General features: G+C 39.2%; 1 protein-coding gene across 8 annotated transcripts; it reads right to left on the bottom strand.

Annotated features, from left to right (window-relative positions):
* Positions 1 to 46,577: 46,577 nt before the first annotated feature.
* On the bottom strand, positions 46,578 to 179,727 carry TLE4 (TLE family member 4, transcriptional corepressor). 8 transcript variants are annotated; one of them, XM_080912833.1, is made up of 21 exons: positions 179,056 to 179,727; positions 178,449 to 178,546; positions 177,234 to 177,297; positions 176,038 to 176,082; positions 146,329 to 146,391; positions 131,173 to 131,247; positions 110,209 to 110,413; positions 108,921 to 108,937; positions 84,908 to 84,946; positions 66,495 to 66,614; positions 65,557 to 65,610; positions 65,039 to 65,191; positions 63,949 to 64,081; positions 63,443 to 63,636; positions 63,024 to 63,100; positions 53,201 to 53,450; positions 52,041 to 52,288; positions 50,909 to 51,056; positions 50,562 to 50,712; positions 50,143 to 50,219; positions 46,578 to 48,236 (listed from the first exon to the last, which is right to left on the bottom strand). In XM_080912833.1, the coding sequence occupies exons 1-21, from the start codon at positions 179,098 to 179,100 to the stop codon at positions 48,129 to 48,131; spliced, it is 2,364 nt and encodes a 787-aa protein (XP_080768959.1). In that variant the 5' UTR covers positions 179,101 to 179,727; the 3' UTR covers positions 46,578 to 48,128. The 8 variants fall into 8 exon arrangements, with proteins under 8 accessions (XP_080768959.1, XP_080768960.1, XP_080768961.1 ...); XM_080912834.1 differs by having other exon boundaries at positions 110,209 to 110,410; XM_080912835.1 differs by lacking the exon at positions 84,908 to 84,946.
* Positions 179,728 to 288,358: the final 108,631 nt, after the last annotated feature.

Here is a 288,358-nt window from a genome sequence, read left to right as displayed (position 1 = left end):
TGTTTGGGGCAGAATGCTTGACACCTCCTTACTGCTTCCCCAGCATCCAGATGGAAGAGGAAACAGGGTCGGCTTCCACACCAGCCTGGCAGAGGAAATAGGCATCTGCCTCAGGACGGTATTTCTTACCACAGATAGCAGCCAGCAGTGCTTTTGGATCCAAAAGAAAAATGTGCCTCTGCTAAGAAATGCGAGATTAGAACCGACCATATTGAACTCAGCTTTGAATGCATTCTCCTCTCCTTTTCTCTTCTCCCCTCTTCTGCCCTCCCCTCCTCTGCCCTCCCCTCCCCTGCCCTCCCTCCCTGCCTCCCCCCCACCTCTTTCTGTTTGTGTATGTGTGTTCCCCCTTTCCACTCAAAAAACAAAAGCAACAACAAATCTTCACACTGCAAAAGTGTCCAGTAAGAAGTTTAGATGCTTTCACCTGACTTCTGAGAGAAAAGCATTCAGGAGTCTGGTTACCAGAGGGAGGAGAGCAATGTCCTCAAGGGCAGCATATTTCTAATCATTCATTATAGTCGTTCCTGGAAAAGTACAGAAACAACCATTTCCGCCCTTCTTTGGCCTCAATAGGAGACACAAGAGACTCAGATTCTACGGTGATTATCTTTTGGTGTGGGTGGGGATTTTTCAATCTGAGAGTCCAGACAGTTTCTTGGACCAGTGCTTGAAGGTTTTGATGTGCGTCCCTTGTTTTCCTTGAAGATATTTCCTATCGTATTGTTCCTTAGAAAAGTCACAATTGAAGCCATCTTGGGGTTAGCTTGCCATATTCTTTCTTGGGACACTGTTAAACAAAATAAGCAATGACCCTGTACTGAGTCTGATGTTTGCACTATATAGGGAGGAGAACAGTTTTGGAGCTCAAATCGGGGTCCACATCCTGACTCTGCCTTTGGTTTGCTGAGTGACTTGAAACTTAGGTTTTCTCATCTGCAAGTCTGGGACTGCACTGTGTTGAGATTTAAGTAAGAATTGTCATGGATTCTTAAAGCAGTTTCTATGTCTTTGTCCTGTCTTCCTCGGCTATACTCAGCAATACATGTCTGTGAGCAATTTTGGTAGTGTCCCTTACCAAAGCTACGCTCCTATCTTCTGTCAGTTTCCATTGTTTTCTCTTCCAAGCTCCTATCATAGATACTTTTTTTCTGCTCAGATGAATTTCAGTGTCTGAGGAAACACGGAATAAGGATGCTGAACTTTACAAAGGTTGCTGTGTATCAGGCCACCAGCTACTTTCATAAAAGGTAATTTCAGAACCAATGTCCTGATAGTGTCTTAAAATTCAAAGAAAAAAAAAATATTCTAAAGAACATGTTTACAAAACACCCAAACATTCTAGAGGCCATTGTTGAAGAGATGTCACTTTTTTCTTTATTTTGATAGATTTTCCTTGAAGTATAGTCATACTATCTGAATCCATAAACGACAGCCTTAGTGGGTTAGTGGTTTATGTCAATTTTAAGTCCTTCAGTGGATCAAAAAATAAAAGGTATATAGCAATTTAAATTGTGCTTTCTTGTATCTTTCCAAACCAAATAATTTTGCAAGGTACATTTTGAGAAGAATTTGATAGATGCTAAGAAGGTCCTTCACTTTAACCCAAAGATGGCATTGTCTGTGCCCAATATAAATAACACCAAAGGCATCTGCCTTCAGCTGTGTGAATGATCTTAAGGTGTTTCTTCAGTTATTACTCTGGAACGTCTCTAATCATGTTAGCAAATAGTTCCAGCCCATGAAGTCAGCCAAGATACCCTAGGGTTCCAGGCTTGCAAAGATCCCTATGAGCCAAGAAGGTCTAATGGAACAAAAGACTGAGTGCTTCCTGGTCTTTCCTCTTGGCACCTACCTTGAGCACGTTTTCTGCCATTGATAGCTGGCATCATAGAAAGCATTCCAATTCATCTGACCCGTGTCATATGCATCAAAAGGAAAATTATTTTTTCACCAATTGTGCTACCCCGATCCCAGGAATAAACAGAAACTCCCTCCGGGGTGAGAGGGGCAGAAAACGGGGCTTTCCAGCTTTCAGGCACTTGCTACCCTTTGCTAAGTCATCACCTTCACAACACACATCTTAGGTTAATCTATATTTAGATAATATAGTGATTATTGCCACTTGTACCATAAGATAAACTTTAATTGTATCCCTAACACTTTTATTTCAAAATTTTGTTTAGTTTCATCATACTCAAAATTGAATTCAGTGCCTTGCACACACTAAAATAGTGCTCTATCACTGAACCACACCCCCAGTCACAAGTTATTTTAAAATACATGCATTTGTGACAAATCTATAAAAACGGACTTAAGGCAATTTATATATGTAAAGGTCTGGATAGTCATTAATTCTAGAAGACATAAAGATCAATGCATATCACATAAATAGATACAAAAGTATTTGTAAAGCACTGCATGGATATATTGAACTCTTGTAGGATGCATGGTACTCAGAAGGAGCCAAAAAATGTTTTCTCAGTCAATGAGAGTAAATATGTTTATCCGAGGGGGAGAAGTAGGTCATCCAGAGAGGGAGAAGATAGGAAAAACAGGCAATATAAGAAGAAAAAAGAAAGGAAGAAACAGGACATTAGAAATTGCCACAACAAAAACATAATCAAGGGCAGGGAAGAACAAAAAGAAGTTACCAGTAAGACTAAATAGAACTGAATGAAACAGAGGAAGTTTCTCAAACATGAGAGACTCTGGAGCAATAAACTATCATCAGTTTGGAAGCAGGAGGCCATTATTACCCTTTCTTACTATCTTTCTTTGTTTTCCTCTTAATAAACCAATACACTCATTTTTAACCTAAGCCTTCACTCATTTCCCTTGGATAAAAACTTTATTCAATGATTTGTCTCTAATAACAATATAAGTAAAATAGAACAGGAAGAAAGGGAAACATAAGTGCTTGGCTCATCCTTGGTAACATCTAAGTCTTTTCTATTGAAAGCACCTAAGACAAGTATGTTCCAATAACAGGGTAGATGCTGCTTCACCCTGCATGCCTCCTTGAAAGTCATACAGCATCTCTTTAATACTCTCTCTTTGTGCAAGCAGTCCTGAGGCCATCTCTCTGCAAAGAGAGAATTAGACTCAGCTTGATACAGAAGGCTACTTTGTAAAAGCTAGGAGATGAAAAACATGGTTATAGTCTTCTCTGGGAACTACAGTCTGCCACAGGGCTTTCTGAAGCTCCAAGTGGAGTCTAAAGTCTACAGTAATCTTTTGCTATAGCTGTACCCCTGATGCCTTTCCTTATGACCCCAAATTTTACAATCTCGTTTCTTGCTCAGCTAGTTTCTTTATTTAGTGTTCTCAATGTGAGACCATTTCTAACTACAGAAAGAATACTTCCTTTTCCTCATACACAGATAGTGGAAGAAAATATTGCCATGGACCCGAGATTCTTTTTCTAAACACAGAAGACCTGACTTCTTCTGTTCTGCTCTTAAGAGAACCAGCCATTGCTCCCCTAGAGCCAGTTCTGATTAAACATGTTTTGTCCCTATGAAGCATCCTGTTGAGTTTTGCTGCCAATGTAATTGTGTGGAGAGGTGATGGAAACTCTGGGAGGCATTTGATGTCACAGGGGATCTGCCTTCATATGTGGATCAATGCTTCTCAGTTGTCGGAATCTGGCCCTTTTTGTTTCATTGACATGTGCTCGCTTGCCTTCTATTTTCTGCCCTGTGTTAAAGGAGCATACTGCTCCAACCCAAAAACTGAATAGATATTGGCATAATGCACTTGGAATTCCAGAAAGATAAGCCAAAAAGAATGTGCTACAGAGACATAAAATAGTCCAAGGTAGCTTCATTGTATGGCTCTTGGCAGTTGTCTTACTAAATTACATTGCAAAGGTTCCGTGCATTTCTGTATTCCAAATGAAATTCTAATTAGCTCTTGAAATCAAGGTGTTTCATTCTTCTTACATGCTCAAGCCTAGCCCTAGGCAGCCATTTCTGTCTTGACAATCATAACCTTAATCTGAAAAAGTTCTAGTTTGAACACATGAACTATAGATTCCTAAACTGGTTCTGAACAGCTGACAGGATGACATTATTTCTAGTCACTAAATTGGGGATCTAGAAACCTAATCAGCATGTACCACACAGGAATACTTTTAAGAATCAGCTCAGGATATATGTTATAAAAATAAAAGGCACTATCTTCAATACATAGTTTCTAAATATTTGCTAAATATATAAATAGATAGATATTTAATATATAGATAATTATCCTTTATTAGTAAAACTTGTAAAAAATTTAGTACCTGGCATTAAATATTTCCTCTGTCCCATCAATATACCAGATTTGATACTCTACTGACTCTAAGAATTTAATGTCATAAAAATAAACTGTATAAACTATAATTACTAAATGCACATTTTGAGAAGCCAAGTCAAGTTTTAAAGCACATACATCGAGTGGTTCCTCTACCTGGAATTTTAATTTTAAGCAGGAAAAAAAAAAATCAAAAGAAAAAACATTGCAAGGAACACATCAAACAGGATGCACTGGCTTCCTACAAACATCCTTAAGAAAGACACGGTATCCTTGGAAGCTTACCTGGTGCTTTACATATGCTTAGTCTTAAAAACACTTGTCAAGAAAGCATCACCACCATCATCACATACTCTAGTTTGTTTGCTTGTTTGTTTTTTCAGAGAAACTTAACAAGTCACCCTCAAGCCAGTAAGTATTTGTTATTGCAGTAGCAATACAATCAAAGCAGGAGAATAGCTTTCTTTCTTCTTTCCTACCTCAAGATTTCTTTGAAACAAACACTTGGATATCATTAAAAAGTGAGGTGCTGCACTTAACAAAAGTATGCCTGGAATTCTGAATATTTCAGAATATCTTGGAATATTTTTTTCTGGAATGTCCTAGAGCATTTGGAGAGATGTTTAACTCAGAAATGTGAGTCAAATACATTGTTTGCATTCTTTACCTCTAACTTTCTCCTTCCAATTGGACAAAACGAATTAAACAACAGCAACATCTGTTCTCAAAGATGTACTGTGTTTTAATAACCTTAGCTGCTTGCTGTTTGCCTTTCCTTCCCCCTATCAAGATGGAGGTGGGAAGGGTTGGGCAACCTGCCCTAGAACAATGTGACTTAGAGAACACTTGAAATCTAAGTGGACTGGAAGAACTAATGGACACTGGTCTCCACCCATGTGTGGCTCTGGAAGTGGAGAAGAAACCCTCCTGTGGCCAGCACACTTTTTCTCCATGCATATATTTAAAGACTTGCCAAAAGAATATTCTAATGTAGAAAAAAAAAAAAGCCAAGTAAGTAGAGGTGATGGAAATTAACATCAAGAGCTATAGATAGGAAGTGCTAAATACTTTGTCTGGTGGAAGTTACAGATACAGCACATTCTCTAAGTCCTAAACCAGATGTCCCAAGAGACATTTGAGCAGGAAAGAAGGATCTCTGTGCTCATTTGCCATTAGACTCTACTCTTAGAAGTACAAAAGTCATCATAATTGTAACTTTTAAAAAGCCAATTCAAGTTTTGCCTTGGGGATGCTAATACTAAGCCCCACCCTGAAGATATTAAAGGAATTTCCATTGTTTATATTACCCCCATCTTTTCCTGGCACAACACAGGGGACATTCTGCCCGGTGGAGAAAACCTCACAAGAGGAGAGAGGCTGCAGCTTAAAAACACTGCCATTGGAGCCTGAGACACACACTTCTGTCCCTCACAAACCAAGCTATGCTAATGCAAAGCAGAGAGACTGGGAGGAAAAAGAGGCAACTCAGTTCATCTCTGGAATTGCAGGAGGGATTAGGGGGTGGGGATGGGGTGTGGGAGGCAATGAGAAATGGACCCTACAAAGATCAATTGCTCAAGGAAGAAACAGAAGCAAAGTGGCTTGTTATGCATACTCACCCTCCCTGGAAGAGCTCTCTTCATCCACTACATGATCTGCACTCTTGCAAAAACATTTCAAGTTCTCAGTTCAACCTGGATGATGGGAGATTTTTAAGCTACTTCAATTCAACAAGAAGTTATTAAGCATCCACTTTGTACAGGGCACTGCGCCAGGTGATATGGAGGCAGTAATGATGAACGGAACATGAATTCTGCCCTCAGGGAGCTTCTGGCCAGGTAAAACACGGACAGAAATAATAAAGGTAACTACAAGATGCTTTGGTGTGTGCTCTATTACAGGAAGCACAAAGAGGGAAAAGATTAAAGGTAGCTGACATGGAAGAAGCAAGCAGGATGCTAGGAAACCTCATGAACCCAGTGGCCTCGGAGATGCATGCTGGGGGGTGTATAAAGGAACTGAAGAAGAGAGGAGAGTGGGGAACCACAAACCCTGCTTGGGCTGCCTAAGAATAACTACTAACAATTCCATCTTCATGAAACTAACCCATCTGAAGAGGCCAAAGGCACCAGGAAGAAATTGAAAACACAATGTGTCATCACGAGGGTGACAGGCTAAAAACAGGAATAGAGGAGGACTCTCGGTTCGTTTCCCACCTGCCTTTTACAGCTGTCCTAAATGACTGTTTCCTTGGCTTATAAGAGTTTGGCATGGTCAGCAGTTTCCCTGTGGCCCTCGCCTATGCTAGTCATTACTAAAACAAACAGGACAGAAGCAGAATGTCGATGGTTGGAATTAACAGACTGAATTTTGAAACACTTGCCTTACTCAATTTCATCTTTCCACTGGATCCTCCCTAACTCCCTTTGCTCCAGTTTTTCAAGCTATCTGCCGGCATCTGACGTCTAGTTTATCATCACAATAAAGAATCTGACATGCTTTGGTAATTACATCATGTCTCTCATAGCTTTCAGCTCCAGGCATCCCACCCTGCATACTGCCAGTTCAATTTGAAGCAGATTCTTCTGGGTTCAAAGGGATCTAAAACGCATCATAAAAGCTGCTCCTATCCTACAAAAATTATTAATGATGGCCAACGGGGGCAATTGGGCATTTAATTGCATTTAGAAACCTTTTTATTTATTTTAAGGTAATCACCCCAGTGGACAAAATAAAATGCAGGGTTTGATGCACAAATGTATTCAAACTGAATACACTGCTGAGACCCCTTTAAAACATTCTTTAGAAAAGTGCATGTTAATGTTCTTGCTTTCAAAAGAAACAAGACCTGGCTACCCAAGCGTGCTCTGTGTAAGTACCATCCAGGCCATGGGCTGCATGGCACGCAATGGTCAAATATAGGTAAGGCTCCCTATTGTGCTCACCAATAGTCTTATCCAAATAAACATGCTAATTGCTTAGTGAACAACTGGCCCCAGCTAGATCACTTAGCAAAGGATCTGCAGAAATTGCTATTTCCCAGTCAACAGCTGTGAAACTGAAACAAATAACAGTCATGGAAGGTTATAAAGAAAACCACCTCCCTCTGCCTCAGTTTCTTCCTTTGAGTAGGAGGCATAAACGGCGGTTGCCTTATGGAGGTGCTGTGGGAAATGAGTGCACTGAGCTTAGAATGCTTCAAAGCATCTCTGGGTTCGCAGTGAGCACCAGTCAGGACAGGACGAGTGTATGAAAGGGCAGCCATCCATCTCTCGGTGCCAACCCAGAGACTGGACCCAATCCAAAGCACGCTGTTTGGAAAGCTGTCCTAAGGAAAGAAACCCTGGTTGGTAAAAGCCTCAGCCTTCCTCCATCCAAGCCCAACCCTTGCAAGCCCTTGAAGCCTTGACCACAGCATAGTTTTGTGGCTTTTCAAATGACCACACACATCAGGAATTCTTTCCATGGTTGGCCAGGCCACTTGCCTCCCTATAGGCAGGCAGGCAGTAAGGAACCAGCAGCTGTTGGAAATGTAGACACTTCACCTCCAGCCACTTCCCAGCCTTAGGTCTGTCACTTCACTCTGGATCAGAGCATCTGAGAGAGGAATGCAGCATTACCCTGTCTGCTTTGGGGAATGCACACCCAACAAGTCAATAAGCAAGCTTTGGGAAGCAAAACCCAACTGCACACATTCTCTTACAACATGAGAATGCTCCGTTTTGCCTTCTCTTCCCTGCTTTCCTAAGACCTTCTGTGCAGATCTACAGGTGCGAACCCAACTTTCAGACCCTGTAGAGGATTGTGTGGCAAGGGAGGAGAAGCAAAGAACCTTGCCAGGCCTGAACTGTACGCTAATCTCAGTTAAGACTTTCCTAGTATTTAAAACACTAGAACACATAATTTTAAAAAAAAATCTAGGTTTTATGTTGGCCTCCCTTTCTGCTATCTCAAGCAACTCTGACATACAGAACACTTGTCCATCCTTATAAACACATATGATCTGAAGTCTCATGGCTTCTGTTGGCTCCTACTGACACAGCTGGTAGATTGTTTATCCATTTCACAGATGAAGAAATTGAGACTCAATGTAGTTAAAACTCAAAACTGTCACACTCTCACTCATATGTTGTAGGTAATAGGTTCTTGCTTTCCAGAATATCACATTCTCTCCATTCTACCCCCTCTTGTATCTATGATCAAATGGGGGTGAGGGCAACAGAACAGAAACTGGTCACCAGATCTCACCTGCAGGGAAATCTATCATGCAGATAGTTAGGTGAGGTTCTATTAGTCATTTTTGGAGTAGATCTCTCTCTCTCTCTCTCTCTCTCTCTCTCTCTCTCTCTCTCTCTCTCTCTCTTTCTCTCTCTCTCTTTCTCTCTCTCTCTTTCTCTCTCTCTTTCTCTCTCTCTTTCTCTCTCTCTTTCTCTCTCTCTCTCTGTCTCTCTGTGTGTGTGTGTCTGTCTGTCGGTCTGTATACATATGTACTTTGTCTAACATGGAAATAGATAGAGGAGGAACAGGACCAGCAGCACCGTGACTGGAAAAAAGTGAGTGAGCTAAAGCATCAAGAATGAATGCAAAGGGCTGTTTTCCTCCAAATAGAATCAACATTGGCTAACCCCAAAGAAAAGCAAGTAAGACTCCTGAAGCTATCACCCCACTGGATACTTGGAGAGACCCAAAAAAGCTGTTGGTAGGTTCAAGATCACTGATCTGGTTACAAAGTACTGATAGATGAGAAAGAACATAATGCATGAGGAACCTTAGGAAGGGAGCATCCTGCACCCTGTGGATATAAAAGGTGTTTGTATTAACATATGTCATGTGTATCAGTGATGTCATTTGTCTAATTGATTTTCTCCCATATATTCATTTTTAGAGTCTAGGCAAAAGACTTGTCATCCCCATTTTTCTTGGGAACGAAGAGCTCAAAATCCTGAACATTCTGGAGATGGTACAAAGCAGTGCATCTCCAGCTTTGGTTTTAAAACATGGTGTGGATTCAGACATTTCCCAGGACCTCTCCTCCCAAGTAGCTCCAGCAAGCAGTAAGGTGCCATGAGACAGATTGTGAAAGTAGATTTCTCCATGGATACATGAAAAAGAAAGATGCTGCCTTCCAACACAGGAAGCTAGCTCTCCAGCTTTTCATAACAGCGCACCTCCTAAGGACTCGGGATGTAAATGTAGCCCATGTGAAAGCCTGGTCTCCCACTGGAGCCTCTTCATCTACCCTCCATGGTGTGAGATGTTAAAGGTATTTGCCAGATATCTGACCATCTTCAGCAGCTGGAGGCCTTGCCTTAAGGAATCACACTTAGTTTCAACCTTCCGTAGCATCACTGCAATCTTGTAAGAAGTCAAATTGCCTAGAGTTCAGACTTTTAAAAATGACATTAAAAATGCACAAGACATAAAGCTACAAAGTACACAAAACATGGACTTTAGAATCTTGGAGGAAAGGGATCTATGTGAGCTAAACTAGCATGTGACAAGGAAGAAATACAGATGGTGTGACCTTGTGTGAACTGGAAAGTCACCTCATTCCCTTTAGAAAACATTTCCGTTATTTTCTCAGGATACTCATATTGGTCACCTCCTTTTGATCGTTTTGCTTTTTCTTTTGTGGTGCTGGGGATTTGAACTCTGGGCTGCATGCCTGATAGGCAAGACCCCCTGCCACCAAGCTATATCCCTAGCCCTTATCCTAATTATTCATGTCAATACAGTTACACTGTAAAATTCCATCTATTTCATTTGGACCCAGGAGGTACTTGAGCCCACATATCTTACTTTATGTAACAGACGGATTTTGTGAAAATTTGAAATAAAAAGAATTTGGACATAGTGCTGTCAATGTGTAAGGAAATGGTGTCATTTAAGAAATGAATTTCAGAAAATTATTAGGCATAAACGAAACAATTCTGAAAAGGGACCATACTTTTACAGAGGCATGCTTGTTCTAAATGTATCTGCATTTTCACACACCGAGGTTTCCTACAATGAGGAAAGACTGCCCTTTATTGTCTTATTACTTCTGATTGGCTTGATATCTTTAGAGTCTTGTACAATTTGTACTGCTAGTGTGAGACGTAAGTATATGGGGCCTGACCCTCTAAGTGAAAAGAGAATGAATTGGAGGCCACTGGGGTACAGTTTGCTATATTAACTCACTCCGCATTTAAATTTCAGGCTAATAGAATGAAGTCACAGTTGGGTGGAGAGAAGACTAGTTTCCTGCCGGTCTGTGTAGCTGCTGAGTAAGGCGACAGAAAGGCTAGCTGTTCCCCAGTGAGTAATAAAATAATCCTGAGCATGGGTAAAACAGCTACACATTCCCAGCTCACATGCATCCATACAGACTCACATGCACACTCCTCCCACTGTGTTACTCAGAACGTAAGTTAGTGTAGATAACCAAAGTCTGCAATCGCAGAGGCAAGTAAAGACCTCCAGGAGCTTACAGTTTGGGGGAAGGCTTGAGATACTTATAAACTTTCTCTCCTCCATCACTGGGAAGGGGTTACTATTATCACAGTTTCAGCATATGGTCCTGGATGGATAACAGCAACCATTTTCTTATCTAAGTTTTTAAGGGACATCAAATTATTGTGTTTGCTCCTCTTTGTCCAATTAATGTAAGCCACTTGAAACATATTTTGTTTGTCTGTTTGTTTGTTTTTGTTTATTCCAGACAGGGTTTGTGTGTGTGTGTGTGTGTGTGTGTGTGTGTGTGTGTGTGTGTGTGTGTGGCCCTGGCTATGCTGAAAGACTCTGTAGGCCAGGCTGGCCTCTAACTCTGAGATCCCCCTGCCTCTGTCTCAAGGGCTGTGTTGTAGTAAATAATTAAAAAATATAAACAGTTTATCTCTTTATTGGTCCTGAGGTCTCACTCCTCAGGCCGACCTTGATATGAAGCTGTGCGTACACAGTCCAAGCCGCCACCGGGATCTCACTTCATTCACACAAATCCCTTCCCTTGGCAGTTTACTACCACCTGTTCTCTGCCTCTGTCCTGGGTGTTTCTGTACCCCAAAATCCCACAAACACAACTCTACAGCCCAATAGCTTTTTATACAGGTTTATATATCCAACTCTCAATCTACAAACCCTCTACACAAAAAGATTGCATCAAATAAACAAAGATACAAACTGCCCTTCTATATGAGATATTAGACCTGTAAAATCCTTAATGTTTATAGCTATTTAACACAAATCAATACCACCTGGGTCTAGCTGGTCCTTAGGAACCTCCATCCTGACACGACATCTCCTCGTCCTCTCACCTCAGGTCCTCTGACTTCTTAGACCTCCCTGTCTCCACCTCCCTCACCCAGCCCAGTTACTGGCTTTCCTTTATTTTACTAATTAAAATGGGAAGGTTCAGATAGTCACCTCTTGAGTATGTGACTAGGCAACCCTTCTTGGGGAAGTGGAATTAACATGAAAATACAAGCAGCTTCAGGACAGTCTACAGGGCTGAGATTAAAGACCTATGTCACTATCACCTAGTTTACTTGAAGAGTTTTAAACATCACATTTCCAGTCTCTGTTTCAATGAGAACTTCCAGGTAAAGGAATATGAAAGACAGAGATGTGCCCAACTTCCTGACAGTGTCAGTGAAACATTGTCATTTCTCTGCTGCTTTCTGCCTTCCCACTGTCTGGGAACATAAACTTACCCACCCTCAGCAACTAATTAAGTCTCTCTCAGTGGGGTAGTTCTGTTGTTATTCACATCAGAAGTTCTTAGACATACAATGAGTTCTCACACACCTACATACACATACATATAAATAACACTTTAGATTGGGCTATAAAGTCATTTTAATCACATGAAGCACTAACATGAAGATTCATCCCACTTCTGACTTTCCACAATTTTTGTACAGCTTTGATATGCACAGAAGCAGGTTTCCTTCTGACATTTTCATATGTGCTTGGGATTTGTTGACCCTCCATCTACCCTGCTCTTCCTCAATTCCCTATTTTCTATGGCCATCTAAATCCACCTAGCCCCCCCTTATTCACCCTTCTATTTTTATATTGCATGTTTTCTATCACACATATCCTCAAGGCCCTTAATGTCTCCTCTCCCCATTCTCATGAGCACCTTCCTAGTTCTTTGGCATGTATAACTCCCCTTTTAAAATGTAAGATGTGCACATATAACAAGTGGATCCTGGGAGGCTCTTGCTTTCCTGGCATCTGGGACTTGCTGGTGGACACCCCCAGTTTCCCATCCCCCATTGCTACACACCTCTTTTCAAAAGGGTCCCAAGACCCAACAGGGATGAGATTAGATGAAATGCCCAACAAAAGAGACTGGGAACTTGTAGAGACCATATCCAGAGGTTAGGCAAGGTCTCCGGGGAGGGAATGGAACCACCCATTCATCTCCAATTTTTTAACCCAGAATTGTTCATGTCTAAAGGAAATACAGAGACAACGTGTGGAGCAGAAACTGAAGGAAAGGCCATCAAGAGACTTCCCCACCTGGGGATTTATCCCATACACAGATACCAAACCCAGACACTCTTGAGGATGCCAAGAAGTGCTTTCTGACAGGAGCCTGCTATAGGTGGCTCCTAGAGCCTCTGCCAGAGCCTGACAAATACAGAGGTGGATGCTCGCAGCCAACCATTGGACTGAGCACAGGGACCCAAATAGAGAAGTTAGAGAAATGACTGAAGGAGCTGAAGGGGTTTGCAACTCCATAAGATGAACAACAACATCAAGCAACCAGACCCGGAGAGCTCCCCAGAACTAAACCACCAACCAAAGAGCACACATGGAGGGACGATGGCTCCAGCTGCATGTGTAGAAGAAGATAGCATTGTCTGGCATCAATAGGCGAGGCCCTTGGTCCTATGAATGCTATAGTCTCCAGTGTAGGGAAATGTCATGGCAGAACTGGATGGGTGGGAAAAAGAGGACCCTCATAGAAGCAGGGGGAGGGGAGATGGGAAAGGGGAATTCTGGAGGGAAAACAGGGAAAGGAAATAACATTTGAAATGTAAAAACATAGAATATCCAATTTAAAGAAAAAGGAAAAAAGAAAACAATTGGAAGACATTTTTATCTAACTACTTGCGACACTAGTCCTTTTCCTTTGTCCGTGCATCTCTCACTATTCCCCGCATCTCTCACTATTCCCCACATAAAATCAGATCGGGATCCTGCTGCCTTATGAGTTTATCAGTTCTAATGTATCTTGAAGAGAAAGAAAAGGGGCCTGGACAGACATTTACAGAATTAGTACACCAACTCTGAAGTCATATCACACTTTTTGCTAAAAATACTCTGTTCTCAGTATATCATTTGCAAAGGTAAGCCAATTTTCAAAATTACAGGCTACCAGAAAATTCTTACATGAAATGAAATTTTTAAAATCAGTGAGGCGTGTATGTGTTTTCAAATTATAATACCAAATCTGGATGATCACTCACCGTGTGGGTGAAGTCTGGCTTGCCTACCCACTTTAAGGCTTTCTAGAAAAGATGACAAGACATTCTTATGCACCAGAAAGACTTGTCCCAAAGAACTATCTAAATTCAGCACAGCAGAGGACCTTGCCAGCTGTAGCTTTAAAGGGCTGTGATTCTTCACATGGTTTATGGTTACCTAACACTAGTTGATAAAATTAACAACTTCTAGATCATTGAAGCTCCACAAAATCCAAGCTTATTTCCTGCCTACACCATCATCCACTGGATTTCTGTGGCCAACCTTCAATATAGTCATTAGATACTCAGACTCCTAGCATATGGTGCTTTCTCAGAGTAGTTACTCCACAGTTGACTAAAAGACAAAGAATGTGAAAACTATAAACGACTGCATTGTCACTTTATGTGGGGAATATGGATATTTTAGTATGTCTACTCTGTCCTATTATCTAGAGCACACAGCCTTAACCTGAAGGAAGAGGAATATGAGGGATATAATTCTTCATTGTGTCCTGAACAACACCAACAAAAAGGGACCAGAGATCGGAGAGCTAAACTTCACCCCCCAGGCCACAATGCTGATGCACCTTTTCCCACCCCTTTTACTTCATGGGTTCAGGTATAGCTCTGAAGATAAGCTGTCTGCCCCATCCGATACCCACAGAGCAATGGAGAACTCATGGCTAGTAACTGTGGAATCTAGTTGCTATGTTGGACAGCTGCTGCTGTGTCTTCCGGCACCTCTTATGCCAGCTTCCGTCAGTTCTGGGAAGCAGAGTGGTGAGCCTTTCCTCACCACAGATAACAGCAAGAGCCCAAGACCACTTACCCTGATTAGAAGAGTCTAGCCGGTGTGTATTTGTTTTCCTTATAAATAAAAGTATTCTATCTCCAGCAGAGATTCCTTCCCAAGACCATCAGGAAAAACTCTTTCAATTCAGTGTTTTATTTTATTATTTTATTGTTAACAGAATCAGAGCTGAGACAGCAAAAATACTGTGCTCTTCTGGAACACTTAAGAAGAGACACAGTAATGACCTCAACATTTCTCAACCTGGCTGACTTTTCATGCTTCCTCTTCCCCAACTTACCCCGTCATGATCTAGAGGTACAGTCAAACTCACAGCAGTACTTTCCTCTGGCATCTCTGTCTGCCCAGGACCACAGTGATTAAAAGCATGTAGCATGAGAGGAAAAAATAAAATTAAACTATTTCATACAGCTACTGAGAATTTAAAGAATAACCTACTACAGTTAAATAGATGTTGGCATTATCTTATGAGAAACCTTGTGTTTCCATGTTATATAACATGTTTCTGCATTTTTAAACTGTGTCCATATAGTCACAGGATCTCATAAATTTGCATAGAGCTGGCATAATAGCATATGTCTTTGAACCCAACATCCAGAAAACAGAGGTTTGGTCAGTCTGACTACATAGCAAGTTCCAGGTCAACCAAGGCAATATAGTAAAACCCTGCCTCAAAAGAGGATAGCTCAATGCGTGTCTTAATTTGGGTAACTATTACATTGATGAAGTAGTATTACCCTTGGGGAGGAAAGGGTTTATTTGACCTACATTTTAACACAAAAACTCACACAGGGTTTTCAGCCTGGAGGCAGGAGCAGATGCAGAGGCCATTGAGGAGTGCTGCTTACTGGCTTGCTCCCCATGGCTTGCTCACCCTGCTTTCTTGTAGAACCTAGAACCATCTACCTGACCCACAATGGGCTGTGCCCTCTATGATCAATCACTAATTAAGAAAATGCTCTACAGACTTACCTAGAGCCCAGTCTTATGTAGGTATTTTCTCATTTGGAATTCTCTCTCCCCTCAGATGATTGTGGCCTGTGTCACGATGATATAAACTTAGCACAGTGGTAAAGAGTGCATACTGCTCTTGCAGAGAATCAAAGTCTGACTCCCAGCATGCACATCAGGCATTTCACAAACACCCATAATCTTAGCTCTCAGGGCATATTATATCTCTATCCTCTGTGGGCACTTACAAAAACATGCACAGACACACAAATACATAATTCAGAACAATAATAAATCATTGCTAACCATGGCATGGTTTCTTCACCTCCACTGTGTGATTCTCCATCTTTGCTGCTCTCTTCCCCCAAATGTAACCACTCTCTCATTTTGAGTTAATAATAATAATAATCCCTTCATGTTAGTTAATAATTTTATCATATAGTCATATCTTTCTTAGTTTAGCTCATTGTCTAATTGTTTAATATCATAAAATTTCTTGTATGTATTTTTCTGTAACTTGATTTTTAAACAATTTTAAAAAATTATGTGTATGTGTATCTGCATTTATGCATGCTATTCACATATTCAGTGTATGTGAGGTGTCTATGGGGTCCAGAAGAGGGCATTAGATTGCTGTTAAGCTGTAGTTACGGGCAATTGTACTGTCAAGCATGGGTACTGGGACCCAACCTAAGGACCTCTAGAAAAGCAGGGGGTAGTATCAACCCCTTTTTATCTCTGCAGTCCCATGAAACTTTCTTTTTAATCTGTTATGTTTTCAGAGTCATACATGCTGACCTATGCATTCAAGTCATTTTTGCTACAGTATGGTATTCCATTATATGAATCAATACCATACAATTGTCATTTGGAGTTTCTGTATGGGCATTTTGCTACTAGAAATTACATTAATAAAAAGATTCTTGCCTCAATTCTAATATAACTATACAATAATGCCCTAATATACCTAGCTAAAAGGAGAAATGCTCAGCTGGATAGTATCCATGAGTTCCACTTAGTAAGACAAAATTGTCTTTACAAAGTTTCGGCACCAAATCATATCACCACCAGCTGATAGGAAACTTCTCTTTGCAACACTGCAAGTAGCCAGGGCACAGAGAGGCCTAGGCCAGGCCCACAGAAAGTATGGCCACCTAATTGGTTCAGGGGAGCAGGAACTCTGCCATAGGGACTCGGTTTCCACCTGGAAGGCCCTTGCCTGTGGACCAAATGCTCAGGCCATTTGCTACAGGGAACAGCAGAGATCCAGGGACACAGGCCTGGTGAGACGGCACTGGGAGTAGCTGCGCAGGCACAGAGAGGTCTGGGCCAAGTGCGTGGAAAGCACCCACCCCCCACCCCTGATTGGTTCAAGGGAGCAGGTACTCTGACTTAGGGACTCAGTTTCCACCCAGAAGGCCATCACATGAGGACCAAACGCTCAGGCCATTTGCCACCAGGAACAGTGGAGATCCAGGGACAAAGGCCAGGTATACTGGAGAGACAGGAACCGGTCACTGACAACAAGACCATGTATAATCACAGACAACAAGATGGCAAGAGGGAAGCAAAAGAAATTACCCAATGGAAACCAAGACAACCTGGCAACATCAAAACCCAGATCTCCCATCACAGCAAATAGCAGAATGCCAAATACTCGAAAAAAAGAAGACTCAGACCTAACATCATACCTCAAGATGATGATGGAGATCTTTAAACAAGAATGGGAGGAAAAGCATAAAAAAATAGAAACTTTTAGAGAGGAAACATAAAAAACACTCAAAGAAATCAAAGAACTAGAGGAAAATAGAACCAAAGAGATGAAGGAATTAAAGAAGGAATTTAAAATGGAAATAAAAACAATAAAGAAAACACTAAAAGAGACAACCCTGGTGGTAGAAAACCTAAAAAAGAAATCAGGAGTCACAAATACAAGCATCTCCAACAGACTAGAAGAGAGGGAAGAGAGAATCTCAGGGGCCGAAGACAACATTGAAAACATAAAAAAAAAAAAAAAAAAAAAAACCAGTCAGAGAAAATGCAAAAGCCAAAAACCTCCTAAACCAAAATGTCCAGGAGATCCAGGACACAATGAGAAGACCAAACCTAAGGATAATAGGAATAGAAGAGGGCAAAGAATATCAACTAAGAGACACAGTAAATATCTTCAACAAAATCGTAGAAGAAAACTTCCCAACCCTTAAGAATGAGATGACTATAAGCATAAAAGAAGCCTACAGAACTTCAAATAGAGTGTAACAGAAAAGAAATTCCTCTAGACACATTATACTCAAAACACCAAGTCCCCAAAACAAAGAAAGAATACTAAAAGCAGTAAGGGGAAAAAGTCATGTAACATATAAAGGCAGACCAATCAGAATCACACCCTACTCCTCAACAGAGACTATGAAAGCTAGAAGATCCCAGACAGACATCATGCAGACCTCAAGGGAACACAAGTGTCAGCCCAAGATGCTATACAGAGCAAAACTCTCAGTCACCATAGATGGAGAGACCAAGATATTCCAGGACAAAACTAAATGTACACAATATCTGACCACAAACCCAGCACTACAACAAATTATAGGTGGAAAACCCAATAAAAGGAGGGAAACTACATCCTAGTAAAAACAAGAAAATATCTAAGCAAGAAAACCAAAAGAAGAAAGACACACAGGCACAATTCTACCTCTAAAAGCAAAAATACCAGGAAATAGCAAAAACTATTCCTTAATATCTGTTAACATAAATGGACTCAATTCCCTAATAAAAAATATAGGCTATCTGACTGGATACATAAACAGAATTCAGCATTATGCTGCATACAGGAAACTCATCTCAGAGAAAAAGACAGACACTATCTCAGAGTAAAAGTTTAGAAAAAAAACTTCCAAGCAAATGGCCCCAAGAAACATGCTGGAGTAGCCATTCTAATATTGAATAAAGTAGATTTTAAACCAAAAGCTATCAAAAAAAGATAAGGAAGGACTCTTTTTACTCATTACAGGGAAAATTTGCCAGGAGGAACTCTCAATCCTTAACATATATGCTCCAAATACAAGAGCACCCATATTCATAAAGGTAACCCTACTAAAAATCAAAAAATACATTGCACCCCACACAATAATAGTGGGAGGCCTCAACACGCCACTCTCTTCAATGGACAGATCATGGAAACAGAAACTGAACAAGGACACAGTGAAACTAGCAGAGGTTATGAACCAATTGGAATTAATAGACATCTACAGAACATTTGATCCTAAAACAAAAGAATACACCTTCTACTCAACACCTCACAGCACCTTCTCCAAAACTGACCATATAATCGGTCAAAAAAGAAGCCTAAATAGATATAAAAAGATTGAAATACTCCCATGCATTCTCCCAGATCACCATGGTCTTTAATAAGGCTGGTCTTTAATAACAACAAAGACAACAAAAAGCCCACATGCACATGGAAACTAAACAATGCTCTATTAAATGACAGCAGGGTAAAAGAAGAAATAAAGAAAAAAAATTAAGGATTTTCTAGAATTTAATGAAAATGAAAATACAACATATCCAAACCTATGGGATGCAATGAAAGCAGCACTGAGAGGAAAACTCATACCTCTGAGTGCTTCAAAAAAGGAACTGGAGAAAGCATACACTAGCAACCTGACAGCAATGTTGAAAGCTCTAGAACAAAAGGAACCAGATACTCCCAAGAGGAGTAGATGGCAAAAAATAATGAAACTCAGAGCAAAAATTGACCAAATAGAAACAAAAAGAACCATTCAAAGAATCAACAAAACCAAGAGCTGGTTCTTTGAGAAAATTAACAAGATTGATAAATCCTTAGCTAGACTAACTAGAGGGCAAAGAGAGAGTATCCAAATTAACAAAATCAGAAAGGAAAGTGGAGACATAACAAGTGAAACTAAGGAAATTCAAAAAAATCATCAGATTCTACTACAAAAGCCTATACTCAATAAAGCTGGAAAATCTGGAGGAAATGGATGAATTCCTAGACAGATACCAAAAACTAAAGTTAAACCAGGACCAGGTAAACCATCTAAATAATCCCATAATACCTAAAGAAATAGAAGCAGTCATCAAAAGCCTCCCAAACAAACAAACAAAAAAAAAAAAAAAAAAAAAAAAAAAAAAGCCCAGGTCCAGACAGGTTCAGTGCAGAATTCTATCAGACATTTATTGACGACCTAATACCAATACTCTCCAAACTATTCCACAAAATAGAGTCAGATGGAACACTACCTAACTCATTTTTTGAGGCCACAATAACCCTCATTTCTAAATCACACAAAGATCCTACAAGGAAAAAGAACTTCAGACCAATCTCACTTATGAACATCGATGCAAAAATACTCAACAAAATTCTTGCAAACAGAATCTAAGAACACATCAAAAACGATCATTCACCATTGTGGGGCGCTGCCTGCACATTCTGCATTACAAGATGGCGCTGACATCCGGCTGGAGTTAGCAGTAAACAAGTCATGTGCGCACGCGCTGGGTAATTTTCCACTCCTTGAGCTCTGCCTCTCCCGTGGCGTCATAGGGCCTGATGAGTTTCAACCAATCAGGGGGCTCCATGTCAAAGGTGAGGACTGATATAAGGGGACAGCTAGATAGTTCGGGGTCTTTGTCTTCACTTGTTGCAAGCTTATGCTCTGCCTCTCGAGATGCATTAAAGCTTTACCACAGAAGAATCCTACTCGTGGGCCAAGTCGTTCTTGCTGGCAAGACGGTTGCACGGGACACACCATGAAAAAGTAGGCTTCATCCCTGGGATGCAGGGATGATTTAATACACGGAAATCTATCAATGTAATCCACCATATAAAAAACTCAAAGAAAAAAACCACATGGTTATCTCACTATATGCTGAGAAAGCATTTGACAAAATTCAACACTTTTTCATGTTAAAAGTCTTGGAAAGAACAGGAATCCAAGGTCCATACCTAAACATAATAAAAGCAATATACAACAAACCAACAGCCAACATCAACAGTGAGAAACTTGAAACAATCTCACTAAAATCAGAGACTAGACAATGTTGCCCACTCTCCCCCTACCTATTCAACATAGTACTGGAAGTTCTGGCCAGAGCAATTAGACAGAAAAAGGAAATCAAAGGGATACAAATTGGAAAGGAAGAAGTAAAAACATCACGTTTGCAGATAACATGATAGTGTATGTAAGTTACCCCAAAAATTCCACCAGAGAAATCCTACAGCTGATAAACAAGTTCAGCAAAGTGACTGGATATAAAATTAACTCAAACAAATCAGTAGCCTTCCTCTACTCAGAGGACAAACATGCAGAGAAAGAAATTAGGGAAAAGATGCCCTTCACAATAGTCACAAACTATATGAAATACCTTGGTGTGACTCTAACTAAGCAAGTGAAGGACCTATATGACAAGAACTTCAAATCTCTGAAGTAGGAAATCGAGGAAGATCTCAGAAAATGGAAAGATCTCCATGCTCATGGATTAGAAGGATCAACATTGTAAAAATGGCCATCTTACCAAAAGCAATCTACAGATTAAATGCAATCCCCATCAAAATTCCAACCCAATTCTTCATTGAGTTGGAAAGAACAATGTCCAATTTCATCTAGAATAAAAAAAAGACCTAGAATAGCGAAATCCATCCTCAACAACAAAAAAACATCTGCAAAAATTACCATCCCTGACCTCAAGCTATATTACAAGGCAAATGTGCTAAAAACTGCATGGTACTAGTACAGAGATAGGCACGTGGATCAATGGAATAGAATAGAAGATCCAGAAATGAGCCCTCACGTATATGGTCACCTGATTTATGACAAAGAAGTCGCAAACATTCAATGGAAAAAGGACAGCCTATTCAACAAATGGTGTTGGTCCAACTGGCACTCAGCATGCAGAAGAATGAAAATAGACCCTTTCTTATCTCCTTGTACAAAGCTCAAGTGTAAGTGGATCAAAGATCGCCATATTATATCAGGTACACTGAAACTATTAGAAGAGAATATAAGAAAAACCTTAGAACACATAGGAACAGGAGAAAATTTCCTGAACAGAACACCAATGGCTCGAGCTCTAAGATCAAAAATTGACAAATGGGACTTAATGAGATTGCAAGGTTTCTGTAAGGCTAAGGACACTGTCAAGAAAACAAAACAGCAGCCAACAGATTGGGAAAAGATCTTTACCAACCCCACATCAGATAAAGGCCTAATATCCAAGGTATACAAAGAACTCAAGAAGTTAGACACCAGAGAATCAAACAATCCTATTCAAAAATGGGGTACAGAGCTAAATAAAAAGTTCTCAATTGAGGAATATCGAATGGCTTAGAAGCATCTAAGGAAGTGCTGGACATATTTAGTTATCAGGGAAATGCAAATCAAAAGAACCTTGAGATTCCACCTCACACCAGTCAGAATGGCTAAGATCAAAAATTCAGATGACAGCAGATGCTGGCGAGGATGCAGGGAAAGAGGAACACTTCTCCACTCTTGGTGGAATTGTAAACTGGTACAACCACTCTGGAAATCAGTCTGGTGGTTCCTCAGAAAATTGAACACAGTACTACCTGAAGACCCAGTTATTCCACTTCTGGGCATATACCCCAGAGATGCTCCAACATACAACAAACACATATGTACCACAATGTTCATAGCAGCTCTATTTATAATAGCCAGAAGCTGGAAAGAACCCAGATGTCCTTCAGTAGATGAATGGATACAAAAATTGTGTTATATTTACACAATGGAGTACTACTCAGCTATCAGAAACAATGATTTTATGAAATTCCTAGGAAAATGGATGCATCTGTAGAATATCATCCCGAGTTGGTAACCCAGTCACAAAAGAACAGACATAATATGCAGTCACTAATAATTAGATACTAACCCTAAAAAGCACTGAACACCCCAGAAACAACTCACAGACTGTGTGAAGTTCAAGAAAAACAACAGCCAATAAATAAATAAATAAATAATAAAATAAAAAATCATTATGCTTAATCTTTACACACCAAGAAAACTTTGACTATTTCCCGGGTTATATCTTGTTCTACATGTACTTTATGCTCATTGTAACTAGTAAAGATTTTAATGCATACTATCAAACCTTTAAAAATTCAAGTACTGACAAAAATGTACTCATATACTTTTATGCAAAAATGTTTTTAAAATCTGTACATTTATCTGTTTTTTAAAATAAAGTTGTTCAATTAAAAATAGATAAAAGAAAGAAAAGAAAACTCTCTTTGCAACATATCCTCGCCAACACTTGATGCTCTTAGAATTTAGACACTCAAATCTGGTGGTATAAAATAGAATTACATTATGTTTCTATTTTGTATTTCCTTTAGGGCATACTTTAATCATACATGAATTCAAGAAACCATCCTGGGAAACCAAAACAATTTATCCTGGATCTTCCTTAAGAACCAGATAAACTTCTCTTCTTAGAGAACAGGTATATATATATATTTAAAAGGGGGGGGGGAGTTGGGAAGCCCTAATTATTCACTAGACATTAGCTGTTAGAAGACATCAGAGGCCTTAGGCTACTGTTTGTAAGATAAACAGCAGTTCTTAAGCAGTTCCTTTTAGTTGATTGCATTATTAGCCAAAACCATGGGAAAAGCAAATACATTTCAGAGGAATCGTAAATATTTCTTTTATCTTTCCAGATAAAGACATTTAGTATTAGTCCTAATGCACAGGCTGAACCATACACAATTTATAGCAGAAGAGCGCTTGAAACACTTTTGTGTAAACAGGGTAGATCGGTTTTAAAGGTTGCTAAAAGGCTGTGTAGTGAGGGAACCACTCCCAGCGAGACCAGCTCTGGTCAGTGTCTGAGCCCTGCCCACTGCTCCATTAAGCACTGTTCTCATCTCTACAACCCCGACTTTCATGTACTGTTTACATCATTGGCACCTCCTCTTAGTGAGTCCCTAATATAAACAGAGGCTGTAACAAGCTGTAATGTAGTTAACAAGATTTTAAAAGACCTGAATCTGGAACAAGGACAGCCAAACGGGGGAAGAGATTAAAGCAAAAGTTTTACAACATCTCTGTCTCCTGTGATAAAAACAACTCCACAATTTATGTCCAGGAGAGAGACAGTCTCCTTGTGTTTATTCATAAATTAAAATTTGATGGACTCCAAATGTGCTCTGACCAGCCAACCTTACCTTTTAGCAGAAAATTATAAGCCCAGATTATAAACTCAGGAGATGTGAGAACAAACTTGGTTTAAATCTGTAATATCAACACACTAGCGGGAACTATGCCAGAATATGTGGCAAGTAAATCGCTGGAATTCACTATCTTGACAGAAAAAAAGAATGAGCTGCACAGATTAACACCTTGCTTACAGTTCAGCTAAAGGGGACAGTGTAATGTGTGCAGTAGCTTTCTGACCAGTCTGAAGGGGGCGGTGTAATGTGTGCAGTAGCTTTCTGACCAGTCTGGGTACAGACGTGAGTTCCAGGGGTTCTCATTCCTTGAGTGAGGCTGCCTGGTATCAAGAGCCATTGTGGGTCAGAAGTCCAGGACACTGGAGAGGTACCATTGAGGTCAGAGCTTCTTGAAGGAGGCCTGTGGACTGGGTGTGGTGACCACACTTATCAGCCTCTGATTAACAAAGGTTGTTGAGTTCAAAAGACTTTGTTTCAGACTTGCAGAAATTGGGCTCAGCTACAACTGTCAAGCAAATCACTGGATTTGCCTTGAGGAATCAGAAGCTCTACAAAAGGTTGCAATGGAGGAAGAAAAAAAATGTAAAAGTGAGGGGAGAAAAAAAGAAAAGGGTTAGTGTCTCCACAGTCTAAAAAGCAGAAGGCCTGTGTTCTTGTTAAAAATGCAAGTATTTTTGTTCTTAATTGACAAAATTGTGTATATTTACGGGGCACAGTGTTCTGTCCATATGTACTGTGAGATCATTAAACCAAAGGAACTAACAGGTCCACTTACTGGTTTGTTGCTGACACCATTTAAAATCTATTAGCAGTTTTGGAATATTCACAGTTTTCTAAATTCTGGTGAACTGGCTACATGGTAGGGCTCAACCTGAGTCGTGCATCAGCTGAACTTCATGAACTCAACCTTCTATGACCTCTTCGGACTACATTCTACTCCCCCCCCCCCCTGCCTTTTTTAGAAAGATTTATTATATGAATATACTGCAGCTGTGGACTTGAACTTGGGACCTCTAGGAAGAGCAGTCAGTGCTCTTAACCCCTGAGCCATCTCTCCAGCCTGCTCTTTCCCACTCCTAATCAGTTTGCTTAGATTCCACAAAGATGTCAACTCACAGGGTACCCATCTGTCTGTGCCTGGCTTGTTTCACTTAACAGAATGTCCTCTAGCTTCATCCAAGTTGACTCAAAAGATTTAAAAGATTCTCTTGTTTTTAAGGCTGAACACCGTTGTCCTTGTTTTCTTTATCAGTTTTTCATTGATGGGCGCCACGTTGGCTGCTGTGCGTGGGGCAGCGGATGTGAGAGTAGATGAGAACTTGCCCATCGAAGCTGCTGCTGCTGGCCCTGACAGTGCTGTGAGGAGCTCGTCTATGTCCAACAAAGCCCAAGCCTCGCCCCACCTTCTGGCACTGATGAACTAACCTGGATATTTCCCTTTTGTGATTCCAGAGCATCACACCTATGGCTATTTATAACTGACAGCCCCGGCTCTCAGGAAAGTGCAGAAGTAACATTTGGTGACAGGCTAGCTGTGCGGGCTTTTCCATCTGTTCACCTTCGACCCTTATAATTACGCCTGCCTTTAGAGAGTTGCCTGTTCATCGAAGGATCTGCGGGCGTTTGCCACACGGAATATGCGGAGGCTTAAGACAAGAGCGGGCAGCACGTTCTGGAACAGGTGTGGATTATGACTAGCAAGAGCGAGTACTGACCTCAGCTTTTAAAATGTTCTCACGAAAGGAGAATGCTTTGGTCACTGGTGCAGTCGTCAGGCCTAGCTTCCCATCCAAGAGGTTTAGATAATGTCTGAAGACTAACTTGTGTTTCTCTGTTGTAGTTTCTTTAGACAAGACAATTTGTGTCTTCTTCAAAACAAATAAAGCTCTCTCACAGGACATTTGCAGCCTCTGACTGTGCATTATCATTTTCCTTCCTACTGTGGCTTTCTGGAAAGAGCTAGGAAGCTACTCCTGGTGGCCTCTGGCCTCTCTAATCGCTACTGTGAAGCCATACCATTGCTCTGTGCCTGTCTTCCGGGAGGAGTGGGCTTTTGGAGCAGGTTATCCTGACCTTCTGAATCAAATGAACGAGCTTCCATGAGCTCTAACAAGCCCTTTGCTCTAGCACAACACACCCTTGTTGGTGAGTTATCTAGTTGCATTTACATTGTTTTGTAAAACATAGAAGCTCGGGAAGGGATACACAATTCAGACCGCGCTGCTCTAAGGGAAACTGGGCCAGGCTACTCAGCACATTCTCAGGAGTCACAATGCTTGAAACTGAAGCTCTAAATGAAGCTGTTCCAAAAAGACCAAGTTTAAAATTCAAGAATATATAGTTGCAGAAATTCCTTTACTTTGACATGGCTGCTCCTAAATATTTGTGCATGTACCTCTGTGTCTCAGATTCTCCTGTGGAACATGGGATAATAATCGTGCCCATGTATAGTTGTGGTAAGGAGTACATGAATTAATAAGTGCTGAGTCACAAAAGTGGTCCCTGGTACATAGTGTATCGAGGTTTGCCAGTGACTCAGGATACTGCCGTCCCACCCTCCACCCATCCTAGTCAATCACTCAGAGGACACTGGGAAGGTACTGGCTGACTGTCCAACAGAAATAACATATGTATAATAAAGATGATGTTAAAATATTTTAAAGGTAAAGAAGGGTAAAACTAATTTTTAAAAATGTGTGTGTGTGTGTGTGTGTGTGTTTACTAGTACATGCCAAAAGAAGGCAATCGATTCCCTGGAACTGGAGTTACAGGCAATTGTGAGTCACAAGATGTGGGTATTGAGAACCAAGCACTGCTCTTCTGCAGTGCTCTTAATCACTAGATCATCTCTCCAGCCCCAATGAAAACCTTTTCATATTTGAAAATTTAACCCAATATGTCCAAAATCTTAAAAATGTTATCAATATAAAAATTGTTAATTCACTTTACTGTTCTCTATTGTATCCCAAATGTGTCTGTGTAACACAGTGAAACACAGTGTAACACAGTGAAACACAGTGTAACACAGTGCAACACAGTGTAACACAATGTAACACAGTGCAGACCAGTTTGCAGCAAAAATATTTATATTCAAAGGAAAGGTAGATTCACTTACACACACACACACACACACACACACACACAATTTGAGCACTCCCCTGGAGTTAAAATTTAAATTAAATTATAGCCAGGCATGGTAGCACATGCCTTTAATCCCAGCACTCTGGAGGCAGAAGCAGGTGGCCCTGAGTTCAAGGCCAACCTAGTCTACACAGGGAGTTTCCATGTAAAGAATCTCTGTCTCAAAAGAATAAACGAGTTAAAAAAATAAAATTATAAACTCAGTTCTTCAGTCATGTTAGCCATGTTTCCAGTGCTCAAGAGACACATGACTGTTTATAAGTTTACACAGTGATAGCCTGAAAATGCACAGACCTCACAATGAGGCTTGTTAAAGGATTTGAGCAAATCCCTAATTAACAAAAGAAAAACAATTTATTATAAATTATTGTCTTCCAGGTTAGAAATAATATACCTAAAATATATAGAAACTGATCAGTAAATGATTGAAGGTCTTCAATAAATAGGAAATAATTTTGCTTAATATTTAATTTAAAAAATTGTCAAAACATTGTTAAATCTAAAGCCATAAACTGACACCACTGAGATCTCAACAAGAGCTAACACTGAATTTATTCAGCCTTCTAGTCTTTTTCATGTATTTCAAAGTTATAGACATAAGTAAATCTTGACTCTCAAAACTCCATCAAGAATGTGTAATTAACAAAGTTCAATATTTGGTATTCTCTGTCTCTGTGTCTCTGTGTCTCTGTCTCTCTCTCTCTTCTGCCCCTTCCCTTTTTCTTTTCTTGCCTTTACTTTTTCCTCCCTCTCCCTTCTTGCTTATTTACTCGGGGGTAAAATGCACACACGATAAAATTTACATATGTTAAGTAGCCATTGGATGGGTGCAGGTGGAGAACCTCTGGCAGAGATATGGCCTCTCTCAGCCAAATCTCAGTCAAGATAATGAATATTTTCTCTTTGTTCCCAGCTCTCCCCAGATAATCATTGCTATGGTTATCCCTGATAGATTAGTTTAGCCTAGTCTAGGATTTTAAGTAAAAGGAAGCAGACGATATTTGGCTTTCTGTAGAGGCTTCTTTTACTAGATATGTTTTTGAGATACACCTATGTTACTGTATATCCTCTCTCTCTCCCTCTCCTTCCCCCTCCCTCCCTCCCTCCCTCCCTCCCTCTCTCTCTGTCTCTCTCTCTCTCTCTCTCTCTCTCTCTCTCTCTCTCTCTCTCTCTCTCTCTCAAATTACTGAGTAGATATTATGTTTATTTGTAATCTAGGAAACTATTGGCATGGTCATTCAAGGAGACTATTCCATTCATTTCCACCTTGAAGCTTCTCTGGTACTGTTAGTCTAATCTCAGCTTTGGTACTTATTCAGCTCCCTGGAATTAATGAAACAAAAGTGCTTGCATACAGCAACATTTAAACTTTAACTATATGTAAGTTCTTCTGAATCATCTATAAAGAAGGTTAAAAAAAACTTCCTTATCTTTCCAGTTCTTTCAAGTTTCTGATGTTTTCTCTATTTGTGCTCATGAGCACAATCTTTAATTTATATTAAATATGTGTTCTTAGACATTGAGTATCTCCTATATTGATTTATGAGCTCTGCTAGACAGTACTCAGTCTATTTTATGTGCACCAAAACCTATTGCTCAGCAATTAGAGACTATGAACAAATATGTGAAGAAAAGAGAGCTCCTCAACCACATGAAAACTTGTCTCTTTGTATTTGGGGTGGTGGCCGATGTGGAAGGTGAGTAGACACCAGAGTTGGTCTCAAATGTAATTTCCCTGAGATTCACCTCAGGACTTGCAGCAGGTGAATTTGGTAGCTTCCTTTCTGGCCAGTAAGATCCTGAGTTGCCATCTCTAACTCCTTCTCTTTGAGCCAAGTGGAGTCAAACCTGGAGGTTTTTTTTTTTTTTTTTTTTAATGTTTAAAATTGCTCAGAATTAGCTGATCTCTTAACTCCCAAACCACTTTGGCCTCCAACATTAAGCAGGTGTTTCTCTATATATGCAAATCCTACCTTGTCACATAATGTTTTTAAGTACCTGTTTTTCTTTTCATTCTTTTTGTGTTGTTGTTACACTGTATTGTTGTTACACTGTATTGTTACACTGTATTGTTGTTACACTGTATTGTTACACTGTATTGTTGTTACACTGCATTATTATTACACTGTATTGTTGTTACACTGTATTGATGTTACACTATTGTTTTTACACTGTATTATTACACTGTATTGATGTTATACTGTATTGTTGTTACACTGTATTGTTGTTACACTATATTGTTGTTACACTGTATTGATGTTACACTGTATTGTTGTTACACTGTATTGTTGTTACACTGACTTCCAGCAGATAGTTAAATATTTTGGTTTAGTTCTTTGCTCTGGAGATGTTTGTGCCCCATAACAGCCCAAGCTTCTTCACTGAATTAGCCTAAGAGTTGTGTTTTTGCAAAAGTACTGGATTCCTGAGGGAGTCTCCCCAAGAATGAAAAAGGAGACACCGAAGGAAACTCCAAGAAGCAGAGACTTTGTCCCTAGACTGGATAAGGCACCTATCTCAAATGGTAGGTCCAGACTCTTTTGGAGATAGACCAATCTTTTCACGAGGGTCACTTATCAGATACCCTGAATATCAGAACTTTAAATTGCTGTTTAAAACAATAGAAAAAATTCAGTTATGATGTAGCAATGGAAATAATTTCATGGTTGGGGTAACCACAACATGAGAAACTATACTAAAGGGCCACAGCATTAGGAAGGTTGAAAACCACTGGGTTAGGGGTTAGGTGTAGCCAGATTGTTGCAACCAGCCTGGAAGGGGGCAGGATGTTATGTATGCTATATCTAGGTGAGTCCGGATGCTTCACAAGCTCCCAACAGCAGCCTTATAAGCCACAGGAGTGCTTATCTGTGAGGCCTGAAATACAAGGATTCAACACTCAGCCCAATGCCGGAAGGAAACAGGGCCAGCTCCAGAAAAAAAATGAAAAGTATTCCATTCTCACAATGACAAGAAGTGAAATCTCTTGCTCTGGGGGGTGGGTGGGGGAGAAAGGGAGAGCAATGGAGGCACAGAGGTGCATTTGGGTTAATGTTTAAAAGTAAAGAAATAGTATACTCTTAGACACTTGATAGAAGGACAAATAGGAAAGAAAGGGAAAATGATACAAAACAACTCTGTATCACCAGATCCAGAAGGGAAGTGAAGGGCTCAGGTAATGAAGGCAAAAGCACAGAGAAGTAACAATGTATGCCCACAATGGCATAAATGGCTACAAATAAAAACAAGCTGAGAAGCCATGGTAACAAACTTTTTATCCCCTTTCCCACACAAATAAATGCTTTCAGGAAGATGTAATAAAATCTGTGCTTAATCCTATATTTTTGCATGACTGAGACTCAGATAACTCCCAGAACTACTTGTCTTAATTATATTGTATATGTCTGCCTGTCTCATTGATGGGCCAATGATGCTTGATAGCTATAAAATAATTGTTATTAATTCACAAATACAGCCCATAAAATTTAATTTTTTGCTTTTGTTTCAGCAACACTAATTATGTTATAATCAACACTTTTGTATATTTACATTCGATTGATAGCAATGCCAAAATAAGCATTTTTCTTCAAATATCCTTGTTGTGGAGTGTTTTACTCACTTATTTTTTTATTTACTTTTTCCTATTTTGAAAGAATGTACTTTGCTGATGTAGTACCAACTAGACCCATCCACAAAATTATCTTACATACCGTGTTCAAATACTGTTTTGGGGTCATACATCATAGACAATTTTACCACTGGTAAAATTACATACTCATTTCGTCTCTATATAAATTTACTTTCACTATATCAGAAAGAATATCGAGAGCTGTGTATAGAAAGCTACAACTTCTCATATAGGTATACAGACACAGGCTTAGGAGAAATTAGAATATTCAATGGCAGACAATGTTCTGTAGATTCCTTGCAATTGTGTTCCAAATGGTAGATGACTTGTAAGTGCCTAGGCATTCATGAACATAGATAAGAAAATGGCAGCTTAGCACGGATTGGGAACAATATTGGACTTCACAAGACACTCTTTCATCCTTGCTCTCAGAGCAAAACAATTTGACAAGTGACTCTATCTATCTTTCCTCTGACCTAAGCACCTCTGCCACCCAAATCTTCACACACTCCACAGTGGGTCTGTCTCTGACACGCAAGCCTGAATGCAATTCCCAAGTCTTCAAAACATTTAAGTAAAAGGTGAGGATTGGAAAGTACTTCTTGGAAATCAGAATCCTCTTCGTTATTTGGGTTGTGGCTTAAAGCTACTGCTTTTTCAGTCAGCCTCGCCTTGGTCTCTGTGATAAGTAGGGCTCCCTAAGGTATAAGGCTAGAAAATCCTGCCTTATACCTTAGGGAGCCAGCTTAGCATGAAGAAGAAGCAGGGAAAATGAAGAGAAGGAAGGAGTTTGGGTAGAAGAGAATAGATGAGAAACAACTGAAACTACTCTCCACATGCTAAAAGATGAAAACTTCTGACTTCTGATACAATCAATCTGCCCAGAGATCTCCAAGCACTCAGGCCATCAGGAAAAACTATAGTTGACCTGCATACAAATAATCTTCATAATACTGACTCTATATTAGACATCCTCATGTGTATGTATATATATATAAAGTAACAGGTACACACACACACACACACACACACACACACACACACACTCACTCACAGGTTCCCTTCTGCTTGTCCTGTTTGTTCTTCAGCAAATCAGATAGTTTTTTTTTTCTTTTTACTCCCTTCTGTTTTTATATCCCAATAACCTCTCCACTAATGAGGTAGGCAATGCAGGTATAGGATTGTGAGACAGCAAACATCACATTTATAGTTGATCATTTGCGCAGGAGGAGGGCAAATAGATCATTAAAACCAAACATTAGCCATCTGCTGTCTCCATCAGCTATAACAAAGACTTTCTTATGTTGAAAAAAATAAATAAAACGCATAGGTTTATTTTTTATTTCGAGGTAAGGTCTCCCTATGTATTCAGGCTGGGCTTGAACCCAGTGTTTTCTTATAGCTACTCAGTACATGGATTATAGTTGTATGCTACCAGCCTGAGCTGAAATGTGTTGTTTTAATTAAAAATAAATAAATTCTCTCCCTCTGAAAAATATTCTGTTAGCTCACCTTCTCTCTCTTTGTGGTTTCCAAAACAAAGTGAACAAAGACATTCCTAACATATACAGATATCATCAAATAGACTAATGACTCCTTCTTTGAATTAATTAGTTCAAAAACCTTATTGCTTTTTTTATATATAAAACTCTTTTGGATATTCATATCTATTGCAGAGCTAGAGGAACTGCTGTTGCTCTTGATCTCCAAAGGTCCAGGTGCAACTTAAAGTGCACCTTTTCTCCTAGGAGGTGAAGGTGAAGCCATCACCCCTGAGCCGTGAAACTGGGGAGCTATCCAACACAAAGAGATTTGTACTTAATCTCTCTGCTCTACTAACAAAGTCAAATGTGGCTTCATGGCAAGGGCATGTTCAGAGAGCCACATAGTTCAGTGACTGCACCACTTAGTGGAGATCACAGAGTGGACCTACATGAGCCAAGGAGATATGTGGTGTATAGCAGTAACTGCACCACTCTAGAAACTCAGGGAAAGGTTGTAGATGCTCTGGCTGACCAGGAACTTGCTCTGTAGACCAGGCTGGCCTTGAACTCACAGAGATCCACCTACCTCTGCCTCCTGAGTGCTGAGATTAAAAGTGTGGACCATTACCACCTGACTTTATTTTATTCTTAAAAAATATTATGCTATTATTTTGGTCTGTGTATGTACACATGTGCGCAAAGATGCATATGTGAAGGGGTGTGAGCACATATATGTTAATGTGTGGAAGCCAGAGGACAACTTTAGTGGCTGTTCCACAGAGGCTACCCACCTTTAAAAACAAACAAACAAACAAACAAACAAACAGCAATCCTTCTTGGTCTAGAAGTCACTGGTCAGCCAGGCTGGCCAGCCCTGAAGCTCCAGGAATCTGCTTGTCTGCTCCTCATTGTTGGGATGACGGTGCCTGTTCCCATGCCCTGCCTTTTTCATGTTAGTTTTTAGAGATTAAACTCACTGGGATGTCTTCTCTTTAAAAATGATTTTAATCTATTAATAAAAATAGTAATTGGTGATGGACAGCATGCTTTAATGCAAGTCTGCACTGTAGAATGGCTAAACTAAGCGCATCGTGTATTTATCACCTCAGTGATTGTTGAGTTCTGTGCTCAAAACACCCCAAAGCTGCTCTCTCATCTTTTTCAATTGTATATCAACATTAACTGTAGATGCTGTGTTGAAGTATCTGTTGACTTAGATCTCACCCACATCAGATTATTTATTGAGAACAAACAAGCAACAATGACAACAAAACAACAAAAAACAAAATCAAGGTCTTGTGTAGCCTGGGCTGGCCTCAAATATGAAATGTAGCTGAGGCTGGACTTGAACAACTGACCTTCCTTTGTCCGCCTGCCATGTGTTCCACCGTGCCTGACTCAGCTCACACGGTATTTGTCTCACTTCACACGGCTCACCCATGCTCTCACAACTGACAGCAATTTCTTGTCCTTTCAGGGTTAACTGGTTTTCTATTGTGCCTTTGATCACATTTTCTTTATCTTGTCATCCCCTGATGGATGCTTAGGTCAATTCCCTTGGGTCATGATGATCATGACCGTGGTGAAGAGTACAAATATTTCTTCGGCACATATTTTATTTCCTCTGGGTACAAACACAGTAGTGCAATGACGTGGTTGTGAGGCCCTTCCACTTTTCATACTGGGAAGAACCCATGTGCTGTTTTCCATAATGACTGTACTATTTTTCTCTTCTCCGAGGTTATTTTCCTACCTGAATATGATCATCCCCCTTATACTTTGTATCTATAATACAGTCCTCTCAAACTTTCCACCAGCCTGTAGTCTTGTAAAATGACTACCACTTCTGCAAGTTAGCTATGGACATCTCTAGGGCTGTGTGACATCTCAAAGTCCCCTTCTCTTCCCTCGCAGAACTTGGAGACACTTGTATGAGGAAGCCATGGGCATTTCTGCCTCTGGAAACATCCTATCGCCTCCACAGAGAACACTGGAGCATGGCTAGTTACTGGACCCTTTCTTCATTCTATCACTCACAGCAGCCAAGCTGTCCCATCAAATACACACTAGCTGCCCTCACACACACATGCAAAATAATCAAACAGATGCTCCCCTTCGATGGCACGAACCAAGTTCCTTCTATTTATAAGCAGCCGCCCAACAGACCCACTGCGTTCGGTAACTTGCAGCTCTCCACAAGCTGCACCAGAATAGAGATGTGTTCGTACTTTCCAGTCACCCAGATTGCCACTTCAGAAAGAGAGTGATAGACAAATAGACTGCAATCCGTTTAGAACGTTTCCCCATGTTTAACTTCCAAATTTCAGAGTCTTAAGCACGGTTGCCAGGGCAAGTTTTTCTAAATGCAGTTTTTTTTCTTGGTCTCTTTGTAAATGGTAACTGAATATTTTCCCCCCTACTGTTTCTTTTCAGAGGCCAAGAGTTTTTTTCACTCCTAGTCTGCAATACCCTGCCTGGGCTGTCGCCCAAGTGGCTTTCACACCTAAAGTGAGAAAGAATTAAGTGCTTCTGCAATTCAGAAATGGTTCTGTCTGCCTGGGAGCTGCAAAGCTCTCTTGACTGAACTATTCCTTTTAGACTCCGAAGCTAAGAGTATGAAGGAGCCCACGACGGTGCCAAGAAGGAAGCTATCGAAAGAAACCCAGTTCATGATCTTTCTATCTGGAGCCCTTGGGGGGATGCGGGTGACTGGCTCGTGACTGACCACTGGTTTTCACTCAGTATGTCTCGTGCAACCTCTTACGTTAGCCATCTTTCTCTGTATTCCACAGAATGAATGTGTAAGCTGTTCGCTGACATTATTTTCATATTAATTAATTAACTCTGTCCCTAATTCACTGCTGTGCCTGTATAATGGGAGAGGAAATGGGTTAACACTTGCCTTCAGTTATTCTCATCTGGAGGCGTGTATTTTATCTTATAATCTGTGAAAACAGATCTCAGACAAAGCACACTTGCCAGCGGTCAGAAATGGCTCAATAGATATCCTTAAACATCTAAATATCTTGCTGTTTTTATAGGTAAAGTTCAGCTATGTAGAATGGTCTCCATACACATTGTAGACATTGTTTCATGCCTGCCCTTCAGCTGTGAGTGACAGGCTGGGCGGCTGCCCTCAGGACTCCGCAGGCCTGAAAGACACCATAAATCATGGTTTCTGTTATCATATTTTCCTTTTTTTAAATGAACTGGAAAATTTCAACCATTGTTTCCTCTTGGTGTTTGTCCTTAGGTAACATCAAAGCAAGGCTAACAATGTCTTTCACAGGCAATTTAAGAGATTGGATAGGAAACAGTGGGTATACTTAAAAACTGGTTAAAAAGTAAAGCAATCTATATTTGAGAAAGCTGAGAGAAAAAAAAAAAAAAAGAAAAACTGTCCTGAAAATCACAGGGCAGTCAGTTTGTTTTCATACCTGGAAGATACTAGAACAAATCATCAAAAAACAAAAAAAAATCAATTTGCAAACAGCCAGCCATAGGATCACAGAATACCAGGTAATAATCAACACTACTTTGTGAAGAACAGTCTTGTCAGGACAGAGCGATGAAGTAGATGTAACTGAGCTTGACTTTTACAAAGCTCTTGGTTCTCTCTTCCATGCAGTGCGCAGCAGCAGGTGACGTCAGAGCAGATGAACTCCACGGAGACAGATCGCAAAAAGGTGCACTTCTTACTTTTCTGTGCTGACTTGACAGGTAGGCCCAGAAGAGGAGGGGACTTAGTTTAGGCTTTGCATGGGAATGAGTACTTTCTTAGGCCTCTTAGAAGCCTACTGGCATCAAACAGAGTCCTAGCACATATTACATAGTCATTAAAGCCATGATCAGGGCAGTGGTGGCTGGGAAAATCATCACCACTCTATAATGAATAGCTGAGTAGAGACCCAGCATTGGAGAAGAAACATGTCCCTCCTTTCTGAAGAGGCAACTCCCCCAGGGAACTGAAACTACATTAGGTAAAGACTCCACATTGTCTGCCATAGATTTAGTTACAGATTATTTTGAGTGGTTTTATACATATGCAAATATAATGATATACCATTTATATGGGATTAGAAAGAAGCTATGCAAGTTCAAGCTTTATAAATGTAAAAGGAATGTCCTATGAAATGTGGGTTAAGTCAAAGGCAGGCCACACTAACCCTTAATACATCTTGGAGTGAAACTTAAGAAAGGCTCATTGATGCAAAGGACCCCGTGTTTTGTAGGCAGGGCTTGACAATGTGCTTTCCTATTATTCATCAATATGATTCTTTGCTGAGAGATGTTTAGCTTGGCCTAGCCTTTATTAGGCTTCCCCAATATGTACAGTGGTTCTCCTAAATCTTATAGAGTTAAAATCAGAAAGAACACCCATGTACATACGCACCACCAGTATGTGTGTTTATTTAGATAGCTATATACAAACAGGCACCTACAACAGTGTCAGCCATGGAGGTGAAAAATAGTATGCCCTGCTGTCCATCTCATGCAGGTAACTGTACCCAGGAAGGCACCTGATCACAGCTTTAGTGACATGTCTGCCAAGACCATTTTTTATGGCAGCACTTTAAGTCACCCATGGGTATCTGTTGTTTACCCCATGATTCTTATCTCCTATTATTTACACATTTTAGATACAAGTTTCATTTAGCAATTGGCTGAGGCTGGGGGTAGGGAATCAAGTGTTTTGCTAGAGCCTACTCTTCTAGCTTGTCTGTATGACACCCATGCTTTTGTCACCACACAGCTACTCTGAAGTGGGCACCTGAGCCAAGACTGGAGCATCACCATTGTAGTGTACTTACTGTCCACCAATGGCTGCTTTAGTCCATTTTATCTTGCCATAACAAAATATCCAAGACCAAGCAATTTATAAAGAACCCTGTTGTGGTAAAATTAAAAAGTGGAAAACTTATATCCCATGCTAGTGCTGAGGATCTCTAACTTGGCGCTCCATACCACCTCTAAGAACTCAGGCACGATTCACTCCACCACCCCTGCTGCTCTGTCCCAGGTAGATAGGACTGCCCCAGTGTGCTGTTTCCACTCACTTTCTCCTCCGCCTGGTACAAACATGACTCCACATCCATTAACTTATCAAACAGGTTTATACGTTAAATTCTCAATCCACAAACCCTCTACACAATAAGCTTACAACGAATGGACAAAGATATAAGCTGCCTATCTATGTGAGATAAATTAGGCCCATAGAAACCCTTAGAAATAATCATGATAACCTCATCAAGCTAGAGATGCACTGAGCAAAACATACACATCTGCTTCCATTTCCTTCCTCCTTGAATCTCTGCCTACTGCTTCCTCTTCAGCTTTCCTAGACCTTTACCCTCCTACCTCTCTACTGTCCAATCATGTATCTCCTTAACATAAACCTACAGAATCCAAGTTTACTTGTCTTGTGGGTCTAGGGCTGGGGAATCTACAAGCATAATGTTGGCATTTGAAGGGCAGCAGGTGAGGACTGCCTTCTGTAGCATAGCATGGGGGAAGGCATCACACAGCAAGATGAAGCCAGCTGCTGACCCAAATCTCTTGTCCTATTCTAAAGCCACCAAGTCCATCCTAGGGATTACAAACTTAAGATTTCAGCTAGTCCCAAGTACTTTTCAGAGGCTCCACTTTCAGAGATCTTTTATATTATAATTGGTTTATTATTGCTGCTGGGGATTGAACCTAAGGTTCCACACATGCTACGTAAGTGTTCTGCAACTGAGATGCACTACCAACCTCTTTTCACTCTTTATTTTTAGACAGGATTCCACTATATTATTCACTCACTCTCTAGCCCAGGAAGGTCTTGAACTTGTGACTGGATCTTCCGTTTTCTGTTCTTCAGAGTAGCTGAAATTTAAGGCATATGGCAAGAAGCCTCATTCTCCAAATATTAGTAACATATGAATCAGGGTTTAGGCATTTGTTGAAAGAGCTTTTTGGAGAGTACGTTCAACCTAAACAGTAGTCATCTGATCCAACTTTCCACCTTTGGAATCTTTTTATGGAGTTGTTTTTGAATTAGAACTAAGAGAAGTTGTGAGTCAACTTCTCTTTTGCTGATACTGTCCACTAAAGCAATATTTCACACCATGAAAATGAGCCAATCAGTCTTAACAAAAGAGTTCTGAGAGAGCAGGAGATAGGACAAATGTGATATGATTAGTAATATCACCTTTATTTCAATCGTTCCAGACAACAGCTTATCTCCTTGCACTCTTTTAGCTTAGTTCTCCAAACTCTACAATCCCAGACACTTACCTGTTATTATTTAGAACTAGGTCCCAGTTTTTTAAATCAAAAAAATATTTTTTTTCTAAAAATCTTTGGTTTGGCAAATATGGCGGCACACACCTTTGATTCCAGCATCCAGAGGAAGAGGTGGGAAGAACTCTGTGAGTTCTAGGTCAGCCAGGGCTATATAAACAAATAATACTGTCTCAAAAAGTAGACAAGCTAAACCAAGCAAGCAAAAAAAAATCAAACAATCAATCAATTAAGCAAGCAAGCAAGCAAATAAACAAAAACTCCACCTTTGACCATACATTCAAACACATCAAGGCAAAGAAAAAAACATATTGTTCTATCAAAGCTCATGTAGATTCTTGGGACTAGAACACCTTCCAAAAAGTTTTGTAGATTCTTGGAATTGGAACACACTCCAAAATGTCTCCTACTCATTCCTTTTAACAGTAAAACATTTTCCCCTGGTTTATAGAAGAAAAAAATTCCTTGAAATTGTGTGTGAAAGAATTCTTCCCCTTGAATCCTTTGCCCAATTCTCCTTCAGTGCACTTTCCAATTGGTTTGCAAAAGCTACTTACATATAAAATATCTTAACATCTTTTATCACATGTTGCAAAAAATTTACATACTTTTGTTATTTGCTTGGTTGCTATGTCTTTAAAAGAGCAAATTAGAGGTTGAATTAATAGTCACATCTATTCCTGATTTTAATATGTACTAACATTCTTGAATTCTTAAATAACATTAAGTAATTTAATCGGCACAAAATAGACATATTAAAGCTTTTTTTAACCATTAAAAATCCCTAGATCTCACCTCCATTTCTACCTTTTCTAAGGAAAAGTGATGGAGCCCCCACTGAGCTGACTCCTTTGTCTCAGAGGAAGAGCTCAAGGCAAGTGACCTTGATGTCTGGCTTGAGGTCTTTCCTTTTGACAGTTTTTCTTTCTTCTTTCTAGAAGTTCAGTTTTCTTGGCCCTTTCTTTTCCCCACTGTAAGTACAGTTTACAGCATCCTCTGTGGGTGATACAACCAACAGACTCCCAAGAAGTTAAAGTTATATGACTATTAAGGAGAGAGGCAAGAGTAAGCATGACTAAAACTTGACAAGTGACCCTGAAAGCCATTACTGGTTTAACGATTTGATGGAAAGCCAAAAACAGCTAGGTCCCTGTTTGCTGTCACTGATGAGGACTGAGTTTCTGGGAAGCTATATAATTGCATCACTTCCCCTTTAAGAGAACAATTTTCTCTCAGTTTCTATGCAGTCAGATATTCACTGTTCACATTGCTCTTAGCACTACTATAAACTATGTTCCTATGAGAAAAAGTGGTTAAGCACTGCTCACAGTAGTCCGTGAATGTTTTCTCCAGCCCCAAGTTCCAAAGTCTTATATATTTTTCAAAAACCAAACCAAACAAACCCACCAAAATGACGATGCTCTTACAGCCACTGGCTTTCCTCTCCTGCTGTGCTGTCCCCAAACAATTCTACTTGCCTTGGTATCAACTTCTCTGTTGGTAACTTTTCTGTTGTTGCAATAAAATACTATGACCAAAAGCAACTTAATAAAGAAAAATTTTACCTTACCATTCTACAGGGAGAGTCCGCAAGGCATGCAGCACAGGACCAGTGGCCACACCCATTAGCTATTCTGTGCATTTGATTAGATATGAAGATGTGACCTTTCTTTAAAAGTTAGGTTGGAAATCAAATCTAAAATTTTAAACTTCAAAAAGCACATTTTAATCATAGTTGTCAACCTGTGTCACCCCAACAATACTTTACATCGAAACTTTTATTCACAAGACTCAGATAGTTACTAGAGTAAATATCTGCTGAAGACAACGTCGGGATCTAACAGCTGGAGAGGAGTAGCTGAGTCAGGGAAAAGGGGAAGGTTTATTACTGGCTGATATTTCAGTCATTGGCATATGGTTATTGCCAAAAGGAAAGTAAGACTAGCCATGGGCCAGCATTCAGTTCTGGATGTGACACCTTCCTAGATTTGGCAGAATTTCTTTCAGAAAACATTTTCTATCAGTCTGGTGGTTCCTCTGAAAATTGGACATAGTACTACCTGAAGACCCAGTTATTCCACTTCTGGGCATATACCCCAGAGATGCTCCTACATACAACAAAGACACATGAACCACAATGTTCATAGCAGCCCTATTTATAATAGCCAGAAGCTGGAAAGAACCCAAATGTCCTTCAGTAGATGAATGGATACAAAAATTGTGGTACATTTACACAATGGAGTACTACTCAGCTATCAGAAACAATGACTTTATGAAATTCTTAAGAAAATGGATGCAGCTAGAGAATACCATCCTGAGTAAGGTAACCCAGTCACAAAAGAACAGACATAATATGCAGTCACTGATAATTGGATGCTAACCCCAGAAAGCTCTGAACACCCCAGGAACAACTTACAGACTATATGAAGTTCAAGAAAAACAAAGGCCAAAAAAGAAAAAAAAAAAAAAAAAAAAAGAAAAAGAAAAATCATTATGCTTAATCTTTACACACCAAGAAAAATTTTGACTATTTCCAGGTTACATCTTGTTTTACATGTACTTTATGCTCATTGTAACTAGTAAGATTTTAATGCACACCATCAAACCTTTAAAAAAATCAAGTGCTGACAAAAATGTATTCATATACTTTTATGCAAAAATGCTTTTAGAATCTGTACATTTACCTTTGTTTTTTTTTTTTTAAATAAAGTTGTTCAATTTTTAAAAAGAGAGAGAGAAAACATTTTCTAGGGGCCTTAGGTTTGTGATATTCCTAAAAGATGATGCCTAATTCTCCTCTGGGAAGCCAATTCTGTATTTCTCTAAAGTGCCTACATCTTGTAGCTTTGCTGTCCTCACAGGAAAACAATTCAGATAGGAACTGGGTTGCTTCAGTTCTGGGACTACCTAACTAAAACTACAAAGTCATCTGCGCATGGCTGAGGAGTTCCTTTCTCGTGGCAAAGAGAATGAGCAGGGTTTATTTAACACAAGTGTGGGATGCTAAGCTCTGAGGGCATAGAAACGTGAACCACAGCTGAAAACACTTTTGGGCAACCAGAATAGACTCTCAGGTCTGCATATAACCATGTCCTTTACCTTGAAGTCCACCAATCCTTTGAGAGTGGGGCTTCTGTTAATCTCAGAAACATTATAATGTGACCCACCTCTCAAATATTGGACTTGTTACAATGTGCAACATCATCTCCAAACCAAAACCAACCAAAATAACAACAAAGCAGAACAGAAGAAAACACACTATTTATCAAAACTAATACAGACTTTTAAAATACCACATTTTAAAATTTGGATGAGGAAAACAACAAAACCAAACCAAACACAACAAAACAAAAGACACATTTTTCTACCAGAAAATTTGGAAGATATTTTTGATGTCATGTATTTTTAAATATCTTCATCAATATGAACGTATATGGCCTTTAACAGTAGTGCCTGTCTACATATAGACTTAGTCACATATTTTGGTTTCAGTTACCAAACCTTTCAGAGTGAAGACAGTGTGTGTGGTAAAAACCCAGACCTTATTTAAAAGAAAAAAAAATATTCTAGTAGTCTTATTGGTTACTGAGTCACATAGACTAAAGCAGAGCAGCTAATAGGTCTTGTCTATGCAAGTTTCTATTATTTCCTCTTGATCATGGCACTTAACCTCTGTATACTTCGTACCTCCTTAGCAAAATAGTCTAAAATCCCTTCTCTTCAACTCCAAATTAAATACTGAAGGGTCACTGGAAGTTTTTCATGATCAGGGACAAAAGTGAGCAGCTCTGGAGCTGTAGCTTTCTAGGGTCACTTTGTAGGAGCAGTCGCATGTCCTGGCCAGAACAGCTCTGTGCTTGCCTATATGATGCTACTGACTGGGAGGTAACACAGGATTCTGCATCCTGTCTTCCTGGTTTGGTTTGGTTTGAGGCAGGGTAGCCCAGCCTGGCCTGAAGCTCATGTTAGTAGACATGGAATTGGATTCCTGAGCTTCCCACCTCAACCTGTAAGTGCTGATTACAGGTGTGTGCAATCATGCCTGGATCATATCTCTTAAGACCTAAAGCATTCTGTGCCCCAAAATACTGTGGGCCTAAAGACTGAAAAGCAGTTTGAGACCCTCTTCCTTCATCTCACAGGATTGGCACAGAGACAGGAATGAGGGAAGTAAAACTTCCACAGTTGATGGGCATCGTGGTAACCTAGTGCTTCTCACTAGTACTGAAAATAATAGTAACAGCACAGACACACAGCACAAAATCAGGTATCTGTTTCCCTTGGCAGTTAGTGATCATGTCATGAATTTCCGGCCTTTATAGGATGTATTAAGGTACAAATAACAAGATCCCATGGACTTGGTGTGTTTGAAGATTCTGGATGTGTGGTGGGGATGTTTCATTCAAACAGACACAAAACCACACGTTTTGTGTTGTGAGGTGGAAATGGTATGGTGTCCCAAGAAGTCCATGTGGAGTTGGGTTAATAGCTCCCATTTAAAGCTGAGGCTGCACAAAAATCGGTGTTTGCTGAGCTCAGGCCACTATGGATTCCTCATACTCCATGTTAAAGTGAAGGTTATCTGACATGTGAGCCCACCCTCTGATAGCTGCTGCAAAGGCCAGTTACCCCTGATCACCCCAGCCTCTACTAACATTCACTGTGGAACTATGCACATGGTATCAAAGAGCGTTGCTTACAATAGAGACAGTGAACCAAGGTCCAGCAAGTACTTCAGACTTCCTGTACTCAGAGAAATGTTCTTCTCACAAACCATGGTGCCCAAAAGTTATCATGGAGAGGACTTGACTATCACCGTGGAAACCGTAACTAATTTTCCTGACCAAGTCATAAAAATGGAAATCATATTTTATTAACTTGACTGCTTAGAGAAAGCATGAAAACTACTAACATGTGATTAATATTTAACAATAAGCTTGAACAGCTGATTTCAATGAATCTCCAAAGCTTTGTTTTGGGGGAAGAGGCTGTACTTCAGTCACAGCTGTACCTGGCTTCTCCTTAGTAAGCTAAACTACCGGGATTGAAGTATTTGTAGTTCAAGTAATGGTAAATTATAACCTCTGGGACCATTCTCGGCTTGCAGGACACTAGTTTTGGCATCTTCCTTTGTTCCTTGCTTCCTGAGGGCATCTCTTCTGGTCCATGTTCTAGCAGCCTATGATGAGGCAGGTCCGTGCACCATGAGACTCTCATGATGAATTCCTAATGAGTCCTTCCAGAACTACAAGGCCTCCTAGGAGGAAAAATAATTAATCCTAGCTCAACTCATGGCCAAGAGTTTCCTAGGAGATACCAGAACATTTAACCTGCACTGGGGGTCACAACACAAGAACTATAAAAATAATCTGCTATTGATCAAAGGAGTTTTTAAGTTGTATTACTTGGGTAACATAGAGCAATGTGCAATTAGGTGGAAGGATCATGGATGCCCTTCCATTTCTGCTCTAGTTCTGTACACAGGGTGATTCTGGACTGGACTGCAAACCAGGACAACTGTGGTTTCCAGTCAGCTGGCCCCCAAACTCCCACTAGGGTTTTGGTAAAGTGTTTCCCTTCTGGTCCTTTTCTATGTAAACAGAACTACGGTGTCCCCTCTCTCCTTGCAGGACCCCTGTGATCACAGTACCCTAGAATAAGGCCAGTGCTGTGGGAATTATCTGCAGGCAACTATGAAAGTCCCAGCTGAGAATTCTGCAGCTTAGAAGGGCAACCCCAGATGTCTGAAAACTCCTAACTGGGATGCACAAAATTCTATCACCCACTACACCTATTATCAAACACACAGTCAAGAGGAAATAGACACTGTGGCTTACCAGGGAAGAGTTCTCCTTGCCCTTGGCCCAATACCTTTTGAACACTCTCATAAGACCCTTTGTGCTGTGTTCAGGCTATTGAAAATAAGCCATTTTCATTGCCAATTTACAATCTGTTAGCACCCTAAAGTGAATAAATGTAATTAGCTCAAAAGAACAGACAGCTGTTGGCTGCTGCTGAATGACAAATCCCCCCAGAAGAACCTGAGAAGCAGCAGGATCCAGGTCACCACCAAAACACTTAAATTTCTCCAGAATATGGCTGAATTAACACCTTTTTGCACTGATTTTTGTAATTGCTTATTCAAGGCTGGACAATGAATCTCGGGACTGATTTTCTTACTACTGCCAGAAATCAAAGATCCTAGTCAGTTTTCAGTACAGCACCAAGGCATGAAGGTTCACTGAAGCACCCAATTCTCCTGGGCTGATGTTCAGGTGATCACCAGGTTGGCATGTACATCACATCTGTCCAGAATGCTATCTTTTATTCTTGGTTGCCAGGAATCTTGTGATTATGTTTAATTTCCAGCACTTCTAAGTGTGGCAGGCACATACAACATTCCAGGTATAGGACCCCCATGAAACCATTTTGCCAAGTATCACGTTAGAAAGTCCAAGGGCTCCTTTGATCTGACTTTTCCTTTACTGTTTCTATAGGTTGTATGCTACCCTGTCTTCCCGCTGTAACTAAATTTACTCTTGCTTTGGAGATATCACTGTTCTTCAGACTCTGTAAGCACCATACAGAGCAAAACTTATGGTAAAAGCAACAACTGAGTTTCAGTAACTAGCTCTTACTTTGCTCTTTTCAGTGATTATCAGATCAACAATTGCCACACCAGAGTCTCAGTCCCAGTCCCTTGCAAGTACCTATATAGTTCAACAATTATGGCAAAACTTGTGGACATTGAGAGGCCTCCAATTTATAGAAATAAGCTTTCTATACCAAATTCAGCAGTGGATTTACTCTGGAATATCACCCACAGCCTGGTATTATTATTTAGGAAAGGCAGTAGAATTTCTAGGAGGCCTAGCAGTAAGAAGTCACTAGAGGTCACTAGGGGAAGGTCTTTGGAGGCTATACTTTTCCTGGTTTCAGTCTATGACCTGTGCTACCCAGTCAGCCCTATGTGATTAAGTCTCTGCCTGATGTCAAAAAAAAAAAAAAAAAAAAAAAAAAAAAAAATCAAGCAATACTGTCACCATGTCTTCCCACCCCCACCTCCAGCCCTCCAGGCTGGGCTGAAACGTCTCTGCAACAGTGAGCAAAACACCAGCTGAACAAATGAACCCCTCTTCCCCCCACAACACAACCATCTTCCCTTAAAACGATCCTACCAGGTATTTTGTCATAGAGATAAGAAAAGTAAATATACACCTATAAGCCTAGTACTGGGGATGATATAAGCTCTCGGCATGATCTAGAGACATCGATTGCCACAAAGTCTGATTATAAAGCCAGGTCTCTGCCTTTCTGGCTAATCCCACCAGACTTAGAAGTTGTTTTCTGATGTGCAGACCTGTTTTTTCCTTCTGACTTTCTATGTCGTTTTAACCATACTGCCGAGGAACAGAAGGGAAGCTCAAGGCCCTCTATACATCCATCATTATTCCTTCCACACCCAACAAAAACTGTGTCACCCCATCTACCATTGATCTCTATGGATGGCCAGTTATACTCTAGGCAGCTTCATGGATTTGCATCCTGCAAAGCAGTCAGCTCATGGCATCTCACTGAACTTTGCTGCTTTGGTCTACATGGGTGAATGACACTGGGATCCAGTCACTTAGCACCTAGCTGGGTCTCCTATGGCTGATCACTGCAGATTACAGTGTTCCCAAATGCTGTCCCACAAACTGGGATTCCTTTAAGTTCTTTCTTGCCTCAGTCCAAAACAACAACAAAAACCCAGCCCAACATGCTTCCAGAATCCCATGTGTCTTGGAAAGTCTGAAAATCCCAACACTTGGCAATGGTCCAATCTGCCAAATTTGGAATGCTGTATTAGCTCCAGCACATCCACAACAGGGTGGGAAACATTGCAGAAACCTGTGAAGTCCACTCCAATAGCTGTTAGCTCCTGTGGGGCTACTGAGCATGTAAAATTTAGTCTGTGTTACTTAAAAAGAAGGTTTCTAATGTTAATTAGTTCAAAGAGTTAAGTTTCAATAGCTGCCAGTGTCTAGTGTGCTCGAATGACACTATACATCTAAATGGTTTGAGCATTCTGGACAGCTTCTAGATAAAGTTTCAACAAACTGGGGGGCTCACTAAATATTTGGTAACCAACTACCTTCTGTAACTTCATTCATGCTTCCTAGGTCATCTCAAAAAGAAAAAAAATTCCAACAGTCCAAACCCCATAGTACTTAACAATCTGACTTGAATACAACTAATGATTTTAATACAGGGAGTGGCATAGAGAAAGACATTAGTAAAAATAATTAGAAAATAAGCATTCTAGAAGTTATTTATGTTTAATGCTTAAAAGTCTGAATGCACAAACAATCTACCATCATAGAAGTACTGGTGGCCAATACAATGCGTTAGAACTATGTACAATGCACAGTTTAGTATCAAAATCTTTCTACACTGTAGAGTTTTATGAAACTGTTAATGACATCAAACACTAAGCACTTAAGACACCATTTTTTTTTGCTACCACACAAAGAACGTCAATGACAGTCCATTTCAACTTGCAGCATCCACCCATTTCTAGTATGAAATTAAGTGATTTTTCTACTTATACAATACAGTTTATCTACACAGTTCTTGATTTTGACCCATAGCAGCAAAGGCACTGTACATCAGCAGATCCACAGACTTAAAAGATCTTTTTAAAGCATTCAAACAAAAAAATAATAAAAAAGGGGTCACGTGTTATAGTTTAACAGCAACAAGAACAACATAAAAGAGAACAGAATGTTTCTGGCACAATGGCACAGCCTGTGTCCATTTCAGGGACACCCAACTAAGACGTGGAAAGAACCAGAGGTAAATAAAGCAAGTCATCATCCCAGGAGAGTCTCTTCTTTGTGGCATTCAGAGGGTGGGCTCTGCAAACCCTCCTCTGCTGGTCTTTGTGTGTGTGTGTGAAAGACTTGCTTTGCACAGCGGTAGGCAAGCAGTGCTCCCGTCCCTGCAGCTCCTAAAGAGCATGCGGCAAACCAGCCAGCCATGCCTCACAGCATCACAACTGCCCAGAGACACACAGCTCCCTCTGCCAGTCAATTTGGCAAAAATATTTAGAAGAAATTAAGCTTTCTCTTTGAGGCCCAATTTAATTTTTATCTGTCTATCATACAATAAAAAAGGAATTAAAAACATATTACAAAGATACTTGTCAACAAGTAAAAAATAAAAAAGGAAAACATCTAATTATTTCTGTTGAATGTAATCTAAAGTTACAGACATACTGGTTAAAGTTGCCCAAATAGACTCAAAGGAACAGTACTTGGCCTGTTATATTCTAATTGTTTAAACAGCCAAATTTCCAATGTTTTTAATGTAAGTAGAAAACAAAACAAAACAACCGCATAACAACACAGCAACATATTGCTTCCATGTGTAATTATACATTTCACATCTCTATACAGTCAATAGTCTACATTTAGTGACATTTAAATCAGTTAAACCTTCTTTTCCCCTTCCTTACCAAAAGGGAGGGGTGGAGCATCAAATACAATGCACCTTCATTATCAATGCAGGAGCGGACAGCTTTATTTAGTCAGTCATCGTTAGAAAGCCTTCTTTAAACAAAATAAATATATTACAGATATCATACATAATTAAAGATTCCATTCACGGTTAGGTATTCCATGTTCTTCCAAGTCGATAGCTGAAGATTTGGTATCACAGGTTCTTAATGAGTATTCACAATTCAATAGCGAGGAGGAAGTGGGCTACGGAAGGGGATTAAACTGCACAACTGCAATGCGTATTGGAAATCCTTGGTTTTAGAATGGGAGAAGGGCGAACAGAAAAGTACAGTAGCGCAAAGTGCTATGAGGAGGAGTCCAGTTTGCACGGAGATTTGTCCTTAATAAATAACTTCATAAACCGTAGCTTTCTTGTCCCCAGAGCCAGTGACAATGTACTTGTCATCCACAGAGATGTCACAGCTAAGCACCGATGAGGATTCTTTGGACTAGGGAAGAAACACATGAAGAATGTTACATACAGGAACTAAGACTGGTGGGTGCAGAGCAGATACACAGTTAAGTGCTCCACAGAGCACCCAGAAGCCCTGCCAATCCAGGGCAGTCCCAACATTCCTACTCATGGCAGTACTAGGTCATCCCTAGCTTAGGCTAACATCCTTGTCCTGAGGCATCAAAGAGAGAGGTGACTCAATGGTCAGAGTACTCTCTCTGCCAATGAGACGAGGCTCTGTTCTTTACATCTTATTTCTATACATCTCATTCCTTGGGCTGAAAAGATAGGATAAGAGCACTGAATGTTCTTCTAGAGAACATGGTATCAAATCCTCAGCTCCCTCATGGCAGTTTACAACTGTTTGTAACTCTAGTTCTAGGGGGTCTTCTGCTTTCCTTGAGTACCAGGTATGCAACATAGTGCACAGACATGTACCGAGACAATAAAGTAACAACAAAAAAAAACCTTTTCTATTCTCTAGAAAGTAGAGTAGGACACTGAAGACATGCAAAGACCACAAGTGCCACTGACAGTGGCCTGGATCTTGGTGGTGCCACAGAGCAGCAAGTATAGCCCAGGTCTAACAAGTAAGGCAGACACTAGTAAACATATCCACTACTACTAGCATAAAACGTAACAACATGTAAGATGAGTTCCACAGTTGGAAATAGAAACACATTTCACTAAAGAGGGCTATGCGGTGATAAAGAGATGAGGGCACACCACACACACATGGTTTAAACTAGAATCCTGAAGAATACTTGGAATATCTGAAACTATCAATGTAAGACAAGTACCTAATACACTGCATGTCAAACTTTTTTATTGTAACTGTTAAAAATTAAAATACCCAAGCCAGCATATACAAAAGATACAATGTGTGTGTTTAATTAAAAAATGCAGTCTAATTTTTTTCTTTCAGCTTGTGTACCTTAAAGGTCACAACATCCCCAGTATTAAAATATAAACTTTAGCCAGGTCTGGTAGTGCATGCGCTTAATCCCAGCACTTGGAAGCAGTGGCAGGGAGATCTCTGTGAGTTCCAGTCCAGCCAGGACTATATAGTGAGAGCTTGTGTTATATAAAAAGAGAGGAGAAGGGAGACATAGTGTCGTAATGACATCAGCTACTCTGACATGCCCAAAACCCCGTATGGTGCTCTATTTTGGATTCAGACAATTATTCAGCTCTATGGTGACTTGTCAATTTGTTAAGGGACTGGCAGTTTGTTATATTAGTCCGAATGGGAAACAAAAGATAAGACCATTCTAACTACAAATTAAAATCAAAAGCTATTAACCCATCTATGAAATTCACACAAAATCTGTTTAAAAACAAAAACAAAACCAGAGATTTTGTATGCATGTCTGTGTATGCGCCATGTCTAAATCTGGTGTTATTTCAAATAATTTCCAAAACTATACAAAATTCTACTGTGCTACTAAAAATTTTATAAAATTAATCTAGTTTGACTAGGCTTTTCTAGAATATTCTTGGGAAAAAAACTGGTAAAAGAAAACGAATAAAAGAAGTGGAAAAGAAAAGAACTGACACTACTCATGAAGGAATTTCGAAAATGTTCAAGATTTAAAATAAAAAATGTATACATAAACATGATAGTGCCACAGAAGACCTAAAACCCTTAACTGAAATATAAGAGGATTGAGTCGTGGGTAATTCAGGATCAGCTGTGACAGATCAGAAATCTCAGCAAATGATCCTTGTGTAACTAATCCCCCTCCCTGTTTCTTGCTCCGCCTGACAAAAATGGAGTCAGGTGCCCCGACGTAATTTCAAAGCACTTAAGCAGGTTCACCACTCCTAGGATGCAGGGAATGACATGGCTAAAGCTCTGCAGGCAGCACAGGACCCTGATCACTCAGCAAGCGAAGCATTACCTGGAATATGCTGGCCCCATAAGGCGTCCTCCAAGCATTCAGAAGGTTGTCCTTTCCAGTGCTTACAAACCATTTGCCTACGGGAAGAGGGTTCTGTGTTACTCTATCATTTCCTTCAGAGTGCCGAATTAATATAGAAGTTTGTTCCATTTATAACAAATAAAAGTATCTTTTCACTTCAAAATAAAGCCTACCCACCTTCTGGATTTCGTGAGTCATTGATTATTGTGATAAATAATAAAGTGGATTAAGACCAGGAATTTACAAAGCTTGTTAGGAAAGCATGCATGGTTAAGTAAACTATATAGTTGTGAAGAGAGACACATTGACAAAATGAAAGACTCAGCTTGGAATAAATCAACAGAAGAACCAAGCAATCATTCTGGTTGATAGAAATTGGAAAAGGGAGGCTTGCTTACCACAGTGGGCAAACTTGAGTGACAGCACACAGCTCTCATGAAGGTGCAACTGGTATTTGTCTGGCTTGGTGACATGCAACACTTCCACATTGCTATTCTCCATCCCCACTGCAAGCCACTCTCCAGTTGGGCAATAGCCCAAAGAAAAGATCTGGAATTAAAGCAAATGGTGGTTGCTGTAGAGGACAAGGTCTTATTAACTAGGAAGTATGGTCTTATATATAAAGGAAATCAACAAAACTCAAAATGTACACAAAGAGCCAAGCCTAAGCGATGACCTCCAAGAGATCCACACTGAAGTCCCGCACGTTTTCTTTTAGTAGGTCACATCACCACACAGTCCACACCTGGGAGGTGAAGTCGTGTTGCTGCAGTTGCCGCCCTTCGCGCAGGTCCCAGGACCTCACAGTGTTGTCCAAACCACCTGTCCAGAGCTTGGTGCCATCGTTAGAAATGTCAATACAACTGGCTCCATCTGTGTGCCCCTGGAACTGCCTGGAATTGTAAGATGGAGGGAAAGCCCTTGAAAAGTTAAGTTTTTATTTGAATTCAATTGAGATATCTTTGCTGATAAAATTCAGTGCCAGGTCTATTTACAGATCTCATTTGGTTAATGCTTTCTAATTATTCAAAGTAACAAAACAAATCATGTATCTGTATTGGTTGTGCAAGGGGAAAGGCCATTCTCACAAGAAACTCCTAATGGAAGTACACACTCCATGTGATACACTTCTGGTAAAACGTACATGAGTCATGAAGCAAAGACTTCAAAGTGGGTCCTCATTTCTTAGTTGAGAATGACCTTGAGTATCTGAACTTTACCCTAAAACCACAAAAACAAATATTTTGCTTTTGGAATTGCAGCCCTTCAAAATAAGAGTGCAAATGGCTCTTCTCTTCGCATATACACCTCTGCCTCACAGTTAAAGTTTCCAATCTTCTCAAACTCTTTTCCAAATCAGACTGTTCTCATTTCTATAACCCTGCTGTCTACTTGTATTTAAATACAGACAACTTAGGCCATGTGAACACAAGCAGCAAACCACCAGAACTGGGGCCTTGGCAAGAGTCATACAATCACTGCTGAAGATGTAACCCATGCATCACCTAACCATACACTATGGCTTCTCACTAAGGAGCTAGGGATAATGATGGGGGTCGGAGATAACAAATTACAGACATCTAATGAGCCCATGAGATCCTGACCACATTCATTATGTAAAAATGACCTTAACTTTATACTCTGTGTGTGTAAGACGAAACAGAAATAAGATGTAGTGCAGAAGCAAGATTTCATATATAAAATTTTTATCTCTAGAAAATGCATCTAGTTCATAACATTTTTTAGAAAGCAGTTGCATTCTACCCAGATAGTCACAAACACAAACATATGCACATGTTTGTATAAGTAAGGCAGATCCACACAGAGCTTTAAATTAGCTCTCCCTTTCAACACAGAAGTAGACTCAGCTGACCTACCTCACCAGAGTCTGGTTGTGCAGGTCCCACACTGCAATGTTGCCATCACTGCAGCATGAGAAGCAGACCTTGGAGTCGGGGCTGATGGCCAGAGCATAGCAGGCAGGGGCTGAGGATGTCAGCTCTGCCTTAATGCGTGGGGTTGGAGCTGCCAGGTCCCAGATGGACAGTGTACTGGCTTCCCCTCCAACAATTAAGGTGCGACCATCAGGGAGCAATCTGCAGGAACGGATGTAGTTATCCCTGTTCTATGGAGACAAAAGCCATCATGAAATTACTCATGAGGAAAAGAAAACAGCATTAACATGAGAGCAGAAATCCATAAAAGTATTGTGTTCCTTTCTGGTTTAATGAGCCATTTATACTTATGACAATGATAAAGTAGATTAATGCTACAAAATTACATGAAATTAAGGAAGTATTTAAACTTGATCTACAAAATTTAGTACCAAGATATTTAATCTTAATTAGCACCCAAATGCAAAGATCTAGCCCTACTTCCACCAACAACTGTGAATGTAATCTGCACATGCAGATCCACATGGTCTGTGTACACATCACTGCAGTTCTCTACACTCTGAAGCCCTGGCATGCTTTGCTGAGGATGGAGGGTTCTGGTATTAAAGCCACATCAATTAAAAGTCACTTGGCAGTTGGCTCTTTTGGCCTAGCTTTGCTATGTGTGACTAACAGGCATTATGAGTTCAATGAAGCGCCAATGACAGGCAGCAAGACAGAAAAGGAAACGGTGTCCCTTGTTCATAAATTTGTGGAAATCTTAGGTATACTTAATTATGTTAGATCAAGTGGTGTGCCAAAAGATGCTTCTTATATAAGGAAAGAAAGGTAAGTTTCAATTTTATGTGCAACCCAAGGATAAATGGTAACACACCAGTTAAGAGCTTGGTAGCCACATGAATATTTGGACTTCAGAAAGTTCTAAGTTATGCACTGTAGAAACAATGGATGAAACTCTTAGTATTCTTGAACCAAGTGACTTACTTACCTCTGAGTTTGGGAACAGGATGAATGCAGATTTTACAGGTACATAGAACACACATTAAGAACTGGATCACTCTGAGAGAAAAACCCCTACTTATTCTCTTAGGACTGCTATGATTTTCTCAAAATCAGGGTCTTGGTCATCTCTGCTCACTTACCAGACAGTCCAGCTGAGAGACTGGGCTCTTGTTGCCTGGGTGGCTGATGTCCCAGACTTTTACACAGCCCTTGCCACCTGTGTACACGTGCCTTGTGGGGTTGCTGATGGTCACTGCACACACCACCTCCCCATGGTTGAGGGTGTTGATCTGTCGAGCATGTCGGGGAATTCCCGGTCCAATGAGAGCATCAGGGGGGAAAGGAACAGGCTGCATCTGGCCATCGGCACTAACGTGAAAGGAGTATGCCCTAGGGTACAGGAAGGCGAGACAGCAGAACAATGTAGAAAGTATTAGTTCTTGCTTGTTCTCTTTAGATCAGGGTCTTATGTATCATGGTTGTTCTCAAACTCACTATATAGTGGAAGGTAGCCCTGAATATCTGACCTGCCTGTCTCTACTTCCCATGTGTTGTGATTAGAGGTATGTCCTTATCATGTCTGGTTTAAGCAGTCAGCGATGAATATAAAACCCAAGTTTCATACATACTAGAAACATACTCTATCCACTAACTACCTTCCTTGAAAAAAATTATTAAACTGTTCAATATAACAAGAGAGAAAATCCTTTCTTTCAGTGCCACTTGAGATGTGCATAAACAAAGAAACAATAAAAAAAAATCAAATGAATCTGGTACAACACAATAACACAAGCTTTCAAGACATGGTAGTAGGTCTACAACCAAATACCATTGGTTGTTAAATTTGGTATGTGATACTAGTAGTTACCGAGCCTCACTGAATGTAATTCAAAAAGAAAGGATGAGTCTATAGTTCAGAGAACTAAGTAGGATAGCCATGTCTCTCTCTCTCTCTCTCTCTCTCTCTCTCTCTCTCTCTCTCTCTCTCTCTCTCTCTCTCTCTCTCTCTCTCTCTCTCTCTCATACACACACACACAGCCAACAAACACACACTTTTCCCTCTAAATCTTCATTGCTTTGTATTTTTCTGTGGTTCCATAACCTGTAACAGATTTTACCAACAGATGGACTCAGTCCAATCAAATGTGTTATTAATAGAGATTAGTAAGCTAAAATTATGAAGGTCTGAAGAGTTCAGATTCTGTGGTAAAAGCACTGAAAGGGCAGATGTGTAAGAAAAGTTTTTAACACACTGATCAGACTCAAAAATCACAAATTCTAAAAGATACATAAGTAATGGGAACTTGAAAAGTGTCTTGTCCTGTCTGACAGCCTCAAGGCCCACCTTACTATGTACAGCAGTTCCATGTCCAGTTCACAACCTTAAAAATAGTAGACGACTGTTTATATTAGCAAGAGGCTTCTGGGATGCAGATCAGCTTTAGGGGGGAAAGAGATCCCAAGAGCAGGTGGGAAGGAGCTAAGCTATCTTGGTAGCTCTTAGGGACCACAGCCCTTTTTGAGAAATATGTACCATACCAAGAGAAAGCATTTGTGGGTACACAAAAAATAGAAGATTGGACTAACCCAGGTACAGGATCAGAATCAAAGCTGAGATAGTGTGGTGGTTTGAATGAGAAATGCCACCCCAGGTTGTAAGTACTTTAAGTGCATCCTTGCTGGAAGAAGTATGAAGGGCTTTGAAATTAAAATCTTCCTGCCACTACAGCCTTCTCTCTGCTTTTGCATGCATTTGAACACACGTGCTGTTAGTTACCTGCTCTAGCCACTATACCAGCCTCTTGCTGCTTCCCAGCCATGACAGTCTCTTAGTTCTTTAGAATCATAAGGCAAAATAAGCACCTTCTTCCATGAGTCATGGTGTTTATCAAAGTAACAGAAAAGTAACTGGAACTGATAGTTTATAGTTTCTTACTGCAAAAGTCTAAGCTGGCCATGTTTACAAAAAGTCCAGCATTGAGGGCATGCCACAGCTGCTGAGGGAAAGGGTTGGGAGGCAGGGAAGTGACTAGACATATGGTATTTTCTGAGTCAAATAAAGTGGACTTGGAGCCACACCAATGTGTGACCTCAGTAGAGTGAATTATGAAGACTGGTTGGAATGTTGGGAGAAGGGGGTGTAATTCACATAAAGCTAGGTAAGGCTGAACTGGATAGGATGTTTGGATTGCGGACATAACATCTCGGGTGAGGAGAGCTTTTAATATAAGTAACAGAAATTGAGTAAGGCAGATTTTCAGTAGAGATAATCCTGGAAACAGAAAAAGCCATCAAGGGCTTCACTTATAGTAGACACTAGTCACACTCTAAGCTTGTATCAGAACTTTAAGGGAAACTCCATCAAGGCAGAAGATGGGGTGGATTCAAGTAGCAGAGGTCTGAAAGAAGCATGGTTTTCACAGAAGTCAGAAATCTAACTCATCAAGAAACTGCAAAGAAAAACACTTGCAACACCATTGGACTGGTGGCTTGCAGGTTGGAAGGAAAATGTAAGGGTACTTTCTCTAGGGAGCTGCAGAGGAAAAGGTGACTTCAGGGGAGCCAGGTTCTAGAGCTTAGGTTTGTAAAGAAAGGCTGGCCTTCTGCGGATGACTGAGAAGGCTAACTTATGTAGTAACCAAGGGGTCACAAAAACTAACAGGAAAGGAAGAAAGGTTAATGCAAGCTCAGGTACTATTATACTTTTACTTTCCTCTTTGGTTTTTCAAGACAGGAATTTGCTGTGTAGTCCTGGATGTCCTGGCTGTTCCTGAATTCAGCGATTCATCTGCCTCTGCTTGCTGAGTCCTGGGATTAAAGGTGTATACTAATGCACTGCTATTAATTCTTTATTAATAAAGGGACAATGATCCACACAGATCCCAAATTGATAAAAACTCAAGGCAAAGGCAGCCTGGGCCCCAGGCTCCCACTTCCTGCCCAAAGTCTTTTTCACTCTTCTACTTCCAGTTTTCTAGCTGTGGGCAGCATTCAGCAAGTGCACAACCTCTTCTACCATGCTGACCCTCCAGTCTCCGGTCTGGAACAAATGCTGGCACGGCACCTTTTCACACCCTGTCACCCTTCAACATCCTTGATACTGATACTGATACCAACACTACTCACTGGGAGGTGGGCGGTCCACCCCACTGGATAAGGCTCCCCAGGAAGGTGGGTATAGTTGCTATATACCATAGCCCCCGATTCCAATGTGGAAAGACCGACTTCTGTCTGTCAGAGCCTCCTGAGGGGTTCCCAGCAACAATCAGGGTCATACTCCCTACTGCCTACAGGCCTATTGCCTAGGCGCTCCAACTCAACATTGAAGAAGTTAAAGGCCTTCTGCAAGTTGAGATGTTGTAAACTGGGCCCACTGTGGTAGGCAGCTGCCCAGAGATGTCTGGAAGTATGGAAGGGAACATCCCCTTGCTGCAGTGTATATCCTTGCATCTTACCATATCCTGGTCCTCTAACAGCATAATTTGTGTCAGCACATTGTAGAGATAGATGACCCTTGAATGTCTGTTCTTATCTTCTTGGCTCTATTTTCCATCTCCTTCTAGTCAAGACAGTGCAGGGCAACCAAGAGTTGGTCCTGGAGAGTGGACCCTGACCCCTCTCCCCAACAGGGACAGCTTCCTGGTGACCAGTATCCCCAGTCCTGTGCACACCTGGTAGGGTGGGTCCCACCAGAGCCCAGGCTATGCCGAGGGTGTATGTGTACCCAACCTCCTGGTGACTGATGTCTGCTTGGCTACTGTCCATTTGTCCTCTACCCACCTCATGTCCTCTCTGGCTACTCAGAGTATGTGGGATTTTGGTAGCAAGGACATGGCCATGGGAACTTGGTCTTGGTGCCTCCTTTCTATACACAATGATTCAGAACTGACTCAAAGTGGTCACAGCGTCCCAGACATAGACAGAGGCTGCTCCCACATCAGACAGAATGTAACTTTTCAAGGCTGCTATTTTACCTTCCTGGGTCTGACCTCTGTTCCTTCTTTTGTATGTCTAAGCTTGCTTGCCTGTAACCAGCCTGGGGAAAGCTGCTATGAATACACCTTGACCTCCCTTTCCCTAGAACATGACAGCTAACCATCAGATCAATGATACTGTCGCCAATGAGGATGGCTCACAGGCTGTGACAGCCCAGTTCAAGCACAGGCCTTTGGACATAGTCACACTGACTGGGTTTCAGGTAGATGTGCATTTCATGTTGCAGCCACCCTCGGTGAGTGCCTGTAACTAGACCAGCAGAAACGAGTGTATCTCCTACACCATTCCAGACACACTTCTACCCCATCAAGATCAGGTATGTGCCTTTGGTGGGGCAGGCAGAGCAGGGCCAGCCTCTTGGGTATAGGAGAGAGTGACTGGAGAAGGGAGGAGGGGAGAATAGGTGGGAAGAGGTAGGTGGGTACTCTGGCTGGTCCTGATGAACTATACCTGACAACCCGGGAGACCACACACTTGCTGACAACTACATCTCTGCTTCCCCAAGGGCACAGAGTTTATGGTCTTTAGTATTAACAAATTCTTTGTCACCAGCGTGTCTATCATGGGTTGTATCCCCAAGATGTATGCGAGGGCTGTGGACATGGTTTGGTGAGTGGCCCAAAGGGGCCTTATGTGACTATCAGATAGTAGGTGAGCTGTAGACCAAGTAGACGAAACTGCATACAGCATAGCCTTGAGCCTGGTGCCACACTGACTGTTGTGCCCTTGAGCAAGCTGTTGTCATGCCCAATGCCAGTACAGAGAATGCTCCTTTGAGGTCACCTAAGATTCCCCGTACAAGCTCAGTGCCAGCAAGGCTTTAACACTGCCATTCACCCTTATTACTGTAGGTCAATCCCTGGCCAAGAAATACTTTGTGTGCAGTGTTAGGCATTGGACCCTGGGCCTCACTCATACAAGGCAGTACCCTACCATGAGCTACATTTTACTGAGACAGGGTCTCACTAAACTGCCCAGGCTGCCTTGAAGCTGGCATCCTCCTGCTTCAGCCTCATGAGTATCTAAGATCAGGGCAGCTGGCTCCACAAGGCTCATGTGAAAACATCCTTTTCAGGGGCTCAAATGAGCTCTAGCTGGACAATAGAGAGGGAGGCTTTAGAGGAACAAGAACAGTTATGGGACACCATGATTGCCCCGTGCATCTGTAGACACTGGCAGGACCTGGGCTACCTCATCGCCTAGGAAACCGGCCAGCCCCACATGCAAAAGCAGGTGGTGGTGGTGGCATGGCTTAGCACAACTTCTCACACAATGTGGTATCCTTCTGTGATGGCCTGGTGCACAACATGTTGCAGCACAAGGCTAACTTCCTGAAGTTTCTCATCTTTTTTATTACACATCCTTACAATTTCATTAAAAAAAAAAATCCATCCCAAGTCTCACTAAATGTGTTTTAAAGACCTTAAGGAATTTAAATAGTTAAAAAAAAAAAAAAAAGACTTTTCTTCAAGGTTTTTAGTAAAATTTTCAACAATACAATACACAGAGTATCTACCACGTGACCATCAAGAGCCCAACTACATCAATGACTAGGAAAAACAACACGACACAACAACCTCTTGTCTATTTATTACCAGAAAAGGTAAGTTTGAGTTCAGGTTTCTGGGGCAAGCACGGCAGCTGTCCATTAGCAGTGGTAGTGGAAACCTGCAGTGCTTAGTGTGAAGGAAGAGAATCCTGCACGAGGCTCAGAAGTATGGTGAGCCAAACAGACTGTAGTTCTAGTGTTCTAACGGGCTTGACCCTTAGACCAAAGTGGACACTGCTTGTTTAAATATTCCAAACACTCTTCGACCTACACCAAGAACTCTCAACTTATCCACTCTACTACCTCTAATGGTTACTTACTTGCTGACTGTCAGCAATGCCTGAAGAAAGGACTGTACCTCTTCCCTAAAAGAGCCCTTCCATCTCCTCTCAGTTCACATGGAACTCAGGCATTTAAGCTGTTATTTGATTAATCCTGTGACCTTGTTGTTTAGTTACTGCCTGAAATAGACTAATCTTTCACCTTCACAGTCCTTGGTCAACAAAACTTGTTAGTCAGTCCACCACTATTTGCAGAGCATACACAGGTACACAGAATTTTATGGTAATTGATATTTATATCAACTCTCAAGGAACTCAAAGTCTAATTTGCCTTGTTTTCCTTATTAATAAGCCAAATATTTACTGAACAACTTGGCTTATAAAGCATGCACTGTTTGATGCAACTGGGACATTTGGATTAGTCTGTAGTAAAGTTAGGTATAGAAGGAAGAACTTTGAGTTTTATTCAGCAGATAGAAAACAAAAAGCAGAGTCAAGGTCAGTCAGGCATGCTTACCACCGAAGGGCAGGGGAAAGGGGGAGAAAAAGAACACAAGGAGACACTAAGGTGCCAAGCAAGTACCTATGTAAGACTGCAATAACAAGCAAAGGAAGCCAGAGAAGGAAGACATCGGCGTATTTATTGTATTTACTCACTCTTCCAATAGACTTCCATTGTGAGCACTCACTGTGAAGTACGCAGTGTTTTAGGCACTGAAAGTTACTCTTTGTTTGCTTATTTGTTTGTTTTCAAGACAGGGTTTCTCCATGTAGTCCTAGCTATCCTAAAACCAGCTCTGTAGTTTGAGTCAAAGATCTGCCTGCCTCTTCCTCCTGAGTGCTGGGATTAAACGTGCATGCCACCACTGCCCAGCTTTGGAAGTTACTTCTATTAATGAATATCCACTGGTGGGGAATGCTAACTGGTACAGCCACTGTGGAAATTAGTGTGTGGGTTCTTCAAAAAGCTGATCTACCACTTTTGGGCTTATACCAAAGGAACTCTACATCTCAATACAGATATTTTGTTCATCGGTGTTCATTTCTGCTCTATTCCTAACAACCAGGAAATGGAAACACCCTAGGTGTCCATCAGTGAATGAATAAATAATAAAAATGTGGTACATTACACAACAAACTATTTACTCAGCTGTTGAAAAAATATTATAAGAATTGCAGGTAAGTAAATGGAACTAGAAACAATCATCCTGAGTGATGTAACTCAGACCCTCAAAGACGAGTACTGAAGGTTTTCTCTTATACATTTATACATTTTAAATGTGTGTGCTCCATTCAGAATAGCTAGAGTTAAGTAATTAGTAAGTGACTAAGGGTCTTCCAAGGAAGGGGAAATAGACTGGAAAGGAATAATGGGGAAAACTAGAATAGGAGGGTTAAATGGGGAAGGTGGTGGGAGGGCATAGTAGAAAAGGAAATATTGGAAGGAATAACTAACTTTGAAGGCTTTTTTTATGTGCACCATATAAAAATACCATATAGAAGCCTATTACTGTAGAAGCTTCCTAAATATATAAAACATATAAAAGGAATTTAAATGGAGTTAACTATACAATAGTGGAGACAATGGTACAACTAGATAATCATATGCTTCCATACAAAACCTGCAGTACTGAGAGTGGGTGTGCAACTTCTTAACTAAAGTAGAATAGTCAACCCCACCCCCTGCTCAGCATTATAGGTTATTGTCCATGCTATTAGTTAGCCTTCTACAACCTGATGGTTAGACCCTATTGCTGAAGATACCATGTACTTGTTATTAAAAATCGAAAATATAGAAAAACGAATCTGCTATGTAACTGGAAGCTTCACCCCCTACTGATTATTGTTCCTAATGCTGGAAGGCACTGCACATGCTGCTGGAGGAGAAAAGTAATCATAAACTTCATCGAGCTACAATCCCTTTGCACTGTAATAGCAACCTGTCTGGAAAATAAACCCACTGATATGACAGAGGCATAAACAGATGGGAGTAACCAACTACTGTTTGATTAAAGTTAAGGTCCACACCACGAAATGGATCTCAAACCTCACACTGTTGACAAGGCCAAGAATCTAAAATGAACTAGGTCATGGGCCTTAAGTGAGAAACCTACTAATTATTTTGCTAAATGAACAACAGCAATCAAACAGCTCCTAATGACATACTGTTATATATGCATAGATCAGTGCATTACTCAGCCCCTATCAGAGCTATGTTTTATAGCAAGTGCTAATTAACATGGAGACCCACAGCTGAACAATGTGCAGAGTGTGAAAGGCTTTGGAGTGCTCTGGATGTTTGTATCAAAACCCTTCCCTCAAGGCTCAAAATCTATGTGGAAGAGAAGGTGGGAAGTTTCTAAGAGCCAGAGATAGTGGATGATTCCAAGAGAGCAGCACTTTGAAACCCAACAGTGCTGATAAACATATGGACTCACAATAATTGTGATAGTGTATGCATGACCTGCAAAATTTCAAACCAGATCAAACTCCAGCATGGAAAAGGTGAAGCAGGCAAAACTAAGGCACTATTTACAAACAACAGCTGCCAAGAAAGAAAAATATTCAGCGGAGCAATACTAAGTGTAAGAGCCATTCTGCAGGGTGAGCCTTGTGCTCAGAAGTAGTTTGGCCAATGCGATATGGAATCCATATGTATTTGTATATAGGTATGCTTTTTTGAGAAACAAGATGAAGATGGGTGGGTAAGAAAGCTTTAGAAAGAGTGGGGGAGGGCAAGATTATCATTAAAATATCTCTTGTTTAAAGTGGAATGGGCAGCATCAGATATAACACCTTATACCAACTGGACTTTCAACCCCATAACTGTAATCAGTATTTCTGAACACTGTATTTAAAAAAAAAAAAAAAAACAACAACAAAAAAAAAAAAAAAAAAAAAAAAAACCAAAGAGGATGTGTTCTGCTTCTGCTCTTACAGAACTCATATTCAAGTGGGAAGAGGCAGACAATGGCTACAAGAAAGCTTTCAAAAGCTGGACATGATGGTGTCCCCTCTCCAATCCCAGCACTTAGGAGGCAGAAGTGGGATGATCAACAAATTCAAGACCACTTGGGGTACACAGTGAAACTAGCTCAAAATAATTAGAGGAAAATGAAAACAGGGAGCAAGGCAAAGAGGGATTGTTAAATAAGACAAGAGTTATCAGGGCAGAATGCTCTGTTACAGAAAATGTTGATAGAGGAGAATCAGTGTGAAGAAATGTCCAACACACAAGCAGCCATGATAGCCTCTGGGAGGAGACTTCTGCGGCTATTCAGTCGAGTCTGCATAGCACAGGAGACTGGGATGTAGCATATGCGTGGTAAGTTCAGTTTCAGGAAAGATGCCAATCAAAGAGGTGTGTGTGTGTGTGTATATATGTGTGTGTGTGTGTGTGTGTGTGTGTGTGTGTGTGTGTGTGTGTGTGTGTGTGTCCCTGCATGTGGGCAACGCATATAACAAGCAGGATGTTTCTTAAAGAAGAAAGTTTCTTTCTTCCTTCCTTCCTGATTGAAATACTACTCTAAAAGTTTTCTTTTCCAGTTTTCTAATCCAATTAAAACTGTGTTTAGGTAGTAAGAACAGAAGAGTGCAAGTATTCAGAAACCAAGACTGTGGAATAGGATGTGATGAAATTAGAATGTACAAAGAGGCTGGAAGAGGTGTGTTGTACTTGGTCTGTTATCACTCCAGGAGAGTGTGAACAGACATTCCAAATGCTCAGCTCACAGTAAAGAAGCAAATGAGCAAACTACCTTTTCTAGAAATAGAACGGAACAGAAGACTGCCCTGATTTTTTTAAGTTTTAGCGTGTCTGTTCTCTACATGTTCAGATTCTAATCATGTAAGTTTGCATATAAACATCACACTTTCTTAACAACTGCCTTAAAAATCAGCAACAGACAGATAGAAGCCTTGACTGCCAGAGCTGCCTTCCCAACTTACATTTTTTTATATAAAGGCTTGATTTTTTTTTAAAACAGGACATACAAAACTGAACCTTATTATGCCTTCTCTTTTGCTAAGAGAAAATGAAAACTACTTTGATGCTGTTCAGCAATGCCCCAACTCCAAAACAAAAGCAAGGACCAGGGCCTTGTTGACAATGAACCCAAAGGGACGAAAGGTACTCACGGTTTTCCTCCTGGAATGCCTGTCAAGTTTGGAGGTATTGCTGGCACACGCATGTGATGGTGTGGATCAAATCCCACCTAAAAGTGTCCCCATGCAAAACAACAAGTAGTTAAAATGTCAGGATTTAATGTACTGGAACATAAAAAAAAATTATACTACTGATTATTAAGACTTATGACAAAAACAAAGGTTCTATTATGTTTATTCTATGTGGTTGAATTTGATAGTTTAAAATTTCAAAATGACCACTAAATTTTAAGAAGTCATAAACTTTCTCATCCTCCCGAAGAAAATAGATCAAGACATAACCACATCTATCTTTACAGCACTCAGTCCTTTGATAAATATATTATACAGGCAACATTAAAAAGAATGCTGTGTGTTCTGAAACTCTATTCTATAAAAGCATGTAAACATACCACAGGTGATCTTCCATAGGCTGCAGCTGCTGCTGCTGCTGCTGCAGCTGCACTCATCTGGGGCGAGATGTTGTGTAGCCCAGCATAGGCGGCTCCAGGGCTGGTCAGTTCTCCATTCATCCCAGCATGGGGCACAATCCCAAAGGGAGTTGGATATGGACAAGGTACGGCCATCGGGGTCCTCAGGCTGGATGCTGAAGAGAAAGTCAAGGCCACAGAAAATAGTAGTTGCACCTTCCTCACTTGCTTAACAGCCATAGTTCAAATGAACTATTTTACTATTCTCAAAATCATTCAAACCTTTGGAGTTGTTCAATAATTTATCCCGTTTTTTTGAACACTTAGTGACCTGTTAGACGTGGATGAGGCCATATGCTTGGTTTGGAATACTTACCTTCTCCAACACAGTCAGTGCTGGTCATTACTACTTCTAACAGATTTTATTACTTAAGTTACTTAAATTTTAAAAAAGTATAAATATACAACAGTTTATTTTCCTTACTAACCTAAGGGGTCCACACCTGGTGGCTTTCCAGGCACAGGCCTCAGTCCAGGTGTAGAGTTACTGCCAGGGGTGGGTGCATCCGTTCGTGGAGTAGGGGTATTGGACTTTGAAACAGGAGTAGTAGACTTTTCATTCTAACAAGAGATAGAATACATCATCCATGAGAACATGATTTTAAGGTTAAAGAAATTCACCAAACATGCATCCTAAATGTGGGGTAATGCTGGTGGGCCTGGTTAAGTCAGACCCCCAGTATACTGTTCACATCCTAAGAAATTCCATATCTGACTTGCTGCTCTCAGAAAACACCCACACATGAAAACACCCACACATGAATCACCATAGATCCCAAAGGAGAAAGGAGAGGCCATGAAAAGACAACCAGAGTTCCAGAAGAAAGGACAGAGGTTGAACCCAAACCTCAGTCTAGCCTTCCATCCATTCTAAACACATATATTCTTTATCTGCACACAAACTGAAGAATCCTCTGATCCTTCAGCTGTGAATTCAAAAGGTCACTGAAGAACACATATGGATTTTTTAAAAAATGAAAATAAGCGGTGAAGACAAAAGGGGATTTTCGACACACAAGTGCAATTAACTCCACAGCCCTGGTAAAGGAGGAGGTGCAGGGGGGATATGCAGACTGCTGGCAAGTTCAGTCTGGCATTTGTGTTGAGTCAAAGCAGCCTTTTATTAGTGAGAGAGTACTTAGGCTGAAGCTAAAACTATTGCAGCTGTGTCTGTCTAGCTTGGCAATTCAAATGAAGCTACTAATAAAATGACAGTGAAACTCCAAAGCAAGTTCACCACAAACCACAGGCAATCAGAGCATCATACTAACTCCAGTGTGTATTTTTCAACTTCACTGTAACATTTTTCTCCCATTTTCATCCACTTATCTCTCTCTTAAGCTTACAGATTCAGGAAGCAAATACCATCAAGTTAGTAAACCTTTCTGGTCCACACATCTTTTCTAATTAAACTGGAAATCTAAGGCCCAGAGACAAAAGAAAAAATACACAAAAACTGAAAACCCAAAAGCCAACAACCATCCTGGAAGTGGTAGTTCTGGTTGGGGAGCAGCTTACAAGGCTAAGCTCTTTGGATTTGGAGGAAGGAGTACTGCTGGAAGACGCAACAGAAGCGGGGCTGATGGGGGCATCCTTCTTGAGGAGGCGTGTCTTGTCCAGACCATTCTCCCTTGGGGAATGTGCTGGGCTTCCTCGAGGAGAAGATGGATCCTGCAAAGACAGACATGTAAGACTGACAACTGATTCACAGCACTGAAGTCCTTCACTAGGGACACTTCTAACTAAAAGCACTTAGTAGCTTGCTTAAAAGTGCAAAATGTCTGAAATTAACTGAACTTTAATTTAACATTAATTGAAATTGCTAAAGGAAGCATCTGGTATTAAGGTGAAATCCCAAACAAAAGCAAAAATAAAAAACTCCATATGTCTGCAAGGAATATCAATAATATCAGTAGGGTGGGTGGTGGGAAACATCTGGATGTACACAGTGAGGAGCAGTTTCCCATAAGCACCTTGGAAACCTGCCTTTGTCATAGCTGCAGAGCAGCAGGAAGCAGGGCTAGCCACATACATACCTCATTGGACACATCAACTACCAAGTTGTCGTCACTCTTCTCACCATCACTGTCCTGCAGGGAGCATTGAGAGGCGTCATTTCCAGCCCCAGAGGGAAAACTACTATCAGTTTCATCTCCATTCATGTGCCCACACGAGGTCCTTATGTTTAATAAAAACTGTGCCCAACACTTTATGCAAAGTATTCTTTTCTTTACTCTTCATGCTTGTTTTGAGCTAGGTGATGATTCCATTCCCCATTTTTGAAAAATGTAGTACAATGGCTTGCTTACTACTCTAAAACACAAAACACAAGCTTTCACGCCCACCTACACACATCCTACAAGTGGTGGGGTGTGGTTTGGTCTGGCAGCATTTAAAAAATCTGAGTAAGCCACTGTGTGATTAAACTGTAAAGTAAAAACCCCAAGTTTGAAGTTCTTGTGAAGCCTGCAGTCCTGTAGGGAAGCAGCTGGCAGGGAGCAGAACAAACACCTGCCTCCACACTTCCTATCCAGTGTGCTCTCTTGTCTTCTGACTTGCTCCGACAGCAAAGGAGGAGATTCAGTTCACATCAAGGACACATGTGTATGTGTGTCTTCCACAGATTTTCATCTTTTCCTCAATACTCTAGCCATCCAAACTGCCACATCTCCAAACTAACCACATAAAGCTCTACCTACACTAACAGAAATAACCTAGTATAACCAGGTCTTAGTTAACTCACTACAGGAAAAGGACTGCAGTCTTATATACACATAAACATAAGCACAGCCTTCAGAAAACTGATGGCGAGAGTTTGATACACCGATAAAAATACAGTAATTCTTCTAAAACGGTTTTTGTAAAGGATACTGTTATCCTGTATTCTAAAATTGGTTGATAATGGCTAAAATTACCAGCTGATAAAAGAACAAGACAAACTAGCCTCCCCCAAAGAAAAGGTAGATGAACTTACATAGCGAGCTGCAATTTCTTTTTCTTCTGTTTTCTGCTTCTTGCTCTCTGAGGAATAGTCTGTAGAGTTCCTGTGTTTCTCAGAACCCCGGAAACTTGCTGATGGTGATACAGAAGAGCTCTGGAATTAAGCATAGAAGCAGAATTGAAAAAGATCATTCACTTAACAGAGCAATTAGATCAATCTTTTTCTTCTGCAGTACATGTCTGAGAAACTAAGAAGAGATAGGAGAGGAGATAGAGGGAAAGAAGTAGAGAACAACACAGAAAAGAGGAGCAGAAAGAAATGCAAAGGGCAGCAGGCCAAGCATAACTCCAAAGCGCAGAGCAGGTCACAAGCACAAGCAGCATGTTACATTGTTCAGGGCTTTCAGGGAGCTGGGGACGGAAGGACACAAGAGGAAGCAGAGGGAACACAGGATGGTTTTTTGTTTGTTTCAGAAAGTCTGGTGGCCGACAGAAATGTATATTTGAAACTTCCACAGAGAAACTGAATACAGTTAAGCTTAAAGAATAATCAATATTTTTTTAATTAAAAACTAAAACAAGAGGAAAATTAACCATTAATAATTTGAGCAACCAAATATGGTGGCCATGTGATACATGATCATATTTACAGAATATTTTGCTTAGCCTACGTCTACAGTCCAGAACATTCAGAAGTTAAAAAAAAATCCTTGCAAACATTGACTATATTTCTGCATATTCTTTATAAGCTTACTCATTTTGTTTCTGGAAACCACAAACGCACTGTGGCCAGAACAGAGGAAGACAGATCATGCCTCCAACTTCGTTTGTCCTTTCAACACACACTTAATCTGAGTATCTCTATACTGGTGACAAGACTTAAAGTGTGAGAAAGGCAGTTCTGTCATGAAATTCAGTACATGTATGAGAGCGTAAACCTCTGGTTGAAATGTAGAAACTGAAACTACCCTTGATAATCTGTCAGTGCCCGGGAGATGGCTCAGTGGTAGAGCATGAAGGCCTCAGTGCTGATCTCTAGAACCTCATTTGAATCTGGGAGGAACAAGTGCCTGTAATCCCAGCCCTTCCACAGGCAGATAGAAGGGACATACCAGAGAATCCCAGAAACACGTAAACCAGCTGGCCTGGTGCACACAGCCACAGACAAAGAGACCTTGTTTCAAAAAAGGTGAAAGGCAAGAACTTCAAATTGTTCACTAAGCTCCATGGTACCTTACCTGATTCACCCCCCAGTCCCCAGCACCACCCCCAACCAAACAACAATAAAAGCCCAACCAATCGATCCTGTCTGTTACAAACTGACCAGAGAGAAAGGTTACATAAATATGCAGTTTGAAAGGAAGCAGGTCCAGACTTCAACTACTCTATTGAGAAGGGCACTGAGATAGATTTCCAAGGATAACATCAATGCAGTTTAGTTTTAGTTTTTTTGAAAAGCAGTAAAATGAGTATCATGAAGTATCAAGGAAAAGAAGTTCTAGGAAGAAAAAGGAAACACCATAAAAGCATCCTATGGCTTGAAATCTGAAAGTCAGTCCAGAAAGCTCTCCTTACTTAGAACTTTACTTATCTCATAGAAAACCAAATTTGATCCTTTTCCCTTATCTTAGTCTGGTGATAATTAACATTTACAGACTCAGAGCCTCTGCTGGTATCTTTAAACCACTTGAGGCCATGTGATAGGCAGAATTTCTGGTTCCGTCAGTTCCGCTTTATTTCTGACGGGTCACAGTGTTCGCCATACCTAAACTTCTAAATTATGCTCTTTGGGGTTGTGTTTACAGCGAGAGCAGTATGAGCTACTGAATAAGGAGGTGATCACTGTTAGAAGCTGCTTATGCTAAGCCTGCCCTGCTGGGTTTTAGATAAATGCTCTGTAAACTCTAGACACTAGTTCCTACTCTAACATTCAGCAAAATATATTGTATAAAATTCTCAAAGAACAAAAATCACATTAGATACATCACAGAAGGTCACTGAATGAATTCCACAAAAAATCATTAGAGTAAAATGGGCTGGGGTGCCTCAGAGGGTAAAGGAAGTTCCGTGCTTTCTTCATTTTATCCCTTTACCAACAAGATGTGTTTCCCACTAATGTGGTATCTACAATGAAGTCGGTGATGACAAAGTTGTGTGTGTGTGTGTGTGTGTGTGTGTGTGTGTGTGTGTGTGTGTGTAATCCTGATCCTTCTGACACACTACTTCCAGGCAATTCTACTTTTTTTTAAAAAAAGAGGGGAAAAAAGCCTAAATAATATTGAACATATTCTCAAATATTAATCAAATATTAATGCTAAAAGGTAATGCATATTTAGTCTTAGTGCTTATTTATCGGCATATGTGTAAAATCAAATACCTTTTTTTTTCTCTTAAGGTTATTGGATTTCATTGTAAGGACAGTTCTTCCTTTTGTGTGTGGTATGTGTGTATATTTGTGAGTAAATGTGCATGAGTGGGTACAGGAACATGGCATGTGCTGTTTGGTGTCTTCCTTGATATATGTTTTTCTACTTTATTCATTAAGGCAGGGTCTCTTGCTGAATTCAGGGCTTGTCATTTATGTTTGTCTATCTAGGCAGCTTCCTCTACAAATAGGGTGTCTTCTATCTGAGTGCTGGGATTACAGAGGGGCTACATGCCCACCTTACTAATATGTGGGTTTGGGGAATTAGACCTCGACTGAGCCATCTATGTCTTAAGGCCTCTGTCATAATTTTATTGGAGAACAGAGTTACACATTGATTCTGCTAGTAAAATAATAAAATAGCTAGCTATCACTAGCATTTCAAGGTTAAGCTGTACAATGAGTACTAAGGTGGTCAGTGATACCCTAGTAACATAACAGCTCTAGAGTTTAACTGAAGCATGGATTTTCACTACAAAGCTTAGATGTACTGCACTCTGCGACTGAATGGGCACTTGGGTTTCCTGAGCATGAGAAAGATTTTAAATGATGATTAAGACACTAGAAAAGTTTATTTTCATATCTCTTTGATTATTATAAAAGTTTAGTTAGGTTGGTTATTTCCACAGCTTACCACCAAAGGCACTTATTGAAACTCAATCATGGCACCTGCATATACCTAAACATTTAGACTTATTTAGAAAAATAGTTTCATTACAGTTTATCATACATTTCAGCAAACACGTTATAGTGATCAATTTAGAAGTCAAATATACTCTGGATGTTAATTTTTTAAAGCTCTTCATTTAAAAATAAGCATCCATTTTTACCAGGGAAAGAAACAAAATGGTATGTTGAAGGGAGTGAGGAGGAATAGCAGCACAAAAAGAACCCAAGAGAAAAAGACAAACTTTTAGATTTCATAGGGAAACCCCACTATACTAGTAGCACAATGCATTTCAGATATGCCTAGTATTATAAACCAGGCTTTTTAAGAAAAGGAAACACTTCCAGGCCTTATTCTGGAATCCACCTTAGATTTTACTGAGGCGATTAGCAAATTGGCTGTAGAAGTAACATCTCCAGCAACTTGAAATGGGCGGCCCACACCTGTCCAACTCCAGATCAAAGATGGCCATGTATGGGAAAGAGTTCTATTAAGTACTCTCCAAAGAAAGCCATATTAATATAATTAGCTAATTTTAATAACAGGGATACAGTAATGGCAGGCAAGGGCATCTCTCTGGAGTCAGACAGTATGGAGTCTTCCATTTACCAGCCTTGTAGCCCCAGGAATGATGTTAACTCTCACCCAGTCTCTTTGTAGTTTGGGATAACAAGATACTATCTTCATTTACTCTGGGCTTCTCTGAGGATGAAGAAAAATAATTTATATAAAGCTCCAGAGATAGTCTTAGGCACACAGCCTAGCTTCTCAATAACAGTAACACTGATACATCATTGTACAGTGTGGGTTAGTCCATTCGATTCACTACAGATGAGGAAAGAGAAGGTTCATGTGAGGACTATTGTAGGCACTTCTGTGATGCTTCCCTTCAACATAGATATTCTAATGGTCCATAATTGTAAGGTTTCAATGAACCAAAACACACCTCTCAATAATTATAATAAAGTTTTGATTCTACACTGCAGAGAAAGGACTGTAAGTACTGTATTTATATAGGATTTTCTAATTTGATTTTAAACATCTACCAAAGTAATTCTCCTTTCCATTCACAAAGGTACTACTATTCTTAGATACCCCTGCCCATTTGCAGATTACAGCAAAAAGAATGTGCTAAAGTTTGAATGGACATCCAAGATAATGAACTAAAAATCTGCCAGCAAGATAGCTCAGCAGTACTTACCACTAAGCCTGAGAACCTGTGTTTGATCCCTGGTACCCACATTGTGGAACGTGAGATAGTACTTCTCCAAGTTGTCCTCTGACTCCCTCTGTATTGTGTGTGCATCCCCCCACACAAACAAACAAACATGAAACTTCCTAAAACTCACTGGCCATTATTGGTATTGTCTTCATAGCTACTAGGTATTAAAGAGGAAGTCAGGTTTTCAATGGGTAAACAGGAATAATGAAGAGCCAATGGGCACCAGGAAAATTAGTTTGCTTTGTTTTCTAGGCATCTTTTATTCTCAACAGTAATCATATGAATGATAAATTACATGTTACTCTAACTGCAGTGTAGTTCCAAAACTCTAAAACCTTAGTATGAGTGGGTCACAGTGAGTTTATCTTAGAGAAAAGAGAGAGAAAGAGAGAGAGAGAGAGAGAGAGAGAGAGAGAGAGAGAGAGAGAGAGAGAGAGAGAGAGAGAAGGAAGGCCAAGATACCCAGAGGTCCTTTATTGATGGTACAGTAGAAGTCCTGGATCTACATTTCCTCAAGCTGAAGACTGATGCCTACACCAAAAAGCAAACAATGGTGACTTAATTTCTTTCAAAATGTTTCATTTTTCATTTATAAACATTTAATTAAATTTTAATGTAATTTTGCTTGAGGATATTTGCATTGAGGGTATACCTGGTGTCATGAACACCCTAGAACTGGAATTGTAAGTCACTGTAAGCCATCAGGTGGGTGCTGGAACTGTCCCCAGATCCTTTGCAAAAACAGTAAGTGCTCTTAGCTACTGAGCCATCTCCTCCAGTTCTTGAATTCAGAAAAGCAATGGTTTTGATGCACATTCTACAAATACTTCCAAGAGGTTTTGGAACAAAGGCGATATCCCTAATAACTTCATGCACACCAAAATAACATGGTACATATCCAGTAGCATCTGATCATATTTTTATTGAATACTATTGCTCAAAATGTTCACATTCCCATTCAGACAGCAAATGAAAATAATCCTCAGTTGTGAAAAACAATACCTTAAAAATAAAAAAATCATTTGGCCAAAATACAAAAGTCTCACACGCCAACTCACATCACATATAGATTTATGTAAATTAACTAGAATTCAGAATACACTCTTGTTGACTGTAGCAAAGCTCAGAATCAGTAACTGATGTTGGCTTACTGCTTATTACACCAAGACTTTTATTTAAATAGCCTGCTTGATTAAGGATGTCATAAAAAGCACACTCTAGACAATCTCACAGAATTTGCTTTTCCAAATTAACATAAATCAAAACTCACCTTCAAAAATGACTTAACTTTCTGAGGACCTGCCCTTGTTAAAAAATTATTTAATACAATCTCCGCATAATAAAGTCTATTGTTACTACAATGTTTCATCTTTGTAACATTTCATGAAGGACATGCTCTTAAAAACCATTTGTTGTTATTGTCTTTCTGTCTCTCTTTTGGTAAGAAAAACTTGGGTCAAGATAAAGTGCTACATAATATCAAAATAACACGAAACGAAAGAGATGATTTTGAATTAGCACCTTCAGTTTCATAAGAGTGGACATAAAGTCAGACAGAGTTGAGTTCAAGACCAGCCTGTATCACTTCTGTTATTATCTGGGACAAGCTACTAAAACTTAATTTTCATTTTCCTGAGGGTGGAAATCGAGTTGGGGCATGACTCTAAGGACTCCGTAAGATCTAAAGAGTTCATGTTGTGAACACAGTACTTAGCAATCTATTATAATAATCGTGTACGAAAAGCCAATCCTCACTGGCAATGGTGGAAACTACTATGTAATCTTCACTCATGGGCTCACTCAACAAGTATTTACTGGATATCTTCTAAGTGACAAAGAGAGAAATGAATTCCACTGCTTGCCCTTCCATAAGAAGTCAATTTATTTAGAACACAAAAGGGATATGTATTTTTTTTCCTACATAAAATAGAAAGACAGTGCTTTGATATGCAGTCTCCTGTGCTTTGTTTCTTTGGTCTTGGCATTATGCATTATTTGGTCAGGATAAAATGCCAAATAATTTATAAAGTATCAATACAATTGATTTTAAATTAGAACATTATCTTAATGTCCTCTTGAGGTTTCTTGACTGTTATTTCCTGGAATAAAGCTGCTGGCTCTGCACCAGAAATTTCATTAAATACATTTATTTTTTCTTGCAAGTACAGCTGCAAGAGCATGATATTTTGATGCCTAAGATATAGGCTTGATTTGTATACAGGTGACTTAGCTTCCCTCACTTGATATCACTCTATATGTGGTCCAACTTGTGGGCTCTATGAGGAAGTAGTGGTGCAGGTGTAGGGGTATTTGTGTGTGTACACATTAAGTACTTCTCATTAATTATCACAATTTTTACAGAAAATGTAATAAATGTTTGCCAAGCACATGGAACTTTATGTTAAATACAACTGCTTAATTATCCAGTTCATTCAATGTGCACCCTTTGGTTCAATGGTCCTCAAGTTTGCAAAGTTTAAGATATCTGTATGTTTTGTTCTCCCCAAGAATTCCCTACCTTCATCAACAAGCAACTTTAAATGTTTGTATGTGGACTGTGTACTAATTGAGAGTTACACATATTGGCCCTTTTCTTCTGGAGACAAACAACACGTGTGACACAGCCTACAGTACTCTTACCTACTATCACTTACCAGTGTCACTAATTCTCAACCAATGGGGCATACAAATAGGACTGTTCTGAAAACCAAAGTGGCAAAATTTCTTTGCTGAATTTTCTGATAAGGAAAATTGGCTTAAGAACTGTCTTGTGCTGTATTTTGAAGGGATTTATTTGTTCTCTCTCTCTCTCTCTCTGTGTGTGTGTGTGTGTGTGTAAATATCAATATAATTCCAACAGCTGCTTTGAAAAGAATTAAAGAAGGGTAAAGACTGAGCACTAAGCTTTGGCAAGCCATACTTTAATGTAACACAAATGCAAGATCCTTACCTTGGCCTTTTCATGTTACTAATTGTCCAGTAAACTATTTTAATCTATCTGAAAGCCTAACATATTTTCCTTCCAAGAGTAACTCCAAAGTACCTCATATATATGTTCTGTGTTATGCATGCAAATGTCCTATTCAATATCTGATAGTATTTCTGCAGGAACACAGAAAGAAATAACAATTAACCAATTTAAAAAGCAGCTGCCTAGTAGTTAAAATTGTTAATCTGAACCCTGGTCTTCATGTTGAGACAAAATGGCTAGTTTTTAATGATTACAGCTTATCAGATTTAACAAAAAGTGGGTTGTTTCCCAGAATAGAATTTGTCAATATAAATATAATATAGCCACATATGTATTTTTTGTAGTTATAGTATTAAATGTAAAAGACCCATAAAATTAATTTCATTTACACACATTAACCCAAGACATAAAAAATATCACATCAATATAATAGCAATATAAAATGTTTTGAGGTATTTTATAATCTCTCTTCTTTAGGACTAAACTTTCAAAGAATAGTTTGCAGTTTATACTTACAGTTCATCTTATTTTGGTTAGGCAATATTTCTGTGGCTTGAAATATGTGTATGGCTTGTGGCTATTGTATTAGGCAACACAAATGCAAATATCCTCAAAGCCAAAGAAAAACAAACACCCCTTAACACTGCAAGTCCCCAGCACTAAGATAAGACAGATGAACAGTACATGTCTATGTTCCCCAACTTTATGCGATAGTTTCTTCCTTAGAGTGCACACCTAAGTCTTTTCACTCAAGAGCAGCACTTCTCAACCCATGGTTCGAAACCCCTTTGGGGATTCGAATGATCATTTTCAGAAATCAAATGACCTTTTCACAGGGGTCACTCTAAGACCTTAAAAAAAAATTAAAATATTTACTTTATGATTCATTCAGCAGCAAGATGAGTTATGAATTAGCAAAAACAAAACAAAACAAAAACGAGTTTTATGGTTGAGGGTCACCACAGCATAAGGAAGTGCATTAAAGGGCCAAAGTATTAGTAAGGTTGAAAAGCACTACTTTAGAGGCTGATTAGAATTCAGCCAAGAATTTTCTTCTTTGCCCGTTTTTCAGTTTTCCTATTTCAGCAAGCAGTCATATTCCGAAGGTGCTCACCCTGTGAGAGCAGGCCAGAACCCACTGTGAATCCCACCTCAGCCTCTCATCTGCTCCTCTCCTGGCATCTGTACTGCCTCAGTTACAGCTCTCAACAAACAAGCACAGACCGTGCTCTCAGCCACATGGGATCTTCGTTATCTAGACCGGCAGTTATGCATGTGGCAGGAATTTATTGCTTGACCATATTCTTTTTGGATAATTGGCATTCAATATAATCACTTCTGTCTCAACAGTTGTATGTGAGAGAGGGTGGGGTGGGTGGGAGTTTGTGTACTTACACACCAAAGAATTCAGGCTTTCAAAGGTGGTGATTTTAAAAGTGACAGTGACAAAGGTATGAGGCTAAAAAGGTATTAAGAGGTGGCAGTGGAAGCCATTGAACTAAGATAGAGGTAAGAATGGTACTGGGGAGAAATAATGCAAAGTGACGATCCCTTTCTCTGCTGCAGTGGCCCCAATTCATGCTTCAGGTCCTCCTTCAAGGGTCTGTGCCAGGCGTGCCTCTTGCTACATAGGTGATGGATGCTGTTGAGAAAATATACCAAGGCCACCGAGTTCTTCATTCTCCCTAAATAGGATACATTTCTAGCAGAAGACTTTCCACCAGTTAGCTTCATCCCTGTTGCTAACACTGTGCTGTGACTAAGGAGGATCACTGTTAATGCACTGAATGGGTGAGATCACAGGGAATCATGTCTCAAAGACCCAACACAGGACCAGCTCTCAGCAGTCATTCTGTCATGGTCACTTAGAAAATAACAACTCCTAGGGATTTCCTTCTGATGCTCAAACCTAGCGGGGGGAGGGGGCACATGGGTGGGTAGGGTTTAGATCTTCTCTATTTTCCCCCATGGCCACTAAAGTCATCGAATACAAATCAAAGACCAGGTTAACTAAGCCAGAAAGAGAAAAAGGTTTCTATTGGTTGGTTCTTAAGTTTTAGATTACCTGCTGTTTTATGTAAAATTTTAGTGTTAAAACAACATAATTCATTACTAGCTGTGATTGCTAGTGACACAATATAGTGGGATAAAAGCAAATGAGATACAAATACTTAGACATATGTAGAAAGGTTTCAAGAGATTGTAAGCAATAGCTTTCACTGACAGAAAGAATGATTCATGGTTACTCTGGTTACCATATACACACAAACAACAAAAGACTCACTTGTATTTATATGTTTGTATTAATACATAATACATATACACATATTAACAACAACAAACAGGGAAAGGAGGCTATACGTTTGAGAGTTGAGGTGCGGGTGCATGAAAAAGTTAGAGGGAAGGAAAGAAAGAAAGTGATATAATTATACATTTTAATTTGGAAAAGACTAATCTGGTTAAACCAAGAAAGAGCTTGGCATTATCCAGTCCTGAAATTGATAGGCCAAGTTAAACTGCAAACAGTAAGTAGAGAGCTAAGTTATAGTGCCATGAGAAAGGTTTTAGCACCCCACTCTACAAATGTCAATAATGCTCTAGCCTTTTCCTCTCCCCCAACTGACTTTCTCACCCTTAAAGGTATGCACACATGCGTGTTCTCCCTCCTCCTTCCCTCTCTCCCTCTAACCCTACCAAAATCTTGCTGTTGGCACTACTGGCTAAAGAGGCTGTTGACCTTTATTCTAACATGTCCTTTATGGCTTAATTACTTTTGTATACTTGGTGTACCCTATGACATTTAATCACTACAGGGCTACTCAGTAAACAGAACTGAATAGAACTAACTAATTCAGCATCAAGCTAAATGGTGCAGGATGGCAGCATGCTAGGAATGGTCTAGAAGAACATACTCTTGCAATATGGAGAAATAAAATGAATACTGTTTGGTAAATGACCATTTTACTAAAGAGAAAGAACACTAGCCCAGGGGTACACTTTTGCTATTAAAGACAAAAATGGTTCAATGGACACCCTTCACTTTGTAGTGCAAGTACAATGCTGTGTTTGATAAGCAAATGACTGACTTTAAGTATTTTGCAACCCAGATGTGACTTGGGTGCTCTACTCTCTCTTTTCATACATGTACATATGTGTATAAACATCCTATCACAAAGTAGCCTTCTGCTAATAGGATCGATGTCTTCTGATCTGGCATGTAGTTTGTTGTACCTTGGAGAAGTGGTCTGTTTCAGAAATTCCAGGCTAGACCATTCAAAAAAAAAAATCTCCAAGAATAAAGGACAAATCAGATCTTATCACAGACATGTGGGCCACTGATCAAAGTTTTGCAAAACAGGCACTCACTGACTTCTCCCCCAGGCCCCCCCGAAACAGTGGGATGGAGATGTCATTAGTTGCTAGAGCATAGGTACAATGGAATTCACTGCAGAGCTTCAGTTTTACCCAGTGATGGGGAAAGACTTGATCAAACAGGCAAGCATTGGAATGCTAGCTACCTTAAGCTGAATGTTGGTCATATGCCAGATACTTGGGTGAACAAAGCACCAGCTTTATTTGTACAGCACAGAATCTCAAAAAGAAGGAAAAAGAGCAAAGAATGCAATAAGCACGTGCTCTAGTATGTGACCTCTGGCTTCAGTCTCAGGCCTCTAGTATTTATCAATTATGTGATTCTGGGTCAGACAACCCTTCTAGGCTTCTTCTTTCAAAGCTGCCCAACAGAAATTGGGTTTATTCCCCACAAAGTCTGCAGGTTACAATCTACATGTCTATGTTTCAATATAATTCCTATGTTGATACCTAAACCCCAATGTGTTTATACCTGAAGGTGGGACCTTAAGAGTTGAATGAGTGAACTTATGGAAGGACAACCAGAGCAAGCATCTGTTCTTCCCACTTATATGAAGAGCACAGCCAGGTACTGCTTATGACTCAGGAAAAGGGCCTTAGTACAGATTCTTAAGAGATACCTTGACCATGACTTCTGAGTTTCCTGAACTACCTTTCTAATTATTCTACTGGTTGCTATTGAGCAGGCACTCTGCCAGACCCAAGACGACAAGAAAAAGAACAGGCAAAGGCCCTTAATTAGGAAACATAACCTAAGTTATCAAAAAAGTAAATTAAAAACAAGTGCAAACATCCTGTGCTCCACACGGAGCTAAATCAGAAGGTGGAGCTGGAGCACATGGAGGGAAGGGTGGGAGGGCATCAGAGGACAGCACGGCAAAGAGGATGGTGAAGCCTGGGTATAATTCCACATGTCACTGCTCAAGATCTTAGAAAAGATTTAAATTCTCAATCATTTTCATCTGCCTCCTCAGATAAACTAGAGTAGGAATTCTGAAAGCATTATGAACAGAAAATATCTTCACATCTATCTTCTGCAATTAAAAATGAGAACAATTATAAATGTACATTATAAATTATGTATGCATGTTAATTCATGTTAAGTTACATTAGCAAAAATCAGAATGAGATCATGAAGAACTGTTTTAGTGGCTGAAAGCCGGCTTCAACCAGCAACTACTACAGCTCCGGGTCACAGGGTGTCAATGAGAAGGGTCAGAAAGATGAGAAGTATGTATGTGAGCACAAAACCAGAGACAGGCTGGTCAGTTATGCCAGTTTTGTGCATCTTAAATAGTGAGAAGGCCTGGAAGTACCTCCTGAGAATATTAATAGCCTCAAAGGGCTTACAGGGCCTTGTCGTGTGACAAACAGCATCCTTACATTTACCAGAGAAGAATAAAAAAATTCAGCCCAAAGGTTTACAACTACAGGGGTAAAATCAAGCAGAATGAATTTTCACAATGTGTTATTATACTAAGTATGACACTAAACTATAACACTTAACACTCATGCACGCACACAAGCAAAACTTGAAAAATGAAAAAAGGCTGTATTTCTTTCTGGTCAATAAAATAATGATGATAAGAGCATAGTACAATAGTATGAAACAGTGTCCTCAGGTTTGTGAAGGAGTAACTTAAATTTCCTATGGGTAAGGCACTCTGATGCTGGGCAGAGTACTAAACCCTGGAATAAGGCTCTGTTTGGCAAATGAAGCAGCTGGGCCAAGTTTTAGTGGTCTAGAATATAAGACAAAAGGTTTTCTTTTGTTTAGATCAGGTCATTGTGAAAATAAGACTAACCAGTACAGAAAAAGCAATCTAAGGTCTCTGTGCTGGCTCTCAGCCATTGCAGCACATAAGGAGAAGAGAGTAGGAGGGAAATCAGGGAGATGGGGTGTGTTGTGACACCCTGGCCCTATCCCAGAGCAATTATATACAAAGCTCCTGGGTGATTCTATAGTTGACAACCTCTGACCTAAGGCAGAGTAAGCTAATGGCAAGCTACTGCTGATTGCTATCAATTAGAATGCCTAATCAACTGGAACTGCATACACATTGGCATGAGATCATCTTAGGGACCTCTGCAAGAACACAAATTAGCTCAGGGAGATCCTAGACTTTTTTACCCTGCAGCGACTCCTGCCACAATGAACAACAGATAAGAAATTGCAAACTCCAAAGCCATAGTTCAGAGCTGTGAGGGTGAAAAACCTCAACCACAACCCTGTCCTGAGATAAAGTGAGGCACTCTTAACCCATCTCTGAATGCCTGAATGGAGTGTTCCTATTTACATTGTGTCACTCCACAACGCTGACAAGAATTATATTTTGAATGTGATAATTAAAACAATAATCTGAATGAAGTGGGCATTATGAGATAATTGGCCATCCTCAGGTTTTAAGCAAACCGTGGTAAAAGCCAAGGACACTTATCATCAAGGTCAATTACAATAATTGCTTATCTGAATTACATTATTGCTATTGTAAATCCTTATGGGGGAGGAAAAAGAAAAAGAAAAACACATACTGGACTAGAAGGACCTGGAAGGGGTAGTTCTTGTTGCTCAACTACTGGTCATTTAGGGATTCTGACAATCAATGTTTCTGAGCCCCCATTCACATTCAATACACGTAAGTACAGGATTCCTTAGCTGAAATGTTGAAATACATGATAACACACACACACAAAATGAAGTGGCTCTAACCCAACAACACTGGAGGCTTTAGGAAAGCAGAAGTCCACGATGATCCAGAGATGGCTGACTATATCCTTGTTCTTTGGCCCCCAGTATGTTGAAGGGTCATGGGGACCATCAAGAGATTAGACTCTATGCAAGGTAATTAGGCAACAGAGAGAAGGCTGCTCTTAAAAGGGATTACTGTACTTTGTGCAGACCCTGAATTCCTCTAGTTTCCCACCTCGCTATATGTATGTTCATGCCATTGTCATGTCATACTAAGCTCCCATCAAATAAATGCCAAATAGATTCACTCCACTTAAAACTGTGAACCAATGGAATCTTTTTCATTTTTAGGTATTTTATGACAACAGAAAACAAAGAAATACAATCCATTATGTCTCAGCCTCTAAAACTGTAAGCCTATGAAACAGTTGTTTGTTTGCTTAATACCTAGTCTTGCTGGGCCATAGTGGTGTGCGCCTTTTAATCCCAGCACTCTGCAGGCAAAAGCAAGCAGAGCTTTGTGAGTTCAAGGCCAGCCTAGTCTACAGAGTGAGTTCCAGGACAGCCAAAGGTACACAGAGAAAGTCTGTCTTAAAAACAGTGCAAAAACAAAATCCTACCTTGATTATTTATGGTAACAGAAAACAAAGTAATAAACTCCATTGTTATATCAGTTACACTCATTTCTCATCAGTACCCAAAAGAATTCATGACTGTCTTGTTGAAGTGAGTCCCTCAATGAGACTCAATTACAGCTTGTAGGAAGATTATTTTTGTCTTCCATACGCCACTTAGCTTGTCTAGATTAACATTTAGGCTCATGTACCAAGTGCAAACCAGAAAATAATCTGGAAAAGCTTTGAAGACTAGAGAAGGGAAACAAAATCTTTGACCTTCCTACAGCTAATTGGAATGTGTTTGGCAATAGAAGAGTGTTAAGACTTTAAAATTGTTATTAAACATCAAGACTTTGATGTTTTATATGGTATTCTTCCCCTCTATACTAATGAAGTTAATTAGTGGGAAAGAATGCGGTATAAAACATCAAAGTGTTGATGTTCAGTGTCGACATCAGTCCACTAAACAGTAATCAAAAAATTAATTCTGTAAAATGCATTACCTTCAAAGGGCCACTTCTGCTTACACACTCCAACTAAACAACAGGAATGTTTCAAAAGGATTCTAAGATACTATCCACACAGTAGTTCAATTGTTCTGCAGCAAAGCATAGCATTTAATGTAGTGTAATTAAGTGCCCAAACTGTCACACTGAGACATCCCACTATAGTTATGTAGATGGCTGTTAAGTCACTACCTCAGTGGGATAAAGAACATGCAAAACACAAAGCAAATCAGGGAAACACAGGGAAGTGGAATCTAAATTATGCATTACTTTTAGTAGCATGTTTAGTTTCAGCCTCAAAAATCAACACCAGAAGAAGAGGAAAAAAAAATCAGACACATTATAAAATAAGAGGCCTTCTCAAGCTCCAACTGCAGTTTTGACCTTTCCTTTGATATACAGTGTAAAGACATAGAGCTACTGAAATATGAAGACAGCTTGGTAAGACTTCTCAAGAGAAATTAAGCTTACAGTTCCTCTGTTCCTACTAAATGGAGCAGGGTAAGTCCCTTCTTTCTCTGAGAGGACCCTGAGAAACCATCTAGTTCAGAGACTGTGGTCCAGGCCTATATTTCAATCACTTGGGAAGCTGAAGCAAAAAGATAGCAAGTCAATGTAGCAACTTACTAAGATCTCCCATCCCATCACGTTGTGCAAATGCATGCACGCACAATCACAACAAGGAAGTGTAACTCAATAGTAGCAATCTGCCTAGTATAAGCAGGGGGAAGAAAGAAGAGGGGTTGGTGGCACAGACTTTCAGCAGCTCCTATCATTGACTAAATTGGCATCTGTGTTGTAACCAAACTGTTTGGTTATTTATTATTCACTGAAAATTTGAAAAGCATCCATGAACCTTCTTCTTTTATATAGAAGAAAACAAAAATTCCTGAAATAAGGCAATTCTTGTATGACTATAAAAAAATGGCTGATATATTTATATTTATTTCTATATTTATATTAAGGATTTAGTTACATTATAAAGTCAAAGGAAAAGATGCCTAGCTATTATAGAAAATCAACAAGTACTTAGCAGTAGGGTATCAAGAAAGGAGTACAAAGACTAGATGGGGTGGGGGATGGGGCAGATATTCAGGTGGCTCGCTGACAGATCTAGATTCAAATCTGACTTAATCCAAAACCTTTTTTTTTTTTTAAATCACATTTCCTGTTCTGTTTCTTATTCTGCTTAACTGAATTCCCACCTGCAATAACCCATGTCCTATTTTGGATTTTGTTTTGTAACCTAATGATTTATAGGAGCATGGGTAAGGGTTTGTTTACAATTTTAAGCCAAAATCTCTCAAGGCACATTAAATGAAAGCCTGTATTTTCTATAAATATGGAAAATGCAAAGGATATGTAAATGCTAACAAAAGAGAGGAAGGGAAGTCAAGTCCTAATTTCTTCTTGAAAAAAATTTTTTAAAGGGAGACGCAAAGGGAGAAGCCTTGGCTTTAACAGGGCCAACAACAGATGACTGCACAGAATGTAAACTCTACAACTCAGAAAGTACCACAGGCATTGACAACTGTTCATGGCTACAGTAACCCAGCGCATGAAGGCACAGACCACAGCCAAGCTCACTGCATTACCTACAATAGGAACCAATTGCGTCAGAAGAAATGAAAAATACAGTCTACAAATGGCTAACTGAGGTGATTTGCTATAGGTGGAATTACTCACAGGATGATTCTTAACTCCCTAGTGAAATGTGATCTGTAAGATGGCTGATACTTCTTGACCTTTTTACCACTAGTACACATAAGCTCCAATCAGACAGAGCCTGCACTTGGCTCAGCAGTAAGTAACAGCTATAAAAGCTTTAAACATGTGTCATTTGTGGTTTATTACTGTAAGTTAGCACCATATAGCAATTGCTACATTAATGAAACAAAACTGACAGATAAACCTCACTCTTCCAGTGTGACCAGCAAGACCCTACATCCAAGTCATATTCATAGACATCAGGAATCAGGATTTCATGCCATCTTTTTGATGAATGCAATCTAACTCATTATAAGAGCCAGCATTATGTATGTAATAAGCTCAAGGCTTTGGGAATCAGTCACTAAGCATGTGGTTTTTGACAACAAAGTACTATAACTTGAAAGATATTCTCATTTACATAAATACCTCTCAGAAGAGTGACATATGTCACAAGTCTCAGCAACTACCTTTCTAGACCGTTGTGCACACATGCACTTGCTTCAGAATTATGGTGGAGGTTAGGTCAAAATTTATGTACAAGTCCTGCCATTCCCTCTCCTTCCTGCCACATGTCTTTCTGCTTTGGAGGAAATGAGAAAATTCAACTTGTATGTGTTCTTCAAAGAAATAAAATTTATATTGAAAAGTTAAGAGATGAAATATCCAAAATATTCTGATTCCTAGATGAAGAGAGCAGGGGATAGGATGTAACAGACCTACCATAAAAATTAACAAAATTAACCAATTTAAACTAACAAAGCAACTAACATAACATTACTAGCTTGAGAGATGAGCTAGGCTGAGGATGAAAAATGCCTAAATGAGCATTTTCTTAAAAAAAAAACAAAAACAAAACCAAAAATATATCTAAATGGTATGACTGGTATTTAAGTTCTTAATTACAGTCAATGTCTGGACTCAATACTATTTCAATAAGATTATCTTTGATTTGGCAGAACTTTTAGGTAGTAAACAAAACATTTTTAATTCAAATAAGGTAGCTGAGAAAACACGTTCCCTTAGATCCCAATGTCCTGGCAAGCGGTCAGGTGTGAAAACTGACATTCAAACATATGACCTTCTGTTCCAACTTAAATGAGTTATCTTTAGATAGTCTGCGATGACTATTCTTATGATTTAAGTCTGCATAATAAAATCTATCTTTCATTTTGCTTTGGTTCAGGAAAGGCTTTAAAAAATCCCTCTCCAACAGTATTCTGGCAAACACTCTTAAATTATGTAATTCACCAGGTTCAACTGTGCTGCTACTATCACTTTCAAGAAAGATAGTTATAATACATTGTCATTACAGCTATACAATCCATGCTGAATGCTCCTTGGCTGAATTCCTAACATTTTAATGCTGAAATTGATCTGTTTTAAAAACATCATGTGAAGGGTTTTTAAATACCATACAGGCCCAAGCTCTTTATTTTAAATGCCTTAGAAATGAGCTTGTATAAACAGGGAGAACAAACCCTGCTCTCTAATCTAGCATTAAGCATATTTTAAAGAACAACAGGCATGTTTCCAAACAAACTACTGTGGTATACAAATTACTCAGCATGAATAGATGTAACAATGCTTCTTGTATGAGTTTAACAACCAGAGAAAGCTGACGTTTCATCAAAGTTGTCTTGGAAAAACAATATTCTTTGTGTTATCTCAAACATGAGAGGTGCATGGTTGGGCTCAAGCTACACCCGAGAAGCAGTCAAGTGCTGGCACTGCCAATGTTCCAGTAGGACGGCAGCAAACGGGAGGACGTGAGCACGGCAATGGCCCGAGCATCCACACAGACAGAAGAGCACCATGACTCACAGGCACTGGACTCCAAGCTGGTTCCCACTCGGGGAGATATTCCCCTGCCACCAGGATCACTGTGGAACATGGGCTGCCATGGCATCCATGACTAGAGTCCACGGCTGGTAGTGCCTTGCCACACTATGTGCTTTGGTCAGCAATCCAATAATAAACCTAAGGCCAACAGGGTTTCTTTCAGACTGCTGACAAAAAATAAGCCTTAGCTAGCTGGCTGCTAAGGAGGTAACAAAAAGATACACAGGGACACTTATCATTTGAGATGAAGACATTCTAGACCACTCCGAGTTATATGAGCAAAGTCAATGTAGCTTAGCATAACCCAAATAAAATCTCTTACACTCTCAGCTAACTGGAAGACTACTGAGATTTTCCAGTACCAAGTCTTAGAAAGAAACTTCACACAATACAAACTGACACAGCCTTTTAACTTGGTGAATGCATTACCGGAATGTACGCCCCTTTTCTCTTTGTCAAGCATCCATCCTAGGAACAGGCAAAAAGATAAAACTATTATAAACTTGTTACTGTTTTCCACATTATCACAATACACAGCCTGTTGCACAAAACTTAATTATTTGAGTATTATTATTATTATATTAGTGGTTAAGCAAGTAAGACTAGTAAGATCAAGTGGCTGATTAACATGATAAAAGCTAACCAGGGATGAAATGAGTTTTATAACATGGAGTTTCATACTCTGTATTCTAAATGATTTTCACTAATACCCAAATGAAAATACAGTAGAATGACCAGGCCAGTCAGATTACCTATAGTTTTACCTATTCACGGACAAAACACACCAGTTTTTACAAAGCTATACACTGGTATAACTGACAAAATTTAGAAAAACTGCCTTCTTGTCTGACTTCTAAATGACACTGGTGGCAACTCAGGATTATATAATCTAGGTGCATATCCCTACTATAAAAATAGCACTTCTTAAGAGTAATGAACTGCCTAGTATTTTGAAAACAATTCCTTGTATTCAAAGAATGTACAATTTTGTAATTTGGATGAACTCAGAGGTAGAGGTACCAGAGCTATAAGAGCTGAAATTGGCTCAAAGGTGAAACATCATGGCTGCTCCATCATTGGCTATCTATCTATCTGTTAGTGAAATAACTCTATGTTTATTTTAATTCTGTATCTCATTTTCATTTATATTTTCTTTTGAACATATTCTATATAAAACAACATTATCATAAGGTTATTATTTCATGAAAAAAAGTAGGCCCTCTAAGAATGACAAGCCTTGAAGACGGAAAAAGAGAGAACAAACATGCAAAAATAATTAGCCTGGAAGACAGAGGAATATGGGTAGAGATAAGTCAGTGATCTACATCACAAGCAGACACTTTTTCTGTAAAGACATGACAATATTACATTTGAGGCGTCACAGTCTGTATCATACATAATGCATTTTCCTTCCTGTACCGACAAAAAGCTTTAAGAGTATAAATCTCCCTTTACAGGCCACACAAAAAGCAGTAGCAATAGATTTGGTTTGAGGCCAACATTTGCTTCCCCCCCCCCTCTACATAACTGCATGAGTATCATGAGCCTTATACCTTTAAATAATCTAGACCCAATCACCATAGTGGCTATCAAGTTCCCAGCATTACCTAGTTCTCAGGACACACTCAGCAGAACCTAAACAGGTAAGATACTGGCTGTTCTGAGTACGGTGTCACCCAACTCTGAGGTTTAAATGCACAAGGAAGGCAGGTTGCTGTACAATAACCTTATTTATCTACCAACTGCTCATGGCTTACCTTACAGAAAAGACCCTGGACAGGAAACTGACTAATTGGTTTGGTGCAGCTGCCTGAACGTCCCTCGCTATCCTCCCTACTTAATAAAAAAGCAACAAATAAGCACTGGAGCAGAGGTCACACAGTACAGGGCGTGAGAAGCTAAAACGGACAAGAGTTTTGTTTTCTTCGCCTCTTCAATGGAAGACAACAAATGAGCAAACCCTGCAGCTAGACTTGGAAAATGCAAACCAGGAACGCCTTAAGGATCAGATGTATTTGAATTATAAAAATTCAAGTGTGCTTGGTACTTGAGAGGGACACTTGTTGCACCAGGATCTGGAGTAAAAATCTATAATTTAAAGTTAGTATTTTAAGTAAATTCAGGCCAATTTCAATTTGTTACCAACTGAATGAAAAAATTAAAATCATAAAATACCAGCATCTATGTACTATTAAAAGTTAATATTCACGCACAATGCCCACGTTAGTTATCAGATCTCTAATACTCAAGAGAACACTAAAACTAAGACTGGTATCTTTCAAATATCTCCTACATGAGGTATTATCATCCTGGAGAGGGCAAACCTACAAAATTCTCAAAGACAGCTATGATGTCACATCTTGATAGTATCAGATAAGTACAGTCTCAAGCTTGTTTCCAGAAAAGAAACCCATTAAAGTTATCTTTGATTGTATCAAAATACAGAAGTGCCTGCTAAAAAGTTTGATGAAGAAACAATTATATTAATTATTGGTATAAAAATTACCAAATTGGAGACAACATACAAAGCCCAAGGCCTGTGGATCTACAATCTCACTATTGTTTTAACTACTGATGCATGTACAAAAGAATAGAAAATCATTAGGATGTCATAAACTGATTGATACTAAGGACTTTAACTTTCAGAAGAATTAGCCAGAATACTAACTAGAACATGTGATATTTACTAAGAAGTGACTATGATGCTGGTTACTCTGCAAGGCAGTTTATATCATAAATTAGCAGAAATATAAGATGTTTAGCAATTTGCTAAGTACTCAGTTGTAGTTTAAACACTTTCTACTGTCTAATTTTTTCTACTATACCATGGTTACTTTGTGAATATAAGTTGTTCTCACACAGATTTAGAGGAAGGCAAGAGGAAGTAAACACAGGAGGTAACCTACAGTACAATTTGTATGTCTGAAGTAGCTCTCATTAATTCCAAATGGACACGTGGACAAGAGTAATATTTATCTTAAGTCAAAAACAACAGGGCTTTTGCATAATGTTTTATTACTGAGTATTAAACTAACATTAACAAATGGACAAAAGGCTTCGTCATCTGTCAACTAATCCAGCCCAGAGTCTAGGCTCACAAGAACCGATTCCTCAGAGAACTCTGAACGTGTACAGGCTGAAACAGTGATGGCAGACACTCACCATCCCAGCCTGATGTTCTTCCCATTCTACCTCTGGTTGGCTTCTCTTAAAAATAACAAGCAAACTCAATCAGATTATAGTCAGTGGTAATAAAGGCAGGAAGTAATTCATTTTCTTTATTTTGGCAAAGTAGTGAAGAATCCCACTAATTAAATCTGCATATAAAATGAGTATCAGTGGGAATTAACAGACTATAAAATATAGAAGCTAGAAAAAGACATAAAATAACAATCCCTCTATTTCCACTCAACCAGGGCAGTCTAGCTTCAAGAATCTTGCATGATGATTGCTATCCAGGCCAAAGTGGTTGGTGTAGGATTCTATCATCTCTCACATCACTTAGAATAGACCTGAAATTACTGGTTAAAAGAGATGCAAAAACCAATAGTAAGTAGCACGAACAGTGGTTAATGAATGAAATAGAATCCTAACAGAGACTGGAGCCCTGGTTACAGAGAGATGGCTTAGTGGAAAGTGCTCTTGCAGAGAACCAGAACCAATATCTGATTTCCAGCACCCACATGGGCAACTCACTACCCTTTGTAACTCCAGCTCCAAGGGATTTGATGTCTCTAGCCTCTAGTCACCTGAATTCGAGCATATGCTCTGTGTCTGTCTCTCTCTCTCTCTCTCTCTCTCTCTCTCTCTCTCTCTCTCTCTCTCTCTCTCTCTCTCTCTCTCTCTCTCTCTCTCTCTCTCACACACACACACACACACACACACACATACACACACTTTAAAGGGGTTGCAGAAATGGCTCAGTGGTTAGAAACATTGGCTGCCCTTGCAGAGGACCCAGGTTCTGTTCCCAGGAAATAAACATGGTGATAACCATCTATAACTGGAGTTGCAGAGTTACAATGCTCTGATACTTTACTGTTGCCAAAAGCAACAGGCATGTATGTGATACTTGGACATGCATGCAGGCATAACATCTACACATAAGGTAAAATTAGAAAAAAAGATTAAATTAAAGAAACAACCACAACAAAACTCCCAAAAAACACCTCTGTTCTCATGCCCCTCCCCCTTTTTTCTGGTCTGAAATAAAATTGTTTAATTCAATAAAAAATAAATGAGGACCTCATGGTAGGCAGGCGTTCTACTACAGGTGCTCTTGAATTCACTCTGTAGTTCAGGTTGAAATTTTCTTTCTTTAGTCTTTCAAGTAGCTAGGATTATATATAGGCCTGTAGCACCAGATCTGGCATAAGACTTAATTTCTGTCTTCTTTGGGAATGGATACAGAAACCACCCAAAAGTGTTTGTCAAGCCACAGGTCTCAATTTGATAGTTTCAAAGTTTAACTCATCAAATCATTCAACCTTTAGCTGAATTCCTCAAGGTACTTTCCATAAACTGATACAGTGCTGGATCAAGCATTACTCTGTCTACCACTTCAGAATCCAATCTGTTCTATTCTATGTGTATTAAGATGTCTTTTTTTTTTTTTTTTTTTGGAGAGAGAGACAAGGAAGTAGCAGAAGGACAGAGAGGAAGGGCTCTAAAGGAAAACTAGCAACAATATTTATCACAAGTGGTCACTACTTCATCTGTGCCCTGAATCTCCACAAGTTATCAAGCAAAAAAATAAGAGCAAAATTGTTGGCAGAATAGATATGTGCTCAGCATTTAAGGAAGAGTAGAAAAGTTGGACAGATTTTTACATTATGAATACGTATAGATAATTAGGTTATGAAGTATCGCCACTAAGCTCTGCTGATGGCCATACTCACAACCCAAAACAGCCATCCTTGGTTATCTATGAAATAAAAATGATACCAACCTATAAAACCCAAATCAGGGAATTCTGTTATTATACAAACATTGCTTTTAACCTCCAACAAATTGATAAAGCTACAAGTTAAATGCTGTCAAGATTTTTTTCATTAGCATAAATTTTAATTAACTAGATAACAGATTCTAAGCTGCAAAAGAAAGATACATCTGCTGGAAATGAAAAATATAACATAAAACACACAAGGCTGTGTGATAGCATTCTAAAATGCTGTAAAGTAAAAACGGGCTTCATTTACCAGTTTGAGAGGTCATTATACTGTGAATTACCCACAAGATGAATTTACAGATCAGTCACATAGAAGGAATACATCACAAGAGTACAATCAAAAACACAGGAAAGCAGCACCTATTTACTTTGAGTTTTTGTTGATTTGACAAGCATGAAACGGAAGCAGCTCACATAACAGTAAGCAGGGCCTCCTGGTGTCTTTAACTTACACTAATTTACACAGCCTCGCCTATGGTTCATAGGAGATCAGAGTTTAAACTGAGCAGAAATGATGACGACAGACTGTGCCTCACTCTCCTCACTTGCCATATAGGCTTCATGAAAGGAAATCTCAAATGTTAACTCATGGCATTTTGCCTAGCGGAATAGAGTTGTATTCAACATTGGTTTAAGTGGACAATGGGTTGAGATCTAGAAATTACTTACAATAGTATTTATTATCAGATTTTACATCCCTGTCTTCCAAAATAACTATGACAACCATTTAAAAATGTCTAGATTTAAAGCCAAACAAAACGAGCTTTTAAAAATTTTCATTCCTTATGGAGTCAATATACTAGACAATTCTCTTTGGCATTTATCCTGACTATTTTAGGGATATATCCTTCAGGTTCTTGAAGGCCAAAGTTTTCTATCAGCAGTGCCCTTTTCACTGGCTGCTGACATTTAAAGCATGCTTTTCCAGATCTTACAGTGTTCTGAGTCTATCTGAATTGATTGGAAATGCATTTTTTAAATATTATATTTTCATCACATTACTTATTTTGTTTGTGGGAGTACATGCATGTAGTGGTCAGAGGCCACCTTCCTTCCATCATGTGGGTCCTGGGAAATGAACTCAGGCTGTCAAGTTTGGTGGCAGGTGACTAATTCTGCTGAGCCATTCCACTTGCTTTTTGTTTTTTTTACCCGAGACCCTGGGCTAAATATTTTCTCTACCTACTCCCACTTGCACCTTGCCCCCCCCCCACAAAACTGTAAGGTTATATAAGGTTCCCACTTAATCCAGTCCTTCTTCTTAGTATTTTCTGTTTTACATAAGACAAATCCCAAAGAAACAAAATGGGTGTCTACTTTGATGACTGTAGAAATATGAATCCCTCCTAATAAAATTCCAAACTTTAGCTAAGCATGTAAACTAGCATTCCAGGTAGGTAAAAAGTACAAAACACAAAGATGTCTTTTATTGGGTGTCTGGTGGACCTACTTTTCAAAAAACAAGAGTCTAGTGATTGGAAAGAAGAGGCTGCTCCAAATATGACCTGATGATTCTGATCCTTACCCAGATTATCCATGAAAAGGACTTTCCACTTACGGATAAGGCAATTCTCTAGAAAACAGACTGTTGCTACAACAGTCCTGGCTCATGTGGGAAGATAAAAACCTCATAGTTCAGAAGCCTCTGAAAGTTTGACCACACTGGAAAATTCAGTTACATCAACCTGCAGTTCTAGCTCTCCTATCTGCCAAAGGCAAGCACCACTCTACACCCAACAGTTTGTTTTCAAGAACTCTGGTATCTTTGGCACCTCTATTAAGTAAGAAACAAGGAATCAGCTGTACCCCTGCTGGTTTGATCAATATGATTTTACATTCTGGCTATCCTGTATATGACAGATGGTCTCCCTCATTCAGTAGCTGTGGACAACAGCCATAGCACAACAGTGGTAACTAAAGGGAACACATGTCAAAATGAACCAACAAAATGCTGACTCCCCCTCAAAAGCCCACAAAACTCCCTCCCTAAACCCACTTTTCTTTTTTCACATAGATTTGTAATAGAAAAGTGAAGCTAGTTGCTACTGAGGTTACCTGGCATAATACTCTGTGCCAGGAAGGAGTCAGGATTCAGAGAAGGATGGGCACAGCCTTTAGTCTCTCCCCTGTTAGAACAAAGTCTGCTGCCCCCAAGCACCCTAAATGCTACAAAAGATACTTTCCCTGCACATGCACAATACCAAAACTGATTCTTAAAGCCTCAGGAGATTCCTACATTAACTCAGCCCAAAGAAAAGGAGCTGCAAATCAATCAGTATTATACTGCAAGGATGTGTGTTCTTTCCCCAAACAGCGAACCTTGTTGACCAGGGATTAGGTGTGTGAGTAGTAAAATAATGAGAAGAGGCAAGAGTCTCTTCTGCTCAACAAGCCCTGCTGGGTATGCTCCCTCCCCACACAATTAGAGGAAGGAGGCACTGTGAAGCTTTACAGCACTAGGGGGACAAGTCCATTTCACAGATAATCTGACATGAAAATAAAAGAGGTACTCTGTAGAACACAAGGTAAACTGCACTCCTCAGCTGCTCACTCAGCTCTTGAACAGGAAGTTGCTGGCCTTTCCTACCAGAAGCCACATACAGTGTTAGTATAGAAAGGGGAAGCCTCTTAAACCAAGATTTAAAATGACAAGAAGCTACAAGTTTCTCCCAGTTTGATCTCTGATTCCATATATTATGAGTGACAAAGTGATCTTACTCTAAAACACATAAAAGTCATAATCTCACCAGAGGCTGAATGATCCCAAAACACAAGATTCCCTTGCAACTTAAATAAGCACTCAGATACCTATACTTAATTCTATACCATCAGCACTTATAAGATCCATTTCATAGATTTGTTGTACCAAAATTTAATCCCAGGATAATTTCCCACACAGCCTCACACATTTCTAGTTTCTTTGTGCTGTCAGTCTGCCTACGGAACATAAACTAATTTAAATATTCCAAACAATAGAGAAAATCAATTCATTTTTAAACTATTCATAGAGTATACTGATTTTAAAGGAGTGACAATAAGCATGTGCTAAGTGCAGATACTTTGCCCCTTGGTTGTAAGGCAAGCATCCCTTCACTGAAGGCTAGCTGTATAGTTTACTCCTTGACACATACACAGAAGTGGACAGGTCTCAACATGCCAACCAGCAACCCAACCTTCAGAAACCACGTTCAAAGAGTATGTAAAGAGCTTGAGTCACTCTTTACAAGGATGTTATTTCAGCTTTAAGAGCAAAGCAAGTATGAATACTTGCTTAAGTAGTGGGAAAGGAGGAGGAGTATCAGGAAAAGCAGGAGGAGGAGGAGGACTAAGCCTACAGAAGGCTGTAATGTCTCTGTGAAAACATGCTTATCCTTGCAGTCTCAGTCACTGCCGTAGGCACAATGTCCCAATCTATTTGTCTTGGCCTAAGTATATTTGCCTTGAACTCATTCTTTCACTTATGTGAGTTTTTTTTTTTTTTTTTTTTGGCCTAAGGTCTCTCATAATTTTGGAGTTTGGCTGAGACAAGCATGTGGTGTTTTGTATCCACCTACTCTTTTTTTTTTTTTCTTTTTTTTTAAGCTTGTTAAGGATGATAAAACTTGTCTTGCTATTTTTTTCTTCAAGATTTATTTTCATTTTTTTCCCCCCTGAATACTAAACTTGGGAGAAATGATAGCTCCTTAATCTCAAAGACAGTATTCCTATTCAATACAGAACCCCAGGATCTAGATTCTTTTGTTTCTCATTATTGGAAGAAGACGCATATCACCTGAAAACCAGAAGCCTGTGAGTCACATTGCACACCACTTTTTAGTAAACTGGTACAAAATGTACACCTGTATTTGCAATCAAGTCTCCAACCCTCAGCTGACTACTGATCTCCAGGACTGCATAAAGTGCAAAACTTCAAGGTCTACCAAGTATGCCCACTAAGTCAATACTCACACTTTCTAACTATACGATTTCTTAAGATTTAATCCATGAAGATTAACCAGAGCCTCATTACGAAGAGACAAAAACATACAATCCTTCTTCACTGGTAGGGAGTGGAGCGCAATATCTGAGGTTGGAGAAGAGAAGAGGATGGTGTCCCAGTGTCCCCTTTGCTCTAGAATTGAGTATAGCGGTATCAACCAAACATACTCTTGATAGGACTAGAGCCCTCTGGACCAGAACATACAAATCCAAGTCAGGGCTTAACTTTTTTTCACTAAAATATAATTTAGTCAATTTGACAAGCATTACATCATCAAAGTGTACTGCTCCAAGGGGCATTTTAATTCCCTCAATACAGTTTCCATTTAGGTGTGCTAATGTTTCATAAACATTTCTCTGGCCTCACTAGTTATTCTAAATGAGAAAAAAATCTGTGACAGTTTCCATTCACTGCACTGTGGTATGTTTTGATGGCCAATGCTTTTAGACTACATTCATAAAACCTGACAAGAATCTGAGAGCAGGGTCCTTTCTCTAAAGATGATTCACCTCCACTGACAGTCTGTGCCCCGAAAGCAAACTCATTAGCTTGTGAGCAAATATAAGAGCCAAAAGGACTACGTACTGGATCATGATAGGAAAATCACATATACAAAAGATTTATTCAAAGGGAAATCTGAGAGCAGAAGGATGGAGGCTTCTCCAACACTCAATCACTTCCAGTCAGTCACACATGCCGTCCTGTAACGTGCATTGATAATTCCTCATGAATAAAATGCCAACATTATCATCTGCAGCTATGTTGTTGACATGCTTTTGCTATTTCACTAAAAATATCATTAATTTTCTGGCTTTTTAACAGCTGAGCTACTCCACATTTGAATATACAAAAGAGTATTTTGTTTCAACCAAATTAAAAGTGTTCCAGTAAATGACTTCCACTTTCCTGGCTATACCATTTTAGCATATAGGTTCTTCCTAATCCCCCATCAGGACATGTCTGTCTTCACCCAATCCAAAGAACCGTCGTTATTTAAAACAAAAAGTAATATGTTTAATTGTTCAAGAGGAGTCCAGATTGTTAATGGTCAGCAACACACCTGATAAGGAAGGTAAAATACATTATGGCATTTTTCTTTTTTTAAGGCTATGGCACTGGTGGCCTCCTTGGTTCTATGATCTTTCAAATCATTTTTCAGTTTGATCTCTAAAACCCATGTGATATATAGTATAAAGTTCCCCATTTAGACAGGTTCCAGCATCCTCCTTTAAATCAGGATAAAAACTACTGCTCCTGCCAAGCCCTCCTGGCACCTCACCACTTTATTTGTTCCCATTTGTATCTAATGCTTTTGTCAACAGTTCAACAAAAGTCAAAGCAAACAACCCACTGCAAACACTAGGGTAACAGCAACAAGCAGGAATCCTTCACAATTATCCAGCCCAGCTGCTCAGAGATCGGCAAGAGCTGCTTTCATTTACAACAATGTCAACAAAAGGCTGAAACCCAATAACTGGATGGGTCAATACCACCACTGTATACTCTATGGAGGAGGAAGCGCTGTTCACCTTCTTAGCTGCTTCAGCAAACATGTAGACTAATTCAGTCAGATGGACAAGTCCTTGTCTAATCATTTGCTATGTGAATAATTCAACAACTTCCCACATAAACTACTAAACAAGGATCTTCAAATATTCCTGTGGCACTTTTAGCTAGCCAACCAAAGCAGAGCATAAAGGAAGAAAGGCAGATGAAAACAGAAATCATGTCCCCAGCTAGTTCTGAGTGATCATCTCTGTCCTAAGAAGCCCACGGCTTCATGACTATCATTTAAGGTCTAACCTTTGCATGGCATTCTCACCACTGCCTAGGAGAAGATGTGTGTGGGGTGGGGTGGGAGTGGGGGGTGTGGTGTGGGATGGGTGGTGTGTGTGTGTGTGTGTGTGTGTGTGTGTGTGTGCTTTATGGTGGTGTGTCTGTTACTGCAGATCCCCAGAGAGCTCCATTCAACTGTTTCCCCTTTGCAAGTACTTCTGGGTACAGCGTGACTTCCGGGTTTGAACAAAGTATGTTTTTAAGCATAGACTCTGTAAACAAGCTATAAATGTAGTTTAAAAGTACTGTTTCCTAAAGGTATCTTAGAATTCCCTGGTCTAGTTTTCATAAAAAAATGATGTTTATTCAATAAAACAGTATTTCAAGATTCAAAAGTTTCCAGTTCCCTTTTTCTTCCTGAAGAGCATGTTTTGAGAAATATAATCCAAACCAAAGAACCTGGCAAAAAGACTCCTGACTTGAGGTGCCAACTGATCACCAAGAAAACATTCCCCACAGCCTTTGAGGCTGTGCCCTCCAAACTATGAGCCTAGGTATCACACTTAGGATTTACCCAGTCCCCTTCTTGAGGCCTTGCTAATCGATGGTTTGAGAGCACCTAGACACGATGGCAGTATCTAGGATATAATAAAACTGAGAAACTCAGGTTTCTCTAACAATATATAGGTGAGCCTACCAGGTTCCAATAAAGTACATTTTTAAAAAAAGTATAATTGATAATGAGTTACATAATTTAAAAATACTTACATATGTGGCACTAAGATATCTATTAAGATTTTACTCTGACAGACAAAAGTTAAGGGCAGACTCAACATTGCTGATGATAAGCTTTCAGAAGAACCATCTTAAAACATTGAACTCTTCCACAGAACAGTTCACCCACCGCTATACTATACAGTTTAAAGCTTAGTGGTAGAGCACTTGCCTAACATGTGTATGGACCTACATTAGGTGTCCAGAATGTCAATCAATCAATCAACCAACCAATTGAAGATTAAGCAATAATGCTGTTTGTCAAGTCAACACAAACGAAAGAGATAAAACATCCACATGCTAACCGAGTTTCTAAAGTGGTATTCTTTCTTTCTAGTTCTTAAACGTACAGAGCACTAACTTATACTTTTAAGATACTTTGTCAAACCTGAGTGAAGAAAGCAGTAGAGACTCTAATTTATTTCCTGCCATCACTGTCACCGTACCACTAGCTCGCTGACTCACTGACAGGCGCCAAGTCCATTTAATTTTGGGGTTTTACTACTTACCACAAGGTCGAGGTTTTGGCATAAAGAATTATGCTTAAACAGTAGTCTAGGACACAAAAGCCACATTTAAGATTTCTACTTCCTTCTAATGGTGTTCTGTGGTTCCTGTAACTGTTCTACTTCTGAGGCTGGTTTCAGGTCAATAACTATAGCTGCTCACTTTACAGAGAAAGGAGAGGCCATCTGAACTACAGACAGGGAAGGAAGCTACAATGGTTACTCCCCACACCCAAACCTGAGAAACCGTCCAAGAGTGAAATAATCACACACTGGCAAAGCAAACAATAATAATTCCTTTAAGTCTCCATATTCCTCTTGTCTTGCTGGTTCCACCAAAAGTTTATTTATGTGTCTCTAACCTTTACAAAGTAAGCCAATGAAACAGTACAGTCTGCTAGATAACAAACCATAAATAAATAAATATGCATATAAATAAATAAAATAAGAAAGTCAAGTTTAACTATTAATATCAACAGGTTTCAAAGGTCAGAAACCATTAAAGCAACTTCTGACCAGTTGTCTTAACAAAATAAAGACCTGATCTCACTTATGCCTTTTCTGATACAAAAGATATTTGAACTAAAAGAATTAAATTCTCTCTCAAATATCCTTCAATAATGCTAAACAAGTCAGATGAACTGTGAAGGTTCTTGTCTTCATGTATTTACTAAATGTCTTACTTGCAAAAAAAGAAGAAAAACCCATCATGATAGTACTTCCTGACAAGACATTCTTCCATTGACGGGGAGGCTGTAGAGAGGGAAAGAGGCAGAGGTGGCAAAAAAGGAAGTGTGAAAGGAACTGACAGTGACTTGGGGAGCAGGACAAATTTCATGGGAGCAATTGGTAAGAACAGGAAGAAGTACGCAGTCTGAGGAGCTAGACCAACGTCAGCAAGGTGGGGGAAGTGTGTAAAAGAGGAAGATACTGAAGAAGCCAATCCTGATGGTTGGTGGAAAACCTAATCTTGCTTATAGTTTGTTCTCCAGAGGGCAAAAATGTCACTAGTTTATTCTGAAATTCTTGAAAATAAGGTCACACTAGGTAACTACCAAATTTTATTATTAAAACAAATCCCAGCCTAACCATCCAATTGAGAAAGCTGATTCAGACCACTAATAGTACAATACTAGGGCAAGCACTAAGCCAAGGATAAGGTTATTTCAGAGCTTTCAAGTCACAATAACTAGTATAAACACAAGAGATTATTTTAATTTTCTCTGTAGATTATTTTTTTCAGGGCAGCCCAATAAACTCAATGATGTCCAGATTTACTAGCAAATAAAATTATTCAATTCCACATGCCACCAGAAAGTAAGCTAATAACATCCCACTGAGAGTGCTGTCAGGCTAAATCCCTCTAGTCCCGCATGCACTACCTGGATAAATCTCCCTTCACTCTTCATTCCACCACCCACTCAGGGCCAGGCCCTAGGGACAGCTCCAGATTACCCTTCACACTCAGTGTCACAGGCCCAAGCCCAAGTGGCCCAATCAGTGCCAAGAAAAGAACAAACCAAGAAAGATTAATTCGCAGATGTTCATGCATTTCACATACACTGTGCCCCATGGTCCGTTGCTAGGGCAACAGGAGACCACCAGTGTGAGCTTTATTGGCTTTATGAAGTGCATCTCAGGGACTATAGTCCAAGAAATGCTGCATAATAATAGTGTGACTTCTCTGAAGCCTTGTTTTGTGTTTATTCATGGTTAACTTTATAAGTATTATAAAGAGCACCCCTCACTATAACCTCTGACACTGCCCACCCCCCATGCCTTAGATTTCTATACTGAACCATGAAAGTATATCTCCTACAGCTCCACTGCAGGAAGAACTCCTTTAAACTGATCATCCAATCTCATGACCAAAAAAATAAAGAAAATACTATACCAGTTTGGAGATCACCATATTAGTGCAGCCCACCACACCAACACTGACCACTAAAGCCAAACACACAAAGCCCTTTGCCCATCCTCTGGTCTGCCTTCTGCATACCTGGCTCCTCCCCTTTTCTCCCTCAGTTCTGTCCTGAAAGCCCTCAAACCTGCCGGGCAAGTAAGTATTATCTATCACAGCAGCTCCAGCCCAGCCCAGCCTACCTTTTACTTTCTATTTTGAGAAAGTCCAATTAAGTTCCTCAGGCTAGCCTTGAATGGAGTGAACCTCCTAAGTCTCCCCAGAGACAAGAATTAGAGGCCTCCACTACCAGGTCTAGCATGGCCCATACTTTCCATACATCCAGGGAGACCATGTCTTTAAATATTAGCAATCTGCTTCAGCCAGATGGAATAGCAGAATCAGGAAGCCTAATCAGGCCACCCCTTCAGGGTTAAGGGAGCTTCCTGCAATGTTGTATATTCTGGGTCTCCCCTGTTATGGCCACTGGGCACTTCAAATGTGACCAGTGCAACTAAAAAAACTGGGTTTTATATTTTTATTTTAACTAATTAAGTTTAAAACAGCTTCATGTGGCTACAATACTGGGCAGTGCTGCTTCATAATTCAAATATTGCTTAATTCATGAAAATATAACTTCAAGTATATGTATATAAGGTGAGTGTTTACAGCTGGTGCTTACAGAGCTGGTTCCAAGCAGCCCTGAGCACTGAGTCCATCATCCAATTAGCCTGGCTTTTTGTTGAGCAGACCCAGGGAGCAAGCTCCACTTCCTCCTTCAGGATCCTCCACACCCCCAACTCCAGGCTGGGAGGTTAAAATCACAAATGTCACAACTCCCAGGGCAGTGGAACAGATCAAGTGTTAATCTAAAGGGAAGTATTGGGTAAAGTGGATAATATGGGCTGGCAGGGACAGGGAAGATCTGTAATGAAGAAAAAAAAAAATAAAATAAAGCCAGTGAATAGATCAATAGAAGCAACAGCTTACATTCAGATTCACAGGAGAAAAAACACAAGGAGACAATCATTTCCTGGGAAAAGCTCAAGCCTAATGAGAATTTACTCTGCTCCTTTATGTGACAACCAGCCCTTTTGTGGCACAGGCTTCCTGACTGACAGGAACCCAGGGCCCCTTAATAGGATTTCCATATTATTTCCAACACCTGCCCAGAAGTTATTTGTTTACATTGAAGGAGGCAAGATTCTCAAATCAGACATCTGCCTCTAGTTCAGGCATATCTTAGGAAACCATCTAGAAAGCAGCTTTGTTACCATGGTGACATTTTTTTATTTCCCTCCTTAGCTGGCTCAAAACATTAGCATTTCCAATTTTATTTTGTTTTTCAAAGGGGCAAATGTCACTCAAAAAAACAGAAGTTTTTTTAAAAAGCTAAACAGAATTTTCACAAATTTCAAGAATAATTAAGATTATCCTAAGGAGGAATAAATACAAAGTGAGGTTACTAGACTGCCAGAGTAGGTTTTCTAAGGGTGACATCCAAAGCTTGTTTACTCTGCCCTCAATGGCTCTCTTCTCCTTCAGGTCTGGACCATGAGGGACTCAAAAAAGTACCAAATTAAAGAAGAAAATTGAAGAATCCTTCAGGATATGATGCAATTACATAATGGATCCACTTCCATGGGGAAGGATTCTTCACACCTACCCTATCCACATTCTGAAATCTCACTTACAAGACCACCTGAGGATCTGTATGTCCATCTCACTGCCCGAAGGTCAGTAAAGACTGAGCTAAGGAACACACAAGGTTTTCAGGAGCATTTGTTAGGTACACAGGGGATGGAATATTAAGCAGTGTGAAGAAAGAAGAGGAACAGATTGCTCTAGTCTCTAGTGGCATAAACCAAGGCACAGCCACCAACCTCAGAGTGGTACTGACCACCAATGAAAAATATCAAACAAGCATTGCTGAAGTCAGAAACACAAGAGAGGGGACTTAAGTAGATTCCTGGTACTACATCTTATTAAATGTAGAAACAGGAAACACACAAGTAAATTCTGATGACTGAATTGCCTAGCAAACTTACACCAACCTGACAAATGATCCTTAATATTTGGAATATTAAGTGCTTCTAACACTTAGTTTGACTTGCATTGTCTGAATAAGCAGTATCAATCCTGAACTGATTTTATTTCAATGAAAAGCAGCAAGTTTATTTAAACCAAAAACTTGTACCACTTAGACCTCAGCAAACTTCCTCTCAGTTATTCACCAGCCTACTAATTCTCTTCGGCTTTGTCAGACGATTGCATGGGAATGGTCAGGTATGACAGACTCTTCATGTCCAAAGTTACAGTGCCGACGACCCTTGTTACTGGTGCCCATATGCAGAGAACTAGCTAAGCCAGAAGATATCTGAATTATTTCACACCACACCACAGACCAAACTATGAAGGATGAAAAGTGGTGATTATTACAGAAACTCCAAAGAAGGAGTTTCTGTAATAGAAGTCCTTCTAGGTCATCTTTGTGTTTCATTCACCCCAAAATAGATGAGTATTTTTAACAGAAAAGATAGTAAATAATAATTCTTTTGAAAAAAATTATGTATACTTTGAGAAACAAATGCCTTTGAAATTCAAGTGCCAAGTATTAACATTTCAATCTTAGGCTCCTCTGAAATATTTTTAAACATTAAATATAAATTTATTGTATAGTATTTTTTCAAAAGAAAAATTCATTCTAATTAAGAAAATTAGAGATAATAAGCATCAAGATGAAAATGTCTAGTAACTGTTGGTTTAAGGAGGAAAAGAATTAAACTACCTTTGCAAAATCAGCTAGGGAAGGCAGATCTGACAACCAGCCTACCCTGTTAATTAATATTTGTTCTGCTTCAGCAATCGTGGAGGCAAGCGCAGCAAAGCAAGCGTGACTCCCGTCACGTCATTAATCCACTCATGCTCTCCACCTGAGGCCCAGCTGTGCCCTACACACATTCATTCATCTGTTCCACAAACAAACAATTACAACACATTTTCTGGAATTAGGGCACCTGTTACATTTCACACAGCTTACATGCCTGGAGGCAGGGATCAATTAATACTGCACAAATTAGTGCATCATAAACCAACAGAACTAAAGTTCCTGATGGGTCTTTGATAAGGTAACTGTTAACAATAAAATTCATAGCAAAAAAAAAATGCCTTTACAAGAATCACAAAACAACAATGCTAAGACATTTCAAGTACTATTATATTTTAGAAAATTGCAGGCACTATATTAAACAACCCTTATAGCAACCCACCCCCAGAAGAATTACAATTACCAATGTGTAATTTGGTTAATGACATGGCCAATTTCACTGCTCAATTATGCAATATGTCCTATACTTTAGGATTTTCATTTCCAAATTCATTTCTAGGATGGCCCTGAACAAGATATAACAACTACATTCCAAATGTACCCAGAGGTACAGATCTGAGATGCAGGGAGGTTAAGTGACATGACAAACAATTTACCCGGTACTAAAAAAAGAGACTTATCCAAGCACCTGGCTTTGGCATCCTAGAAACTAGTTCACATTCTAGATGTTTCCATATGCTTCCTTATTTAAATATAACAGGAAAGCCTCTTTTACTTATGACTGGAGAAGGACACAAAAAATACAGTGTATCATTTGCATGTACATGTGGGGATGGAAAAAAATGAATGCTATAAAAAGTAAGAGGAGTTCAAATTTGTGCTTGCTTTGACAGCACAAACACTAAAACAGGGAAAATGCAATACTGATAATCAATAATAGAGTTCCAATTGTGTTTTTTATAATATAGACTACTATATATTGGAAATATAAATCTACTTTCCAAATCAAGTATTGGTTAACTTAAAGTATATTTTAATATATGTTTAATGTAAACTAGAATTCTATAGGATTTTAAGAAAACATTAAATAAATGTTTCCCAAGAACACTACAAAGTTCTCTCCCACTAAATATTTAGGATATTGAGAGAATTTAATCTATGAGGCAATGAGAGAGAAAAGGAAAAGAGAAAGGAAGGAAGGAAGGAAGGAAGGAAGGAAGAAAGGAAGGAAGGAAGGAAGGAAGGAAGGAAGGAAGAACCCTCAAAGTTTGGTTTGAGAAGGGCATTATAATTAAACCAGGTCCAGTTGGTAAAGTTACCTGTCACTAAGCCTAATGACCTCTTGAGTTCAAGGCCTGGGACCCACACAGTAGGGGAAAAAAAAAAAAGAACCATATGAAAACTGACCTCTGGTATCCACACACATGCCATGGAACACATATGTGCATGCAAATACAACATAGATGTAGCTAGGTGTGGTGGTGAACACTGATAGGACCTGCTGGAGAGCAGAGGCAAGAGAACCATGAATTCAAGGCCAGCCTGGGCTATCCTTGAGGAGATGGAGAGATAGCTCAACTGTTAAGAGTGACTGCTACTCTTACAGAGGGACTGGTTTAGTTCCCAGCACCCATATCACATGTGGTTCACAACAGCCTCTAAGTCCAAGTCCAGAGGACCTGATGCCTTCCTTCTGGCTATTGTGGGAACAAGGTGTATAAATGTAGGTCATACACATACATTCAGTTGCATACATTCAGGTGAAAATCGGCAATTAAAAAGTGTACAGTTTCATTAGAAGAAAATTAGAAGGGGAATCCTTTTAGATGAAGAAAGGCTTAAGAGTTATCACAAGAAGAATAAATAAATTCTATTAGAATCATATTTCAAGATTCTAATAGAATCAAGATTCACAATGAATTTTGTGAATACTTACAAGTTCAATTACTATGTAATTGTGTAGACACAAAAACACAAATAAAGCTCTATTGATGATCAATATTGCATATCTAATAATAGGCATGTTAATTATTTTTAAGCAATAAAACATATTATGGTTATCTTAAAAATGTCCAATGGAGTGGAGAGGGCTCAGTTGAGAACACAGATCAGAGTTCCATTCCCAGCAGCCACATCAGATGGTTCACAACCAAATGTAACTCCAGCTCAAAGGTGGTATAATGCTCTTTTCTGACCTATAGGTCATGTGCATATCCAGTCTTCAACACATAAATATACCTAAGAATAAAACAAATCTTTTAAAAAAATATTATTTAGATGACTGTGTATCTTCTCTCCAAGGGCCAGATTCATGTTATCTATAATCTGCCTGAAGATGCTTCAGTGAAAGAAAGGACTTCATAAAAACATGACTGAACACTACTGTTTTTTTTTAAATATAAAGGCTATGTGGATAAGATTTCTCTGTACAATGTAGTATGTTTCTAATTTTTAACACAAAATATAAGACTTAAGTTGCAAAGAGCTTTCCTTTTGAAGATGGCACTGGCAGTATGACATGGGCAGGGACTTCACAACACTAACTCTTTCCTAAGATATGCAATGGGGTGAGCATCACACCTGCTTTCTCAAGTGACACCTATAAGTAGGATCTCAATGTGCAAGATGGAGGTGTCTTCAAAGACATCGAAGAAGTTAGTTGGGGACTCAGGGGATCCTACCCGCAATTTTTTTTTCTAGGTTTGAAGAAACGGTTTTGAGAATAGAGTAGGTGTGGCTACAGGGAAGCCAGAAAGCCAAATGATATTTTCTGTTTAGATAACTTTTCTTCAGATTACAGACTACTGAAGAAAAACAGGTAAAAGGGCATGTCTACCACTGCTAGTCTTATTTAGTTCTTTAGCTACTCCTTAGTAGTGTCTTCTATTCCTCCCTTTCAAAGGTCACTTTCTATTCTTTTATGCCTTTAAGAAAAACAAGGCGGTGGTGGTAGTTCATGCCTTTAATCCCAGCACTAGGGAGGCAGAGGCAGCCTGGTTGACAGAACAAATTCTAGGACAGCCAAAGCAAACCAAAGGGGGGAAAACAAACCAAGTACCATACACAGAAGAAAACAAAACAGTGTGCCTCTCTAAAATTTACAGTAATGCAAACTGCCCTGCCATGCCTTCCCAGAAAGTCTAACATCCATATTGTCCTATGAAGAACAAAACTGCCCGAGACATATGGCTACCCCTCTCCTGGCCATTTCCTCAAGCTTCTTCAGTACTTCCTCTCACATAGGACATTTCAAAGAGTTAAACATGTTCAAAACACATGCCTCTTAAACAGACAGTCCTTTGAGACAGGAAAAATAGGTGTGCTTATTTGGGAGAGGGAAGGGTTGGTGCAAGCTTATGCAGGTTACAGATCCCGGAACAGAACTCTGGTCATTAAATCTTAATGTGCGAAGTGAAGTGGCAAATAGAAGTAATCATTCTGCTAATTCAGGCTCAAAAGCCACTCTCACCTGTAACACCCTGCTAATGAGGCAACAGGGCTGTCCTGGCCTGAATCATATACCTGGGTATGAACATAAAACCCTTCTTCTAATTTTCCAGTGATAAACCTTTACTGCCAACAGTGACTAACTGGGAAAGTAAACAGAAACATATGATATTTTAGTCATCTGTGCAGAATAAGCAACTAACATGCAGATGGAGCAGAATAAATAAGCACTGCCTTACACACAACTTGAGGACATTACCATAAAATCCTTTAAGCAAAAGCAAAGAACTCTCATAGGATAAAAGCTTAATATGCATACACACAGAAAAGCGTTTAGTGTGAAAAATCGTCTAAACCTTAAAATTAAGTGCAATATCTGTACTTATTACAGTATAGAATATAAGCTCAACATTGATGGAATTTGTAAGAATACAAGCAAATACTGCATTCAGCATCTGGAATGGATGTGGAGATTTGAGATAATTGGACAATGTACAACTCACTGAGAAAGACCATATTCTATGAAGGCATGCAGCATTTTGGGCAAGATATTTTGACAAAGTAACAAAAATAAAATCTTTACCACTTATAGGAAACAATTATTTTTACTTCTGCTATATTTTACAGATTAAAAAAATGGCAAACCCTTCAGTTTTGATACAAAAAAAAAATGCTATGTTCAAGAGAAATCACAAGACTATGTATACAAATAAAAGAATTTTAATGAAAATATGTTCAATATTAGCATCTTGGAAGAAATCATGGAGCTGATCAACATTCCCTAATTGAGAGTTTACCTATTTGTTTCAATTGACCTTAACTTTGATGCCTAGAGTATGTAGACACTGGATGTAGGGACAGTAATGAGAGTAATTTCTTACCTTAGGGTTTTGTTTTGTTTTGTTTTGTTTTTTTTTTAAAGTTAGGCAGTTTGGTGGTGGTTGTTCTAAGTTGTTAACCCCATTTCAGTCAGTTAAAAACTAGAGAGTGATATAAGACCTGAATGGCTTGGGGCACTTGTTCACCTCCTCATGAACAAATACCTCAAGCAGCTGTTTCCTTGCAATTTTCAGGCCTCACATGTGGGGCTTACTACTGGCCACAGTCAGCAGACAGCCAAGACAAATAAGAAAGGTGGCAGGTGTGATGGCCCCTTATTTCAACAGTACTACTGTACACAATGTTTTAGTTTCTCATCACCAAGTAAATTGATTCTAGGACTCCCTACAGTGCTTTCTCCTTTAGATCCATATTTACATTCTCTATCAATGTCAAAAAACTTCAGATGGAAGTCTGCAAATAACAGGCTTAAGAATGAACTCGGCTACTGGAGCTAAAGAAGTCTGGATCAATAAAGCCAACAGCATGTGATTTAGTAGGACAGAAACTTCAGAGAGGGGAAAGGAAAAGGAGGCAAAGACCTAACAAATCAGTAAATGATTGCTCTTTTTGCTTTCTCAAGAAAAAGCACCTTAATTACTTGAATCTTTACAGTGAGCCTAAATGTCTGTTTTATAAGCTGTTCTCAAATCTGCCCTGTTTAATAATTGGTGGAATCAAGAAAACATTTTTTAAGAGTGTCTCTCACAATTAAACCCACCTATAACTTTGTATAAATCAAAACTTTGCTACCATATCAAATGTTACAATGAAGTTCTGTAACACTGCCCACATCCTCATTATGTGCAACACTAATTACTACCAGCCGACTCCGACTTTTCTACACATTACAGGCTTTTAGAGGAGCTATAAAATTTTCAGGCACCATTAATTTAAATTTGTATTGAAATTTCCTTTTGACAGATGGCCAAAAATTACTTATTATTTAGAGTACAAGAGCTGCCTGTTTTCAGATTAAAAGAGGAAAGGGGAAAATTTAGAGCAAGGAGGAAATTTATGTCACATTCATTACCTGTTAAATGTTAAGGAGAATTATTGTGGATGAATGATTTCATCCTAGCCCAACTAGCAGACAACTGAATAACTGGCTGCTACAAACCACCCCCAGTCACACATCAGCCAACAATCATAAACTGCCTCTCTTAACCAGGAACTCCTTACACAAGGATAAGGATGCTCAACAGAATTGGCAGCCATATCTGGAGCATCACAAAAACTTGTTTTTAAAAAAATTAGCCAAGTATTTCACCTTGAAAACCTACAGGACAATCCCAGACCACACACAGCACACTTCAAGCATAGACTTGTAACTGTCATTCACAAGAAAGCAGAGTAAAACATCAACTTATTTCCTTAGAACCTTTTTCTGGCTTCTGGCTATTCTGACATGTCCAGGCTCACTCTGACTATAGATGATTAAAAAATATATATCTTATTCTTTCTTGTGTGGGGTCATATGAAATGTAAATATCAGAAAGTGTACAGTGGTGTGTAAATATTTTCACAATCATCTGTGAATGAGGCTGGAGAGGAGTCTTTTGTTTAGTCCACTGGCCTTCCTGAAGAAATGTATTCATCTTAAGTCACCAGGGAGTGTTTATATTACAGTCTCAGACAGGCTTCTCCAGAGTTCCTCTCAGCTGATCCTGACTACCTAATTTACTTATTACTTCTAATGTACATGTGGAGAACATATAATTACACTCTAAGAAATTTTTAATGCAGGTACTGATGTGAATAGTATACAGCAAAATAATATACAACTGCAAATATATAATTAACATTTAATGTGTGTATTTCTAATTGTTGGCAATTGTTTGGGATTGCAAATGCCCTTTCGAATTCAAAGATTCTTAAAGGGTAAAGTGGATATACTCAATACTGAATGTCTACTTTTTAAGGACTATGAAAACAATTTTAATTTTCAAAAGGTCAAGGAGTAAAGAACTATTCATGGTCAAAGCAAAGAACTGTATCTGGGGAAAAAAAACTTTAGTTTCATATATAGTTCATAAAAAAAACTGCAAAAGATCTAAATAACAAAAGGTTCAAACATACTTTCATAGGGATCACCTAAGACCACAAAAACCCACAGATGGGTATATTATGATTCATAACAGCGTAATTAGAGTTATGGAGTAGCAACAGAAATAATTTTATGGTTGGGAGTCACCACAACATGAGCAACTGTTATTAAAAGCAGGCAGCATTAGAAAGGTTGAGAACCACAACCTATGAGCCACAACATTTAATTATTTAAAACTCAAAACGACAGTATCTATACTTTGGTCTAGTGACCCAGAACTAGGTTACTTCTGATGGGTAATACTGGTGGATAATTCTGATGATATGTGCTACACAACTGTGCATTCACATGGCATATTTAACTGGACCTGACTCAAAGGTGATTGAAACACATTAATAGTTTATTCATTTCCTGCAAGACAGCCTATGTATTTTGTTTGCATACCATGAAACACTGAAGGCAGGTGAAACAGACTTAATTTCAAAAGAATTACGTGCCACACTACAAACCCAAATATTACAAACAGAAAACAGAGTCCCCAATGGAGTAGTTAGAAAAAGTACTGAAGGAGCAGAAGGAGTTTTCCACCCCATGGGAAGAACAACAACATCAACCAACCAGACCCCCCCTAGAGCTTCCAGAGAATAAACCACCAACCAAAGAGTACACATGGAGGGTACCATGGCTCCAGATACACATTTAGCAGAGGATGGCCTTATTGGGTATCAAGGAGAGGAGAGGCCCTTGGTCCTGTGAAGGCTCAGTGCCCCAGTGTAGGGGAAGGCCAGGGCAGGGAGATGGAAGGGAGTGGGTGGGTGGCTGGGGGAACATTTTCATAGAGGCAGGGGCAAGGGTGTAGGAAAGGGGGATTCCAGAGGGAAAACCAGAAATGTGAATAACATTTGCAATGTAAATAAAGAAAATATCAAAAGAAAAGAAAAGAAAGTCTTAAGAAAGGTTTTTGTTTCCTTCCCTTCAGGCTGAGCATGAGCTTAGGGCCTCACACATACCAAGCAGAAGCTCTCCCACTGAGCCTACACTACATATCCAGCCCAAACAGATAATTAAAGCCTTGCTTGTTCTCTGATAAATATTAATACATTTACTTCGCTGCAGTATCTTACAGCAGTTACATTTTTGCCTAATATGAGCAATCTAGTTTATTAATCAACCACGTTCGACAAATCTGATCCTCAGGAAATATGAGCATTGTTCAAAACGACTACTTGACTAAGCTGACCACATCTGGTAAATATCGTCCATACTGGTCTCTCAATCTCAAAGAACCCATTATTAGATTTATTCCCATTATTCAGAATCCCTTTACACTCTTTTTGTCTTCATTCTTTTGAGTCCTACCTTGATGGAGTCTCTGTCTGTAAGCAGAACAGCAGCAAGACAAGCAGACATAGTGGCAAGAAAAAAAGAAAAGTGCTAATTAGTTTACATAAAATCGCAGTTATCAAACCTGATCCTGCTAAATAATACATTGAACAGATGTCAACTTTACTGTAAAGTTAATTATTAATATTATTCTAACAAGATTCACAAAGCACTGGCTCACCTCTGACACAATTTCAAATGAGCCAAAGTTAGTCATTCTTATTTATGTATATCTTATTGACTTTTCCACTTAGGAGTTTATAATCATGAGTCAACTCTGTCCCGTGGCATTAAGATAACTCTAAAACAAATATTGCAATATTCCTAACATCACAGTAGATAAAATTATCTCTATGTAATATGAACATTCTGCCCATGCTCTAAACTTGGGTAATGATACTGAAAGAGCAGAGATAGGACACTGTTATTACAAGCCACACCCTTTCAAGCCAACAAACCACCCGTATGCTGCATAAATTATCATAAAGGAATGGTGGAAAAATTTCTTTTTCATTCATGTTACCTATTGAAAATTATGCAGTAAGCACTGCACAAACACACAGGAACATTAAAATGCCTCTGAACCAGCATCTTCATTTAGAAGAGAAATGAGACCAATCATGAGAACACAATGAACTTCCTCAGTAATTATTATTAAAAAGAATCTGTTAATCTCATGTTTCTGAATAGCAATAAGTCAAAAAGGTATTTAGAACAACAAATTTAATAAGCTTGAATTGAATCATCTCAATAAGACAATTGGAATTCTTACTATGCTCTATAGATTCTTCTGATTTATTAATAAGAACTGACTTGGTCAAATATATATATAAGCTTTCATTTATTAAATTAAGGTTTCCTCTCCAACTATCTGGTCAAAGCTGACTTTTAAGGCTACATGTAATTTAAAACAGGATTTCACTACTGACTTAAACTTTGGAAGCAAGGAATCTGAAGAACTGGAAATGTAGCCCAACAGTAGGACCTTTGACTAGATGTATAAGGTCCCTGGCTTCTATCACCAGGAGAGTCAAGGTAAAAGAGGGCATGGGGTGGCAAAATCTGCAAATAGCTCTTTGCCTTTTAGGCAACCACTAGGGCCCCATGTGGCAAATGACTCCTTCTAATAATTAATCTGCCTTTCAGTTGAAATCCTTTTATTTAGATACTGGCAAAATAACATTCAGAGAAAGAAAATGATGGCGTCTGGAATCTATCCCTAGAAGATAGATAATGCCACACTGATCCCCAGATGCTCACTCACCTCTTTGGTGATCGTTGTCATGGTGCTTTTTCTCATCCTTAATTGGGAGGTGAGACTGACCTCCTAGTGCACTGGAGAGAGCCAGAAGTCCTGCACTGCTACCGATGGGGGGAATGGCTGGGGGCTGAAGCCCTGAAGGGTGTGGTGTCAGAGGCACAGGCAGACCATGTCCATGTGATAAATGTTGAGCTTGGAGTTGTTGCTGCTGTGAAAAATTAGACACAGATATTGAATTTGTCCCTTGTATAGCCCACAAAAAAAAACAAAAAACAAAAAAAAAAAAAATAGGTATAAATAGATAATGAAAACAATCTTGTACACAAGAAGGAGTTACCCTCATCCCAAGTCATTTTTAAAGTTGGGAGAGGGGAAGGGGAGGAAGGAGAGATGGATAACTGATGTATTACTTTTCTTCCAAAATCTAGGGGTTTTGTTGTTGCTTTAATATGTAGGGTAAATAACCTAGATTTTAAAAATGGTAAACTATTTAACTGCCTTTTAATAGCTGAATGTTCTTTAACAAAGCCTCTGTATTTTGTTCTAGAACAAAAGGCAAAGGTCCAGCTATCATGTATTTCTAATCAAAATGTATATGTGAATGACTGTTAAAGCAGTGATGTTGAACAAGAAAAGCTGAAAATCGAGAAAATTAGTGTTAAACAGTTGTCCCAGAACGACTGCACAGCATGCAGGGAGAGTTAATTTGAAAGAGAAAACCTGAATTAACAACCCAGAAAAGGAAGCTGGTTGCAGCCACAGTTTTTTAAGCCCTTTAAGTGTCCTCAGCGGCACTTGAGCAAATTACTAAAGAAAATCCAATGTAGCAAGGCTTGGGTTCTCCTGTAGGCTTGCTCAATAATGCTGAAATAATTGGGCACTCTGTGCACGTTTAGTGATGCTCGAATGAAAAGCTAGAGGCCTGCCCTTGTACTCTTCTCTAGCAGCTGACTTTGTGTTGTGACAGGTTTATTTGAGTGGGACCGTGATGCATGCACCAGTAACTACGCTGACAAGAGTTTAAAGTCATTTTTGCCAGCACACTGGCAACACATAGAGAAAGCCCTTAAGAGGTTGGAATGGGAGTGCTTGACCTCAGCAGAGACTGAATCAAGCCTGACTACAGGAACCACTATGGGGAGGTTTGCTGAATTGGCAAGAAGACAAGGGAGGATGCTGAGTTAAATACACCCTTAAACAGGAATCTCTTCAACTCAAATCCTGCTAACAAAATTCTATCAGAACAATTGCTGGATAAATCTAAGACTAATATTTACACTCACTAAATATTAATTACTGCTTTATAATAAAACAGTTTTATGCTAAATTTATAGACAAGGAACTTCTATAATTTTCTTAGCAAGATCTCACTAGTTTTCGAAAAAGAAAATTATTTGCAAAATAAAAAGTTTAAATAGCCTTTTCAATATTTCAAAAAAATTTTATCCTCTTCAAATGACTTTCTTCTTCCTCTCCTGTGAGCCGTCCTGTATGTGACTAAAGTATATCATTAATCAGTTCCTTTTTTTTGCTGACCTTCATCTACCTTCTGGCTCACACACTTAGCACATAGCAAGTAAAACTGAAATAATGGAGACAAGTATACAAGGAATGGAAAATGGAAGCAGAACTCAGACATTCCGTCAGCCTAGCCTCATACTCCATGCACATAAAAGCTTTTCTAGCTACAGGTTTTAAATCAGACGTCTCTTCCTTGGGGACATGAACCCTGGGAGCAGCAACCCTTATTGGCTACTCAATGCAGAGTTATCAGCCTTAAAAACATAAACAACAAAAATGTACTCAGCAGTACAGAGATAGGTATGTATACATCTATTTCATATATATTATATACAATGTATAGTATATATCATAATATAGAATATAAATGTACACACATAAATATATCTAGCTGATATACATCTATCTCTCTATATACAGATATTGTACACCCATCACAATGTGTTCCTCATTGGAGTGGCCTAAATCATCTCCATAATCCTCTAATATTATTTAGTTGTGACCAAAAGTATGCATGCAAAATTACATTTTCTAAATATGTAGAAAATTAAATACATGATGAATACAAGAATTTAAGTAAATACATATTAAATTTACCTTAAATCTAATTCAACTTATTGTTAAATTGTTTCAATTTTCTTTTTCCTTCAAATTCCACTAATATTTCCATATATATAGTTTGGAATGATAGCTGCTTACACCTTTAAATTCAACTGTCAAGGAACTACAACCACCTGAGAATTTCTTTTCTGACTGAAGGAGTTTCTATAAGACATCGAACTTTCAGACACAGAAGCATTTGCACATTATCTGATATGCTCAAGAATATTTGTATCATAATTCATGGTAAAAAGAAAGTCTCAGCCTAAATGATAAATTCAGTGATACCAGTATATTGTTGTTTACTCTGAAGATAGTAAATATTAAAAAAACAAAAACTTAAAAAAAGCTTTAACTGTCTTATTTTTCCATTCAACTAGGACATTTTCAAGAACAAAAAATATGTCCCAGTCTGTATCACTGTACATGGGAGCCACTGTAAGCTTTTTGGGTGCCCTGTTTGGTCTACTTTCCCTCAGAATAGTTCGAACAGGGGCCTTATATATCTTCCCTCCTTTATGTGTACTTTCCAAGGACAAGACTGACCCTAATACAGTAGGGAACCAAAAGGAGTTTTCAGCCTTGATACTACTCTAATAAAATGCCTCTTGGAAAAATATCCCACGATTTTCAAAACAATATCCACTCCCCAAGTAAGAGCAGTTCAGATTTCTTAGCACTCAAGACCTTCCATAAAACTAGTATCAGTTTGATTCTGCACTACTATACAGCAGCCAGGGAATCTGCTGAAATCCCAGCCAACTGTTTAAGTGCTGCCCACCTCCACATCTTCTTTAAATAACACCCATTATGCCAAAAATTTAACTCTAACACTTTCCTTCATTAAAAAAAAGTTTTTAATAGATTAAATATCAAATTAAATTCAAGAGTTAAATGTTAAAAAGAATCTGTATTATGCCTTCTCCTCGGCAAAGCAGAATGTGTGGAAAGGAGCAGGCTTTCTGCAGCTACTACCCATGACTACCTTGCAAAGCCATGAGTCCACAACCCTTTCATCTCTGCCCACCAGTGCTTACTGCAAAGCTGTAAAGGTTTCCTACTTCATCCTCTCCTTTCAAAGATTAAAGGAAGGACACTATGGACATAGAATGCTGACATAGATTTATTATCAAAGTAATTCAAGATAAATTACTGCTATGGAAAATAGAACTCAACAAGCTGAATAATAATAACAATAATAATAATAATAATAATAATAATAATAATAATAATAATAATAATAATAAAAAACAACTTTAAAATAGCTCCCAATAAAGGAAAACAAAAACAAAGAAAAAGACATAAACTGTAAAACCAATTTAACAATAAATGTATTTTCGATCATAACAAAAACCCGTGAGACCGAACCAAAAAAAAAAAAATCTTAGAAAACTTCTTTACAATATTTTTTTAATTAGGTCATACCTTTATTTGTATGCCTTATTTCACTAAAATATACTAAAAACAAACAAATCAGAGGTGGGGCAGGGGATTAGTGGGAAACAGAGTGGGGTAAAAGGAGTTAATGGGAAAGACTATGATTAAGGAATGGGGGCAGTGAAATAGAAAAGAATAAATTATCTCAATAATAAAGAATAAATTATGCCTGTTTCTGTTAACTGGCTATTCAAAGAAATAAACATTAAAATAAACAGCAAACTTTAAGCTCAAGTAAATACCCCATCCAGATAATTTCATTCTGAAAAACAACCAGTAATTATGACTGATACCTAGCAGCAAGGTGCAATCAATCCTTTTAATTGCATCTTACTGGCTATTTCTTCAGAAAGACTGGAGATCAATTTTACAGGAAATATTTTTTATATGTTGCCTATTAGTAAAAGGGGGGGATTTTCCTTTTTGAAGTCAAAGGTTCCCAACTAGTTGGTCACCAGGACCTGACTAGCTGCCAACAGTAGAATAGCTCCCACAAAGTGCCCCAGGAATTCTGCCCATCCCTGTAAGCCAGGCAAGGTTTCCTTGCTCATTACTCCACCTTTCATAGCTACCAAATTCTCAACAGCAAAGTTCTCAAACATACATCTTCATTAGAAACAATACTCTTAGTGCCCATATATTGTCCCCACCCCTAGCTCCCTTTTATCTTGGTTTTCCAAAAGCAAAGCAAAGAGAATAAGGGGCGGGGTGGCTTTGCTACAGAGCAAGAAATCTATTCAGACAACTCTATGAGAAGAACAAACTCACTGGCAATAAGGACACTGCCCCACAACAGCTTAAAAGAGACCTATAAAGGACTGCAACATAGTCTTTATTGTTTGTTTCTTTAATTCTCACAGTCCTTCCTTGGTAACCTGAGAAAAGTAGAAGTACAGACACTTTGTGTCAATGACACAAAAGAAAGGCTCCCAGGTATACACACTCTCAAACCCAGAGGCCATTGGCACCAGAGCATACAGACATCCCTACCAGCCACTCACAGAGCATAAACTGACCTGATGATCTGATCTAGCTAGAAGACATTATACTAGACAGGAAAGGCAGACTCAAACAGACTTAAGGAGACAGAAGGAAGCACCAAGCTATGAACTGGACAGAGGTAATGTAAGTGAATGGTGAAAAGACTTCAACTGTTCAAAGTGAATGGTGAAAAGCACTGTTAATCTATCTCCTAACTATGTGACTGGGCTGGGTCTAAGAAAGGAGGTTATTCCAGAAGCATTACAAAGTGTACAAGAATCAGTAACCTGGTTATTTCCAAGCTTGTTTCCTATGTAAAAGTGGGACAGTCACAAAATCTACCTCCCAAAGTAGCTGTGAATATTATACCTGTCATTATTTCTGAAAATGGGTATCTACCCCTCTCAAAACACACACACACACACACACACACACACACACACACACACACACACAAAGGGAATGTGTATCAATTCTTTTCTACTGCTATGATAAGGCCACTACAGGAGGGAAGCTCTTTTTCCTAAGATTTTAACTTAAAATGAAAATTACTTCCTCATTCTGAATTAATTCAAAACACATAATAAAATTATAGGGTACAAAGTTGTTTAAAAAAGGTCAAGAATCACTCCATAGATTACTTCCCCATAATGTGATGATTAGAAATATATAACACCACTTTGGTAGTATTCCTACTTAAAAACAAAACAAAAACCATAACCTGCTTTTATCCTTGGAAAAAAATTAGAAACAAATCCAGAATACGGAAGATTCCACGAGTCTAAAATCTTTGAACTGTAAACAAAATATACAGCAAAGTGATTTGAGATCTATTTCAAAGACAAGACTAAAGAGAGATAAAAAGAACAATGGTTATATATAAATCATAAATTGGAGGAAAATGCAGCCAAAAAAAAAAAAAAAAAAAACAGTGTAACAAAAATACTAAGAGGCATGCTATGGGCAGTTGCACTGAGGGGAGAACATGCTCTCACAGTGGCCAAAGGAATATGCTAACTGCACTGTCCCAACACAGAAGACAATCCTGTCCACTTAAGATACATATGTAAGTATTAATGGTGAAATACTCACTTTTGAGATGTTCAATACTTGAAGAAAAGGAGGGAAAACATCTGTAGTTCACCAAAACTTACTAGAATGAGCAATGGGGTTCTAGGACATTTCACTCTAGCTACAGGGAGAAAGATGTTAGGTTGGACATCCATATGTATACATCAGAATGGAAAGGGTAACCATCTCCTCAGGGACAAGGAGCAGTTTATTTCTGTGAGATTTCTTAATTCTACCTGCGGTCAGGAGACCCTTCCCTTTTAGCTCCTCTGTGTTTCAGCCTGAAAATTTTATATTCCTCACCCATCTCCTTGGCCTGCTATTCTGACCCAACATGGTGCTTGTGTCCTTTTCCCAAACACTTGGGGGGGGGGTGGTATTAACCTTCCCCACTGGAAATTGTGCTGCCACTTTTTCCTCCTCAATTGTTTTAGGCTTTACTAGGGAATCTAATTCTAAGCAGATTAATAATGAAGGTTTAAGGTATTAAACTTAAAACCTCAAACTGACTTTATGACTTTGAGTTTTAGTTACTGAAGTCATTAAGTGAGGGATGTGATGAGAAAGCTTTCTGTAGTTACTTGGACAATCTGAACATGGCTACACATCAACATAAATATATCAAGTTCCCTGAATCTGATCGGGGAATTTGAGAGGTAGAAGGAACACTAGATGCTATCTCTAGGTAGCTTGCTTCTCAACAATTTTGACAGCTTATGTTTGTTTCACCATTGTGTGCTGTGCATATATGTACATATATTTATAAATATATAAAAGAAAACAAGACTTTAAAGTACTCAAACTCATATCATAAAGAATCAGCATTTTTAGTTCCGGTGTTCTTTTGCTTTGTTGTGAGATGGGAGTCTCTCTAGTACGTAGCTCTGGGTTTTCTAGAACTAGGTATGCACACCGGCTGGCCTTGGACTCAGAGATCAACCGGCCTCTGTCTCCAAATGCTGGATTAAAGGTATGTGCTACAATACTTGGCTACCAAGGGCTGCGTAACTAGTATGTTCAGGATCTTATGCTTTATCTGGTTATGTGCCTTTACCTGCTTCCTGACTTGTCATCTCATTTTGTAAGGTGTCCTTTGAAAAAACAGATGTGTTTGTCTTAACTGAATAATAAAAACTATTAATCATTTTCTCATAATTTGAGCTTTTATGATAGTTTTTTGAAAATTTAAGATTCTTACCTCTAAAAATTGACTATTGCAGATCAGGAGATATAGGAATTAAATTGCCATTTTTCCCTAAAAAACAATTTGCTACCCTTAACAAGCTGTTGGCATCTAGTAAGTTCTCTTATTTGCTTACTCTTTTAATGAAATGTCTGAGTACTTTAAAGTTTTGTTTTTAGTGTATGTGTTAGGCTGCATGTATGTATGTATATACACATACATACATATATATATATATATATATATACACACACACACACACACACACACACACACACACACACACACACACACCATGAATAGAGACCAGAAGAGTGGAGAGGATCCCCTAGACTAGAGTTACAGAAACTTGTGAGCCATGATACAGGCACAAAAAAAAAAAAAAAAAAAAAAAAGAATTAAGGTATTCTGCAAGAGCAAAAAGTCCTCCTAACCACTGACCCATCTCTACAGCCCTTACATCTGAGTACTTTAAATCTTAAAGTTCTTAAATGGGCCATAAGAAGCTCGAAGTATTCTTGACACCTTACAGAAAATGAGAAGAAAAGCTAGAAAGTGGAACAGGAGTTTTTAACATCTAACCAACAGATGCTCATAATCCTGATACCAGTTCAAAAACAAATAGAATTTTGGCTAAAAAATAAACCTTGCTTAAGCATAGCCTAAAAGAACTATTTTAAGATAAAACAAAAAAGTATTTAATTATTTAAAGTTTAGAATACCATGCAGAGACCACACTGAAAGCAACAAAAATGAACATCACAAAAACAGCTAAAAATAAATCGGGGGCTCAAACCAAAATGGATAAGTGCTGGGATAAGGGCTGTGGCAGTGAAGCATGAAAAAGAGGAACCTTTTTATGAAGACAATTCTAAAGATGTGGTTATGTGGGCTGGATTTTAAGAGTAATTTAGGGAATTCAGGATACCTTGTAAAACTGGACCTCATATAACCAGGCAGATCAAAGCAATTACATAGAGCAGAAAAGGAATAGAATTTTATCTGGTTTTGCAATTACAAATGAAGAGATAAAAGTCAAGACTAATCCTTTCAGCCAAAGTAAACACTAATATCATACTTGTATGCAGTATATTTTCAATGCATATAAGAATTTTTACATGGTTACCAGTAACTAGATATTCAGGCTATTTTCACTAATATAAACATAAATGCATAGTATTAAAACTCTTTAAGTTATAGTATACCCAATAAAAGTGGTCTAAATAACTTTTTTATTTCTCCTAACAAGAAGACAGCAAGACATTTTCTCCAAAGGAGAGAAAACATCTTTTGTTAAAGAAAACACACTTTTGTCAGAGGCTGACAAATACAGAGGCGGATGCTCACAGTCAACCACTGGACTAGAGAAAGAAGTCCCCAATGGAGGAGTAGGAAAAGGACTGAAGGAGTCAAAGGGGCTTGAAACCCCATAGGAAGTACAACAATATCAACCAACCAACCCCCCCCAAAGAGTACCCAGGGACTAGACCACCAACCAAAGAGCACACATGGCTCCAGACACATGTGTAGCAGAGGATGGCCTTGTTGGGCATCAGTGGGAGGAGGGGCCCTTAGTCCTGGGGCATCAAGCCTTCACAGTGTAGGGGAATGCCAGGGTGGGGAGGCAGGAGGGAGTGGGTGGGAGAGCACCCTCATAGAGGCAAAGGGTGAGGGTGGGATTTGGGGTTTCAGGAGGGGAAACCAGAAAATCGGGTAACATTTGAAATGTAAAGAAAATATCCAATAAATGAAAAGAAAACCAAAATAAATCAGGAAACACACTTCTTTATATCTTAGTAACTTCAATAGGTCATGTGCCTACTTATGTGTAAGGAGGACAAGGCATGTAGAAGGTGAAACCCAGCTATAATGGAGAGCTACCATTTCTCTTTACTCTTAATCATTCTAGCAAGTTCCCAATTTTCAGTCCAAGTAACAATAAGCAACTTAGACTGGAAGGGTATTTTGCTTTGTTTACCCTCAATGGTTTCTTCTCCTAGGTATAAAATTTGTGCAGAGCTATATCTACAAACTGCTTTGAGTTAACTCAGAAACATACCAGGGAAAATGATGATGATGATGATGATAGTGACAAGCACCCCTTTGCTCTGGCACCTAAGTGTGAGCCTTGCTGCTCAGAAGACAAATCTGACCTAAGATCACCTCTCCTATTTTATGGCTCCACTAACAAAATAAAGTAAGACGCATAATAAACCTTTAAAAGTTTCCAAGAGTGATCCATCTTGAGTTTTTCTTGAGGTAGCTCTTACTCCTATTAGGTCAACAATGCTTTTTAAGTTTGAGTATTAATTACTCTTATCTCACAAAGTATTTGCTACTTATAAGCAACATAGAAACACGAGACAAGAAAAAGGAACCACAAAAGAGGAACAACATTTACAATGAAACAATGGTATAATTTCAGGAAAGAACTATTCAAACCATAAGGCAATTCCAATGAGAAATTCTAATACAATTTCTCACTGACTTGCCTTGGCCTAGTCCTTCTCCCTCAGTTACCCACTTCTTCCGTCGTTGCTTACAATTAGCTAACAACCACCAGTCCTTAATAAGCCCTTCTCTAACTCCCTAGATGATATTTGCAAAAACTTAATTGTAAATTCCCGATTAGCAAATTTTGAATAAACTCTTCAATGCCCTATAATGTGATTTTCTTAACCAGCCAGCTCCCAAATAAGAGTACGGAGATCTTTTAATTATGAAAGTTTATCCTTGGCTTAGCACACCCTCAACCAACTCATCTCTGTTTGTCCCTCTGTGTGGCCTATTAGTTACCTCTTCGTCTGTTCCCACACTCAGTTTCTGGCTGACTGGAGAGTCTCTGACTAGAGACTTCCCTCCCCTCAGAATCTTTCCCAGAGTTTCGTCTCTCCCTAGAACTCCTGCCTCAGCTCGTGGATGGTTAGCTCTTTATTAAATCAGAAGCTGGTAGATGGAGAGTTTACAAGACACGATGCAGCCATGTGAATAACAACTTTTTGAGGCACAGAAATCAGCATTTGAATAATACTAAGACAATCTTTACCCAGTTCACAAAAACATCATGCCAACAATGCCCTTAAACTTCTAGAGACGTAGACACTCTGTGTGCATATATCCATGATGTTTTATTGCTTCATCCACTATCATTTTGTTACATAGTCCTTTCAGCACAAGTTCAGACATCATTTGCATTATGAGACCCTTTGTATCAAAAGACAAAAGACCTTTGTCTTCTTATTGGTGTTGTATATATATGTGTATATATATATGTATATATATATATATATATATATATATATATATATATATATATATATATGTGTGTGTACTTTTGATTCTTACATGTAAGAGTAAATAACTTCAGCAGACAAAAAGAAACATGGTATGAGTCAAGACAATGCAACCAATCTATGAAAGTGACATAAATCAGCTATTTCATGCTATCTAATTAGTATATGTATCAATCACATTCATCCCACTTCCCTCCCAACACTGAGCCCTGAGCCACCCTGATAATGTATTTGAAGATAAAGACAATATGCTCCCTGTAAAAGGGAGTGCAGTCAAGAGAACAAATAAAGGATGACAGTACTCGGGCAAACAGAAGTAGAGAACCTGTCTCTGCCCCTTCCTCCTTGTATAACCCTTACAGAAGTTACTTCTCCATTGTGTCTCATTGTTATATGACTAGTTCTACATAGAGGTAATGTAAAATTTAAACAAAACACATGTAAATGCTTACTAGCATAGTGCTTGAAACAAAAAACAATTATCTAGTAAATTTCTGAGGTAAAAAATAAAAGCTTAGAATTGTAATCAATCTAGAGAAATAACTAAAGTGAAAAAAGAACCTAAATTTTAAAATAAAAATTCCATAATCATTAAAGTAGGATTAAAGTTTAAATTAGACAAATCAGTGGCTATCAACTCCCGCCTTGAATTTTATAGAATAGAAAACTTAAATGACGTTAGTAAGATCTGACACTGAGATTTGTATATTTCCTACTAATCTACATTTCCTCTCTACCTTGGCTCAATAATTTTTGAAAAGTAGGGGGGAAAAGGTCAAATAACAGTTCAAAATATAGAGCATCTATACATTTATTAAATATTATAAGCCATATTTTTAAATAGTGCTTAATATTTGTTCTATAAACATTTATTGAAAAAATGAGATACCCAAATGCTTTGGCACTGAGGCTACAAAGCGAACAAGACAAGAAAGTCACACACAAATCAATACTAAGTGCTATGAAGAAAGGAAGAGAGGCTAATGGCACAGAGACTAAAGGGATGGCACATGGAAAAGGGCTGCCAGCTAGGAAGGCCCTTCCTGAGGCAAGGCCATCTGAATGACCATCTGAAGAAAAGCACTAAGAACCGTCATTGGGCCATGAAAAGGACACTGTGGAGGACAGAAGAGCTGCTCCACAAGTCTCACCAAGAACACGAGAGAGCTGCTTAACAACTGTTAGATGGGGTGCTGGTGGGGTCAGGGTCAAGTCTGTAGGCCCTGTGAGATATTCAGATTTCACTTAGAAATTTTCCTAAGCAAACCATCAATGCCTGAAGATTTTAAATAAAGGAACAATGAGATCTGATTTACGTTTTAGACAGAGATCACTGAAGCCTTGGTCTGCAAATTGAAATAAAGGAATAACAAGAACAAAACCCCAAAAATCAAAACCCAAAAGTCCCATCATTATCAGAAAGCAGTTATAAAGGACTGGAGCAGTAAGATAGAAATTACATTAGACACCACCTTTAACAAAAGGTCTGTACATTCAGCAAACAAAATAAAACCCACCACCTTAACAAAAATAAATGGGATCATAAACCTAAACTTAAAACTTATCAAGGAAAACCTATTTGTGATGAGTTAAGTATTACTTAAAGACAATAATAAAGTAAAAACTGCACAAGAAAAAAAACCAATTATCAAGATGGAATTATCTCAAATTAAAAAAAAGAAAAGTGTGCTTTTAAACATAGCAGCTCATGACTGTTACATAAGAACTCAGAAAGAAAGCTGAGGCAGGGTGATTCATGTTTGAGGTTTGTCTTGACTACTTCCTAAGATCTTGTCTCAAAAAACAAGTGTATGCTCAGTGAATATATGCAACAAAAACATTAAATATTTAATATCTAGAATATTAAAAGACAACCAAAATTTATAAATGACTAGAGGAAAAAGATAAAAATTTCATTAGATGTTTTTTGAATATAATAGAGAGAGCAACCTACATAAAAAGGACAGCATCACTGTGGTGGTTTGAATATACTAGCCTCATACAGAGTGGCACTACTGGGAGGTGTGGCCTTGTTGGAAGACCAACAAGTTTTGAGACCTCCACCCCAGATGCTTCCAAGTCGGTCTTCTCCTGTCTCAGCTCCTCCAACCCCAAGTCTGCCTGGGCACTGCCATGCTCTTGACTTGATGATAATGGATGGAAGTAACTCCTGAACCTGTAAACCAGCCATAATTAAAATGTCCTTTATAGAGTCGCCTTGGTCATGGTGGCTCTTCACAGCAATGAAAACCCTAAGATAATCAATAACATTTATGAAAAAAACAGAACAAAAATGCACAGGGAGTACCACCAACTAAAAAGCTATGTTCCCCAAGTGCTGGTGAAGATAAAGAGCAAAGGCTCCCTAGACCTACCTCTCAGCAAGAATGAAGAACAGCAGGGTCACTGGCACACAGCTTATCACTTACCCAGCACCTTTACTTTTACATGGCCAAGTCTCCAAGGTCTTACGTTCAAGGAAGAGGCATTTAAAGGGCCACATGATAACAAGTCCACTTACAGTACATAATACAGCAAGCTCACTTTGAGGAAAAACAACTATCATTCCAGAGGAGATACAGCAGAAAAAGAAAATGTCTACGAAACTAAAAAAGGGGAGTAAAGGTAGGGGAGAGCTTGCTTCCTGAATGTGGTAGCAACTCTAAAATTATATTCAGCTGTCAAAATTCATAAACCCTCACTAAATCTTCAGAGAACATTAAATGTCAATAATGATCATGTATTTTTGAATTCTTAATTCTAGGTATCTAAAACCTATCTACAAATATAGAAAGAGCACATGAGTGTTTTTAATTCTCAGTGATGCTTACAGCCTCATTTTTGTCTTGAGCCTTCCAAAACAATGTTTATTGAAACTAAAACATGTAGGGCTGGAGAAATGGATCAGTGGTTAAGACCAATCCATGTTCAATTCCCAGCACCTACTGGTGGCCCACTATCATCCATAACTCCAACTCAAGGGGATCTGATGCTCTCTTCTGACCTCAGTGTTCACCAGGCATAGACGTACATGGTGCAAAAGACATGCGTGGACAAAATGTTCATATATATTAAATAAAATAAATAAGCCAGAAAAATTAAAAAATATCTTTAAAGAAAGAAATTAGGGCTGGACAGTGGTGGTGAAAAAAAATGTTAAGATGTGTTAAAGTAGATTTGTGCAGTAGAATGTAAAGCCAGAAAACTAAACAATTCCCAAATCCTAAATAAGATATAGGTGTAACTTGAGGAAATGAAAACACTGAGCAAGGTATTGTGAAGGCACCAGAGAAATTGCTGAGTTGACAACAGAAATATGTGGGAACTAACTTATTCTCAGTGCTCAAGAGCTCTATCTTTTCACAAAGACCTTCAAGACAGCACTGATGACACAAATGCACTTTTGGGTAGAAGAAACTTAAAAGTGACTTCTTAGAAATTCCAAGTGGTCAGATTAAAGGTCCTTGCAACTTTCCCAAAGTCCTAAGAGTCATGCACAAACAGTAACACTGAGAGCCCATGTTTGCTCTCAACTTCTTGAGGGATACGAAAGCCAGGCTGAGCCCATAAGCAATAAGCCTTCTGAATGGCAGCCAGTGATGCTGCATGGAGAAGTGCCATGAGAAGTCATCGGAGAAAAGTGGAGGGCCAAAATACACATATACAAATATACGTACACATACAAAATGTATATATACACATATATACAAATAAAGAGATTAAAAATTGTGAACTGCCAACTTACAAGCTAATTTGAGCAAACCTGCTTTCTCTGTGTAATAGTGAACCCAGACTATGGACAAGTTGTCGAGTTCAGACTAGCAAATTTGGTGGCCTTTCTCCCAGTGGGAATCCCAGGGCCCGCTTGGCCTTAAGCTCCATTGGGTACCCAACCCTAAACAACTTCTACAACTCTGGTGACACTGCTTAGTTTAAAGTGAGCTATACATATGCCGTTATTAGTAAAAAGAAGGGACAAAGGAAGAGAGGGATGAATGGAGGGAGAGAGGGAGGGAAGAGAAAGAAGTAAAGTTCCTCCTTAAACAGAAAAATATTTCTTATATATACTTCTTGTATTTCAGGTTATCAACAGTTTGGAGAGAAGATAAATTGACTGGCTTCCTAATTGAGAAGCTTTCTAATAAAAATTAATTGAATACACACCACGAGCAACAAATCAGAAATCATAGCCCTAACATAGGAAGTTTGTGAGCTATGAAGTGAAAATTGAGCTGAAAATGATTTAAATATGAGAGCCTTTGTTACGAGAGAAGAGAAATCAAAGCCTCTTAAGAGTCTCAGCAAACTACAGCACAAAGACTGAATTATGACTACATCACTCAATGCTGCAGTTCCTTTTTTCAAAAGGGAAAAGGGAGCAGAGAATCAACATAAACTACCTGAACTACTTGATGCAAAACTGCTTTAGTTTTAAGCATCATCACAGCTCATATATAAGCAAAGCCCTATAAGTGCATAAGGCTCAGGTACAACTGCATAGTGCCCTTTCCCCAGCGTAACCCACAATCAAGCTTCTTAAACAGTGAGTGCAAACAAAATATAAACAAAGTAATAAGCAAATGACCACAATAAATGATTCTAAAAGCAATAACTAAAATTTAAAATGCATTATGTACCAGAGTTGTTTCTGGCAGTGCTCTCCTGTGTTGTGGCATGGAATTGTACTGCACCCCTAGTTTTAAACACATCAAGTCATAAAATACCAGTAAAGACCACTTAAAACACTTCAGCTCATAATTAAGATTGCTGTATGCTACAAATTGCAGTGTTTTACTATACATACAAAATTTTCTGCTCTTAGCTGTTCGAGTTGCTGACTTGAGATAATCACCAAGTAAACTGTTTGGAATTAGAAGACTCCAATAGTTTCTGAAAGTCTCCCTATGTGATCATTTTGTTCTGTTGATGTGAAGTGGGGTTGTGAGCACTAAGTATTATAAAATCAGAATATTGATCAACTCTGAAAATCTCTGAACTGCCCTATATTTTATATTATCAAATACATAGCCAATATTCTTTATGTAAAAATAAGCATATGTATCTCACTGGTATGTAAATTTGCTTTTAGCTTACTAATTAGTAAAACTATATACATAGATATACATGCACACACACAGAATTTATGATGAATTTCTTTATGATTTATTATTAGCAAATGCTTTCTGCATTCTTATCCAGAACTACATAAAAATGCCTCCAATGAAAGGGGTTGAAAATACAGTTTTAAGAAGTCTTGGTCTCCAAAGCCTTTAAGCTCCAGACAAACTATTCAGAGAAGACAATAACCAAGTTGAAATAGCAGTCTCTGAGAAAACACATATCTACTTTATAGCTCACTTTAAAGTTTCATATCATATGCAGTAAGAAAGTAACAATAGTAAAGACTAAAGAGAAAAACCAAAATGACTGCCCATAGGTTTGCTTATATTTTCAAAGTAGCTTAAGTTGTAAATGAGTTGCTAAAGAATGTTTACACATAGATCTGACATCAGAAAAGAGTCACAATTCTTGCATGTAACCCAATAATCTCCCTATGTGATAAAACCCATCCACAAACTGATATTTATGAAGCTAAATCCAGAGGATGATACAAATTCTAATTAAGGAAAGGCTAGCACACAGCTGCTGTACTCTTTAAACAGTGATGTTGGTGTTGAAGAAAAGGGATTGGGAAAAGTCTGCAGCTATGGTAGGCAACTCAGTGCCATCCTGCTGGGACTCTTTAAAGGATCAATTTGTACAAAGCACCAGAGGAAAGCAGCCCTCCCTAAATGCACCCTCAAACTATGGCAGCAACATATAGAGAAATATGTTAATGGAATAAGAGGGACCAGGAACAACAAGTTCAGTAGTGTGGGGTGATAGCCATGCTCAATATAGAAGAACAGCAAAACAAATTAAGGCTTTTGATGGTTTGTTATTGAACATAAATAAAGAAATAAAAACTGTTCTTGGATATTTACTATGTTTTGGCTTTTCATTTTATCTCAAAGTTTATCTTACTGGAAATTATGTATTCACCAGTATAAACATCATACAATTCTTATAAAAGGAATAATACTGTAACAATATTACTATAAATGTATGATGTAAATTAATAAAGCAGCTGTTTTTCTTTATCCTAGCTAGTTCCCCAGTAACAACACAGAAAGACTAAGATTTATTTACAATTTAAAAGCACAATAACTAGGCATTATAATTCTATTCTAATCCTCTAATCTGATCTGGCTACCTCTCAGCCAAAATCTCCAAGATACTTGAATTTTTGTATTGGTCTGCCTCTGGGCTTCAGGTGAGTTCTTGGTGATCCTTTCTTCCTCCCTCCCTCCTTTTCTCCTCCCTCAAGGTACATGTGAGTGTAGGAGCCCTTGAAGGCCAGAGGCATGGGACCACCCTGAGCTGTAGTAATAAGTGGTTGTTAGCTGCCTAATATGGATGATCCTAAGAAGCCACTCAGGTTCTCTATAGTTACTGCTCTTAATTCTGAGTCAGATGTACACTTATTTCATACATCCTATACATTTATGACCTTAAGGTTTTTATCTAAAGACTTATTACTTTAAAAGACGTATGAGAAATTATCACAATGTTCCATCCCAATGCATTCAAAACATAAAATGCCAGTTTTGGAATTTATAATGGCAAAGAAGGAACATATTTTTAAAATTGTTGTGTGGGACTCCGCTCTAGAATGTCAGTCTGAAATAAACAAATGCATACTCTTTGACACACACACTATGAGGGTCAGCAGAAAAATAAGCACACAATTTATATCTAAGTAAGGGTCAATCATACAACAAGGACAACAAAGTGTTAAGACAGAAAATAGAAACAGTAAATATTGCCTCTTTAAAAAAATAATTCAAACACATAGGATAGTAAAAAGGCAAAGGCATTTAAATCATTTCTTTAGTAATACAAGTAATATTTAAGTAGATTTAATAGTGCTGCTCCAAACCAATGAATTATGGGTTTAAAACCTATTAAAATGTAATGTTTTTTTCCTGAGCTGAGAGGAGAGAGATTTAAATCCACTGAATTTTAATATTTCAGCTTGAGCTGCAGGAGGTAGAGAAAGTCCAAATGAACTATTCCATCAGCACCATTCAAGCATGAACATTTTAATCAGTTTTCCTTCCTTGGAGTTCTCTAACACAGTTTACGCTGTCATTCTGAAAGCACTTAACACAGAAAGTGTGAAAAACCACCAAGGCTTGTTATTGCCTTCACAATTGATGGCAAATAATTTTGCAGACTTCCTATCATTAAAATGTCACTGCTAAAAATTGAGGTTCAGCGTTTCTAGTGCTAAACTGCATTTTCCTGCAACACCATGGCATACCTGTTCATAAAGGTTATTGGGATGGGGTGTTTTAATGCTTACATTTATATCATTTTCCCCTTAAAAAGTTAGCACAGAAATGAGGACCAGGAATTTTTTTTAAGTACATTTTCTATTTTCATAAGCTGAATCCTTTTTCCTCTAATGTTCACATTAAGAAATTTTTTCTTAATAGAAGTTTGTTGAAATTCTTATGAGTCTACGTTAGCCTCCTTTATTAAGCATAACCACATTCACACAGCATGTACTGATTATATAGTGTAATGGATTTAAAAAGCATTTTAAGATAGTCAGATGACTCAATTTAATAATACAGGAAATGAAAACATCATTTCTAATTAGATCATATTACTGATTTAAAACTGCAATTTGTGTGTTGTTCCAACAGTGCAATCTCACAGAGATTCTAATTTAAAAACACAGTGGCTAGTAGGACACATGACAGGACCAAACTACATACATAATAGTCCCTCCAGCCCATTTGGGATAGCTCAAAGAAAAGCTAAATGGGAACACGAAATCAAAAAATTACAAAATGTTTGTAATCATAAACAAAAACAAAAGGAAATTTTCAGGGTTTCTTTCTTATAACTAAAAGATAAAATGATATTTAACTTATTTCAATCTATCAAAACTTTTAAACTGAACATGACCTGTGAAAGAAATCATTATAACTGAGTTTCATTCCATTAAACACAACTAGCTTATTGTCAAGAGAACAGTCACCTCTCTGGGTTTCAGGCTCACTTCAGCATTTTGCATTTAAACTGCATGGATCACTGGCTTGGCTCATTTACCAATGAAGGTAGAATAATATTGCAGAGTTAAAAGGTGCTCCATCAGATTTCATTAAATCTGAGAACATTCCCCCTGTCTGAATGGTGTGCATACATATAAAGCAGGTGCATATGGAGGAATAAGTAAATGAAGGCTGCAGTGGTGTAGATGGGTCTTGTGTCTCCTAGATAAAATGCTGTCATTTCTTCTGTGCAGAGATTCACTGCCAATTCAAGTCTAACACCTAAGAAAAAACTCTAAACCTGACTTGTCATCATTTTGGTAACAAATCAAAGTACTACCATTGCCTGAAAAGGTGAGAAAGCTAAGCCAATAAAGACTTTTGTTACCAAGGCTTTGAAACTAAGGTTAATCCCTAGATTCCACTTGGTGGCAGGAGAGCAATGACTCCCACAAGTTGCCTTCTAGCCTCTACAACGAACATGACACAAGTATCCCACCATCCCACACAAATAAATAGTTTAAAAAAAAATTAATGCTACCATTTCTTAGTACAATGCTCAAGAGGACAGAAAACACGAGTGTATTTAAAATCCCACAATCCTACATATACTCTCTGAAACCTACTTTTAGAAGACTATCACCATACTTTAAAAAAAAAGAAAAAAAAAGAAAAAAAAATGTCAGCAGCAGAATTCATCACATGAGTTTGTAACCAGATTGCTTTCTTCTGTTTTTGATTGCCCCGAATGGCTCCATTCCCTTTGTAAAATCTGTTTTTCAGAACAGTCAGATTATGTGATTTTTAACTCCATTCTTTGTCCAAATATGAATAGTGTGAAGCTCCACAAAATCCATCAACACCAACACATGCTGCTTTGATAGCATGCAGCTCTACTGAATTAGTTTCAAGTAAGCTTTTAGATTACAAAATTAAATTGGCTTTATTTTAATAATTAAATCTGTATAGACAATATGTCTATTAGTAACAGCTACAACTTATAAGTGGTTTCTCTAAGAGCAATGCATTGTCCCATTCAAAATGAAGTAGCATAAAGCAGCCTTAAAATTATGCGAAATGGTAAAGGTAAAGAAACTTACTTAAATTTTCATCTGTCCTCATTTTTAAGCAACATCTAAAACAATATAGATCTGATTTAGCTTTGTTTTTCCATTGTACAACTTGGTCACTAGAAACTAGAAAAGCAAAAATAAATGACAAAAATGCAGTGTTTTCCTAGAAACAGGTACTAATAAGATGTAGGTAGGAATCCCTGTCTGTCTTTTAGCTGCTCCTGAAACGACTCGGCAAGGTTCTCAGGCAGCACACTGCACAATGCCACTGTATACATTATGGAGCAACAACTGTAGGCAGGTTCTATCATGTTTGACATGTGAGAGATAATTTAGTAGCAAAACCACACACATACATTCTATCTTGAAATGACCACACATTCACATACAAAAAATATTTTATGCAGGCAGAATCACTAATTACACTTAGACTAACTTAAAACTGATCTCTCTTAGTTAAAAAACAGAGTGCTATTTTCTACTAAAGAAAGAAGAAAAAGTCATAAAATGTTTTCTCTCTACTGCCCTCTGTTCCTCCTCACCTAGCATTAAAAAAATGTGTGGCAAAGGTTCTTGAGTACACAAGCCCTTTTGATTTAGCCTTTCATTTCCAAGGGGCACTTTCCTAACTCTTCTCCATTTACAATGTCTGCTAATTTACCGGAATTATCATTTCTAGTGGTCAGAGACAGAAAACAGACCTGCATATAGCCCATTAAGTAAGAAGCTACAATCAGACTGGCGCTGCCCAAGCCAGTGCGGTGATCCTTGAGTTCCCATCTGGGTAAGGCCGGCCCGCATAACTGAAGCAGCACCTTCACTTCAGATTGATTATCAGGCGACCCGCATATGTATCTTCATTCAGCAATTTGAATGTTAATGAACGTAAATGGAATAATTAGCATTTCAAGATGTGTTTGATACACTGAGGAAAAGAGAAAAGACTGTTGTGCATAATTTATACACAACAGAAAGCATTTGGGAGGGAGCAGGAAGAAGGAAGTGGAGTCGTCTGTCTTGAATGTGCCAAAGTGTCAGTTCCACTTCTGCATAAACTGTTCAGTTAGTACTGGACTGTTCACAAACAAGAGTTCTCCCTTTGTTATTGTTTCTAAGTTTATTAGCTGATATATTTGGACCTGGAGTGAATGCCTAAACCTATGGATCCAGCAGGTTCTGGGAAAGACCACTGTCACTACTGCCAGCTAGGGTTTTCTAACTGGGCCATGAATTTTCTGCTTCTCTTTTAGTTCATATCCTATTTCTCCTACAAATAGGAATAGCCTGCTAGAACTCATCACAAAGGAGGTCATTTGTGACATCAGAGCAATCTGTGTCTGTCTGTCTGTCTCTATCTCTCTGTCTCTCTGTGTCTCTGTCTCTCTATCTCTGTGTGCCACCCAACCCCCCACCCCCACTCCCTAGTTTCTAGTTTAGCAACAGAAACTATTGGCACAGTAAAGAAACAAGAGAAAGAGCTATCCAGTCTCCTCAGGGGAGTTTTCAGGAGCCAACTTAATTAGTAAACTGTGGTCCAAAGTTTCTGTGAAGCTAACAAACGCCTCAGGAGACTGAAGGGAAGAGCTTAATTCACTGTGGTCACCTACTGCTTTCTGCCCCTTTGTGGGAACAAAATTTAAAAAGAGAAAAGCAAGAAAGCTAAGGACACACACTAAGATCAGAGCTAAAATGGAAAGGCCACGTACCCCAATGATGGCGTTCAGTTCTGCCATGGTCACCTGCTTGGCCCGTTCCACAGCCTGCACCACTTGTTGCTGGTGCTATAAATGAAGATCAGAAACAAAATACAATTATTTGTTTTCTACTCAGAACAACTTTTCCTAACATGTCCTCTAACAAGTGGTTTACATGCAAAATAGCCTTTGGGGAGCCTCTAGATTTCCAAATCAAACCCCTAGGTGGTAGATGACTACCAGAGATGTCCAGGATCACAAGTTGTCAGATGTACACATCATCTCTGTGCTCCTGGAAGATGCCACCTACATCCGCACTGTCTGCACAGACTCCATTCTCAGGCAAAGAGAGCACTCTAACCAAGCATCTGCCAGTACTGAAGACAAGACTCCACTCACCCCTCTCTCTAGGCCACCTACAGGGGAGGGTTCTTTAGGTATTCCCTACAAGAACTAATTCTTCCCAGGTGTGTATTAGCATGAATACCAAAAGGGTATTTCTAATTCCATCTCTCCTAGAAATGTAAGAGTCTATGTTTGTATTTCTGTCATGAAGAATTATGTGCTTGAACAAGCATATATGGAAATAAAACTGAAGTACCTCATGTACACTTTAAAAATACAATAAAACCTAAAATTGTAAATTATATTTTAGAAACATGAGAGTCATTATTACTAGCAAAATCTCTCCACCCTTGATTCATTTCCCAAGAAAATAAGCAATAACTGATATTAATAAGTTTTGTAATAGTGGTAAATTTTTTTAAAACTAACACAGAAGTGTCTATATGGAACATTCACAAATATAGGCATACACAAATGGCTGTAAAAGACCCTCAGTGTAAACATCACCCCCAACTAAACACAAATGAAGAGTCTGGTACCTACAGAACTCACATTTGGTCTTTGGAAATCTTTCAAGTAGCTTTGTCAAGTAAAGGACATGTGTTAGTTGATCTCTGATAAAATTTCAGCACATAGTCTTCACTGATTTCAAGTAAATAGATGATTCAACTATAAAACTGCTTACAACATAAAGGACCTTGCCAACAAACATGGAGATTTCCCTTACTGTCAAGCTTCTAGGTCAAAACTCTCCAACATTTATGATACTATAACTTAATTTCTACTTCGGACCTGAATATAGGCGGGAGAGGGAGGTTTTGTGGGGAAGAAAACAGTCTTAAATTAGTTACATATTAATGTTTTCATCTTTTGCTTAATACAAAAATGTTAAATAACAGATCAATGCCTTAAGTTTTCACTAGAAACTAACCATTAAATAATATACTCGTGAATTGTTTTTAGTTGTAGGAGTTTCAGTTTCAAACCATGGCCTAAGAAGTAAGCTTGGTCTTCATAAGTAGCTGTCTACTTACTTTTTCATATTTACTAAAATGAAGTAAATTCATTTTCTCTTTTTCTGAAATAAAAATCTTGAAATGGATAGTGAGATAGCTCAGATACCAGGAAGGTGCTTGTCACAGAGAGTGAGTAGATCTGCACTGTACCCCATCACAGCCGAGACATCTTGCTCTTAATTCCAGCACTAGGGAGGCAGAGAAAAGACCTCTGAAGTTTCCTCACCAGCCAGTACAACCATTGTCAAGTTGCAGGTTTAGTGAGAGACTATCTCAAAAAATGAGGTGAATGGGGAATAAAGGACACCAGATTTCAATCTCTGACTTTCATGAACACATATAACGTGCATACAAACAAGTATGTAGACACAAACACATACATACACAAACCTAGAATAGAGATTACAAGTCAATAAAATGGCCAGTAATAACTTTATCTTATCTTTTAGGCAGTCTGATGACATGCCATGTTTACTGAGCACGTACTATGTTCCAAGCTCAAAGCCCATTTTAAACTTATCAGTGTTTTCAGTGTAGTAAAAAGCAACAGCACTTGCAAAGTGGACTCTGAAATGTAATACTGCACTCAATTTTACAATGAGTGTGTGTGTGTGTGTGTGTGTGTGTGTGTGTGTGTGTGTGTGTGTGTGAGTGTCTGCCTGTGGGTGTGCCCCAGGAGTCTAGCAGTCTTACAGGTGCTGGAGTCACCGCAGCTACGAAGCTTTCTCATGAGTGTTGAAAAACTCTCTTAACCTCTCTCCAGCTCCCTCCATGAATGATTATGTGCAGGAGGAGTTACAAACTTTTCACCTATTACCCTGCAACATTCAAGATAGCTGCTTAAAATTTCCAAGAAAGTCAAGCAAAAGATAACATCTACACTGCCAACAATGCATAGCAGTAGCTCTCCTCATGCATTCATTCAGTTGCCATTGTGTGTGTAAGCTCCTACCATTGCCATCTCTATCTACTGAAATAGCTCCTTTACTCAATAATCAAATATCCAAAAAATTACCTGGGACAGAGTCACAGAACATATCTACAAAATGCCTTTCTAATATCAGGACCGTGCAACTATTTCTTCATAAGTTGTATCCTAACTGCTAAGGCAGGTAAAGATCCTCAGGTAGCAAGGCTCGATGGTATTAAAATCAAGTAGTTTTGAGAAAACTCAATTTACTGATGTGCCATGAGATCTGACAGTAACTTGTTAGGAAGCTAACATAAACTTGGAAGTCATGACAAAGCTTGTCTTCTTTGACTGCAATGGCTAAGGGCTAATACAGTTTCTGGACTTCACCTGCAGACTGGAACTCAACTTTCTATTTCTGTTCACAGTCCATGGAACACTCACTGCTTAGGCACCTCTATAATATAAGCTTCCTAAGATAGGCAATGCCACCTCTCCTGTTAGCTCTGAAGCACCAGCAACACTCTACCATTACTCACTCCACAATGTGGTAAGCACATCACCACACAGGCTCGACACACCCACCAGGTAGTATTAACATTAAAATGCAGGCAGAAAGAGGAGGCAAAAAGATCACAAATGAGAAAACGTAACTCTTGAAGCAGAAGCCCACATTATTCCCCAAAGCTGGCCCAACAAGTATATATGTATTTTTTTCATTCTCCGACTTTAGCAAACAAGCTTCCTGACTCAGAAAATTCATAAAGTGTTTCACACCTTCTCAGAATGCTGAAGGCGTTTCCACTCTGCCTGTCATCTCTTCATGCTCCACTCTCATCTTACTCCAGCCCCACTTGCAGCTAATACTTTCTGATAACACACCTCAAGTACTGACACAGCCACTACAGCCCCAGCCAGTCGGCTGAAGGGAGCAGTCCTCTGCTTCAGCAGCACTACCAAGCAAAGGGGATGACTGGGACTTAAGGGAAACAAAGTAGTCTGTTTAATCCTTAAAACATTAGAGGCTTGCACACTACAGTTTTTAAAAAACAACTATGGTAGACTGCAGAGTTACTAAAAACCACTGAATTACACATAAAACAAAATGAACGTATGATATATATATGAGAATACTATGATTTAAAGAATATAGGTGTTGCTGGGGGACAAAAATCTGTACACTAAATTACTTTTTTATTTTTTTCATTTAATATTATTTTAAATATTAAGAAAAGCATTGGATGTTTCTTCCATAAAATTGAGAGGATATAAGCCTGTGTAGGCTCAAACAACCTACTGACAGACAGACTTTTAGAAAGTAGTTATGTGTGCAGCGGGTTTTTCAGAAAGGATAACAAGGCTAATGTCTGTCATATCAGTATTTTGAGGCAAAAAAGTGATGTGTTAAAAAAAGTAGTAACAAAAATTGTTACAACTTAAAAAAATTAAGAATTACTGTACATACTGGAAGGACATATACTGGCAGAAATACAAAGATGATCAGAATTCTTATGATGAACACCATCCCTAGCTATAGAGACACAACAGGAAGAATTACTCCTCCCATTTCATATTCATATACAGCCCACAGAGTACAAGGAAATGTAAGACGTAAATATCAAAAGAGGTTTTAGGAGGGAATCATGGAAAGCCTTTGTTTTTCACCTATTCATTCATCCATTCATTCATTCAAATATGTGTAATGTTTCTAAAATGCAGCAGACACCAAGATTAAGATTATGACAACAGACAACCTGATCTCACAGTTGAGATCTACAAAGAAGGGCTGAAGAAAAAGTTCAGAAGTTAAGAGTACTTTTTGATCTTGCAGGAGCTGGGTTTGATTCTCAGCAGCTACATGATAGCTCAAAATCATTTCTAACATCAGTTCCAGTGTGTATAAAACCCTTTTCTGACCTCCATGACAATGCATGTCACACACACACACACACACACACACACACACACACACACACACACAAAGAGGTAAAACTCTCACAGATGGAAAAATAAATAGATAAATCTAAATTTTAAATACACTAGGAAAATGGGGAGCTAATACTCAAAAAGCTCTATAATTACTACTGAGGAATAATTTCCGAGAGAAAATTAGAGGATGTTATGCAATCATTTATCAAGGAAATAATGTAATCTAAGTACTAGAGTATGAGTCCCCAAGGAAGCTGACCTGACAGCTGAGACTAGAAGCACTTGTCTTTGGATGAAGAATGAGAGAAAAGGGGGGGAAAAAAAAAACAGGCAAAGGAGAAACTTGATAAAGGTTTGTGGAGTCCAAAGAAGCTTGTGGGTGACTGGGGGAGAGTTGGTAGAACTCCAAAGGACAGGCAGAGTAAGATGTATAGGGCCTTAGGGCAGGCAAAATCTCCTTAATGTAGAAGAGGCAATCACAGCAAAGGCAGATGCATGGAGATGCTAGGAATATGGTCAGAGGTATTTTCTAGATGTGCATATATTGCTAGGCATAAAAATCTGAAAGAATGGAACATGCCCATCAGTGTAAGGCCTTTGCACGATGTAACAAGCAGCTGTACTTTATCCTGGTAGAAAGTGAGACATAGCCACAGAATCCTATCAGTTCTGGAGTTTAGTAAGATGGACCTTACTGAAGGCAGGGGCAGGGAGTTAACAAAATGAGGACAGCTAGAGAGCTATGCAATATACCAGGTGAAAGACATTCAAGTCGGAACTTAAACCAAATGCTCTTCCTGATAGGAAGCATTAGCCACGTGCAGATACACGCCACCCATATATCATAATTTGGACCTAGAAAGAACCTCGAGAAATTCTGAGACCCAGATACTAGGCTTTATGACGCAACAAACAAAGCTCTGAAAACCAAATGCTGTCTGGGTTGGTGTAGGAGAACTGCAGTACCATCCACAGGTCAAAACCATAGCATATCCAATAGCTTACCACCCTCTGTAGAATTCTAGCCAGTTGTCAGTCATTCTCTGAAAAGAACTCATGATACTGGAGGATAATGAGCCCTAATGCCATGATTTAAAATCTACTTTCTCAAAGCTTCCCACTGGCGCTAACTTCTTCTCCGAACTGACATCTGAAAATAGTATAATGGGTTTCCAATGTACTTCCCTTTCATGTTAAACATTCTTAGGTCACTCAATGGCTCTAATGTTCAGTCTTCAAGTCATACTCAATGTGGATAGAACACAAAGCTCCAGGCGCAACTGACCAGATCAAGTTCATGTGAAAGTACCACTCAATCATGCTTTATAAATCTCACTGAGATCCTACTTCATTGACCAAAGATTGCATACTAAGTCTACAGGTACATGCACAATAAAATAAAAGTGTACCTCCTAAATCTGCCTGTCATATATAGTGTTCCAAAACTGTTTTTAAAAATTAGATGAAAACATAAATATCGCCAACATTTGGTAAAATGAAGAACTTCTCAAAGCCACAGTTTAGATGATGAACAGATACATACAGCCTACCAAACAATTTTGGCTTCAAACATAGGATCAAAGACTACAGATGTAAACAGAGTTCTCAAAAGAAAAAATACAAATTGCCAATGCTTTTCAAAGAAATGCAAATTAAAATTACTTTGAGGCTTTGTTTCAGTCTGGCAAAGTGGCTATCATCAAAAGAAAAAAAAAAAGAGAGAGAGAATAATTCTGGCGAGGATGTGGCAAAAAAAAAGTCTAATTCTTTGTTAGTTAAAGAGTAAACTGTCAGCCACTATAGAAATCAGCGTGAGGTTTCGCAACAATTACAAATACAACTACTACTAACACACATGCACACAGGCACATAGACACATAGACACACACACACACACACACACACACACACACACTCACACACACGACTCTATTTATGACAGAGATACCATCACATCAATGGTTATTGCTGCTCTGGCCACAATGCCACCCGTCTAGTTGTCCATCGCTTGTGAATAGGAAATAATGAAACTACACTAAATATATATTAATGGAATTTTATTCAAATGTTACAAAATGAATTTATAAGACCATGGATAGACCTGGAAAATATTGAGAAAACCCAGGCTCAGAAAAACATCTCTCTCTCTCTCTCTCTTTTTTTGTCTTATGCAGATAGCAGTCTCTTAGTTTTATATAGTGTACTTATGTGAAGTATATGTAGTGACCAAGAAACAAAAAAGGGATCCATTAGAAGGTGGGAATAGGGCTTTAATCAATATAGAAAACTGAAAGGGAGAATACTAGGAATGAAAGTCTTTAAGGAGAAATGGGGTCAAAAAGATGGGAGAAAAGAGGAAATGAGAGAGGGGAGTTCAACCACAACTGAGTATGTATGAAAATACCATAAAGAAACCTGTTACTTTGTAAAACAATTAAGAGGTAAAAATAGCATAAAAATAAGCTGTTAGGAACAAGAGCTCAAGTTACTCAAGTCTTTCCCCACTCATCATTTTCCCTTGCCTCCTCCCTGCGAAAGGACACGGAATTCCATCTGTACTAATATGTCAGCCACCAACCACAAATGACTAAGCACTAAGTACTTGGAATGTGTCTAGAGTAATTGAGAAAGTAGTTCTTAATTTTTCTTAAGCCTTAATTGTAATTTAAATTAACGTTACTACCTCTGTATTAAACAATGCTACTCTGCCTATACTCGAAGTACTTTGAAGTTTATCTTCACTCAAAGATAGTAGGTTTTTCAAACATATATTAATTTTGGAAACATGCATACAAGGCTGTCAATGCTGCCTTTGGAGGGAAGCCCACATTTAATTAAACCTGCAGGAGACAAAGAAAATTACCTCCTGAGAGTCAGCTTTTATTTCCTGAGGTCAAACAGATCATAATGCTACCATTATGCCACTCAATTGTGATTAAAACACATGGTCAGGTGAAGCAAGATAATTAGTCAACCAAAAGAACACAGGGGAGTACTATGTTCTCTGATAGCTCAGGGTTTTGAGGGAAAATAAAATACTTTAAATGATGTTTACCCTGCACACCCCTAAATGTAAAAGTCACAAATTGGGATCAAATCTTCTGAAGAAGTCCCAATGCATATATATCCTTTAGGACATCCTCTGCATAGAATGCACTGGAACCCATTTCCAAAGCTGACAAACTGACTCCAACTTTGAAGCCAACTTACGTGATACAGGCTGCTGACACTCAAATGTTCTCCTATCTCTGTTTGCCTGCCTACCAGAGGTTCTCTAGTGATTCCAGCCAAGCTCACCTACATCAAACCATGTTACCACAAGACATTGGCTTCTTAAAACGTTAACAAGCAATATGAGGAGTTAAGGTGGAGCCATTACAGATGGATAACTCTGCTACCAGTGCGTGTAACCACTGTATTTTGTTCCTTTCCTCCCTAAGGCACAGTAAGAAAGTGACTGATCACATTTTTCAGCTTTCATTTCACAACTATTTTGTACATGCAAAATGTGATTCAGAAAAATGCAGTACCCACATGCTAAAATAAATTGCATGGACCATACTCCTCTACCACATGCCCAGAAAGGTTGTTTTCACATCACATTAGAAGGAACAAATGTAGACCCATCTGAGACAAAAATGTATGCATCATTTCAAATTATAATTCTATTGAATTTATATGACCACTGTTTCCTAACTGTGGGTTATTATTTACTTTTTAAAAGATTTAATTTATTTTTAAGTATGAGAGCAGTATCTGCATATCCACCTGCATGCCAGAAGAGGGCATCAGATCACATTACAGATGGTTGTAAGCCACCATGTGGATGCTAGGAATTGAAGTCAGACAGTGCTCTTAACCATTGAGCAATCCCTCTAACCCTCACTGTCTACTTTGTAAATGCAATGTAGGAAGTCCAAGTTAATCTACAAAATTCTGAGGAAAAAAACAACAAAACAAAGAAAATTTGCAACATGATACAATTGGTTAGAAAACCTAATGCAGAAATGGGCAAAGGAAAGCTCTAAGCTGTGAATAATTTGTACCAGAAAGCACTGAAAGTTAAAACCTATCTTTCCCCTAAGTAAATGTTAGATCAAAGTAAAAGACTAGCATTTTTCACTCATAATTCAGCTTTTATGGTCTAAAAAGTCTAATAATTAGAACATTTCTGTTAAATGTTATAAAGAAAAAACCAATTAATTATTTCACTTATTAAACCAGTATTTATTCAAAATAACAGATGCACAAAAAAACCGCTCTGCTCCTTTGTGAGCCCAGACTACAAGTAACTCGTGTCAATATGAGGTCCAGCCTACATGACACCTCCACAAGCTCCCAAGGAGCTCTGCCTGTTTAACTTACAAACAAAATACCTAGCTGTGTAGTTCCAAAAGGAGGAAGAAACCAAATATCCCTTCTCTTTAGCACTGAGTGACTACAAACAAGCTGTTTAATTTAGTAATGGGAAGATTTAAAACAAGGACCATGAGTTTAAGAAATGGGATTTCAGCAGCCACTGCTCATAAGGAACCACTGTCTGCTTTCACTCTCCAGGATTATTTAAGGCTGTGGTTTAAAAATGGTTTGCAGAAGTGCAGAGAATAGGTCAGTGGGTACTCAGACACAGACGGGACATCTACATCACAACCACATGAGGCTCAGTACTATCCTGATAGAGCAGCAGAAAGTTTATGAGAAGTCAGCAAGAGTTTGAGCAAAACACTGTCTTCTGGACATGAAAGGGCCATGCACTCGTGAACTTGCAGCAGCTGAGTCAGCAATCTAGCACAAAGGTGGAAAGAGACTGTGAGCCCCTGCCCCTAGCTGAGTAGCTACAGGTGACAACTTGTGGGGAGGGGGTTAGTTTTCTTTAAGGGTTTGGCCCCACTAGTTCAACCATACTTCATTGGACAGAATAAATTTGAGCACCACAAAGTGGATTTCATTATTAAGTAAGAAAAGTTGCGAAATGAAGTTGGGGATTAGGGAAGTGAGAGTGGATCCAGGAGGCATTAATTAGGGAAATGAGATATAGGGGTATAAACAAAATTCCAAAAGAACAAAAGTATTATATCAAAAATAATTTGTTATACAAGCCATTAAAATGGATCAACTTAATTCTGCAAAACAATAAATTTAAGCAGATTATTTTTTTTTTATTTTGTTTTTTCAAGACAGGGTTTCTCTGTGTAGCCCTGGCTGTCCTTGAACTTACTCTATAGACCAAGCTAGCCTCAAACTCAAAAAGATCCATCCACCTGCCTCTGCCTCCTGCTGGGATTAAAGGTGTGGGACTCCATTACCCAGCTTAAGCAGATTTAAAAAAAAAAAAAAAAAAAAAAGACATCTTAAAACCAATGGCCTGCAGTATGATTCTTTCCTAATTTGGAAGAGGAAACTTGGACTTTTGAAATCTCACTGCCTCAAGATATATGTGAGACAGTAAAGGAAAGAAAAATCACTTTCCATCCATCAAATTTGCTACAAAATACAGCAGACCAAGTATAATTTGCCATATTCTAGTCTTAAACTGAGAAGTATGTTTAAAAATCTTAAGACTGTAAATGCTTAACAGGCACAAATAAGCAAACTACAAGTTGTTCAGACAGTTTACACGGTCCATATCTGTAGACAGTTTACATGGTCCATATCTGTTCCTATATTCCATTCCTTTCTATACTGTGTGAATATATCAAGTATAAACTACTTAATGAGCTATAGTCCAGCAAGATTTGAACTACTGAGATTATATAATTTTTATAGCAAAAACATATAAATTAAAATGGGTGTTGCTAAGTATATGGTCAGATATTTATAATGTAAACACATGCCACATAATAGCAAAAACAGCCATTATTTTCCATCTTATGCATAACACTGTATCTAAAAGCTACCTCTATATTCCTCTTTTTTTACCCTACTGTGAGTTTTAGGTGGCTGTGGAAGACTATATACTTCAACGTCTCCTTATAGCTATATAAGGACAGTAACGAGGTCTATGACACTGCAAAGAGATTAACATCTTCTACATTCTGCCTTTTAAAGGAAAAATATTCTCCCTCCTTTCCCATTTCCACAGACAGGACAAGAGATAATGAACATGGAGACCGAAATTTATAGCATCCTGAAGTTGCCAAGATTCTCTTGTAGAACTACTATTACCTGAGAACAAGCTTTTTTAATGAATAAATCATCTAGGTAAGTTGCACTCTGTTAAAATGGCCAAAAATCCACCTAGGTCTTTTACATTATCACCAATTGTTACTAATAAGCCCTGGAGTTTAACACAGAAACCTGGGAACTGCGGCCTTACAAACCCAAGGATTCTGCTCAATATCACAAAGAATATAAAAACTGCTGAGCCAAATTCTGGTCCTCAGTTGGGACGAGCTCAGGTTCTTATCACTTTGCCACTTCTCACATAATATGCCTCTTATGGTGACCTATTCCTTGTTATCAATGCAAGTCTCTAAAAAATACAACTGTTCACGGAGAAGAGAATTTCAACTATGATATTACAAACCTACAGCCTACCAAGGCCTGAAATTCTCAAAGGTCTTAGAACACTTGATTACAATCAAGTAATGTTGATTGACTCAAAATAGCCCTTATAGGAAAATAAAAAGGACCAAAACCACAACTGTTCCATTCTACAATTAGGTACTCAATATTTAATACTTTAAATTTAATAAGTCAAAATATTTCTTTCCTTCTGAAAAGCTAGTGTTTTCAGAACTGGCTGCCTATTGCCAGCCTGTCTAAAATATTACCTTCAACTCTTCCCAGGTTGCTCTTCCTTGCCAAATGTCTTAGGACTCAGATTCCATCTCCCTGCAAGTACACTAGGGGAGGAGGAACTGGGCATGTCCTATAACAGATGCTATTTCAATACACACAATACACATTTTAAGGCAGAGCTGGTCTCATTTGACAGGAACACTGAGGTTTACAGAGATAATGTTCCCAACACAAACCAATGAAGAGCTTTGATTTGATTTCACATTAGGAGAAATGCTGCCTCCATTTTCAAGATGCAACAGTATCACACAGATTTCAATTGACATCAGAATGGCTTTAAATGATGCAACCTCCTGGAAAGGGGAGGTGGGTTTTCGGTGAGACAACACACACAAAGACAGCATTCACTGGCATCACTCATTGTGACTGAGGACCCAGAGAAACAACAGATCTATAGGTGCGATACTGAAATTGTTCAAGAAAAATAACCAGACATCCAGTTAGCTCAGACTCTTTGGGCTTAGTTTTAACTTATAGAAAGGACATTAGAAAGAAAGATAACCAATTCACATTAAATCATTAAATAGTAATGATTCAAAAATATTTAGAAGCAGTTCCAGATCTTCCTCCAAAAAAACTTACAGCTCCATCTGCTGACACCATTCATTGTAGCCAGAGCTGCTATGGCCACATGGGAAGTGTGTGCACTAGCTGCCCAGGTACTGAGTCTCCTCATCACACAAATGAGGAAACTGAGACTGAGAAAGGCAAAGTACTTGCTAACAGTCACACAGCTCTGGTTGGGTTAGACAAAAGCCAGGTGATTTGTAGCAGGGAAGCCAAGACTCAATTCAGGTCCAAAAGCGCTGCTGTTTCTTCATCAACTGCCAGCTCAAAGGCAGTAAGAGGAAATCACGGTATTCCCGGGATCTGTATCTTACTCTTGGACCACAAAATTCTGAGTAGAATACAGGTCAGTATAGCCAAATATGGGGAGAAGAAAAGATTTAGACTGATGAGGGTTCATGGTTTCTAAATTGTAGTATTAGGGATCCTGTGAAATTCTAAAATCTAAGTAACTGTTATTTTGTTATTTACCTTTAACAGGAAGAGATAGTACTATCTTTGTCTAATGCCTAGGACTTTAGTCACGGCTGAATGTGTCGGCTCTAGTTTTTAATCTTGTAGTGGAATATATTAAAAAAATATTTTTCTGTAATTATAAAATTATTGATCAACCTTAAGTATATTTGAACCAAAACTTGACTTTAAAAAAAAAATTTTATAGATAAAACCAACCAAAGATATTTAATAATTGCAATTTACTACTACTACTATAATAAACTATACACAAACAAAACCAATTAACACACAAAGATAAATTAAAGGCAGAAAATCTAGACATATATAAATTTATCTACTGCTTCTGTCAGATTCCAGAACCCACTTTCAGATGCTCAAAACACCTCCACCTACTGTCTTACAGCTTGTGTTCTAGTCTCCAGAGAACAAACTCTATCTCACACACACACACACACACACACACACACACAATCCCTCTCTCTCCCTCCCTCCCTCCCCCCCTTTCTCCAAGTAGAATCATTTAATTTTTAAATAAAAAACATTTAAAAATAATGCTGATGCCACAGCTGCCTTCCTGGCAGCGACACTGTCTCACAGAGAGCTGGTGTTAAAAGATCAGATTAAAAGCCTTCAGTTCTGGCACTAAGTAATGCCTTTCTCCATGTGAGAGTTATTTTTTCTGCTTCTGAAGAGACAGGAAATAGAATCCTTCTTTCTCTAATCAGCTGCCTCCTGCCTGTCCTCCAGATTAAGGTCCATCTGGCCTAAGGGAAGAAGTTAGGTATCTGCTTACAGAATACCCCAAAGAAACAAGGTAGGGTATATTCAACCTCAAACATAAATGCAATCCTAAACAATAAGAATACACGTATTTGTGGCTTAAATTTTAAGAGACATACTCCATCTTAGAAAATTAAAAAGAGGGCTGGAGAGATTGCTCAGTGGTTAGAGCACTGGCTGCTCTTCCAGAGGTGCTGAATTCAAATTCCAGCAACCACATGGTGGCTCACAACCATCTGTAATGAGATCTGATGCCCTCTTCTGGTGTGTCTGAAGACAGCTATAGTGTATTCATATATAATAAATAAATCTTAAAAAACAAAAAAGGAAGTTAGAAAGAATAAAAGATATATACAGAATTAAGGTTTAGAAAACTGATATAGGCTCATTATGTATACTAAAGACCAAAATGAAGAGCTTGTCAGTCATAGGAAAGCAAATAGTAAAATTAATGTCTACCCTCCAGGCATAGAGCAGAAGAAAAGGAGTTGCTAATACCTCCCCAATGCTTTCTTCTACAGGGCACAACATCCTCAACCAATTAATTCCAGTCCAGTCTTGCTTAGCCCTGCTACCACTTCACATTCTGTTCCCACTGGCCTGCTCACACAAGCAATATGAATCATGTGGGAAAATAACTTATCAGTACCCCCAAGACCACCTTCCATTTCTGACCATAATCCACAGACTCTATAGAAATGCTATGGGGCAAAGCTGTCCTAGTAATTGCATATAGTGGTCTGCATCTGCTGAAGACTAACTACTAACTGCATCCCTAGTATGTAGATTTCCTCTGCTACCTTTGAGTGTCATGTTCCAGCCCAGTTACAGCTTTGAGATCATGTATTCTTCTCATTCTCTACCTCCACAAGTAGAACTTCTTCAAATAAGAATCACTCACTAGTCTAGGTAAGGCCAAGAGAAGGAAATGAAAATACAAGGTAGAGAGAGGGCTACATGTTACAAACACTTGCTTCAGGAACAGAGGAACTAGGTCCTGTTTTCCCGAACTCACTAATTGGCTTATAAACACCTGTAACTCCACAGAAGGGATCTACTGCCTTCTTCGGGTCCCTGGCACATGCACAGCACACATACATATATGGAGGCACGCACAGATAGTAATAAAGATAAGTATATATTGTAAAATAAGGAAGAAAAAAGGGAAGAAAAAAATGCAAATATGCCCCTTGATGCTCTTAGTCAAAACACACCTAATCCAGTAACAGGCAAATACTGAGTAAAAAGAGATAAATGAGGATAATGAAGTTCAGTGGTCCCAACTAAAAGGGGGGACCAAGTATGTGAATTAGAAAACAGCAAGGTTTATGAGTAAGAGTATCTCCTTCTTCAGCATAGTAGTTACTCAAATCTAAACAGGTTTGGAAAACATAAAATCTACATGCTTGTAAGGCATGTACTAATTCAGAATACTGTTGTGTCTAACCCAGCCCATACCATTGTTAGACAAGTGTGTGAAAAGCAATGAGAGAATATAGTAACTAAAAAGAGTGGGAGCAAGGTGCCTGATCTGCCTAAAACCAAAGAGCCAAGTATTGTTGCCACAAAACATTAGAAATAGTTCTTCCTTCTTACAGCTGATGAAGGAACCAGAGCAAATAAAAGATTCAATAATCCTTTTCCAGTACTCTCAATAGTATTCCACCTACCCAAATCAAGCAAATAGAGAGGGGAACAAAGGAAACCACCAAGCACTAACAAGACAGACCTTCCTTTTAACCTGCATAAATTTGACAGTATGTACTTTCCCTAGTAATGAACGAATCAAAACTAGTGAGCTACAATGCCAGGCATTTGCCACATAAAAAGGCCCCATTAGCAAAGCCTAAGGTGGCACAGAAATGAGTACACTAGATTTACCTTGAATAGTCAACATAAAGAATTCATCAGGTAAAGAAAAATACCTTTCTCAAAGCAGCAGCCAAATTGTCCCCCATTTGTTTAGCCACTAGGTGAAGCCTTTCTAGATACATCTTTTGCTCAGTCCCATTGCTCAGTGACAGATACACAAATCAAGCTCTTGTCTTGCTGGTAATTCTACAATCACTATGATTAAATAGCATTATAATAAATAGGCATAATGCTGAGCAACTCTAGTTTGAAAATGACAGCAAACTAGTTTAATAATTAAATTTTACTTAATACAAATATTCGATTAATAAACACATTTAAATTACATTACAGTAAACACCAATAAGGTTCAGAAGTTGAAATGAGAAAATTGTACTTTAGAAATGTGAAATATGAACATCAAGAAAATGCCAAGGCCAGGAGTCTACAATCCCTTGTTTGCAAAATCAATAAAATGGCAACAACTCCTAGCTATCAGATCAGCAATCTTACCTCTTGGGACAGGAAAGGAATGACCTGTGCACAGATAGCATTTAGTCGCTTAACAATCTCTGCCTGCAAAAAAGAGAAACACAGTATAAGAAAGTAGTCAGATGGTTATAGATTCCCAAAATACTAACCAGATGATATTAAAAGGCACTTTGTACTCTGGCTGGCAGCATCTAAAGAAGAGAAAAACTACCTTCTCAGCAAGCCCATTAAGGGAAGCAGTGACAACAGAGTCACATTAACAGCAGGATTTATTAAACAGCATTCATCTTAAAATTTAATCTTCAAGCACCAGAGTAATAAAAAATGAATTTAATCTCCATGACGCGAAACCAGTTTTCCAAAGCCTTCAGCAGGAGGGACCCTTGCCCAATCTAATGTTTTCATAAAATCTGTCTTTATTTAATGGGATAACACACATTTTTATTCTTTATATATCCCAACTGTTTCCATAACCAAATGATTGTTGTGTGTAAGTATTTCACTCCCTTACCCTCTCTTAAGTTCAAGCAAGCCTTGAACTTAAAACGCTTGAATGTATCATCCTTTAGAATGCTTGAACCTGAGGCATGTGCAGCTGCTCAGGCAGCCTTTGCCTGTAAACACTACAGTGGGTTTTTACACTACAGTGGGTTTTGATACTAGCTCCCAATCTCCTGAAACCAACAAAGGGAGGCAGCAATCAAGTAAACTGAAGTAATTATTAATTGCTGAGTATTAGGATATTTTCAAACAGTAACGGTTTCTAAATCTGTCAGCTGAAGTTTTTCAGTGTGGAGTTAGAGCATGCTAAGTTCTACATTCAGCAGATAGCAATCTAGAAATCTGGAAAGGTTTTTAAGGAAGGTAGACAATAGAAGTTATTCTTTAACTTTTTTGGAAATACAGGGACAAAAAAATGCATATAATTCTCCTACCTCAGAACTGAAGGTTTTTAAAACAATAAAAACGTGCTGTTACATGTTCTTTAATCATAGCTTTACTGATGTTTACCTTCATATGCATCTTCAGATGGTATGTTATATATCTTGTGATAGACATCGTTTTTAATATATGCACATACATACATAAAAATGTTTATATTTATGTGGTGAAAGGGGGAGGTTAAGAAATTTTAAAAGGCTGAAAATGCAATGCAATTCCAATTCCTGAAACACTCTTAAAATAAATTTCACCCAGAATCAGTTCATTTTATGAAAGCACACAAACGCTCTTTTTCTTGCTAAGTCATTATACAACAGCAACAGTGCTTGTGCAATCGAGGCTTCCTTATGCGGTTGCCCTTTTAACTTTGTAGCTGTGCAATTTTTTAAATGCTAGCACCTTAAAAACTTCATCAGCAAACACACACACACACATACACACACACACACAAATTTACCATGAAGTTCCCAGTATAGGCTTTCCATCCCAGCCAGCTCTCCTAATGAGACAGACAAAGCCCAGTACCAGTAAGCAGCAGTGACCGAGACTCCAATGTGTTGACCTGATTTAATTTACTGCCCTGGCCCCATGGATCATTTAGCCATCCTTTAAGAATGCTTAAACCACCATGAAAGGCTACAATGGGAACCACCAACCCCCTCTCCACCTGGATGCACATTCCACAGTGGTGATAGAGTTAAATTCTAAGGTAAGTTAAGAAAGCAGAATAGAATTCAGGAGGCTGAATGCTCAAAGGCATTTGGTGGTTAGGCTTTTTGTGTGGAGAGGTGGGGATAGAAATAAAAGATAATGAGACTTTGGGGCAAACCAAACTGATGATTCTTGTGCTTAGAACCATCTGCCAAGCATATTTTCCTCATTATGTTGTTTACATAAATAAAATAGTCCCTAGCTAGGAGGGTTGAAAAAAGCATGTGGGCATGTAGGAAAACTGAGTTCTTTAATTTGCCTACATAATATAGGCAGTAAAAACTACTAAGGAAACTCAGTCGTCTAGTAAAATAAAATAAAAAAATAAAGAGGTATTTGGTGCTTTAATAAGCTATTTAAAGTCTGAGCACCTACTTAAGGCAAAACCAAAGAACAAACAAAACCCACCAAAATAAAAACAAGTCTTAATACTAAAAGTTATGTATATTAACCTACACATCAATAGAAAAATGAGTAAAATCTTTAAACTTTTTCTTTAAAGGTCTCCTTTTGTTTAAAAAACTTCTTAATTTCTTTATGCTGTCATGCCAATAGATTTTCCTGGACAGGCTAATTGGCAGCAAGGGGGTGGGGTATGTCTGTGTGATTTCATACAATTAAGCAGGCCATTCCTCACTTTGAGAGCTAAAGTTGCCTCGGAAACACTGCTGCTTCCATGGTCATCTAATTTCACCTCTTTTGTCCCACAGGACCAAGCTTTGGGGAGGCATCATTTATTTTCAGGACTTTCCACTGGGCTTCAGCGATCAACCAGTAATGCTGTGGACACACACTTCTAATGGCCTATGTTTTGAAACTGAGTCTAATCTAATGGCGTGGGGCCCAAACTCCTTTTCTAGCACAGCCATTAAAGGATGTAGGTTATTGCTGTTGTCACCATTGATATTTGTCATTGTAATGTAATTAGGGCTCTAAAATGATGCATTACAGCCCTTGGCACAGCTGCTATTAAAATCTTTTCTTCTGCTCACTGAACTGCGACCTGCTTTCTGATGAATAACAGACAGACAGCTTTAGGGTAAGAAGCAGATTCATCAAAGAAGTATTTTTCAGCTTTGGGGAAAGAAGGGAAAAGACAACTGAGGAGGAAAAGCCACAGCACACATTTGAATTGCATCTGACCACTTGAAATTCTGATTGCATCTGATGAATCTGGCTTAGACAATATATTTCCAGTCTTCGAATCACATGGTTAATCAGGACTCTAATCTGCTATCCATCAGCCTATGCCAGTTCTTTGGCTTCCAATCAAATTTATAGGTGATGTGGGTCACGCGTCCCTGAGCAGTGCATTCTCAGATAGCCTATTGAAACAGGCAAAGATGCTGAAATACTGTTCGTTGTTAGAACTATGTGGTGTTATTATTGCTTTTGATGCTTTAAGGTCACTGCTAAACTACTGCCTTTAACACCCATGATACTCCAAATCAGTATTAGCAGTCCTATAAAAGGACAGTTGTTCATATCCAAAAATGACCCAAAAAACCCTCAAACTTTGACAAATACTTTAACATTTGACACTTCTATTACATCTTTTCTAGTCATAAAGATACTCATTTAAGAAAAGCAGTTGATGGAGCTGGAGCAATGGCTCAGCCCTTAGGCCTGCTTGCTGCCCTTACAGGGGACCAGAGTTTTATTCCCAGCACCCATATCTAACAGGTGACAAAGACCTGTTATCTCCAGTTTAAAGAGAACAGATACCTTCCTCTGAGCATTTGACATATACATGGGTATGTGCATACATATATCACCCCCACACAAAAAATTTCCTTCAAATTTTTAATAAAAATGTTGAACATATTTTCCTACCCTCAATTCACCACTATACTATTTTTTTTTATTTTCTACCTTTGTATCATATTCCCAAACAAGAAAAAAAAAATTCATTAAATAAGGCAATCATCCCTACTCCTACTCAAAAAAAAGGGAAGGAAGGAAGGAAGGAAGAAAGGAAGGAAGGAAGGAAGGAAGGAAGGAAGGAAGGAAGGAAGGAAGGAAAGAAAGAAAGAAAAAAGCCATTTGGTTTTGGCAAAATATCTTAGAAAAATGTAACAACAAAAAAAGCCATTTAATGAATAATGAAAACCCCTTGACTATGTACCTGATACTGAATACCATCATGCTAACTCTAGAGATGGGGTGAAGAGTGGAACAGAGGTTTTACCAGTCAATAATGAAGGGCGAGAAAACGGGAAAATTCCAAACCAATCATTTCAGCTCAGACATAAAACAAGTTGAAAAACTTATTAGCTATCTTACATCTTAGAAACGACCTTTTGCAAAGTAATAAAGTTTTTTTAAATTAATTTATTTATTTATTTTAGTTTTCTGAGAGAGGATCTCTGTATGTAGCCCTGGCTGTCCTGGAACTCACTGTGTAGTAAAGGCTAAGTAAAGATTATTTAAAATGCTGCCCATTCTACTTCCTTCAATCAGAGGAAGTATCTGTTACTACTCAAGGTATTTTATACTGAACAATATTACATTTTTTTTTTAACCTTTCACACACACCTCAGTGACTTACACTGAAACAAAGTCTCAACTGATGGTATCACTACAGCAATATTGTATGCCATTTTAATGAATGATAAAGTGTGCTATCATGTGCCACTGCACAACCTAGTCTCCTGAATACTTCCAAGTAACCCATCTATTTGCCCTAACAAGATACGTGGTACTATTGGTGGTGCTCACACAGCTATGTGCAGGACAACGTCCTCTAGTGAGACGCAGAGTCCCTACAACCAGGAAGCTATTTCAGTGTATGCCCATGGGTCTTGTGGGAACTTTCTAAATGATTAAACTCTGTTCCTCCCCCTTACCTCTACACATTCTAAAAGTATTTCTTTAAAGAAAACCTTAGGTAGTCACCTATTACCATACTAGTTGACTTTTGATATTATATTTAATACTATTCTAGCTTTAAGAGGGATCCAGAGAATGCTGTATTATACAGAAAGATTAATGATCCATGTGCCTGACATTCACTCACTCATACAAGGTCAAATCACTGCAGTTCTCAAGTCTGAAAAAAACAACGTAGCTAATGTTATCAGTTATGCTCAGCAGCTCAACCAGGAAGGACAGGAAATAGAAGAAAAAAAAAAAGATGAGAGGAAAAAGTCAGCTATCAGCAGAAGAAGGCAAGGGAAATTTACTTCTCTGTTGACCTAACCTGAGCTTTGTTCATAGAATAGGGTGGACTGGTCAAGAACCTGATTGGCTGTGCTCAACAAGCTCTGAAGTGCTTCTCTCCTTAACACTTCTCTGCCAGGGTCACAGCAAGTAATGTCAGCTACTCTGTTTCTTTTCCTTCCATAAACATACTGGGGCCTTTGAATGCTAATTTACAGCAACTACACGGTAGCTCACAACCATCTGTAATGAGATCTGATGCCCTCTTCTGGTGTGTCTGAAAGACAGCTACATTGTATTTATATATAATAAATAAACACATCTTTTAAAAAAAAATGCTATTCTAGGGTAGGGTGGTACCCAAGAGGGGCTATCCTTTTCTGAAGAGTAGGGGAGGGGACAGTGGGGGACGGAAGAATTTACAAGAAAAAAATAAAATAAAAAATCTTGTGGTCCTTAACAATATCTCATTGATGATGCCTATACTGTAAACCCATGGAAGCAGTACATTATCTCTCAAATCCAGGCCAGATGATTTGGTCATTACTTCTTGGTCACATCCAGGCATGTCAAACCTGGAGGCCACAGGCCACACATGTCCAAAGACAACCAACTATGAATGGAGCCCAAGTCATTTGCAGATGAAATCATGTTTCAATGTAAAATGTTGGGCAACACTTTGTTAGGTTAGCACTTCTTTATCTGTTTTCTTCTTGCCATCATTTTCTTTCAAAAGATCTCCCTCTGTGACTGTATTCCTGAGCATTTATTTTCCTTTCTTCCAGTACTAGCATAGCCTTTCCTAACATCTTCATCTTCCCTCTAGCTGTTGCTGAATACATAGTTGAAATTTCAACTATTTAAAGCTAACACTGCCAAAACATCCTTTCAGTCCTTTGAAAGGTTTTCTCATGGTGAGCACCCAGTTTGACCAAAATCAAAGCTGTGACTTGTTCTTAAGCTATAGTATAATGCTGAGTTAAGACATCCTGGGCAGGTGAGTCACAGCCCTGGCCAGCTGGGACAGAAGATACTACAAGGATAGAGACAAACTTTTCCTTAAGTCTGTTTTTGCTGATCCTGTTACCTAAAACCACCTTCATCAGGGTCCCAGGACTCATTTCTCACCTCAGTCCATAAAATACCCTCTTACTCCAATGACTTCACAGCAGAATCCCTATTCTCATACTCACTGACCTATTCCCTCCTCGTCTTAATCTGTTTACCAACTGTCTGGGAATCTTGGTATAAAGCAGATGGAGTTGGGCCTGAAAAAGGTATACTCTAAATAAACTCCAAGATGATGCTGATAGACACCGTTGGTCCATAGAACACACAAACCTCAAGCAGATTAGCAAATTATTTTTAGGATTTTTTTCATTAATTTATTGAGTCACTTTACAACTCAATCACAGGCCTTCCCATCTCTTACCAGTCCTACCCTCTCAAATCTTCCCTCTCCCACTGTTCCCTCCCCTTCTCCTCAGAAAAGGATAGGCCCTCTTGGGTACCACCCTACCCTAGAATAGCATTTTTTAAAGATTTGTTTATTTATTATATATAAGTACACTATAGCTGTCTTTTAGACACAGCAGAAGAGGGCATCAGATCTCATTACAGATGGTTGTGAGCTACCATGTGCTTGCTGGGAATTGAACTCAGAACCTCTGGAAGAGCAATCAGTGCTTTTAACCACTCAGCCATCTCTCTAGCCCAAATAGCACATTTTTAAAGCACATGATCTTGATGAGGGCAGCCATGATTCACCAAGGACATTCCATGTGGCAGAAGTACAGAAAGGCATTTAATATGTAATTTTGTAAATGAACTACAATCTAGACCAAGTGGTTGGAATTCCCTAAGTATTTTTGTAAGCAGGCAAAAATTGTTATGGAAGAGCTATACAACATCAATTTAACAAACATAAATGACTAATCCATCTTAAAGTCTACTTCACTCAAAAAGTGACATATATTTTCTTACTGGACAACAAGAGAAAAATGCAAATTCATTCTGGACAGCTCCTGACTGGTGAGTCAATGATTAAGAAAGTTTCCATTCTGAATTCCTGGCAGGATATGTAAGTTAAAAGATTATTTAGAAAAAGAATGCAGATGCAGCTTAGTCTCCTTCTTAGATTGCTTACAACAGATTTCTGATCATGGAAGATTTTGGCATTCAGCACGTGCTAGAGTGATACACTAGGAAAGCCCTCTACGGAGAGCTCAGAGTAAATTCTGGAACAGTACCTGGAATAAATCTATTTGGTTAGAACAAACCTTAGGAAGGCCTTAGTCACGCTGCAGCATCACAGCGTTCAGAGGGAGTAAAAGAACCATCACTGAACAATTCAACGTGCAGTGCGTCATGGGACTACACATGCTACAGTATACCTGTACCCATTCAAAACATGCCATGAGATGCAGTAACAATGCCTCCAGAGAACAGGGGCATTGTTAACAAGCCAATAACTACTTCAGTGTTCCTTGTTCCATCAGCCCTGGGAATCAGGAACTAACTTGGAATCCTACTTTCTGGTACCCAAACAAGCTCCTCAATCTACCTGACAAACTTGTTTGAATACATTCTTACTCAATATTTTAAAAATTACAAATTTTTGCCATGAGAACATAAATATCTTGCCTAAGTTTTGCTTCTTGCTGGAGTGGTATATTCCACATAAAGAGAGCCATCACTCACTGATTCCTCATCCAAGCTTCTTTCAACAGCTCCCGCTCAGGTATCAATCCCCTTTTCCTTGAGGGAAACCATCTGGAATAGACTTGCCCAAAAATTAAGCAGCAAAAAGAAAGTCCAATTCAATAAACCAATATCTAACTTGCCCCAATAACCATAAAACCCACAAATGTTCCCTGTATTCTTACATCTAGCTACTTGTATTTGTTTTTTGTTTGTTTCCTTTTAAGACTCCACAGGGAAGGTGAGAAAAGTAAAGGTACAGGAAACTATTATTATCTATTTGTGTTTCTATCATCTAAGTTACTTTAGGAATACAGTCATCTCCCTCAGTGTTCATGAGAGATTGGAGCTGAGATCCTCCACAAATATCTTATCTGAAGATACTTATTATTCATAAAATGGCAAGGGATTTTAAAAGAACCCATGTACACTACTGTCTGTTTTTAAGTCATCTCTAGGTGCTATAGCAGCAAACAAAATGTAGATGTAACATAAATACCTCAAATACACTTTACTATTTAGAAAATGAGGTAAACAAACATGTGCTCAGCACAGGCATATTCTTCCCAAATCCACTGAATCTCCAGTTGGCTATATAAAATAGACCCATGGACACAGAAGCTGACTGTACTTCAAGTTACTTTTAAACTGCATCATGCATATGACTTCCGATATTTAAATACATGCACCTCAGCAAAGACCTAAACCATGAATAAATGACTACCTGGATAACGTTCTTACTATTGTCAGGACTCTTTGGTGCTGAAGAGAGTAAAGAGAACAAGAAAATCCCTGCTGTCCTGAAGTTCAATGCACAGGATAAAATGACACAGAAAAGTCATAGACATACAAAAGGGAATTTCAAATATTAAACATATACCTACAAAAAAGATAATTTAGATAGAATCCTAGAATGAGTCTGGTTTGGATAGGATAGTCAGAAAATGACAAAAAAATAAAAAATCAATTTTAGAGTTGAAATGTGGCTGAAAATATCATCTTACAAAGCAGGTTCTGTATCACACCTTGCATTAGTCATTAACAAGTATATATGCAAAAGGTTCTCCAACCAGATGGCCTTACTCTGCCTCAGCAAAATCTCTTCCCTATGAGACATCTCAAAGCCTCTCACCTAATAGTATTAGTTTAATATCTTTGAAATGAAGTACATAAAAAGCAATATTACTGAAATGTCCTTGAATATGAAACCCTAAAAGATCTCAGACAATATCCTCATGAAACAGTGGTTTCATAAACCAGACCTCACCCCAGATATATTAACTCAAAATTTCCAAGAGTAGGAACCAGGCATCAGTGTTCCACTTTAATTCCTGGTGTAATTCTAATGTAAAGGCAGGACTGAGATCTTTATGCTAGAATAAAGGATATCTGCAGTAAAAGGTAGTGGGGAGAAGATACAGACGCTGTCCTTTGGCAGGGCTTTAAATGCCATACTCCAGAGCTTGAGCTTTATTTGTTAGGTAGGTAGCACGGATCTACTAGGGACAATTTCTAGGAGGTGATGACAAATTACAAGCATGTTAAGATTTCAATGCCTTTAGGGATCTAACCCTCTTCTTGCCACTGATTACATTAAAATGGCTGTGGAAAGAAGAGATTATAAACACAAAACACACAAGAGAAGAGATGGAAATTTAAAGATAATTTTAGAGTAAGAACAGAATGAATTCTCAATGCACCTCTAACTTAGAAAATGCAACAATATGATTTCAGAGTTTGCTATGTCCTGAGCTAGCAGCTGTGGCACACAGTACAGTGAATGCAGAATGGTCTGCTCTTACAAGGTGTTCACAGTTTAGCAAGGAATAAGATTAAATAGAAATAAACACAAGATGCTGGGTTTGTGGCAGCATCACAAGTTCAAAGCCTGTCTAAGCAACAGAGTAAGCTCAAGGCCAGCCTGGACAACGCAATGACACACCATTCTAGGATGTAAAGTAAAATACAGCTGGGGTTGTATAGTTCATTTAGCTCACTTGTCTATCATAGGTGGAGCCTGGAGCTCAATTCCCCCACTCTGGGGAAAAGGGTTAAGGATAGTGGGGGAAATGCCTTATATGAAACATAGTAAGACCTTAATCTTTAATATTCTACTATGCCAGGATCCATGTCACATCTTAAAGAATGAAAGAACAGATGGGATTTAAAAAGCCCATAATATAGTAAATGAGATAGATGGTATTTCTCAATGGTTAAGGCAAGAATGTTATCCTGAGGAAACAGAATAAAGTGGGCCTAAAAGATGAAGATAGATGAGAAAGGCAAGAAAACAGTGATCTAAAAAGGGGTCTACCACACCAGCCCAGGGCATGCACAGCACAGAAAAAGCAATGACAGCAGAAGATGTGGCTAGAGAAGTGGTTCAGAGAACCTAGTGAACAGGACTACTCCCATCAGGTGAGATCACTTAGACACTACCTTACTGCCAGTGAGTAATTCTGAATATGGTAGCAAGGAGTGCTGTATCAGGTCACAGCCACCATTCTAACAACCAAGGACAACCTGTTTGTGTAAAGTATGTTACTACTTAATGCTTAGAGTAGCTTAAGAGTTTTATTCCTGTTCCTGTTTTAAGACAGTAAGAGTAAAGTGTTAAGAAATCATCATAATCAGAAAGACAGCAAGAGAGAAAGAGAGCAAGCAAAAACAGCAGGGGACAGATTCTAGAAAACTTGTGGCCTGGATACAGTGTGGCTAATGAGTAAGAACACAGAGATCCTGTGGACGTCCTGCCTGGAGAACTTGGTAGATAGGTTCCTTTCACAGGCCCACTGGGCCTCAAGCAAGCTTTTAGGAGAGCAGAACATTTGAAAACATGTTGGGTTTAACTACCTATGAGACACTCAAAAGAGAAAGACAACAAAAGGGAGGCAATGATCATCTTCTTAACGAAAGAACAGTCTATCATACTGAGGATGTTAGCAGATTTTCACTACCCCTAAACCAGAAATAGAGACAGCAAAGGCTACCCGTAAAAAGTAAGTCAAGAAGCCAAAAGAGTCTCTAGCACAAAAAACCATGTGTGGCTGGACTGGATTTGGACAACAGGAGTCTATGAAATAGAAACGTCTAGATGTACAGATACACACCAAAGTAGGCAAACCAAAGGTTTGGTCAGGGTTTGTTTAGAGAACAGTTATAGGAAGGTATGGGACTAATTCAGCTTCAGGTGACTATAACTGTTCTGAAAACACAGTGGATATACATCTTCAGCTATGAATTCCCAGATCTGCAGGTGATTTTCTAACTAGTAATCCAGTTGAGCCATGACTAAGCAACCACCCAAGTGATTCAAACTCCATTCCCATAACCCTGAATGAGAGTGCTGCCCCAGATATGCATGGCAGTACTTATATGGGCTGGTGTTAAGAATAAAATCCTTTAAGGTAAATGATTGCTTTAGAACAAAACTGAGATTAAATAGTACAACAAAATGAGTGGCTGTATTGTTAGGAACTGATTGAAGCTCAGGGCTTTATCTCTATTAAGAAAGAATCCCTCACTAATTTACACAGGGGAAAGACTATAGGGCTAACGAGGAGGCTAAAGAAACATCTAAAGCAGGAGATATCAAGCTTACTGGTACAGTAACAATGGAGTGACAGTGCTTCCTCAACTGACTAGGAGTAGATCACAGACCAGCCCCAGAAAATCTGTTGTCTCTCCATTTTGGTACACTAAGACCCAAAAAAGACACTGTTGGTCCTTACATTCTGCTACTGACAAAGGATCTCTCTTCTGTTTTCTCAGTGAACAGATACTTGCCCTGGATGCAGTATAACTTAAGCGTGATAATAAGGAGAAGCAGCAGCTTCCGGGGAGAGCCAACTGGGATTGATTTTAAAGCTTCTTTGATGAAGACATGGTCCTAAAACTTAAGATTACAGAATAAAAATTATGTGAGATTTATATGGAAATACTCTTTTCATTGAGTTGATGGTAAAACGTAGGGAAAAGAAGAACCCTCTAAAAGAAGAATTTACAAGGACTTAGAAGAACTTAAGTTTTGCATTCACAGAAGAAGCTGCAGTGCCCCCAGAGCTGCCAACATGAGAGCATGTCAAGTGACTTGGCCTCAATACGCACATACATACCACCTAGAATTTGATCAAGCCTTTAACTTGCTTTTGTAAGTATTTAAGATGGCAATTTAAAAAAAAAAAATCACACTTTATGTAGATTCAGTCTACAAGCATATATTCACCTTATAGATAACTGATGATTTTTTGATTAACTACAAATTCTAAAAAGTTGTCCACCCCCAGATTATCACCAATTAGCAGGAAAACAGAGTGACTTTGGCCTGGATGTAAACCAATTACTGTTTAGTTCAGGTGGGTGGATTTCTCTTGTATTCTGTTTTAAAGATAAAGACACTATCCACAAAAGCAGCTTCAGGCTAACTCATATTCAAGTACAAGATCCTCATCGAACTGCCCAGTCCATGGGTAACTCAAGTCCACAACACCGGTCCTAAACCCCAAACTAAGTTAGAAGGAGCTAGCTGGTGTTCTTCCAAGGCAGCAAGCTTCTCCAACACAGCTCCAAGAAATAAAACAGTTCTTACCTTCTTTCCTGGCTTAGAGGAGCTAAATGGTCATGGCTGTAACATCACTTGGGAACTATGGGAATCCCCTTCCTAATGCTGCAACCCTTTAATACAGCTACTCATGTTGTGGTGACCTCACCCATAAAATTATTTCATTGCTACTTCATAACTAATTTTGCTACTGTTTTGAATCATAATATAACTGATATGCAGCCCACAGGTTGAGAACCACTGGCCTATAGTCATTCAGGGGTCTTCCTAGATCTTGCCCACTACTCTTGGGCTTAGCTGCAAATTATAACTAGTATTTTCTTACTGAATTCTATGAGACATTGAAAATAGCACAAAAGTTAAGATTGACATAGCCAATGAGAGATTGAAACTAGCATTATTGTATTTTAGCTTAAGTATGTTTGAACTTCCACAATAAAATACACTTAAGTGATTTTTTTTTGCTTTAACTTATATTTAGTAAATTCTCCAAAAATGATTTTTTCATTACTCTAAAATGATGCTTAGAATCTAGAGGTCAATCTAGAAAATATACCACAATGAAAAAGGTATTTGAAAGTCATGGGTTAGAATAGGATGTCTCAGTGAACAAAAGCAAAGGGAAAAAGCGAAAAAACCATCATCTTCTCTGTACAATGTAACAGTTACCAGCTGGGACACTGAACACCAAGTTGTAAAAAGCAAGTATCAGCCAACCCTGTTCTATCCATAGAAAAATGCCTCTAGGACTTCTAGGTGCCTGTCCAGAGTGAACTGTCTCTAGGACTTCTTAGGTGCCTCTCCACAGTGAATTGTCTCTAGGACTTCTAGGTGCCTGTCCACAGTGAACTGTCTCTAGAACTTCTAGGTGCCTGTCCACAGTGAACTGTCTCTAGGACTTGTAGGTGCCTGTCCACAGTGAACTGTCTCTAGGACTTGTAGGTGCCTGTCCACAGTGAACTGTCTCTAGAACTTCTAGGTGCCTGTCCACATTGAACTGTCTGTAGGACTTCTAGGTGCCTGTCCAGAGTGAACTGTCTCTAGGACTTCTAGGTGCCTGTCCACAGTGAACTGTCTCTAGGACTTCTAAGTGCCTGTCCACAGTGAACTGTCTCTAGGACTTCTAAGTTACCGACAAGCACAGATATTCAAGTCCCTTATATAAAAGGGTCTAGTCCATACCTCGAAGCTATGGTCAGCCTCCTGTATACTCTAACTCATCTTCAGATTACTTAAAATACCTAATGCAATGGAAGTGCTTTATGAGTAGCAACTATACTTTATTATTTAGGGAACAGTGAAAAGATATCTGTGCATAATCGATACAAACAAGTCTTTTCTCAATTTTTAGCAAATTGCCTTATCATATACTTTTTGATACTTTAAAATGAAATAAAAACACACTACTTATTTCGGGTATTTACTCTGGAATCTGACTGGTAAATTCACCGAGGACCATAGATAGCCTCATCAGCCAATGTATAGAGTAAGACAGTAGTCCCTGTCTTCAGCCTTTGAGTGGTCCACAGTAACTTCTTTAACTTGCTGAAATTCTGTTAATATTTAATTTCCTTTAATATTACTTTCTATAACCAAAACAAAGCAACCAAGCTTTATCTTTAGAGAGCCCAATCTAACTTAGAGTGAAAACAAATAGGACTTTACTGTGTTTGGAGAAAGCATCCAGAAGCAAAGAAGCCATAAGCAGCACACCCAAGAAAACATTTGCACAATCACTGTTGATCTTGTTAATGATGATTGAAAATTAATAAATTAACAGTAGCTACGTAAGTGCATGGTAGGCAATGTAAAGCTATGCTCACATTTGAAGAAAACATCTCATACTCCACAAGCAACGATGTTTCTGATTGTTACAACAGACTGTATGACAGAGCAGTAAAACCACACCCTGTCCCCCTCTAGACTAGATCTGTGGCCTCATGCCATGCCACCAAGCAGTATTTTGGTTACCAAATGTTCTCCATGGGCTTCCTGGTTTCATGTGTACTGAACTACAGAAGCTTCAGTTTCTAAAAGGTACTGTAACACATGCCCCATATTGAGGGCAGGGGTTAAACACAGATAATTTATGTTTACTAAAATACCTATTATAATTTCTGTGCTTAGCTCATGAAGAATATAATTTTAAAAGTAATTTTTTTTGAAAACATAGTAGTTCTTCAAGCAAATTTAACTCAGGTTCATGATTATTAAACTTCGCAACACAAAAAAGGAATCACTAACTTGTTCAGAAGCATTCGTCAAGGATATAAGCATTTTTTAAAAAGACAAAAATAACTAAAATATTTCAATGCCTGATAAATAATTTAGAGGATTTTGAACCTATATTAATATTTAGAATATCTCCAAAGAGGAAAATGTTAAAACTAAAATTACTTAAAATGCCTGTCAATATAAAAATATATAACAATCACATAAAATGATTCACAAAAACTTATAAAGTCCCCCAACAGCCAAATGCTATCCTTAAAAGGAATTGTTACCCAAACCACTGCCCACAAGGATAGCCTGGCTAATTCCCCTGTGGTCTAGGGATAGAATACAGGCACTAACAGTGGAATCCATCCTGACAAGAGCATAAATTCAGCACCAGGAGAAATGAAGTAACAAACTCATTCTTTTCCTCCCTCTTTTCCTCTCTGCCTCCTTTTCTCCCTCAATTTCTCCCTCCCTCCCAGTTTCTTCCTGAGGCACTCATACTGTATGTAATACACCTGACACCAGTTTTTCCATTTATGTCTCTGCTAAGGCCTCACATTTCTCCCACCACATGATTCCTCCTCTCTACTCCCTTGGCTGCTCCTACTGCTCCTCTAATCCAACTCCACCTCCTCAGTGCTGTCTCAGGGCTTTAATGGACACTGACTGATATTTGCTACTGGACTGAGAGAAGAGTATACCAACAAAACAGATGTGGTCCTGGGTTTTTAACTGACTTCCTCTATGTTTCCTTCAAACGCCCAACCACTCTATCTAGCACACGTGGCCTTTAGTACAGGCCTCCTAACCAATACCTACTACTCTCGTCTACTACTAAACAAGACTGCAAATGATAACCATAGTGTGAACATACACAAAACATTCTTGGTTCTGTGACTCCACTTAGAATCCTCCCAACTCTGTTCTCCCTAAGTGGCTTCCCTCCTTAAACTTCATTTATCTTCTTCTAAAACAGCACCTTTAATAGCCCCAGAACCAGAAAGCTGGCCTATTCTCCAGTTTCTATCACAACAGTGTCTCCACTGTACTGTTTACACTGATCCAAAAGAAAAGATGGTTTTGTCTGAGAAGGCAAACCTTCTGCCTCTCATAGGTCTCAAAGCAGCACCTATGTTGCAATATGAGGTTAAGGAACTGTTGTTCGATAAAAATATAAAAGTCATCACATGTACCCAGGACTGTAATAATTTCTTATCTAATAACCCTTCCAACAAAGGAATAACATAACCCCACAAAGCTATGTTTACAAGCTACAACCTTAACTTTTACAAAATTAATCCTAGATACTTAAATGTAAAAATCTAACTATGTCAATTTATAAATACAAAGATGGTTTCAGAGTACTCCCTAAATATAATATAGCAACTTATGCGACCCTGGCATTGCATTATGCAGTTTAAGTAATTGAGAGATGGTTTAAAGTATAGAGAAGGATGTGCACAGTCACATTAAGTAATAATGAACCTCAAACACAAAGAAAACAGCAAAAATATGGAATGTCAAATACCAAAGAAAGCAGAGGATGTAGAAGTGTAATTTGAAGGCAGGGATGTGAATGATCTTACCAAATCGCACCCCAAACTGAAAATAACCTTCAAGCTCGTGCTTAAAGAATGAAAAATTCTACCCATTCTACTTCTACCTGGGTAAGGCAGAACCTTCACAGACCAGCTGTTTAAAACCCTTGGAAATGTCGACTCTGTACAGAATGTACTGTGTCCAACCCAGCTCTGTCTAGTCTTCTACTATTAGAGCTACAGTATCTATCAGCTCTATCCTCTGTACCTAGAAGAGGCATTTTTATGTACTGTATTTTGGAATTTTTAGACCAGTTTCTCTATCAAAAACCCTCAATAATTATCCACCTCCAAAACAAAGTTGAAACAATAGAGTAGCTGTGAATTTGATATTTTTTTTACTGGGCATTAATTTATTTTTATTTTTATTGGTTAATCAAGGTTGGCATGCTTTAAAAGCTCCACTCTAAACATGTCCACCAAACCCAAACTTTAAAGTCTCCCATATTCACATAATACATGAGGAAATTTTCAAAAGTAAGCAAAACCAAGGAGCTTTCTGGTACAGACCTTTTCTGGAGGCAGAAGAGGCAGATCTCTGAGTTCCAGGACAGCCAGAGTAACAGAAAAAAAAAAAACCAAAACAAAAATCTCTCAAGTTGTGTGTGTTAGTTTCAGTTACTATCACTGTGATACAACACTATGACCAAAAGCAACTTGAAGAAGAAAGAGTTCTTTCACTTCAGAGTTCTATACAGCAGTTCATCACTAAAGCGGTGAGGCCAGAAACCTGGAGGCTGGAGCTGATGCAGAGGCTGTGAAGGAGGCTGCTTACTGGCTTGCTCACCATATCTTGCTCAGTCTACTCTCATAGAGTACAGAACCACCAACCCAAGAATAGCACCACCCACAAATGGGCCAAACCTTCTCCCATTAATCACTACAAAAGAAACGCCCTACAGCTAGATCTTAGAGAAGCATTTTCTCAATTGAGGCTCCCTTCTTGCAGATAACTCTATTTTGTGTCAAGTTGACACTCACTATGTTTTAGACTTTATCTACTTAGGAAACTCTGGATTTGATTTGATTTCGTTAGGACTGGACAATGAACATTTCCCTAAACAGAGCCCAAGTAAATGAACAGAAGAGCTATTTGCAGCAAGAGGTGTCCTGATCCCTCTACTAGAGCAAATCAGGTAAAGGGGTCCACTGAATTCTTAGCTGGTCTAATGGACAATGTTTATGTTGTAACTACCCAGACTGGTGTCCCAGGAGGATTGCTAGGATGACTGAAAAGATATCCTTCTGAAAACTTACCTAGCAATGGGTAATAATGATTCCAGTGCTGTCTAAAGGCCCATTCAGTATGGTCAATGAAAAAATATTTTGTCTTTCATAATAACAACGTAACAACCATCTGGTCATTTTTGGTAGTAGTCAAGAATTGAACAAGATTTACATGTACTTTATGCTCATTGTAACTTGTAATAATGCATATTATCAAACCTCTAAAAAAATCAAGTACTGACAAAAATGTATTCATATACTTTTATGCAAAAATGCTTTTTAAAATCTGTACATTTATCTTTGATTTTTAAAATAAAAGTTGTTCAATTAAGAAAAAAGAATCCAACAAGAAGCTGAAAAGCAAAAGGTTTTTTTATTTACTCTTGAAAAGATTTTATTACCTTCCTTTCTTTAGTAAAATAATTATTACTAAAAGATCATGTAATATACTGTCTCCATTCAGAGCCTGATAAAATTCCCACCAACTCCACTCATATTTACCACCATTGGAAAGGGAGGAGAAAAGACTCAAAATAAGAAGAGTTTGAAGGACTCTTCAGTAGTCATTCAAGGCTAATTCTTGCCTTATCTCTTTACTCAAAGAAGTCATAATGTGCCCAAGCATAAAAGCGTAACAGAATTAACAATACTTTACTCTCTGGAGATGTTTCTTAACCATGACATAAATGAAATTTTAGGATGGTTACTTTTTGTTGCAGGGATTGTCATATGCACTGCAAGTTGCTCAACAATATCCAGCCTCCACCCACTAGAACAGTAGTACAGCTAAGCCCCTCAACCTCAGTTATCACCCGGTACTACCCAATATGTCCAGGTGAATGGTCCTGGTTTGAGACTCCTGTTCTGGAGCTACTGAACTAACTTTTGTTTGAGTCCCAATTTTCTCTCACTGGGGATGAAATCATACAATTTAATATTTAAGTGCCAAGAACCCCCATCCCACCCCAACTCCAGGTAGGGATTCAAAAGTTCTTCTGTTGTCTAGACATTCTCATGTGGTTAAAAGAAGACACTATACTTTTGTTAGAAATCACAATTTCAAATGAATAAGAACATCCAGAGCCTGTGATCATCAAGGAAACAAAAAGCTATAGAATCTTTGATTTAAAAAAAAAAAAAAAAAAAAGTGATATAGGTAGATCCACTAATTCAGCACACTTGTTGACAAAATTTTTTTAAAAAAAACCTGATCAGATTCTTTATCACTTATAATATAGTCATGCACAGAGCACAGCAGCAGTCTACCAGGTGCATTTCAAATATAAAAACTTGCCACATGGAAAGTTATACCTAAGATGCAGGCATTGCCAGTGGTTCAGAATTGAGCTCTAAAACCAGATTTCCTGGACCTGGACCTGAACGCTAATCTTCAACCTACCAGCTGCACATCATTATACTGATTTCAAGGATAAATACCTCTTTCTTAAAAATGGGGGAATTAAATTAAGACATCAAAATCAACTCCTGCATCCTGACATCCATGAGGTACTCAGTCAACCTGGATCAGTGACGTACATCAAAAAGATCTCTAGCTATACACAGCCAACTCCTGACATAGAAAAAGGACTTGCAACAAAGCTAAACATAATAGCCCATACTATAGAAGATGATTAGAGATCATTAATAACTCACAACAAGTTAATTATTAGAACAGTCTACACTATCCAAACATTGTTCAGACATAGTTTCTACAAAAAGCATAAGCAAATAAAAACAATTTTATTTCTTTTTATGTAACATTATGTTAAACCTTAACTTTCAGAACTGGTGTCATAAAATAGAAAATTCAAAGGAGCCAGAGAGATGGGCTCAGTAATTAAGAGTAAGGCTGAGGTGGGAGAGGGTGGATGTGAGAGAGGGTACCTTCATGGAAGCAAGGGGAGGGGAATGGCAGTGGGGGAAAAGGGAATTAACATTTGAAATGTAGATACAGAGAATATCCAATAAAAAAACGAAGGAAAAAAAAAAAAAGTACTGGCTGCTCTTCCTGAGGGCACAGAGTCAATTCCTAGCACTCACATAATGGCTCAAAACCATCTATAACTCTGATCCTAAGGGATCTGACACCCTGGTCACCTCTGAGAGCACTGCATGGACATGGTGCACACACATACAAAGTAGGCAACTTACACTCATAAAAGTTTTTAAAACTTAAAAATTTAGTGATAGAAAATAATCAACTAATTCTACTGTTCATTTTGTTGGTGTTAGTAAAAACCGAAGCCCAGCCTTGCACATTAGGTAAGCAAGTATTTAAGTATTAACTTCTAGCTCCCTACATCCAACCCTACATTTTAAAAACCACTCAGAGACTTGAGAAATAATTAGGATAACATACTCCAACCTATGACTGCCTACCAGAGGCATTTTTGCTCCTCATAAAGGTAAGTTTTTCCTAGGAGCTCAGAAACAAACAAAACATAGTAGGGACTTTGTAATGTCCTGGAAAGAAGTTGATCGATCGCTGCTAGCTACTAATTGTTTGTTTGAATCATAAAGCCAAGATTAACCATTTCCCTATTACTTTATTTACCAGAGTCACATATTTAAAAAAGTTCATTCTTAACCAAGTTCAATAGTCTAAACTTTCCCTAAGTAAAGACTCCTGGTGGGACACAGCACAAAAACTCTAAGGAGTGGAGCAGTTGAGCCCACTGTAGGCCACATCCTTCCCCCAAGTGCAGAGATAAACCTCATCTACAGACCAGCATCTACAGACTTGCTGGTAATCCCTGGGGCTAGTTACACAACAGGTAATAAACTCTTGCAGATCCCTTTGCACACTTATCCTAGGAAGATATTATTACAAATCACATTGTCATGCATACAATTTTAAAATCCAAGCAGTATATGCCAAAAGAAAAATACAAAACCTGGCAACATTAAATCAATTCTTGCGCATTTTAATCTACATATCTGACAATAGTTGCTTTAGCTAACTCTGCATGAACAGTACTTTAGCCTGAACACAGATCCTAAGAGAATCAAAACACTCCACACCATCTATGAATTAACTGTGGAACTTTATCTGTGTTTTAGTTTACTCATGGACAGAATGGGGATAATTCTGATATTGCTAAAACTTAAGTGAGAGATGGAAAAAGCATCTTGCAAAATATTAAGTACTATATAAACAAATACACATTTCTTGGACTAACAGGCAACGATAAATTTCAAAGACAAAGAGAATTTTCTACAAGGAACTTCCTGGGCTGAGTAAAGTTCAGGAGCAAAGCACTAGCTTCCAAGGTGCAAAGCCTGTTATATCCCCAGAACCAAAACAGAACAGCTGGGGATACTACTGCTGTTTCAATTCTCTAAATCTCTGCCTTGTCACAGGCTGAAGTTAGCTGGAAGTAATAATTATTCTGTAATTTCATAAGGGAGGAAAGACCACCTACATGATAATTTGCAGAAACTTGCTTACTATTAGAATTCTTTCAACATTGTTCCATCTCACTTCTCAGACTCTCATCTCAAAAGTTCCCCCAGCCCTTTTTAAAGACTTGAGAGAAAGTTAGCTAAACACCACAGTAAAGATCAATATCTTCCCATACACATTCAAGCCACATGTATATTTGAACAATTCAAATATACACTGACTAATAAAAAGTGATCAAAGTGAATTTTAAATTCAGCAAGAAATAATTCCAGTTTTTACCTCTAAAGGACTGATCTCACTGAAATACATACATTCTCCTTTAACTCTTCTCATTCCTGAACCCCATGTTCAGCTGTTTTCACTTCCTCTTTCCACACGTCATTTTCCTACAGACTTCACTTGTAAAAAATGCAATTCTAGAAGGTTCAGTACTGTTTGTCTATCGTGCTACCCAAGTTATTTCCAAAAGAAAGAAAGAAAGAAAGAAAGAAAGAAGGAAGGAAGGAAGGAAGGAAGGAAGGAAGGAAGGAAGGAAGGAAGGAAGGAAGGAAAGAAGGAAGGAAGGAAATCCAACCACAGAGACTAACTACTACCTGAATGCAAGTGTTCTCTCCTGTAGCTACCCATGGCACCAGCACACTCTCAGTATCAGGTGTGCTGCAGAAAGCACTTCTAAAAGTGGAGCTTACATGGGAGCTGGGAAGGGGAAACAGGCAATAAACAAGTGTGTGTCTAGAACAGCCTGTTTGTGTGACATGGTTCAGGAATGAGGGAGCAGCCAGTTAGATTAAACACTTTGCTAAAAGTGGATCTTAGCTTTAGATTTCAATTTGCTGATCCCAGCTTCTTCTGGGCAGGGCACTGACACTGCAGGGTGGAGGGAAGGGGGAACAGTTGAACTTCATCACAAGCAAACAGATCAGATCTCTCACTCCAGGGCTGCCACCTGTGGTACCTTACTTCTACTGCAGAAAGCCAAGAACACGACGGAACAAACACTTTTGTTATTTAAAAATGGTCAAGCCAATAGTGAGAACTCCAGAAGGGAAGTTAAGAAACTATTTCCCCTCTAACCACAGACTTCCTATGTGACCTCAGGCCTAAGCACTGACCTTTGTGAACTCTGGTATCCCCACCCATGTGCTGATCCTTCCTGACTGTCACACCAGGCTAGTCTCTTAAGCCCTTAAGCTTTAGTGTCATCTGTTAAAGGAGGCCAGAGGAATGACACTGCTTGGCAAACTGTAGGGCACATTACTGACAGAAGCTACTTAAATAAACACACAGATCCGAACTTGCTACCTGCTTTACAGGAACATCAAGATCACGAAGGTGAACATGTAAAATAATTTAAGCTCTGTGCAAAGAAAGGTACTAGTGTTTTTAATTTCCAACAGCACTCAATATTCTTTGTATTTCCAGGTCTTTCTAAGATCTACAACCAAAAGAACCTACAAACCTTCAGAGCAGAATATAGCCTTGGAAAATAATAGAATCAGGTGTGCATGCTCACACCTGTAATCCTAGCATTCAGAAGCTTGAGACAAGGAGATTAAGAATTCAAGTCTGACCAAACCTACATAGTGAGATCTTGTCTGAAAAGAAACTAGCACCAACTGGACAAAGAATCACTGCCAGTCTGCCTCCCAACCTCTCATTTGCCTAGGTGGCTGTAGTTAAAGAGGGAGGGCCCTGCAGACTTCAGAACACCCTGTAGCCAGCCAACACAGGGTGGAGAGAAGTTATGCCTTTGTTCTAAGATGCAGAAGCAACTACATCACACAAATCCATATGTATTTATGAGCAAAGAAAAACTCCCAAAAGATACCAAGACAACTCATCTCCCAGAGGACAGAGTGCCTAAAGGGTATCTTAGAGTTCTCCATGCTGCTCTGACAAACCATCTATACTTTGCCCCCTGGCTGGAATTCAGGTTATACACTGCAGCTCTGAAGATAAGACTTGGCTCTGTGATATAGAAATAGCAAAAGCCTGGCATCAATGTTGTGGGTCAATTCCAATAAAAACAGAGAGGGTATATAGACTTGCAGTGATGAAGGCCAGCTAAATCCCTCTTTACAGGCAGAAAGCAACTCCCACTGACAGCTGTTACTATGGCAAAGTCAAAACAGCTCTATCTTTCTTTGGCTAAGACTTCTAAGGCCTCCACCCTTAGTCTAACAATTTCATAAACTGTAGTCCATGCACTGACTTTTAAAGAAGTCCTAAACCTTACTGTCATGTAAATCAGTATCCATGCTTAAATGTGCTGCCTCACACTTCTTTCCAAGAGCCTTGTTTGCAAACCTGATAACCTACCATGTCTCCATTACCAGAATGGAATACAGTTTTGTTTTTGTTTTTTTTTTTAATTTTCAATGGTATGTTTGTGTGTGCACATGGATGCACATAAGTGCAGATAACCAGAAGTCAAAAGCTGGGGGTCAGATGCCCTGGTGCTGGAGTTACAGTTATGAGCTAGGGTAGGCACAGAATTCCAGTCCTCTGCAAGGGCAGTATGCACTCTTAACTACTCAATCCCTCCAGCCCCCCTTTAAAATTTTATTAATTAATTAATTAATTTTTGAGGCAGTGTCACACTATGTGGCCTGGTCTGGCCTGGAATTCATCATGTAAAACAGACTGTCATCAAACTGAGGAAGATGCGTGTGCCTGCCTGTATGTAAAATGGTTTAAAGGAAGGTATGAAAAATGAGAAAGTAAAGTACATTTTAGAAATCACATCTCCTTTTCCCTCTCTAACTAGCAAAATCATTATTAACCCAAAATCACAACCCAGGCTATCAAATGTAAAACGTAATAAAAGTTTCCCATTAAAAGCAAATACAAAGAATTTGTAGATGCTTAACATATAATTACCAACTCCCTTTAACTATTGTGTAGGGCAAAGGAAAAAGTAAAATTAAACGAGATATGTAGCCATGAACCCTCACTGAGACAGAGAAAACATCTAAGATGCAATTCATTCTTGTCTAGCTCATTAGTCCAACACAACTCAGAGCTACACTGCCTAAACACAAATTTATCAATCAAAATGATAAATAAAATAAACAATAGGAAGTAGAGACTGTGGAGCAGTGGGTAGGAAATATGCCTTTGAATGCTACAAAGAAATTCTCAGCAGGAAAAGCAAACCATCTGCTTTCATTTAAAAGTTTGAGTTGTGTGATTTCCTGCATCTAAGAACCTCTTTCTGAACTACAAAGAGGCCACAAAACATCACATTTTCCCCTCCCAGCTTCCCCCTTCAGAAACCCTGAGGTGATGATTAACAAACAGCCTTCTTGTCTTCAGACAGTCTAAGAAGCCACAGGAAAAGATAAATTAAACAGAAGAACCCGTCCTAAATAAACAAACAGGCAGCCTGGAGAGAAGACAAAATTTCCTTATAGGCAGCAGCAAGTAGCTTCCCTTGCTGACAAGTGGGAGACCAGGGGAAAGCCACCCAGGATCTCCCACCCACTGAGGCAGCCTAGACAGAGAGCCCCATCCTGAATGGTTCCAGCCTTGGACTCCAGGCAGCTACAGAGACTCTTCAGGGGGTTCTGAGTGAAAGTCCAAAGTTCAGGGGCTCACAGGCAGAAATCAAAGTTTATTCTAGTAACCAAGGGCTTCTCCATTCCAGCAAGGAGCTAGGGCCTGAATCTCTAATTTATGGCCAATCCATTTCCTAACAGGGCAGCGTCCTAGGCAATCCACTCCAGCCTACCACCTATTACTATATCGCCATGAACAAATCTGACCCTGCTTAATCATCCTTTGATTGGACATAATCCTTTTCTTGGGATCTTTATAAGAATTAAAGATTTTTGGCGGCCTGCCCAGATCTGTGGTAAGCACATGCCAGATATATAATAAATGTTCACTTCTCTTGGAAGGAAACTCTTAATCCCACTCAACAATCACTACTGAAGGTGAAAAAAAATTCTATAAATATTTTCCTATGGTACCTCAAAACTAAAACCAACAAAAAGCAAACAAACAAAAAAAAAACTTACATGACAAAGAAAAGAACAATACAAAGAATTGAGAAAACAGTCCTGGTGGGTTAAATTTCACCTGGGTCCTCTTGTAGAGCATAAAAAGCTCACTGGGTCTTGCCCAAGAAACTGCCACCTGGTTTTAACTGCCACAATGTTTAGATCCTCTGACAGTTGGGGGGGGGGGATAAACTTAACTTAAATTTACACCCATTTAGATTTACTACATAGGAGTAAAGTTGCCCCCTACTCTAAAACATCCAAACCAAGTTAAAAAATAACAAAACCATAAACCTGTCATTAATATTAATCAGATTATCAGTAATCAGTAATCTTAAATTATAAAATGCTGTTTCAAGCTTCAAACCTCGATGAAGAACAGAAAACATAACACACGAGTTCCCTTTCTTTTCTTTCCTCCTCCTGGAGTGTATGTTCAAGCATCAGAAATTTACTTGTATATCTCTTCAAAACTTCCCAGCCCGGTAGCCATCCATCCACCTTTGTTCAGACATCCTAGGGCTTTTTGTTTTGTTTTGTTTTGTTTTGAGACAGGGTTTCTCTGTATCCCTGGCTGTCCTGGAACTCACTTTGTAGACAAGGCTGGCCTCAAATTTAAAGAGGCCTGTCTCTGCCGCCAGGTGCTGGGATTAAAGATGTGGGCTACCACTTTCGGCAGTAGATTATTCCTTAATCGATATAAAACACAAGAGAGTTCTGAAAGCAAACTGTATCATTGGCTTATTAGTTATTTTCAAATAGAATTATTCCATTTTCGATAATGCTTCCATTCGCTGTACACATACTTGCTTCAAAAAGAAGCCACTATTTAAAATTTTTACTTTTAACTACATACACACACCTGATTCTCCAGAAATTCTTTCAAATCTGAACATATACAATCTAAGATCTATGTCGTATCAGTGATAACCCCCCACGAGATTATCTTAAGAGAAATATGCTCTACGCAGAACTTTACATAATTTGACTTTCACTGCAAACACTGTCCCCAAATAAACTGACTGCATCCTAGAATCAAGTGTACAAGGCTGGAATGTCAGTTACATATTACTTCAAGCTCACTAGACCCCTCGTTCTCCAACCCTCGGCTGCTCTAGAACACTTCACTGAAGGCACCAGCCTAATCCACAGCTGCTGCTCTGCAGCCGTGGCCTTGAGTTCGCTTATTTACACGTCAGCCGCAGCCCAGTCTATTCTCTGTACCGTGCCGAGCCTTTTATCTGCCCTGGACAGCATTTTCTCCAGCAGATGAAGTAGATGCCGATTGATTTGCTGTCGAGCATGGTAAATTAATAGCAACAAATTGCTGAGGGCCCGTCTCGCTCCTCCACCATGCTTCGGCAGTTTTGCTTTATTTGCTCCATGATGGGCAGCAGTCGGCCTCTTCAAGTCAATTTCTTCTTAACAACCTGCAATACTTTTCAATGGTGAAAATAGAGCTGTTCCTTGTAAGTCAGAAATCAATATCCTATTGCCCTTAGAAAATGCTAAACAAGCAGTATTGGCAATCCACTTGGTACTAGAGGGTATCAGATATAATGCAAATCCATACTGCTTCCCCCCTTGTAGTTATTACAGTTTGCTAAAAGGTTCCTAATGTCATTTATCATCATTTGCCATTGACCAGCAAGGGTAGGATTATGATATCCTATCAGTTGGCAAAGCCTTTCATTTCTATTCAATTAATATTTTAGCAGCACTCAAATGGTTGTGGCCCACGTCTTGTAATGAAATTTGCATGGCTTAGGATGAAATAAATTTTTGTTGCTTAAGGGCAAAAAAAAAAATTACACACAAGAATATGCACATAAGACAAATAACTATTTTCATATAATTGTACACGTTGTACACTTAGATTTTAAGTGTCACAAAATCCAAAGGTTTTCTGATAGTTTTTTAAGTTCATGTACTAAGCAAGTAAATTTTAGAAGAGATCTTCCGATTATAAAACACGAGGAAAGTGACTTTCTCTCATCCCCCCTTTTTACATCACAGCACATCCACCTTATTTCATTTCACAGGTTGAATTCACACTAATCTACATCCAATATCCACATTTCAGAGTGGCAACAGCCAGAGTCTGACTCCATTAGAGAGGAATTCTTCCATTATAGAGTTGCAGGCAAAGGACTCGAACAAGCAGCATCTAGCTGTGGTATCGACTGCACCCAGCACCCCATGTGCCCAGGGTCACTGACCCATCCAATGCCACACTATATAAAGGCTCACAAGAAAAAACCCTAGACCAACTGTCCTACCTAAAGCAAAAATAAAACCCTGTCAACAGAAAAATCCTCAAGGAAACAATGCTCTTTCATTTTAAAAACTCTACTTTAAAGACGTCACAGTGAATTCCAGGCCATTTCTAACCAGGTCTTGTCTATCATTCCCATATTCACACGAAAACTGGAAGACAATGAAGAAGTACTAATTCCCACTGTGGCCTAGAACATTCCACTTGAACTTCTCCGGATGTTTTTTTCCATATTCATCTGTCCGGCTCTATCAATCCTACTAGAAATCACTAAAAATTACATTCATATTTTATGCTCCAATTCCATGTCATGTCACTGAGTTCCCCTTTTCAATAAAAAAAAAAAAAATCCACTAATTTTACCAGACTAATGCTATTTACTCAGTTACCAAAATTTAAATTAATTATGTTCTCAAACATAATTGTTAAAAATTGGCAACATTACGCAGGCTTAATTAAGATTAAATCCAATTTACTAAATGTACTTTAATTGGTACTAATTACATTAGCTTTCATTTCAGAATGACAAATTCCCCATAGGTTTCATTTTATGGTTCTCTACCAGAATCAACCGAGGGCGACTGATGATGAGCATCACCTAAGGGGAGGGGGAGGGGGAGGATGGGACCGTCCCTGTTTACCTCTGCTTGCATACTAGCATCCATTTATCCATTTGCTCAGTCACGGAATCATGGCTCCTTCTAAACCATTTTCTGTCCCAGTGAAAAATCCCTCTAAAAATACTCTGTGTGGCTGTCTATAGCCAAGAATAATAGGAACACAGGAATATTATCAACAACAACAACAAAAAAATTACACAAAGGTTTCAAATATCGGGGCCACCAATTACTAGGATACTTCTGAGGCCTCCTGGGACTCCTACTCTTGAACCCTTTGAGACACAAATCTAATAAGTGAATAAGCCTAAACCGATCTTGAGAAATAGGCCCAATTATGCCTCAGGGCAACTTCCTTGCGTTACTGCTCCTTTCCATTAGGGTATCCAGCGAGTGCATCTGGAAGAGAGGCTAAGAGAAAGTAAGGCTGTCTGCCTAGGAAAACAAATAAAGACGGATCTGCCTGTGCGCTTAAGGGAGGGGGGAGAAAGAAAATATAATAAGTAGGTGGTTTGCAGGGCTGTCTGTATTTCATAATGTGATAAACTGCCCTTGGGATTCTTGATATGATTGAATTCAAAACCAAAAGGGGGGTAAAAAGGCAAAGTGTACTCTTCTCAATTTTAAATGGATGGCATTTGAGGCCAGCTGGACAAAAAGATGACAAAATTCATAGTCGTATAAAATGTGTAAAATTAAAGGATCTCACATTTACCCAACTCCAAAAGGAAGACATGAAGACACATGACACGTCCAGGTGTAGATGGCCGAAGGAAAGCCAGAGACTAAGTGAGACTAAGTGGTCAGGAAGGAAAGGATATGAAGGGGAAAATGAGGGGCATCCACTGTGTCCATTCTTTAGAGAGAAGCTAGTTCTGGGACAGTACATAAAGACAAACAAAAGTATGTACAAGATCTAGACTGTATGCAGGTAATGGTATTTCTATGAGGTAGTGCTAAAGGCAGTCCATTCATAGGCTGGATAGATTCTGCTTAAGCAGTATTTGTATTACTAACCTAAAGAGAAAAGGCAAAGATACTAAAAAACCTGAGTATATGAAATTCAAACTCTCACATGTATTAGCATATATGGTATATAATATGTTAACATTAGCACAACCAAACAGCATACGGAGTAGAACAGCACTTGAAATAATATACATACTGCTGTAATTCTTCCCAACTTCATTTTTTAAGTAAATTTACAAGATTGCTTTTACTGTTCAAGAGATGAACTTTTAATGAACTACTAATGTAGGTGCATTCTGACCATGTAGCTACAAGTTGAAAGAATTCTCACAGCCTGATGACATGGTCATCTCATCCTTTTTAATCTTAGAAGGTACAATACATCACCCTGACCACAAATAAATAAGGCATGAAAAACAGAAAACTGCCCATCGCCTTTCCCAGCAGGCAAATAGACATGTATCTCTTCTGAAATGGTTGATGAGATCCAAAGTCCTTCATGAGGAGATGACTTCAGCTTCCTAGAGGAAATTGCTAAATAGCGTTTTACATATATACAGATATACATGGCTACTCTTTCCATTAGGGACCTTAAACCAAACCATTTCTTTTGGTCTCTGGCCAAACAAACAAAAACAAAAACAAAAACCCAATAACCAAAACCACCCCTGCAGCAGCTGTAGCAGTCATATAAACCTCTACCAATGCTGTTCCCCAACCCCAAACTAATTACTAGATTTCGAGACCCAGGGCTTAACATTAATCACATCCTCCTATCAGGTTCATTTACTCTGCACAAATTTTGGAAGTCGAAGCCAGAGTTCCTGGTAAGATCTACTAAGTAGGCTCTGGGGACCAGTGCACGGATTTTACATCAATTTCTTTTATAGCTCTGCAGATTTCATCTGATCCTCCCAGCTCAGTCCTCTATTCTTACACAGGGAAGCGATGAATGTTTCATACAAGTCACAATTTTATTCACTAATACTTTCCAGGGAAAGTTCTTTCATAAGAGAATTTTGATGCCTGAAATATATAAGGCAACTCTTTACAAAAAGAAAACACATATTTTAAATATTCTGCATGCTGTTTCTGAAAGTGCAGGAAAGTTTAATATGCATTCTGATTTAATAACATAATTTTAAATTATTAAAAGGTAGGATAATATAGAACAGGAGGAAACACATGCCAAAGACTTGCTTTCTTACTCATTCCCAAGCCTTTTAAGATATAGGTAGATGTCTCAAATGTACAAAAGAAAAAAAAAAAATCACAAAATATACAATTTTCTTTTCAAAGTACATGAGTATGACTGTCACTAAAAATGATTATAAAGAAATAACTTACCTGCTTGTGCATTTCTATGTTCAACCCATACGACATTTCATAATACTGTCAAAGAAGGAAAAGCAATTAAATCTGTACCCTTCAAATCATCTCTCCAGTATATTCAAATTGCCCAAATACACAAAAAACAAAGCAACTAACACAAAGACCTTACCTTAACCTAAATATCCTGATCAATAAATAAAAAAGGATGTCTAATTAGTATCTTTAAAAAACTAGAAGCCATGTTAAGACACACCCCAAGAGAAAAACCCAAAAAACTAATAAAAATGTTAAAACCCAGCATTTTTTATTTTTACAACTGTCTTTCTGCATAATAAGCAAATTAATTGAAAAAGTCATGAAAATTTGGTTCCACATGACTCTTAACTCCTTAGCACAGCAGAAATATCTCACACAGATGCTGAGGGTTTGAAAGAAGTGCTGGAAAAGGTGATGCTACCTCCGAGTTCTCTTGTTTTTAGTGTACTACTCATACATGCAAAGCAGAAGAACTGGATAGAAAATTAATTAATGCATCACCCTGCAAGTTCTTCCAACACAAAATATACTTCTGAATCATAAAAATTCTTCATTATACTTCTATAAACACAGACTTGATTTGTCTGGATGGGCGTATAATTACAGTACAGAAAATCTGGCAGCTCAAATCAATACTCTTAAAAACCAAAATAAGACTATAGAAATTGAAAGCATACACACAAAAATATAACCAGATTAGCATGATGAATAGGAAGATTCCTGAAAAGGGGTCTGGTGTCATTTCCTAGCCAAATCATTAATTAAAAGGCATAAAAATGCATGTAATTTTAAGAGTATATAGAAACTGTCTGGTTACAATTGGAGCAAAAGCAATAAAACAACAAAGAAAACCACTAACAAAAACATTTTGCTTTTGACTAAACAAAAAATAAATGAGTTCTTTTTCCATTTTTTTTTAAATCTGTAAAAACAAAGCACAGAAAATTATACCCCATACAACTGAACTTTCTGAAAATTTAAATCAAAGCTGGTTGCCAAAACCAAGTTACAACCACCTAGAATTACAGGTTGCTAATGGACACATACCCACAGCCTTAACAACACTGGCAGGGCCACTGTGATGGATCCTGCAGCCTCCAGCGATTTAAAACGTATTCCTGCTTTCAGTCTCCCCAGCTAATGAGCACTTTGACTCTGTGACACAGTTTTCTTACCATGACATAATGCCGCTGCATCTCTGTCTTCTCACTGGCGAGTTTCTCACATTCCAGCTTCAGACTAGTCAAGACAGAAAATCGACTGAGTACAGTGTAGAACTTAACTTCTATCCTAGAAACCCCAAATCCACATCCGTTCCTGTAAAATCGTCACCTCCTATTGTCAAATCAATGAAATTAAACAGCACTTTACTACTGAAAGGGAGGAGAGCGAGATGAGTGACAAGAACCAGCCTGGACTTGCCTCTTTGATAAGGTTAAACTGAGGGGGTTGGGAACCGGGTTTATGTCTTAAAGAAATAACCCCTCTGACCAACCGAATTCTGCGACTTCACCCAGAATTGAATATTCTTCACTAAATTCACTTACTAAAACAAGGAAATAAATATCAGTAATTATATATAATATATATATATATATATATATATATATATATATATATATATATATATATATATATAAGCAAAGTTAGGTCCACAAAAATGCCACAGGGGAAGTTTTACCTTTAATATTCTATGAGATTAATGAAAATCAGAATCAACAGTCTATGACTAATATTTCTTTCCCTCCAAAAAATAAAGACAAATTGAATACCATGTGGGTAGGGGTGGGAGGTGTTGATCTGGTCCCAGCAGCTTGTTTGGGTTCTTGTATTTATGCAATAAGAATTCTGCATCATTAAGGACCCCATGAAACAAACATGTTTCAAACGCATTCCAAGTTTTAAGGGCTTCGAAGCATGGGGGGAGGGGTTGTTTTCAGTTTTGTTTTAGTTTTTAATAAAAGTAATGAAATGGCTCACTGCTTACTTCCCTTGGCTCTCAAATAATGCCATGGAATGGCAGAAGGAAGAAATCAAGCCCAGAGCAATAAAGAACCAAGAAGTCAAAGGGCCCCAGAATCTTCCCAACCTTCCATTCTCTTGACCCAATAAATCAATATCGAAAGTTTGGCCTCAGCGTTTTCCAAGTCTCCTCAGTTTCGATTGTTCTGCTTCCTTTTCTGTTTACAGGAGAAGAAAAGGCTTAATTTCCTTACACCTGCCTAAAGGAAGAAGAGGCCCTGACTTGTCTTTTCTGCCCACAGTGGGGGGAAAATGGTAATACCTTTGTGGTGGGGAAAAAAAAAGGCAAAGGGGGGGGGAGTAGTGTTGAAGGGGGGTAAGACAAGAGCTAAGCAAACAGAAGGATCAGCTAAAGTCAATATCGTTACCTGTGGTATTGAGCCTGTAAAAACTGAAACTCTTCCTTAATCCGATCACAGGATTCTGAAATTGTAAATTTGAAGGGTTGAGCAGGCTGATGCGGTGCCTAAAGAACAACAATAAAATATTTAATTAGCCCACATCGCAGGTGGGGGGTGGACAGCCCGCGGTGGTGTGGGGGGGGGGGGGTGGTCGCGCCGCTCCAGCCTCTCGCTCGCCTGTTGGGGTCCGGGTGCCTCCGGGCCGCCTCCCTTAGCTCAGCTCTTCAGCCTGGCCCCCGCACCCCCCAACACACAACCCCGAACCCCCAGCCCCGCTCTCCCATCCCTCCCTACCCGGAATCGAAAGTGGCCCGTCGGGGGCAGCCGTGCCATGGCGTCGAGCGGCCGTCAGCTAAGCCGAGCGAGTCCGGCCACAGGCCGCCGGCGCCCTCCACCCCGCAGACTCGCGCCGCCCGGCTCGCCCCCCTCGGGAGAGCCGCGCGGGCGGAGAGCGGCGGCGCGCCGCTTCCCGGGGCTTCAGAGACAACAATAAGAAAATGGCTACAAGTCAGTCGCCTCCCGCACCCTCGGAGCGGCCGGCCGCGGACAGGGTTGCGGGCGCGGCGCCACTCACCGGGTGGCGCGTCTGCGGGTACATCTTGCTCAGGTCGCGAATCATCCACGCCGCTTTAGTTGGCTGCGCCAGGCAGAGGCGCGCGGCTCATCCGCTTCGAGGGCCCCGCGGCGGCGTCCCGGGCCTGCGGGTCTCGCGTGACGCGGGCGGCAGGCAGGCGCGGCGGCTGGGCGCGGGCGGCCGGCTCCGCATTCCCCGCGGGCGTCACTGAGGGCGGCGGGCACCGTCCGTCCTGCGCCCGCCGAGCCCCGCGCCCGCCGAGCGCCGCCCGCCTGCTCGCGCCCCACTCCAAACTTTTTTTATTTGTCTTTTAATTGGCTGCTATTCCTCGGAATGAATGGTCGCTTCTTCCCTGAGAGCGAGCGCAAACTCCTTTGGTTCGGAAGAGGTCTCGCGGCGCTTGGGGGTTCTCTGGAGATTTTTCACTTCACAGCAACGATCTTTTAAAAGGCACCTTTTAGCTTCTTTTACCACATTTCATTTCCTTTTCTTCCTTCCTGTTTTTTTAGCCCCAAATTGAAGGGGATTATAAAAATAAAAGAGCGAAACGCTTGCGGCTTTTTAAAATTCTCTTTCAAACTCTGCGAACACCACCTCAAAATAATACACGAGTGTGTAAGAGGGGGAAGAAGGCAGCCAACAGCCGAACGCCCGCTCGGAACGGCTCTAACAACGCGCTCTGTGTAGGTGACTTCTTTGACCAAATTTAGCAGCAGCTAATCATTAACATTCTGATACATATTCACGACCATCCGAGGAGGGCCCAAGGAGCATCCCGGGAGATGTAGTCCTGGCGTGGCTACTGTGGCCAAGAATGCCTCCAGATTGACTACAGTCTCCGGCTAGCCCCGCGCACTCTCGGCGGCGCTCTCCAGGAGCCCCGCCCTCCTGCGGCGCGAGGGCGCCGCATCAACCAATCGGAGATGGCTGAACATTAATCGCCGTTCTGTGTTACTGCCCATCATTTCACTGCTGACAAATGGCAAGCCAGTAGGGCGGGGCCGGACAAGCTAGACCCACGTGGGGACAGGGCGTGACGAGGAGCTCCGACCAATAAGTGCAAAGAATTGGTGCTGGCGGAGGCGGGGCGCAGCGGCCCGCCCGGGGCGGAGCCTCGCCCTGGCTGCTGTTCCCTAGCGCGAGCGTTCGAACCGCGGAAACATTTGTTCAGCTGTCAATCAAAGTAACGTGGGGTGGCGAGCAGCGGCGGCTGCTGTCGCTGCTGCCCTGGCTGCATCTTTAGAAGCAGGTTTCGGCGGTGATGGCGGCGGCGGTGAGCCTGCAGGCCCGTCCGAAGACGCCCTCCGAGGCTCGTCTCCCGCTCGCCTAGGAGCCCGGGCTAGGCGGCCGCGCCGGGGTGCGCACTAATTAGGGCCCGATGTCTCCGTAAAGAGACAAGCTCGGCCTTGTGCAACGCGCCGAAACCCCTGTTGAGACAAGAGAGGGAGGATCGCGCTGATCCCACTCCGTGCGGTTCACATCCATTTTACGCGCTGCTGGAGCCGGCATAATTTTCCGCGTGAGCGCGGACGCTGTCGGCCCGGTTTAGAGCCGCAGCCGGGAGGCGTGCACTGGGCCGGTCCCAGGGCCTCCGGGCCGGCTGACTCTGACGTTCCCTTCCTTTAGAGGCACCAGTCAAGTTACTCCCGGGTTGAAAGAGGGTCGGTGTGTGGACAGTCGGGCCTCGAGCCTGTGATGGCCCAGGGAAGAGGGTCAGAACCCTGGAGAGGCAGCCCGCGGCAGGTTTGAGTCTTAGAGGGTGTTCAGGAGCCTTCAGGCTGACCTGAGGAACCTCTGACCTCTGAGCATCAAAGGAATTCGGAAAAAGTCCAGCAGGATTGTAGCCAAGGCCTCTGAGTTTGGGACATTGATCCCACTCTAACTCGAAGTACAGGCTAATATGGTGCTCTTGATTCAACAAAAGTGGAGAACCCGTTTTTCTTAATGATAGCGCTTTCCTCGGCCCAATTCAAGGCGTTCTGTGTGCCTCACTACTACTAGCCACCGAAGACACTGAGCAAAGACTGCAGTAGTCTTACTAAAAATCCAGACCTGAGACTCATACAGTGCTTCCGTTCTGTAAATGATTTTCATTCCCAAAGTAAGAGGATGATGATTGACTTACCTCTGTCCCATACCCAATTATTTAAATGTGGCCAATCCAGAATAAAGGGCATTCACATAAGGAGGATTTTGAACACATGAGGGGTTTTTTTTTTTTAAGCTCAACAATAAATAATTGCATATTTGGACTGCATTTTATTTAGTGTTGGGGGGTGATTATATGTGTGCACGCGCGTGTGTCTGTGTGTTCACAAACCCTGGAGATCAAGTAACAAGCGCGTGTACCTGTTGAGCTATCTTGCTGGCCCTATGTTATTTCCTGAAGCTCACAGATGTCCATTGTACAGCAGTGTTCTCAGTGGTTCTCAGAAGGCTTGAGTGATAACCATGTCTGCACTAGGACATTGAGTCTCGGAACAAGAACAGCGCAGTTCTGAGGTTTTGCTTATTCGCTTTCCCTGGAACTTTTTAGTGGATTACTTCCGCTGTGTCACTGTGGGAAGCTCCCTTCTCTTTCTCTCTTTCAGTCAAAATGGTAGTAAGTTCCAATGGGAACTAGGACTTGGTTAGGCAGAGGACGCTCCAGATGCCCCAGACGGTGCCTGGCATGTAGCTGGTGCTCAGTAAATGCTTGCTGATGGCTTCCGGCAAATCCAAGCCTTGAGTTCTCCGTATAGAAAGCTGCTGTGTCATTGGGATCCAACTTACTGAAATTCCATGCAGTCATTTCCTGGGACAGGAAGCAAGAAGTTCAACACCAGAGCCTGAAGGGCTGTTGAAAGGGTCAGAGTGGAAAGAAACTTTGCTGGTGGGAAATATCAGCTTCTAGGAGAGACCTTTCTCTTAACCTCTCACCGGTTTTCCATCAAGAGAAAGTGACTCGAGAAAACTGTGTGTTTCTTATTTTTTAAGGACACTTTTAAACTTCAGCCTATGTATATGTGTCACACTTTAGCCTTGTGGCAGATCTACATTGTTAGTGACATGTATCTGAAAGATAAGTGGGCCGACACATTCCTCAGGCCCGCCCCAGCACACTGGAGGTCGATCTTATCCTGCCCCGCCCTGCTTCGCTGGCTTCTCACACAGTTGGCCCTATCTGGGAAACGAGTTAGGGGCTTGTTCCGTTCTCCCACTGAGTGGGCGACTCCATAGAAATGGCCTTGGTGCCACCAATGGTTTATTAAAGTTAGGCCTAGCCTGGTTCAGTCTCAAAAGTGACAGATGCCATCCCAAGCATGCCTTTTCCTAAGGTCAGAAGTTATAAACCCTTTTACCACATTCCAATTGAGCATATAGTAGTAAGTGTCAATATAAGAGAATTTACCGACAAACATGGCTATTACTGACTTATTACCCCTCATTCTCACGTTTTCCTTGTCTGCTGGGGGGGGCAGGGGGGACTGAGTCTGGACCCTTTAAATAGGTTCCAGCTGAGAGAAAAGGTTCATCAATAGAGAGCCCTGGAGAGATTCCAAGACGAAGATGTTTGCCTCCTAGTCCAGTGTACGTACAGGGAGGACAAGGAGCAGGAGGAGGCAGCAGCCACAGCTTCCTTCAACCCACGGCTAGGTGGCTTTGGAGCAAGTGTTCTCCCTCAACAGTTTCCCCTGATACCGCAAAAACACGCATTTTCAGCAGATTCTGGTGTGTGGACTTCTTGAAAGTTCCAGAAAGCAGGTTTCCAGCTGGAACCACCTGTTTCTCTTCTGGTTACAACAGCTTTCTCCATCGAGGTCGGATTCTACGCTCTTGGGCTTTCCTGGTCTTGCAGGAGCAATTCCTTTTTGGTGAGGGTGGGAGGGTAGGGTACGCTACCTCAGTAGAAGCAGCTGTTTCTCTTTATTCCTATAACCTGAACACGTAACCCAAAACTAATTTAAAATCAAGTGTATGATGAATCAAAGGTATTTCTGTCCCAACACTCCCCTGCAGGACTATAGCCTTGATTCTTAACATACAAGTACATGCTACCATGCTATGCAGACCCACCAAAAGCTTCCTGGAACACCCTGGTGTTCCGAGTCTAGACTGATGTAAGTTATGAATCTCAGTGTTTTCCGTGTACGTACGAAGTTTTCCGCTCTTATGGAAAAATAATTTAATTATAGAAAACAGACTTTTAATATTTTCCTACCACTATTCTTCTGCATGTAAGTATCAAATTAGTATGTCTTCGGGTAGGATTGTGTTAGAATGTTTGATCTTTAAAATTGCTGTTTGAATTGCTGACTTGAGCTTCATAAAAAAATCATTCAATGAATTTTGGCTTGAGATTAGGACAGACTCTCCAACGATTTCCGAAGTGGCCCTAAACATACCTCTGCCGTTGATTTTATATGTTTATGCAAAATGGTGCTCTCTGAATTGATGATCATCGTGTTATCTGGCAACTCTGAAAAAGGTTGAAGTATCCTGAAGCAGCTTCAGATATTCAGCCAGGATTTAATGCTTTGTGTAAAACTAAATCAGCACTTCCATCTCTTTAGTATGCAAATGCCTGTTCATCTCTAATGATTAAATTATATATACATCAATGAGTTATTTCACAAGAAATTTAGTTTTAATTTATTATCAGTCAATGTTTAATTTGTATCCCTACCTAACAGACCTTTTGACCCAAGGTTACCCAAAATTTCCCTAGCCAAAAGGATTAGCAAGTAGGGGGAAAAAAGTTGAGAGAAATTGAGAAAAGAACCCTGTATCTTTTACCAATCATTTTTCTTGGATTTCTTTCTTCTTGGCTCATTTTTTTATATTGAACTTTATTTGTTCAAATTTCTGTGTGTTTCTCTTCCGAATGGCCCAGGTTGACAGCAAACAATACAAGTGTCTTCTCTGTTGGCCCTTCCTTGCATTTCTCCATTGGAGCGTGATGTGGAGTAGGCAAATGCTATGCAAGCAAATGAAGTAGGAGGGAATCCCAACCTCTGCATTAGATGGAAAGAATTCTTGGAAGAAATGTTTTAAGCACATTTGAATGGCAAGAACACGTTGCAGCTGTAGAGAGCCCAGCTGAACAATAGATAGAACTCAGGGAGTCTTGTGGAAGAGTTCAGGGAAGGACTGAGGGAGATGGAGGGATCAAAGACCCCAAAGAATGACATATAGGGTAAATTAACCTGGGCCCAGAGGGGCTCACAGAGACTGAGCCACCAACCAAAGGCTTGTCCTAGGCCCCCTACAGATCAGATATGTAGCTTTTTCTTCTTGTGGGTCCCCTAACAATTGGAGCAGAGGCCATCTCTAACTCTGTTGTCCGCCTTTGGATCCTTTTCCTATAGCTGGACTACCTTTTGTACCCTCAGTGGGAGAGGATGCACCTGCTGCAACTTGATGTACCAGGGTAGGTTGGTACCCAACTGGGGGGGTGAGTTCCTCTTCTCTGAGGAAAATGGTATGAGGAAATGGAGGAGGGGTGTAAGAGAGGGACTGAGAGGAAAGAAGAGATGTGGGCTGTGATCAGGCCATAAAGTGAATAAATAAATAAATAAATAAATAAATAAATAAATAACTTTTAATAAATTCACCATGGAATGAATCAGGTAAATGTAAAAGCTTTAATTTCAGGAAAAAAAAATGGTGAAGATGAGAGAAAAAGAACAACAAAAGACAAATGTGGAGCAGGTGGGACAATTTTAAGATTAATTCAGGAGTCTCAGTAATGATGGATTTATTTATTTATTTTTTATCTGTGGGAAGTTGATTTTGGAAACATGTACTACAACTCACACACACACACACAAACTCAACTGTGGCTATGCCATTGGCTCACTAATGACTGGCAGGCAAATTTTAGTTTTGAGTTGAGGCTGCCTGCAATTCAGAAATGCTCTGAATATACAACAGAAACAGCAAGAGTCATGGAGACCATTTCTAGATCAGGAATAGATTTGCCACCCCTTCATCTATGGTAAGATGGACATAACGACACAGTAGTCTTATTTGAAACAACTTACCTGCTCAGTGTCTCAGAGAGTGCCAGATTTCTGGACTCTGGAGAAGGGAGAGCTTAGTCCTGTGTGCCTTCCTGTTGATGCAAGAGCTACCTTTGGGTTAGGATGCTCCTTCTTAACTTAGGGGATACAGGACAAGTAGACATTGGTTGCTCATTTTACTGGGAGGGGAATGGTCTAGAAATGAAATAGACAAACTTACATAGGTACTGGGGAGACTTCAGGAAGAAGAGAACACTCCTCATTCTTCACTGAAGTGTTTTATTGGAACCTCTAAGGAGCACTCTCATCCAGTGGTAACTAAAGCCCTTCTCCCTCCTAAGGACAGAGGCACCAACAAGGTTTGTGCTTCCGTGATGGGGAAAGGCCATCTGGTTTTTACACTGAATAAGGAGCAGACTGGTGAACGAGGCTCATATATAGTTCAAGAAATATATTTCGCATGCTAAAAAAGGTTGCTATTAATGGGGTACTTTGAATCCAATGACTCAGTGTATGGGGATATATGTTAAGTCAGCAATAGTTCTGAAATCTCACCAACCTGGGCAGTTAGAACTGTAGATTCACTTTATGCTGATCAAGCTAATCAAATAAGAGAAATCTGCTATCCAAAATGATCTCTTCTTGGAGAAAAACTCACATTATCATCATTTTCCTTGAATCTAGAAGGAACTTGAATAAATTGTTTTGTGGTGTCCAGTGACTATAGGCAAACCAGGTATCATTAGTTTTACTTTAAAGGCCAAACAACTAAGACCCCAACAAGGTACTTGCTCAAGGTCATACAACTTAAAAGGATATCAGAACTCCGGTCCCCTACCTCCTTATAGCACGCTTTGCATAAACCCAAGTTCCACAAGTGGGTATTCAATTCAAGAAGGCAATTTAAATACTATTCAGCTCACCTGCCTAGTTTAAGCCTTTTTAAACATATGTTTTATTGCTGGAATGTGGGTGGGTGGTGAATCCAGGAGTGACTGTTGCTGGTGCCTCAGGGCAAAAGCAGAAACTTAGTATTCCCACAGCCACTGGGAGCACCACCCCCTCGCTGTTGCCTGCTTAAAGTGTCTGAAGGCTTGATAAGTGAGATTCAAGGGAGATGAACGGTGCTGAAGCACTACTTTGGCTTTCAGAGAAACAGCGGGGTTCACACCTGTGCAGCTGATCATGGCGCCTCCGCACAGGCGCCCGCTCTCACTAACGATCACAACAACCTGCAGGGCAGATTTTACAGGAGCAAAACTGCATACTTACTTTCTGAAATTGGCAGTTTGAGAATGGGATGGGTGCAGGAAAGAACAGCTGAGCCCATCATTCTACTTGAAAAAGTAATTAATGGAAGCCCCCTATAGCGTGGCCTCTACCTGTAGCCCATTTCTTCATCTCTTATAATCTGCTCAACTTGAAACCTGTCTGGTCTCATCTACATGGAGTCTTCCCATAAAGGAGATCCATGTGGTCTCCACACACTTTCCTACCTAGATACAGGCTTTGGCAGCTCTAAAAACATCATCTTCAAGTGGGATTCTTAACTCGGAGAGGACGTTTAGTCAAGATCATTTGTTAAATGTGATTATGTTTTCTGCCCATCTTCCTAAATTTCCCAAGGAATAAAGTGCTAGGATGTGGATTTTGGGGGACATGGCTGAAGACAACTTGTTGAAAAGTTACTGCTTCACAAAGTAACCTAACTGTAAGGGTCTGTCGTGGTAATGCCAGCAGTGTGTGGGCTCCCAGTGCTCCCATTCAGTTCAGTACATGTTCTCAATATCACACTGCTTAGGACAGTTCTGATGAATCACATGACTTCCTTCAACAGCCATCCGTGTAGAGAATGAATGGGTCTGAATAGTGAATCCATCCCATTGCTCTACTCCATTGAGTAAAGGCTTTGCCACCCTAGGAATTTCTCACTCACAGAGCTGCCCTCTTCCTTCAGTGTTTGCTTTTGCGTAGAACAAAATGTTAATGCTTTTATCCTAGTTTTTACCACATATTTATGCATTATGTATCTTGGTGTTTTGTTTGCATGTGTGTCCGTGTGAGGGTGTTGGGCCCCCGGAACCACAGTTACAGACAGTTGTGAACCTCCATGTGGGTGCTGGGAAGTGAACCCAGGTACTCTGCAAGAGTAGCCAATGCTCTTAACTGCTGAGCCATCTCTCCAGCCCTATTCTAGTTTTTTAACTTTATTTTTAACTAAATATATGTGAGTGTGTACTTAACTTGAGCATAGGTGCCTACAAAGGCCAGAGAACGGTGCTTGGTGCTCTGGAACTGGGGTTTCAGGCAGTCAGGCGTCAGCACAGGAACTAGGACCAGAACTTGGGTTCTCTCAAAGAGCCTATGTGATCCTCACAGTTAAGTCGTCTTCCCAATGTCTGTTACGGGAATCTGTTAAACACAAACAATGTCTTAAAGAGAGATGGCTATTGAATAGAACATAAGAGTTCACAGACTTCTAACACTTATTACTATATACCAAAGTACACCAAGTACCAAGAGGGAGACAAATCTTAAAATGGCCCCTGCACACCCCAACAAACAGAGCTTCTGTAAAACCAATAGTCCCTTTAATCTTACATAGCTGTAGTAACCAAACAAGTTGGAAATATTCAGTGTTTAGAATTCACATCTTTCCATTTTACTATAGCTAGCCTTTAATGCTGTACAATGATTTCGTTGTCTTTTGCTCTATGAAGTGTTCCCTTATACAATTTTTAAGTAGAAAAAAAATGGCCATTGTTGTGACTGCCTTACCAAATGGTAAGCATGACTCAGAAAAGAGGGGTCCAAGTGGTTCACAGGCATGTTGGAAAAACAAGACAAAATCCACAAGCAGTGGGATTGGCTTACGCACCCTGATAAGGGTTGATCCCATGCCGTGTGTTTTATGGCTGAGAATAGATTTCTGAATCTGACTTTTGCAACATCTACGCAAAACTCACTCATTTCCCATTCTCAATTTGAAACTCAAAGCAAAGTACCTTTTATAATTTATCCAGTGGGAATTTAAAGAAGGAAATAGGCTTCGAAAAGAAAAGGCATAATGAAAATAATCATACAATTTCCAAGAATGATGTTCATGAAGGACCTAAATACTACGTAGGTGTATTATGTAGATAATTTTTCTTTTACAAGCTTAAGAAAGCTGGTACTTGCGATTTCTAGAAAGGAAATAGTTTATTTTTAACTCCTCAGAGGATTGTAGGTTCTTTAAGTTTTCTAGAATACAACTAATCATTTGGAAAATTATTTATTATGATAGCAATTGTCATGTATAAATACACTTTAATAAGACAGTGGAAAGGTAAAAGAATTGCCAGATATTTACTGCGAGTTCAATTTGGAGACTTCTTTTTGTAACATTAGACTACTATACAACAATCTACCTATTCTCCAACATTTTTTCCCCAAAACACGAAATAAGTGAATCACATTGTAAAGAATAGTCACATTCAGAGACCCATTCCAAGCTTAACTATGTGTTTGTAAGATGAATGCTAACTATATTTCTCATAGGTTTGAGGGTGGAATGTTTGTAATAATTTTGATCTAAACAACTGTATTTAACGCTTATTTTGAGTTTTGAAAACTACATTTTTGTTAAATGATGTATGTTAGTCACATACATTTTTCTAATTATTTATGCAATGCTTAGGCAATTAATAAACGCTGTGTCAAGTAACTAATTAAAACATTATTATCTGTAAAACTACTGCATATACAACTAGAACTCTACTAATTATTAAAGCCAAAATTATCTCAAGTCATCACTTAAGGAAGAAGGGTTGTCACATGAGATATTAACTCGTCAATTCAATGGGAATTTCAAAAGTAATAAAAAGAGGACATGCAATTTTACTTTGACTTTTGAGTATAAAAAGAAAGTGTTGGAAGATCTGGTTTCTTAGTATTCTGTTATCCCCTGCAAATAACTTGTATTTTAATTATAAATGCTATCCCTAACATTTATTAAGACTACAAGGCACTGTTGCAGCAATCGATGATTGAACATGGTGAGGGTTGGTGGTACAGGCCAAGTTTAGGGAGAGAAGGAAGACTTGAGCCAGAGACGTCCTGAGCAGATACGTACTGTTGTCTTGGACATAGCCATGTCAAGGATCCCTGAACCTCAGACCTATGACTAAAGGGAAAGCCTCCCATCCCTGCTGCTCCCCTGCCGTGAGCCTCGGAGGAGGACAATGCAAAGCCTTCCTCTGGTCCATGTGTAAATGTTGATCGTGCTTGCTGAAAATGTCTACCATGGCTTTCTTATGCTCTGAAGACTGTTTCCCTAACAGGAACTGCACCCACCTACATTAGCTAAACCTGTCCCTTGATCCAGCTGCATCATAAATCTTTCCTCATCATTTATCTGTATGTAATAACCTTGCCTCTTTGCCAGCTGTACTTTATAGCATATACTTTCTCTCCCCACCCCCTCCCAGTTCAACTCTACTAACCATGCTGAGCTTTGGGGTTCTGCAATTTCTCCCTCAGAAAGCCCAGTCCAGCAGACCCCAGCTTCCTGCAGACAAGACCATCTGTTTGTCTTCTCTTCAACCCCTTACCACCCCAGTCATGACCAAGTCTCTGAGAGTGTGTCAAGGACTTGGCAACCAATAATCTCATCTACCTGAGAGTATGACTCAGGAGAAATTGAAAGGTCAGGGTTTATCTGGGCTACAGTAAATTGAAACCCAACTTGGTGAGACCCTGCCTCAAAATTTAAGAAAGAAAGAAAATTTTAAAAGAGAACTAAGAATATAGTTCAGTGGCAGAATGTTTGCCTATAGCATGTGAGATCCTTGACTCAATTTCTTTTTTTTTTTAAAGAATGATTTATTTTATGTATTTGAGTACACAAGCTGTCTTCAGACACACCAGAAGAGTGCACTGGATCCTATTACGGATGGTTCTGAGCCATCATGTGGTTGCTGGGAATTGAACTCTGGACCTCTGGAAGAGTAATCAATGCTATCAATCACTGAACCACCTCTCCAGCCCCTTGGCTCAATTTCTAGCACACAAAATAGAATAAAATAATATAAAATAAGGAACAAAATGTGATGCCTTAATCTCCCTCTCACTTACCTTTTCAAGTATACCTGTGGGGTCTGGTACAGGTTTTCTAACTTGCATGACTTCACTCAACTAGCATATCCAAGACTATTTTCTAGGTTATTTGTTGTTTCCAAACACTATGTATTTAATTTCTGTTGTTGAGACAGTGTCTCATAATGCAGTTCTGACTGGTCTAAAACTATGTACACCCTGTCTCTGACTCTTGAGTGCTGGCATTAAAGGGATATGCTATGGTGACCAGATTTTGGACATAATTTTGATGTTTTGAAACTACCATTTTGAAGCTGGGTGGTGGCTCAGTGGTTGGCATGCTTGCTGCCCAGCCTGGGGGCTCATATAAAAAGGCCTCAAGAGGCAAACTCGCCTATAATTTCAGTGCTGGGTAGCTGGAGGCAGACGGATCCCAGTGCTCACTGGACAGCTAGCCAAAAGTCAGTATCTAGCTTCAGTAAGAGACTCTAATCACAGGAAATAAGGTGGAGAATGATAAACAAGGAATTCAACATCGATCTTGGGTCTCGGTATGTATGGAGTACCTACATCCAAATCTTATACATACATGTTTGTGCAAACACTCAAATCCTATATATACATGTATGCACACACACACACACACACACACACACACACACACACATACACACATGTCCCGTACAAACACACATATAAATGTTTTGGCTTAATTTTGCTTTAAAGGATTAAATAGTGATTACTGATACATTTTGGTTTACTTTTGGAGACAGGGTCTTGCTTGGTATCCTAAGTGGCCTTGAACCTTGCTAGGTAGCTCTAGGTGACCTTGAATTTATCAACTTCTGGCCTGACTCTCCCAAATCCTAGGATTCCAGGCATACAGCACCACACCTAGTTTAATGCTCTTTGTGTATTCCTGCTGTAACATCTTTTAGAATTGCCCTATGAAGCATAAATCAACAAATGGTTGCTAAATTTGTATTTCTTCCATTGAACAGGATTAAATTCTAATTCATTCAAATTGTTCTCATGTACTGATGAATAATCAAATGGCCCATTCTCTAAATCATCATTTTATTTTTTAATTCTCAGCAGAAGAATAATCATTAAAATTAGTGTTTAAAATACAGACAGAACTAGGGTGCATACCTAAGTAACGACCCAAAGCTTAGGGCTTCCCCGACAGCCCTGGGACGTTAGAAATGTAAGTTTCTGGCATGGTGATATGCAAGCAGTGCAGCCATAAAGCTGGGATCAAATATTCCAACACACAAACTTCCGAAAGTGTCAAACAGTTAATTCATGGATAACTTCCTGCTAATGATCATTCTCAAATATTCCTTAAAGAAGGGGGGAAATAGTTATACTTAAAAACATCACTTAATTAGCTGTATGTCTTACACTAAACTAGCAAATGGTGTTCTACTATACGTATTTTGTTAAGATAAAAAGACAGCGCTAGAACAGGGGCACTGTCTTGTTTGAAAAGAATCTCAAGACAGGGTAACTACTCACCTCTCCTCGACACCCCAGCAAGATTCACTTGAGACAGTAAACTAGAATTTTTAAAAGAATATACCCACAGGAGTTTTGCTAACCAATATAGATTTGAGAGACTCAGGCAGAAGCAGAGTCAAAATTTCATGTCCAGGTTAAAGACAAATACAAGCTGAATTCAAGGGTTTGTTTTCTGGAGCGCTGCTGGATGTGTCCTCGGGATTGTTCCGCAGAAGGCTGCAAGCAAAACACAGGCGGGTCTAGCAAACAATCCTAGACTGTTTCTAACAACTGAAGCTGTGTCTTTCCTATCAGAGTCCCATCAGCAAGGGGAGGGGACAGAGAGATAAGCCCATCCGTAAAACAGTGCCCTTTAGCAGCAACCAGGCACTTCCTGCAATCAAAACCATGCTAGCATGTGGCTTGTTCAAATAAAAATTACTGGACTGGAGCCAAATAAGAAAAAAAAAAGTAATTGATAATGTGGTTTTTTAGAAACCATCCATCCATCAAATGTGTCAGCCCTTCATAATACTTTATTTCCTTCTGAACAAAGATCTTTAAAATTCATTGTGTGCACTTCAAAACAAAGTGGCCTTGTGCTGGTTTATGAAGATTCTCTTTTAGTTTGGGTTTGTTTTGTTATTTGATTATACTCCCTCCCATTCTGCTTTTTTGTTTTTCCCAGATAGTTGCTAGAAATCTCTGCCATCCTTAAACAAAGCGTCTTTGTGCAACATCAGCTTGCATTTTCCTTGGATTACGTTTGGGTGGTGCCTTTTCCCTTACTTCAGCATGCAGTGCCGGAGCCAGAGCCTCAGGAAGTAGACTGTAACCAACAGATTCCCTGGCCCCTTTTTGTGCTTTGCATCCTATTAACTTGCTGGTTGGAAATGCAGGACTGATCTCAAACAGAGGAGGTAATGGATGAGGAAAAGCTACATTGCATGTGCAACCAGAGGAAGCCATTCAGAATGACCAAAAAAGAAAGGTCCTTCTTCCAGACATGTGACAATCATTTAGCTAAACATGTTGATTATTTTAGGATCTTAACCTAAAGTTGGCATCATTAACAGTGGCTTAGCTGACTATCAATATCCAAAAGTAATCTCTGTGATGTGAGTTTTAGGAGTTTGCTCATGTCCATCCTAGACAATCTCTGCATTAAAGTCAGGCTTACGAGAGTCAATGCAACTCTCACAATACACACAAACACACAGTTTTGCCCAATATGGTACAAATAAATACATGTCAAAATGAACCATTAAATGTATCTATCTGGCCCTTTTTGTTCATTTGTCTCTTTCTTGCTTTATTTTATTTTTGCTTCAGATAGTGTCTAGCTGTGTAGCCCAACTGGCCAGGACCTTGCTATTCTCCAGTTTCCACCGAAGCTTCTTCGATACTATGTTGATACACCACTACACCTAGTTCCAAACGTTCTATTTCAAACGGGAGGTGCACGATTAAAGCTTTGCAGCTGAAAATATGATAACGAGGCTTGCGAACACAATGTGAAGAAAACCTCCATATCATCTTGAAAGACTTTGTACTTTACAAATCTGGGCAATCCGATTCTGTTCTCTTCCGAAATCTTCCATGATCATATATCGACTAGCCAATTTAAGAAGCATGTTTAGATTCTGTGTCAGTGCCCTGAGGCTGGTACAAAAGTCGGGCCTTATCAGACATTCCTCCTACTGTAAGCAGCTACTTCCTGGAAAGAAAAGCTCAGCCTGTTACTGAATCAGGATTCTCGGGAGAGTTTGGGTTGTTTCTTTTGTTCGTTCAGTGGTTTTGTTCTGCCTCTGTAATATGGGGGATTTAGCACTGCCCCTTCCACACACATACAGCAAGCAGTCTAGCTATGCCTAGGCTGTTTTAGAGAATAGTCCATTGTGTGTAATAGAGCTGACCAAATGCACATATGTATACAACCGCCCACTAGAATGCAGACAAACAACATAGGTCACACCCCTGGAGAAAAATGACTCTTTCTTTCCTTAGAACCACCTAGTGCCAATAGCTCTTCAGGTGGGTGTGGGGGCCTCACCCCATCTGAGCCATGCAGAAATGTAGACTGTCTTGATCTAGTACAGGTCTTCCGCAGGCAGCCACAAGTGGCTGAGAGTAACTGAGCACCAGTCACATTATATCCAGAAGACAAAGTTCTACAGGAGTCCTCTCCAACCCCAATCTAAAGTAGTTATATATTCTTTCCTCTCTGCCGAGATGCTCCCTGAGCCTTAGGGAGAGACTGTGGTACAAAAGTCCTATTTAGAACTGAGCGTGCCACATCATTTGTTCTTTACCCTCGGACCAGTTCTATTACCTGCATCTACAGAACAGCAACGAAAAGCTTCTTTGATGAGGGCTGAGTGCTACCCTAACTGATGCATGTAAAGAAAAGCAATTAGAAAGTCACTCTATAGTTTGATACTATGCCCAGTTTGCAAAAATAATAGTAGGTTCTCCCCAGGGGCCTAGGACTGCCCTAGCCATGGGTTTTTGGACAGAGTTACAGTACAAAGCATGAGTTTCTTCCTATGCAATGTTCCTTTAAGTCAATCCAAAAGCAATTGGTTATCCTGGTAACTATCATCAGATCAACCAACCACACAACCATGTTCCCAGCTTTTATTCTTGAAACAGGGTCTCATTAAGTTCCCAGATTGCCTTTAAACTCACTCTACAGAGCAGGCAAGATTTGTACTTTGTCTTCGTACCTCACCCTCCAGAGTATCTAAGATCATAGGCCTGCACTTCTAGATTCAGAGTTTCTTCATAAAGCCACAAAACCCAAAAAGTTTCAGTAGCAGACAAAACTTCTACAATATGATTCTTGCCCCTTGGCTTTCTCTTTGGGTCTTTTCCAAAATACTGCTAAAATGTCATATTTGTATATGTCAATTTTCTTATGTAACTTCTTTCTGCCTATAAGATATTAATACTGAATATCAATTAGAATCATATGTTCATTTCTTGTCAAAGATTGTTACTCAAAGACTACAAAAGCATTCAGGGCTCCAGGGATCCATTTCATGGGAGAGAGGCTATTAATTTGAAAATAATGAAGAGGTCAATTACTAAATCACCATCATGGTGTATACCTTGAAAACAAGAGCTGACTTGGCTTTGTGGGAGATTACTAAGAAAGGCAATGATACAGAGTTTGCTTTCCAACTTACAGAAGAAAATGAGAGGAAAAGTAGAGATATGTTTACCTTTTGTTTCTCAGAACTTACTTTGTAACCATTCTGCCTGTGGCTTCATGCTAAGGTCTTGTATTATGATATTGGGGCTAGATCAATTGCTCAGTAGTGAATAACACTTTTTGCTCTTGCAGATTGCTAAATCCAGTAATGTTCTTCTTCTTCTTTTTTAAAATCTCTATTGCCTAGGTAGATGTTTATCAGTTCATAGAAAAATGGGAGAAACTGCTTCTACCAAGTTCTATTGGTAATATAAGTGAATAAGTGACTCTTGGCCTCAGAGTAATCAAGGCACCACCCTCAAGAAGGAAAATCTCTGACAGTAGGGAAACCCACATCAGTATAACATAAGGTGTCTATTAGCATGAAAGTCTGTGCAAGGCAGATCAACTTTCAATTATGAATAAGTCAATGAATTATGATTCTGTGAGTGTCACTGTGACATTAGTGGTGTTTTCATTGAACCTAAGGATGGTATTATTGAGATTGCTGTGTGAGGTCTTAATCCTGTTCCTTGATCCCAGTTTAGAAGCAAGCTGGTATATCCGTGGATTATAAACCTTTAACCATAACGTTCAGACACAGGAGATGACAGAAGTTTCAGCACTGAAACAAATGAATGCCTGCTTCTCAATGGAACTTTTCAAGAAATATTATAAAGCAGGAGCAAGATAAACAGATGGCAGAGATACACAGAGAAGTGTGTTGAAGATCAGAATGCCAAAGCAGAGAAGGACCAGATTAGCAGATTGGGAGAGAAATGTAGAAATGGAAGTGTTGAGCTGGAGAGATGGAGCTGGAGAGGTGGCTCAGTGGTTAAGAGCACTGACTGCTCTTCCACAGGTTCTAAGTTCAAATCCCAGCAACTACACGGTGGCTCACAACCATCTGTAATAAGATCTGATACCCTCTTCTGGTGCATCTTAAGACAGCTACTTATATATAATAAACAAATAAATCTTTTTAAAAAATGGAACTGCCGATTCTTTTGGGTGTGTCAACACTGTGGTCTGCCCATGGCATCCTCACTGATGACACTATGGCCTTCCAGCCTTGATATGCAACGTGTGCTTGGTTTTCTTCCTTCAGCTCAGGACCAGGATTTCTCCAGTTTTTCTCCTACTCCTCACCCTGTATGTACACGTGTATATATCTAGGTATATAGGTGTTGGGTAAGCAGAGCAAGTAACATCAAATGACTGGGACGTTGTGTCATGACAGAGCACATTGGCTCTTCCCTTTGAATTTGAATGACTCCTCTCTTTATGAAGCTGGACTTATTGACTGAAGGCCATTATCATAGCGAAATGAATGAGAGGAAGTGGTTACATATGCTTTTTCCTCCTTTTGTGTTTATAGCTACCCAGAAGTGAACATCAATATTTAAATGTCTGGATTATCTGAGGCTTGTAAAAAACCAATTAGCTACTCCTCAGGCCCAGTGTTTGGAGCCTTTGTGGGGCAGAGCATGGAACTGTTTAGTTCTTGTGGTCAGAGGAAGTGGACTCAGAGAAAGGTTAGAGGGGTAAGGGTCATTGCTGGGTTAGTGGGGCCTTATGGGAGAGTCCACATTGAAAGAAGAGGCCAGATTCAGATCAGGAGCCTGGGGTGGCCCTTCCCTTGCAAGACAGTTACTGGAGAATGAAGCAGCAAGAATCCTGGCTACTTTTTGAACATGCCTTAAATTCTGAACAGTTAGGACCACCTCTGCCTTCAAAGGAAGCCTGCCAGATTGGAAAGACTTACTGAACTGCAGTAATTCTGCTTCTTTAAAATAAAGATGTCTTCTCCCTTCAGAGGCTACACACTCATAAATAGATATAGGGCCTGATTCTCAAGATGAAATGATTCTCTGCAGGGACATCTATTCTTGGGCTAGAGCAAAGGGCCTTGACCCTTGGGATTAGGGCTCATATTTATTAGGTATTCATTTCCTCAGTCCAGACTCCCAGGATGTCTGTCAGGAGACCAAAGTTCTTGCCTCATCGTTATTCCTTTTCCTAGTTGGAGACATCATTAGCTGTTGAGGCAATATTCATTTATCTATTTCTTCTTTATTAATAGAACTTCCTTTCTGTTTCTGGATGATGGTTTCCAGGAAAAAATTTACCTCCTTCATCCAGGAGAACAGGTTTAACCAGCATAGCACTTCCTGACTTGAGCTCAGACACATTGTCTGGAGCAATGGGATAAGCATGTGGCTAATGAAAGTAAAAAGAACAAGGTCAGTTTTTTCAACAATTATTTGTTGTGTACATGCTATGTTTTTTTTCTCTTGTCCCATGGACTGGACACTGACACTATCACAGTCAAATCTGCTGCCATAATTTACTTCCTCCCATATTTAAGACCCCATCATCTGATTCTGTCAGGCTTTCTTACATGCCCCTACACTGGCAGTTTTAGAGAGTTAGTGGAAGGCTTAAAGCCTCTGCCAGACCATCTCTTCTTAATGCATGGAATGCTAGAACCATCACTTTGCTGACATATGGTCTGACAACAAACAGGAGATTAGATGACTCTGGAAAGAACAGGTCAACGCCAAGTCACCAAAAATATAAAAGTGCATAGTGGTAAATACAACATACCTATCAATAGATAGCTACAGTTTTCAGGTGCAAAACAGTAAATGTGACTTTTATCATGATTCTAACAGTTTTAAAATGTATCTGATCTTTATCAGACAGATGCAGACAGAATACATATTCTGAGCCTGAAAATATTAAGATTGCTTTTATGGAATATGACTATTATCTGAATTTTTATTTAAAAAGAAAAATATGTGTGCCTATGTGACAATTTCAGCTGGGAATGGCTATGGCATATTTGAATATAAACAAACTTCAAACAGGATTGAATTTTCTATACAAGTGAATTCGTTTTCTTAAAAGTGATGGTATTCTGTTGGGAAGTTAAGGTGATTCTTTTTCATTAGACTCTTTCCAGATTTTATTTCAAATGCTTATCAACATTTAAATTCTCATTCTGTAAAGACAAAGCCACATAACACACCTGATCTGCAGTTAAGTTTATATAGGACGAAAGTACCAAAAAATGACCCAAATTGTGTTACACTGCTACCTCTTGACCTCAGCAGACAGAACTGACTAATCAAGAGCATCTCTTCCATACTACCTGGACATGATCTGGGGTTTCTCTCAGTGCCACTGTGGATGCAGCTCAACTGACAGTTCTGGAATAGTCTTCCGTATGGAGCTGTGCTCAGGGATTTGATGTGTTTGCCCAGAATACGCCTGTTCTAGAAAGAACGCCCTGCTTCTGCAAACAACCTTCAAAACTACAAGTTCAAATCTGGAGTGGTCACACAGATACATGCTATTTGCTTAAACTCTAGCCTGTGGTACCTTGGAATTCAAGCCACGTATCATCCATCAAGCTGAAGTTCTGAAGGATGTGGTAGAAAAATGTCACAGTAGTGGCTTTTGAGGCCTTCCTCTTGGGACATTCTGTGCGATGCTACAAGAAGTGGTGAACTTCACCCATTTGGAAAACACACCAGCATCAGAAAAGAGATATCACTGTCAAACAGAGACATTTGCATTCGTCAGCAGTGGCTCTATACTGCTGAAGATCTGCCATTCCTGTCAAATTTCAAGAAGCTGTTTCTCAGTCCAATGTGATATGGAATTCCAGGGAAAACCCTGGAGAATTAAGAAGTCTAATCTGCCTTACTTCTCTCAATCCTTAGCTAGGATTAGGACAAGAGTTGGTTTTTACTTATTTCTATTACCTACCCTCCCAATCACACAACATAGGCAAAGATCTGATTTATTAAACTAAACCCTAAGGAAACAGAGGTTAAGAGCAAAAGAGCGTGGGTGATATTTAGCTGTACTATATTTTTGGCAGTGATGACTACTTGATTGTGATGTTGCAAGAGAAATCCCAAACCTGAATACAGGAGCCAGGAATTGCTTAATCCCCAAGGAAATCCAGGGTCCTCTAAGTTTTCCTAAATCAATTGTAGTAAGCCAGAGGGCTATGAAAATTTCCCCAGTCCCTTTCCTCTGTCTTGCTGCTGCAGCTGAAGAAAATGGAGAAGGGAAATTGCCCAGCTGGCAAAAGCAGAGTTTCCAGATTGGCCAATTAAAGGGCTCAATGTATTGCCAGGAAAATGATTCAACACTGTGATGCCAATGACACCTACTAAAGCCATCATTTATCTTATTATTCTCATCAAGCTGGATAGTGTGTGTGTGTGTGTGTGTGTGTGTGTGTGTGTGTGTGTGTGTGAATAATGGAATTACCTTTTTGCCAAGGCTACACGCAGGAGGAGAAGGAGAGAGGGAGAAAGACAGAGAGAGACAGAGAGACAGAGAGAGACACAGAGACAGAGAGAGACACAGAGACAGAGAGAAAGAGAGGCAGAGACGGGGACAGGGAAAGAGAGGGAAAGAGAGAAAGAGAGAGAGATATCCCAAATTACATTGGAATATCTGGGAGTAAGAATCAGTAACTTGGGTCCTTGTCTCTTCCCCATTTCTAAGTGAGAAGTTTCAACTGTGGTTCTAGTAATTTTCTGCCACCATTAACGGTAAGTGACAGAAGAATCACATTTGCATGCTGCGGATGGGAGCAGACCACACTCTGATTCTGGATAGTACACTAGTAGCATTGAGGTAGAATAATTATATCTGTGGTTAAATGTGGGATTATTCTGTTTTGTAAATCCGTGCCTATATTGGTTATCTATTTCCACAAAAATTCTGTTAACATGCAACCACAAAATCCAGTAGCTTAAAACAACAATCTTTTTCTTTAGCTCCTGAGTTTGTGGCTTCATTGGGCAGTTGTAGTCTTGGCCAGGCTTGGCTGATCTTGGCTGAGCTTACTCATAGGTCTGTGACTCAACTGGTGGTTTGGCTGGTGGCTTACTGGTCTAGAATAGACTCATCTAGAACCATCTGTCTCTGCCTACATTATCTTTCCTCCTCCACAAACCAGCTTGGGCTTGTTCTGATGTTGGTGGCAGGGTTTTGAAAGAAGCAAAAGCACGTAGGGCCTCTTGAAATCAGATTTACTCTATAATTAATCCCTTGTATCCTATTATACTATTCTGCTGACCTTAGCAGCTGTGAGAAAATAGACTCTACTTTCTTTTTCTCTTTTTCTATTGGGTTGATCTTCTTCTTCTTCTTCTTCTTCTTCTTCTTCTTCTTCTTCTTCTTCTTCTTCTTCTTCTTCTTCTTCTTCTTCTTCTTCTCCTCCTCCTCCTCCTCCTCCTCCTCCTCCTCCTCCTCCTCCTCCTCCTCCTCCTCCTCCTTCTCTTTCTCCTCCTCCTCCTCCTCCTCCTCCTCCTTCTCTTTCTCCTCCTCCTCCTCCTCCTCCTCCTCCTCCTCCTCCTCCTCCTCACTGGAGATGAGTGTTTCAGTATTTAGCTAGAGCTGGCTTTGAACTTGCAATCATTCTGCCTCAATTTCGTGAGTACTGATATTATAAGCACGTGTAATTGTGCCCAGCTTAGACTACCCCTCTTGATGGAAGCCACTACAGAGTCTTACAGTAAATACTGTGGCTGTGGGCAAAGTGGAGAACTACAAACATTTTTGTAATCAGTTAAGCACAAGATCACTTGGGAAATTCTGTAAATAAGAGGAGAGAGTATTGAAAGAGGTTGTGGTCAAGAGATGGCAGGATCTCTTCTTTATAGCTCAGATCTTCTCAATAGTCATGTTTTATAAGCAGCACACACCTCTCTTCTAAGAAGTCCCTATGTTAACCATAGACCTTACTATTAGAAAACTTTCTGTAGACTATTTTCCTGGCCATGGTGATTATCCAGAGATAGGCATCTTCCCCACCTTGGTTAATCAGCTATCTTATGCCTTATCCCATAGCTCATCCTTATGCTTTTTTTCCCCTCCTAGGAGTTGATCCAGCTTAATGAAGGCCACTAAAAATGCTTCTGACAGTGGGAGGCATGAGAATCCACCAATCCAGGAACTTACAATGCCCACAGCCTCCATGACAAAGCAAGCCTATGACCCTAAAACTGACACCTGTTGAGTACCTAGACAATGGGAAAATAAAACCTCAGGTCGGTCCAGTCCTTTTACAATAATTCAAAAACTTTGTCACACCCATTTTTCCTATGGTTTTGGAAGGCAATTCTTACTCTTTGTTTCCAATGCAAGCTAGGAGTTGGTCCATACATAGAATGAGATTTGGGGAATAGCTTGCTGCTTTTCAACATCTTTTCACTGTGGTCTTATTTACTCTATTAGAAAGATATATGAGCTGGAACATGTTAACATCTTCAATATTTAGCTCAATGTCATCTATGTTTTCTGTCTTTTCTACCATATCAATTTCCTCTTTATGCTTCTGATGTACCTCAGACATATGTTAGTGGTACCCATATCACTTACATTTACAGTTCTATTTGCATCCATCTAGTTAAGCTGTGATTCCTTCCTTTAGGCTAGACATTTTAAACAATTGTATTTACCTTTTTATTTTTGGTCCATAGCATTGCATTGATTTTAATAAAAATGCAAGTATTCTAAAGATTAGTCTATTAAAACCTTAAGCCATTAATATCCTAGCTTGAACTCATTGATAAACATTATTTAAGAATGTACTTACTCACCCATCAGTAACTCTCAATCCTGGCTGCACAATTGAGTCACCTGGGGAGCTTTATAAATATATTGGTGCTTGAGCTTCACCCCAGACCAATTAAATCTAAATTTCTGGGATTGGGGCCCAGCCATCAATATTTTTAATAGATTTCCAAGTGGTTCTAATATGCAGCCAGGATTAAGAAGCACTGCCTTGAATGTAGTTTCTGTCTGACACAAAGAACCAGAGTCAAAGGAAAGATTGCATCCAGCTGAGAGTAAGGCATCATGAAATGGGGAGTTCTGAATTAAATGTTAATGGATGGGTAACATTTCAGTCACAAAACATAAAGGAAGAAAAAAAGACCACATAGATATCGAAGGTTCTGTGAATATACCAGAAAGGTTTATATCCAGCTGATCACAGTAGAGGCACTCAGGGTAGGGCAAAATAGCATTTACTGAATGCTTTGTGCCAAGAACTGGCCATTCATTTGTCAATTAATCCTCAAGTGATAATTTAAGGAGAGAAATAGTTTGTGGATGAAAAGAACAGAGAACATAAGCATTTGCTTAAGATCATACAAGGGGTAGTTAGTAGTGGACTTAACACCAGGTCTAAGTTGGTCTCCAGGCCAAAGCATCCAGTCCTAACCAGGAGTGGAAGATAACTGGTACCTGCTGTCTGCTACCTTCTTTCCTGATTTCTGTCTCTTCCAATTGAAACTAATGAAGGGCTTGTGGCCTCAGCCCAGGACTATCTGTTGTTATGTATAGATATCAACCAGGTTAGTGTTCTGGGCTGTGGCCTACATCCCCTCACCAGCAAGGATTTAGCCTGGTTGCTCTCAGACATTAGCTTTGGTGGCCTAGTCACATTCCTTGCTCTCTTTGTAACACCTATCCAATTCAAGAGTTAAAGGATGGAGAGAAACTTACCTTTGAGCTGCAATGGTTTCCAAGAATGATGCCTCTAAAAATTTGTTTGTTGCCTCCAATATTTCCTACTTATTTTACTTCTGATTTTCAAAATGATTGCAATATTCTATTCTTAGCCACTGAATCTGCCTTTTCCCCAAATGGACTACAACATCTTGACCCCCTTCTCATCAAACACTCCTGTCTCCTCTCCCTCTCAGCTGGCTTCACACTGGCACACCACAAGTCCGATGCAGCCAAGTTAAGGCAGAGAACGATTTGTGATCTTCAAACTAAACACCAGAGATTTATTGTCCAATTTTCTTTAACACAACAGTGCTAGACCAAGAGGGAAATCAATAGAGATTTTTCTAGAGCCAGAAAGTGACACTAGTTGAAGTTAAGAAATGTATATCATCTAGAACTTTCTTATTACAAATGGAAAAAAATGAAACAACTTCAAACTAATTTAAGTAAATAGGAAAAAAAATGACTAACACTCTAAAAATGTATTGCTTATATTTCCAGGGAAGGTTTGACCAGGATTCTCTGCTTCATGTCCATTATATTCATGGACATCATTCTTAAACTCTGGGTGAATTGCCTTTAGTTATAAGACTGATTATATTATAGTTAATGCCAGTCCTGTTAGGGGCAAAATATTCTTAAAATTTTACACTTACTCAATACTTATAATCAACACTGTGATTAGATTAGTTTGGATTTAGACCTGTTGCCAGATCAATCAATGCCCACAAACAGATATAATTTTGCTGAAGAGATATCTGGCTTAGCTCATATGCCTATCTGCGAACAGTCAACATGACCAAGGAAATTCAGTGCTTTAGTAGCATAAGCATCAGTCACATGAGCCATCTCAAACAACTTGATCTGAGGTTGGGAATAAAATAACTTCACAAAGGAAATTGAAAATATGAAAAAGCTGAGGGGGAAAAGACAGAGATGCCACAGGGGCAAATATGACAGTGACCACCATGATAGTTAAAAAGCTTAGATTTAGAGCAATTGAAGTCTTTTCTCACATGTAATTAAGATGAGGGCCATGACAAGACTGCCCTTATTAGGCTACAGTTCAATTCCCATGGAGATTGCCATATAACCACCAGACAAACCAGATGAACCATGAGTCAGCAAATGTGTGCTCATCTCTTTTGCTAGATGCTTAAACTATGAAGCATCCTGTGTTTTAGGAAGTTTATAATGACTTCTTCATCTTTACGCTGATGGATGCAGTGGTTAATTGAGTTTTAAGTGTTAACCTCAATGTGTCATTTGCATACGTATTTCAACTTCGTCATCAACCTTTTTGTGTCCAAGCTTTAATGAATCATTCATTAACTGGCTGAAATGTCCTTTTACATACTATTTGAATTAGCATCAAATAAGTAGAAAAATAAGCCACTCAGTCAGAGATAGAGAAGCATCTTGTTCTGTTGGGGAGAAAAACCTTTTAGAAACAAAATTTGTGTTTGGTTACCATGCTTTATAAAAGCTACCTTAGCATATTAGAGTAACAGTCAGAACAATCAGACTGATATAATGACTGTTTTCATGTTACACAATTCCATCACACTTCTTAGCATGTTACTGAACAAAGCTGGCATAGAATGAATGTAAGGCCTATGGCAATGATGTTATATAAGACCTTTGAATATTAACACAGATACATCAAAATGTTTCCTTCTCTCTTTTATGTATTTGCAATGATCACTAAGGATAGGGAAGGACAAATATCTAGTTCAAATGAGAAGGCACAGAACAGCGAGCATTTATGATTGGCAGGAACTACTAGTTCACTAAACTCAGTTTAGGACCATCCTTGTCTACTATCTCGGCTCAGTTCATCTTGCTTATAGTGACATTTCTCTTGTTTTTTTTTCCTTCATCATCGACAGTTTTATATTTTATTGATTACCTTTCAAGAAAAAGTTTGAAGGCTATCAACTGTATTCCTCAATATTAAAAATAAAATATATTTCCAGAGAGAAAGGCAATAGAGTATTTAAAATTCTGGTCTTTGTAGATTGACTCACTCCAAACCATCAATCATTTTTGGCAATATGATTTGCAGACGTGAATAGACTTACTTTTGCCTTAGCTTTCTATCCATGTAATGTTAAAATAGAGAAAATAATAGTGCATGCATCTTAGGAACTTCTACACAGAGTACACATTTAACATATGACAGTTATGATCATTAACATCATCACACAAAAGAGAATTATGTGTGAGGGGAAGTTACCATGGAGACTAAGGATGATTGATTAATCATACATATAATACATGTAAAATATGCCATAAGAAAATGTAATTGGGACAGGATTTTAAATCATAGCCTGATAAGATTTGTCTCATTTTTAAGATCCTTGGCCCTTGCTTTTAATGCAGACATGTGTGCAGGCTGCTTGAGACCATTTTATTTTGGCCAAGCATGGTTACTTTCACACACAAGGAGCATGAAACATGCAACGAGCTGTTTTTTCTCTTCACTTATATTAGCTTGAGGTCCTTGGTCATGAGTGTCCTCTGAACCTGTATACTGCTCACTCTGCTTCTCATACAAGTGTTCTATTGGTTCATTTCACCCTTACCTAGCCCTTCTCTGAGCATGGAGGTTATCTTCACCAAGTAATGTGGGCTTTGGTTAGGACCTAGAATTGGAATTTAGCAGAGATGTGTGGTTGGGTACCAATTCTTTAGGTTCTCCCTGTCCAGGTACATTCATGAGCTATATGTATCCCTTCAGTCATTCTTCCCCCTGACCTTTCCAAGCAGGTGCCCCTGGATGCTCCAGTTTTTGAACCTTTTATGTTAACAGCTTTCTACACCCAAGTCCTTCTCCCATGGAACTGCATAATCCCTTGCTGGTTTCTCTAAGCCCTGTTCAATCTGTACAGTTTAATAAACTTTTAGCTATTCTGGGCATGCCATGTGCTTTTTACTTTACTTATTATCTACTTCCTATGTATAATTTAGTTTTATGCATTATGACAAAGTTCTGACCAATCAACTTTTCTTCCATCCTAATACATTAAACAAATAAAAGCAACAGAAACTTCTAATCAAACAAATATTACATTTTTCCAAGTTCTTCTGACAAAACTAATACTATTTCTGAAGGCACATTTGCAAGCACCATGATGTTAGGCATGAATAAGTTTCTACCACTATTGGAAAAAATATTAATAGAGATGAGATTAAAAGGAAAATTCATTCTTGAATTTGTGACCCTTGTGCTGAACACCACCTTTAAAATTATAGAAAGATACATTTCCTTTTCTTTTTATTTCACATGCTATATTGAGAATTTTCCCTGATGCTTATAATTTTAAATATGGAATTTTTCCCATTAAGATCATGCAGGCTACCTTTGACATCTTCCTTCTATATGTCATAAAGGTTGCAAATTATTTTTGTTTAAGGATTGGTTTGAAATTTTATTCTGGGACCAAATATGTTACTCTGGAAACAGGTTCAAAGAATTCATTATTGGACTCAGATCTCATAATTGGAAACAAATTCACACATCTCAAACTCCTTAATTAGCACATGCCAGACTCCCCTTCATTTTCATTGTTGGAAGTTACTTCGTTGATATTAAGTTTTTTTATTCTTTTGGAAAGCTCATCTCCTTGTAACCTTTCTACATAATCTCATGTGCCTTCTATTACACTGAAAACATTCTGCCATAGAACAGTTAGAGCAAAACAAGAAAGATGATCCTTGAAACAAGGGCCAAGGGAGTTCAAATCTAAGTTAGGAGAAAACAAAAGAAAAAAAAAAAAAAAAACACCTTTCTTCAGACAAGAACAGTTTTTAGTCATTTTTATTTCTGAGTATATAAGGAACCATGTAAGTAGCCCTCTTTGGTGGGCCTGATCACAAGCTCATAATAGTGTTTGGATTGGCTGCTTTTCATGATCTTCTCACAGGGAAGTGGCCTGTATGAGGGTGTATAATCCTATACTAAATCCAAATAGTTTTCTGCTAAATTTAAATGCCTTAGAATTTATTAACTGTAACAGACATTCTGAAGTCACTCCCATGTTGTCTGGTAGAGATGATTCTAGCATTCATTTGCAACCAAGTGTGGTGGCTCATGCCTGCAACTCAGGAGGCAAAGGTAGGAAGATTAGTGTACATTTGAGACCAGCTTGGAATAGAAAATGAGTTCCAGAAAAATCTGGGGCTACAAAGTAAGATCCTGTCTCACTGTCCATCCCCTAAAAGAGAGCAACAAAAAATGTATTTGCAGTAATGTATCTTTGCCTAGGAATGTGTTAAATAGTTTTAAACCATCATCAAGAGTGTAACTATTATTTTTCTAGATCCTATATTGTTAAGATCCTTGCTACTCCAAGAGTGTTCTGGGGAGCAGGAAGTTGACATCCCCTGAGAATTAGCTAGTGATACAGCTAATTACTAGGCGATCTTCTGAACCAGAATGTACATTTTATGTAGACCACAAGATGACCCGTGTTTAGCCATATTTTTTATGAAGTTAACATGTCTTACGTATTTCAGACATTTGAATCATAGAGAGATTTCAGACATCACCCAAACCTAAACCTATTCTTCCCTCTGTAACTGTTCTTGGTTTTCATTCACAGCCAGTCAGTGTCTGTTGGGTTTCATTGAAAAGGTTTAGAAAGTCCTACTAGTGAAATCATATGAATAGCTGACATCAAGGTTTCTCAGAGTCATGAATTCATTAATAAGCATTTTGATTCTAGGGAGGCATAGTGAGATTATAAAACAGTATCATCATACAGCTGAACCTGGTACATCATTTTCATAAACATTTTATAAATAGGGTGTCTGTCTTAGTCCATTGTGGGTAATGCCTTGGACTTGATGTTTAATCAGCTGGAGCAACATATTTCCTGAAGTTGAAAAATGCAAGATCAAGGCAGTAGAAGAGTCAATGTTTGGTGGGGGCTCTGTGGAGCAGGGGGTTTTGACATCCCCTGGGGATGATGTCTGGTGAGGGCTCTCTGCTCCCAAGACTGTACTTTGCTAACCTGGCAGAAGGTTAAAGGATAAAAGGCACCACCGACTCCTCAGCTTAATTCTAAGATCACTGTTCCCATTTAGGAGAGCGGAGTTCTCAGGATGAAGTCACTCCTCAAATCCATACCTCTTAACACCGTTGCACTGAGGGTAAATTAGCAACAGACGGAAGAACAGTTTTCAAACCATAGCAAAACTATTTTTTAAAGGGGGTAGGGGAGATGTGTTCAGTTTTAATCATCTCCTTTAAGAGACTCATATTCTTTAATTTTTTCACTTCTTTATTTGGCAGACATTGGTACTTTAATGCTCTATTATTGTTTGTTCTTTAAAACTGGAATGTAACTACTGATGTTCTGCTTATAAAAGATGACCAAAATACAATGACTTCTTATATTATTCTTGGTGTTTTTCTGACGTGGGAGAGTGATCCAGTACCAAGAACTGTGAATGTTGGAGATGTTCTCTTACCTAAGAGCTCACAGCTTAGCTGACTCCAGGCTCATGGAAACTGAAAGAAGACACAAAACTCTTGTGTGAGAGAATACTGTCTGTATCACTCATTTTGTAGCAAGCAACATCTTGTTGACCCTCAAGTCCTTTTGCTATGGCACACCAGTCAAAGGCTGTTCATGAAATGAGTTTGAATTGGTGATGAGGGTCCTTGATCCCAGGGTACCCAATCTGCCCTTAACTCCAAAAGAAGACATTAGCTTTATTTTATTGGAAATAAACAAATCTCTTTTTTACTTCTGAGGGTGACTTTTCTCTTTCAGCGTTGTTTGCTATACAAATGTCCTTGGAGAGATAGTCTTGGATCAAGGCATTTAATGTTTATGCTCAGAGAGTGTGCTGTAAAATGAAGGACCTTTGGAGTTTATCTACTACTTTTGTGGAGTGTCAGTGGGTACCTGTTCTTCTGCATGGTTGTTTAGGAAATGTGGCTGATGAAGCTTTTCAAAGCACAGCTTCTAAAATAACTCTGAGCATATGGTGGGGTCATTCTTTGAGACAGTAGGAAGGGCTGGAGTTTGGAGAAATACAAATCAGTGTAACTTGTTTTTTTTTTTTTTTTTTTTTTTTTTTTTTTTTTTTTTCTTTGTGGGTTGTTCTTTATTCCACTCTTCTTCATCCCCTTTTCTCCACAATTTCAATCCACTAACACTAGATAAGAAAGAAAAATAAGGATAGAGAAAAGGAGATACTTGAATAAAGTCAGGGATCAGAAAGGCGGTAACATGCTTAGAATATGTCCTGATGATTAGGGACCTCAAGTTCCTTGGGGTGAGTTTGATTTTCACTTGTCAGGATATCTAATTTCTTCTTGTTGTTTCTTCTTTGTGCATGACAACTTAACAAACTGACCAGCCATGAACAACAGCAACCAACAACCTACCAACAACCCACCAATGCCTCTAGTATTTATATACCTTCTGAAAAGTCCCCAGGCTTTCCAATGTCACACAAACTATCTGCTGCTGGAAAAAACATGCCCCTGCTAGAACACAAAGCAAATCATAGACAGTAGCTGTGAATAGTCTGAAGCAGCCCCATATCCCTTATCTGAGATTAAAATGAAAGCATTCATATAATATTTCTGTGTTTTTAAAGAAACCAAAATTACAACATTGTCTCTACACTGAGAAATTTGATTAGTCATAGTGCACATCCTTCCATCAGTTCCCTAGAATGTGCACACAGTATGCACCTTTCTAGTTTGTGTGCATAGGAAGAAGAGAGTATGGATTTTGGAGGAAACCCACAGTTACTACCACATTGCCAGTTTTGATAGTGATTTTGATAGTGTGAAGAGACACTGTGACCAAGGCAACTTACAGAGGAAAACATGTAATTGAGGGCTTGCTTATGGCTTCAGAGGTTTATTCCATTATCATCATGACAGCAAATGTTGTGGAAGGTAGGTAGGTATGCATGGTGCTGGAGATGTTACCTACTGATCTGCAAGCAACAGGAAGAGACTGGTCCTGGTGTAGGCTTTTGAAACCATAAAGCCCACCTCCAGTGACACATCTCTTTCAACAAGGCCACACCTCCAAATTCTTCCCAAACAGTTCAACTAGTTGGATGCCATGTGTGTAAACATGAGCCTACTGGGCCATTCTCATTAAAATCACCAAATATGGAAAATACTGAGTGAGAAATGCAACTATCAATAATCCAGTCAAGGTCACTGCTGTTATCAAGGTAATACGATCTAAGATTCCATGAAATTTAGATGATTGGCTTTTCAATATGAAAGATGCCATTGCTAATTTACAACATAGCAATTACATACAGATTCCAGGCAATTTAAAAGTATGGGCAACTTAAATCAAGCAGCACAGACTTTAACAATTTTCTATTTCTTTACAATTAGCTTATGGCAAGTTTTTCCTTGTAGTTTATCTAACTAACCTTTTAAAGTATGCCTTGTGAATTACTTCTCAAAAAATTCTGTTGGTGCCATTAGGTTAATAGATTTTTATTATGTTAAAGACCAAACTTTATTTTAAGCCTCAAAACAGACTGGGATATTTTAAAGAATTTCACTCACATGTTTTGATTTATCAAAGCATTTTACATTTACTTAAAAAATTCCACTCCCTAGAGAGGTCCATAATGTACTCAGTGCAAATTGAACATCAGAGATTTAATGCAGTCAAATGACAGAACAAAACCCAAAGTAATGTGATGGCTTTGTACTTTAAAAGAAAAAAGTCTGTATTTGTGTTACATTATGTTGTAAGTATTGTGAAAATATCTGTAAGCTGCACATCACCTGTGTGCAAAAAAACATTGTTTGTACACAAACATATATAATAAAGCTTATGTTAAAAGGGTTTGGTTTAAAGTCACCATGCATGAAAAAAAATGCATAGTGTGGTATGATTGCCAAGAGACTTAGATTGTGATCCCCAAGACCTAAAATTCAATTGTGAGGGTTACTTAAGTTATATAGTCTAAAGATTTGAATTTCATTTTGTGCTCAACAAAGGCAGGTTTTAACAATACATTTATCAAGCATGTACCTAACACAATGATGTCATATCTTCTTTCAATGCCTCAAGGAAGTAATAGCTTACGTCCTCTTTGTCACCCCACTCCCCAAACTCATCTTTTCCACGAGGATATCAAGGACAGCTCTATCTAGACCCCTGTCATCTCAGAGACACTAAGCTGTGGCCTGTCTCTTTCCTGTGAATGGCTGTCTTTCTAGGTTCAGTTCCAGTCCATGGTGCTGACCAGGCAGGCATGAAGCTGCAAAGGTATTCTGGACAGTCTCCTACATTACTTTTTAGTTCTCTGTCTCATAGGGACAGGAGACTACATAGGCCCACAGTTTCCCTGTAGTTTATATCTGAGAAGGTTGACTTATTTTCTAAGCCTCTTATTTTATCATCTCTTATGATTTCACTAAGACTCTTGCTTAAAATGATCTGTCTTGTACCCAACTGTGAAGTCCCCGGTGCCATTTGGTTGGTTACATGCCCAACTTAAAACTGCACATCTGATACTTCCTATTGACACGTCACCGAGAGATACAGAACAGGTTTCAGTTCCTGTTTATGCTTCTTGACACCAGTGCAACCTTCTGGGGAAGCAAACTCAATACTAGGGTGTTACGTTTTTAAATTTACTTACAGGCGTGTGCAAGTTGTTTATGCTTCAACAGTCAAAACTGTGTAAAGACTAAAATATTTATTTCTCCATTGTATACCATAGTGTTTCTTCCACCAACCCAGAATGTCTTAAAGCATGTCTGATTTTTTGAAGTTTGTCTCTTTATTTCTCAGTTACCATTGGACCCTCCACATCCACCCCCCATGTATGTTTAACCCTTGGGTAAATGTCATTTTATTACAATGACTTTAATATACATGTTTTTCACTTGTTTTTTTTTTTTTAATCTTTGAAATCAGGATGTAACTCCAATTTCAAGTCTTAGAAATAATTAGAAGATAAAATGTACATTGGCTTCTTGGATATACTGGTGTAATGCTAAAACAATCATAACAAATGAAGAACCTGAGACTGAAGAGAGTGGTTTACTTCGCCAAGACCCTGATTGGCAACAGGTGACATTCACAGGGCTCATCCCCTGGAGGGCAGAACTCAGAACTCTTGCCAGGCAGACAATACCTAGTGATAAGGAAAAGGAAGACTGGGGAGAAAAAGTTCTTAGCCCAAAGTGATGGCTGCTGAGAGAATCACACTTGAATCCAGACCCTTTCACTCTGTACTATAATACAGTGCTTCGTTTTTTCTTTTTCCTCCTTTTACATTTGTTTTGTTTTGTTTTGTTTTGACATGGGCTTTCTCTTGTAACCCTGGCTATCCTGGAACTCACTCCGTAGACCAGGTTGGTGTCAATCTTGAAGATTCACCTGCTTCTTCTTCTAGTGCTGGGGTGGTCTGCACCACCATACCTAGCTGCATAATACTTTATCCTGTGATTTGGAGTAGTGCTTGGTTATACCATCTTAAATACAAGAATTTAGCCTTGGAATTTTCTGAGATATCTGATATCTCTAGCATTTTGATCTGAAAGAGGATTAATTTGTATTTTATATACATTCTTTCTTAGATGTAAAGTGAGGATAATATGAGCATGTGGCAAAAATGGTAAAAAAATTGCAAAAGCCAGACATAGGAAAGTGGTGATTCCATCTTGTGCTCTAGCAGCTGCTCAGCAGTATGCGCTGGAGGTTAGCACTGCTTGCCCTTGTACGTGTTTGGGAGAGTTCCTTGTACAAGCTACATGTACATGTCTAGACCTTAACTATATCCTATATTAAATCACATATTAAAATAACAAATCACATATTAAAATATCACATTGTAACTACAAATATGCATAATTATAGTCAATTAAAATAAGCAACAAAAACAACAAAAAACCCATCAGCAACAAAAAGAGAAGGTTCAGGGGGATTCCCTCCCTCTCTGAATATCTGAAAGTGGGCAGTAGCTGAGCAACAACACTCAAATGGTCAAAAGTGAGAAGCAGGGTGGGCAGGACATCCTCAGCCTGCAGAAATATTTCTAAAAGGTTGGAAAGGCCCAAGAACATCCCTCTGCACTCACCTGTACTGCCTGGGGCACAGAGCAAGTCTGGGAGGCTGGGGTTCCCTGGAGAAGGCATCAAAGGCAGACGGTGTGCACAGGTCCCACCCATCCACACACTGTATTTCCTTCTAAACCCAAGTTAGAGGAAGTGTCAGAACAAATGCACATGCAATTTCTGGACAACCTTCCGGGCTAGAATGAGAAACTGCAGCTTAAGGCACGGAGAAGATGAAAAGGCCTTGTTACTGGAGTAAAGGAAACACTGAAGGCCAGGGAGGTCCATTAAGTGCACATCACCCTTAGATGCTGCAGGCAGTTCGAGTGATGGAAAGAGCTGGCTAGCTTCAGCAGCTTTAGCTCCACTGTCTCCATGACATCTCAGCCATGGAAGAAAAGGAACTGTGGGGGAAGCGCAGGCCTTTTCTCAAGATAGCAAGTGGAAGTTAGGCTGCTTCCGGCTTACTAGTTGCTGTAGGGAAGAGCACAGTTTGCTTAATTCTCTCATTTTTAGACAGTTTGCAGTTTGGTTGTCATCATACCCCCTGCCATGGTTTTGAGAAAATAAGGTAGAATAAATTAGGGCAGTGCTTGTCAAAAGCTGTCCCAAAGATCAACATCATAGACCCCCAAGGGATCTTGTTAAAAATGCAAATTATTGGCCACATCCCTGACCCTTAGCTGAATTAGAGTTACCCAGTCTATAGCTTAATAAGCCTCCCAGTGGATAACTGCAGGATAAAACTGAAGAACTCAGGAACTAGAAAGCCCCTGGCAGAGTTCACGTGTGAAAGTGGTAACTGCCTTTATCAGTGAGATACTTCTTCATTTTAGTCTTCAATTATCTCTCCATGCTCCAATATGATAAATTGGAATACACTACTCTCACCCCTTGACTCCTCTGATAGAGAAGGAAAGGGGCAGAGAAAAAACCCGGGGGAGAAAGCAGACTGTCACAGCCAGACTCATACCCCAGAGATCTTGACACTCATTCCTTAATGCTTTCTCTGTTTCTAGGATTCCTGTTTCTTTTTCTTTTTTTTCTTCTTCTTCTTCTTTTTTTTTTAATCCTCACTAGGTTCATCAAAGAGACAGAGAAGAAGAAAATTCACTGGGAATTCTCAGTCAGTTAGGTAGGCACCATTTGGATTTGTGTCTTTGCTACCCTCCCTCATTGGTCCTTTCTGCAGTAGATTATCTTCTTAAATAAAAGTATCAGACATTGTCTCTCTTCTACTAAAATCTTTATCCTTTTAGATTTAGGTCAGCTTTGAGTATGCATCAGTGATATAGTGTTTAAAACGCCGGTGTCAATCCAGAGAGAAAGAGAGAGGGATGGAGATATAGAGATAGATGGATAGATAGATAGATAGATAGGTAGGTAGGTAGGTAGGTAGGTAGGTAGATAGATAGATAGATAGATAGATAGATAGATAGGTAGGTAGGTAGGTAGGTAGGTAGGTAGGTAGGCAGGCAAGCAGGCAGGCAGACAGACGGACAGATAGAGATTCGATTTAGCTCTTTAGAATAGCATCCTTGTCAAGTTAACCTTGAAGGACTTCCTCAGGCTCAGCCTCATCTCCCATTGCCTGGTTGACTCCTCCTCCAACATAACTTCCTCTTCTCAGTCCTAATACATACAGGTCTACAGGCTCATAGGCATGTGCAAGACCAAGCTCGGTAGATGTTGTCCTTCAGCTGATCCTGAGGGAAACAGAATTCCAACTGAAAGGAAAAAAGTGAAAAAACCATCATGGTAGAAAATGAGGGTTGTGGGCTTTTTCCTACAGTCTAATGTACTAGATGCATTGTGAAGACAGTCATGGTGTAAGATGCTGGATCATCTGAGTCTTTAATGAAAATGCCAACTAACATGATTCTCAGTGTAAAACTGGCAAAGTGCTGCAAACTGACCAGGCTTCAACACCGCTGATTCTGCCTGTGTCCTACCTCTATAATGGAATCACAGCCAGGGACTCATGCCTTCCACTCTAAGTCACTACAGCTGAAATGTAAAGCCATCAGTGCGTTCCTGCATACTATTCCAGATCCTGTCCTGACCCAGACCCTCTGTACAGATCACAGTCAGCTTGCAAATTTGGCTGAGAGCTCCAACTGCAACCCTTGATTTAGAAGAATTATGTTCCTGACCTTAAGAGATTGTGTTTCCTTATAATTGTGTCCTAATTGTTTGTTATTATTTATCCCTTAACTACTCTGACTAGAGATACTCTGAGATTTGCAGCTGTTTATTTTGTGGCTTTTTTTTTTTTTTTTTTTTTTTTTTTTTTTTTTTTGATAAATTCTTGGTGGAGAGCTTCCTCTGCACAGCTGGTATCAATATCCATAAAAGGCCATTTGAGCAATTTGTCAGCTCTCTAAGTATCAGTTTCCTGGAGTGAGTGTCTTCAGTGGCCTCCACTTATGTCTGAAATATTTTTATGAATGTTTTTGCTCCTGAATTATTTTTGGAAGATATGTGGCAAAAAGAAACTTGAAAAATACACTAAATATAAAGCTTAAATCCAGAAATCCTCGTGGCATACTATAAACTAGACTGTTGGGAAAGGCCACCACAACAACAAGGTAAGTGCTAATGGGAACACAAAAGCCTGCATATTTACTAAGCTATCTACTTTTCAAGCATTTCCACATTGTAAATGGAAGTAAAAGATTGTTACATTTTTAACCTCCAGTAAAAATTATCAGTGCTAAGACATTCTTCAAGTTAGAAAACATGTATCATTTTCAGACTGCTTGATTTCTCAAGCCTTTGTATCCCAGTAAGAAAATGGTTATAGTTACTTCAGGTCCCAGAGAAACCCAGGACAAGTCTTATTCAATACCTGTGGCTCTTCCCAGCACTTCTCACCCCGTCCTCTGCCTAAAGCTCTTCTTCCTCCACCTTCTGATTTCTATATAAACTAGCTATTCTGGCCACTCTCTCTCTCGGCTTTTGGCTTGCTCTTGGATCTTGGCTAGAGGCTCTTCTCTTGGTCTGCTTACCCTCTCCTTCTCTTCCTTTCTCTCTCTCTCTCTCTCTCTCTCTCTCTCTCTCTCTCTCTCTCTCTCTCTCTCTCTCTTCCTCCTTCCCTCCCTCCCTCCTTCCCTCCCTCCCTCCCTCCCCCCCCTCTCTCTCTCTACCTCTCCATCTTCCTCCCTCCCTCCCTCCCTCCCTCCCTCCCTCCCTCCCTCCCTCAGTTTTCTCTCTCGCTCTTCCCCCTCTTCCCTCTCATACAAGTTTAGTCTAGATCCTTCCAGATGCTTCTGGCTGCCCTTTCCTTCATATCAACAATAAACTCTTCTTCCCAACCATATCTTGGAGCAGTCATGTACCCATTTCCGTTCGGTTATATTCCCAGACTAAACAGTTTGCTACAGATGACTGAACAAGGAAGAGTTGATGGATCAATGGACTGAGATATTGTTCAGTCAGATCTATCATCCTAAAAATCCGGCTAGCGAATTTTACCCTATTGTATTCTGTGCTATTTATCTTGGAACATTATCTCTGTCTTAATATTTTCAATGGTATGGCAGAATAATAGAGACTAGTAATTTATAATTGACAAAAATGTGTTGCTGACTGTTCTGGACACTGGAAAATCCAAAATCACATGGCCACAATTTGGCCAGGGCCTACATTGCAATCATTTCATGGTAGTACAAAGAAATGAAGAGAGGCTAACATGTCCTTTTATAAGGAAGTCACGCCCCAGACCACAACACTCCCATAGTAAGGTACCAACTACCCACAGGGGACAGTGTCCTGTGACCCAGACATCGTAAATTAGGCATGCCTTCCAGCAGCTGCACTGAGAATCACAACTCAACACATGTGCTTGAATGAATACATTCAAGTCAGAGCAGCGGTTCACTAACAATCAGCTAAAGTGATTCCCATCTGAATATTTTTACCTTATAAAGCAGTGCATGTGCAGAACAGTGCAAAGTCCTAGATAACCATTGCTGCATAGATTATAATAGCGCAAGACCGAGGGCAACCTAATGCCATTCGTAGACAACTAGTTACTACTACACAGCAGGGTACTATACAGACATTACTCAGAATTCGCATTGGTCAGTATCGGTTGAATGGTAGTGGAGTAGGTTTTGGTTTGCTTGTTTTGGAATGGTCTCAAGCTCATGGGAAATTTGCAAGAATAATGAAAAGTACATTTCTCCCCTTGAGTTACTTGAAAGTGTACTCTTGTTATAGTGTTCTATTACCTCTGAACACTTTGGTATGCATTTTCTTTTTAAAAGGCATTCTCCTATAAAACACCAAAACAAACACATGAATATCACTATTAGGAAATATTACCAGTACATCTTTCCAATGTCATCCCAAAGTCCCTGTCAAATGTTGTTTTTTTTTTTTTTTTTTTTTTTTTTTTTGTTACTTTTTTTTTTTTTTAGGAGAGGCAAGGCATTCAGCTGCCATTAACTTTCAGTCTCTTTGCTCAGGTTTACTACCAAATCCTGTCCTCCTAACCTGTATGACCTTCAACACTTAGGATGACTAAGAACAGGCAATCGTGGCCTGCCCGTTATTCAGGCTTGATTAGATGCATGATTGACAAGATAGTCTTCTCTTTGCAGTTTATCCAGCAGCACCTGACTTCAATTTGTCCCATTGCTGGTGAGGTTAAACATGACGCCATGATTAAGGTGGTATCTTCTAGGTGTCTTTGCTTTGAGGTTGTTCTTTTCCTTCTTTGTAATTGGTAAATATTAATAAAAAAGGAGCTAACATTGTGAAGTTGTTTGAGTAAGGTCTCTTTCAATTCCAATCCCTGATAGATATACATACATTTCCACATGTCCACTTACATATACATATACATATGTATATATAAAATATATACACATATACTGTAAATACACAGATATATATATATGTATATATGTATATATATGTATATATATGTATATATAATCCTTTGGGATAATTGTAATAAATTACTTGCTTATAAAGTTGTGAAGTTTATATTTTGAAATAATCTTAATATAAGCAGGTTTGGAAGTTTGGCTTTCCTTGATTCATCTCATATGTGGTATCAAAGATATCCACCTCATTTCTTCATTTTCTTATTTTATGTAAAATTTTCTCTAATGTTTCAATATTAATGTCCTTAAAAGTACTTATTAAAACAAAAGTATACAATTGGTATGTTTTGAATAAGTGTCCCCTAAAGTCCCATATATGGTTCCCAAGCCAAGTGCTACTAAGAAGCCATGGGAACTTTACAAAGTGAAGCCCAGTTCCCGGGCCACATTGAGTGTGCTCTAGAAGATCCATGGGGCCACAGTTCTTCTACACTTTGATTCCAGGATGCCTTAGGGTGAGCAGTTTGGGCCACCATAGCAGTTCTTATTGCAACATGACTCAGCTCAGACCCAAAGAAGTATTCCTCCCCACCCCACCCCACCCCACCCCATCCCTACACAGTGACTTTTCCTCCTCCTAAATTGACAGAGGAGGTCAAATCATGTGTTTGTTCCAAATGGTAGAAAGCTGGCTAAAACACTAACTAGTGGAACAGTGGTGTGGGTTGTAAGAAGATATACACACCACAACTAATGCAACTCTGGATTCCCATGGTGTGCAAACTGTTAACCGTGGACTTAGTAAACACAATTCTCCTGGGTGTTTTAGGAGCTGGAGGCTGATGACCATGCAGTAATTACTTTGGATTTCTTACTGCCTGAAGAAATACTGTCTTGCTTAAGGAGAGGAGGACAAAGATCCCTGGAAGGGTGGGAGTTGCCCACAAGCCCCTGAGACTTATTGATTTTTTTATACACTAATTGGTTCATAATCTGTCATGTGATGAGGTATAACAGGGGGACTAGCAGGTAGGACTTTCCCTCCCGAATAGTGATGCAGGGACGTTGGAGAAACAGATTGTTTCACTTACTCTTCACCCCTTCCGAGGCATATAGTACTTAAAATTGTAGTAGCCTTTTACAGTTGAGAGGCCACAGGCAGAAAGCTCACCTCCTTTGACCAACGGCAGCAAGAGAAATCCAGACACAGGTTCCTGACTCATCATAGACTGCTGAATCAGAGCCAGCTCATGACTACCTCCAGGCTTTTAAGACAAGGCTAAAGTGCCTATTTGAGTCTGTAAGTCAGATTTTATTATCTGCAGTCAAAAAACAAAACAAAACAAAAAACCAGGACACCACACACAACATTATACAGAGTTAGCAGGTTGTATTTAGAAATATCCATATATATGTTTACAAAATAATTTTTGATACAACTGTTTCAGTTCTCTGTAGGTCACTTATTGGCTTTGTGATTTGGAGTTTAAATCTTTAGCCTTAATTCCATTATCCATGGGATGGTTTTTCTAAGGAGCCTTTTCCTCGGTTAGAACTTCAGAGTTCTCTAAGTCACCACTCAGTGTGTCACCAAATGCGAGGCTATACGGTTCAATTAATAATTTAGGTCATCCCAGTTAAACCATTTCCACTTGAAATTTTCATTCTGCACAAGTGTATGGTGACTTCTTGGCAATGCATGAGGAAGCAGCTTGGGAACGGGTTAGATGAAAGAGTTTGGACTGTTTCCCATGACAACACCTCGAAGCTGTCCCTGCTTCACACTCCAGCCTGCTGTTGAGCCCTTGCCTGCCACTGCTGACACCCTTCACTCTTCTCTTCTCTGTGGGAAAGAAATTAATCAGTAATTTATTAAGCTCATGCTCCTCCTGCGCTGATCTCCATGAGAATGGGGGAATCTTTGCTAAAAACAGAAAAGCTTTAAAGATACTTTTCCTTAGCTCTAAAGACAAAGGTTTCATTCTGGCATTTTTCAAGCAATTCTTTCTGTGGTTCCTTTCCCTGTCTGCCTCCGTGGTGCCTTTCTACTTTCTACCTTCACATGTGACCTTCCCCTCCCCCAGGTCCTATTCCACTCTCATTGTCTCCTAGTCTAACTCTAGAGTGGAAAGTCTGCCCAGTTTACAGTATATTTATGAAGGACTTGGCCCAAATAACTGGTTCCACAAATGTTTGCTGAGTGAGTGAGAGCTGTAATAGTGGTACCCTAGACCTGTTCAAATATCCGAACAAGCAAGCCTCTCCCAGCCTGTGAGGGGGATTAAGGACAGCAGCTTGTTGGTCTAACTATAACATTCGAATGCCTGTGTGGTCAGGAAAATGCACATAATCACTGGTCGAGTTCTTCTGGCTCACCTTCTATTGAAGAAACATATAGAGTAAAAAAGTAGAGAATCATAAAAAAAGGCAACAGTGAAAAAACAAATAGACTCTTATTAAAAACCAGATTAGCTTCTTAATTAGTGCTGACTCAAGTGCCCTGTGCGCCTAGGACCTGTGGCTCTGAAAAACGTGTAACTCTAAGGTTTTAGGTTTAATTCAAAGGCGGATGGGGAGATCGAACTGATGCCTGGAGCTGAGGAAATCCTGCAATGTTCACTGGTACTTCACAAGCCCGGCTGGTGTAAGAGGTACATTTTGGCCTGTAATTGGAGTTCTGATCACCTTTTATTTATTCTGTGACCTTTGACAAGTGACTGTTCTTGCTGGAACCCAGTTCTCCCACTTAATAAAATGAACATAATTACAGAACCTACTTCACAGAGTTATGCAAGGTTAACTATGCTGTGAGCCGACATTGTAACGCCTCTCCCCATTCTTTGCCGTCTAGGTTTCTACCCAGATGAGATTGTTTTATCTTTCCCACACAGTGTTTAGTTTATTTCAGGGGGAAGATATTTAAATTCCTCAAACACACTATTTTGAAGAAGGTTAAACATTAATGTGAAAATGAGAGAATTGCTTATTGCAATTTACAACTTAGATAAAATATTGAGGCCAAGGTTTGCTTTCTTAATAACAGGTTTAAGAAATAGTTTCACAGTTAAACCATGGTATAAAGAATTAGGCGTGATCATGGAGAGAAATGGGTTTGCCATATTAATTCTTCTGCTTCCTGAGAACCACTTCTAATAATGCCCCTTTTCTCAACCACACTTAAGGCCAGATGCTAGTGGGAGAGAAAAAAAATCATCTACAATATCTTAAGCTAATACTAGTTGTTGTCTAGAAATTTTCTAGAAATTTAAAAATCTCTCTATTTTCTCACAAAGAAAAGATATATGTGCCTCACTGGAACATTTATAAAACCTTAGGCAGAGCATTTGGAAGGTGGCCTCACTAAGAAATATTAGAAAAAGGACACATCTGCCAAAATAACTCTCTAAGGAACTACGAATCAATACACCGAAATAGAGAAAAGTGCACATAAATTTGGAACTCAAATTTTGAGATTCATCTCTTGGGAGATAAAACAGTATGAAATAGACAAGTGCTTTTATCTTGTTTTAGTTTGCTACAATCCTGAATTATTATTATTATTTTTTGGACAGCTCTGTGCACTGTTGTTTCTTGTATGTGTTTACATCTTTCAAAACTGTTTTTCTGGCTCTTTTGTTCACTACTGGGGAAAACTGAGTAATATTTAATACTGTGTCAGATATTAAATATTAGACTTCAAATGTTTTGCCTGATTTGTATCAAATTAATATGGTTATAAAAGCTTGACTTAGGGTTTTCATTGCTGAGAAGAGGCACCATGACCAAGGCAACTCTTATAAGAACAACATTTAATTGGGGCTGGCTTACTGGTTCAGAGAGGTTCAGTCCATTATCATCACAGAGGAAACATGGCAGTGTCCAGGCAGGCCTAGTGCTGGAGGAGCTGAGAGTTCCACATCTTGTTTCAAAGACAAACAGAAGACTGGTTTCCAGGCAGCTCAGAGAAGGGTCTCAGAGCTCACCCCTACTGTGACACACTTTCTCCAACTAGGCCATACTTCCTAATCCTATCACTCCCAGAGCCAAACATATTCAACTCATCAAAGGGCTCTCTCCTGTGCTTACATTTATAAAAATTCTGTTAGCATTACAAAGGACAATTTAAATACACATAGCTATGTCCTAATAAATTTATAAACAAGTTTATCATGTTTCATCGACAGATGAATTTATCTGGAGCAGAACTATGATTCCAATGTTGTAGGAAATTATGGAAGTTAGACAGTTCTGTGCAGGCCACATGCCATGTTTCTGTTGTTACAATTTCTTCCCAAGGGGATTTTAAAATAATATCTACAGCTTATTGTAATTGCTTAGGTGAGAGGTTACATACAGTGTGGATGCTCCCCAACCCCAACAGGCCAAACCTGGAAAGAAAGGCCTTACTCAGCAGGAAAGCAAGTTTCCCTGTAACTTCCCTGTTGTGTCATAGATAAAGCTTCCCTCCCCTATCTAAGACACATTTGTTGGTAGGGGGTAGCTGGATACTCAGGTAAGGGTCTCTGACCCTCCCTATACTTCCAGGAAGAATCAATAAGCTCTGAGCTTCTAAGACGTCTGTTGCTTGGCTCTGGTTGACTTGGCTCTTGGAGGAAGACAATAACTCACAACACCAGCTCTCAATTAAATGGTTTCTTTTATAAAAGTTGCTGTGGTCATAGTATCTCTTCATAACAATACACACACACACACACACACACACACACACACACACACACGTAAGCACATTGATGTAGATATTTCCACATTTCTACATCATAGTTATGCTGAAAACCTTGGGAAATTAACATGATATGATCAAGAATCTCCAAGTACATAGCCACTTTATGGAAGATTTTACAAAATTCTGTTAACAGAATTTATATTTTATCACTCAGCATCACGATGTTGTTCCAGTTACTAACAGCCTATTGGAAGGTAATATAGTAATGACATCCTTACATTCTCTGAATATTATTTTTCCAGTCAAATCTTTGCATCACCAGAACAAAATGTAAAAAACACAGTGAATCTGTTACTCCAGTGCCTGCCTTCCCCCTTTTCGTTTTTTCCATAAACCCCTGAGAAGCTGCTGGCTACCTGAACTGGAAAGTTTAGGTGTGCAGTGTGTGTCATCATCACACAGATACTTGCTTCAGGAATATAATTGGAAGATTGGTCTGTTACAGTAGCTATAAATAACTGTTTTTTCAGTATTCGCATAAGTAAGGGAATGTATGTTAGGGAACTTCCCTAGTAGGCATCTTTCCAAAATGGATTAATTAGAACCACTTGAAGGTTTTTAACCAAAGAAAGCTACAGACTGATTGCTTGTGGCGTGTGTAGTCTAAGTGCCAATCTAGAAATGTCTCATTAGTCAAAAAAAAAAAAAAAAAAAAAAAGGCTTCAGATTCAGTATGGAGTTTTTACAGATGGAAGGAGGGGGGCTGGGAAAGGAATATGTTCAGTGTTTTGTTTTGTTTTGTTCAATCTGGAGAAGTTATTTTTTTTTTGTTTTTTGTTTAAAAGAGAATTATTTTGAAGGTATGTATGTGTGTGTGTGTGTGTGTGTGTGTGTGAATATGGGCACAGAAGAGGGTGTCTAGTCCCTTGGAGTTACAGGTGGTTTGGAGGCCCCTGGCATGGGTACTGGGAAGAGATCTCTGGTCCTCTGAAGGAGCAGCAAGGCCTCATAACTCCTGAGCCATGCAGAGGTTCTCCAGCTCCCCTTTCCGGCTTTTTAAAAAACTTATACTAATAATATTAGTGCATTAAGTTACACAGCAAAGCAGTCTATATACATTATCCTGTCTAAATCTGCACCACCATTTCTTCACCAGGAAAAGTGGGTTCAAGCTTTGCAAAAGGTTCAATTCAAACAGAAAGATTCTCAAAGTAATATAATTATTCCTGCCTACAAGATATGGTAAACACACACATATTTTCTGAGGTACATACATATAGTACACTAGGGCTAAAACACATTTGTAAAACTTTTCCAATTGAAAATGTTTTTTAAAATTTTATTTTAATGGGAATCTTGTTGTTACTTTGACCTAACTGGAAGAGCTCATTTAGTTTTTGACTAATACATATGGTCTTATGTATTAGGAAAGGACGAAGGAGCTTTCCGTTGGCATGGACTTAAGTTTTATTATGTTATTGCTTTTTTTTTTCATGATTATTAGGTAAACTTTTCCTCCACAATGGACCATTTATGGTTGACAGTATCACTTCCTTTACTCTTGTCAATAGGGTCAAATTATTTTAAAATGTGATGGAGAGTCTGTGTCCCTGGTTCTTAGATTGCAGGTTGAGGGATGGAGTTATTGAATATGCTGTGGAGTCTGGCTCAAGCTTGATCACTGTGGATAGTGGCTAGATAGGCCTGGTGCCAAGTAATTGGGTAGAGAGGCCTGTAGGCACCATTTCAAGGGAAACATTGCAGAAGTTAAAATTGAGGAGTTGCTTCTATTTTTATTTCACATAAGCATGCCTGGTTTCCTATCCCTTGTGCTATAAGCAAGAAGCTGCAAACTTTTCCAATTAAAATGGAAAATGCCTAGGCAGAGTCTATGGGCACCAGGTAATTGGATGAGAATTTCACCATGGACTTTGCCCCTGCTCATCCAAATATCCAGAGTGTTTTCTCCACAACCTGCTAAACACTGAGGCTGGGGGAACATTAGAAATGCTTGACTGAATGTGTCAGTTTCCAGCAGGTGCTTTCAATTTCTACCCAAAGTTACAGGCTCCTCAAGCAAGATCATTTGTAAATAATTATCTTGTAATTTGACTCATGGAAGAACAGATTCTTTTCAAATGACCTTAACTCTGCCAGCTAACACTATGGTTCTTAAACATTTGTTCTCAGGATCCATTTACATCGCTAAGTCCTTCTGAGAAGTTGAGTTTTTGTTTCTATAGTCTTTTATCTGTCTATATTTATCGTTGTAGGATTCAATAGTGGAAAATTATTTAACGTATTTATTAAATTATTATAAAAAGCAGCAATAAACCCTTACATGGTAATGTGGACAGTACATTTTATTAATGTGACTACATGATTTGTATCAACATAGTCTAAAGAATGGTACTATTAAGTATCTGCAACTCTCTCTAGAGTCAGATTCAATAAACGACCGTTTCTTCATGTGTAGTTCCTGGAACTCTCTCTCATGCTCTCATGAAGTAATGAGCAAAAGAGGCCAGATAACCTTTTGTTGTTGTATTAGTATTATAGTTTCGACCTCACAGCCCCTCTGAAATGAGGAACACCTACTGGTCCTCAAACAACACTTACTACAGAAGCTCTGAGATAAACAAACATGAATGAAATTACAATCTGGTTAAGTGACCTGGTTTAGAACTATTCAAGGGTCGGGGCCTTGGCTGGCTCCTTCTTTTCCAGCAGTCAGCAGGTAGCCAGCACCTTGGAGCAGCCACCATGAGGATTCTGACCTACACACCTCTGCCCCCTGCTCTGTGTTTTGCTGACTAGTACGGGTTTCCATGTATAGAATTTATTAACATAGAGGTAATATTTCTGAACAGAATCTGCAAATTAAATGCTCAAATATGTAAAAGGAATAATAGAGTCAGGCCAGATGACATAGGCCTGTCATGACCAGCTACTTGGGATGCTGAGAGGAGGAGGCTCATAAGTTAAAAATCGAACTTAGTGAGTTCAAGGCCATTCTGTGCAATTTAGTGAGACCTGGTCTCAAAGAAACAACATGAAAATAGAGTAGAAGCTGTAGCTTGCTGGTAGAGTACTTCCCCAGCATTTGAGCAGCTCTATGTTAAATTCCTAGTGGGGGAGGGCACAAAGAAACAAGAGGAAGAAAGAAAAGAAGAAGGAGAAGGCAGAGGGAAGGGAAAGCCAGCTACAATTTTCCTGATATGGAAGATAAAATTGATAAAACAGCCTGCTGGAGCTTTGTGGAGCATGCCTTTAGTCCCAGCACTGAGGAGGCAGACACAGATGGATCTCTGACTTGGAGGCCAGCCTGTTCTACAGAGTGAGTTTCAGGACAGCCAGGCTACACACAGAAACCAAACCAAACCAAACCAAACCAAACCAAACCAAACCAAACCAAACCAAACCAAACCAAGAAAAACAAAACAAAACAAGCAAGTAAGCAAGCAAACAAAACTAATTGACAAAAAAATTCAATGAAATTCCCTTCATTGATTGAATAAAGGAGAAAAAAAAATTATAGGATTGCTTCCACAAACATATTGACATTTTTATGTAAACAACATTTATTTTATAATTGAAGCTTCTGAAATTGGGATAGAAGGGGACTTGTACAATCTGATAGTCTGTATCTTTTAAACATACAAAAATGCCCAATGGCTTTTCCCCCTTTATCATATCAAATACTTGTGACTGTATTTAACAAACATTGTATAAAATAGCTGCACAGAAAAAATGCAAAAGAAAAAATGCTAACAAAATTTAAAGTGTTCAAGTAAAAGGGTTAGAAATTGCCAGTCTGACTCTGAAGTTTATTTGGAGGTGAAGAGAGAAAGGACTGGCAGAGGTACTGTTGAAAACAAGGGAGACTGAGATTTACATATATTGATTCCAGGTTGGTGTCTCACATCTATCACCTCGGAACTCCGAAGGCTGAGGCAGGGGGTATCACTGAATGTTTGGGCTACAGTTTAAAGAATGTAAAGCTATTTAGCTTTAAAAAAATATGAATTTGGGGCTGCCTCCTATAACAATGCCTCAAAACAAAGAAAACAAACAAAAAATGTATTAATTTAGGTTGTTTTTTATGCACAACCTAATTATCTGTTGGACAAACAGATAATTAGAAAAAAAATAAATTCAGAAAAAAGTACTATTTCCAACAAATGCGCAGTTCTATTATAATGCAGAGCAGAGCACATTTTGAAAATGGTGCTAGATTCATTTCTTATTCTAAACATAAAAACATCCTGCAATTTCTACAAGATAAAAAAAAGTTCTAGAAAGATCATAGAACTAAATTGAAAAATTAAAGCTTTATGGCTTCTTAGAAGGTCACAGAGAGATTCTTTCCCACTTGGGCAGCTAGAAGCTTCTCTTAAATGGCATGCTAAGATGACTAGCCATAAAGGAAAAACTGACAAACTTGAATCCTATTAAAATTGAAAACTTGGCAAATTAAATGACCATTCAGGTAGTGGGAAGGTCTAGTGAGAAAACATACTTGTTCTGTGTCTCCACCAAAGACCTCCTAAAGTTATATGAAAGAGAGGGAGAGGGAGAGAGAGAGGGGGAGGGGGAGGGAGAGGGAGGGAGAGAGAGGGAGGAAGAGAGAGGGAGGGAGAGGGAGAAGGCAAATATGTCCATCTTAATAAGAAAAGAGTAGTTAATAATAATGTGGCCAATAATCTAAGACAGCATTTTATGAAAATGACTTCTGTGGGAGTATCTTTTATTCACCAGATGTAATCGTCATTTTAAAGGCTTACTGCCTGTCTGCTAGGTTAGGCCTAGTCCCGGAAGCTTCTAGCCTCTGTACAATCTCATCTAGGCCTAGAATGTTTTCAGCTTCTGAGACTTGCTGTTGAATAGTCTCACCCTTTCTAGTTCTTTCTGAACTTTTACGGAGTAGTCAATTCAACTGTTCTGGCTCAGAACTCCTCTCCACACTAACTGATTCAATCTGGCGTTTCTTGAATTGCTTTGCTTGGTTTCATATTAACTTTGGCAATATGTTCTAATCTTTTGGCTCGTTCTCATTTTCTCACTCATTCTGTCTTCACCTGTATCTAGTTTGTTCTCTCCGAAACCTGTCTCTGTACAGGTTTGTTTTTTTTCTTCTCTGCACTGCCCTTTAAGTAGCTTCCCTTTCCTCTCTCTTCTCATAAGAGTTGGGTATATTCTATTTTGTCAAATCTTTCTCTGACTTGCCACTTTGTCTGCCACTCTTTCAAATGTAGACATCTCTTTCAGACATGGGTGCTTCCTTCTACAAACTAACTTTACCCTCATTGTTTGGGTTTAAAGGTGTGTACTAAGGGCAAGTCTCTATTCCAGCCAAAGAAATTAAAGGTATTTCCTAAGGGTGAGCCACACTGCAAATAGAAACAGGTTGTTTTTTTTTTTCCAGTAAATGACACAATCTTGGGGTTCATAGTGTGATCAAATATCCTGAAACAGACTTCAATCACCTTGAATATGTTTAGTGACAGTAGGTGTTTGGGAAATACAAACAGAGCCACACTCATGCCTCTGCACATCCACAGAATGACTAACACAAACCCAAACCACAGGAAAACAAACAAAACAAAGAGCAAAGGGACTGAAACCTTACTAGATCACAGCAAGGCTCAATGGAGGCAGACTAGCGGAATTCTCATACATTTGGGCAAATTCTTTGGTGTTACTATTCAAAAATTAAAATTATGCTTTCCTAGGATGAGCGGAAAGTCAACAGTGAGCATGCAGGCACTAGGACAAATATGACTTCTAGAAGATTTTTAAAATTAGATGGGGTAGTACACACCTATCATTCTAGCCTGGGGAAGTGTGGGGTGAGAGGGGGCAGAAGGAGGAGGGAGGAAGAGAGCAGAAGGAGCTAGATTCCTGGGTCTCAGGGTTTACTGGCTAGCCAGGATGGCCTACTAAGCAAGTTTTAAGGCGGTGTGAGGCCCTGTTTTTTTTTAAAAAAAGACAAACACCCCTCTTAAAACAACCAACAGTGCCTGAGTTTGTTCCCTCCTTCCACATGTAGATACACACATGAGCATGTACACACACAAACACACATATACCCCACCTGCCTTTCTTAATTTTCCTCTTAGGTAAATCTCAACATAAGTGATATATACCAACACTAAAAAATATATTACAATATTGAATACAGCATTATTTATAATAGCCCACGTCAGAAAAACAAAACAAAACAATGGCTATTATTTATTCATTTTTGCTTTAAAAATTCTTTTTAAGAGCTTATTTATTTTATGGTTATGAGTGCTCTGTCTGAATGTATGACTGTATACTACATGTATGCCTGATGTTCTTTGTGGTCAGAAGAAGGTATAGGATCCCCTGGAACTGGAGATATGGATGGTTGTGAGCTGCTGTGTGAATGTTGGGAATCCTGGGTCCTTTGCAAGAACAAATGCTTTTAAATGCTGAATCATTTCTCAGGCACCATTTTTGTTTTGTTTGTACTTTGTTTTGAGACGGAGTTTTGTGATCAGATGAGGCTGTTTGGTTTCTTTCTTTTTTTTTTAAACGACTTTATTTTACAAAACAAAGATAAATGTACAGATTTTAAACATTTTTTGCTTAAAATTATACATTTTTGTCAGTACTGTTTTTTCAGATATTAAAATAATTTTTACATAAAACTATGTGAATATATTGAATATATTTTTTAGTCAGTACTTGATTTTTTCAAGGGCTTGACAGTATGCATTGAAAACCTAATAGTTACAATGAGCGTAAAGTACATGCAAAAAAAAACGCAACATGGAAATAGTCAAAGTCTTCTTGTTTTGTAATTTTTTTTTGTTTTGTTTTCTTTATTTATTGGACATCATACAGTCTGTGAGTTGTTTCTGGGGGAGTGCAAGCCTCTGGGGTTAGCATCCCAATATCAGTGACTGCATATTATGTCTGTTCTTTTGTAACTGGGTTATCTCACTCAGGATGATATCCTCTAGATGCAGCCATTTTCTTAAGAATTTGGTTAAGTCATTGTTTCTGGTGGCTGAGTAGTATTCCATTGTGTAAATGTACCACAATTTTTGTATCCATTCATCTTCTGAAGGACATCTGGGTTCTTTCCAGCTTCTGGCTATTATAAATAGAGCTGCTATAAACATTGTGATGCATATATCTTTGTTGTGTATTAAAGTGTCTCTGGGGTATATGCCCAGAAGTGGAATAGCTGGGTCTTCAGGTAGTACTATATCCAATTTTCTGAGGTATCGCCAGACAGATTTCCAGAGTGGTTGTATTAGTTTGCAACCCCACCAACAGTGGAGAAGTGTTCCTCTTTCTCCGCAGCCTCGCCAGCATCTGCTGTCATCTTAGTTTTGGATCTTGGCCAATCTGACTGGTATGAGGTGGAATCTCAGGGTTGTTTTGATTTGCATTTCCCTGATGGCTAAGGATGTCGAGCACTTCCTCAGATGTTTCTCGGCCATTCGGTGTTCCTCAACTGAGAACATTTTGTTTAGCTCTGTACCCCATTTTTTAATAGGGTTATTTGATTCTCTGGTGTCTAGCTTTTTGAGTTCCTTGTATACCTTGGATATTAGGCCTCTATCTGATGTGGTGTTGGTAAAGATCTTTTCCCATTCTGTTGGTTGCCATTTTGTTTTCTTGACAATGTCCTTAGTCTTACAGAAACTTTGCAATCTCATTAAGTCCCATTTGTTAATCTTTGATCTTAGAGCTTGAGCCATTGGTGTTTTGTTCAGGAAATTTTCTCCTGTGCCTATGTGTTCTAAGATTTTCCCTACTTTCTCATCTAATAGTTTCAGTGTATCTGGTTTAATGTGGAGATCTTTGATCCACTTACACTTGAGCTTTGTACAAGGAGATAAGAAAGGGTCTATTTTCATTCTTTTGCATGCTGAGTGCCAGTTGGACCAGCACCATTTGTTGAATAGGCTGTCCTTTTTCCATTGAATGTTTATGGCTCCTTTGTCAAAAATCAGGTGACCATATACATGAGGGCTCATTTCTGGATCTTCTATTCTATTCCATTGATCCACATGCCTATTTCTGTACCAGTACCATGCAGTTTTCAACACAATTACCTTGTAATATAGCTTGAGGTCAGGGATAGTGATTCCCGCAGATGTTTTTTTGTTGTTGAGGATGGATTTTGCTATTTTAGGTCTTTTGTTATTCTATATGAAATTGCACATTGATCTTTCCAATTCCTTGAAGAACTGGGTTGGAATTTTGATGGGGATTGCATTGAATCTGTAGATTGCTTTTGGTAGGATGGCCATTTTTAAGATGTTGATCTTTCCAATCCATGAGCATGGGAGATCTTTCCATTTTCTGAGATCCTCCTCAATTTCTTTCTTTAGAGGTTTGAAGTTCTTGTCATACAGGTCCTTCACTTGCTTAGTTAGAGTCTCACCAAGGTATTTCATAGTTTTTGTGACGATTGTGAAGGGTACCTTTTCCCTAATTTCTTTCTCCACATGTTTGTCCTTTGAGTATAGGAAGGCTACTGATTTGTTCGAGTTAATTTTGTATCCAGCCACTTTGCTGAACTTGTTTATCAGTTGTAGGAGTTCTCTGGTGGAATTTTTGGTCACTCAAGTACACTATCATGTCATTGGCAAAGAGTGATGTTTTTATCTCTTCCTTTCCGATTTGTATCCCCTTGATCTCCTTTTGCTGTCTAATTCCTCCAGCCAGGACTTCCAGTACTATGTTGAATAGGTAGGGGGAGAGTTGGCAGCCTTGTCAAGTCCCTGATTTTAGTGGGATTGCTTCAAGTTTCTCGCCATTAAGTTTGATGTTGGCTGTTGGTTTGCTGTATATTGCTTTTATTATGTTTAGGTATGGACCTTGAATTCCTGTTCTTTCCAGGAGTTTTAACATGAAGGGGTGTTGGATTTTGTCAAATGCTTTCTCAGCATCTAGTGAGATGACCATGTGATTTTGATCTTTGAGTTTGTTTATATGGTGGATTACGTTGATGGATTTCCTTATATTAAATCATTCCTGCATCCCGCTGTTTTGTTTCAAACTCACAGCAATCCTTCTGCTTCAGTCTCTTGCTTTCTGGGATTACATTTGTGAGCAACCAAGCCTAATCCTGGACAGATGTTGATGGAATGATGCCGTGGGCCATGCCCCAGCAAGGAGCAGGAATGAGTCACAACTACCTGTAAGCATCCACAGGACTCACCGGGATAAAGGACTGAATGAAAGACACTGGGTGAGTTTATATTGCACTAAGAGGCTTTACTGGATAAACCATTTCTAGCAAGTAAGATAAGCAAGGGGTGAGTAATGGCTACAGGCTATGAATAAGACCAGGGGCTTGTTGATAATCATCTGGATCTGCATTATGTGGTGATTTCCTCACTTCTGCAAATTCAGCGAAATAAATTCTTTAGATTTGTACACTTTCTGATAAGTGTGCTGTATTTTTAAAAACTGTAATACAAATCTCTTACTTTCTAGTAGAACATGGGAGTGCACTCTCCCCACTGACTCAAATCTTTTCACTTAAGCTCAAGGTACTACTGAGCAATGGGATAAGTTCACCATGTTGAGATCAAAATATTCTGCGTTGTTCTCAACTAAGGGTTTGTCAGTACCTTGCCTCTATTTACTCCCTAATTCCTTTGTATCCACCAGATCAAGGTTAATGCGAACCAAACTGATAAAAGAAACCTTAGGAAACTGAGATGAGGCCACAGTGCCGGAAGCCTATCAATTGACATTTTAACTTGTGAGGGTGATCTGAGGCACCCTAGGGGAAGGTCCACTGTGCGGAAGGAGAATGCAAAGATCAGATAGACATTTCTGCCTGCTAGAGGGCAGGCTCCTAAGGTGTGCCTGCTATGCAGACCAGATAGTGTCCAAAGGCATGTAAGGACTTCAGGGAGCAGAAGTCGATGGATAATCCATTCATTCAAGTATTTATTGAGTGTCTATTCTTGAACCGGATTGGTAGGCTGTGTTAATGATTGAGCAAACATCTCAGGAACTTCATAGCTTCATATGGGCTATGCCACAATGAACAGGGTGTTTCTTTTTTTTCCCCTTCCACTTAGCACTCCTTTTTCTGGGAATGAATCTCCTGTGTTTGTGAGTGTATGCCTATATTTACCTTATTAAAAAAAGTCACAGTCTTTATTTGTAAATATTGTATTCTGCTGACACAAGGCCTGGTAAGAGAGTCAGGGAGTCTTGACAGATTCATCCACATTTCCATTTCCTTCCTCTATAAGCAACATTATACATTTGTAAGAAATTTGGGCAATAAATAGCAACCAGGAGTATGTGTGCTTATACGTGACTTGTACCAATGCCAACTGCACGCAAGCTTTGCCCATATAGTGTGGCATGAATTATTCAGCACTTCAATGTTAAATGGCCATTTTTGGAATCTAGTCTGTATATTTGAAGTTTTTGCATTTTAAGTGGTAGACTTAATTTGTGCTTATCCCGAAATTATAATTGCTATTCTGACATGCTGCCTTTAGCAAAGTATGTATTCTTATGCATGAAAAGTACATTTTGAATGATGGTGTGTGACTTTTAAGCACACACACACACACACACACACACACACTGATAGCATATTGTGGTAATCCTGTGCACATGCCAAACAGAAATTTCCATCAAACATAAAGATCCTGAGATCTTACAAGTAAAATACAGGATGAACTTAAGCAAACGACAATATAAATTAAGGGTGCAAAAATCAAAAGAGTTATACATTTAGCAATATAAAGTGGTGACCACAGGCTGGGCTTGAGGTCAGGCAAGTTGAATGCAGAACTGAGTTCCGCTACTCATTAGCTGTGTGGTCTTGGTCTTAGACAATGTACTTCGATCAGCCAGGCTCTGAGTCTTCTGTGTGAACCAGGGCTTATTATATTATTTGTCTCCTAGAGATTATTGGGGAATTCAATGAGGTAATACATGCAAAGTGCCAGTCTCATTAGGAGATTGTTAAGGACTATCAAATTTTCAGCAGAAACATGTATAGCAAGCACATTTTTAATATTGTTTGCTGATTTTGGGTGTTTCTTCTTAAGATGTGGTTGTGGTATAATGCTTTTGAAATACCAAAGGACATGTTCCTCTCGCTCAGTGTGGCAGAAGATACTGTGGACACCCCCAGCTCCACACACACATACTTTCAGCCTATGTGTTGGAATGAAGAGAGAAGACTATGTGCCTGGACAGCATTTGTTGAATTGCCGAATAAATAAATGATATAAACTAAAGGGTTCTGAGGCATTGAGAACTTTAGTTATTCAAATATATCTCCCACTGATGTTTTTGGGAGGCAAACCTTGAGCTTTAAGGAGCCAGTTTTATATATGCTTTCAAATATATTCATTTCTGTGTCAGGGCCTATAGTTGAACAAATGTGTAAAGTTTAGTTTTTTCTAGGGCGTAGTCACAGAGCCTGATACCCACCTCCACTCAATGCCCTCCTACTCCTAATCTATTTGGTAAGAATCATATGAATTGTGCACTGAAGGTGGATATATTAGTGCTGAATGAACAGGCTTTGGAGGTCTGCCTTTAAAGTGAGTTCCTACATGTTCATGGGAAAGCTTTCTATCTGTATGCTTCCCTTCATCCCTTCCTGTCTGTCTTCTGGCTGTAGGAATTCAGACAGGCCTCGCTCTGCTCTCCCAAGGTGAAGCTTGTTCTTCATTACAAAGGAGTCTAAGGTGTCCTTGGTAGTTGGTTGGGGTCTAAAAACCTCACAGCTGCTTCTTACCCAATCAAAAGGGACAGGGAGACAGATCCCTAGGTAACCTGCTGGCTTTCTGAGAGCTCAGCTGGAAGACTCACCATTGGTCCTCTGCTTGCTTCTGTCAGATTACTGCCTCTTTCCAGTAATTAAGATTTCTAAGCAACCCACATGCTTCCACCACTCACCACCACAAAAAACAAATACGGTTATTAGTAATGCTTGTTTGCTCCTGCTTTTTGGCTTGTTGGGAATGGAGGTGGGGCCGAGGGGGGTAGGCGAGCAGGAAGAGACACAGATAAGAGTGTTGGTTTTGGATACATCTGGCTGCCGCCCAGCTGAGCCTTGTCATGTGGGTCTAACTCTTTCTCGGTGCTTACTTACCTCTAGCTTTCTTTTCAACCTGAAGGTTTCCATTTGAAATGCTCTTTGAATGACTGGCAGGGAAACCCAGGATCTAAAGTAGCTTTGATGTTTGCCAGGAGTTCCAGAAGATGGTGGGTTTCCACAGAGCTAACTACTCCAGTACAGAGAATCTATCAGAAAACTTGGGTGGAATGTAAAGAATTGGCTTTGATAAAACAAAACAAAACAAAACAAAAACAGAATTAGTATCTTTCTGGAGGGCTCACCTGGAGGATTCTTCAAGCCTGTTTCCTTAAGATGTCTGCAGGCCTGAAGCTCACTTCGTATTTCAGTAGAGAGCTTGTGTATGTCAATTGCAAGAAGTGTGTCGAGAGGTGCCGCTGACTTTAATATCTTATTGAGCAATGTGACAAGAATTTGAAAATGTACAAACTAACCATGAGATGACCTTTCAAAACTGAAATTCAAAAGTGGGGATGACATTTTCTCATTCAATTACACATTTTGAAGTCTAAATTAAAGCACACACAACACCAAATTAAACATCTCCTCCCTAGAGTGAATACCCCAATCATTTATAACTAAGCAACTTAAGTGCCTGGTAATCAACAAACATTAACATGTAAATACTTTGTTTTAATAAGCTATGAGCATTAATATGCACGTGGCTGAAATGATTTCTACTGAAATGCTTTCTCTGCAACCCAAAATATCAGCTATGGGCTACAGAGAAAGAAAACTGTTAAATTTAATTGTGAAAACATTCATGTGAGTTTGCATAGATCCTCTTTATTTTCTAGTGGATTTTTTTTCTTCTGGATTTTTTTTTTCTCTGCCCCTGCTAGGAACCTTATGAAACTGAAATGTCAAGTGAGGGTTGCTTTATATCATGTTCTGTCAATCACAGGAAGGGAGGCTTTCTGCATCTGTTGCTGGTATATTGGCGCTTTTTGAAGAGTGTTTCGGCGGGAGCGAGAATAAATAAAGATCCTCAGGCACTTTCTCATTTATGGATGAGGAATCAAAGCAGTCTGAAACTTCATTTTCAGCCTGATACCCTGAAGATTGTTGGCTGATAATTCTGGATGGAACAGCTTATCTTGGAGGATTAGGGAGAACATGGCCTTCCTATTACTTCTGGCTTCAGCCTATTCAGCTGGGTAGGCTTTGTCACACAGTATCTGGGCCTTTACATATGTCACTAATCTTATCTATATCTTTTCAGCTCCTTCTGTTGGAGCTGTGGTTTCCCGTGCCTAAACCTCCATTTCTTCATTACACCAGCTGTGTAGGCATTAGCCTTCCCTAACAGCCTTTCTACACTATGTGGTTCAGTAATGGCAAGGTTTGCAGACTCTCGTCTTTTCTGAGCAGACCAGGGCAGGATTTTTATCCCAAATCTTAAGACTTCCACATCAATTACATTAAAAAGCTTCCTATGGTTTCCAAACAAACTCATTTCCCCTCTTTACCAAATCCGCTTAACAAAATGAAATAATCTCTGCAGTACATTATCTTCGGAACCGTTAATGATAAAAATGAATGTTTCCCTTCCATGTCCGAGCACATATACCACACTGCCACACTTAGCAGGAGGCAGAGGCCCACTCAAGAAACAAATATTAAGTGTGTCACATATGTAAAACCTGGAGACCACAAGCATGATTTCAAAACCATCTCTGACCTCAAGATGCCTACTGTTGGGATTCTGTAAACCCTACAACAGCCAGGTATACCCCACCCCACAGTTGCCTGGCAACAGCCCAGTATGCTCTGTCCCATTTGCCTGGCATTATAAAGGGGTCTGTGTGAGCCTCCTCTCTCTCTCTCTCTCTCTCTCTCTCTCTCTCTCTCTCTCTCTCTCTCTCTCTCTCTGTGCTTCTCCTACCCTCTTAACTCCCCCATGACCTGAATAAACTCTATTCTGTACTATACTGGCTGGTCCCTCAGGGAGAAGGGATTCCAAATGTGGGTTCCCCCGAACCTCACCGTACTTCCATGGAGCATATTCCCCCTAGCCCCACCCTCTTGATCTTTTTTCTAACACCTACAGTTTAAGGGAAAAAAGGAGAACAGACAAAATTCGCCAAGATTCGGATACAGATGAAGTCTCAGGAAGGGCTGGTCTGTGTGCCAGAAACCTGAGAGAAAGGTGGTAAAAACAGTGATGCCTGCAAACAAACAAGGGTTTGAGAGAGTGGAGATGGTTAATTTCTCCAGTGCTTTGCCAATTGGTTTTCACAGAGCACATGTCACAAGCAGCCCTGAACTTAGAGGGTGAGTGAGTTTGGAGGAGCTCTGGGTCAAAGGTGTTCCTTTCCCATCAGGCACCCATTCTCCCTGTCTTCCAGCAGTTAGCCTCACGTTGAGCTGGTCTACTTCTCTCCTGAATACATGTCAGCCCTTTATGCAGCGGCACAGAGGTTGCCAGCTATTCTACAAAAGGAAGCTCTTTATGGTATATTGCCGTACATGTTGCCAGATAAGTTCCCTGGAAGTAAGGAGGAAACAATCTTCTATGCTTTAAGACATGCTAGACTACAGTCAATTATAGGCTTCTTCAACATCTTCTTTCTCACAGAGATTCATTTGTGGACAGTTTGTCTAAAGAGGACAACCTTTTTTGGGGGGAGGTGTTTTTTAACTCTTGTTAAAACTTTATTTTAACTTTACATTCTGACCTCAGTTTCCGTTCTTCTAGTCCTTCTTTCAAACCCCCAGCCCCTTATTTACTCCTTTCTTTCTCTTCAGGTCAGGGGAGGCCTCCCATGGGTATCAACCAGCCTTGGCATATCAAGTTGCTACAGGACTTAGAGCATCTTCTCCTACTGTGGTTAGAAGAGGCACCCAGTAGGGGGAAAGAATCCCAAAGGCAGGCAACAGAGTCAGAGACAACTCCTGATGTTAGGATACTAAGATACATACCTGTTAACATATGTGCAGAGGGCCTAGATCAGTCCTAGGGCAACTTAAAAGTTTTAAGAAATATGTGTCTTTGTGTGGGTGTGCACATTATGAAGGTAGGTTCCCTTGGAGTCCAGAAGATGGTGTTGGATTCCTTGGAGCTGCCATGACAGGTGGTTTCAAGATGCCTGATTGGGTGCTGGGCCATCTATCTTCTCTGCCCTAAAAGGGTGTCTTCTGATGGTGACAACAATTAGCACTTTAATACTAATTTGAGCAAGGATGTGGCTTTCTTTTTAATTTATTACTCTTTTCCATTAATGTTTAGACTATAAACTCCTTGAGTTAAGCACTATTCATCTCTGAAACAGCCAAATTTAGCACTTGACATATAATCTATGAGGTGTAACGTGAATTCTGGGATAAAACCTTCAGGTTCTGGTTCATAAATCCCAGAATCAACAAACAAAACATTAGTGAGAGAATTAGAAAAAAGTAGGGGAGGCAGGTAGCTCTCAGGTGACCTCAGGTAAATTGCTACAACAGGTAGGATTGATTCCTAGAGGAAGACTTTAACCTGCATGCAGTCTTGCCAATAGATTCCCCAGGGACTTTATTGTCTGCTGTTTAGACTCATTGATCATTGTCTGCACTTCCTGTTTCTACCAATGAGTTAACATTCTCATACCCCCAACCAGGAGTAGCATTGTCTGAAAGCTGTGTGCCACTGTGGTCACCCCATGCCTTAGTCACAGATGCCTAAGCCACTATTGTAACCTGCTGCTAACTCTACTCTCTTGGCAACAACCCCCTAGGGGGGGGAAAAAAAAATCTGTACACCTGCACAGCATACTGATCAAATTTTCCACTGGGGATTGTACAGCTAATATTTTAGGATAATGGGGATCCTGGGTAAGAAAGAAACTCTTAAGAAGTATGATAATCCAAGCTGAAGGAACTTGAATAGCGTAAAAACATATGACTCTGTCTCTCTGTTCCTGCCCACCTCTCTCTCTCTCTCTCTCTCTCTCTCTCTCTCTCTCTCTCTCTCTCTCTCTCTCTCTCCCCCCCCTCTGTGTGTGTGTGTGTGTGTGTGTGTGATGATGGTGTCATTGTACATCCATGCATGTGTGTGGGTATTTTTTCTTTATGAATAGTTAAAGTTCTGTCCCTATTGACATCTTGGGCATGGGGAATTGTGTTCACTGGATACGAGATGTACTGACTGACAGGAGTTCCTTCAGCTCAATGGTTCCCCATTCACTCCTTTGACTACTTCTTTCTCAAGTTTCATTTTTTCCCCCACAGTCTATGTTCTCTGTCCATATTTGATTTCAGTGCATCTCATGTTCTATCTTTCTCTTTCCTACCTCCCCAAACTGAAAAGATGTTTTGTTGTCAAGAACGACTGATATTCCAGGCCCTTCTTGCTATCTGAAGTCCTTCACTTCAGGCTGTGACACTAAGGGCTATATGGTGGTTTGAATAAGAATGGCTTCCATATGTTCATATATCTGAATGTTAGTCATCAGTGAGTGGCACTGGGGGATGGGGAGTGGGCTTTAAGATTTCAAAAGCCCAAGCCAGTCCCAGGCTGTCTTCATGTTTACTGCTGAGAACAAACATCATGGCCAAGGCAAGTTTTATAAAAGATATCGTTTAACTGGGATGACTTACAGGTTCAGAGGTTCAGTTTATTATCATCAAGCTCGGGACATGGCAGCATCCAAGCAGGCATGGTGCAGGCAGAGCTGAGAGTTCTATCTTCATCTGAAGGCTGCTGGTGGAGACTGACTTCCAGGCAGCTAGGGTGAAGCTCTTAAGCCCACACCTACTCCAAGGCCACACCTCTTAATAGTGCTACTCCCTGGGCCAAGCATATACAAACCATCACACAGGTCCAGTGGCTTCCTTTTCCTGCTGCCTGTGGATCTGGATGTAGCTCTCAGCTAATTCTTTAGCACCATGTGTGCCTTTTGGCTTCTATGCTCCTCATCATGATGCTAATGGACTAAACCTATGAAACTGTTAGCAAGCAACAATCAGACACTTTTATAAGTGTTGTTGTGGTCATGGTGTCTCCTTGAAGCAGTAGAACATGGACTAGGACAGGCTGAAGTTCTGTAGATCTGTAGGTCATATCACCTTCTGAGGAACACCAGCTTCCTTTACATCCAAGGCCATAGTGTTCTTAATACATCTCCTCAGGCAACTAGTACAATTCTATAGAACCTGCTTTCTAGAGAAAACTCCTTCATTCCTTTCTGACCTAATGGAACATGGGAAGGAGTGAGAAGAGTAGAAGGAATAAACAAGAAGGTAAGAGTGTGAGACAAAGGAAACTTATTGAAGGGGAAAGACCTCAGAAACTGGTCTGTAATGAGCCTGCAATTCTTGTATGAACTGTGCTATCCATGTACCTGAGTCCGTGTGAATAAAGACTGAAAACCATACGAGATATTAGGGAAGGTAATAAGCATTGACATAGTTACCAAGAGCATTAAAGTAATAAAGACAGGTTATCAAATGTGTGCTTTCCAACATGATTAATAGCAATTATAGCCACACATATGAGTTCCTTCTCTTTCTGTCTCTTTACCAGGCAGCCTGACAAATAATGAGCATCTTATTAATGTAACTGTTAAATATTTTATTTGATGACAACATTGAACTCATGATATATGATCTCAAAAATTAGACACAAAAGACATTTATTGCTGTCTTTATTGCTCCTGATACAACTTCCCTCATCTTACTCACTGGGTGTTGGCACCAGTGTAGAGTTCAAGGCCAGGGTTTACTAGGTAGAAACAACTGTAATATAGTCTCACACACATATCTTGTAAAATGAGGGAACCCAAAATGAAGCCTCTAAATTTTGGTAGTTGGAAGCCTAGTTCTGAACTGTGTGTGTGTGTGTGTATGTGTGTGTGTATATATATATATATTTTGTCAATGTATAAGATAAAAGCATTAATTCTCCTCTGACCTCCAACCCTATATTGTTAGTAATGGTAACATGAATGAACTTATGAGCATATAAAGCTTTGTCTTACTTGCTCTTGGCCTCTGGCTCAAGTTCCCACAATACACTGCTCCTTTAAGGCAGACCCTGTCAGTGACTATGGCAAAAGCCATTACTTCCATCTTGCTTCTGGAATCCCAGTTCTGTTTGGGTCAACTGACAACTGAGTCAACCTGAGATAACTTTGTATCTTTTTGTAATGCAAAAATGTGACCACTTCATCCCCCTTTAACAAAAGGGTTATCTGAAGTGAGGCTTCTGAGAAAGCTTCTGCTTTCTGACAAGAGAAACAAATATGGCAGAGAGTGAGTGGGTAACTAATCTCTGTCTGCCCGGTGAAAATGCTCAGATGGTACAGTGCTTGGTCCTGTCACCAAAGTCTTCAGGATATACATAAATATGAAGGTCCTTGTATTAAAGGGGCAACCGATAGAAAGACCTTGGCTCTCTGGTGGCATTTAACTTTTTATATGAAGTCTGATATCTTTACATTCAACTGTCCTGTTAAGCATATTGTAAGTTTCTTTCTTTCTTTTTTCAAGATTTATTTGTTTAATGTGAGTACACTGTAGCTGTTTTCACACAGACCAGAAGAGGGCATCTGATCCTATTACAAATGCTTGTGAGCCACCATGTGGTTGCTGGGAATTGAACTCAGGACCTTTGGAAGAACAATCAGTGCTCATAACCACCGAGCTATCTCTTCAGGCCTGTAAATTTCTTTATAGCTCATTAAGATTTAAGCACTCCCAGAATAATAAATTTTGTTGTTGTTGTTGTTGTTGTTTTGGTGTGTGTGTGTGTGTGTGTGTGTGTGTGTGTGTGTGTGTGTGTATGTGTGTGTGTGTGTGTGTGTATGTTGTGGTTTTTCTTGAGACAGGGTTTCTCTGTTTATTCCTGGCTGTCCTGGAACTCACTCCGTAAAACAGGCTGGACTCAGAGATCTACCTGCCTCTGCTTCCTGAGTGCTGGGATTAAAGGAAGGTACTACCACCTCCTGATTCTAATATATATTTTTTTAAATCTTCTTCATAATGAAGTTTAGTGACAATGTTTTTCCTACCAAATAGTATTTACCCAAGTCAGCCATTTTATCATTTTCTTTGTTCTATATCAAGAGATCTATGAACTATGTCCTGTGGGTCAAATCTGATCCTCTTGAGGATGCCCTGCAATTTAAAACTGTCTTTCGAAGCATCTTTAAATGATTAAAACAAAAACCCCAAGAAAAATACTGTTTTATAAACATGAAAACGATATGAAATTCAAATGTCCCTGTTCACAAATAAGGTTTTATTGGGCATCGGCCATACTCACTTACTTACATATTGCTAAAGGCTGCTTCTAATTGCAGAGTCGAGCATGTGAAATAAAAACAAATGGGCCACGAAATCTGTAATATTTACTCTTCTCCTTTATAGGAAATATTTCTACTTCTGGTCTGCCCCAGGACAATCCATTATAGCCTCTGCGATCTTGACTGTACTGTAGGCGTGACATTCTCTCTTTGTTCTTGACTGTGGGATTTCTACCACTATAACTTGTTGTTATGATTTGTATGTGAAATGCCCTCGAAAAAGATTGGTAGTCAAAATCTAGGTCCCAAGCTTATGGTGTTCTTTGGGGGAGGATCTGAAAACATAGTAGGTGAGCCCAGACACTTAGTCACTGGGCTATCTTGTTCGTGGACCTTTTCTGTCTCCCTTCTCTCTGTTTCTGTCTGCCAGAGATAAGCAGTTCTCTTCAGCAACATGGTCTTGCTGCCTTGATATATTTCCTGAGCACCTGGGCAAAGCGGCCAGAGACAGAGCCCTTGGTTTTCAGTTTGATCTCTCAGGTATTTGTCACAGCAGAGGGAACAGTAAGTAATGCATGGCCTGCTTTTAGCCTCAGAAGCACATTTGCTTATAGTTGTTGAACTTATGAATCATTCACAAATATTAGTATATTTGACCATTTCAAACAATTAAAAGAAGAGGGTCAGAGATGATACCAATGGCCACTTTTATAAAGAAGGAACTGTTGCCAGAATACAAGCCTTGGATTCAGGGTTTGTTAAGATACTTTACACCTCACTTAATATTAGAGTGACTTCTGTTGAGTCTCTTAAGGTTTTGGCTCTCAGATTTCTACCTAGTTCTGTTTATTGTGATTTCCCTCCTTCTCGTTTTTGTATTGTTTAAGATTGAACCCAGACCCTTGCCTACTGGGCTGTAGAGTCATAACCCCAGCAATGGTTATAATTCCTGATGCACTCTGTGTTAAACTACTGCGTGGATGGTGTACATTCCCAGAAAGAGCTAAGGCTACATAGGGAGTGAAACTGGTAATCCTTATCTGTGTGTGAATTCCTCGTTGGTGCTGAGAACTAGCAAATGGATGAGAAAGACCTATTTAGTAAGAAGGCAGGCAATGCCCTGAAATGTTCAACTTTTAGACTATAAGTGGTTAAGAAATCAGGAAAGTACTTCAAAAATAGTGTCTTACAAAGAGAGAGGAAGTGATAAAGGGAAGAAAAGGGGGAAGAGCAGAGAGGTGGGGTTGGGGTTGGGGGGCAGAAACATACTTGCATCAGATGGGTCACCAATGGTCTCTGGTTAGTAGCTTTCAAGACACTATGTATGCAAAGCCCTCCAAGGTTTCTACCATTCCCTTTTATGTAATTATTTTAGTTAAAATACAGTCATTTTTTTTTTTTTGAAAGTAGAACTGACTCTTTCACTGACCTTCTTGGTCTACCCTTTCCCCCTAGCCCTGCCTCCCTTCCCCCACATCCTCTGGCTCTCCACTAACTCCCATAGCATATTTTGAGATTGCATATTTCAGTCACCTGTACTGAGTAATGAGTGTCTGGAAGGTTTGCACAAGGTTATTAAAAGTTTCTTAATCTGCCACCAACTTCTCTTTTAATATTATTTGTGGATTTCCTGAAGCACAGGAATAAATTCCCCTGACCCTCTTCCTCATTAACTTGGAAACTGTGGCAGAAAATCAAAAGTATGTGGCTGTTAGGGTGTTTGGTGCCTTTTAATAACCTATTGACTATAGCATGGAGGAGGTAAGGCTATCACCACTGTTGATCAAAAAGACCAAAGGAAGCAACTCTTGCCACCGATATCTCATTATGCAAATAGTCCCTTTAAAGCCATGGCCTCTCTAGTCATTGTCCTCATAGTATCTGTTAATTAAGGGACATTTTAATAAAAAAATGAAATAGAGAAAATGACAGCTTTAGAATGTTTTCATAAGGAGGACTCTGTGCTGATCCTTTTAAAGGGGGTGTTAGAGATTCAAAGTGATGGAATTCTTCCTCCTCTAACTCTTCCCTATGAAGAAAAGAGAAAAAAAAAAAATGACCACTAGACCAGAGCAAGGCTGGCCTTTGCACCTTAACCTGTGTTGATCTGTGAGTAGCTGTAGTAGTATTTGATTTTCTTATAGCCCATTTTCCTCATTTGTAAGTTAAAAATAACATTACAAATAAAAAATCATATCGATTTATTTTTCTTAAAAACCTACATTAAGAGGGCTTTAACCTCTACTTTATGTGTAACTGAAAATCAGAGTTTATCTATTGAGCCCAATGATACATCACCATGCAGTGCTAGATTTCAGATGGATTCTCCCAAATTGGTAACCTAGACCCAGGCAAGAACATAGTGAAGACACTCAAGAGGTCCTGTATATATGGAGAATGCCAACCTGCTGACCCATTTTCAGAAGCACCCTCACCAGGATTTTGCCTCACATGTGAAAACAGAGGGTGGTTTCAAAAGAATGTTCTGAACATTCGTCTTTGAGGGCATGAGGGAACGAGAACCTTTGTGTTCCTTTAAATGTGCGAGTAATAAAGAATAAATAGAACAAGCCCTTGTGGTTTGTTTAGTTTTGAAATCATTCCAGTACAATTTGCAATAAAAACGGCTTTCATTTTGAAGTGATCAAAGCAGTGCTTGATCCAGTCAGGTCAGCAACTGCACCAAGCTGGAGCCGTACAAACATGCAAGAGTGGCCCAGCATCCCCAAGATGAGCCAAAGATCCCACGGCAGTTAAAAAAAAAAAAAAACAAAACAAAAAACAAAAAAACATACAGAGGCCATGGGCTGGAAGATGACAACCAGGCAAGCAAGAAGTATCTGAAAGTCTCTCTGTCATGTTATGGCTCTAGTTTTGATTATCATTAGAAAGAGCAGTTTGAGATTTATTGCTTTCTCTCCACTTCTCCCCTCTGGAATCCTGGCCCCTCCTCCCCTTACAGGGTAGTTTGCTGCTGTGGAACCTAATTTTCTTTTAGTCATGGGGCCTATTGTGGCCCTCGGAGGAAAGTCCTGCATATTCACAAAGCTCTCTGGCTTCTCTTGAGTCCATTTAGGTGTCAGCGGGGCAACTGGACTCAGCCAAAAGGTTAAGCAGGCCACCAAGAGCTCAGCTCTAAGCGCTTTCTTTCTTAGTCACACCAAACCCATTGGTTGCTGCCCCAGAGCAGGGATAATGGCCACAGTGTGTATGCCTGCCAAGTGCAAACACAGTCTTACGAGGAAGAAAGGAGAATGACCTTCTGTATTACTCAGAATTTTTAATCAGCCTTTCAGCTAGTTGCATTTTTGTGTTATACACCCTTTTGCAAAACATTTGCATTCATACCCACTCGGTAACCACGGAAGGTTTGAATCTAACAAGCAATTGTTTGAGGCAGATAGAAGTGAAGGGTCATTTTAATGCACATAGTAGGGACCCCGATAATCACTTCTATCACCCCACTTCACTCCCTCTCCTCACTGCAGTAGTAAAACCGACCTGGAGATAGTAGGCTGGTAGTTTGGAGACATTGCACTCACATCTTTTAGTGGGTACCAACTCTGGGATATTTTCATCTGCAAACTTTTTAATCTTAAAATGATTCCCTACCAATTCTATCAAGGAATTGCTTTATGGATGGATATCCTTGGAAAGATTAGTAATAGTGCCTAGCCTTGATTTTCACCATTTGACTGCTAAGGAAATTTGCTACAAAGAGACTTACTTCTGCCTGAGTGCTCCTATGTAGGGAGGGAGGGTTGTGAAGGCCATAGAATCTGGAGTTCCATCTGATTCTCTGTACCACTTCCTGTTAGATTCATGACCCTTGGATTCTTGCTGAGGAAGTCCTGCTATGACTCAGATTTCTCCTCTGTAAATGAAAACTTAAGTCTACATTATAGGTGAAGGCTTCAGTGAGGTAATTCAGAAGACAATTATAACACCATCTCCCTCTGGATTTGCAGGGCCTGATTTATGTGAGTCAACCAATCTTGAATCAACAATGGCAAGAATGACCTATTACAAGCTGTTCTTCATATCATCCTTTAAACAGTATATTATTGGAAAGACTGGCATAATATCCTATATGGATCTAGAAACAATTTAGAGATAATCCAAAGCATAGGGAGATATACAGAGCTATATGGAAAAGACATACTGTCTTATAAAAAGGACTTGGGCATCCTTAGATTTTGGTATCTATGGGAGGCCTAGAACCACATCCAGTGTATTATGGCTATATGTGAAAATCAGCCAAGTACTAATGAAAAGGAGGATCCACTGACAAAATTTCGTTATTTTTAGTCATCACTAAGAAATTGGATTCAGTTAGGGTGAGCCTTCCCAAGGATTTGGTCAGGTAAGCATGGAAATCATGTTTTCACACCACGATGGTTCACTTATAATCTTGTTTGTAACGTCACTTCACCATGACATTCTAGCCACGACAAACAGGAAATGCTTTCAAATGCAAACGGAGAAGCTGAACAAATGAGACCAAAAAAGTGTGTAATTCGGGAAGGAATGTGAGGACTGTATTAAGTACCCAGGATTGGGAGAGATTATTTCATTTAGGTTTAGATTGAGGTGACAAGTCCAGGGTTGTTGTCTTTGTTTATGTAGGGCCTTTTCTTGTATAAAGCATGGCATGGATGAAATTTATTGACCTGTGTAACTAAAAAATCTAAAACTTAGGCATGATCAAACAATTCCATTAGGATCTGTTTGTCCTTTACATATCTCAGTGTTCAGAGCTGTAACTGTTGATTGTGTGTGTGTGTGTGTGTGTGTGTGTGTGTGAGTGTGTGTGTGAGTGTATGAACATGTGCTTGTGTGCATGTGCAGAGAGCAGAGGTGGACATGAGGTATTTTGCTTTATAGCACTGTCTTTTCTCTTGAGACAGGGTCCTCCACTGAACCTGGCGCTCACCATTTCTGCTAGGTTAGTTGATTAGCCAGTGAGCTTCTGTTTGTACTTTCTACTTTCTACTTCCAACCCAGTCTTGGGCTTGCAGGTACATGTAGCCCAGATGTTATGGGGGTGGTAGGGGTCTAAACTCAGGTCCTCCTGCTTGTATGGCAAGTACTTTTACCCACGAAGCTATCTCTGCAGCTCAGTACATTGGTTTCTCTTTTGTGTATCATGTTTCTGTCAGCTCAGGCTAATTATCTCATAGCCTCAAGTCAGTAGGAATAAAAAACAGCCTCTTCTAGTGTGTTCCCTCAGAATGGATGCTGGGAGAACCCCACTATTAAACTGTTCCTTTGCTTGTGTTCTATGCTGAGCCATACGGAGGCCTAGAGGAGTTGAGGAAGGTATGGGCAGGGCCTCTGCTTCATTCCCGTTCTGTAGTTAGGTATGTCATTGGGCCACATGGACCAAGTGTATCAGAAAGATGGTTTAATGGGAGGAGATGTAGGTTCTGTTATGAAAAAAAAAATGACACATGTCTACTCTTGCCTTCAAATTGGAAATAGATGTACCAGGTACATCTCATATGGGAATCATGAGTATATTTTATTCCCATTCAGGAGCATTCCTTTTTTTTTTCTTACAACTTTATTTAAAAAAACAAAGATACAGGTACAGATGAGCATTCCATTTTTGAATAAATCAGTTCTCCCAGTCACTGCTTCTAAAGGCATTAGTGTTTCCAACTTCTCTACCTCCAATACTCATTGCTATGAATTTATTCCAACTGGTCAACTGCAGAGCTAGTGTGGAAATAAACATAGGGAGGTAGTCAGTAAACCAGCTGGCCACGAAGCATTCTTATGTCATGTTGTTTTCATTACACATAACCCCGCAGCTTGTAGGAACAGAAAAATGGCAACCTCTTTTCTAATTATGCCGAAATGAACTGAGAAGGAAGTAGAGAGAAAGAGAAAGGGGGGTCAAAGAGGAGAAAGAAAGATATTAAAAAAGTGGGTTTTTTGCTTCCCACACTTAATCAATAAGGCTTAAAGAGTATAAGCACATGGGTTTCCTGCCACTCTTCTCAACTGGAGATATACCCTTCGTCTGTAGGCCTTCCTTATGGATGACAGGTCCTGCCCCACTAAACAGAAGCTGTGAAATAGAGCAAAAACTGGAAATGAAGTTTGTGGGCAGGAAGTCTAAAAGAGATAAGAAAGGACTTCAGCTATTCCTGAGTTTAGTATTCTAATTCTCCCTGAGTTACGTTTTCCCATACTTTGCCCTGTTGAGATCTAAGGTCAGATGATTCTTTGTTGTTGTGGATGCTGTGCACCGTCAGATGCTGAGAGACATCCATGGCTTCTGCACACTAAATGAAATATCTCCCTCCACTGCCCAGGTGGCAGTGTTTTTATATGCTGCTGAGTGAATGCTGGGAGAAGCCCGAGTGTGCTCTTTCCTTTGGATTTTCTTCAGAGGCAGGCGTAACATACAGTTAGCTGTCACATAACGAGTCAAACAAAACAAGCAAATCCATTTTAATGTTTTGTAAAACATTCCCTTTCCTCTAAAGCCAACAGATAGTATGAAAGTGAGGAAAAGCAAGAAGACACACAGGAAATATTTACATTCTGTCACTCACAGTGAAGGCTTAATGAAAGGAAAGAAGGGATGAGGGGAAAAGGAATGGAGATGATTGAGACAATGGAGAGCAATAGATGGAAGGAAGAGGGAAGAGAATGGCAATCATCGGGGCGGGGCGGGTTGAAGGAATGGCTTGAGGAATATACAGCTGGCATATCTAATGAGAAGCGTTGGATGTCTGTTGCGCTACATGATGCTATATAGTTAGTACAATGGGGACGTGTTCCTAAAATTTCATTCAGAGGGTAGATTTCTATTTATTTGTATTTATTATTATTTACTTTAAAAAACTTATTCACTTTACATCTCAATAACTGCTTCTTTCCCAGTCACCCCCAACACAATCCTTCCTCCCATCTCCCTGCTTCTCCTTTGAACAAGAGGGGACCCCCCAACTCCCAGGTATCCCTCCACCATGACACATCAAATCTCTGTAAGGGTAGGTGCATCATCTCCCACTGAGGCCAGAAAAGGCAGTCAAACTGGAAGAACACATCCCACATACGAGCAACAGCTTTGGGACAGCCCCCCTCCTATTTGTTCAGGACCCACATGAAGACCAAGCTACACATCTGCTACATATATGTGGGGATGCCTAGGTCTAGCCCATGTATTTTCTTTGGTTGGTGGTTCAGTCCATGAGAACCCCATGGGTCCAGGTCAGTTGATTCTACTGGTCTTCTTGCAGAGTTCCCGTTGTCATAGGGACTGCAATCCTCCTCCTATTCTGCCATAAGAGTCCCAAAGCTCCATCCACGGTTTGGTTATGGGTGTCTGCACGTCTGAGTTAGTTGGTGGGTGGAGCCTCTCAGAGAACAGTCATACTAGACTCCTATCTGCAAACATAACAGTGTATCATTGATAGTGTCAAGGATTAGCGCTTGCCCATGGGAAGGGTCTCAAGTTGGGCTGGTTATTGAGCTTAGTCTCTGCTTTATCCTCCATCCCAGGATTTCTTGTAGACAGGATAAGTTTAGGGTCAAAAGTTATATGGGTCGATTAATGCCCCTTTTGTTCCATTGGGGTTCCTGCCAAGGTACAGGAGGTGGTAGAGGGTAAATCTTATGATAGTTGCTGTTAATATCAAAAGCTATTTTAAAAAAATGGGTACAACTAACTTTTAGAAATGAAGGACTGTTTTTTCCTTTGACTGTAATGGTAATGACGGCTATTACGGACACACGAACATGTCCAAACCTCTCAAGCTGAATGTAATAAATATGTGCAGCATTGTACATGAGTTACACACCTCAGCAAAACTGGAAAATAAATGATGGGTTCTTGGATAATAACTGGGAGTTTGGGAAGCACCGAGTATATCTGCTTGCAGGTAATTCACTGATAACCAGGAGCCAGGGGCTTTCAGCAGAAACGCCATGCTCCTGTTTCTGGACTCACAGATTTGGAAATTTCAAAGGCCTTTGCATACAGGTCTTATGAAAGTTATGTCTACTGGAAATACATATAATTACCACTGCCTTGTCCTTTACTTATTCTTAGGTCTACTACCATGCTGTTATTTCTCCCACTCACCTTCATTCACGGTGCCTTTAAATTAAACTTCAAAGCCTTTCCCAAAATCATGTTGCTTAAAACCCAATAAAACCAGTATTACCAAAAAAATCTAGGATAAAAGAGATGCCATATAATCCCAGTTGTCAACAAGAAAATTGCTCTGAGGTTTGTTGCTTCTAACAACTTCTAAAGAATCTGGAAACCTAGCAAGTGGGGATATCTTTGTTCTTCAGAAAATGTTGGTGTTATCTTCTGTCTTGATCCCTATGGAAAACCGAATGCCTGTGGCTTCCATTATCTTCGTCTTACCCACTGGCTAAGATGGTCACTGTGACATTGGGGAAAGCAACAGGAATTAGGCTTTGCTGTACGCGTGGCACTGACTTCTCAAAGTGCTTTTCTGTCTACTTGAGTTCCTAGGTACCCATGAAAGGATATTTGTTTATTTCATACTTTCAGGCTCAAAGAAGATTAAGAGGTCACATAGCTAACAAAGACCTTGGCTCCCAAGGCTGGCCTCTCTTTCTGTTCCTTCTGTCAGCATTTACAAGTACCTCAAGGTCCCATCAGCTATATGAAAAGTCTGTGGCATAACTTGGTCACTGGTGGTTCAGTGTTGGCTAAATGCTCTGTAGTTGTCACTGTGGTAAGGGATGGTGGGGGAACAAGGACTGTTTCTAAATAGGTGACTAGAAGAAAACATTTCAGTATATGGATTCATGGGATTTATCATTATGCAATTCTGTTAATATTCACCAGCATATACCATGTGTCTTTTTCTATCTAGGCATTTAAAAAAGAACCAAGGTAGCCTTCAGTTTCTTTGTGATCACTAGAAAATAGCTTTAGATTATAATCTGAATATATATTATAGTCAAAAGAACTTTCATCTAAAATCTTCATAAATGATACTCAAAGGTATATATATATATATATATTTTTTTTTAGTTAATTTTTGGCTTGCTATACCCAAATACTCAAGGCTGGACAATTTAAAAGCAAAGGATGCTGGCTGGTATCCTGGTCAGGCCTTGCTGGCTCTTGCAAAACCTGGCAGATAAATGGATAAGGAACAGATTCCAGAATAAGAAAGCAAGCACAGAGTATGGGCTTGTGCTGTGGTTTGGTCTGTTGCTGTGTGTTGTAATGCTAAATTCTTCACTAGGTCTAGACCTTCAAACAAAAGCTCACTTTTACCAGAGTTTGTTGTGCAAACCTTGTTTCTTAATTTAGAACTGTTGGTTAAGTAAAGATGGCTACAGCAAGTTATTAGAGGGATTAGAAGTAGGTGGGATTTGAGTTACTGCAGAAGGAGGAGAAGGAAGAAGAACCAGAGGAAAGAAGAGGAGCTGCCATGAAGGGAGATGGAACATGAGCATGTGGCCAGAAGAAACAGCAGGTATTTGGGATATACCACTGGGGAAGTAGGTCAGCAGTTAGAGTAGGTAAGGGGGTTATGCCCAGTAATAGTCAAAACCAAAAAGATAGCAACAGTATGCATCTTATTCATTTACAAGCTAGACGGGGACAAATTTAAATTTGATTAACTACAGGCTTGCTTTGTAGCAATCCACTTTCTTGAGAACTAACTCACTATGGAAGACCAGCATTAACCCAGGAAGGTTAATTAGCCTCTAATTACCACCTCAACACTGTCACACTATGTACAAGGTGAAGCCCAAGACCTGGCTTTTTGCTGAGGCTCACAAAGTTCTTAAATCTCACAAGGATACGCCTTAGAAAAATAAAAGTATATGCCTAGCACAGTGTAGAAATTGATGAATGGATATTGATTTGTTTTCTCATGCACACTAAAATCTAAGAGCAGCAGGAACTGTCTGTAATATCACAGTGACTCTGGAACGACATTGTATTTGTCCTATGAGTACCTATATGCCAATGAACCAATTGGGAAGCAAATTTGGCAATATTGATGATGCATATTAAAACCTTAAACTCAAGAAGAAGCTTCCATGTGTGATATTTTGTATTTAACTTCTAAGAACTTATCCTCAAGTAATGAGTCTCAGTATGAAAAAGATATGTTTGTAAATGGCCTTACAGTCTTTATTGTTTTGGCAAAAAATGTTCTTACAATTTAACTAGCCAGGAAAACAAAACAGTTTAGAATATTCTTTGGAGGATACCAAAAGAGCACCCCCTACTGTCCTTCTGTACCTAACAGTCCATAATATCTTAGAGTTACAGATTTAAAGTAACATTGTTATTTTTTCCAAGTAGCTATATTTACTTTTTTTTTTTTTTTATACATAATACATGGATAGGCATGAAATTAGTGTCAGGACAACTAAATTGTAACCTGCTTGGAAATACAATGTAATCATTAAACATTTTATTTTATTTTATTTTAATGGGTGTCTTTCTATGTATGTGTTGTATGTATGGTATATGAGTGTATGAATGTGTGCATGGACATCTGTGTGGGAGATGTAGAGGTTGATGTCAGGAAGTCTAGGATGTCTTTCTCAATTACTTTCACCTGGTTTGTTTGTTTTATTGCTGTTGTTTGTTTGTTTATTTATTTATTTATTTTGAGAGAAAGTTTTATACTGAAACTGGAGCTTGCCATTTTGATTAGACTAGCTGGCGGTGAGACCCAGCGTCTGCCGGTCTCCACTCTTGTATGCTAGGGTTAGACAAGGGCTGCACTCAGCTTTTACATGAAGGTTAGCGATCTAAATTCAGGTCCTCTGGTTATGAGCAAGCACTTTAACACTGATCCATATGTCTAGTTGTGGAGAGCAGAGATCTGACTGAGCCTGTACTGTTTGACTTTGGGTATGGCCATGCTAAGGACCCCAAGGCCGCAGATTCATAGGAGTGGCAAAGCCATCCAAGGTGAGGTTCAGAGAGATGATCAAGACTTCATCTGGTCTGAGAGGGAATGTTGACAGTAAATATGGAAACTATCAACTACAGTTTTCTCCTCCAGGATGACTGCAATCTGAGACTGTTCCCCTAAAAAGATCCTCTATTGAGATTAGTTAACCCTGCCTCCTAGTTCAGATGTACACCATGATAAATATACCTGCTTGGTTCATGTATAAAAAAATAACAGGTTGAGGTTATTATGGGTTGTGGCAGTTAGTGTTCTTCATCAGAACTAATGCAGCCTACCCAACCCAGGCATTTCTATACATGTATTTATGTGTCCCTCCTTTCTTCAGTCCCCTCACCCTAGGTAAAGGGATCCCTGTAGCCATGCAGAGCACAGTACTTAATCTCACAAACCTATTTTAAAAAATGCTAAACAAGAATAATAAAAATATAATGCTATACACCATAAGATAGACAATTTAAATATGCAATGGTTATTTTTAAGTGCCAACTTTTTAACAATCTAGAATCACCTGGGATGAGTTACAGTTAAGGTTGGCCTGTGGACATATAGGGGATTGCCTTGATTGTTGATTGATGTGCACATACCTATAAGGGATTGTTAATTGATGACCTAGACACCATTTTCCTAGAAAGCTAGGTGAAGCATGGGGGCTGCACGGATGTGTTTGAATCTCTATATTCTTGACTAGCTGCTTGAGTTTCTGCCTTGGCTTTCCTCCAGTGATGGCCTGTGTATTAATTGCTCATCTATTCCTGTGACAAAATACTATGACCAAGGCAACGCATAGGAGGAAGAGTTTGACTGAGCTTAAGTTTCTAGGGAGTTAGAGTTCCTGCTTGTGGAGCAGGGGCAGTAGGAATGAGACACTGCTCTGTAGACTAGTCTGGCTTCAAACTCACAGAGATCTGTCTGCCTCTACCTCCCAAACTCTCGGTTAAAGGTGTGCATTACTGCCACCCGACTAGGAAACTCTTATATAAGGGATTATTTAGATGGGGACTTGCCTACAGTTTCAGAGGTTTAGTCCATCATCATCATGGCACATAGCATGGCTACTGGACCTGCAGACCAGGAGAGGAAGTGAACTTGGACCTCACACCAGCTTTTGAAATGTCAAAGCCCACCTCCAGTGACACACTTCCTTCAACAAGGCCACACCTACTCCAACCAGGGCATATCTCTTACCTATTCCTTCTATTCAAACAGTGACACTCTGTGGTGACTACACATTCAAATATATGAGCCTAGGATGGTTATTCTTATTCAAGTCACACTACCCAAACAGCACCACCAAGAGGGGATGAACCATTCAAACATCTAAGCCTAGAGGGAACATTTTTGTTTAAACCTCAGACTGTACAACTGTTGGAATAACCATACCAACCCCTGATCCTTTCATCTCAAGTTGCATTTTGTCAGGGTATTTTATCATAGCAACAGAAATGAAACTGGAGTAATATCTAAATGAATATAATTATGTAGAAATGCAATGGAAAACAAGTAGAACCAAACAAGTAAGAGGCAAGCTAGGCATAGTGCTACATGCTTGTAATCCCAGCACTATGTAGGTAGACAAACAGGAGACCCTGTCACAAATAAAAAGGCAAACAGCACATTGCACCATTTTTTTATGGTAGTCATAGATTATACTATAGATAGAATTGTTCTTATTTTTTAAGTCATCCTTTTATTACTCTAATAACAAAAAAAATCTTCTTTTGGGATAAAAGAAAAGCTACAAAATATGTTTCCAAGCTCTAAATATAGTTTTGTGATGTTATATTTTAATGTGTATGTATAATAAATCAAAACATGAAAGTTACATGCCCATATGTGTGTAATGCATCATTTTTCTTGTTGGTGGCTGAAGGCCAGCTGCTTTCTACACAGCATTTAGGGTCACTGTGTGGAGACCGAGCGACACACACTGTGACACACACTGTGACACACACTGTGACACACACTGTGACACACTGCTTTCTTCATCCACCTACGCTGCTGCACCCTGGAGTAGAATGTAGCCTCTCTCCTCTCCCCACATTTCCGCCTGCTCTTTCCTATCTGATTTATTCTTCTACCCCTTTCAGAATCAGCAAGCTTTCATGACCAACTGTCCACACCACAGCATTCCCATGAACACCCACCTGGCTGCCTGTACCTATCCAGCCCCTTAGAAATGCACAGGCTTTGTTTCAGTGTGGCACACACTTAGCACGTACAATAGAAAGAGATGGAAACCAAGATGTTTGCTTTTCCTGGTGAGAGAAAATAAAACAAGATGACAATCCAAAGGAAGCCATATGAGATCATCAGTAGATAAACATTTCACAAGAGAAACGATCACCACTGTTATGAGAAGCAAATGCAGCTTTTACTCTTGGCCGTAGAACTTTAAAACAGTCTCTGAAAACATCCCGTTATCCCTCAGCTAGCAGACACACATCTTCCAATATTTGACAAATACCATCTTGAATCTTTCTTAGTGCAGGTGGTGCTAACCATCTCGAGCTGTTCCTCTCTTCTCAGTTAAAGCCGCCTTTCGGCTTCGAGTTCCTTCTGCACTGCAGAAGGAAACCTTAGCAGATGGATTGGTGTAAAGGAAATGGCACATAATGAATCACATTTGAAGTCCCAGCATGCAGATCAGTACATAAATCTATACAGTCCTCCCCTTCATCTGTTTTCAGTGAAACTGAGTGCTTTGGAGATGCCAGAGGCCGGGATCCTGCCTGTAGCTGAGAATGCTCTCTGCAGATTTCCCTCCCTTTAACTTCTTTTCCCAGCTGCCACAAGCCAGGAATACAACTAGGATCTCCTGACCTGGACACCGCTGAGCCCCATGTAGAAGCCAGGCAAGAATTCTCGATATATGGAATTATAGGAAACTTCCCGATAAAGTATTATTTCCCCTTGTCTGTAGTTGTAAAAGAGAATCAAAGGGCTTGGCCAAAGTCATGGCACTCATGTGCAGCCTAAAGCCAGATCCTGAGTGGAAATTGTTCATTCAACAAAGTTGAGCCACGACACTAAAACACATTATTTTTGTTGCTTCAATCCTGAAAGCTTATAGCATAGATCAACATTTTTTAAAAAATCCTTTTCCAGTTCAACCTAAAATAAGTTAACTGGTATAATCTTTTGTAAAACAGTGGGGGAGGGAGGGCAAATCTCTAGGTATTCAATCCCTGTTTCCTAGCTTTCCCTTACCCAACCAGAATCTTGACACATTGGGTTAAAATATTAGGTGCGATTTACCACTGCCCAGCCATGAGGTCCAACTTCGCATTTTCATGTCAACAGGGCAATCATTTTGGTGGAAGCAGTTGCTAAATGGTTCAATTTGTAGAGTGGCACAGCTTTTAGTACCAGCTGAGGAGTTAGTATTTCCACACACCTACTACATACACAGGGCTTTATTCTGTGTTCTGAAAGTGAGTATACGAATGGAGAAGTGTGCCATGTACTGCATTTCTGTTGAAAGAAGCTAAAAAATGGAATGTAATAATTAACAAAATTTTGAAATCAGCTGTTAAGTGAATTGTTTTTTTTTTCTTGGTATCACTTTTTCGTAAAAATACCAGCTCATAGAGCTTTGCTGGTTTTGATTGTTGTGTGTTTTTGTTTCGTTTTCATTTGTGTAAACGAGGCTTCTTAGAAAGAGTGTGATTGGTATTTGACTGCAATATACCACAGGATCTGTAAAGCAGGAGTGAGGAGAAACTTGCTGGTGGTTTTTCACCAGAAGCTGACTATCGGGCGAGAGTGTTGATAGAGGAACAGAGGAGGGAGGCATTTGCTCTGACTAATGGTTCTGAGGAAAGCATCTTTATACCGTCACAGATAAACTTGTGAGAAAGCAACAACCACTAGGGCCAGTGGTAACGCTGAAGGAAGCCACAGCAACTTCAATAGCACAAACACCACAGGATTTAGAAAGTGCTGAGTTTGAGTGCTTAGTACCTTTGTACAAAGTATAACTCAACCTGGCTGTGGTGGCTTTTGATCCCAGCACTATGGAAGCAGAGGCAGGCGGATCTCTGAGTTCTAGACTAGCCTGGTCTACAGAGTGAGTTCCAGGACAGTCATGAATGCACAGAAAAAGCCTGTCACAAAAACAAAAGAAAACAAGACAGAAAAAAAGTACTTTTTCTTCATTAAAAATTTAAATATGTTGGTTTTAAAGTAATAGAATTTTTAACAACCATCTGGTAAGAGCCCTGAAAACCAACAGCTGCATCCCAGGAACCCAGAACAAGCTCCTGTGTACACCAGTTCGAGCTGAATTCGAACTTTTGTTTTTCTCTTTTCTTCCCCCACCCCTTTCCCAGGAATCTTGAGTTAGCAGAGGCATCTTTGTTGGCGGCTCCAGAACAAGGCATGACTCACATATGTTAATACTTACACAATTAGCTTCTTCAGTTTAAAAACAACAACAATCCCCAACCTCCCTCAGGCTGTTCTAAAACCCAAGGACTACAGAACCCAAGCCTACCCAGACGCCAACAGCCAATAGTTTATGATGGGATTAGGAATGAGAGTGAAGAAAGGTTTTTTGTCAATTATGAGTGTGAAGACCACACACACCGAAAAAAGTAACTCTGTACAAATCAAAGGACTCCATCAGTTGATGTGGCAGTTAGAGGTCACTGTTTCCTCCACTCTACTGCCCCATCCTCGGGCTTCCTATTTGCCTCTTCATATTCAAAAGCTCACGAGTGAAACATTTGATCTAATGCTAGCAACTGTGGGGTTCCTGGAAGCAGCAGTTGACAAAGTCTTTACAGTACCATGTCACTCAGGCTGTTGAAGAAATTCAGCTCTGACAATGTGTACACTCATTTTCTGTAAACGATTAAGTTCAAAACCAAGCAATGAATCATAGTAGCAGGGCTAGACTTGCTTTGATTAACAATACTGGTATAATGGAACTCAACAGAGCAATCACTGAAACATTTAACTTCAAATGTAAATCTTCTTGAACTCTGTGGAAAAAAAAAAGAATAAAGAAAGCATGTTAGGCAAGGAAGGCGGCATATAATACAGCTGTATTCGCATAATGGAAGTGGAAGCCGTTGTAAGGAAAAGAGAATGTTCAAAAGTTGTTATGCTGTGTTTGGCAAGAATGAGTCATTTTAAAAGTGTCAATCATGATAATCCAACATAGTTTTAATCTAAAGGTCAACAGAAGCAGCTTCCAGGGTGGTGCAATGTGTGAAAGCAAGTGGTTTCAAGTGTTAATACTGTACCACAGTATATCTCGGAAAATTAATCTCAGCTCTAAATTGAAGAGCATGGATTGATCAAGGTGGAAGAATTTTATTAAAAATGTACAGAAATAGCTGGTGACAGTGTCTTTTCAACCCCAGAGCTCTGTGACAGTTTTATAATGCAGACATGGCTTTCTGTACAGGTAGTGTCCTCTACAACACTACAGTTATTCAGGGGAGGGAGGGTCAAAGAACTTGCCTCCTGGTACCAGCGCCCATAAAATGAAAAATCTGTCTTTACAATGGCCTATGAGTCATTTGTGAAAGCAAGAGTAATATATACCAGTAGAACATAAACCAGCAGAACGTAGTACTCTGCCGAGGATTGGCCAGTCCCTCAAGCCCTGACTATATGCTTTGCTTTGTACCTATACACACCTTTACTGTTTTCCTTGAACAACTTTCAAACATTCCACAAACATGGGTGGGTCACACTTAAGTAATAGAAACAGCCCACAGAGTGTGACAATCGTAAAATTATGTTCTGTCTTCAACATTTATAGGAACATGTGGCCTTCCTTACAAGGAAAGCAACTGTTACTCGGGCACTGTTGGACTTTCATCTCAGGAGCTTGCTATGTACATGGTAAACATATGATAAGCTTTATAAGGCTATAGAAACAGTCCTAGAAAAAACATTCTGTAAGAGGTCTTTAACATATAAAAATCACTGGACACATTCAATTTCATGTTCAGGCTCCACCCAAAGCGACTAGATTGCTTAATTCAATATGTGTTACTGTGGAGGAACTTGGGTCTAACCATGGCTCTAGGTCACAGCAATAATCTCCCTGACAGTTCTTAAGCACTGCCTATAGATTAGCACTGACATTCTTTTCTGGTATTCTTCATAAATCTAACCAACAATTTGTTTCTTGTCCTTCAGGAATTAAGTCACTTTTACATTTAAGAATACTGTGTGTGTGTGTGTGTGTGTGTGTGTGTGTATGCACACATACATCTCTCTGGTGACCTCTAACACAGTCCATATAATTTGTCAGTTAAACATTTTAATGAAGGTTTAACTGTGTTTTTAAAAAGCTGAGGGGTGGTTTATAAAAAAAATCTAACAAGTAAAAACAAAGAACGATAATAAGCAAGTGACTAAAAATAAACAACAGTAAGGTGAAGATGCTACTCTGTCACAGTACCACATCTTGTCCTTTTTCATGATGTATTCTTATGGAGAAAATGACTATACAGGGAGGGTGTCAGGAGACAGGCACGTGGGCGCTGGTATTTGTCACTATTCTTCTTTCCTCCCTAAAATTTTAACATATGCTGTTTAGATTCAAAGCATGAACTGTACAGCCACTACTCTACATAGCTAAATGTGTCTATGGCATAATTTACCTATTAATATTCTGCATAATAGTGTACACATAGATCCTGTTAGATTTAATGTTTTGTCTCAACACAGAGCAAATGTGGGTCTCTGAAAAATCAGAAGAAAAAGAAAAACGATGATATAAAATCTCACCCCATAGAGAAATGAATACTATGAGAATTATGCTATTTTTTCTGGTGTTTTAAATAGGTACACATGGTCATACATTAAAAATAAGCTTAGGATATTATTGTGTGGGGTGTCCATAAAAATAAGTGGAGAAGATTCTATCTCTTTCAGTATTACTGCCGTTACTAGGTATGCTGACAGTTCCAAGATGTGTTCATGGTGTCTTGCATTTGATTTTTCTTCTAGTTTGGATATGTCATGCATGGCATTATACACAGATCTTCTAGACCTTTCCAGATGCCCTGTGTTTGAAAATCATATATACCTTGACAGCTTTTGCCTCACTATCACAAGTTCTGAGTTTGGCAGGATCATATCATTCTTAAATAGGCAATGGCCACAAATGCAGAAATCTTCATAGTTGCTTAGCCAGAAAAGACACATTTCACAAATGTCCTAGTTTTTTTTTTTTTTTTTTTCCCTTCAAAAGGCATATTCACAACCTCTCTGAAGATTTCTCAGTTTCAGGCTCAGTGACCACAATATAGAAACATACTTGGCAAATATCCAAGATCTAAAGACATCTAAAAGAAGCATATTTTCTTAACTTGCTCATCTCTCACAGACACCATCTGTAGTGGAATTGGACTGGGACAGAGGATGGGGAGGGAAAAGATAATGAAAAACATGAACCTTATCTTTAACTATTCATCACATAATGAATACAGGGACAAGGAAAAGAACAGGGAAAGCAGCTATGAATATAATTCCTTGCCAAGTAGGAGCCCAGGTCAGTCAACATGTGGCATATCTACAGTTACAGCAGTGAAATTATTGACGTTAAAAGACAATGTAGAACAAGAACACTCAACATCACTTTCTTATCAACCGTTCAATTTCAAGGAGGTCTATGGAATCTCCATGATCACCTCATTGAGCAGAGCAATTACTGATCTAAAACAGGCTTTTGGGAGCCACATCTCTACCAAAGTTTCTTTTTCCTAGATACTTGCCTTTCAGAAAAACGTTGCTTCTCTCTGGGTAGCTTCAATTGGACTCTTAGCAGTTTATGTAATATTCCTATTAGATATTGGGGGAAATTTTATTCTGAAATGGATTTAATGTTAGATATTATTCTGATTATCTTTGCAATAAATTTTACATTGTTGATGGTGGGGAAAGGCATGCTTTGATTTACAAAGACTTGTTCCTATTATTTCAGAGTCAAAGACCTAATACAACAAGGGAAGTATCTTCTGTATAGGCTAAGGATACAAAACATGAACAAGATAAAGACTTGGCTTAGGTCACTCTGCAGTGACAAAAATGAAAAATTCAGAACTCAAAATTGTGTATATAAAATTTATGTTTTGTTCTTATAGTTTGGAAATAGATGTAATATTTTCAAATGATCTGTTACTTTATATGCCTTGATAGGTAAATAATTGTCTTTCACTTTATCTCATAAACATGCATTTTATAAAATATGTGACAATTTTCATCTTCTAGAATTTTTTAGTTTTGATGACTTACTTGAATGCATTGCATAATAGAAATAAACAAACAATAGTAAATAAAGCTCTCTCTTATTCCCAAGGACTATAAATATGGGCTGGTGAAAGGTTGCATAGCAAAGCAGTTGTCTTTTAGGATGACAAGGAAGTGAGTGTTTACTTGTTTGTTCCCCTAGAGATGGAAAACTGCCTGTTGGTATTTTAAGCATGGTTCCACAAGAAAGGAGTGACACTTCTCCATCAGTAGCTGATGTGGGCCATGGAACTTGCTGAGTTATCTAAACAAAAATTATGTTCTGAAGATGGCCTTCCAAACTAGAACTTAACAACAAATGGTGCCAGGCTTCCCTTTTGCATATTTAAAAACTTTAGATGGAAATAGCATTCAGTAAGCAGGCTACAATGCATCAGCACAGATTCCCAAGAGGCCATGAGCACTGAATTGTAGAGTCTAACAGAGACCCCTGCTGGCTGAGTTCTAGCTTCTTGACTGGTAGTTATCAACATAGGATTCATCAACCTTCCCATCTCGAAAAAAGCTTGGAAATATAGTTATGCATCACCTAAGGGTGGCATGCAAATTGAAAAGTGCATCTGTTGATGGTTTCATCATCATGTGAACTTCACAGAGTGTACATACAAAAATTAAGTTGGCTATGATGCCATTGGGTTGTATAAATTGATGTAAATACATGGTGTTGTTGACTAAGATGTCATGTGGCACGTAGACTTAATTGTAAATGATAATAATTCTTGTGCTTGTCATACAAAATTACGTATTGCTCTTTGGTGTACGAAACGTAAAAATTCAGAGCCACTTGCATGTTTATATTAAAAAAATTTATTTCCTCATCTGATCAAATTATGGTAATCAGGTTTCAGTTTTGTTAAAGCATTGATACAGAAGCTCACATTATAGTGGAGAGCAGTGGTTTTCAACCTGGGGGCTTTGACCCCTTTGAGGTTCACATATCAGATGTCCATGTATTTATATTTCTACTAATAACAGTAATAAAATTACAATTATGAAGTAGCAATGAAATAATTTTATGGATTGGTTGTACCACAACCTGAAGAACTGTATTAAAGGGTCACAGCATTAGGAAGCTTAAGAACTGCTGGTTTAGAGCATGGTGGACAACTGTATATCACATTCGTAGATTAGATTGTTGAAGTATATGTGGGAAATATGAATTCTGGCATCTAAAATCTATAACACTTTATCAATAATTCAATAAAAGCCCAAGCACCTAATAGTAATGTAGTTTTTATGTTAAATATTAAATATATAGAGTACTCTTTAACTCACTACATGTTCTTCTGTGTCTGTTTTTTTTTTTACCCTATATTGAAATCAGACCAATATCTGCACCATTATTCAAACTCCCTCATATGGCTCAACATGAAAGACCTTCAGTTTTTCCTGGGAGAAATTGTCAATTGCAGGGATAAATATAGGTAAATAAATCCAATGACTACGTCCTCACAGCAAATGCAAAGCCCATTTGTTTCATTATGCTGTCCATCAACCTGTGAACACAGTTGTTTCTAGGTAAATAAATTACTGCTATAATTATGTTCGTGAGGTCACATAAGAGATAGTCAGTACTTAGATGAACTATTTCACAGTGCCCTCAGCCAATGAGTGCCAGGTAATGCTGTTAAATACACATTTAATTAGTTCAACTCTTAATTTAATTACTGTGTTAGCCTAGGGATGAAGAAAGTAACACATTGTTTGAATTTTCAGACTGGGGTCCAGAAGGGAAAGTCTTTCATCTCTAGTTACAGTCTGCCCTCTGTTTTAGTTTGGCCAAGAAAGAACACTTCACACATGTTAGAGGAATAATACATCTATCTGAAGAAGATAGGAGCTTTGTTTGTGTATAATTCCACACTGAAGGGAACAGTTCTCCATTCTCTAGAGACATGTTTTTGACACTGGTAGTTCAATACCTCTCAATATATATATACTTCTATAGTTTGTTTATACCCATGAAGATACAGTGGCAATTAATTTATTAACTTATAGATTGATACAATTCTGTATTAGTTCAAGATATGGCATTATTGGGACTGGATTTTGAAAGATTCCACCCTCCCATGCTACATAAATAATTCTAGTAGTACCCAACAATAAATATGTAATATGTAATATGTGTTTTACCAATATCGTTCTTTGACTTTAGTATTTCAGCTGTAGACAACTTATTAGTCACAGAGTACATTTATGTTTTCTCATATATCCACTGCCTTAGTTAGACTATCTAGCCCTGGGTTATGTGTCAACTTTGGCTGAAACTTTTGAAAAAGAAAATAAAAACAAACAAACAATCAATCAAAAAAAAAAAAAAAAAAAAAAAAAAAAAAAAAAAAAAAAAGAAAAGAAAAAGAAAAAGAAAAAAAGGAAGCTAATACACAGTCTTTTGTCTTTCTTGTGTCCTGGTGATCCCATGAGCTGAATTGGTATAGGTTTAGGATGCCAGAAGCATTGTTTGCTGAGTCACTGATGGAGACAGAGCTGCTCTAAAAGGAAGGCATGGAGATCTCAACGTTTGTTTATCACAGCACAATTAGTCATGCTGACAAATTCAGTTGGCTTGTATGGAAATAAGCAAATCTGTAATCTGTAGCACTAAGTAGCCACCTAAACTGGTAATTTGGATCTAATATAGAAGAATATTAATTCTCTTAAACAAGAAAATTAGGATATTCCACACACTTCCTTCAATATAAGGCATTCGTTCATTAATTTTTAATGAGAAACATTCATTATTATGAATTCTCTGACAAGACTTTGATTTTTTTTCTTTTGGTAAATGATGACCGTAATTAAGCTTCTTATAATGAATACAGAAAATTTTAAACAATACAATTTATATGAAGTTTCTCCTTTAGGAGGCTTCATTTTGTTAATAAAAAGAAACAAAATCTGTGACCACATTTCCATAATGTATGTGGCTTTGTAGTTATGGCTGACTTTACCTTGGCTTTCCACTCATTCACTTGTTCCTTTGATACACACCCTTTCTGCACTACGTAAAGAATGGAGTTTTACTCAACACAGGGTTAACTTTGCTTAAAAAAAATTAACATAAAGCATAGGATTCAGGGTTACTAGTAATCTGTTTTTCCTTAAGGGCTTCCTGTAATTGCTGTCTTTGGCTTCAGTTACCTTTGTAGCTCAAAACTGTATCATTCACTTTACAGCATACAAAAGTATTCATACATATAAACCAGCCATTAATTGAAATAGTAAATCTATTTTTCAGGAACATTTGATATCAGGGAAAAGGGACAAAATTAGAACTATGACATAGCTGTATGCTCCACTGGGAGGTAGGGTAGGGGGTGTCTTGCTGGGTTGCCTGTGGCCCCAGATCGCAGTAGACAGAGGTGACAACAGTGCTGTCTATGGCAGCTTCTTCAGAATCGGGACAAAATACACAACAGGGTGAAAGACTCGTGTTAGCTTATGACTTCAAAGTCTTTAGCTTCCGACATTGCCTCCTTTGATTCTGAACTGTGCTACAACACATGTTGTCAAGAACACATGACAGAGACTAGTTACGTCATGCTACCATTGCCTCTGTTTTTCATTCATCCACCCTTCTAATCGATCCACACCCTTGCTGCACCCAGGGGCTCAGCAGAACATCCAAAGCATACCCACTACTGGCTTCCTCCAGTGGACCCACCTCTTAACATTTTTAGAACTGCCCAGGATAGTACCATCAGGTGGAAGCCAAACATTCAACATGTGAGCCTATGGCAGGCATATCCCATCCAAACCACAGCGTTTGCCTACACAAAATAAGTTATCTCTAGCCCCCTTTTAGGTTGTTATGCGCCAACTGTAGTAGCACAGACAAGTAGAAAGAGACAGACCTCAAAGTAAAGAGGCTGATACTGGGTTCTCCTGATATTAGGCCACTGTCCTCTTTGGTTCTCAAAAGACTACAGGCCAGATGTCATATCACATACTGAGTCTCAGTACAAAAGTCTTCTACAACTCACTGTTTCCTGAAGGAAATCTTTGCTTCTCTGCAAACTCAACTTCGGCCAGTTGAGTTCTTTCAGCGTTCTGCAATTTAAGATCACCATCCTTCTTCATCTCATCCTAACTTAAATCCTTTTAAAAATTATTTTTATTTTACATATATGAATGTTTTGCCGAGATGAATGGCCGTGCATGGCGTGAGGTCCTACAGAGGCCAGAAGAGGGCATCTGATTGTTTGGAACTGGAGTTATTGATCATTGTGACTCTCTTTGGCAGTGCTGGGAATCAAACCTAGGTCCCATGGAAGAGCAGCCATCTTTATCACTCAGTCACCTTTCCAGGACCTCTGGCTTGAAATCTTAGGTCGGCTGTAGTTCAAAGCATTTCTTTGGACCTTGCACTTTTAATGCTTGCCCCACAACTCATTCATTCGTTAGTATAATCTACAGCTCATCTCATGGCCGAACAACTTCACAGGTCCTCTTCTTTATTTCTCAGACCCCAGCCAGTGCCTTTCCTTTTGGTGCGCTGTCTTTTTGGAGAGATGATGATGATGCAGTTTCTTTTCTGTGCCGTTCTCATGGGAATCCTTCAGTAGAATTTGGCTAGAACTCCATCAAGTTCTTGGGGTGAATATAATAAAAAATTTTAACTGAATTTTTAAAATCTAATTTTAAATTTATTTTGTAAGATCACTTATTTATTTATTTATTTATTTATTTATTTATTTATTTATTTGAGACAAGGTCTTACTGTGTAGTTATAGCTGTCCTGGAATTCACCGTGTGGACCAGGTTGGTTTTGAACTCATAGAGATTTCTCTGCTTCTGCCTCCAAAGTAATGGGATTAAAGATGTGCACCACGATACCTGGCTAAGGATTGTGACTTTTATAATCTATGTGCAGTATGATTTATAAAAGAAAAAATAAGAGCCCGAACTCTACTGTAAGATAAATTGACTATGAATATACTTTGAATAGAATTATTTTTTCTTTGAAATGACTGCTTAGTTAAAAGTTATAAACCAAATTAATTCATAAAGCAGAGTGTTCACATTTTATAAAATCTTTTTAAAGCTTACCAATGGATGTAAAAAATGGATGCCAGGAATTAGGAATGAGAGCGCATTTTATATCTAATTCACTTGAGTCAGGATCTTCCCTCATTGCTGAAGCTGCCCTCTGCCAGCCAGATGCAAGAACACTGGTAAGGAATGGTGTACTAGAATGCAGTGACTGTAAGTCACCACTAAACAAGCTGGAATGTTTAATACAGAACCCATATCTATAAAAGAGCCTTAATGTAAAAATGGCCTCAAAGAAAGCCATAGTTCCAAAGAGTGAGAATTTAGGCCACATGAACCTCACTGATAATGATGCTAAAATGAACAACTAACCTTTTTCTTGGGATGAGGAGCTTGAACTATTGGCATGCCAGTGTCATAATGAAGCAATACTGCATAGTTTAGATCTGCATTGCTCTTCAGAGGTTCATGAGTTGGCGGTTTCATTGCTAGAGGGCAGCACTATTGGAAGGCACTGGAAATATGAGGTGAGGTTTGCTTTAATGAAGCCGGCCACTGAGGGAGTGGACCATTGTGAATGTGCACTGGGAAACATAATTGAACCCCAGCAACTCCCACTCCCTCTGCTTCCTGGATGCCATGCCTGAGCAGACTGCCTGCGCCATGCATGTCCATGGTGATGCTCTCCTTCCTGGGAACCCAAATAATCTGGTCAAACAACCATGGGTGAAAACTGAAACTGTAGACCCAGATGAACATTTTCTCCTTTGTGGTGTTTTTCAGGGAGTTTGGCACAGCAATGGAAAGCTAGCAAAACACCTAGCTAAGACAAAGCAGTGAGGAGAGCAGAACTTAGGCTGAGTGGGTATCTGGAAAGCTCCAGGTATCTCTTTGTATAGTAGGGTTGTGGTAAATAATTACTTACACTTGGTCCATAAAGTGCTTTTAAATTCTTGACAATTACAAATTTTAAAGTAAAAGGAACAACAAGAAAATTGGGTACCAAGACAGACAGTTCATCAGTAGGAAATGGACCCAGCTTATGACAAGTCCACAGAAACGCCTCATACCATGCAACTGTGGACACCATTCCTTACCAGTGTTCTAGCATCTGCCTGGCAGAGGGCAGATTCAATAATGGGGGATGAATGAGACGCAAGTGAACTGGATTAACTGAGAAGTAGGAAAAACTGTTCTCCTGATAGGACGCTGATTGGAAGAGAATGGTCAGCTGTGGTATCCAAAGCAGGCCTCGGTGGAGCAATTAAACAAGCAAATAAACAACATCAAATTAAACAATTAACAAGTAAACAAACACTGATTAGATACTTTCTCATGACATGTCCTTAGCAGCTATCTGCTGCTGGGTCGCTGGTAGCAGGAAGTTGCTGGCAAGGTTCTGAGTGGTGAGGATGCTATATCATTTAAGAATTTCAGAATGTCTGTCTATGAAATCAAACTAAAATCAATTAAGGAAAAGGCAGAGGTTGGGGAGATGGCTTATCAGATAAGAGCACTGGCTCTTCCAGAGGTCCCGAGTTCAATTTTCAGCAACTACATGGTGGGCTCACAACCATGTGTAGTGGGATTCGATGCCCTCTTCTGGTTTGTTTGAAGACAGGGATAGTGTACTCATATACATAAAATAAATAAATCTTTTTTAAAAATAGGGAAAAGACAAACCTAGGGGAAAAAAAGGCAACCTGAGATTAAATAATATGTCTGAAAATTAGAATTTGTAGAGATATTTTTTAAATTTCAAGAACATAAAATTCTTTTTAGTACTATGATAAAGCTATTACTGAAATATTACATGATTTTTGAGTATTTGTAGTAACTAACACTAGACTTTTGTTATACATGGGAAGAAACTGATGTACCTAGTGAAGGAGGAACATATTTGCCTGCTAATTTTAGGTTTCTGTGACTAAACGCATGAGAAAATGAATTAAAGGTGGGAGGATTAGTTTTGGATTGCAGTTCTGGGGGTTTCAAGTTGACAATCAAGATTAACCATTTGTGATAAGGAAGATGCCTTAGGGTTTTGTTGCTATGAAGAGACACCATGACCAAGGCAACTCTTACGAAGGAAAACATTTAATTGGGGCTGGCTTACAGTTTTAGCAGTTCAGACCATTATCATCAAAGAGGAAAGCATGGTAGCTTACAGGCAGACATGATGCTGGAGGAGTTTTACATCTTCATCTGCAGGCAGCAGAAGGGGACTATACTCCAATGAGGGGAACATGAATATATATAGAAGACCTCAAAGTCTACCTACACAGTGACACACTTCCTTCAACAAGGCCACATCTCCTAATAGTGCCACTCTCTATGGGCCAAGCATTGAAACACATGAGTCTATGGGGAGGGGGAGAAACCTATTCAAACCACCACAGAAGCATTAATTAAAACCATGGCAGAAGCACTTCACAACTGTAACCTTTGTTGAGATTAGTTTATGCCTTGTTCTAAGCTACTTCATATTGTGTAGATGGGTTTCAGGCTGTGAGTTGCCCTGAAAAACTATTTCACAAGCAGCTTTTGACTCCACTGTGAAGGCAAACACATACAATTATTCTGCTCCTTGGTGGGCATGTAAACATCTTTTAGCCAGCACCACACATGAAACTTGGACTGATAAATAATTTTTTCCCAAATGTCGAAAGGGTACCACCCTACACATTTTTTTTCAGAGTAAACTGGCACCATATGAGTACACTATCATACTAAAGTCATGTCAGTAAAACCAACCCCAACAATTTATCTCACACAGTAGACTGAAGAAATATAACCTGGACCCCATATGTCGGACACTTTGGCATGAGCTAGCCATGGTTCCACCAACTTGTCTGATAACTTGGAATGTGTGTCAGAGGACTCTGGACTGTTTCAGAGATTTCAGTCGAGTTCCTGCCATTGATGGGACCTACTAGAATTGCCATAAAGTCATCTGGACCTGCTGTCCATTCTTCAATTCATTTGTCTGTCTGGGCCTGGTGATGCCCCTCACCTCTGCAGTGTCCATGGTTCCTCCCCCCACTTCGCCTGGACCCCACCCTAAGGCTCCTCCCTGATCTTAGACCTGAGACCTGAGTCTGCTGCAGTGCCCCTAGCAGACCTTCATCGAAGTTTATTAGTTTATTCTCACAGAGATTCTTAATATTCCTAAGCCGTGTCCTGCTTCTGCCTCTTTGTTAGACATTTTTGAACTCTGTTGCAGTCTCTTTAGATCTTTGTAGCCATTCTAAAAGCTACATATGTTCACACAAACCTATGCATTTACTGTATGACATGGATGTCTGATCTGAGAGTCTTAGTAGTAGTTGATGATTGGAGGTACAGAACCTGTATTTGTTTCAGCTGTGTATACAGAGAATCAGGATGAGTTGCCAACTGCTACCAATAAAATTGCTATGCTCTTGTGAATTTATTTTTATTTTAATCAATTCTGAAACTATGGAAAGGCCAAAACTAGTACATGGATGTTTCTGCCATAGTGTACTCACAGATTATACAATAAAAATGGCAAAAACTATAGATATCTCAAACATAACTCAAAGTTATTATTCCACCACTCTTCCTACTATGTACTTGCTGTTACTAATTAGAACATCACTTTCAAATGAATCCTGCCATTTTATGTGATGTAGGTCATAATATTATTCCTATTTTATACACTGAACCTGAGAATAAATATATTTGTGACTTACTCGAGACTTACTGCTAAAAATAAGGAGTACAACAACAGTATTTAAGTCTTTTGGATTTATATGTTACTTATCAAATATCAAGCAAGCTCCCAGGTTAATCTCATGATTGTTGACTATTAAGAAGAAGGCAGAAGCCTTCCCAAGATTATTTCTGTATATATTCTGGCCAGAGAATTATTACTCCCTTCATGTTGAGACACTCCTCAAACCCCAGGGGCTGCAGTTGAAAACTCAGTGCCAGATGGCTGTAGAAGAGAGACTCCCAAAGATGTGTCTACTGTCAAGTCACCCAACAGAAATGTCCTCAACGCCAATAGAGATGAAGATAACACATGCAGGCCATCTGTTCCTGCCACATGGCTTTTAACGAGGAAAGTCTCTTAGGGTATAATGAAGAGTAGATATAGGCAAAGGAGCATCTAGGATACACTCTGATTTATCTGTTGGACATTAGTTAATTATGGATAAAGATAATTAAGAGACATCCTCAAAAGTTGCTCCATGGTTTAACTACTATTACTGATCATGTTGGAATACATCAAGTGATAAAAGAATCAGTTTGTTAATGAAATGATTTTTAAGGAAGACCAAACATGCTTCACTGCATTTTTTTAACCAGGATATATTAATCTACTTTAAAAATATATTTGAGGAGCTTATAGGAAAAAAAAAAGGCACGGATAAAACTGGATTATAAAAGCAAAATCTGTGTGGCAAGAAATGACTACTGTCTAAAGCCTGTGCACTACAGTCTATCCTGAGAGAAAGGCAACAGCTGTAGTGAAATCCAGAGCACATTTAGGGTACTTCAAACAGTGCAGTCTATGTTATAATAAGTTTATACACAAAGACCAAAATCACACACCTTTATTGATTGTGGTAATACGTGAAACCCAGAAGTGACTCTTCTCCACGAGTTTAACTTTGATAGTGTCATCTTACTTGGGACCTGAAAAACCAAATGTAAAATATAAGAAGAGCTACTTTATAGTTAGTCTTTATTTTTGAATCAACATGTAATAATTGAACCAACTTATTGTGATCATCTGATAAGTCAATATGTGCACACAATGAATGCTGATCAAATCAGGGTGATTAGTCTTTGTTTTCATCTCCCTAAAGAATAACCAACTCTTCTTTGTCTTTTAATATTTTTCTTATACCTTTTGACCCTTTCAGTTCTTCATAAAATATAAAGTATCGTGTTGTGAACTATTCTACTGTGCTGTAGAATTCCAGAATATATTCTCCGTGGCTAACTTTTTCATACTTGTTATTCAACCCTCCTCTCTCCTTCCTAGATGGCAGTAATCACCATTTGACTTTCCTTTTCTTTAATATCAGCTGGTAGTAAAAGTTCCTACCTGAAGTTACCTACCTGAAAACAACCTCCCTCTGAGGGTGTCAACTGCTGAGAAGGCATGGTTGATGTACTTTCTTAGGTCAAGCATGTCAAAGCCAAAGGGATACTAGCTTAAGGGCTTCTGTCTATATGGTTTTTGTTCTCAAATACGATTAGAATTTCTCAGTTTTTTTTTTTTAAGGAGAAACAGAAAGTTTATTTTTCAATGTGCTTTAGATCATTTAAGCAAGGAATTGAGTCTGTTTTCAATTTGAAGCCATACTCAATTGCCTAACAGTGGTTTTCAGAATATACTTTCATTTCCTGCTGTTCAGCATGTTGTTGTTGTTGGTTTTTTTTTTTTTTTTTGGTAATAGGATTCTTCCTTGGAATTGCTGTTAGAGGGTGTGTTGGAGCATCAGTAATCTGGCACAAAACAAGTGGGCATTCCACAAAGATTTGTTTCAGGAACTCAATTCACTTTAAGTATGACAGCTTTCAGACCTCCTAGGGCAGAAGTTCTAGAACTTCATCACTTTCAGGTAAAATGATTTAAAATTTTTCATAGGAGGTGGAGGAGCCAGAGAGGTTATTTTATAATAATCGATAATAAATTTTAAATCCAAACAAGTCAATATACATTTACATCCTAACAACTGTAGGAAATATACAAAAAAATATTTTGAAAGGGAAAATGCATCAGATGTTTTATTTATAAGTAACTGTAGTTACTGATTACATGCATGTTATCTGTTGCACACTGTATGACTTTGCATACCTTGGCATCAGATTAAACACTGTCATCCATATTTTTGGTTCTTGCTGACATTTGCGTAACAGTTGAACTAAGTGACAAAAACACTGAGAACAAGATATGGGGGTGGGAGGTGGCCACACCCTTAATCCCAGCACTTGGGAGGCAAAGGTGAGGGGATCTTGGTGAGTTCCAGGCAAGCCTGGTCTACAGAGTGAATTTCAGGACAGCCAAGAACATGCAGAGAAACCTTGTCTCAAAAAAGCACAAAAACAAAACCAAACAGACCAAAAGCAAACCCATTGTCTTAGTCAGGGGTTCTATTCCTGTACAAAATATTATATCCAATAAGCAAGCTGGGGAGGAATGGGTTTATTCAGTTTACACTTCCACATTAGTGTTTATCACCAAAGGAAGCCAGGACTGGAACTCAAGCAGGTCAGGAAGCAGGAGCTGATGCAGAGGACATGGAGGGATGTTGCTTACTGGCTTGCTTCCCCTGGCTTGCTCAGCTTGCTTTCTTATATAACCCAAGACTACTGACCAAGGGATGGCGCCACCCACAATGAGCTGGGCCCTTACCTCTTGATCACTAATTGAGAAAATGCCTTACAGCTGGATCTCATGGAGGCATTTCCTCAACTGAGGCTCTGTGATAACTCCAGCTTGTATCAAGTTGACACAAAACCAGCCAGTACACCGAACAAACTGCCCTCTTCCACCTAGAAAGCCCCCATACACAAAATTCTTATACCATTGAATGAGTTAATATTGAAGCTATCAATTTCTGGAACTGGCAGTTATAGGAGAACCAAATTTCCTTGAGTAAGTATCATAATCTTCATTTTCTCAATGATTTATATATCCCATGATTAACTGAATTCTGCATGTACTGCATGTTCAAGTTTTGTTCAGTGGACAGACAAAGTTTCTAAGAAGTGGTATCAAACATACTGTGAGCAAACATGGTATCACTGAGATATTATACTTAAGAGATTAATCAATTTAAAGGAAAAGCTACTTTAAAAATCTTCTGAGTTTCCTGGAATAGGAGAGTGCATGTGGACAGTAATGGTTTTGAATATTGGAAGAAGGGGGATAGAATTGGTTTGTAGGATGCTGACTGAGCCTGGCTTTACTGATACAGCAGTAATATGGCAGAGTCTGGAGGCATCATATGAAGAGTCTAAATGTTGGTCTGGAGAGGACTGGTTGCTCTTGCAGAGGATCCAGCATTCATATGGTGCCTCACTATCGGTAACTCCAGTTTTAAAAGTTTTGAAGCTCTCTTCTAGCCTCCACAGGCATCAGGTGTATATGTTGTATACAGGCTTACATGCAGACAAAACTTATATATGTACAAAATAAAAATAAAGATAAAAATCCCAGTTATCTTCTCCCTAATTAAAATAAAGATTCTAATGCTGATGGAATTCTACTGGAATATGACATTCTCTCGACTCTTTGTATGAAATGGTGAGCTCATATATTGGGGGGATTCTTTGCATTAATAAGTTACAGCAATTTATATAAGTTACAGCAAATTATATTAGTGTGGCAGTGTAAGGTAGGAGGAGAAAGTTCATCCATTCATACTTAAGACAAACAATATTCTATTGTAATCAGTTGATACTAGTGCTTTGGCAATGATAAACACATACTTTTGTTGGTTTTTAACAAAACATTTTATAGTATATTATCTAGGATGAATTTCTGGGGCACATAGAAGAGATGTATAAGAACAATGTACAGTATCAGAGGTGGGATCTCTCTGGTGGCATGGATCTCCAGCTGTACCAGTCATTGGCCTCCTACTGGATTGCCCTTTCTGGCCTTAATATGAGAGGAGGTGCCTAGACTTATTGCAACTTGAAATGCCATGTTTGGATGATATTGCTGGGAGCCCTGCCTTTTTCTGAAGGGAAATGGAGAGATAGTATGAGGAAGGGGTAGGGAGAGGAAAGGAACTGGGAGGGGAGGAGAAAGGGGAAACTGTGGTCAGGAGATAATATATGAGAGAAGACCAAATAAAAAAATCAAAATGAACAGTACACAGTGAGTGAAGAAATTTAATTTTTACTCACATTTTTTACCTTACAGGCTGCTATGAGGTGACAACCTCTGTCACATGATCCAGGCTGCTATGATGTGTATGTATTACCTTACTCTGGCTTGGTAGCACAGAGCCATTTGACCGTGGACTATGCCTTTGCACACACATGCCAATATAAATCTTTCCTTCTATTTCTCTTAGGTGTTTGTGAGTGATAAAAGTCTAACAGAAGCCTCACTATGTTTACTGATGCTTATGATTATGTGGTGAATGTTTCTAAGGCTCTAAGTATCAATGTGAGTAGTCTATAAATATTCTTGCCAATGTGAATTTTTGCATCTTCCAAACTGCACAGATATCAGTGGTGAAAGTAGGCAAATAGTCAAATAAAAGAGGAAGACATTACTTCTAGAGAGTTTAGGTTTGTTTTTATCTTTACTAGTTTAAAATTTGTTTTTGAAATCCATAACTTAAATTTTGCTATGTTAGACATTTCCTAGTATACAAGAGTATTGGTGTTGTAGTAAACAAGAGCAGTGTCCAAGTAAACAAGATCAGAGTCTAAGTATAAATGTGCAGTCAATGTCCAAATATACAAGAGCAATGTTCAAGTATAGAAGAGTAGTACAAGAAAATTCACACTACTATACAACCAACTTCAAGAAACAATAATCTTGCAAAAATGAAATTTTTCTAATTTACTTTTTAATTGAATATTCTCTGTATTTACATTTCAGAAGTTATCCCCTTTCCCCAATCTCCTCCTCCTCCCTTTTGCATTGCTCCATGAAGGACCTCCCTCTCCTAACTTCCCTCTCCCACATCAGTGCCTTGGCATTCCCCTACACTGGGAAAATGAGCCATCTCTAGACCAAAGGCCTCTTCTCACACTGATGCCAGAAAATGCTATTCTCTGCTGCACGTGCACCTGGAGCCATGGGTCTCTCCATGTGAACTCATTTGTTGGTGTTTTAGTCTGTGGGAGCCGTGTTGTGTTTAGTTAGTTGATAATTTTGTTCTTCCCATGACTTTGCAGACCCTTTCAGCTCCTTCAGTCTTTTCTATAGTTCCTTCCCTGTGTTCAATCTGATGATTAGCTGTAAGCATCCTCCTCTGTATCAGTATGGCTTTGGCAGAGGCTCTGAGGTTCCTGCCAGTAAGCACTACTTGGCAACAGCAGTAGTACATGGGTTTAGTGGCTGCATATGGGATGAATCCCCAGGTAAGGCAGTCTCTGGATGATCTTTTCTCTAATTCCTGCTCCTCTATTTGTCCCTTTATTTCCTTCCATGAGCGCTTTGTTCTTGCTTCTAAGAAAGACTGAGAGGCATCCACCTTCTGGCTTTCCTTCTCTTTGAGTTTCATAAGTTCTGTAAATTGTTTTGTGAGTATCCCAAGCTTTTTGGTCTAGTATCTGCTTATCAGTGAGTACATACCATGAGTGTTCTTTTGTGACTGGGTTACCTCACTCAGGATGATAGCTTCCAGTTCCATTCACTTGCCTAGGAATTTCATGATGTCATTGTTTTTAATAGCTAGGTAAATGTACCACTATTTCTGTATCCATTCCTCTGCAGAAGGTCATCTGGATTCTTTCCAGCTTATGGTTATTATAAAGAAGACTGCTATGAATATGGTGGAGCATGTGTCCTTGTTAGATGTTGGACCTTCATTTGGGTATATGCCCAGAAGTAGTATAGCTGAGTCCTCAGGTAGTACTATGTCCAATTTTCTGAGGAACCACCAGACTTATTTCCAGAGTGGTTGTACCAGTTTACAATCCCACCAACAATGGAGGAGTGTTCCTCTTTCTCCACATGCTAGCATCTGCTGTCACCTTTGTTTTTGATCTTAGCCATTCTTACTGGTGTGAGGTGGAATATTAGGCTTGTTTTGATTTGCATATCCCTGATGACTAGGGATGTTGATCATTTCTTTAGGTGCTTCTCAGCCATTTTATATTCCTCAATTGAAAATTCTTTGTTTACATCTGTACCCCATTAGGATTATTTGATTCTCTAGAGTCTAACTTCTTGAGTTCTTTGTATATATTAGATACTAGCCCTCCATCAGATGTAGGATTGATAAAGATATTTTCACAATCTGTTGGTTGCTATTTTGTCTTTCTGACAGTGTCCTTTGTCTTCCAGAAGCTTAGCAATTTCATGAGGTCCCATTTGTCAATTCTTGCTCTTAGAGCATAAGCCATTGGTATTCTTTTCAGGAAAATTTCCCCTATACCTATGTGTTCTAGGGTCTTCCCTACTTCCTGTTCTATCAGTTTCAGCATGCCTGGTTTTATGTGGAGGTCTATGATTCACTTGGACTTGAGATTTGTACAACGAGATAAAAAAGGATCAATTTGCATTCCTATTCCTCTGTATGTTGACTGCCAGTGGAACTAGCACCATTTGTTGAAGAGGCTGTCCTTTTTCCATTTAATGTTTTTAACTTCTTTGTCAAAAATATCAACATAGGTATGTGGGTTTATTTCTGGGCCTTCAATTTTATTCCATTAGTCTACCTGCCTGTCTCTGTACCAATACCATGCAATTTTTGCTACTCGTGGTTTCTTTTATTATTCCAAATGAATTTTCAAATTGCTCTTTCTAAGTCTATAAAAAATTGAGTTGGAATTTTGATGGGGATTGCTAGGAATCTTGTAGATTGCTTTTGGCAAGATGGCTATTTTTACTATATTGATTTCTTTCAATCCATGAGCATGGGAGAACTTTCCACCTTCTGAGTTCTTCTTCAATTTCCTTCTTCAGAGACTTGAAGTTCTTGTCATACAGATTCTTTTTACTTGCTTGGTTAGGGTCACGCCAAGGTATTTTATATTCTTTGTGACTATTGTGAAGGGTGTCGATTCTCTTAATTTTTTTTCTCAGCCTATTTATCCTTTGAGTAGAGGAAGGCTACTGATTTGTTTGAGCTAATTTTATATTCAGCCACTTTGTTGAAGTTGTTTATCAATTGTAGGAGTTCTCTGGTAGAATTTTTGGGGTCACTTAAGTGTACTATCATATCGTCTGCAAATAGTGATATTTTGACTTTTTCCTTTCCAATTTGTATCCATTTGACCTCTTTTTTGCTATTTGATTGCTCTTGCTAGTTCTTCCAGTACTATATTGAATAGGGAGGTAGAGAGTAGGCAGCCTTGTCTAGTCACTGATGTTAGTGGGCTTGCTTCAAGTTTCTCTCCATTTAGTTTGATGTTGGCTAGTTTCCTAGTTAGCTACTGGTTTGCTGTATATTGCTTGTTTTTACCATGTTTAGGTATGTGTCTTGGATTTTTTATCTTTCCAAAACTTTTACATGAAGGGGTGTTGAATTTTGTCAAATGCTTTCTCAGGCTCTAAAGAGATGATCATGTGGTTTTTCTTTGAGTTTGATTATATGATGGATTACGTTAATGGATTTTCATATACTGAACTATCCTTGCATTCCTGGAATAAAGCCTACTTTGTCATGATGAGTGATCCTTTTGATGTGTTCTTGGATTCTGTTTGCAAGGAATTTATTGATTACTTTTGCATCAATGTTCATGAGGGAAATTGGTTTAAAGTTCTCTCTCTCTCTCTCTCTCTCTCTCTCTTTTTTGTAATGTCTTTGTATGGTTTAGGAATGAGCATAATTGTGGCTTTGAAGAATTAGTTGGGTAGTAGTTTCTTTTTTTAGTTTGGAGAGTATTGTATATATACTTCATAGAAGTATAGGTCTTCTATGAAGGTCTGATAGAATTATGCACTAATCTTATCTGGTCCTGGGCGTTTTTTGGTTGTGAGGCTTTTGAGGAGTTAGGGGGCTGTTTAGATTTTTTCTTCTGATCCTGATTTAACTTTGGTTCCTGCTATCTGTCTAGGAAACTTTCCATTTCCTCTATATTTTCCAGTTTTTTTTTTTTGAGTATATTCTTTTATAGTAGAATTTGATGACTTCTTGAGTTTCTTCAAAAACTGTAGTTATGTTTCCCATTTCATTTCTGATTTTGTTAATTTGGATACATTCTCTGATTCTCTGGTTAGTCTGGGTAAGTGTTTATCAATCTTGTTTATTTACTCCAAGAACCAGCTTCTGTTTTGTTGATTATTTGTGTAGTTCTTTTTGTTTCTATTTGGTTGATTTCAACTTTGAGTTTGATTATTTCCTGCTGTCTGCTCCTCTTTGGGATATCAGCTTCTTTTTTCTCTAGAGCTTTCAGGTATACTGTTAAGCTGCTAGTGTATGCTCTCTCCAGTTTCTTTTTGGAGGCACTCAGAGCTATGAGTTTTCCTCTTAGCACTGCTTTCCTTCTATCCTATAAGTTTGGGTATGTTGTACCTTCATTTTTATTAAATCCTAAAACATCTTTGATATTTTTCTTTATTTCTTCCTTGATTGAGCTATCGTTGAGTAGAGCATTGTTTAGCTTCCATGTGTATGTGGGCTTTTTAAAATTCTTTTTTGTGGTTTTTGTTGTTATTGAAGCCCAGCCTTAGTCCATGGTGATCTGATAGGATGCATGGGATTATTTCGATGTTCTTGTACCTGTTGAGGCTTGACTATATGGTCAATTTTGGAGAAGGTGCCATGGGATGCTGACAAGAAGGATGTTTTGTTTTAGGATAAAATATTCTATAGATGTCCGTTAAATACTTTTGGTTCATAACTTCTATTAGTTTCTCTGCGTCTCTGTTGAGCTCTTGCTTCCATGATCTGTCCATTAATGAGAGTGGGGAGTTGAAGTCTCTTACTATTATTGGGTCTGGTGCAATACATGCTTTGATCTTTAGTAGAGTTTCTTTTATGAAGGTGAGTGTCCTTGTATTTGGAGCATAGTCATTCAGGATTGAGAGTTCATCTTGATAGATTTTTCTTTTGATGAGTAAAAAGTGTCCTTCCTTATCTTTTTTGATGACTTTTGGTTTGAAATCTATTTTATTCAATATTAGGATGGCCACTCCAGCTTGTTTCTTGGGACCATATGCTTGGAAAGTATTTCCTCAACTTTTTACTCTGAGGTAGTGCCTGTCTTTGTTGCTGAAATGAGTTTCCTGTTTACAACAAAATGCTGAGTCCCATTTACATATCTAGTCTCACAGTCTAAGTCATTTTATTGGGGAATTGAGTCCCTTCTTGTTAAGAGATATTAAGGAATAGTGATTGTTGTTTTCTGCCATCTTTGTTGTCAGAGTTAGAGTTAGTTTGTGTGATTTTCTTCTTTCCTAAGTTTTCCAATGTCAGGGTTGTCTCCTTTAGTGATTTCTTTATTGTTTTTATTTCCGTTTTCAATTTCTTCACCTGTTTGGTTGTGCTTTCCTGTAGCTTTTCAAGTGATTTTGTGTTTTTTGTGTTTCCTCTTTAAGGGCTTCAACCCTTTTGCGTGTGTTCTCCTGGCTTCCTGTACTTCTTCAAGTGTGTTATTTATGTGCTTCTTGAGAACCTCCATCATCATCATGAAGTATGATTTTATGTCTAAATCTTGTTTTTCTGGTGAGTTGGGATATTCACAATATGTTGTGGTAGGAGATCTGGGTTCTGACGTTGCCAGGTTGTCTTGGTTTCTTTTTCTTAGGTTCTTGAGCTTGCCTCTTGCCATCTTGTTATTAGTTATGCTAGGTGATCTTGTTATCTCTGACTGGAGCTTGTCTCTCCCTTAGGTCTATGGGCCCATGGGTTCCAGAGGGAGATTGCTTCATGGTGTTCAGCTTTCTGGGTAGGCTGTGTGTTTCCATGGTGGTAGGCTGGCTCTGGGTTTAGTTCCAAACTGTTTGTTCCTAGGCAGCACTGAGCTACCTGAGAGTTCTGGGTGGTCTCTTCCCAGATGGACAGTGTAGAGGCAGTGTGGACTCACCCATCGGCTCAGGAGTGAGGGTGCTTCTGTGGCTCCTCTGGGTGCCCAGCAATCTGGGGGCAGGCTGCCAATTCTGATGAAACTGAACTGGCTCTGGCCTTGTGCCGGAAGTGTCCCTCCTCTGTATTTCTTGGAAAGCAAAATTCCAACTCTGTTTCTATGGATTTTACTAGGAGAATTGTGTAGTATATACCTAAAGGTATATAAATAATAGTTCGTAAAGATATGTAACATATGTTAAAATCTCTCTTTTTTCCCCTCTCTCATTTTCTGTTTGTTTTTGAGATTGTGTATGTATCCTATTACCCTGAAACTCATTGTGTAGACCTCTAATTCACAAAAATTTACTTGCCTATGTTTTCTAAGTACTGAGATTAAAAGTATGTAACTCTATACCTTGCCCAAAGTTTACTTTTATATAAAATATGTATTCCCTTTTATGTTTAAGATTTTTTTATCTGTTCTTCTATCACCAGACATTAGGGTTGCTTCTGCCTCTTGACTAATGTGAACAGTGCTACTGTGATATAAACAGAGTTGAGCTGTAAAGGAAAGGGGTGGATATTTTCCCAAGAACCCAAAGAAGACAGTGCTGTCAACAACCCTCTAATTCTACCAAAGTTTCAGAGTCTTTTTTTTAAAAGTCACCAGAGTTTTTGAACTCCATTCTGGGAGACCCAAGGGAGGATTAGATGCAGTTTCCCTACCAGATGTCTCAAGGCTGAGATGTGTTTTCTCCTGTGTTGTTGCTAGCCACTAAAGAAACCAACAGAAAAGAAGAAAAATGAAGTTTTCTTTTCAAAAACACCTCTTCCACCAGGGCAACTTCACAGTGAACTGGACTCTCCATCATGGTTTGAGTTTAAATAGCTACACAGCCAAATCTCTGGGGGGAATGTCTCTCTGAGTTTTAAAATTGTTACCACCACATGTTATCATTCCTGCCCTCCCATTTAAGAATGTTACATGAAAGAACATGAATACCCTTGAATAATTAATATGTTCAAGTCAAGTCAGGCCATTTTAAAAACAACAAGCTCAGAACCTTTTAAGAAACTATTTTCTTTTAAACAAAAGTCTCTTTAAGCCATATTAGGACTTCTTCCTCCAGGAACCTCAATCATTAATTAAATACGTAGCTGGGTGAGTGTGACTTGAATCAGCAAAGCATTTCCCAGTAACTGAAACCTTGCTGTACCTCTTGGATTTGCATTTTATTTGTTTATCTTTTGTATTTTCTGCTACCTCAAGCACTTTTCTTTCAGAGCATGTTACAGAAAGCTCATGTTGAGTATAGCTAGAAAATCTTTTAATGAAGAAAAGCTTTCATCCTCTCTGGCAATACTTATTCACATGTAAATTTTGGGGAGGATGTCACTAAGAGGTTCCTTTCTAAATTAGACACTTAGCTTAGAATAGAAAATACTTCTTAAATATGAAAATAAACTATCTAGAATCTATCATTTCTGTCTTCCTATACTTATGATTGATGAATATTTGGGCACAGTCCCAAACATGTGCCAGCCCAGGTAGAACTACATCTTTGAGCAGCAATTCAGTAACCATGGGGATATTTAGCAGTCACTTTTCTTGTTGCCTCAGAAAAATACATGGCAAGAACAACTTAAAGAGGGACGAGTTGGTTTTGGCTTCAGTTCAAGGGTAAAGCCCACTTTGGGAGGAAAGGTAGGGTGCCAGAGGCTTGAGGCAGCTGGCTACATTGAACCTGCAGGTAGCATAAGGAGAGAAAGGTTAGTGCTGTGCCCATTTTTTTCTTTTTATTCAGACTAAGACTTCATCTCTTGGAATAGTGTTTTTGATATTTAAGGGAGTTTTCCTACCTCAGTTAGCCCAGGCTAGAAACTCCCTCACAGGCTATGTCCAGAAGATCATTTCTAGGTGGTCCTAGATCCTGAGAAGTCAATATTCAACATTAACCATCACAAACTATAAGGAAGCCACACATGTATTTCTCAAGCAGCCACATTAAAAAAAAAGAAGAAATTAAATTTATTGCTATATTTTTTATAAACAGAATATCCAAGATATTTGTCTTATGATGATAGTTTAGTCAATAATGTATATGCTGCGAAAGCATGTGGATATGACTATAATCTCCAGTGACTACATAAAATCAGGGTGTTGGGGTGTGTACCTTGCAATCCCAGTGTGGGTCTGTGTTTTGCGCTGGGCTTGTGAGATGCCAACACACCACTCAGGTGAGACAGAGCTCAGTCTAAGATAGGGGGTCTAAGTCCATGTCTCTCAGGGTGAGAAATGGCAAAGGCTGGGACAAAAGATGTGGTTCTCAAACTCCTGCTCACCCAGACACTGCTGGGATGGTGCTGCATGATGAAGAAGACAGTCCTTGCTAATCCAAACTGTTCTATTCATAGCAGATGAGGATGCATGTGACTTACTCAGAGTAAACCAGGGATTAAATACCTTTTACAGACCAGGTGCCTAGGAAGGAATGCTGATTGTCTAAACATTCGGGTCCCTTAGATACCTCATTAGCATGGGGAGCTCTAAGTTCTATGCTATGTGACTGGTTGTCATCGTCTTCTTAGTGGTGTGTTGTGGTCACATGCTCTGGGACGGGGATTTGCTCATCCAAACACCTGACATTCTCCATTATGAGTGTCATCAAGGTTCTGAACTTGGCTACTACCCTACCAGTTCTTCTGTCTGGTGGCAGGGTCCACTGCCCCCAGTACTGGGAAAGCAGAGATACAAGGATCCTTGGGGCTTGCTTACACGCCAGTATAACAGAACTGGAAAGTTCCAGATTTGCTGAGGGATTCTACCTCAAAAACTATTCTAGAGATATTCTAGAGGTACTTGTTATCAACTGCTGGCCTCTACATGTGTGTGCACCCATAAACCACTGCAAGATATGAATACAAATTAATGAACTACTTTCTTTTCCTTGGCATCAATTCTTTGAAAATCTTGTGTATATTATTTACTTCTGTTGTTGCTATGGCAATTATTCCTGAGAAAAGCAAGCAGAGAGAGATGAATGCTGGCACTGTGATTGCTTTCTCCTTTCATTCTGTCTGGGACTCTAACATAGGAATAGTACTGCTGACATTCAGGGTGGGTCATTCCTCCTCAGTTTAAACTTTCTGGACAGACTCTCATAGGCATATCCAGAGCTGTGTTCTCATGATGATTTTAAGTCCAGTTATTATGATGTGATGGGTTGTATATGCTCATCCCAGGGAATGGCACTATTAGAAGGTGTGGCCCTGTTGGAATGGATGTGGCCTTGTTGGAGTAGGTGGGTCATTGTGGGTGTAGGCTTTAAGACCCTCATCCTAGCTGCCTAGAAGTCGGTATTCTACTAGTAGCCTTCAGATGAAGATGTAGAACTCTCAGCTCAGTCTGTACCATGCCTGCCTGGATGCTGTCATGCTCCCACCTTGATGATACAGGACTGAATCTCTGAACCTGTAAGCCATCCCCACCTAAATGTTGTTTTCATAAGAGTTGCCTTGGTCATGGTGTCCGTTCACAGCAGTAAAACACTATGACATATGACAATGAAGATTAGTTATCACAGCCTCATTCCTTGTCAGCTTGACACCCAAACATTTTAGTTTATATGCTAGCCTTCCATTACCATCCCTAAAGTCTCACTTCATGTCATAACTCAAAATGCATTTAGTCTATCTTTAAAAGTTCATACAATCTTTAGAAGTTCTACTATGACACAAAAGTTAAATGTTTCTTCCAAATTTCAAAGACTATATTTTTACTGAGTCCTTACAAAATAAAAAACAAGTTACGTATTTCCAATATATAAAGCAGAAAATAAACATTTCCACTCCACAATGGAGGAAGGAAAGGCTGGCAAGGAGTGCCAGTATCAAGGTTAGACTAACGCCCATCAGGACAACACAAAACCCTTCAGCTCACTGTCTGGCATCTGTAGTTCACGATGAAGGCATTTGAGTTCAACTAGACTTGAGCAGTCCTGCTCCTGCAGCTCTTATGCCTGCCCCATGCACAGACTCTTTCTAGGAACATATGCACCCATTGCCCGAAGCTTTCTACAGTCTTAGCATTTTTGATACCCTGGGATTTCCACTGCAACTTGGGTTTCACCTTCTTGGCTTTATGCAAAAGACTGTCAAGATATCTTTGCACAGAACATGACCTGTTTATACTTGTCTTACTGGCTTTCTGGAATATCGGTGTGAGTCTCCTTGGCATTCAATCTTATCTTTCACGCTTGCAACATCAGTATCATGTGGACTGTGTTGCTAAGATCTGCTGCCAGCTCAAAGTGTAGCATGTGATAGCATGTTACCTTGGACTACAATTCAGATGTAAACAGTGAAAAACATTTTCATCAACAATTGTTTCTATCCAGACAATCTAGTCAGTATTGTCCATTCAAGCTCCCTCTTTTCAATTAATGTACATGTTCACAAGTTGGAGCCTTTGACAGGTGTGCTTCTCTTTTCAGAGCATGTTTCATATTGGTTTAGTGAAAGAGTAGGTTTATTTTTAGTGGTGTTATCTAACAATTTTAACTGCTTTCCCATCATTCTTGTGTGTAACTTTAATTTCCCTCCTTACTCTTTTCCTCATGGAGGTGAACATTTTTCTTATCTTTCTATTTTGGCTCTTGCTTTCTTTCTCTATAGATCAACACCCATGTTATAGTCTGGATGCTATTCTGTCTTGAGACTTCTTCTACATAACAATTTAGCCTTACTTAAATTCTTAGCAGATTTGTAGGACTTCTCCAGCCTGTAGCTCCAACTGATTTCACATTCCTTCCATGAACTCAGAGTCTTAAGAGCCACATGGTCAAGATTATCACAGAAATGGCCCTGCTCCTGGTACCAATGGTCCTTATTAGTTATACTTTCCTCATTGCTGTGACAAAACACCTGACAGAAATAACTTGAGCAGAGAAGGATTTATTTTGGCTAAAATTGATTTACTTTAGGTTTGTTTAGTTTGAATGGCATATAATTCCCCTTGGTAGGAAAGTCATGGTGATAGAAGTCTGAGGTGGCTAGTTCCATTACATCTCGAGTTAGAAAGTAGAAAAAGATGAATGCTGGTATACACATTGTTTATCCTTCAATCATTTTCATTCAGTCGAGGCCCCATAGAATAGTGATATCCTCTTTCAGAGTAGGTCTTTCCTCTTCAGGTAAGCTACTCTGGAAGTGCCTCATAGATAGGTCCAGAGTTGGATCTTTCTGGTAATTCTAAATCCAGTCAAGTTCATAATAAGGATTAACTACCATATTGTGTACACACTATATATAATAGTGCATCTCTAATTAGACAAACCATGTTCAAATGCCTGTCAACTGCATGTGGCTAGTAGCTACCATATTGGATAGCACATGCAGCTTAGCTAAGTTTTATGTCATCCTGCACAGCAGACACACATTTTTATATGTATGTGAAAATTATATTCTTATCATTTATACATTCATTTCAGCTGTTCTAAATTTTGACAAAGCTTGCTGCTCAGACATGGATGAGTCTGTTTATCATGTTTAAAATGTCTTGATTCTTATAGGCAAGAAGGACGGCTCAGTTGGGAAAGGCATGCTGGGTAAGCACACAGATCTGAATCTGAATCTGAACCTGAGGTGCCTCTTTAAAAGTTTGGCACAACAAAAACATCTATCTGTAACCCCGTGCAAGGTGGTGGTAGTCAGGCAGAGACAGGAGGATTTTTGGAGCTCACAGGGAAGCCAGTGTGGCTGAATCAGTAAGTTTATATCACAAAAAATTGTATCATAGGTTTCCTTTACAGAGTGAGAACTTTCTATTTATTTCAAATGATTCATTTTATAGAGGTATTTCCCAAGCATCTTAAGCACCATATAAGCCAGGAAATACCTATATATCTTGTCAATATAGGAATTTAGTTAGAACTAAAACCTCAGTTCCCCTGGGTGATAAACAGCAGGTAAATGGTGAAATGGAATAATGTTGGGTCTGCAATAATTTTTTTTCTTTATGGGATAGACAATGAATTTACCTTCACTCATATGTTTAATTGCAACTTATTTTATTTATTATAGTAATGTCACTATGTCAAATCATATCTTCCTTTTCATTTCAGAATTAAATACATACATGTGCACATGCATTTGCTCTAGATTAAAGATAGAAGACATAAATATAAATTTACATATTTTATAGGTTGTGTCCTTGAAGAGCATGAAGAGATTGCAAAATTTCGATCTCATATATTTAAATTTTAGCATTTGTGATTGCAAAGAGGAGGAAGACCCAAGAATCACTGAATAACTTGTAGATCATCATAGACCTAATATATTTGATTCATAGACCCTGATCATTTGGCTTTAGTATACATAGTGTTTCCTCATGTGTGTCTTGTTTTTTTTTTTTCTATTGTCTCTCTTTATTTTAATACTACTTTTGGCTTTGTCTGGTTTTCATAGTGAATATTAGGCCTTTTGGCTAGTGCTCATGTAAACTCTGGTGGTTTTAGGCTTGCTAATTTTTCAGTCAAATTTTATAGAATTTATTATTTTCCTAGTGGTAACATTTTATGTCTGTCAAGATGTTCCAAATATATTCTAATAGTATTACTTCATTGTACTGGATACACTGTAAAGCTACTGAGTAACCAACAAACATAAACAGCAGAACTTTGTTAAAAGAAAAGAGTAGAGGGACTCAATTCCTAAAGGAGGTCAACAAGAGATATTACAGCCTGGACATGGAAGAGAAGAATGTACCCAAACCTAACAGATGATGAATACTAAGAAATGAGGACACTATAGTTAGGGAATGTGGGAAGGTCCCATCTGTGAGCAATCTTAACTACTGTGCCATTTACAGATTTATTCTGTGGAGAATGAGGACTCAAGCACTGGTCTGTGTGTCTATGTGTACATGTATGTATGAATAAGCACACTCAGCTGAATGATGACATGTTTAGGCCGTGTTGTGAATGCATAACTGTTTTAATAAAGTCATTATATCTAGGGATAGAGAGATGGCTACGTGGTTTAAGAGCAATGACTGTTCTTGTAGAGGACCTGCATTTGCTCCCCAGTACACATGTGGTGGCTAACAGCCATCTGTAACACAGTCACAGAATTCTTTTCTGGCTTCCACTCATAGCAGGCACGCACATGATACATATACATCCATGATAGCAGAATACCCATACACATAAAATAAAATAATAATAAATCTTAAAGAACAGGTAACTGTAGCAGAGATATTAGAAACAGGAAGGCCAGATAACAAATGGTTTCAGCAGGCTACTTATCGAGGTCTGTTAGGAAAGATAATTTGGGTATTAAGTGCAGTTGCTCAGGATCACTGCTGGAAGTTTTAGAAGTTTTAAGGTCAAGCTCCCATTTGCAAGGGTTCTTGAGCTGTCATTCAGGATGTGTAACCAGGCAATCAGATGTCTAAATGTGCAGATGATTCTAACACCAGCCAGAGTTGAGATCTCCAAGAACGACACACATTCAATGCCTGCCTCAGAGCAAATAGGAGCAACACATGGCTATGGATACCATGCCTGACATTGTGAAATTGGTTTTGAGCCAGATCACACAGATAAGAGAAACACGTGATACAGATGATTTGAGGACTGACTCCAAAGACGAACTTACTAGATTCACATCTAATCTTACACTTTGTCATCGAAAACCCCAAACGTATAATTTAGAAATGACCATGAAACCTATAAAACTCATCCTCCTCAAGGCTTTTTAAAACAACACAAGTATAAACCACTTAGTGACAAATCTCAGAATTAGGAGGAGTCAGCAAGAAAGACAACCACACAATTTTTCTAGTGGGTATTAAAGATGATTCTAGTAAAGAAACATAGTATGTTCCTAGATATAAATATTCAGTGTCTTATAGATTAACAGCTGTTCCAAGCTTAAGCATGAAATCCAAATTAAATTGAAAATTGTGCAATTTATTTTAAAGTTAATAAACAGACAAGCACAACATAAATCATTAGGCTATGCAAGAAAAGGCTTACAGTTATTAAAAACATTCCATAGTTTATTATACCAATGAGTATTGCTGATAGAACCAAACACAGTCATGGAACTGTCTATAGAGACATGGAAACATACTCCAGAGCCTTGTGTGTCATCGGACAAAAATATTTTTAATACTTTTTACAGAAATTGAAAGATAATTATATCACATACTTGCAATACATGTTAAACCAAAATAAGTTCCTGACATAGAGCTAAGTATTGAGAATGTAGTAGTGTGTGTGTGTGTGTGTGTGTGTGTGTGTGTGTGTGTGTGTGTGTATATGTGTGTAATGATTAGAAAAATGGTAATGGAAGCCCGATATTTGGAAATGTATAGGCATCTAAACCCAGATGGAAGGTAGGAAATAATTTTTGAGTACATGAATTATGAAAACTTTTGTATGTCAAAAATAAATCATAAATTGAGAAATCTTAGGCAACATAGAAAAAACTTTCACAAACATGTCATAACAAATACAAGAGCTCTCGTGAATTAATAATAAAAGCTGTGCTGCCTAATTTTACATCTAGTTGACATAAGCTGGAGTCATCAGAGAGAAAGGAGCCTCAGTTGAGGAAATGCATCCATGAGATCCAGCTGTAAGACATTTTTCTCAATTAGTGATCAGTAGTGGAGGGCCCAGTCCTTTGTGGGAGGGGCCATTCCTAGGTTGGTAGTCCTGGGTTCTATAAGAAAGCAGGCTGAGCAAGTCAGAAGAAGCAATCCAGTAAGCAACATCCCTTCATGGCCTTTGTATTAACTTTTTCCTCCAGGTGCTTGCCCTGTTTGATTTCCTGTCCTGACTTCCTTTGATGATGATCAGTGATATGGAAGTGTAAGCCAAATAAATAAACCCTTTTCTCGATAACTTGCTTTTTGGTAATGTTGTTTTGGTGCACCAATATAAACCCTAACTAAGAGAAAGTTAAGGATACTAATAGAAAAAACTGGCAACAGAGAATAAATCTGCAAGAGGTGAAGGTAGGGTAATGGCCAGTGAGAGGCTGAACCAGCTGTCCCATGTGCCAATGCCATGCTGGTGTAGGATATGCCCATGACATAAACATGGTTTCAGTAAGCATCCCAGACCAACCATGGACATCACAGGGCCTTTAGTGGTTATTCGGGCCACAGGCATTAACCCGTG

The sequence above is a fragment of the Micromys minutus genome (genome assembly GCF_963924665.1).
Source record: "Micromys minutus genome assembly, chromosome: 2".
In the NCBI taxonomy this organism is placed as follows: Eukaryota; Metazoa; Chordata; class Mammalia; order Rodentia; family Muridae; genus Micromys; species Micromys minutus.
The sequence above is the reverse complement of the archived record's forward strand: the minus strand, read 5'-3'. Positions and strand labels throughout refer to the sequence as shown.

Bases quoted from the DNA above. Each gene is read 5' to 3' on its own strand.
- TLE4 (XM_080912833.1), bottom strand. From the start codon at position 179,100: ATGATTCGCGACCTGAGCAAGATGTACCCGCAGACGCGCCACCCG. The intron at 63,637-63,948 runs GTTAGTAAGGAA...CTTTCTCTTCAG, and splicing joins ACCAGGTGTGGACCCCTTAG to CATCCAGCCTGAGGACCCCG. The intron at 51,057-52,040 runs GTAGGTCAGCTG...TTACAATTCCAG, and splicing joins CACAACCAGACTCTGGTGAG to GCAGTTCCAGGGGCACACAG.